General features: G+C 33.8%; 1 long non-coding RNA gene and 1 pseudogene across 1 annotated transcript; one reads left to right on the top strand and one right to left on the bottom strand.

Annotated features, from left to right (window-relative positions):
* The first annotated feature begins 50,104 nt into the window (after positions 1 to 50,104).
* Positions 50,105 to 220,961, top strand: LOC129463855 (uncharacterized). Its single transcript, XR_008651310.1, has 3 exons — positions 50,105 to 50,138; positions 219,249 to 219,296; positions 220,880 to 220,961. It is a non-coding gene; the product is annotated as an uncharacterized lncRNA (long non-coding RNA).
* Positions 220,962 to 239,604: 18,643 nt separating this feature from the next.
* Positions 239,605 to 243,857, bottom strand: LOC129463744 (hepatocyte nuclear factor 4-gamma-like; annotated as a pseudogene).
* Positions 243,858 to 288,358: the final 44,501 nt, after the last annotated feature.

Below are 288,358 nucleotides of genomic sequence, written 5' to 3'. Positions count from 1 at the left end.
CAGAAATAATGCCACACATCTACAACCATCTGATCTTTGACAAACCAGATAACAACAAGCAATGGGGAAAGATTCCCTACTTAATAAATGGTGTTGGGAAAACTGGCTAGCCATATGCAGAAAACTGAAACTGGACCCCTTCCTTACACCTTATACAAAAATTAACTCAAGATAGATTAAAGACTTAAAGATAAGACCTAAAACCATAAAAACCCTAGAAGAAAACCTAGGCAATGCCATTCAGGACATTGGCATGGGCAAAGACTTCATGACTAAAACACCAAAAGCAATGGTAACAAAAGCCAAAATTGAAAAATGAGATCTAATTAAACTAAAGAGCTTCTGCACAGCAAAAGAAACTATCATCAGAGTGAACAAGCAGCCTACAGAATGGGAGAAAAGTATGCATCTGACAAAGGGCCAATATCCAGAATCTACAAAGAACATAAATTGACAAGAAGAAATCAAACAACCCCATCAAAAACTGGGCAAAGTATATGAACAGACAGTTCTCAACAGAAGACATTTATGCAGCCAAAAAACATATGAAAAAAAGTTCATTACCACTGGTCATTAGAGAAATGCAAATCAAAGCCACAATGAGATACTATCTCGTGCCAGTTAGAATGGCGATCATTAAAAAGTCAAGAAACAGATGCTGGAGAGGATGTGGAGAAATGGGAAGGCTTTTACACTGTTTGTGGGAGTGTAAATTAGTTCAACCATTGTGGAAGACAGTGTGGCAATTCCTCAAGGATCTAGAATCAGAAATACCATTTGACCCAGCAATCCCATTAGTGGGTATATACCCAAAGGATTATAAATCATTGTACTATAAAGACACATGCACACGTATGTTTACTGCAGCACTATTCACAATAGCAAAGACTTGGAACTAACCCAAATGCCCATCAATGATAGACTGGATAAAGAAAATGTGGCACACACACACCATGGAATACTATGCAGCCATAAAAAAGGATAAGTTCATGTCCTTTGCAGGACATGGAAGAAGCTGGAAACCATCATTCTCAGCAAACTAACACAGGAAGAGAAAAACAAACACTGCAAGTTCTCACTCATAGGTGGGAGTTGAACAATAAGAACACATGGATGCAGGGTGGGGGAACATCACACACTGGGGCATGTTGGGGGGTGGGGGGCTAGGGGAGCGATAGCTTTAGGAGAAATACCTAATGTACATGACAAGTTGATGGGTGCAGCAAGCCACCATGGCACACGTACACCCATGTAACAAACCTGCATGTTCTGTACATGTATCCCAGAACTTAAAGGATAATAAAAAAAATTCATTCAGAGTCATTTTTCTTTAAAAAAAGAAAGTACAAAATCATAGTTTTCCTGGAACTCGTCAGTAAGATGAAGTTTTAAGGCAACCAAGTGGCCTAAATTCTGGGAACAGGGAAGTGAAATATCTTTTTTGAGATGTGGAGTATGTAAACTATTTCAACTGTGGCAGAGTGCAAGAGAAAGGAGAGACTGCCATACAAGTGTGTAAGAATAAGTTTGCTAAAACTAGATAAATGTTAAAGGCCATATGTGAGTTAGTGTAAGAGTATTAAACCACTGGGAGCTCAAAGTTAAGGGGCCTTCCCAAGAGCTTCTAAATGCCTTCCCACTGGCTTTCACTGGTTTCTCATGAGAAACACGAGAGATCTGTTTTCATAGGCACATTATATATTATTATCCATAATGCCTATATTTTATGTAATAAACATGATAATAAATATTGTAGTTAAAATTAGAAAATAATAAATAATAAATAATTGTATTTTATCATTACATTGTAACAACCTGCCAGAGATCCATTTGTTTTTGACCATATTAAAAAAATTGACTTTGTTAATATTTCTTCAAATTCCTACCAAGATAAATATCATTAGTAACACCCAACTATTTTATTTTTACAATCTAGATTTAATAAATACTTAATTTTAATTTATTTTATTTTTACAATCTAGTTTTAATAAATGTTATTTTTACAATATTGTTTAAATTCTGTGGGATGTACCTCAGTCAATCTGCATAAATTCTGCATAATTATAAGTGGTAAAGAGGCCTGTAGTATATTCTTTTGATGTATGTTTTAAAGCAATATGACCCAAAGAAATGTGGGCTGTCTGATATCCCTAATTCACCAACTTAAATAGTAATTTTAAAAGTTTCATGGGAAACAAATGAAAAATCTCACTAGATATGTTTTAAGTACTTTTTTTAGAAATAAAAAATATTCTGCAAAATATTCTGTAGTATAAGCAGATAATGCGCCATTATCCCTGTTGTAATCAACATATTTCTTCTGAACAGTGGTAGTGTGGTCATTTATACACTTGTATTTCTTAATATGTTTGTCTTAACTTTGTCTAATTCCATGATTATTATTATTTTGGCAATCTGCAAAACTAGGTCACTTAATATTCCCAGATTTACTTGGCCTTTCTTAGTTTATAATCGTTGTTGTATCTGGGTGTGGCTGATAAATTATATCTTCACTGAACACACAAAAATCTTTCAAAAATATCTATAGTAGCACACACCATACTTTAAAAAATAATTATTAGTGTATCAATAGATACTGTAAGTCATTCTAGGGCAAGGTGCATGTTGTCAATTTTTTTATTCTCAAGATCAATGATAGTAAATGCTGGACACTCATAAACCAATGTTGAATTGTTAAAAATGTTTTATTTCTATATTTATATATGAAACTTCCTTAGGTCAAAAGTACTTTTTCTTAACTAGCTCTCTCATTTTCTCATGAGCTAGCTCTCTCTCATATTAAAGTTGAACAAATTTTAAAATATTAAATATAATTTTGACAAAATACATTTCCAAGTCCATGGTTTGTCAGATGCTTTCACATAATAACTTACTATTGGTTCTCTATTTCCTTAACTTCTCTGTATTTTATGGGCAAAATGAACCTTCTTAAGTTTCAAAGTATATGACAAAGTAGTTTCTGACTCTCTTCTCTCAGTTTGTTTTCTTCCTTTTGCTCTTTCTCACAATATTTCTCTTCTATCTTTTTAGTAGTTGTAGGAGTACCTCCAAAGCTTTATTGTTATTATGTTACATTATTTTCCAAAGTTTTTAAAGAATTTAATATACAATCTACTCTAAAAGGGAATGAAAAGAGCTAAAAGCTTTTGAAAAATTTGATGGCGACAGTAACATGAATATATCATGGGATTTCAAATTTTATAGTATTAATATAAATATATACTATACTATATAAATATAGTATTAATTCAAAAGTTAGTAACAAAAGGAAACATTACTATCACATTCAAAGCATGAAAAATATGTACTTGTAAAATATTGCTATCAGTAATTGTTAATCAACTGTCTTTTGCCCATAAGAGACAGAAGCAGAGGATGCTGAAGGACAGAGATTGAAGTACTGTGGCATTTTCTGTCTTCTTTGTATGGGACCGGAATATTAAGTGATCTAGTACACATACATTCAATTAAGGTGTTGCTCACAGGTACAATTCAGAAAGGTTGACATAAGACACTGGTTAAACCACATAGAAGCTGCAATAAATATAAAAGTATTGAAATCATATGAAGTGTATTCTGATCAAAATGATATGAAGTTAGACGTTAATAACAGAAAGGTGCTTAAGAAGTATACAGATACATAGAAATGGAAAATCAAACAGCACACACACTTCTAAATAAATAATCTGGATAAATTAAAACCCTCATATACTGATGATAAAATTATAAAATTGTTTAGCCACTTTGGAAAAGCAATGTCAGTTCATGAAATTGTTGAAAATAGAGAATGCTCCATATGATTCAATGACTTAATTTCTAATTATATATCAAGACAAATGAAAACATATTTTCATGTAAAACTTGTCATGAATGCACATAGCAGCCTTATTCATGAAAGCCAAAAAGTACAAACAATTCAAATGTCTATCAACTGATAAATGAATGAACAATATTGAATTGTATATACATTCAGATGTCTAGAAGAGAAGATTTTAAATGTTCCTGCCGCAAATAGTGATGAATGTTTGAGGTGATGGATTTGCTTATTATTCTGATGTGGTCATGTATTAAAAATCATCTTGTAGTCAATAAATAGGTATAATTTTTAAGTGTTAAAAAAGAATAAAATAAAACATTAAAAAGAAGAAATACTAATCCTACATAAAAAGAGCTTGACAATCTTGTACTAACTGAAAAGGCCAGTCACAAAAGAACCATATATTTTGATTCTATTTACATGAAATGTCCAGTATAGGAGAATCCATAGAGAAAAAGTATGTTAGTGGGTACCAAGGGCTCAGAGGAATACAGAAAGATTATGAATGCAGTGAGGTCTTTCCTAAGAGCAATTAAAACATTTTAAAATTAGGTAGTGGTGACATTTGCACCACTCTGTTAATATGCTAAAAACTACATAATCATAAACTTTAAAAAATGGAGACTGTCATGGTATGTGAGTTATCAATAAAGTTATAAGAAAAATAATTACAGGTAAAAAAATTGTAGCTGGAAGTGTCTTTAGCAGAAGACAGAGGAAACATGGCTGTATTGGGAGTGAGCCACACTCCCGCAGCATCTGGACAAAGGTCCTTCGTTTCTGAGTGAGGCGGTAAAGATGCATGATAAAGAGCACTACTCTCCCATCAAATAGCACTAGTAAAAACTCCAAATTTGCAGTTTATTAGTATCATAAATTTTGCCTAGTTTCCTCATTTGTAAATGGGATGCATTGGATTGTTGTGAATATTAAATGAACTAGAATATGTAAAGTATTTAAGCACGGATGGCACATGATTAATGTTAGCTATTATTATTATTTTAGCAGACAGGATGTGAATCAATAGAAATCACCCTCCAATTCGGGACACCACCTTGCATTCAGTTATGATGTCTGTTAGTCTTCATTGTTCTGTGACAGCTTCTCAGTCTTTTATTTTTCATGAACTTATGTTTTGACAAGTACTGGTCAGATATTCTGTAAAATGCTCTTATTTGGATTTTTCTGATGCTTTTCTCCTGATTAGACTAGAGTTACCCATATCAGAGATTACCACAGAAGTGAGAAGCCCTCATAACATATGATATCAAGGGGTGCATTATATAAATATGACATTACTGATGACTTTAACTTTGATCATTTGGTTAAAATAATATCTGAAAGGCTTCTATAGAAAATTACTATTTCCCTATGTATCCTTTATTCTCCAGAAACGAGGCACTAAGTCCAACCCATTGAAAGCCTCCACCTTCTAGAGGAAAGGGAATCTACATATATTTGAAACTAATCTATAAGAAAAACATTTTTTCTTTTTTCCTAGTTATTTATAAATGTTCATTTATTTGTATCAATATGGAATCACATATCAGTATGGATTCTATTTATTTTATATTTTATGTTTATGGTGGGCAGGATAATGGCTTGCTAAATACGCCCACGACTTAATTCCCAGAACCTGTGAATGTTATTTTACACAGCAAAATGGATTTTGCAGATGAGATTACAGTTAAGGACCTTAAGATGAAACAATTAACCTAGATTATCTCTGTGGAGCCATTCTTCTCATAGGAGACCTTGAAAGTATGTTTTCCTGATTCTGATAAGAAGGAGATAAGACTTGGGATGAATGGATTCTTTTTATCCTTATAATTTTGCCTTATGTTGAATATTATGTGAATCAAATATACAATATGTAGCTGTTTGTGTCTAGCTTCTTTCCCATAGCAAATTGTGTTTAAATTCATCCATATGGTTCTGTGAGTCAATAACTCAGTCCTTTCATACCTCTGAATAATATTTCATTGTATAGACGTACTGCTTATCCATTTACTGGTTGAAGGGCGTCTTGTTTGCTTCCAGTTTGTGATGATTATGAGTAAAACTGCTGTATACATTCATGTACAGAAATTTCTGTGAACATCAACCTTTTTAATAACAAAAATTGATAGAAAATGCCACAGTTGCTGCATGAGCTATTATCTTAAACTTGGAATGTGGTGCTGTCAAAGAAAGCAAAATTATGCTTGTAATATCTAGTGACCTTCTGCCTATACATTTAATTATCAAGTCAATTTAAAAACCTAGTTTCATGTGCTATCTCGTTTTATTTTCATAGCCTCAAATAATATATTACGAACCTCACCTTGTATATGCTCCTTTTAGAGCAGTTTTTATATCATATCTCCTTGTATTTTGTAAATATATACATTTATGTGTGTGTATATGTGTGAAAACTTCAACTATTATCAACAATTGTGCTTAGTGGTTTTCATGAAATTATGTTGCTCCCTTTAATTGTGGATGGGACCTGTGACTTCTTTCTAACCAACTGAATATGGTAGAAGTAAAAGTGATTAGGTTACACAATTTGTCTAAAGTGAAGGAATATCACTTCCTCCTGAGATTAAGTTATGTTTTGCAAGACTGTGTCTTAACCAATTGAAGGTAGAAGACTTCACCTTTGCTGACTTGAAGTAAGCTGCCTGTTGTAAAAGAGCTTATTAAGAAAAGCTCAAATGACAAGAAATTGTGGGCAACTCCTGGTCACTGGGAGTGAATCCAATCAACAGCCAGTAAGAAAATGGGACCTCAGTTCTACAACCCCAAGGAGGTAAATTCTACCAACAAGCTCACGGAGGTTGGAAGCAGATCTTTCCCTATTTGAGCTTCTGATGAAACCATGGTCCAAGTTCTACCTTGATTTCAGCCTCCTAATTGGACCCTGAAACAGAGGACCCAGCTAGGTGAATCTTTGGCTCCTAGACCAAGGATACATTGAGACAATAAATATGTGTTCCTTTCAGCTGAAAAGTTTATGGAAATTTATTATACATCAAAGAAAACTGACATCGATTTGTTTATATATTTTTTCAGGTTGTGTAACACACAAGTCTAGGGAATCCCATTCACACGCTCTAGCTTTATGTCATGCACCACCTGCACAATGATATGACAGTTGTTTCTTCATACATTAAATTTACTGAGAGGTAGTTTTCAAATCTTGCTCCTCTGTGTGTGTCCATACAAGCCTTCTTATATGCTATAAATTTTTACTGAGTTGAAATGAAACAAATTACACTGGGGAAAAAAAGAAAACGGACAACCCTTTGTAAATGTCCAGCACACTTTATATTTTTTATTAACTCTTTTATGTTAAAAGATCCTTGGAGATCATCTAGTCCATTTTTCATATTTTATAGATAAATGAAATAAAACACAGGTTTATTCTGTGACTTGTCAAAGGACACATTTTTAGTTAATGCTACAGCTGGGCAATATTTTATGCCCAGTCTTCTGCTGGGCATATGTACCTAGTCTTCTGCTCTGCCTAGTATATTATTCTTCCAATTTTCCATCATATGTATTATTAAATTATTATATTCTATTGATGAAAGTCAATGTAAAATACAAAATGTATTTGAAAAAGCTATAAATGTAATATTTAGTTTTTGTAAAACATGATCTCAGAAGAAATATATTTTGATGAGATTGTATTGACTTCAAAAATATTAATATATTTCACAGTTTAATGTAAAATCTTAATAGTTAATCTTTTTTTTTTCAATCTATGGGAAGTGTGGGACAATTGTTCATGGGTTCACATGTTTTAGCACTTACTGTGATAAAAACTACTGACTACCTTTACTATGGACTATCTTTATGAGTGTATTTGTATAGCAAACAGCTTGGAAGAAAGAGAGAGTGTTTTCCTCCAGAAGGAAAATAAATAATTAAAAAAGGAATAGGTTCTTTGGGCTGGGTGGAGTGGCCCACCTGTAATTCCAGCACTTGTGAGTCAGAGGTGGGCCAATAACATGAGTCAAGGAGTTCAAGGCCAGGTTGGGCAACATGGCAAAACCTTGTCTCTAAGAAAAATACAAAATTAGCCAGGTGATGGCATGCGCCTGTAGTCCCAGCTACTCGGGAGGTTGAGGTGAGAGGATTGCTTGAGTCTGGGAGGTAGAGGCTGCAGTGAGCAAAGACCATGCCACTGCATTCTATCCTGGGTGACAGTGGGAAACACTGTCTCAAAAAAAAAAAAAGGGTTTTCTAAAATCAGGTTTCTCTCATGTAATGCCACCTACTGAGTGTATAGGTATCACCTTATCTTCATGACTCTTTATGAACATGTGGGCTTCGGAAACTCTAGTTATAGCTCTTTTGTGAATAATAATGTTCTTTTTGTTTTCTGAGCCAGGACTCTCCTATCTTCTGCAATTATCAATAAAATAGTGGCAAGCTAATTTATTAGGTTGCAAGTAGAGATGGTTAAAGTTCCTTCACAATTGTTGATGGTAAAATACTGTATTTTCTACATAGTACATTTTCTTATTTATTCAAATAAATAATAAAAATGAGTAAAGGAAAAAATTATGTGGTGAAGAAAAAATATTAATTTTCTCATTTGGGGTACTATCTTTCATCATCCAATACATATATATTTATATACACATATATACACTATATATATACACACACATATATAATCATAATAATTATATATATTATATAATATATAATATATAAAACTATACAAATAATATATAGTATATAAAATAAAATGCATATATAAAATATAATATATTATATATTATATAATATTATATCTAATATATATTATATATTATATAATATTATATCTAATATTATATATTAGATATTATATATATCTTATATACATATCTTTATATATATGGACAGAGTCACACACATATTTATAATGTTATTTTATCTTCTAATTTAGTGTTGTTTTTCACTCTAGCTTTAAGAATCCTTGCTTCAACAATTTCAATGTTTATATAAATACATTTTAAGTAAATATCTGTTTTCTCCAAGTGACCTTTCTTTAACATCACATGAATTTTAAAAAAATGCAAGATAGAAAAAAATAGTTTGTTCTCAAAATTACTTTGTTGTTTATTTTTCAAAATTCTAACCACCGCAATTATTGTTTACCTCATATATATATTCCACAAAGTAAAGTTTCTATGGAAATCTGTGTGCTAATCTATTTTTACTAAAGTCAGGAAGAATATGTAGTTTATACTTTAATAAGTCTTTCATGGTAAACTTTCAGAAATGTATGCCTAGGTTAAAAAATTGGCAGGTAATACATTTTTTATTCTGATACTAAAATTTTAATTCAGCTTTTTGTATTATGCAATGGCTTCCAGGCAAAGCTTGTTTATTTTTTTCCCTCAGAAATTGCCTCCAGAGATATAATTCTTAAACTATACTAAATTAACATTACTGCTGTTTTATGAAAGCTATGATTATTCATAATATACTCATTTGTCTGTTTGTGGTTCTATTGGGATAGCAATACTGTTGGCTTTAGAAAGACCTTCTGCCATGGTTACAGAGTCCTGCTGTGAAGTTTAAAATGTGTGTAATTCTGCAATATTTGTGAAAATAATCACACTGTTTACATGCAGTGATAATGTTAACGAAACTAGGTCATCATCTTTAAACAAATGTTTAACCCTATTAGCGGAATAAATATTCACTGTTGAAATAATTTGCTAATTGCCTTCCCTTGATTCAGATACTCATTGGCATTTGATCTTTTATTCATTGTATACATTGCTTTATTTAGGCTTAATAATACTTTTACATTTAAATAATATTTATTCTTCTGAATTTTAAGATAATATTTAAGGCAATACATGCTGGGCATGCATCAGAATAAAAATATATTTTTAGATATTTCTGAATACGCTCACATAAATCAGATTATACTCACATATTTTAAATTGTGTAATTTTATTTGATATGTTTTGCACATTATTCTAAGTACTTTGATAAAATAATTGTTAGGATTGTACTGAATTTTGTATTCTTATTTGAGAACTGAACTATAATAGTAAAGTTAAAAGCATAAGTTGTGGGATCTTACAAACTTATAATAACCTTTTGACTCCAGCACCTACATTTTAGACATGTAATTTACTTCCTTACACCTGTTTTCTTTTCTGTAAAATAAAAATAGTTATAACTACCTATGTACATTGTTGTGTTGACTAATGAAACAAACTTATAAAGTACATATGGCAATTCTATAAAATACAAAGTACTCAATACATACTAGCTCTTCTCATAATAGTAGCTGTTATTTTAATCAATTCCTACTATTGTACATGGCACTGTTTAAAATTTCTTACAATTTTAGGTAATCTTTTGTCATAAAATGTTGAACATGAAACTATAGAAATAAAAATCATGGTTTAGAGCATACTACTAAAGAGTCTTAATTAATTATGGAAGGTTACCTTTGATACATGCTGCAATGATTTAGAGTTGTCTCTGACTGTATGGGACTGATATGGTTTGGCTCTGTGTTCCCACCCAAATCTCATGTTGAATTGTCCTCTGCATTGTTGAGAGTGGGGCCTAGTGGGAGTTGATTAAATCATGGGGGTGGATTTCCCCCTTGTTGTTCTCATGATAGTGAGCTATCATGAGATCTCATTGTTCGACACTGTGTAGCAATACCCCTTTCGTGCTCTCTCTCTCTTTCCTACTGCCATGTGGAGAATGTGCTTGCTTCCCCTTTCCCCTTCCACTGTGATTGTAAGTTTCCTGATGCTTCCACAGACATTCTTCCTTTACAGCCTGTGAGTCAATCAAACCTCTTTTCTTCATAAATTACCCAGCCTCAGGTAGTTCTTTACAGCAGTGTGAGAAGGGACTACTACAGGGAGCTTCCTCCGTCTGATATAATAAAGAGTTTTGACATTTTGAACAATACCATTGGAAATTTGAGCAATATAGTATCTCCTTATTTAAACGTGAATTTCTTTTATTTTGAATGAATAAGCTTTTATGTAATTACTTTCCATGGAGAATTTAGTGTTTATATGTGAACTGTCTAGCTTGTATACATAGTTATTATTTATATCATCATAAAAATATCACTTTTTTATATATGCTGCAAATAGTTTCCCCAATTTATTTCCTCATGAATTTTTTTCTATTTTTTAAAATGTGGTATTATTTAGGCCATTTATTATTTTATTACAAAGTACACATACACTACATATAGTTAGTTATAAAAATAACACACGTGAAAAATCAAAATAAATACCTTTATTAAGTGATGATAATTGTTCGAATGTGAATAATTTTTGTTTCAGACACCCTCAGGTGTCCATTGGTTATTCTGATATACCTAGAGGAATGTAGGAGGAAGGAATGCTCTTCACAATTACACGTTGTCTACCCACTAGTTTTATATCAATTTAAAACATTAATATGAGGAATTTAAAAAGGAATGAGTATGTTTTTTATTCTTAAAATTTTTAAAAACGTCAGAGGCACTATTATCCTGTACTATTGATCTTGTTGATCTTCCTGTATTTATAATTATGGCCCTACAGCAGCCTAGTCACCTTCATGGGACTATTTGGAATGAATGCCTGTGGATGGAAATGAAACTAATGGCTTCTATGCACCTCGATGGCACTGCTTTGAACAACCTTGCCCGGTTGCCACTCATTTGGAAATGGAGGAAGGGATCAAGTTCTGTCTGAAATTGCATACAGTTCTAAAGTTACTCCTCTGATTTAAGGCTTGGTCTTTTAATATACTTGCCTTCTGTTAACTAGTGCACAGCCAGCTCTCCTCCAAGACATTTGTAGAAATAGTGTTGACACACACACACACACAGTTTTAATGTGTGTATATTTAACTTTAATAACAATCACATATTGTGACGCCAACATATATGTACATATGTGCCTAATATATATACACAAAGTTTAACGTCATAAAATTCTATGAAATTAATGTACTTCATTTTACCTAACCAATAATTTAATGATGAACATTGTTTCAAAATTATAAAGATCCTTGCGTTTTATGCAAATTATAAAAATATAGGCATTATTTTACGATATTTTTATCTGAATGTATCCTTGGGGAATTTGTTCAATATTTTACATCACATGAAAGGAACATTTAAAATGTGATAAATAATAAAACAACTAATGCTTCTAACAGCTAATACTAAGAACGTGCTGTTTTAATCCTACAGCACTATTATAGCCAAAACCATTCCATTCACCCACTCTTTCAAATAAAATAAAATAAAGGAAATGGAAAAAAGAAAGAAAAACCTGTGATAAATTGATCTGCTTTATTAATATGGCCTCCAGAATAATTGCAAAAATTGCATGCTAGCCAGTGGTTGTTTGATAGTCTATGTAGTTGCTATCAAAAGTTCTTTATGAAACCATTTCATTTTTTCAGATATGATACATTATTTTTAAATTGTATTTCTTGCATAAGGATATTGAATGTATTTTATACTTTTTAGTCATTTAAATTTCTAATTTTTGAATTACTGATATTCTTTTATATTCTTTTTTCTTTATATTGTTGATAGTCTCTTTTGTACTTGTAAATGATCCATGCACAGTAATGATTTATCCTGCTGAATATCAAACCATAATAAACACTTTACTAGTATTTCCAATGCATTGCAAATCTTATTTCTAAATCTTAGGTTACTATTTTTATTTTTACTCATAAAGCTTTTTGTAAAATTCCTACTTTGGCAAAATTATTACATTTTATTTTTATCTTGTGATTCCTAGCTCTGATGTCTTATATAGGAGGACTTTTCCACATGTTTTTTTTTGTTTGTTTTTTGCATGTGTATTTTTGTGTGTAAGTGAACACAGAGAGAGATAAATATTTGTAGAGAGATTAAGCTCTTTGTGGCTAGTTTTCCCAGTGTGATTAATTGAATAATTATTAAAAGCAATGTAGGAAAAGGGGACAACCAGAATTTTTAAAAATTAAGTGTGTCTGTAGGATATCTTGACTTAAGACTCTATGGTATCTCTTTATTGTCCTTGCAAATGTATTTTATTTCCAGTTGAACTTCTCTGCTTTTCAAATTTCTTGGTCTTGAGTCTGTTTCAAACTGGATTCTCTTGAATGGTAATTTCCATATCCATATCTTTTAGGTGCTATGGAGTAATTACTCCATAATTGTCAACCAGGTAATCCTAATCACAGATAAATTCATCATCTGCCTCACATAACATCTACTCATTCCCACAGAGCCCAATGTCTGCCCATAAGAGGCACCCCACTCAGCTCAGCCACAGGGTATGTAGCAGCTCTCCCTGCCACTTGCCATTCTTACACAATCAGATAATTTTTTGCTTAATAGATGGAGGTAATATGCATGTGTGCTGGGTCTCAACTGGGATCTGAATTATGACCCACCTTGTCCTTCAGATACACTTTTTTTTTTTTTTTCCAGCGTGGGGACCTCTATTATTTCCCACAAAAGAAGGTTACATGAGATTACTCCAAGCATCTGAAATTCTAAAATAAAAATACTGTTTTTCTTAATGGATCAATGTAGGATTAAATGCCTGTGTTTTGTGTAAGTGAATGATAAACAAGAGTGCTTGCACTTTCCTAAACTTTTAGAGGGCTTCTTAGAAATAGTATCTGCCAAATCAAGGGAGTCCAATCTCTAGAATTCTTATGAAGTCCAGTATTTCTGGAAGTGTAGCTGGGCACCCTCATAAGCATGGTAGATTTTTGCTGTTGAAAAACAACACAGTGTTGGCCGGGCGCGGTGGCTCACGCTTGTAATCCCAGCACTTTGGGAGGCCGAGGCGGGCGGATCATGAGGTCAGGAGATCGAGACCACGGTGAAACCCCGTCTCTACTAAAAAAATACAAAAAAAAAAAAAAATTAGCCGGGCGTGGTGGCGGGCGCCTGTAGTCCCAGCTACTTGGAGAGGCTGAGGCAGGAGAATGGCGTGAACCCAGGAGGCGGAGCTTGCAGTGAGCCGAGATCGCGCCACTGCACTCCAGCCTGGGTGACAGAGCGAGACTCCGTCTCAAAAAAAAAAAAAAAAAAAAAAGAAAAACAACACAGTGTCTCACGCACTTGACAAATTTTGTTCAAGAATGCTTGTATAGCAAACACCTTTGAAAGGTAGAGATAATGTCTTTCTCTAGGGCTGGGGACATAGTTTTGTTTTCTTGATGAAGAAAATAAACATAAATCTTTCTCCAGGGAAAATATTGAGTAGGCTTGCTAGCATTACCTTCACAAAATTGAGGTTTCCTAAATTTCAGGTTTGCTCAACTGTGACATAAACCTACTGTGTATGCAGCATCTACCATGAGAAGCAAGGGAAATTGTTGCAAACACAAATGTCATGGCTTCTGTTCTGCTGAGAGAAATGAAATCCTTTGTTTCTGACACAGGAGTCTTATGTCTTTCCCCAACATGTGTGAAACTGTGCTACTACTTGCTATTGTAGAGTCGAATGGTAGAATCTGAGACCATTCAAATAATTAACTGATTCATATTATTGGAAAGGTCTCAATCGAAAGACAAATAATTTGTACATAATCTTTGGAAATAAACCCCCAATTAGCATGCAAAGTAGAGTGGGCAAAAATACTTTGGAGGAGCCAGGTACATTTAAAAAAACAAGTAAACTAGGTTACATAAGATTTAAAAAATAATAGAGAAAATAGGCAAATATGAGATGTCTGCCTGCATAAAGTATTTACTTCTTAATAATCTACTTCTATTTATTTTCTCATTTATTTAACATTCTTCTGGTCAAAGAAACTACATAATTAGGCTGAACTTGGCTTAAACACTGGCAACTTTTGAATTTACAGCCAAAGTTTTAAGTTGTGTGATAAGTCCTCATGTTTCCTAGCTAAAAGTGCTTAATTTTTGCTACTAGAAGAAGGAGATCCAAAGAAAGCATTTTTAAAAACTGCTTGCTCCTGTTTCTCTTTCTAGGTATCCTCCAGAAAACCAAGAGAATTTGAAGTGCTCAAAAATTGTTTAAAAGCTTTCACTAACCCACTATTTTTTCCTTCTTCAGGCTGCTACATTTGGTAAAGGTTATAAATATTCCATAGTACTTTTAAAATTTAGTCTCATAGGTTTCAGTGATACTGCTGAAATCAGCAGTCAAGCTTGACAAGACATCTACCCCTTGAACATTAGATATTCCATAAAGTCAACATATTTGTATCAATATTATTGCTAAGTTGTTAGTTTGTAATCAAGTCATAGCATAGTTCATGTACCACATAAAAGTCATTAGTAACATCTAATAAATAAAAATCTAAGCCCAGAAATTGTCTGGAAGGAAAAAAATTATTCTATTTTACATGACTCAAGCTAATTTTGCTTTTATGCCTCCTCCACCAATTTGATGGAATATTTTAAGTTCAGACATTCTTCGAGATTCTCTCCTTCCCATGCACTTAATATTTCCCAAAGTTCCAAAGTGTTATGCAGTACTCAAGTGTTGGAATGGCTCCCAGTCATCTGTCCATATATTGCATAGATTTCTGAAGTGCCCATTTCCCAGATCAACTCAGGCTTTCACGTCTGGTGACTCCCTCCTTGATGTTACTTTGACATGCTTGGAAATAGACAATCTATTTCCAAGGCTATCATTTGGGTAGAATGCAACATTCTTTTTTTAGGCTTTCTTCAGGTTTCTGAGGAAGCCTGAAGACCGTATTTTTATCTTCTGCACTCTTATTTCATGCTCCCTATTTGCTCTCCTATTTGCTAATGCTTCCCCCCGCTTTTTTTTCAATGAGTAAATGAACTTTTACATTAAATCTACTTCCTTATGTTTGCACCATTATTTTTTTTTTTTTTTTTTTTTTTTTTTTTTTTTTTTTGAAACGGAGTCTCGCTCTGTCACCCAGGCTGGAGTGCAGTGGCGCAATCTCGGCTCACTGCAAGCTCCGCCTCCCGGGTTCACGCCATTCTCCTGCCTCAGCCTCCGAGTAGCTGGGACTACAGGCGCCCGCCACCGCGCCCGGCTAATTTTTTGTATTTTTTAGTAGAGACGGGGTTTCACCGTGGTCTCGATCTCCTGACCTCGTGATCCGCCCGCCTCGGCCTCCCAAAGTGCTGGGATTACAAGCGTGAGCCACCGCGCCCGGCCCATTATTTTTTCTCTTACAATTCCCCAGATTCTCTTTTTACTTAGGTTTCAATTCATCTAAGTTTCTCTTTGAGCAGACACAAAATGTTGGGTTACGTTGGTTTCCACCTATCCCTGAGGAGCTGAACAAAAGGTTTACTACCTATTCAAATGGGGGTCAGGTAAAGGGGAAATACAGAAAGAATAATTATGTAAAAGACTATCTGTTAGTATCATCCTTTTATATGTTTATTTTCTGTATTATTTATTTAATGATTACACACACACACATACACACACACACAAGTTCAATTATCTTTTCTCTAAATGCTACTTGGCAGTATCCCTTAGATTCAGAATTGATGTATAGTAATTGATTACCATAGTATTTCACATATACTGGATTCATGGGTTGAATTCTCTCTTTGACCAAAAAGCTGGTTGTAAAAGGGTTGATTTTAAGTTAGTATTTATAAACATTCAAGTGCTTGTTCTTGCTGTTCCATTTACATATTTTTATATTAATATCCAGTTTTATTGTACTGAAAATATATTTTGTATTATATCTTCTTTAAAAATTTTACATTTTTTGGCCTATTACTGAGTCATTTTTTTAAAAGGCATTTGATGTTCATTAGAAGAGAAAGATCATTTTATGGTTATGGGACAAAGAGCTTCAGATATAACCAAAATGGCTAGTTTTTTTTTGCTGTTGGTTTTTTTTTTTTTTTTTTTTTTTTTTGGAGAGACAGGATCTTGCTCTGTCATTCCAGCAGAGTGCAGTGGCATGATAATGATGATGTGTCACTGGAGCCTCAACCTCCCTGGTCAAGCCTCAAGCACTCCTCCCATCTTAACCTCCCAAATTACTGGGATTATAGGTGTGAGCCACCGTGCCCGATACCACTTCTTAACTTACATTTGTTTCACTGTATCAGTATGCTTACTTCCTTTGGGGTATTAAATTTATAAAGCCTGAGATATATGAACCAAACTTTCCCACTATTATTTTATTTTGGTATTTTTAAATTTTATAAATTTAGCATTGCATACTCCAACTTGAATGTGGCAGAATAATTTATATATCCTCTGAGAGAAAAGTCTTGCATTCGCAAGACTTTTTTTTATATATATTTCAATTATATAAACAATGTTCTAGTGAGGTAGATGGCATTCCCTTAGGCCCTTTCACTTATGTTAGACTCTACTATTCTGAGATCAAGTTGGAAATTTGTTTTTATTAAATTTGCATTACAAGTTGAGTAAGACAATGGAGTGGAGAAAGGGAGGGAAAAATGAAGCCGTAGTGTGGGCAGCCCTGTAAGTGGATTGTTATCTTTGTAATGTTTTACTTGGTCTGTATTTAACCTGCCAGTTATCAACTGTCTGTTTCTATCTAGCCTCTGTACCTCTTCCTTATTCACACAACCCAACAGCACTCTACCACCAGAATCTGTTGGCTTTGTGTATTGTAAACTAAATAAATTTGAGATGCTTTGTTATCACTTAAAGGTTCATGTCAGTATGATATCTATAGAACACACAAGTGCACAACTGTGTCCAACAACGAACTGGATCTCACATAAAACATACATCTTTACGACAGTCCTACAAAATGCGGAAAAAAAATTACATCGCAGAAAACATAGTTAAACTCAGTTAAAATTCTGTTTCTCTATCTGTCTTTAACAAATCGCAGTGGCTCACAGCAACTCTCCAGATCTCATCTCTTCCAGCTTAGAACCTGTGTTGCTGTTCTCCTCACTTTTTAAAGCCTCTCATTTCATTTAGTATTCTTTTATCTATATTTTATTTTCCAGAAAATAGTGCTTGTGCTTTTTTTTGGTAAAACGATATTTTTCCACTTCTTTCAATTTTTTTTTGTGATATCACATGTCTATTAACTAATTTTGGTGTGTAATGTAGGTGGTCAGTAGACATATTTTTCTTCTCAATTCATTTACTTATTAAGTAAATCATAATAAATAATTTCTATTGCTACTGCTTTCACACATTATATACTACTTTGAAACAAATGCAAGTTCCATAATTATTTTATTAACTGAACAAATATGGGTTCAGCCATTACTATATTCTAGATTTTATAGTGGAATAGGAGCTAGAGTTATAACATTGTAAGTAGGTAGCATTAGTTATGTGTTCTTCTGAGAATAATAGACAATACCAGGCAGAACAAATAATAAAATAATTATGTATGAAAATGATGGATATGAAAGAATAACATGGTTCCATGATAGGAATAAATATAAGAGTGAGGGGACTATGACAGAAGAAATATTGACAAGTGCTAAGAATTCACAATAAGGGCACTTTCTTACTGTCTGTAAGCTCCAAAATCAGCCTTGTCCTGGGCTTTCTCTTCTACATTAAGACTTGATAACCAATAATTAATTTTCATTTTAAACACTTTGATATCCTTGCTCATTAATTATGAAATAATATCTCAAGAACTACTATTAATGTATATAAGATGACTTATTTTGAAGGAAATCTGTAAAGTATGTTGTATCCAATTTAACTACTTTGACAATTTTGAAACCTTTAGGTATGCAGTTTAAAATAGTGTCATATGCAATTATTTTGAATTGCATATTAAAAATATGATATCATTTATTTTCATCTAAATTTATCATTTAGATTTCAAAATGTCTTTTAGAAAATGTGGCTAGAATTTCATTGAGGGTAAGTTGATTATTTTTAATCTGGTGACTATACCAGAATAGAGGTTTTTCTGCACTATATATGTATGTTGTTATTCTTTTGCATCTGAATCAAAATTTTATGAATTATTACTATTTCATAAATAGAATAAAATGTTATACGTAATGTTAATATATAATTACTCTTCATAATGTATTGAGTTTTAGAATCTTTTTTTTTGTCAGCATCATGGACAGTTTTAAATAATTATATAATGAATTAAATGTATGTGTCACTCATAAATTCATATTCGCACAGTGAACTTAATAAATGTGTGTGCTCTGCTCCACTGACTGGCCATTCCCCCATCTCTTTCCCTCTATTCTGGCCTCCCTCTTTGATGAAACACAAAAGTACATCAATTAATAAACCTACAGTGGCCTTCAAATGTTAAAGAAAGAGTCAAAATCTTACACTTTGAATCAAAAGCTAGAAATGATTAAGCTTAGTAAGGTAGGCATGTCAAAAGCTGAGACAGGTCAAAAGCTAGGCTTCTTTTATCAAACACTTAGCCAAGTTGCCAATACAAATGAAAAGTTCATGAAAGAAATTAAAAGCGCTGTTCCAGTAAACACCTGGATAAAAGTGAAATAGCCTTACTATAGATATGGAGAAAGCCTTAGTGGTCTGAAAGAATATAAAGTCAGCCAAAATATACCCTTAATCCAAAGCTTATTCCAGAGCAAGGCTCTAATTCTCTTCAATTCTTTGAAGCCTAAGAGAGGTGAACAAGATACAGAAGAAAAGTTTGAAGCTAGCAGAGGTTGGCTCATGAAGTTTAAGTAAAGAAGCCATTTTCATAACATAAAAGTGCAAAGTAAAACAGCAAGTGCTGATGTAGAAGCAGCAGCAAGTTATCCAGTGGACCTAGCTAAGATGATTGATGAAGGTGACTGTATTAAACAGTACAATTTCTATGTGTAAGAAACAGCCTTATATTTAAAGAAAATGCAATCCAGGGCTTTCATAGCTAGAGAGGAGAAGCAAATTCCCACCTTCAAAGCTTCAAAGGATAGGCTGATTTTCTTGTTAGGGGCAAATGCAACTGATGTCCTCCAGTTGAAGCCAATGCTCATTTATCATTATGAAAATTCCAGGGCTCTTAAGAATCAAATACACTCAGCCTGTGCTCTATAAATGGAACAACAAAGCCTGTATGAAAGCACATTTCTTTACAGAGTGGTTTATTGACTATTTTAAGCCCACTGTTGACACTGAAAAAGTGTCAGGAAAAGCTCAGAAAAAGAAGATTCTTGCTTTTCTTTTAGCAGTAACAAAATATTACTGTTTGTTGACAACACATATTCACCCAAGAGTTCTAATGGAGATTTACAAGAAGACTGATGTGCTTTCCCGCCTGTTAACATAACATTCATTCTGAAGGCCTGGGGAACAAGAATTCATTTTGACTTTCAAGTCGTATTATTTTAAAAAAATGATTCGTAAAACTATAGCTACCATAGACAAGAATTTATCTGGTGGATCTGTGAAGAGTAAAGTGAAAACATTCTAGAAAGATTTTACCATTCTAGATGTCATTAAGAACATTTGTAATTCATGGGAGGAAGTCAACATACTATTAACAGGAGTTTGGAAGAAGTTGATTCCAACCCTCATGCATGACTTTGAGGAATTTAAGAACTTCATAGGAAAAAATAAATAAACAAAGCCTTCAGTGGCCGATGTAACTGCAAATGTGGTGGACATAGTCAATGAACTAGAATTACCAATGGAGCCCGAGGATGCGACTGAATTGCTTCAATCTCATAATAAAGCTTGAACAGATGAGGAGTTGTTTCTTATGGATAAGCAAAAAAGTCATTTCTTGAGACGAAATCTCTTCCTGCTGACATGCCATGAAAATTACTGAAGTGACAACAACATGTATAAAGTATTTCTTAAACTTAGTTGATAAAGCAGGAGCAGAGTTTGAGAAGTTTGACTTCAATTTTGAAAGAAGTTCTACTGTGGGAAAAATGCAATCAAACACCACTGCACACTGCAAAGAAATTTTTCATGAAAGGTGAAGTGAATAAATGTGGCAAATTTTATTGTTGTCCTATTGTCATAGCCGCCCCAACCTTCAGCCACTACCACCCTGATAAGTCAACAGCCATCAACACTGACACAAGACCCTCCATATGCACAAAAATTACAATTCACTGAAAGATCATATGATCACTAGCATTTTTACTAATAAAGTATTATTAAATTAATATATCTTTTTTGAAACATAATGATATTGCACACTTAATAGACTGCCTATTAGTGTAAACGTAACTTTTTGTATACTGAGAAACCTAAAAATGTGTGTGACTCTCTATTCTGATATTCACTTTATTGCAGTGGTATTGAACTAAACCTGTAATGTCTCCAGGTTATGCCTGTATGTTAGTAGATGCTGAAATGGCATTTGGGAAAAATAACTGAAATATTACTTGTATGCATTCAATAAATAATGCAAAAACACTATTTGAGCTTGAAGTGAATAAATAATGTTGGGTTTGAGTTATTTTGGTAAATTTCAAGTGATTTTTGGTTGGTAGTTTGTCAGCATGTTTTAGTCGAGTTAATATTCCCAGAGGACTAGAGCAGCTTAAGGAGGAATGAATCAAAAAGGAAACATATTATTCTAGGATATGAAATACAAAATAGATTTAAACTTATATATCAGTGATAAAATAAGAATATTGGAGCATGCAAAAACTAGAGATGAAGTGAAGTGAGTGCAAGCATTTCAGCAGTATTCCTGGAAGCAAAATAAAATAAAAAATGTATACAAATCTATCAATTGTGTTATACTCTGTTTAAAAATCACCTTTTTAAACTGTTACAAATGAAGAATATTCAGTAGAGCTCAATATGAAACCTCATTTGTGAAAAGGATGGGGATCACAAAAGACTGACAAAACTATTTCTATTCTACACAAGATAACCTATTTAGAAAGTGATTATTCATAATTATACAATTATATAAAGAGGTTTCTTTTAAAGATTCTTTCTTCAAAACTTCTGAAGGAAATAAAAGGAAAGGGTTTCTATGACAGTAGATAAAATGCCCATTGTGTGAAACATACATACTTTCTTTGAAGACATTTTCTGCCATGATGATCAGACAAATATTTTACATGATAGCTTGGACAAGAGTTTACAGAAAGTAATTACTTTTTGAGCAATATGAAACTTGGTGGCTATTGATATAAAAGGCTATTTTAATGTTACATATAAAATTATTGCAGGTACACTTAATCTAATTGCAAGGATTACTCTGTTTTTGTTTCCATGCTATGGAACTTACAGATGTATAAGTTTCTATAAAAGTATTTATTGATTGTAGAGTGTAATATTCACTCATGAAAATGGAAACTTGAACAGAAAAATGTGAAAATAAATATAAGAATAATATTATTCACATTGTGAAAAATCTAAGCTATTATTTTGTTTTTCTTTCTTTAAAATTGGGAAGTAGGGATACATTTTTAGACCTTTTAATTATTTATCCTTAAAATAAAACACCAGCAAATGAAATCTATTGCGTATTTATAGGCGATGTATCATCTGAGAATTTTATGTCTACTTGTATCTATACAAATGATTAAAATTGAAGGATTCCTAAAGACAGTGCAAAAACATTCCAGAGACATTCTATAGGTAAAATGCAGTCAAGACTTGAAATTGAAAAGGCAGATATTATACTTTATTCTTAAAAATTTAACTTTTATGCTTCCATTCTCAATATTCACTCTTTTGTTTTCTAGGCATTTTTCAATTTCTTTTAGAAAGCAGTAAGAAATAGTGGTCAATTGCGTTATAGGTGCCATACTCAGTGATGTTTTCTTAGTTATTCTTTCACGTTCATTGATGATCACCATTTCCACTATTTTCCTCTCCTTTCCTCCTGTGCTTCATCTCACAGTTGCTCTCATTACCTCACTTCCAAATACCTTTTTGGTACTTAACATAAATCAACCATTTGAAGAGGAAAAAATGTGACCTTGTCTTGTCAGTAACTGCTATATCTAATATCTAGATATGAGGCATCCCACTGTCTGCTTATCATATTCTATCATTCACTTGCTTTAGGACTCACTCCATTCCTACATTCTTAGTATCTTCTCACTCTGTCTCTCCATCTTGCACATTTGGATAAACACAAATATTTTTGCAAGTTAATCTTACAAAATCATGTGTAATATTGGATTGATTACTGTACCTTAGTACGTTGTTGTTGTAAGAGAGTTTATATATTTAAAGTGTATAATACAGTCCTTGATAGAATAATTATTAGCAATTATTAATAGTAATATTAGTTGAATTTTCACCAACACCTGAGCAATTGATTGCACCTGGAAAAAAGCACATAATTATGTTGAGTGATCATCCCTAATTTATTCTGAAAGATTTCAAACAGTCACTCAACACAGCCTACTAACCCCTACTGCCCTGCACTAGGGTGTATGCTCTCCCAAACTCTCCAATAACTATTCATACTCCATCTCTTTTCTCCTCAAACTTCCCATACATTTATCACTTCTTACATTGAATTATATTGCCTTTCATTTCCTTCAAATGTAGATATTATAATAAGTATCTGCATAGATATTGATAACATGTAAAAACTTAGATAGTAATGTCCTCTTCTGAGCACCAAATGTAGCAAACCACCTGCATCTCATTCATGCTGTGCTGTACTTCCTGTGTCCCATAACTTATACCACATGCCAGAGGCTATCTCTTATTCATGAGCTTTGAAATCATCTACTTTCACCTTCTCTGGGACATTTAATTCTATAAATATAGTCCCTTCCCCTAAATCACCCTTTAATCCTCTGTACTAGAGAAATGACATCAACACATTTCAAATATTACATGGATTTCTAAAAGTGCAGATGCACAATATAATTTAAATCACTCCTTTGAATTTTTCAAACTTTTAGGAGGCGTAGTCAAGATTTATAAAGTTTTTAATACAAAGATTCTGAGTCTGGATTGGGGCCAGGAAAAAGGTCGGCCTTCCTTCATGTTTGTTGGATACTCGTGAATATATAACCACCTTCTCACTATGGATCAGGGCCACACTTTCAAATTCCTTCTAATGTATTCTCAACTTACTTTTAAAAACTGTCAGAGTATTATATTATCTCTAAAGTAGGTTGCAAAAATACCAATGCCAAAGAGTATTTCAAGTTGGTCAACCTCTGTTCATGCTTTCCAGCCTCCCAATCCTATTGCTCTGCTCCAGGTTTTCTTGTTCAGATTTTTTTAAAGCCCAATCACTTATAAAGACAAGACTCTCTGTGATGTTTTAGATCTAATTAATCTAGAGACCTGATGTTAAGTAATAAATTGGCAAATAAATTGAATTAAAAAACAAAAAATAATTATAAATACTACCAAAATATCCACACTAATACAATAAGAATACAGTTCTATCAACAAATAGTTATATTTCTTTATAAAATAGAACTAATTAAAACCAATTCCTCTGAAAAGATTCTAATACTTAGTGAAAATAATTTTTTTTTATTCTTCTCAAGTTTTCAATTAATTACAACAGAGATTGCAAACTAAAATACGAAGAAAGTCAGTCAAAAAATTTAAATGAATAAAGAGAGTTTGGGAAGAGGTCTATTTTTAATTATGAGCATATGCCTCTAGAAGAAGCAACTAATAGTTGATTATTAATTGATTGTTTTTATAAGAGAAAATAGGCCAGCTTTACTGCTAATGTATGGAGCTTAAATTCAAATATACTTATTTTTAAAATATTGGTTAATATCCTGCAATAAGAAAGTGGTATGTGAGGTAATGCACATATTAATTGGCTTAATTTAAGCATTTTACCATGTATATATTTCAAAACAGTATGTTGTACACCATAAATATATATGTATATATATATAATTTACATTTGTCAATTTAAGTAAGAATAATTTAAAAATAAATACAATTTAATCATTTATTTCTAAGTCAGTATTACCAGAACCAAATGAAACTCATAACTGGACCGCGTATATGATGTCATGCATGTTTGCAGGGTCTGCCACTACGACTCAAAGATTAAACAATTATTTACATGGGTATTAAAAAGCAAATACTAAGTCTGAAATAAATGAATAACCAACCTAACAGCCTTATCTGTTGGACATTATTAGTAAGAAGGAGATGGTTGCAGGCATACAATTATTATAAAATATAAATATATTCTTTTAATCAGTATTTATAAGACCTCAACTATGTGTGGCAATATTAATAGATAGAGGTGAGCAAAAGAGATAATACCTTTGTGCTTATAGCATTTTTATATAGTTCAATATCTGGAATATTAACCAAAATATGTAGGTTCTATGAGAAAAATTTCTATGTTAAAAAATTCTAGAAATGTGTATAGAATTTGTTATGTCAGGGAGGGTATTGGTTGTAACATTAAATATGTTGTTCATAGATGGTTTCTCTGAGGTCAAACTTGATAAACACCAGAGAAAAATCAAGTCATGAAATAAACAAGGAAACAACATTTCAAATAGAATGAACAGCAATTGTAAATGCCTCAATAAAGGAGATGACTAATCTGGGCATAGATCAGAAAGGAGATAAGTGTGGCTAGAATAAAGTGAGAAAATAGTAAAATAATAAGCTAGGGAAGACCAGGCGCAGTGGCTCATGCCTGCAATCCTAGCACTTTGGGAGACCAAGGCAGGCAGATAACTTGAGGTCAGGAATTCAAGACCAGTCTGGCCAACATGGTGAAACCCCGTCTCTACTAAAAGTACAAAAATTAGCCAGGTGTGGTGGTGGGCGCCTGTAATCCCAGCTACTCAGGAGGCTGAGGCAAGAGAATCACTTGAATCTGGGAGGTGGAGGTTATAGTGAGCCGAGATCGAGCCACTGCACTCCAGCCTGAGTGACAAGAGAGAGACTCTGTCCAAAAAAAAAGGGGAGGGTGGCGGGAAGGCTTTGGCAGGAGGGGCATAACCATTTTGCAAAGGCCCAATGTATATTAGGAGGTGATTATTGCCATGGAGTAAAATAAACTAGGAAGGAGGGCGGGGTTCCAGTTTGAGTGTGGTGATATTTGGGAACTGAGACATCTCTATTATATTCTATCTTTCTGGTACACATTAAATATTATGACAATCAATAATTAATCTAATAATACCAATCCCCACTGAAAGTTATTCAGCACTTTCCCAGTATATCTGATCTGATATGTACATTTTTATCATTACATACTTCATTTAGATGACCTAATTCTTAGTAAGCCTTATAGTTTCCTATTCTTTCATACTTCACAACATACCATATGTCTAAATAAGCCATACTCTCTTCCTTTCTTAAATCCTTTTCTCAAATCCTGAAAAGACACCTTTCACCAATGCCTACCTCCTGAGGCCCCCAGTACATTTTTATATTTCTGCTGAAGCATATATTATTCTGCCTTTTTTTTCTTTTTTTATTTCCCTTTCCAGCTGAGATTTTCTTCAAAACTAGTATGCCTGGAAGAAACTGCTGGAACTTACTCAACATTATTTTTCCTCTTTTTTCTTGTTGTCTGAGCCTATCTCCAATGACTCAAAAATGTCGAGCAATCCAATTAACTTCTGCAGCTAGTTCCACTTATGTGAATTGTAAAAACAAATAGAATGCAAATGAAGTCTGTGGGATATCTTCTAGGAAAATTTTTCTTTTCTAATATGAAGAATGAGATAAGGAAGCACTCTCTTACTTTCCCACTCCAAGATGTTTTAAATGAGGCTGATTCTTGGAGCTTCTGAAAACATGTGTCCATCATGAGCCATACTTGGGTACCATAAAGATGGTATAGTCAAAAGATAAGAAGTTTTAGGCTTGTGATTGAATTAATGAACTCTTGAAAACACTGGAATACCACCTTTGGACTTCTGGCCAGAATTGAGACTTAGATATAGAAGAGACAAAATTCCGAGCTGTATTAGTCAGTTCTCATGTTGCTGTAAATTACTAAGTCTCAGCATACCCTAGACTGAGTAATTTATAAAGGAAAGAGTTTTAATGGACTCACAGTTCCACATGGCTAAGGAGGCCTCACAATCATGGGGGAAGATGAAAGAAGAGCAAAGTGACGTCTTACAATGCAGCAGGCAAAGAGAGCATGTGCAGAGGAACACCCCTTTACAAAATCATCAGATCTCGTGAGACTTATTCACTATCTTGAGAACAGCATGGGAAAGAACCACCCCCATGATTCAATTACCTCCCACTGGGTCTCTCCCAGGACACTTGGGATTTATGAGAGCTACAATTCAAGATAAGATTTGGGTGGGGACACAGCCAAACCACTATCTTCAGCTAAACTGTTGCCTTTTAACTATGTATATGATGAGTTGCTCATTTCTAGTTGTTTTAACCTTATGGCGAAGAGCTGGCACTGTACAAAGAGGTAACTATTAGCCATATGTGTTTATTTAAAATTCACTTTCAATTAAGTTAAATTCGGTTTCATTAAAATAGCCACACTTCAAGTGCTCAATAACTACATGTGTCTGGGGGCTATTGTAATGCACTGTATACACATGGAGCCTTTCTATCATTCATATGGTTGGATCACACAGTACTAAACTAGAGATTTCTATTTCTTGAATCCCAATAAAATTCTAGCTGATCTCAATAGTCAAACAATTATAATAGATTCCCATATATGTACACTGTATCTGGATCATGTAGCTCAATCACAATCGTGGCAGAAGGTAAAGTTTTCACTCTGAGAACCGTAATCCCAGATACATTTTTTCCGAAATATGCATGCAACCAAAAGTTTTCAAGCTGCATCAGCCAGTGACGAATAATGTGTTTGTTACATTTAAACTCACATCACCGATATTATGTATTTACCACAAGCTTCCTCCAATGGGAAACATACTACCATTGTGTTTTAACATCCTCCTGTTAGCTACCTTCCAACAAATCTGAAGAACTACTATTTCTCATTGTGAATGCCATGCAGCAATAACTCCTGTGGTTTTTGACTCCTCAGAAGGATAATCAGATAGTTTAATTGTGCCCTTATGATCTGTCTTCACCTTTGTATCAATCCTCCCTGGGAAGCAGGATTTTATGTCTATATTTCCAAATGAGAACTAGGTCAATGTGTGAGTGAACTGATTGTCGGTTTCAACCCATTCTATTATCCAAGCATGTCAAATTATGCACCAATTTCCAGTGGCACTGTGAATGAGACCACCCAACTAATTTTGAAGTACTAGCCTGTATCATGGTTTGATTCGTAATTGCTTCCTTCCCACTTAAGTGTACGTTGACTTACTTTCGTGGTCTACTGTTTAGTTACGGCTCTAGCAAACTTTCTAGCTGAGAATGTGCTAGATCTCTAAGCAGGTGTTCAGAATAGCTTCTGCAAAGGCCTAAGTGACCTTCTGTGTCATACTGTTTACTTAGTCACAGGCAGCTACACAGCATTCAGTGAAGTGACTGTGATCCGAAAAAAAAAAATATACACACACACACACACACACGCACACATATATATGGAGAGAGAGCTATAAAATAGAGTATGATAAAGTAACCACTAGGAAAATGAATTTAATTATAGAACCAGAGATAATTTTGACAAATGGCTAACACAACTAAAAATGATAATGTAATTTACTACCTTAAAAATAATATAAAATTCGTTACATAAAAAGTGGGGAGGGGACATATAGAAGGGATGGCTAATGGGTGGAACAATACAATTAGGTGGAAGAAATAAAGACTAGTGTTCAGTAGCACAGTAAGGTGACAATGACTAACAATATTTTATTGTCTATTTCAAGATAAAAGAGTGGAATAAAAATGTTTCTAACATAAATAAATGATAAATGCTTGAGGTAATAAGTACCCTAACTACCTTGATTTGATCATTGTACATTGTCTGGTTATATAAAAATATCACATTTATACATATATATAACTTTAATTTTTCTAAAATAATTAAACCTTTTTATAGTAGAAAAGAATATTTACTTTTACTGGTTCATGCTACATGTAGATTTGCATATCCAGATTCAAATATTGCTACAATCATTAAAGTGTTACTATTTTTGATTTGCTTGGTTTCTATTTACTAGCTTTCACAAAATAATTTAATAATGTGACTTGGCATACTTTGATCGTACTATTTTAAACAAAACAATTAGCCAAGAGTTTTATATGCAGAGAAACTAAGTTTCATGAATGATGGAAAGATATAGTTTTCTTCAGACAAACACTGAGAGAATTTGCCACTACCAAGCTGTCACTACAAGAACTGCTAAAAGGAGCTCTAAATATTGAAACACATTGAAGTAGAATCTCCTTAAAGCACAAATCTTACAGAACCTACAAAACAATAACACAATGAAACAAACGAGCAAGGTATGCAGGCAACAAATAGCACAATGAATAGAATAGTACCTCACATCTCAACACTAATGTTGAATGTAAATGGCTTAAATGTTCTACTTAAAAGATACAGAATGGCAGGATGCATAAGAACTCTCCAACTCATGTGGTTTGGCTATGTCCCCGTCCAAAATCTCATCTTGAATTATAACATCCATAATCCCCATAATCCCCCCGTGTCAAGCGTGGGACCAGGTGGAGGTAATTGGATCATGGGGATCCTCGTGATAGTGAGTCTCACAAGATCTGATGGTTTTATAAGCATCTGGCATTTCCTTTGCTTGAATTCACTCCATCTTGCCACCCTTTGAAGAAAGTGCGCCTGCTTCTCTTTTGCTTTCTGCCATGATCGTAAGTATACTGAGGCCTCCCCAGCAATGTGGAACTGTGAGTCAATTAAACCTTTTTTTAAAATAAATTATCCAGTCTCAGGCATTTTTTCATAGCAGTGTGAGAGCAGACTAATACACCAATCAAGCATCTGCTGTCTTTAAGAGACTCATCTGACACATGAGGACTCACATAAACTTAAGGTAAAGGGGTGGAAAAAGATATTCCATGCAAATGGACACCAAAATGAGCAGGAGTAGCTATTTGTATATCAAGACAAAACAAACTTTAAAGCAACAGCATTTAAAAATGACAAAGAGGGACATAATAAAATGATAAAAGGACTAGTCTAACAGAAAAATATTATAATCCTAAATACATATATATTTAACACTGAGCTCCCAAATTTATAAAGCAATTACTGTTAGACCTAAGAAATGAGATAGACAGTAACACAATAATAGTGGGACACTTCAATACTCCACTGACAGCACTAGATAGGTCATCAACACAGAAAGTCAACAAAGGAACAATGGACTTAAATTTACCCTAGAACAAATGAACTTAACAGATATTTGCAAAACATTCTACCCAACAACTTTAGAATATACATCGTATTCATCAGCCCATGGAACCTTCTCTAATATAGACCATGATAGGCCACAAAACAAGTCTGAACAAACTTAAGAAAATTGAAATTATATCAAGTACTCTCTCAGACCACAGTGGAATAAAATTGGAAATCAACCACAAAAGGAACCATCAAAACCATAAAAGTACATGGAAATTAAATAACCTGCTCCTGAATGATGGTTTAGTCAACAATGAAATCAAGATGGAAATTAAAAACTTCTCTGACCTGAATGATAATAGTGACATAACCTATCAAACAACTGGGATACAGCAAAAGCAGAGGTAAGAGGACACTTAATAGCAGTAAATGCTTACATCAAAAAGTCTGAAAGGACATGAATGTACAATCTAAGGTTACACCTCAAGTTACTAGAGAAACAAGAACAAATCAAACCCAAACCTAGCAGAAAAAAAAAATAAGAAAGATCAGAGCAGAACTAAATGAAATTAAAACAAACAAACCAAACAAAGCTAAATGAAACAAAAGCAGGTTCTTTGAAAAGATAAATAAAATTGGTAGACCATTAGCGAGGCTAACCAAGAGAAGCAAAGAGAAGATCCAAATAAGCTCAATTAGAAATGAAACGGGAGATATTACAACTGATACCACAGAAATACAAAAGATCATTCAAGGCTACTATAAATACTTTTATGCACATAAACTGAAAAACTTAGAGGAGATGGATAAATTCCTGGCAATAGACAACCCTCCTAGGATAAACCACAAAGAAATAGAAACTCTGAAGAGACCAATAACAAGTAGTGAGATCAAAATGGCAATTAAAAAGTTAACAACAATAGAAAAAGTCCAGGATGAGATGGATTCACAGTTGGATTCCATCAGACATTCATTCAGACATTCAAAGAAGAATCAGTACCAATTCTACTGACACTATTCCAAAAGATAGAGAAAGAGGGAATCCTCACTAAACCACTCTATGAAGCGAGTATCACTCAAATACCAAAGCGAAAAATAACAATAATAATAACAATAATAGCAACAACAAAAAACTACAGAACAATATCCCTCATGAACATAGATGCAAAAATGTGCAACAAAATACTGGCTAACTGAATTGAACAGCATATCTAAAAGATAATCCACCATCATCAAGTGGGTTTCATACCAGGGATGCAGCATTGGTTTAATATCTGCAAGTCAATAAATGTGATACATCACATAAACAGAATTTTAAAAAGTTATATGATCATCTCAATAGATGAAGAAAAAGCATTTGGCAAAATCCAGCATCCCTTTATAATTAAAACCCTTAGCAAAATTATCATAGAGGGGACATATCCTAAGGTAATAAAAGCCATCTATGACAAACACATATGCTGAATCAGGAAAAGTTGAAAGCATTCACCCTGAGAACTGGAACAAAATAAGGATACCCACTTTCACCATTTCTATTCAACATAGTACTGGAAGTCCTAGTTAGAGCAATCAGACAAGAGAAAGAAATAAAAAGCATCTGAATTAGTGAAGAGGATGTCAAATTTGCCCTGTTTACTGATGATATGATCATATACCTAGAAAACTCTAAAGACTCATCCAAAAACCTCCTAGAACTGGTAAACAAATTCAGCAAAGTTTCAGGATACAAAATTAATGTACACAAATCAGTAGCTCTGATATATACACCAACAATGGCCAAGCTGAGAATTAAATGAAGAACTCAACCGCTTTTACAATAGCTGCAAAAAATAAATAAAATACTTAGGCATATACTTAACCAAGGAAGTGAAAGACTTCTACAAGGAAAACTACAAAACACTGCTGAAAGAAATCATAGACAACACAAACAAGGCAAAACACATCCCTTGTTCACAGATTGGTAGAATCAATATTGTGAAAATGACCATACTGCCTAAAGGAATCTACAAATTTAATACAATTCACATCAAAATACCACCATCATTCTTTACAGAACTAGAAAAACAATCCTAAAATTCATACAGAACCAAAAAGAAGCCCACATAGCCACATAGCCAAAGCAAGACTAAGCAAAAAGAACAAACCTTGAGGCATTACACTACCTGACTTCAAATTATACTATAAGGCCATAATCACTAAAACAGCATGGTACTGGTATAATAAACAGACATAGAGGTGTATAGACCAATAGAACAGAATAGAGAACCCAGATATAAAGCCAAAAGTTTACAATCAACTGATCTTCAACAAAGCACACAAAAACATAAAGTGGGGAAAGGACAACCCTATTAAACAAATGGCGCTGGGATGATTGGCAAGCCACATATAAAAAACAGTGCTGGGATAATTGGCAAGCCACATACAAAATAATGAAACTGAATCCTCACCTCTCACCCTACACAGCATTCAACTCAAGATAGATCAAAGACTTAAATCTAAGACTTGAAACCATAAAAATTATAGAAGGTAACACTGGAAAAATTCTTCTATATATTGGCTTAGGCAATAACTTCATGACCAAGAACCCAAAACCAAATGCAACAATAACAAAGATAAATGGATGGGACTTAATTAAGCGAAAAGCCTTTGCAGAGCAAAAGAAATAATCAGCAGAGTAAACAGACAACCCACAGAATGGGAGAAACTCTTAATAATCTATATATTTGACAAAGGACTAATATCCAGAATTGACAAGTAACTCAAACAAATCAGCAAGAACAAAGCACACAATCTCATCAAAAATGGGGCTAAGAACATGAATAGACACTTCTTAAAAGAACATATGCAAATGGCCAAGAAATATATGAAAAAAATACTCAACATCACTAATTATCAGGGAAATGCAAATGAAAACCACAATGCAATACCACTTCACTCCCGCAAGGATGACCATAATAAAAAATAAATAAAAAAATAATAGATGTGGTGATAAGGGAACACTTTCACACTCTTGGTGGGAATGTAAACTGGAACAGCCATGGCAAACAGTATGGAGATTGTTTAAAAAAACTAAAAGTAGAGCTACCATTTGATCCAACAATCCCACTCCTGGGTATCTAACCAGAGGAAAAGAAGTCATTATATGAAAAAGATACTTGCATATGCACGTTTATAGCAGAACAATTCACAATTGCAAAAATATGGAATCAGCCCAAATGCCCATCAACCAATGTGGTTAAAGAAAATGTGGTATATGTTTATACAATGGAATACTACTCAGAAATACAAAGGAAGGAAGTGATGGCATTTGCAGAAACCTGGATGGAATTGGAGATCATTATTTTAAGTGAAGTAACTCAGGAATGAAAAACCAAATGTTGCATGTTCTCACTTATAAGTAAGAGCTAAGCCATGAGGACTCAAAGCATAAGAATGATATAATGGACTTGGGGACTCGGGGGAAAGGGTGGAGGTGGGTGAGGAATAAAAGAGTACACATTGAGTACAGTGTACACTGCTCAGATGATGGGTGCATCAAAATCTCAGAAACCACCACGAAACAACTAATTCATGTAACCTAACACCTGTTGCCCAAAAACCTATTGAAATAAAAAAAAGAAAGGGAGTGAACACCATTCTTATTTTTTATATTATTAGAAACAAACGCTACTGATTGTGAAAATGAAAACGACAACTTTTGTGTTATTTTCTGTAATATGAGACATTGTATGAAACTAAAGCTACAGTTTGAATGTCATATTAGAATAAGTCTATTTAAGGATAAAATAATATAGTCTTAGTTTCTTTGTATCAATTTTGTGTATACATCTTTTACCCCTACATTTTGACAAAGTTAAAGCATTGCCATTCTCAGAAGAACAGGACATAATCATACTTCCACACAATTTCCTGTGACATTTTGTATCTTTATATGACTTTTGACATTCTTTCTCATTCTTATGTTACATTCAGAGGGAGAAGGAATAAGACCAGTAATCTATAAAAGCATGACACAAGAGACCTTAAGCAGAATACATGCCTTTATTGACATATACAATAGAAAGGTATTTACAAAACACATATATTGCCCCATATCCAATATATAATTCCATAAGAATAATTGAATCTGTATAGAGTAAGGAAAAAAACTTTGTTATTAGGAATTAGAAATCAGGCATTATCTGTGCCTCACAATCCCACTGTTCTAAAGTGGTTCGTTTTTAGGAATTGTATGGTCATAAGGGGATAATGTAATTTACCAAATGAATGATAAAATTAATATCTGATTATGAAAAATATGTATCTGATTATGTATCAGCATTATAATTAACATTTATGAAATGAGAAGTAGATTATTTGCCCGGAGTAAGTAATAACACATGCTAATAAATTCCCCTTGTCTTTTTTTATTTTTTTATTTTTTTAATTTTTCTGTTTGTTCCATCTTTTTATTTATTTATTTATTTGATTTTATTATTATTATACTTTAAGTTTTAGGGTACATGTGCACAACGTGCAGGTTTGTTACATATGTATACATGTGCCATGCTGGTGTGCTGCAGCAAACTATTGCAAGGACAAAAAACCAAACACCGCATGTTCTCGCTCATAGGTGGAAATTGAACAATGAGAACACATAGACACAGGAAGGGGAACATCACACACCAGGGACTGTTGTGGGGTGTGGGGAGAGGGGAGGGATAGCATTAGGAGATATACCTAATGCTAAATGACGAGTTAATGGGTGCAGCACCCCTTGTCTTTTCCATATGTTTGGTCATGGCCCTGTGGACAACTACACTGAATTCTCAATCTTTATTGTTTTTCTAAGGAAACAGAGAACACTAATTTTGAGATTCTACTGGAAGCAACTGATAGAATTGTCTTTATTTATCCTGGATATTTTATATCATTCACTGAGCTTTGTTAGTCAAAGAAACTTCTAAACATTATATTTCGTTCTTTAAAAAAATCTATTGATAACAAATAATTTAAAAATACCACTTGAAAAATATTATAGCATAAATGCAAAAATCTTGCCTTTAGTTTGCATATGGCTACACTTAGCTAACAACATTAATGGTATTTTTTTTAAAGCAGACTCTTTCTTTGTAGTGTTGAAAACACAATAGATAAATCAAAGAAACCCAAAGTATGCACTGAAAAATGAAGGGTCTTGCTGTGTGGAGCAAAATGTTCTTTTCCATTAACCCTAAATTTTGGATCTATCCCAAACGGGTCTTAGAAAAATATAAAAAGACATTTGTTTATCTCTGTTGAATTTGTTATCAAAATATTATATGATAAATGAATTTATTTCATAAAATATTTTATAGATAAGGGCATTATTCATTATTTGAAAAGGGCATGTTGGCTGTAGGACTGTTCTGAGTAAGCTTGTAAGACAGATGAATCTGTCTTCAGTTTCCTAAATTGTCATGCACGGTTCTCTAGATGCTCATTGTAATCACATTTTTCCAATGCACACTAATAGAATTTAGGATATCTGATGTTGTTAAAGGATTGCAGAATTCTTGATACACAATGATTACTCAGGATGTATTATTTTTCATTCTTCCTGTCCATCTACGAAAACAAACAGGGAGGAGAAATGGATTGTGGTCTCACTTAAAGAAGCAGTTGGGCCATGAGACAGCAAAACAGCCGTGCTGTGTTGTGGGGATTCAGACCATTTGTATTCTCCAAAGCTGGCAGGCTGGAACAGCTCAGTCTACTGAGCCAAAGACATGGTGGCTGCCCCTTCCCCTGGGAAATTGGACGCATGTCAGGCAGATTCCAGCCTGTTGCCATTGGCTGGCTGGAATTCCAAGCCAGTGGGTCTTAACTTGTGAGGTGCTGTTGAGGGGGGGCTCACAGAACAAGGCTGTTAGGCTCCCTGGATTCAGCCACTTGCTACGGATATATATGGATGCATTTCCCACCTCACATGGGATCCCGGGGCTTGAGTATGTAAAATTCCAGGGTCTCTGTGTGTGCCTCGGTGGCTGCTCTGCCAAGATTCCACACAGCTCTGTGTATTGGATCCAAGGCCCTGGTGGGGTGGGCTCACGAGGGGAATCTCTTGATCCATGAGTTGCAAAGATCTGTGGGAGATGCATGGTTTCTCGGGTGGGGTTGCATAATCATTCACCACATCCCTTGGCTGAGGGTGGAGGTTCTTTGGCTCCATGCTGCTCCCAAGTGGGCCATCGCTTCCCCCACTGTTCTGCATTCTCCATGGTTCGAGTTGTTTGCCTAATCAGTCTCAATGTGAGAACATGAATATTGCAGTTAAAGGTGCTGAATTCTCTCCCCGCTTTTCGTTCCTCTGTTCGGCATGAACCGTAGCTGCTTCTATTCGGCCATTTTGGATCACATCAGAATTATAGATCTTTAGATAAACTCTTTCCATCAATTGCCAATCAAAAAATTATTTGAATCTATCTACGACCAGGAAGACCCTGCTTCAAATTTTCTCATCTTACTGGAATGAACCAATGTACATCTTACATGTATTGATTGATGTCTTATGTCTCACTAAAATGCACACACAAAAAAGCTGTAGCCTGAGCACCTTGGGCACAAGTTTTCAGGATCTACCGAGGCTGTGTAGGTGTTTTCATGGGCATGTCCTTAACCTTGGTAACAAAATAAGCTATTAAATTGATTGAGACTTGTCTCAGATAGTCTTTGGTTTACAGTTTCTACCACTGAAGCCAGGAATATCAAGAATAGAGCATGTCATTCAGGGACTATTGTGTCTGGTTCTACAGATAGTGATAAAAATAATAAATCATATACAATGCTGATGTGCAATGCCATTGGAAAGGTTATTGGAGTTCATAATTCACACTTCTAATGAATTTCAAATCATAATATTGATCAAAGGCCACTTTATATACTGAAATAGATACATAATGTCATTTCTGACAGAAATATTACATTTAACTTAATAAAAACAAAATTATAAGGAATCTTGTCACAGAGTCTTTGTTCTCACAAAATATTTCTCAATTTTTATTTTCTTCAGTCATTTCTTTATCCAAAACATACATTGGAATTGTGCACTAACATTTCATAGAAATTAATTTTATCCTTATTAATGAACATAATATAACTTTGGAATCATTACATGTGTTTTTCAGAACTGTGTGTAAACATGTATGTAAACAATCTGGAAACATATTAGAATTCTATTTACTGATATTAAATATTGGGGTGTTACCAAAGTAAGAATATACCTTCCATTATCTAATATTTGAAGATCTTAAGGATTTAAGCTTAAGATATAACCTTATACTCTATAGCTATTAAATAAAATTTTATGTGCAGCTAATGACAATGTGTATTAAGTAGATTTGTATAATTAAATTTTTAAAATTTCTAGAAGCACATGTAAATTTTTTAATCGTGATTACATAAATAATTTTAATTCACAATCAATTTTAAACATAGTTAATAAGCTAACATGTCATAGAATTTTCTAAACTTGATTTACCTGCTGTACTTTTTCTATTTTAAGAGTAAGCAAATTGTATTTTCTTTTAATCAAGATAACTTACATTTTCTATTTCTGTGATATGTTTCACTTTTATTTTGGAAAATTTATATAATTTTGCAAATGCATTTTTTCACATGTCTTAATAATCATATTCCTGGGAATAGTTTCTTTCTATGAACACTGGAAGCTCAATGAATTTATTTTAAACAGCTGGCAATGCTCCTTATACCTTAGGTTTTGTATTTTTTCAGTTATAGGACAGAAAAATGCTTTAATGTTCTGTTTGAGATGGCTCTTGCAAAGCGTGTTTTTCTAAAGACAAAAAGTTGATTTTATTATTCCCTTGTATCCTAGAATCATTGGAAATAGATGTAAATCATTATTCTAAGACAGTGAATCCTACACTAGTCTCATTTATACCACCTAGAAAACTTTTAGAAATATAAATCCTCAGGCTCCACCTCAAATCTACTGAATTAGAAACTCTGAAATGAAAACCCGGTAATGTGTGTTTTCACAAGCCCTTCATGTGATTATAAAGCATGTCAAAATTTGATAAACATGGTTTTAACAAGATGGCATTCTTGATGAATTAGGTAAAATTAAATGTGGGTATGTACATCTTGCAGAAGAGGGTATTCTATATTACTAATAAACATCCAGTACAATTTAAGAATGTTATAGTAAAAAAATATTGGGACTCACTCCCTATTTCAAAGAAAAAAAAAACCCATAATTATAATTAGACAGGAGTTCCTGGAAACAGCTACAACCAAGATTGTATATAGGTAGATCATTTTGTTACTGATAAGCAACTCATAGGTCTTTTATTTCAGTAAATGAAAAGAGGTATATAGTACATGGTATATGATAAAAAAATGCCAGTGATCTCCTTTTGGGGGGGATTAAACTTTGGAATATAAGTCAATTATACATTAATTTATATTCATATCTCATGCAAACCATTTATAATAAGAATATAGCATTTTATTGGGAAAAAATAAAGCTATAAATGAAGCTTATAAATAAGAATGTTGCTCTTCAGTTTATTCCTTTATAATTTTATTGGTCAAAAGTATTTTCTTAAAACTTTGTACGGCCGGGCGCGGTGGCTCACGCTTGTAATCCTAGCACTTTGGGAGGCCGAGGCGGGCGGATCACGAGGTCAGGAGATCGAGACCACGGTGAAACCCCGTCTCTATTAAAAATACAAAAAATTAGCCGGGCGTGGTGGCGGGCGCTGTAGTCCCAGCTACTCGGAGAGGCTGAGGCAGGAGAATGGCGTGAACCCGGGAGGCGGAGCTTGCAGTGAGCCGAGATCGCGCCACTGCACTCCAGCCTGGGCAACCGAGCCAGACTCCATCTCAAAAAATTAAAAACAAAAATAAATAAATAAAGTAGTGATAGTAGGGGAAGGGCAGTTAATATAATAGACATATCAAAAAAAGCACTAAAAAAAAGCTAAAGCATAGTAAAAACACCACAAAAATATATTGATGAAACAGACCTGCAGTTATTGGAAGAATGTTGAATAATACCTAACCTGCAACAAAAAGGAGATTTTATTGATTTTACTCCTTCCTATCATGATTCTCTGACTTTATAAAACTGAGTTTGTGGCCTTCAGTGAATGAAGTAAAGAAATCCGATGAGAGAAAGATATGCCAGTTATTTTATTTGTTTTTTTTGTTCTTTCTATCTTATTTTGGCCTGGAGCTTTATTTTCTCTGCTTACGAAGAACTATTGATTTAGGAAGACTAAAGGGGTCACCTGGGATGCAGGGAGAATCAGCAAGGACCTAACTGCTTAAAGCATTAGACTAGAATTTCAAGTGAAAAGAGAGCCAGCTGGCATCACCAGGTAGGACTTGATCCAGGATTTCATGTGGACCTTTGCTTAAACTATCTCTGAGTTGAAATTTATAAACTCTAAGTATGGTAATCATGATACAAGGCAGTAAGGAATTACCAACTTTTCCTGGGTATGTATAGTTCTACATAAATGAATCATTTGAAAAAAATATTTTATCTTCAAGAACAAAAACTCTGATATGGTTTGGCTGTGTCCCCATCCAAATCTCATCTTGAATTGTAATCCTCTATAATCCCCATTGTGTTGTGGGAGGGACCCAGTGGGAAGTGATTGGATCATGGGGGCCATTTCCTTCATGCTGTTCTTGTGATAGTGAGTTCTCACAAGATCTTATGGTTTTATAAATGTCTGGCATTTACCCTGCCTGCACTCATTTTCTCTCCTGCCACCCTGTAAAGAAGGTGCCTGCTTCTCCTTTGCCTTCCACCATGACTGTAACTTACCTGGGGCCTCCTAGCAATACGTAACTGTAAGCCCATTAAACCTCTTTCCTTCGTAAATTACCTAGCCTCAGATATTTCTTCATAGCAGTGTGGGAATGGATTAATACAATAAATTGGTACTGGGAGTGTGGCATTGCTATAAGATACCTGAGAATGTGGAAGTGACTTTGGAACTAGGTTATAGGCAAAGGTTGCAACAATTTGGAGGACTCAGAAAAACAAAGAACGATATGAGGAGTTTGGAACTTCCTAGAGACTTCTTAAATGGCTTCAACCAAAATTCTAATAGTGATATGGCCAGTGAAGTCCAGGTGGAGGTGGTCTCAGAGAGAGATGAGGAACTTCTTGAGAGCTGGAGTAAAGGACACTCTTGCTATGCTTTAGCAAAGAGACTGGTGGCATTTTGCCCTTGCCCTAGAGACCCATGAACTTTAAGATTGAGAGAGATTATCTGAAATTGGAACTTATGTTTAAAAGGGAAGCAGAGCATAAAAATTTGGAAAATTTGCAACCTGATAATGTGATAGAAAAGACAGACTCATTTTCTAAGAAGAAATTCAAGCTGGCTGCAGAAATTTTCATCAGTAACGAGGGGCCAAATGTTAATCCAAAAACAATGGAAAAATGTCTTCATGGCATGACAGAGCTCTGAGCTCTTCATGGCAGCCCCTCCCATCACAGGCCTGGAGGTCTAGAAGGGAAAAATAGTTTTGCTGGCTGGGCCTAGGGCCTTGCTGATTTGTGCAGTCTTGGAACTTATTGTGGGATCTTGTGATCAGGTGGTGTGAGTTAATACTTAGATAGATAGATAGATAGATAGATAGATAGATAGATAGATGATAGATAGATAGATAGATAGATCCTATTAGTTCTGTCCCTCTAGAGAACCCTAATACAAGTAGTAATACAGCTCTATTAGAAAAAAAAACACAGCTGTAAAATAATTTTATAGGTATTTGTGATGATTAATGCTATAAACTTGATTGAATTGAAGGATACAAAGTATTGATCCTGAGTGTGTCTGTGAAGGTGTTGCCAGAAGAGATTAACATTTGAGTCAGTGGGCTGGGGAAGGCAAAACCACCCTCCATCTGGTGGGCACAATCTAATATGTGGCCAGCAAATATAAAGCAGGCAGAAAAACATGAAACGGAGATACTGGTATAGCCTCCCAGCCTACGTCTTTCTTCTGTGCTGGATGCTTCCTGCCCTCAAACATAGGACTCCAAGTTCTTCAGTTTGGGGCCTCAGACTGGCTCTCCTAGTGGCTCAGCTTTCAGACAGCCTATTGTTGGACCCTGTGATCATGTAAGTTAATACTTAATAAACTCCCCTTTACATACATATATATGTATATCCTATTAGTTCTTTCCCCCTAGAGAACCCTGACTAATACAATATTGAAGCTAGTGTATTGAGGAATCTCAAATCAGAGAGTATAAATGAAACATTTCATCACTAAATGTATCATGCTCTGTCAAATTTTCATGTTTTATCTCTTAATGATATCTTGAGCAGATTTCACAATTTTGTGAAGACTTTAAGGTTTTTAAAAGTCAATCCAGTTAAGGATAAACTAATTTAATCTTTCCCCTTTCTTCATGTCCAGACCCCAGTTCATGTTTTATCTGAAACTCTAAATTGTAGAAATAAAAAGGGAAGTTTATGGTTAGTTTTGAGTCACGGTTTCCATTTTATCTCTTTAAGGCTACATTCTTCTGAAGTATTATGGAGAAAAGGAAAAACTGGGGAAGAAGGCATGTCTTTTCACTCAGTTGGCACTAGCTTCCTTCTACTTTGCTGTTTTTGACTCTCTTTCTGGTTGACACAGATTGCCATTAATGTCCCCTTTGTGGAACAAGTCCCAGGGTTACCTCTTTCAAAGGTTTCATGTGTGAGTTCTTAGGTGGCCCTGGGTATTCCTGGCTCTGGAGACCCATTTCTACCTCGTCTTTTTCAACAAATTTTCCTTGCTTCTTACTAACTAGTATATCCCACAAGTCCGTGCTGTTGGTGTTCATTATACGACAGACAACCTTCTTGGAGAAATAATGGCAAAGCAGCACAAGCTCTACTAATTTCTGGGGAGTCCATATACTCTGTGAAAAACTCGCTCTTTCTGTTGTAGTAACAGTGGGAATTTTTGCTACTTCCTCATCACTTTTCTCTTTGCTCTGAGATCTCTCTCCAACTCGCTTCTCCATTGCTTACAGGTGCACAGGGGAAGGTTAGCAAAACTTTTGTTTAAGCAGAGATATCAATGACAAATGAAATGTTAGCCCCTTCATCTTTTCTTTTTGGAGTATCAATATCCTCTCACACATACATATAATGGGCTAATGGGAGAAAAAGAAACTTAGCAAAGCTTAAATATTGCCCTTCTCACAACTTGACATACTGATGGTGCATCTGCATCTACCTCTCTTCCACACTCTCCTTTATCCTTTGTTCCTTCATGGTATTTTTATAGAGACTGGGAATTTGAGAAGTGCATCATGACCACCTCTTAGTCCTAATAAAATCCCCCGACTAGCTCTTTATAAATGTGACTTAATTTTGGTATTTCCTTGACAGTAATTCTATTTAAATGGGAAAAGCAATACTCTGCACCCTATTTTCTCATAAAGATCAATATATATTCTGGCTTTTACTTTGGACTATTCTAATCTAAATTTACATTCTAACTTTCTGATTCTTATATCCCAAGTAATTGTAACATATTGTACAATTTTTTTTTAGAAAGTATGTGTTTCATGTAAGAGTGAATACATAATGTATAACCTATGAATGGATTACTGCATTAAAACTTAATTATAGATGACAAGCTTGAATTTATAATGCATTATTTAATATAATTGCACTTTTTCTTCCTTCTAGTTATGAGAATTATTATAGTAAATAAACTTAGTTCTCTCTTCTGTTAAACTATATTTGACATTCACTTAGAAACTTTGATATAACTTTTACTATGCCAAAAGTTATCAGTTATTTTTATAAGAAAAGTGACAATTATATAGCATTTAGTTTTCAGAAATTATATATGTATATATTTATATATAACTGGTTTTAGTACGGATATATTTTTCTTATTGCAATTAATTTTAACTTTCAGTATAATTTTAGGGTAGCAATATACAGAATCATATTTTCAATGTGCTGTTATTTATTCTCATTTTTAGGACTTTTGTTTTCATTGAAAATAACTTATTTAATAATATGGAAGAAAGAACCATATTTTAATTTGAAAAAGTTGATTTATTTTGGGTAAGTAATAAAAGATGGCTAAATTTAGGCATCTGAAACTCCCCTCCTCCATTAAAAACACTCCAACTAATAAGTAGACAATCACACTCTGAATAGATCATCCAAGAACACTGAAATTCAACAGAGAAGTGACAGAAAACACTTAAGGCAAGGCAAGAGAGAGAAGGGATTGACTGGGAGTCTGGAGCTCCCCAGTGTGAGGAAGGCATAAGAGAGTGGCTCCCGGTGGTTCACATTTCCACCAAAGATCCCTGCAATCCTAGCCACAGGAGAGCCACTTGACCCTTGTGGCCCTTGAAACTAACGCAGGGAGCCGCCTGGACACCACATGGGGGCATTGCTCCAGAGAGGAAGCTCATGATGGGTCCTACAAGTTTTAAGGAGCTACAGCAAGGCATCATTTTGAAAGCCTGTCTCTCACCAGACTGCATTCTGTTCTTGGGCTCAACAGCCACTGCATCATCTCTACATCCCTGAAGACCCACTGACAACCCCTGTGCATAGCCACTGTCATTGATGGCTGCTGCCACCAGGACCAAAGCGTGAGCCACTGGCAGTGACCTTCCCGCCCCCAGCAAAGAGGCTGAGAATAGGTTCCTTGACCTGAAGCCACCACTGCTACTGGCTGCTGCTACTGGGTCCAAAACACAAGCCATTGGCAGCATCCCTTCTGCCCTCAGCAGTGGGCCACCATGTATTTATAAGTGCCCTGAAGACAGGCTCCCCCCCTTGCAGCTGCTATCTGGGGACAAAGTGTGCACTCTCCAGCTGCTTGCTTATGGTTGCTGTCACTTAAAGCAACCCCTCCCTGATCAGCAGCAAGGCTGCAGTGCAACAACTACTGCCAACGCTGAGCACTCTATTAGGGGCCTGGGAATCACCCAATGTTTGCCCAAAGCAGCCAGCATCAACATGCACCACCAGAATGCCTGACAATAGACCCACCTGGCTCAGCAATGCCTGTCCTCTGCCCAGTGCCCAAAAATGCTCTTCAGGGGCCTGGGGATCACCCTGCCCTCTCTACCATTGTTGGCACCTAAGCACTCCCCTTGGAAGCCTGAGGATAGGCCCACCCAACCTTTGAGTACTACCACAGCTGGCACTTCCTGACATGTGTCATTTGTGAGCCTGAGGACTGACCTGCCCAGCCCATTTCAGCCACTGCTAAAATCAATGCAGACTACTTGGGAGTCATAATGTTAACCCGCCACTGCTAATAATGTCAATACCACAAGCTAGACCAACCAAGAATAAAATAAAGAAGACCCAAATAAACAAAATCCAAAATGAAAAGGGAGACATTACAATTGATACTACAGAAATAGAAAAGATAATCAGAGATTATTATGCATAACTATACCCCTCACTGGAAAATCCAGGAAAAAAAAATGGATAAATTTCTGGACAATTGTTATGAACAACTATATGCTAACAAATGGGAAAATCTAGAAAAAATAAATAAATTCCTGGACACATAACACCCTCCAAAAATGAATCAGGAAGAGATAGAAAATCTGAGTAGACCAATAATGAGTACTGAGATTGAATCAATGATAAAACAAAGTCTCCCAACAATGAAAAGCCCAGGACCAGATGTCTTTATTGCCAAATTCTACTAAACTTACAAAGAGCTAACACCAGTTCTCCTCAATCTATTCCAAAAAGTCCAGGAGGAGGGAATTCTCCCAAATTCATTCTACGAGCCAGCATTACACCAATACCAAAACCAGACAAGGAAACAAAAACAATGATGAACACAAAACTATGTCCCTGATGAACATAGGCACAAAAATCCTCAACAAAGTTCTAGCAAAGCAAATCCAACAGCACATTAAAGAAATAGTTTACCATGATCAAATGAGAATTATCCTATGGATACAAGAATGGTTTAACACACACACAAATCAGTAAACATGATAAATCACATATACAGCATGAAGGACAAAAACCTTATGATCATTTCAATAGACACATGAAAAGAATTTAATAAAATTCAACATCCCTTCTTGATAAAAGCTCTCAACAAATTAGGAATAGAAGAAATATACACAGAACACATTAGTAGTAGTATAGCCAACTAATCCTATAGAACATTTTCCTAGAAGTTCTAGCCAGAGGAATCAAAGAAGAGAAAGAAATAAAAGACATTCAAGTTGAAAAAGAGGAATTCAAATGGCCCCTCTTTGCTAATGACATTATTATATACCTAGAAAAACTTAAAGATTGGTCCCCAAAACCCTAAGATTTAATAAATAAATTTAGTAAAGTTGTAGGATAAAAAAAATCAATGTACAAAAAATCAGTAGCATTTCTATACATCAGTAATGAACTAGCTGGGAAAGAAAGCTAAAAGGGAACCATACTTATAATAGCTAAAAAAAAAATACCTAGAAACACAGTAAAGGAAGTAAAAGACATTCAAGAAAAGGCAAAGACCTCTTAAAAAGGAGGTAAAAGACTTTCAAAAAAGAAACCTACAAAACACTGATAAAATAAATTGAAGGAGACACAAGGAAATGGAAAAACATTCCATGCTCATGAATTAGAAAAGTTTATATGGTTATAATGACCATACTACCCAAAGCAATCTACAAATTCAATAAAATATCTATCAAAATACCAATGACATGATTCACAGAAATAGAAAAAAAAATAAAATTCATATTGTACCACAGAAGAGCATGAATAGCCAAAGTAATTCTGAGACAAAATAACAAAGCTGGAGGCATCACATTACCTAACCTCAAAATATATTTCAAGGCTATTGTAACAAAAACAGCAATAAATTGGCACAAAAACAGATGCATATACCAGTGGAACAGAATAGAAAACCTGAAAATATATCCATGTATTTACAGCCAACATATTGTCAACAAAAGCATCAAGAACATCCACTGGGGAAACGACACCTTATTTAATAAATAGTGCTCGGAAAATTGGATAAACACCTGATGAAGAATGAAACTGGACCCATATCCCTCACCATATTCACAGATCAACTTGAGGTGAATTGAAGACTTAACTGTGAGACCTGAAACTAAAACTACTAGAAGAAAACATAAAGAAAACACTTCAGTACATTGATCTAGACAAAAATTTTATGGCTAAGATATCAAAAGTACAGACAACAAAAACAGAAACAGACAAATCACAGTATATTAAACTAAAAAGTTTCTACAGAGCAAAGAAACCATAAACAAAGTGAAGAGACTACCTGTTAAATGGGAGAAAATATTTGCAAACTATTGATGACAGAAGATTAGTATCCAGAATAAACGAGAAAGTGAAACAATTCAACAGTAAACAAACCAATATTTCCATTAAAAATTGGGCAAAGGACAACAATAGTCATTTGAAAAATAACTATTGATACAAAATGGTCACCAGGTATATGAAGAAATGCTCAACATTACTAATCATTACAGAAATGTAAATTAAAAATACAATGAGCCGGGTGCGGTGGCTCACGCCTGTAATCCCAGCACTTTGGGAGGCCGAGGCGGGCGGATCACGAGGTCAGGAGATCGAGACCATCCCGGCTAACACGGTGAAACCCCGTCTCTACTAAAAATACAAAAAATTAGCCGGGCGTGGTGGCGGGTGCCTGTAGTCCCAGCTACTAGGGAGGCTGAGGCAGGGGAATGGCTTGAACTCCGGGGGTCGGAGCCTGCAGTGAGCCGAGATCGCGCCACTGCACTCCAGCCTGGGTGAAAGAGCGAGACTCCTTCTCAAAAAAAAAAAAAAAAAAAAAAAAAAAATACAATGAGATATAATTTTAGCATGGTTAGAATGCTATCACTAATAAAATAAAATACACCAGATGCTGATAAGGATGCAGAGAACAGGAAACTTTTATACATTGTTGGTGGGAATGTAAATTAGTACAACCACTATGTAAAAGTAGTATGGGGCCGGGCGTGGTGGCTCACGCTTGTAATCCCAGCACTTTGGGAGGCCGAGGCGGGCGGATCACGAGGTCAGGAAATCGAGACCACGGTGAAACCCCGTCTCTACTATAAATACAAAAAATTAGCCGGACGTGGTGGCGGGCGCCTGTAGTCCCAGCTACTCGGAGAGGCTGAGGCAGGAGAATGGCGTGAACCCGGGAGGCGGAGCTTGCAGTGAGCCGAGATTGTGCCACTGCACTCCAGCCTGGGTGACAGAGCGAGACTCCGTTTCAAAAAAAAAAAAAAAAGTAGTATGGATGTTTCTCACAAAACTAGAAACACAACTACCATACGATACAGCAATGTCTCCACTTGTTTTTTAACCAAAGAAAAGAAATTGGCATATTGAAGGGATACCTGAACCTCCATGTTTATTATAGCACTAGTCACAATAGCAAAGATATGGAATCAATCTCAATAGCCATCAGTGGACGAATGGATGAAGAAAATATGGGTGCATATACACAATGAAATATTATTCAGTCATTAAAAACTAATAAAATAATGTCATGTGCAGCAACATTGATGGAACAGGAGGTCATTATGTTAAGTGAAAAAAGCCAGGGACAGAGAGACAAATTTTACATGTTCTCACTCATAAGAATGTGAAAAGTTGATCTCATGCAGGGAGAAAGAACAATGATAGACACCAAAGTCTGAAACGGATGTGTGGGTGGGGGTGAATGAAGACAAGGCAACTAATGGGTGCAAATATATAGTTAGATAAAGGAATAAGTTCTAATGTTCAATAGCAGAGTAGTGCATGAAACAATAATATACTATATATTCCAAAATAACTAAAACAGAGGACTTGAAATGTTCCCAACACATATAAATGATAAATACTCTAGGTGACAGACACCCTAAACCCTCTCACTTGATTATTACAAACTCTATGAATGTAATTATATATCACATGTACCTCAAAAATATGTGCATTTTTGCATATCAATAACAAATAAAAATAACCCCAAAATTTAAAATACTGGATGTAAACAAAAGAGAGTATTTGGTGACTTGATGTTTATTCTAAGTGGGTAGAAAGTTGACAAACTATCAAAATGTCCTAATTATAATTTTTTTGTTAGTTAATAACTGTTACCACCTATCACTTAAAATTAACAATGCCTAGATCCAATATTCCTTGAAATTTTCATACTTGGAGATATAAATCAAAACCATAACCCTGAGCCAATTATCCTGATTCCTGTGAATTTAGTATTAATAATTTAACTCTATGTTCTATATTCCTTCTGTATGCCAGTGTTCTTACTGGAATGAAATGATGATTATTTCTGTGAGTGAGTAGAGTGATAATATGTTTAAAATCTCTTTGTTTTTTCAAAATAGAAAGTAGAACATTTCAATGAGATTAGATTAATGAACAATTTCTTGTTACTCATGACAGTGTTCGATTTTCCCACTACAAGAACTTGACGTAAGATGCCTGTGCATTTGAGTGATCTATATCCAATGCAAATGTAGACTCAGAAACAGTCAATCTTCTGCTTCTTCAGTGATTTTTGCATGTTCACATGTTTATATGCAGTTTTGTGTTTTAGGATGTAGTTTTTAATTTTTAGGATGTAGTTTTTGATTTTTATTCTACTCTTTTGATATTTCAAATATCTTGAAAACCAATAATCTATTTACCTGTCTATAAGCTATTTTCCTTTGTAATTAGAAGTACTAGTTCTATAATGCAGAATAAGAATGAGAATCACTTTTATATTACTACTTTCCTAATCTTGTAAATATACCTATTTCAGTTTTATCATTATATTATATAGTCCTTAGAAATACCTTTAGGTATGAAGACAGTATTATTCCATCTTTTTTCTTTTAGACAAATAGTTTTCAGTACACTATTCAATCATTCGCATTGTAAAGCAGTTATACTTTTTCAAAGAAATTCTTTACTTGTATTTGAAACCTCTTTGAAAATAATATCCAAATCATTACATTGCACAGAAGTTTTTTATATACTACACAACTAAATAATGCTGCCTATAATTTCAAAAAATCCATCATGATTGAAAGAAACCCTAAAATATAGGTAAATAAACAAGAACTAAAATGAATAACTTTGAAAAAGATGGTATAATTAAATGTTTAGTGACCAATTCTTAGGAAAACATATTTATATTTGCTGCAGTAAGGAAATATATCATATTTAATACCGAAAATTTATGATATGCCTGGCTCTGTTCTCATTTTTTTACATACGTTAATTTATATAGCTTTTACAATAATCCAGTGAAGTCCAGTAAGTCCAGTGAAGTAGATTTTATGCTCTGCTTTTTACAAATGGGGAAACTACGACAAATTAGTGTTATGCAACTTGTCCAACTTCATATAGGAAGAAAAAGAGAGTTGAAAATTATACCCAGATGGTGAGTGTTCTTAACCATTACTCTACATTGTCCTTTATGAGGTGCCTAAGTACGTTTTATTCTTCATGCACTTCCCTTTATTTTTAAATTGTTGCTTGGTGTATGAAAATGTGTATTCTTAAGCTTGAAGTTACATACTTAGTTCAACTGCAAACAAGTAAAGTCTATTGATCGTACAAACTGATGTAAAAACTAGGCCGGGCGCGGTGGCTCATGCTTGTAATCCCAGCACTTTGGGAGGCCGAGGCGGGCGGATCACGAGGTCAGGAGATCGAGACCACGGTGAAACCCCGTCTCTACTAAAAATACAAAAAATTAGCCAGGCGTGGTGCCAGGCGCCTGTAGTCCCAGCTACTCGGAGAGGCTGAGGCAGGAGAATGGCGTGAACCCAGGAGGCGGAGCTTGCAGCGAGCAGAGATCGCGCCACTGCACTCCAGCCTGGGTGAGAGAGAGAGGCTCCGTCTCAAAAAAACAAACAAACAAACAAAAAACTATAAACTTGGAATATTATATGATTTGGCTCTGTGTTCCCACACAACTCTCACCTTGAATTGTAATAATCCCAACACGTCAAGGGCACGAACACGTGGAGATAATTGACTCATAAGGGCAGTTTCCCCCGTGCTGTTCTCGTGATAGTGAGTGAGTTCTCACGAGATGTGACGGTTTTATAAGGGGCTTCCCCTTTCACTTGACTCTCATTTTCTCTCCTGCCATTCTGTGGAGAGGGGACTTCTGCCATGTTTGTAACTCTCCTGAGGCCTCCCCAGCCATGTGGAACTGTAAGTCAATGAAACCTCTTTTCTTTATAAATTACCCAGACTTGGGTATTTATTCAAAGCAGCATGAGAACAGAGTAATACAGCATAATATATATTAAAATAAATGTATGCAATTGGAAAATTTATTTATATATCTATTATTGTTTTGAGGGTTTACCTAACACTTTACTATAATTATTAGAAAAACATTGTGCCTCATTAAATGTAAAAAATTTATCAAACCAATGTCAATCTCCAATGAGCCATTTATTGTTTATAATTTAATTTGGGAGTTCATGGCAACACTGTATCTTATTTTTTTTTGTCTTAATTTTTTTTTTGCACTATCTTGACAATTGAGGATCAAATGACAAAGAAAAGCTCTGCTAAATGTAATTTATATCTGCTATGTGTTTACCTGTTTGTTCTCTTGGAAAAAGAACATAGTCCTTACTAAAATGTTTGTAGCTTGTAATGCACTATGTAATTTTTGGATTGTATCTGTGCTACATGCCAGTGGTAGATGGTCCTCTGCTCTCAATCACAATGCAATTTTACATGACCTTCTCTGAGACCCCTCAACAATATCTTTTTCTTTCTGTACTTAAATTAAGTTAAATTAAGTCATTTACATTTTTCACTATGGATTCTGAATAAGGTGATAATAAATATAAAAACTTTTGCATTTCAGGTTCTCAATCCCCGGTTTTAGTTTTAATGGAAGTTGCACGTGTTTGTTTTCTAGATATAAGCAAAAATAGGGCAAATTCAGCAGAAAATGGCATGGCATATATCCCAGAAATTCTTGGATAATAAATAAATAAATATAAAAGCAAAGTAAAGGATTATATTTCTATTTTTAAGACACAGAGTCAAGATAAGCCAGTGAGGCATATTGATCAGTGCACAGAAGTTTGCTTTCTTTTTCCTTTCTCTCCTTCCTTCCTTCCTTCCTTCTTTCCTTCCTTCCTTCCTTCCTTCGTTCCTTCCTTCCTTCCTTCCTTCCTTTTTCCCTTTCTTATTTAAATTTTGGCTTTGTGCAATGTTTCCTTAAATATTTAAAAAGGAAACCAAAGTTGAAATATGAATCGCCAGTTAAGAAAGTCTTTTTGAAAATCATTAATAGCTCTAAATGTGGCTAACAGTGTATGTGATCAAGTACACAGACGTTGGTGAACTTTTAGCATATGATGAAGAGATTTTAACTTTTTTCCTTGAGTCCCAGAGTAATATCTCTTTTCTTTTTATCTTCTTAGATTTTGCTCGTGTTTTTTTCTGTAAACACCAATCACGTGAAAATGAATATCCAGAAGATTAGCCATTTCGAAAGTCATATTTCCTGTGTTACTAAAATATGCTAATATAGAAAATTCTAAGGGATGTAGTTTTTTTCTTTTTTAATCTTTTGTTCTTTTCTATTCAAAGTAAATGTCACCACTAAATATTGTAGCATTATTGCAGGTATATTTTATGCATATAGCAAACATTAAAAAATGTGATTTAGTTGAACTTTTCCTAGACTTCCAAGATTGCTTCTAAAGACTGTATAAGACTAACTCACATTCATGACAGATTTATTAAAGACAAGTCATATATTAAATCCTTGGAAGTTATATTTTACATTAAAGGTAAATTAAAACCATAAATTAAATGTGTGCACAGATGAGCCCAATCTTAGTAAATAGTAATCAGGTACTGTTTAATTTTCCTGTACTGGATAGATTCATCAGGATTCACTGAGTTTGTATAGTAATTTTCCATATTCCCCATATATCTGACATTTGCTTCATTAGATTAGGTCTCCTTATAATCATCAGGCAAAGCACATTCTTATATTAAGGAGAAAGGATGACATTGCCATCCCAATACTTTAATGTGGAAAACATGTATCTGCTGTTCTCTATGATAACATATTTGGGAAGTCAAATAACCTTAAGAGAGTAGTTCACTATAATCAATGAAATTCAGTCTATTCCTTAAATACTTAAATAGAGATGTATTTGTGTGTAAATGTGTATGTAAGTTTTAAATGTATAGATTTTTGTTCAACAAGTGAGGTCTCCAGATGTATAACAATGTTCTAAACACATTTTTGAAATAACTTATGTTCCTAAAAGGTTTTAATATATAGTTCAATGATTATAAAGCATGGTCAAGCATTATTTGACATAGGTGCCTTTTAATGCTTTACATATTATCTGTATGATCTTTAAATTATTAAATGTTATCTCTTTATATTTGTTTAGTTGATAAATTAATTCTGTAACCACTGTATTATTTCTTATTAAACATTATCATATATATTTTTATCAAAAAGTATGATTGAGGTTCTGCAATTTTGTTTTTTGTTTGTTTATTCTATCCTGAGTTAGAATGTTAATTATGGTATACACTTATTTCTGAGATAAGGCATAAACTTAATAACATTTTTGGCTACCAGGCAATAAACTGTGAATTCACTTACTGGCTTATAAGTAGTACAATACTATAATGTAACAGTGTAAAGCCAAACCTATATTTTCTAGAGATTGTCCTGAATTCCAATTTTGATCATAAATGGGTTTGTTTCAAATATTGTGTGAGTTTAGAATCACAACTACATGGATATAGGAATATATTATATTACACAAAGAAAGAAACATAATGGCTAATACTTCTTGAAATATTCACAATTAAATGCTGGCAAGTTTAATGCAAACTTTCCCTCTCCATATTAAGTATTGCATGTAAAACACATGGGTAAGTGCTACAGGTCAATAGATTTCCACAATCCTAATTCTTTAAAAAAATTTCAATAGATTTTGTTGTACAAGTGGTTTTTGGTTACAAGGATGAATTATACAGTGATCCATTCTGAGATTTTAGTGCATCCGTCACCCAAGTAGTGTACATTGTACCTAATGTGTAGTTTTGTATCCCTTGATCCTCTTCCAGCCTCCCTCTTCTGAGTCTGTAAATTCCATTGTAACTCGGTATGCCTTTGCCTACTCATAGCTTAGCTCGCACTTATAAGTGAGATCATACGGTCTTTGATTTTCCATTTCTGTGTTACCTCACTTAGAATAATGGCTTCCAGCTCCATCCAAATTACTACAAATAACATTATTTTGTTTCTTTTTAATGGCAGAGTAGTATTCTATTGTGTATATATAGCACATTTCCCTTATCCACTCATTAGGCCACGGGCACTTAAATTGGTATATTTGCAATTGTGAATTCTGCTGCTATAAACATAAGTGTACAAGTGTCTTTTTCTATAATGACTTACATTCCTTTAGGTAGATACCCTGCAGTGGGATTGCTGAATTGAATGGTAGATCTACTTTTAGTTCTTTAAGGAATCTCCATATTGTTTTCCATGGATGTCATACTAATTTATATTCCCATTGGCAGTGTATAAGTGTCCCCTTTTTACCACATCTATGCCAACATTTATTGTTTTTTTGACTTTTTAATAATGGTCATTCTTGCAGGAATAAGGTGGTATCTCATTGTGGTTGCATTTCCCTGATGATTGGTGATGTTGAGCATATTTTCATATATTTGTTGGCCATATGTATATCTTTTTATCTTTTTAATTTTTTAATTAATTATTCTTTTCTTTTCTTTTCTTTTTTCTTTTTTTTTTTTTTTTGAGACAGAACCTTACTCTGTGACCCAAGCTGGGGCAGTGGCACAATCTCAGCTCACTACAACCTTTGCCTCCCGGGTTCAAGCGATTCTTGTGCCTCAGCTTCCCCTGTAGTTGGAACTACAGGCATGTGCCACCACACCTGGCTAATTGTTGTGTCTTTTAGTAGAGACAGAGTTTCACAATGTTGGCCAAGCTGGTCTTGAACTCCTTCCTCAAGTGATCTGCCTGCCTCAGCCTCCCAAAGAGCTGGGATTGCAGGTGTGAGCCACTGTTCCCAGCCATATCTTGAGAAATGTCTGTTAATGTCCTTTGCCCACTTTTTAATATAATTGTTTGTTTCTTTTCTTGGTGATTTATTTGAGTTCCTTATAGATTCTGGATGCTAGTCCTTTCTTGGATGCATCGTTTGCAAACATTTTTTGCCTTCTGTGGGGTGTCTGTTTACTTACTCTGTTGAATATTTCTTTTGCTGTGTAGAAACTTTTCTTTTTTTTCTTTGGTTTTTTTTTTTTTTTTTTTTTTTTTTTTTTTTTTTTTTTGAGATGGAGTTTTGCTCTGTCGCCCAGGCTAGAGTGCAGTGGTGCCATCTTGGCTCACTGCAAGCTCCACCTCCCAGGTTCACGTCATTCTCCTGCCTCAGCCTCCCAAGTAGCTGGGACTACAGTTGCCTGCCACCACGCCTGGCTAATTTTTTTTTCTTTTGTATTTTTAGTAGAGACAGGGTTTCACCATGTTCGCCAGGATGGTCTTGATCTCCTGACCTTGTGATCCACTCGCCTCAGCCTCCCAAAGTGCTGGGATTACAGGTGTGAGCCACTGCAACCGGCCAGTGCAGAAGCTTTTCAGTTTATTTAGGTTCCATTTATTTTTGCTTTGTTTTACTTAATTTTGGGGTCTTAGTCACGAATTCTTTGCCTAGGACAACTCTAGAAAAGTTTTTCTAGTAGTGTCTTTTAGAATTCTTATGGCTTCGGGCCTTATATTTAAGTCTTTGGTTCATCTTGAGTTGATTTTTGTATATGGTGAGAGATAAAGATTCAGTTTCATTCTTCTACATGAGGCTTGCCAGTTTTCCCAGCCACCATTTATTGAATAGGTTGTCCGTTCCCCAATTTATGTTTTTGTATGCTTTGTTGAAGATCAGTTGTCTGCATGTACTTGGTTTTATTTCTGGGTTCTTTATTCTGTTCCACTGGTCTATGTGCCTACTTTTATAGCAATACCATGCTGTTTTGGTTAACTATAGCCTTGTAGTATAATTTGAAGATGGTTAATGTAATGCCTCCAGATTTGTTCTTTTTGCTTATTATTGCTTTTGCTTTCAGGGCTCTTTTTTGGTTCCATATGAATTTTAGGATTGTTTTTTCTAATTCTGTGAAAAATAGTGTTGGTATTTTGATAGGAATTACATTGAATATGTAGATTTCTTTGGGAAGTATGGTAATTTTCACAATATTGATTCTTTTAATCCATGAGCATGGAATGCATTTCTATTTTTTGTGTCATCTATAATTTCTTTCAGAAGTGTTTTGTAGTTCTCCTTCCATAGCTCTGTTGCCTCCTCATGTAGGTATATTTCTAGGTAGTTTTTTTTTTTTTTTTTTGGCAGCTGTTGTAAAAGGGATTGAGTTCTTAATTTGATTCTCAGCTTAGTGATTGCTGGTGTATAGCAGTGCTACTGTACATTCATTTTGTAACCTGAGACTTTACTGAATTCACTTATCAAATCTAAGAGTCTTTTGGCAAAATCTTTAGTTTTTCTAGCTATACAATCATATTACCTGCAAACACCATTAGTTTTACTTCCTCTTTTTCTAATTTGGATGTCCTTTATTGCTTTATCTTGCCCAATTGCTCTGGCTAGTACTTCCAGAACTAAGTTGAATAGGAGTGGTAATAGTGGACATCCTTGTCTTGTTCTTGTTCTTGGGAGGAATGCTTTCAACTTTCCCCCATTTAGGATGATATTGACTGTGGGTTTGTCATAAGTGACTTTTATTATTTTGAGACAGGTCCCTTCTATGCCTAGTTTGTTGACAGTTTTTATCATGAAGGGGTGCTGGAGTTTGTTAAGTGTTTTTTTTCTGCATCTATTGAGATGACTATATAATTTTTAATTTAATTTAATCATAAATTGTTTATTTTAATTACTGAAATAAATTATTAATAATTAATAAATGAATTAATTTATTTGATTTATAATTTTTGTTTTATATTCTATTTAAATGATGCATCAGGTTTATTGTCCTGTGTATATTAAACCATCCTTGCAACCCTGGGATGAAAACTATCTGATCATGTTGAACTACATTCTCTCATTTCTTCCTTTCTCCTTCTGTTCTTCCTTCTTTCCTTCCACTTCTCATACCCTTCTCCAACCCCCTCACTTTTACTTTCTCTTCCTTCTTTTCTGTTTTTATTAATTTAAAATAATAATCTGAAGCAAATACAGGTGGTACACACTACAAGGTCTGGTTTGCTCTAATTTTATATATCCCTCAAAATAGCACGATTAGTAATAAATCATCAAAATTCTAAAATTAGAACAATGCACCCTAATTAGTAACTATGAAAACTGGCAGATTAGTAAAACTATCTTAATATAATTTTAGGGGAGAAACTCAGAAGAGATAGCCTTTGAAATGTACTTTAAGTTTATATTCTGACCTTAAACCTCCAAGTGAAATATCACAATGTTCTTCCTTATGGCTACTTAAATAGATAGTAAACATTCCCCAAACTGTATAGTGTTAGATTTAATTGGGAGAGACTAATGGCTTCTAGAACTGACTATTTCTCCTAAACTTAGAAAGATGAAAAAAATAATTTTTGGGCCGGGCGCGGTGGCTCACGCTTGTAATCCCAGCACTTTGGGAGGCCGAGGCGGGCGGATCATGAGGTCAGGAGATCGAGACCATGGTGAAACCCCGTCTCTACTAAAAAATAGAAAAAATTAGCCGGGCGTGGTGGCGGGCGCCTGTAGTCCCAGCTACTCGGAGAGGCTGAGGCAGGAGAATGGCGTGAACCCGGGAGGGGGAGCTTGCAGTGAGCCGAGATTGCGCCACTGCACTCCAGCCTGGGCGACAGAGCGAGACTCCGTCTCAAAAAAAAAAAAATAAAATAAAATAATTTTTGATTATCAGTCTGTTATATTATGGGCACCTTTTTTTAAAACAAACAAACAAACAAAAAATGGAGTCTAGCTCTTGTTGCCCAGGCTAGAGTGCAGTGGCACAATCTGAGATTACTGCAACCTCCACCTCTGGGGTTCAAGTGATTCTCCTGCCTCAGACTCCTGAGTAGATGGGATTACAGGCACCCACCAGCATGCCTGGATAATTTTTGTACTTTTAGTAGAGAAGAAGTTTCACCATGTCGGCCAGGCTCCTCCAGAAATCCTGACCTCAGGTGATCCAACTGCCTCAGCCTCCCAAGGGCACCTCTTTAGTCTTTTACGTTATCCTTCCTTCTTTACTTCCTGTCTTCCTATCCTTTTCTTTCTTTCTTTACTTCCTGTCTTCCTATCCTCCCTCCCTCTTTCTTCCTTTCTTTTCCTTCCTTCCTTTCTTCCTTCCTTCCTTCCTTCCTTCCTTCCTTCCTTCCTTCCTTCCTTCCATCCTCCCTTCCTCCCTCTTTCTTTCCTTCCTTCCTTCTTTCTTTCTTTATTTCTTTATTTTTCTTTCTTTCTCTCTCTTTCTTTCTTTCTCTCCTTCCTTCCTTTCTCCTTTCTCTTTCTTTCTCCATTTTTTCTTTTTGTTTTCCCTTTTCCTTCCCTTTTTTCTTTTCTTTCTTCCTTCCTTCCCCTTATTTTATTATTTTTATTTTATTTTACTTTATTTCACTGATCCTGCCTAAAAATTCATTTTCAAAACTAAAATCTATGGCATGTGAGGACTAATAAGCATTTAGTGTTTTCTATAATAAATGTTTATACTATATGCACACACATCCTTTTACTTGAGAAAATATAATTAAGGATTATTTTTGTTCTTTTAATGTAGTTTTACTGTCTTCTGTTTTATAGAAGATCACTGAGTTAGTCACATGAATTGTCTGTATGATGAAGTCAGTATTGATATCTAAGTTTTTTACACAGTAAATGAGCACAAAATTATAATGTATTAATAATTTTTCTGAGGTCAGGCATAAGGTTTGAGTGCCAGTTGCTAACATAGTAGGGATTAAATTTATTATAGTCTTCCTAATAAACATTCACTTCCTTTTAATATGAATATACAACTGGCTTAGACTTCCAGAATTCATGAATAATATACTAGGCTGAAAATGGCTATAAGAATTATGTAACATTAAAACAATTTACTGAAATTTATACATCACCTACTTGTACTAAAAAATGCTGGAGGCTTTGGGATTTGAATCTGTATTTGCCTTAAGGTTTCCCCTCCCTCTCTGAGGGTTTCACATGTATTAATTCAACCAATGGTGGACCAAAAATATTTGGAAAAATAGTGGGTGGTTTTGTTTGTACTGAAAATGTACATTTTTTTATTATCATTATATCCTAAACAATATAGTACAAAAACAATTTACATAACATTTACATTGTGTTAGATATTATAAATAATCTAGAGATGATTTAAAGTATAGAAGATATGCATAGGTTTTATGCAAATACTGAATGATTTCATGTAAGGAAACTTATCTGGATTTTTGTATCTGCAGGGGTGCCTGAAGCCAATCTTCCTTGAATACCTAGGGATGACTGAACTTGCTTTCCCATGGGCAAATTATTTTACCTCATTGATTTTATTCTCAGTATCTCTATGTAGTATATTAGGTTATTTTTTTTCCTGGCATAATTGTTATGAGATAAATTAGAATATATAAATACCAGAATTGCAGTCATATAAATGATATTCAATGATGTCAAGATTAGATGTGCCTCTCTGTAATGATCTATATTTATCTGCCTACCCCAAAATTAAATATGATCATATTAACTATATTTGTAGCTATCCAAGTTATCCACTGGTAAACTATAAGCACTTGAAAAAGACATCTGCCTGTCTAATTCATCCTTGAACCCCCAGTGCTTGCATTTTAGTAGATATCTGACAACCATTGAAAATGCAATGAACGCTTACTAAATAAATAATAATTATAAATCATATATACTTTCTCTATGTTCTACTGCCACTACAAAAGAGGCAATATCCTACTTACAAATCCAAGAATGAATGTAATCCTATAAACATTAAAAAGATAAAACTGCTTAATGTAATATCCAATTAAAGCAATTGAAAATCAAGTATAAACAAATTTAATAATATATTGAGATAGGCATTTGAAATTTACTTTTATAACATTACAGCTACTTTTATACATTTTACAATTACCCCATTTTAAAACATCTGAAGAAATTGACAATTCTGATGTTAAAAATACATCACTAGGAGGTGGAGAGCTGAGATTCAACTGTGTCTATACAGTCCAAAATCTGTGTTCTTATTCTCCATACTAAACTGTGTCTCTGCCCACCATATCGCATTGGGTCCAGTGAAGTGACTAAATTCATATGCTCATCCTAAAATATAACCAGTTTTTTTGGCTCCTAGGTCAAAGATAAATTGTGCTCTCTCTGCTGAAGTCTTAAATACTTCAGAGATTTAGATATTTGATATTTAAATACTGTTATTTCAGTAGTTAATATTTAAATATTTAGTTTGATATTAACAAGATATTGTTCTGGGGTTTAAGATTTGAAAAAAAATTTTACTTGGGCATTTTATTTATGAATAGGTATTTTATCAGATATACCATTCACTTGTTGCTTTTTTATATCTATAGTGTAAACACTATAACATCTAAACGTTTATATCACAGATTTCCATAGAACAAAATTGAATAAAGATTAAGTAATTTTTTGCTTCTGATATAGTTATTCTTATGATAAGATCTTGCCTATAAGATGACCTTTGGAAACATAGCTTTTGGGATTTTTATTGATTTTATAGCAGTACTATTAGTAGTAAAAAAATAGTAATGTTAAGTAGAAGAAGGAGCAGAAATAGCATGATTTAAATTACAGTATTTTTGTGAGGATCCAGATTAATATATGCTGATTACCTCTGGCATTTATTTAGTTTATTTTATTTCAATGCCTTCGTTACAAACACGATGTTAATGTACTGTATTCCTTCAGATTGCCAAATATTTATAGAACAACTTTTGAGAATTGTGACAACGCTAAGCACTAAAGATTTAAAAATGAATGGCCTGTTTTCTCCATTTTTTTCCTGTTTTTGTTTTTGTTTTGTAGAAGGTAGTAGTACATTCTGTTGGGGTAGACATTAGCATATAATTATTACCTAATTGCATTATATAAAATATATGAATATAGATTATCAATAACATAAATATATTTAGAGTGATTGGAGTAGGACATGGGGAGAAGAGACTTGAATTGTGAATCAGCAGAACTAAAACTTAGTCGCTTTCCCTTTAGCTTGTTGTGAAACTTTTAACAAATATTTTCAGCTGATCGAATATCTTTAATCATTAAACAATTGTCTAATACTGAAAACAGCTAATATTTCTTTAGAAGCTTTACTTTATATAAAAACCTACTCTTGCTGCTTCCACGAATATGAAGATCTGAATGAGTGAAAAAGCCTCAGAGGTAGTACATAAAGAGAGCATAGCATCACAAAAATCATATTAGTGTTTTCTACCCCTGCTAGTTAATGCATTCAGTACAGAAATCACAATATAATTTTCAAAGGTCCCAGAGGAAAAAAAGGCCTAATTGTCTGAAACATGAATGAAAAATGGAAAAGGCAGCACAGGAATTCAGCTACCTACATGAGAAATATAATTTTTTTAAATTTTTTTCCATTACTAATTTTTTTTCCCCCACATTACTAGTTTTTCTTAAGGTAGAAACTATCAATGAAAATTAAGTGTCAAAACATTTCAAGGTGAGATTTTACAATGCAAAACCAAACTGCCCTGGAAAATGTTGACGCTTTTGCTTCTGCTTTTGATCTAGGTGGGGATAAAATAACATGGATCAGGGCAATAGGAGTGGGGGTGGTGAGGCACTTCCACTGAAGTAAGTGAATGAAATTGTGGACTAAAATCGGAAAGCTTTCCCCATGATAAATTAATTCCCTTGCATTGAAAGGGTATAGACCTGCTTCTACTGAAATAACATTTTAGTATATTTATCACAAAGTTTGGCAAATATATTAAATTAAAATATATTTTCCCTAAATAAATACCCCTTCCGCCTCTGAATTAGATTTTTGAAGTCACTGGCAAACTATTTCTTTTTTTTTAAGATGGAGTCTAGTCTCACTCTGTCGCCCAGGCTGGAGTGTAATGGCATGGTCTCAGCTCACTGCAACCTCCACCTCTTGGGTTCAAGCGATTCTCCTGCCTCAGCCGCCCAAGTAGCTGGGACTTCAGGCATGTGCCATCACATCTGGCCCATTTTTGTATTTTTAGTAGAGACAGGGTTTCACTATGTTGGCCAGGCTGGTCTTGAACTCCTGACCTCAGGGGATCCGCCCACCTTGGCCTCCCAAAGTGCTGGGATTTACAGGCATTTTCTCTTACATGTACTTTCAGACAGTGGGGGTGGGAAATGGACAGCATGTTAGATGTGCTCATGAACACATACAGTTCCTATGAGAGTAAATATTTTATCTTTTTAAAAGGTTTTATCCAAAAACTTAAAATAGCTAACCTTGTGACAAGATAAATGAACCATATGAAACACATAAGACCTTGATTACCTAACAAATAAATGCCATTCATTCTAGAAAATGTAGCACTAGAATATTCTTCTTAAAAAAGTAATTTTTGTGAGTTTATATTCTCTGCTAATGTTACTGGAATTATTAGGACACATAGCTATCCAATAGGAGACACATGATGTTAAGACAAAGTTCAGGAAACACTTTTGTAGCTTATCAGTGAGTAGAATACTTACTGCCTGCTGTTTAAGAAAGTTGTTCCTGAGGACATACAAACAGTGAGAACTTGAAAAAAATGGTGTCAAAAGAAATGTGCTGTTATTCCCATAGGTAGCTATATGTTTCTTCTTGGTGAATTGAGCTGTGTAAATTAGTATGTGGTCACAACCAAGACCAAAATAAATCCAAGTAATGAGAAAAAGATATCAAGCAGGGAGGATGAGAGTAAAGTAAAGAAGAACCCCTGTCTCTTTTTCCAATTGCTTTCCTATTAGTTTTCAAAAGAATCTGTGTTGGACAAAAAGGATTTTGATTTTCAGACCTACAGATACAACTTTTTATCTATACGAGAAACAGTGTGTGGTAGAAAAAAAACATGGCCTGAAAATGGGAAGAAAAAGCCAATGCAGTAGCACTTGGAAAGGTTCCATGAATTGGTAATAACCGTCTACTTTTAAATGACTATAAATTTCACTAAATTAAATGTGTCTAAAGGTAAATTATAATTCTTTTATTTAGCAAATATTTAATAATATAAATGAATTTAATTATCTTTCTATTTAAACCTAAACATTAAATCCCTAATGATAATATATTGGATTATTTATTATGTGTCATTGTTATATTCTGTATTTACCCTCAGTGTGTATAACTCACACATACACACACATTTGCATTTAATTTGGATGTAGAGACAGAAAATGGCACACATGCACCAAGAAGATATGAAAAAGTTTACTATTAACACAATCAGACTTTTTTTTATTACACTTTAAGTTCTGGGATACATGTGCAGAATGTGTAGGTTTGTTAAATAGGTATACACATGCCATGGTGGTTTGCTGCACCCATCAACCCATCATCTACATTAGGTATTTCTCCTAATGAAATCCCTCCCCACCTCCCACCCCTGCAACAGCGCCTGGTGTGTAATGTTCTCCTCCCTGTTTCCATGTGTTCTCGTTGTTCAACTCCCACTTACGAGTGAGAACATGTGGTGTTTGGTTTTCTGTTCCTGTGTTAGTTTGCTGAGAATGATGGTTAAATTCCCATCAATGATAGACTGGATAAAAAAAATGTGGCACGTATACACCATGGAATACTATGCAGCCACAATGAGATTTTTGAAGAAAGAGCAGGGATGACTCCTCAGAAGGTCCAAAAATGGTTTGAAAAAGTGAGAAAGGGACACTAGCTTGGGTTTCTCTGGTGGTCAAGGGCTTAGGTGAAAGTATTTTCCCTGTGACAGCTGGGCTCCTGTGTTCTAAACTTCCCATGAGTGTCAAAGGACTACCCAGGCTCACTTAGCAGCTTGCTCAGATATGGTCTAAAATGGGAAGAGGGAGAGGTGAGAGGCTTAAAAGCTATCAGAAATCAAACACAACATGCAATCAGACTCTTTATTCCATTTTAATTTAAAAACACTATCTAAGCATCGTAGAGTTATTTGGGCTTTATTTTAATTGACAAGTAAAAGTTGTATATATCGTGTACAACGTGAGTCTTTGATATATGTGTGTGTTGCAGAATGGCTACATTAAGCTGTTTAATATATGCATTATTTCACATACTATTTTTTGTGGTAAGAACACTTAAAATCTATTCTCTTAGGAATATTCAAATATACAATATTTTGTTACCGGTTGTAGCCACCATAATGTACAATAGAGCTCTTGGAATTATTCCTCTTGTCTAACTGAAATTGTGTGCCCTTTAACATCTCCCAACCCCCTAACCCCCACCCTCTAAAATATCATCCTGTTCTGTTTCTATGAGGTTGACTTTTCTACATTCCACATATAAGTGCGAACATGCAGTATTTATCTTTTCTGGGCCTGGCTTATTTCACTTAACATAATATCTTCCAGGTTCATCTATGTTGTCACATATATTATGGGATTTTCTCCTGTTGTAAGGCTGAACAGTGTTTCACTGTGTATATGTGTATACAACTCATATAAACGAGGAAACATCAATGTAGAAAATATAAAAGATTCTACGTAAAATGTCCCATAACTAATAAGTAAGTTTGATAAAATCGTAGGATACAAGGTCAATATACAGAAGTTTCCTTTTGGTTCTATTCTACTAAGAATTTTTTAATGACTGCATGCAATAGTGTGTCAAATTCTTGTTCAGCATCTGTAAAATTGAATTAGTTTTTTTAGTCAATTAATATGGTAAATTATATTGTTTGGTGTTCAAATGTTGTAGTAACTTTACATTATTGAAATAAACAAGTATTGATCAGGATTACTTTTGTTACTGATTGAATTTAAGTTACAAATATTTTATAAAACTTTTCGCATACTATGTTCATGAATAATATTATTCTGTAGTGTTATTTTCTTGCTAGATCTTTGCCTGAGTTTGGTATCAAGAAAATTCTGGCTTCAAAAATGAATTTGGAGGGTTCATTTCCCTATTATTATTTAGAAGAGATTGTATAGAAGAGGTGCATTTCTTTTTTCAATATTTGGTAGAATTCAATAGTAATGACATTTGGGCCTAGAGTTTTCTTCATGGGCATGTATTTGATTGTGAATTTAATATTTCAAAAGATATAGAGCTCTGAAGAATATCTGTTTCTTTTTCAATGAGTGTTTTAGTTTGAGTCTTTCAAGAAATGAATGAATTTTATTCAGTTTGTCAAATTGGTTACCATAAAATTGTTCTTAATATTCTCTTATTATTCCCATAATGTTCTCTTAAAATATTTTACTGTCTATAATATCTGTATAAATGTAGCCTTTTTATCCATAGTATTAATAACATGCCTTTTTCATATTTTATTAATATTTTCAGTCTAGCTACAATATTATCAATTTTATTAATCTCAAAATGTTTTTGGTTTTATAATTTTATTTAATATTTTTGTAATTTTAATTTTATTTATTTATGCATTTATATTTACTCATTCCTTTAATTGGCTTAAATTGCGTTTTTTAATGTGCCTATTTGCTAATGTTTAAGCAGGAATCATTACTTTAAGAGCTTTTTTGTCTCATATAAACATTTACTTCTATGAATTTCTATTTAGAATGACTAATTGCAACCTACAAATTCTTATGCTTTGTTTACATTTTCATCCATTTCAATTCTGTTTTACTTGTGATTTCTTTATTGATCAATGGGAAATTTAGGAATGTCTTGAATATTTCATATTGTTGGTTATTAATTTCTAAATTAATTATTGTGTTCAGCGCTCATTTTCTTTTGATTATAATTATTTAACATGCAATTAATTGTTTTTTATGGTCTATCTTTTTGAATGTCATACATGCCCATGAAAAGAATGCATATTCTGCTGGTGCCACTATTGAATGGGGTGTTTAAGTGGCTTATGGTGTTGCTCAGATTATCTGTATCCTTTTTATTTCCTCTCCACTTGTTCTATCAATTATTAGGGCAAGATTTGGAAGTATACAAGCATAAGTTTCATCAGTTTTGTTTTTAGAATGCTGAAGGAGTCTTGTTATGTGTATTTTTTTTAGATTATTTTGTCTTTCTTAGAAATTGAGTTTTCATTATTTAATGTCCCTTGCTATCCCTTTTTCTAAAGTATATTTAATCTGATATTAATGTAGACTCCAGATTTCTTTTGATTAACATTTTTGTTTTTATTTTGTGCTTCTAAAAAATCCTTTTAATTTATATATATATATATATATATATATATATATATATAAAGGTGGTCTCCTTTTCTTTTTTCTTTTAAATTATACTTTAAATTCTAGGGTACATGTGCACAACATGCAGTTTTGTTAAGGCGATTTTCTTAGAGACAACATGTAGGTGACCATGTGTTTTTATCCAATATTAAATTATTTAGCTTTTAATTGTAATTAGTTTTAATTAATGTGATTATTGATATATTCATATTAAAGTCTCATAGATATTTCATTGGTTCTGTCTTTCCTTTTTTGATTTTTTTTTTCTTCTTTTAACTTTTAGGTTCAGGCTTACATGTGCCTTTTCATGTTTGTTATATAGGTAAATTGTCTGTCACGAGGGTTTGCTATATAGATTATTTTATCACCCAGGTAATCAGCATAGTATCCTATAGGTAGTTTATCAATCCTCCCCGTTCTCTCCTTCTCCACCCTCAAGCAGGCCCTAGTGCCTATTGTTCTCTTCTTCGTGCCCATTTTTACCCAGCGCTTAGCTTCCACTTATTAGTAAGAGCATGCCATCTCTGGTTTTCTGTTTCTGCATTAGTTTGCTGAAGATAATGGCTTCCAATTTCATCTATGTCCCTGAAAAGGACAGGATCTAATTTCTATTTATTGCTGCATAGTATTCCATGCTGTATATGTACCATATTTTCTTCATCCACCATTGATGGGCATTTAGGTTGATTCCATGTCTTTGCTATTGTGAATAGTGCTGCAATGAACATATGCATTCATGAGTCTTTATGGTAGAATTATTTATATTCCTTTGGGTATGTACCATATAATGGGATTACTGGTTCCAATGGTAATTCTACTTTGAGTTCTTTGAGAGATTGCCAAACTACTTTTCACAATGGCTGAACTAATTTGCATCCCTACCAGTGGTGTATAAGTTTTCCCTTTTCTTCAGAACCTTGCCAGCGTCTGCTGTTTCTTGACTTTTCAGTAATAGCCATTCAGGCTGGTGTGATATGATATCTCATTCTTGTTTTGGTTATCATTTATCTAATGGTTAGTGATGTTGAGCACTTTTTTCAGATGCTTGTTGCCCATGTGTATGTCTTCTTTTAAGTGTCTTTTCATGTCCTTTGCCCGCATTTTAATGAAGTTGGTTTTTCCTTGTTGATTTGTTTAAATTTCTTATAGATTCTGGTTATTAGATCTTTGTCAGATGCATAGATTGCAAATATTCACTCCCATTCTTCAGGTTGTCTGTTTAAACTGTTCATAGTTTCTTTTGCTGTGCAGAAGTTCACTAGTTTAATTACATCTCACATGTCAATCTTTATTTTTGTCGAAATGACTTTTGGCATCTTCGTCATGAAATCTTCGGCTGCTCTTAAGTCCAGAATGGTATTTTCTAATGTTGCCTTTCAGGGTTTATATAGTTTTAGTCCTTTCTTGAATCTTGAATTTTTGTTTTTGTCTTTTTAATGCCTTCTTTAGATTGCTTAAGATATATATATACACACATATATACGTATATACATATATATCTTAAGCATATAAATATGTATATAAATAAATTATATAGATATAGTTCCATTTTATTTCCATAATTGGTTAATGCTATTGCTCTTCTAATAAATGTGTTCATGGTTTCTCCAGGGTTTATATTATATATGTTTAACTTACAGCTTGTTTTTAAACAGTATTTTTTCATGTCTGATATTAGATTTGTACAACAATATACTTTTATTATTTTTATTTTTATGCTTTTTGCTAACGTTGTGATGCATTCTATTTTTGTTTTACATGAATAAAAACTTTATGGTTTTCATTCTAAAATTTATCATTTCTTCTGTCTCAGTAAATTATATTTTGAAGTTTTTTATTTAGTATAAATCGTTTATATTTACCTGCATTTTTACTATTTTCAATGCTGTTTCTTTCCTCTTTTTTCAACACCCAGAGTCTCACCTGTTATCATACTTTATCAGCATAAAGAATTTCCTTTAATATTTTCTGTAATATAGTTTACTTGCAAGTAATTATCACAGCTTTTGTTTGTTTAAAAATCATTTTTTTTTGTTATTTATAAACAGTATCTTAGAAAACTATAGAATTCTGGCTTGGAAAGATTTTCTTTTCTTTCTCTTTTTTCATTATTTTCCAGTGACTGTTCCATTATCTGTTGGATTACATATTTTCTGAAAAGGAGATAGTTGTAATTATGTTTTAGCTGTTGTTTTAAGATTTTTTATTTCTCTAGCGATATTCAAGATTTTCTCTTTACTTTTGATTGTCTACAATTTTACCATGACATTGTCTAGGTACTTTAAAAAAATATTGTGTTTGCTATTCTCTAGGCATCTTGGATAGAGGTTTTCTTTGCTTCTGTCTCTTCACTCATTAACTACCCATTTGGAATATTCTTGGCCATTATTTCTTCAATTATTTCTTTTGCCTAATATGCTAAGGTAGACTACTTAAGCTTGATACACAGTATTTGACTTGAAATAGGAGAAGGATAATTCTCTGCTTTCCTTGTCAGTCCTCAAACTTAGTACGGCGTATAAGCCTCAGAAATAAGATCATCTCAGGATACTTGTGTCTTCCATTGTGAGAAGCAGTGCTTTATTTATATACCAAATTATGCAGAGGAGTACATTTTTAATTTTTTCTGCAACTCTAATGTATATTTTGTCTTGCAGGATCCTTACTAAAGGTTTCCTCCACTTCCTCCAGGGCAATGGTTTTGTGCCTGTTGCTTTGTTTCTACCTGTTTCCCAGAAGCATTAGATGTTTTATGGACACTGGAAGTCAGAGGGTTTGTTATCCCATCATAGCACATTAAAATTTTTCCCTTGTAGGTTGCAGGGATCACACAAGAAGTGGTATTTTGCTAACATCTCTTTGGGCAGCTGATCACCACTGTATACGTTCACAGCTTATGGTCTTATCTCCTATCTCTTCCTCTTATCTTTCTCATAAGCTCCAAGTGAATGCCCCTAGAAAAAATTTATGAGTGACTGCCATCTTCCCTTTTCTCTGGAGCGAGGAGGATTCCAGCAATTTTAAAATGACACCTGAACCCATATTTGACTTTTAAGAATTTGTTAAAGTACTAGCTGATTTATTTATATTCAATTGTGTGGTTTTTCTGTCCTTTCTTGTTCATGTGTTCCTCTAATCGTGAAAATGATTATGTATCTCATCTCTGTGGAGTGACGGTCGCTGTGGAATTTGGTTTAGTTGTACGCCTTGTTTCATACCTTGTGACTTGAACTTTCTGACAGGCTAAAAAATATTACTTCCTAGATAATCTGATGTTTTCTCATTGTTAATATGCATCAACATTGTCTTGTTGAGCATATTCTAAGTGAAAACACAGGGCCTAGTGTCAGGATTTTATATTTTTGGCATCTAGTACATAGCAAATGATCAGTCTACTGATTACTATAAAATTGAGTGTGGGTGGCAGGAAAATTCACCCAGACCCATTTACACACATTGTAGCATAGATACAAAACACACCCTTATTTATACAAATATATTTTAAAGAGTGGATCTTAAATTTGGTGAGACAAGCGGAAGAAGAGTTCTGAAGATTGTTTGTTAAATATCCATTTTGTTTATAAGCAGATGATAATTTTCTTAAATATCACTTCCCGATATATTGTCAAAATTAATGCAATTAAGTATTACAAAATGTTGCAGGTTAAAATATATTATGCTTAATCCTTCATATCTTTTATTTTTAAATACTTATATAGTACCATTTTAAGGATATAAACTCGTACTGTAACATTCCTTTTGTGCATTTCCTAAGTATTTTTTATTGTTTTAAAATAATATTCAAAAGAAAATGCTGATATGTTATGGCTCCTCTGAAAACAATAGGAATAACCAGCAGAAGAGACAGAAAGTGTCTATATTCTTTTATTTCATTCTCTTATCATAAGATACCAATCTCAGAGTATATATTTTACTATATTCTCATAAAAACAAATGTGCACCATTGAGAAGAAAATAAAATTTAGATACTTAGTAAGTCAATCATTGTTTCAAGTTCATACAAATTAAATAATAAACAGGAACTTTTGACAGAAAAGTAAGATATATACCAACTAAGACATTAAAACTCAAAAATCAGGTTAACTGTCTATGAAAGTATATTCAAAACCTGTGGTCTTTGACTAGCAGAAGCTTTGCAGTGACTCATGCTAAGCAGTAGTCTTTCCATTGAATATATAAATTATTAAAAAGATTATTATAGTTAAGTTTAGAGAGGTTCTAGTTAATGGTGGAAAAAATCAGAGTTAGTAATACATCAATCGTTGAATTCAGGTCTTTATTTCTTTACTAAATCATGTAACTGAAAAATTGCATTTGTTACCTATTAAGATAATATGCTTCAGTGTTTGATAGTATAATGACAAACCTAAATAGAGAATAAGAAGTCAAGCAATTGTCACTACAAATCCAAGTATAATTTTAATTTTCATGCCAGAAATGTGGAGCAATAAATAAATAAGATAGATACATAAGTAGATACATTGACAGAAAAAAAGTATCCTTAATTGACCCTTACGTCTTAGTCACTTTTGCATAAATACTACACCAATTTCAAGTATTTTATATTATTCTCATAAAATATTAAAACTTTATTCTTCAAAAATATTGCATATATTTATTTATTTCAAACTGATAAGAAAAACGTCTAGATAGATTTTATCCCCTGTGAAAGTTTTAACTACAAGGTACACACTTTGCTATTCAAACCATATTAAGCAACTTATTAATAATGTTATAAAAAGTTATTTTTTAAATATGGGTAATTTAATTTTAAAAGTCATAGTTTTGAATATGGAATCACTATATTTCTTCTAATATTCCATTTATTTTACTTTTATAATATTTTCTGACTAAACTGCCTGATGTTCAGTGCTTTTAAAATGCCACTATAATGACGTGGATGAAACCAGTTGTCATGGCTAACCCTTTGAATATTAAGGAGAAATATTGAAAAAAACAAAAAATATAAAACAGCACTCCTCCATCCCAGTATTCTCCAAATCATTTTGCAGTTCATTTAAATGTCTGCTATCATATTCATGATTTGGAAAATAATGGTATAGCCAAAGGGAAAACATGTACATGTCCATATTTTTATTTGCTAAAAGAACTTGGGGGTCAATTTATTCTGTGCCAGCATTATATGTTGCCAGGCTCATTCAGTTGGGGGTTCATTGTCTGCCATAATTCTCTCTCTTTTAAAAACAAGTTGGTGTACTTATATAAATGATCTATGAAAGACAATGTTGGCCACGAGGCCTCACACACAGGAAGCACAATTGTTCTGAACAAGTGAGTAAGCTGGGAATATTTAATTATTACAAAACACTCAACGATTAGCAAAGCCACATCAGATTATCAGGCATAAGGAAAAGGATTTTGGAATGAGGCTGAGGGAAAATTTGTCAAAAGCAGAGAGCTAATTAAGCAGCAAAGAAAGAAAGAGCTGCATAGTGAAAGAGTTTAGTTTTCTTAAAAAAAGGAATAGTAGAAAAACCACTATATATAAGTACAGGGAAAATAATGTGTTCCTCAGCAAAAGTATGTATGGATCTGAATTCAAATACAGAGGTACACATAAATTTTGATACCTTATTTATTTTGTTTTGAAAGTGAATAAGCTTATAAACCACATATTCTTGTTTCAGAAGTTAAAGCTCAATAAGACAGACATGGTAAAATAACCAAACTAATTTTTCTTAGTGAGTATAACTTAAACATTTCAAATATTTGTTAATGTAATTACGGCCTCCACATTTGGTAGTATAGATTTAATGCCCAGTGACCTTTTATTTCTGCGAGTGTAGAGAAATAGGAGTTTAAATTGTCAATGATATCAAATGTTACAATTCAGTTTCAACTCATTTGTAAAACTATAAGGTTGTATTACATGCTATTATTATCTAACAATTTATTTCTTTGGCTCCATTAAAGCAATTATATTTTGTCTTTTGAACAGTGGAAAAATTCATCTCTCTATGTGTAGAAGCCTCCTTTGCAGTCTTCCATATCCTTGCAGACAATATATAATTTGTTATAAGAAAAGGGAAATCCATAGATAGAAAAATAAAGTTGTCATAAATTAACTAGTTTCATCCTTGCACCACTACAGAGGCCACTGATGTAAACATATTTTCCTCTTTTTTTTTTAATGCAAAGTCCAAACTTGTGGTAAGATTGAATGAAGTGAATTGCCCAGAAAGTCAGTATCAGTGTTTAGTTTATGAGATGATTGAAGATCAATTGATTTATGTCAACAATTGGAGGTAAATGGTTCCTCTGTAACTTTATTCAGAAGACAAATAATATATGGTGATTATTATAAAAACTTGAAATGTAAAGTAAGCTGAAGAATTGAGAAAAATTGAATGAAAAGTTACTGGAACATGGAACATGACAAAAATGAGTTTTCTCATTTATTCTACCCTTATAATATATAGCTTTTTGGTTTGATATTTGTTTGTTTGTTTTTAGACAGAGTCTGGCTCTGTCACCCAGGCTGGAGTGCAGTGGTGTGATCTCGGTGCACTGCAGCCTCCACCTCCCAAGTTCAAGCGATTCTGTTTGTCAGCAGACTGTAGCTGGGATTACAGGCATGTGTAATAGAGATGGTGTTTTTGCATTGCTGGCCAGGCTGGTCTCGAACTCTTGGTCTCTAGTGATCCACCAATGTCAGCCTCCCAAAATGCTGGGATTTCAGGCATGAGCCACCACTCCCAGACACATACAGTTTTTTTTTTAATGATAAATTAATTGTAGACAAATTCAGTTTGAGGTAATGGAGGTAATTATTAAGAACTCTCTGCATTGAGAAAGATGTTTGAAAAATATTAGTGCAGAGCTGGTGTTTAAAGATATTTAAATAATTTTATTCACTTTACTGTCATCAAAGAAAGCTAAATATCATTTATTGTTTATTCCTTTCCATCTATGCAAGAGTGCTTGATATTCTGTGAACATACCAGAAATTATACTAATTTAAAGCCTTTGTGCCAGCTATTCTGCCAACTTTGACTATTATTCCTCAAGATAGTTGTCTGACGAGTTCCCTCATGGTATTCCATTGTTTGCTCGTATGTTTCTTGCTAAATGAAGTATACAGTAATCATTATTATAAAATTCTATGTAACACTTTCAGAATGGCAGTGTGAGCAGCTCCATGGACCTTCTCCCCAGCCAAGCAACCATAACTGATAAAACATATTTTAAAAGACAAGCTTTTAAAGTCTCAGGAAATTGTCTTATGTGCTGTATGCCTAAGTGAGTACAGTAAGTGGAGAAACATTTATTGCAGAAAATCTAATACATCTTAATAAAAACTGTAAAAGCCTATACCATTTGAACCAAGATACGCTTTCTCTCTACTTTTCAGATTACTGTAATAGAAACATATGGAACAGAAGATCATAAGGTCCCTCTCCAATTAACACCTAGTTCTATTCCATAAAAGAGTACCTGAAATATGCAGAGATTCCTTCCTCCAACCATCCTACATATAGGACAGACCACAACCTTAGGGATGGAAAATTGAGAATATTAGGACTTGATCACCTTTCTTCCAGGTTTCTTGTAAAACGGAGGTTCCATGCTAGGAAAAGCAAGCCAAGGAAGTCAGATACTATCACTCCCATCCAGTAATTCAATTGTAATGAAAGGTATTACTTTAAGACAAGTGGTTGCTGTTCCTTTTCCTGGGTCTGGAGACTGGAAGAGAGAGAAGATGCAGGCCGTAATTACAGAAAATTCTATTGCTGTCCTTTCAGGAACTGACTTCCTTAGGAAAAGAGTTTGGTTAAGTTAAGTTCAAGTCTTTTTTTTTTTTTTTTTTTTTTTTTTTGGTGGTGGTGGTGGGGGGACGGAGTCTTGCATTGTCACCCAGGCTGGAGTGCAGTGGCATGATCTTGGCTCACTGAAAGCTCCACCTCCTGGGTTCAAGCGATTCTCCTGCCTCAGCCTCCTGAGTAGCTGGGACTATAGGCGTCCACCACCATGCCTGGCTAATTTTTGTATTTTTAGTAGAGATAGGGTTTCACCATATTGGCCAGGCTGGTCTAGAACTCCTGACCTTGTGATCCACCTGCCTCAGCCTCCCAAAATTCTGGGATTTCAGGTGTGAGCCAAGGCACCTGGTTCAAGTTCAAGACTTATAGTACTGTTGAAAACAATAGCTATGTTGGTAGTAAGCAATTAACAGGAGGCTCATAGCTCCATGGGACAAACAATTGAAACCATATGCCATCAGTCTTGGAATTTAATAATAAAACTGAGAAAACAACAACTAGAAGAGCCCCTTTGAGACTGAAATATTCAAAGATTACCCTCAACTACTAGCTCTGCAAAGGAGTTTAGATTTAATTGTATCAGAAAATAAAGTGATTTATTACTGTATGATTCCATTTTCAAACTGCTATAAAGAAATGCATGAGACTGGGTAATTTATAAAGAAAAAAGTTTTAACTGACTCACAGTTCTGCATGGCTAGAGGGGCCTCAGGAAACTTACAATTATGGTGGAATGCGAAAGGGAAGAAAGCACATTCTTCACAAGGAGGCAGGGGAGAGAGAGATCAGGAGAAACTGCCATTTGTATGCCCTCAGATTTCCTGAGAACTCCCTGATTTTTATGAGAACAGCATGGGGGGAACCACCCCCATGATTCAATCACCTATCACCAGGTCCCTCCCTTGACATGTAGGGATTACCAGTTGGGTAAAAATTCAAGATGAGATTTGGGTGGGGACACAGCCAGACCATATCACTTCCCCCAGGTCCCTCCCAAATCTCATGTTCTCACATTTCAGAATGCAATCATGCCTTCCCAACAGTTCTCCAAAGTTTTAACTCATTCCAACTTTAACCCAAAAGTCCAACCGAAGTCTCATCTGAGACAAGGCAAGTCCCTTACACTTATGAGCCTGTGACATCAAAAACAAGTTATTTATATCCAAGATACAATGAGAGTACAGGCATTGGGTAAATCTTCCTGTTCCAAATGGGATAAATTGGCCAAAACAAAGGGGCTACATGCCCCATGCAATTCTAAAACTCAATAGGGCAGTGATTAAATCTTGAAGCTTTGAAATAATCTTCTTTGACTCCATGTCTTATCCAGAGAGCACTGATGCAAGGGGTGGGTTCCTAAGGCCTTGGGCAGCTCCAACCCTGTGGCTTTGCAGTGTGCAGTCCTCATGGCTGCTTTTAGAGGCTGGTGTTGAGTGCTTGTGGCTTTTCCAAGGGCACAGTGTAACCTGTTGGTGGATCTAACTTTCTGGGTTCTGGAAAAGAGAGGCCCTCTTTTCACATCTCCACTGGGCAATGCCCCAGTGAGGACTCTGTGTGTGGGCCCCAACCCCATATTTCCCTCCCACATTGTCCTAGTTGAGGTTCTCCATGAGGGCTCCATCCCTGCAGCAGATATTTGGACATTTCCATACATCCTGTGAAATTTAGGAAGAGGTTCCCAAAGCTCAACTCTTGTCTTCTGTGCACCTGTAGGCCCAACACCATGTGGAAGCCACAAAGGCTTAGAGCTTCCACTCTCTCAGGCACTAGCCTAAGTTGTACCTTGGACCCTTTTAGCTGTGGCTGGAGCTGCAGCAGCTAGGATGCAGGGCACCAAGCCCCAAGGCTGCACAGAGCAGCAGGGTCCTAAGCTTGACCCACAAAACCATATTTTTCTTCTAGGCCTCTGGGTATGTGATAGGAGAGGCTGCCATGAAGATCTCTGATATGCTGTGGAGACATTTACCATATTGTCATGATGATTAACATTCAGCTCCTTGTTGCTTATGCAAATTTCTGCAGTTGGCATGAATTTCTCCCCAGCAAATGGGATTTTCTTTTCTACCACATAGTCAGGCTGCAAATTTTCCAAACCTTTATGCTCTGCTTCCCTTTTAAACATAAATTCCAATTTCAAGCCATCTCTCTGAAGTTCAAACTTACACCAATCTCTAGGGTAGGGGCAAAATGCTGCTAGTCTCTTTGCTAAAGCATAGCAAGAGTAACTTTTGCTCCAGTTCCCAATGAGTTCCTCATCTCTGTCAGAAACCACCTCAGCCTGGACTTCATTGATCATATCACTATCAGCATTTTGGTCAAAACCATTCAAGAAGCCTCTAGGAAGTTCCAAACTTTCCCACGTCTTCCTTTCTTCTTCTGAGCCCTTCAAACTGTTCCAACCTCTGCCCATTACCCAGTTCCAAAGTTGCTTCCGCATTTTCAGGTTTTCTCTGTAGCAGTACCACACTGCCCTGGTACCAATTATCTGTATTAGTTTATCTTCACACTGCTATAAAGAAATGCCTGAGACTGGGTAATTTATAAAAGAAAGAGGTTTACTTCACTGCAATCTGTGCATGGCTGGTGAGGCCTCAGGATACTTTCAATTATGGCAGAAGGTGAAGAGGAACAGGCACCTTCTTCACAAAGTGACAGGAGAAAGAGAGAGACAGCATGGGAAACTGTCATTTTAAAACCATCAGACCTCCTGGGAACTCCCTGACTATCACAAGAACAGGATGGAGAAAACTGCCCCATGATCCAGTCACTTTCCACCAGTTTCCTCACTCAACACATGGAGAATACAATTCAAATTACAATTTGAGAGGAAATTTGGGTGAGGACACAGTCAAACCATATCAATGCCCTAAGGCATTGTTAAGGAAATATATATATATATATATATCAAGCAACAAGTGATTCGTAGAGGTGAATAGCTACACTTATTAATAACAGAAGCAGACAGTTAACAGGAAGATCAGGGAAAGAGACAAAGAACCTTGGAGAAAGCACTGTCATCCCAAAATAGCTGCGCATATACTCAGAACTGTAACATTGGAGAAGCAACATTGGAGACTGCAAATTATGGAAGTAATCTACATCATTAAAGTAGTCCAGTCAAGTTGCCAAACATATAAGCAAGCAAAAAATAACAGAAAAAGTCCCAAGGTCAGTGAGTCAGTATATACAGTTGTTATTACAAATTGTCTAAAATGTCATAATAATTATGAGACATTCATAAAAATAGGAGAGTGTAACCCATAAATGGACAAAAGCATGCAACAGAAATTGCTTTACAGAAGGCCAACATGTTGGATTGAGCAGACAAGACATAAAAGCCACTATTATTAAGCTAAAAAAACTAAAATATATTAGGTATATAATGGTATTTTTGGTTCAATAATGTATATATAAATGTAACATATTTTGCCAAAAGCAGCACAAGAGAGGTTGGTGTGAGTACAAATGCACTGGAATAAGAAAATGCCACCAGATGGTAACTTCACACCACATCCACAAAAATGAAGAGAACCAGAGATAGTAAATAAGAAGGTTAATATAAGAAACGGAAAAAAAAAACTATTTGATTTTATTTCTATTCCCATCTCCTTTAAAAATTCTAGTAAAAATAGTAATAAGGTATTGGGTTTTTAAAATATATAGATGTAATATATAAAAACAATAGTGCAATAAAGGAGGTGAGGGAATATAAGTATACAGGAGTAACACTCACATATCTCACTGAAATTAGGTAAGTGTGAGACTAAAGTGGATTTTGATAATATTAGGTATATAAGCCCATTATATTACCATTAAGGAAACGACTCAAAAACTAGCAAAGAAGTCTGAAACAGAATTAAAATGTAACATTAAAAATATTTACTCAGTGCAGAAACAAAAGTTTCTAAAAGATGTACAAAATAACAGAATAAATTAGATATTTCTTTTTTTTTTTTTTTTTGAGACGGAGTCTCGCTCTGTCGCCCAGGCTAGAGTGCAGTGGCGCGATCTCGGCTCACTGCAAGCTCCGCCTCCTGGGTTCACGCCATTCTCCTGCCTCAGCCTCTCCGAGTAGCTGGGACTACAGGCGCCCGCCACCGCGCCTGGCTAATTTTTTGTATTTTTAGTAGAGACGGGGTTTCACCGTGGTCTCGATCTCCTGACCTCGTGATCCGCCTGCCTCGGCCTCCCAAAGTGCTGGGATTACAAGCGTGAGCCACCGCGCCCGGCCCTATTTCTAAAACAATAAATAAAATAGCAGATGCAAATAAAACTATATCAATAATTACATTAATTATGAATGAACTAAATGGTCCAATTAAAAGATAGAGCAGTCAAATTTAATAAAAATATAAAACTAATTATATGCTACATATACAAGACACACTCCAAAGATATGAAAAGGTTGAAAATAAATGGATAGAACAAAACATGTCATGCAAAATGCAACTATAAGAAAGCAAACCATATATCAGACAAAATAGAATTAAACTAGAACATGTTACTTGGAAAAAGGGGGAACATTGCAGAATGATGAAAATAACAATACATGAGGAAGATATGGAAACAAAAATATATATACCTAACCACAGAGCCCTAAAATAGAAGCAAAAACTGAAATAATTGAAGGGAGAAATAGACAATTCAGAAACAATAGTTGGAGATTTTAATACTCCACCTCCAAAAATTGACAGAACAACTACACAGAAATGAACAAAGAAATAGAAGATGTAAATAACACAATAAACAAACTAAGGCTCACGGACATTACAGGACATTCTGCAGAAAGAGCACAAAACAAAACAACAACAAAAAAAGAATACACTTTCTCCTTAAGTACACACGGAATATTTTCTAGGATGCGTCACATAATAGAACATAAAAAAAGCATTTATACATTTTACATTAGTAAAGTCATACAGATCTTCTCTGACAACAGAATAATGAAATTAGAATTCAGTAACATAAAGAGGTTTGGGAAATTCACAAATTTGTAAGAATTAAATACCACACTCACAAACACCATCCCTATGGTCAAAGAATAAATCACAAGTAATATTGGAAAATTAATTGACATGAATGAAAACGGAAACACAACACACTTATAGGATAGAGCTGCAGCAGTGCTTTGAAAGAAATGTATAGCTATAAATGACTATTTTGTTTTTTGTTTGTTTGTTTGTTTTTGAAACGGAGTCTTGCTCTGTTGCCCAGGCTGGAGTGCAGCCGCACTATCTTGGCACACTGCAGCCTCTGTCTCCCAGGTTCAAGTGATACTCTTGCCTCAGCCTCCTAAGTAGCTGGGACTACAGGCATGCACCACCACACCTGGCTGATTTTTGTATTTTTAGTAGGGATGGGGTTTCACCATGATAGCCAGGCTGGTCTCAAAGCCCTGACTTCAGGTGATCTGCCCGCCTTGGCCTCCTAAAGTGCTGGGATTCTAGGCATGAGCCACTACACCCAACCATAAATAACTATTTTTAAGAAAGAAAATCTCAAATTAATAACCAAACCTTCTACACTAAATTCTGGAAAATAAAGAGCAAACTAAAAAAAAAAAAAAAAAAAAAAGTTTAGAATGAAAATGAATGAAATAGGGAATATAGAAACAAAATAAATAAAACCAAAGTTGTTTCTGTTAAGGGATTCATTTTCTAAAAAGGACACACGTTTACCTAGACTGTTCACAATACAGAAGACTCAAAAAATTCAGGGAGAAGGGACATTCCTTTTGACTAAGAAAGAGGAAAAAATTAGTTTACAAAAGAGTACTATGAGCAAGACAATATGCCTAGATGAGATGCACAAATTCCTAGGATGCAAATTACTACAACTGACTCGGGAAAATATTGATTATAGGAATAAACGTATAACGGTTAAAGAGAATAAATTAATATTATCCCACACAGAAAAACTCAGTCTCAGGTGGCTTCACTGGTGCATGTAACCAAATAAAAACAAAATGGGGACTGAGTACCAATTTTTCATAAAACCTTCAAAATATAAGAGAATGCCTCATCAATTTAGCATCCAAATATCAATTAATGTAATTATCATGTAAACACATATTTATATGAAATAAACCTAAAAGGTACATGATCATCTCAATAGATACAGAGACAACATTTTAAAAAAATCCAGTATCATTTCATGATAAAACCATTTGTATGTTCATGGATTAAAATGCTTAATATTATTATAATGGTTATAATTCCTAAATTGATCTAAAGGTTCATAGATATTTGAGCTGGTTTTTGAAGCAGTTTTTTTGGGAGGAGGAGTCTAACGAATGTGTATATGTTTAATATTTATACATTAACATTTATGTTCAGTTGATTTTTACAGGGCTGTCAATACAATTCATTTGGAATAAAGTTTTTTCACCAACCTTTTTCTGTCACCATACACAAAAAATAACTTAATCATAAACTTAAATATAAAAGAGCTAAAATTATAAAACTCTTAGATGAAAACACAAGGATAAACCTCAGTGACCTGGGTTTAGGCAAACCTTCTTAGATATGATACCAAAAATAAGAGCAACAAGAGACAAGGAGAAAAATTGGACTGCATTAAAGTGAATAAAAAAAGTTTTGCTTAAAAGGATATTATTAAGAAGGTGAAAAGCAAATCACAGAATGGGAAATAATATTTGCAAATTATATTTGTATAAGGGACTTGTAACCAGGACATACAAGATCATTTAGAATTCTGTGATGAAAAGGTATCCTAATTTTTTAAAAGTGAAAAGTATCTGAATGCACATTTTCCACACGATGTTTGCAAATTGGTAATGAAAACCTAAAATGATGCTCTATCTCCTCAGCCATTATGAAAATGTAACTCAAAATCAAAATGAGATACTATTTCGCATAAACTAGGATGTGCATAACAAAAAATGGACAAAAGGTATTAAGGCTTGGAAAGGAGGTGGAGAAATTGAAATGCTTATAGATTGCACTTGGGAATATAAAATGGCACAACCATTTTTGAAAATATTTGGCAGTCCCTCAAAAACGTAAAGCTATCATATGACCCAGCAATTCTGCTCCTGTGTATATATCCAAGAGAAATAAAATGTATGTCCACACTAAAACTTGTATGTACAACAATGTTTATAGCAGAATTATAGGTAGAGAAAAATTGGAAATAAAGCAAATGTCTGTTAACTGGCAATTTAACAAATAAAATACAATAAATCCACAATGGCATACTCATCAACAAAATGGAATGAGTTACTGGTACATGATAAAATATGCATGAACATTTAAGACATACCACTGCATAAAAGAAGCCACAAAAGACCACATATAGAATGAATTTATTTATATGAAATGTGTGGAATTACAAATAAATACAGAAAATAGACTACTGTTATGTAGAGCTGGGGTGTGTTTGGAGGGAAATAAGGAGTGACTGCTAAAGAGTATGCAGTCTCTTTTGTGTAAGGCAATGTTGTAAAATTGATTGTGGTGATATTTTACAAATTTAAATATACTAGGAAACAATCTTATACTTTAAATAAGTTAATTTTGTGGTATTGTGAATTGCATCTCAATAAAGCTGTCTAAAAAATAATTTAAAAATACCACTCAACCTTGGAAACCTGTCTTATATCCATCAATTCCACTTATATTTACTTGTTTTTTTAACTTAAAAAGATCTGAAGTATTAAATAAAGTACTTATTTAGATTACAGGCTTATTTTTCCTTAGCCTTAATTTAACCCTCGTGGGGCAGGAATTTTTCATTCTGCTTTTTTCATTGATATTGTTGCAGGAATCAAGGGAGAGGAGAGACCAATGGGTGGGACAGGAGGATTTATTTAGGTGCGCACCAGCCCAGCAGATTAACATCCAAAGGCTGAGCCCCGAACAAAGACAGGGCTTGACTTTTATACATGCATTCGAAAGGGGGTTTGGCAGCTTGATGGTGCTAAACCTGTAGGGCTGGCAAGCAAATTTACAGAAGCAGAACAAATGCAGTTTGTTAAACAGTGACAGGTTTTGCAACTTAAGCATATCTTGTGACCTTGCCATGCCACCCAGAAGGGGAAAGACAGGAACTTACAAACTTGCAAAAATAATTATGAGAATGGTAAGGGTGAAGGGGGAAGGTGAAAGAGGAGAAAAACTTGTTTTTCTCATCCTTGCTCGGAGATGGGAGGGAGAGGCTCTGGAGCCCATCCCTTAAGGGCTCTGGCTCTGCAGATAGTGCTATCAAAGCCCTGCCAGAGCCCTGCCTATTGCTGGGCCTTGGAGTGAGTCAGCCTAGTACAAGAAAACTTGTTTTTCTTTTTTCTTTCTTTTTTTTTTTTTTGAGACGGAGTCTTGCTCTGTCCCCAGGCTGGAGTGCAGTGGCGTGATCTCGACTCACTGAAAGCTCCGCCTCCCAGGTTCACGCCATTCTCCTGCCTCAGCCTCCCAAGTAGCTGGGACTACAGGTGTCTGCCACCACGCCCAGTTATTATTATTTTTTTTTTGTATTTTTAGTAGAGACGGGGTTTCACTGTGTTAGCCAGGATGGTCTCAATCTCCTGACCTTGTGATCCACCTGCCTTGGCCTCCTGAAGTACTGGGGTTACAGGCGTGAGCCACTGTGCACGGCCAACTTGTTTTTCTTTATATTTTCTGCTTCAATATTTTTTAAGAACATATAAAAAAGCCATTATACTGTAGGAAGTTATACACATGTGTATGTGTGTATGTGTGTTAGTGTATCTTGCATAACTCTGTATACTGTGGAGGGAGGAGAGAGAGAGAGATGGGAAGGAGAGAAGGAGGATAATATGCTAACAGTTGTGGTGTTTGGGATAGAAGAGTTGTAAGTGTTCTATATATGGTAATTGCAGCTGTTTTGTAGAGTTGAAACAATTTCAAAATGAACAAAATAGCATAATGGCAATAAAATGATTGAATGTGTGCTTGAATGAAATACAATGCATGATGGAGTACAGAAATGGGAGTGAAAATAAACAATAGAATATGAGGAGTACCCATATTTATGAAAAAAGTTGGAATGCAGGGAAAGTAATATGAAATTACACAAACAAGAATATTTATCAAAATAGAAGACTGCAAGAGATTTTCCCCAGAACATGAAAGTTACAGAATCTTGCTAAGATTTCATACGAAACATTGGCAGATGATAACCTTGATAATGTTAATCTGTATTTCTATTTTTTCACTTGATCCCTTAATGTGTTTTATAGGTATGAATCTAGGGAAAAAAATAAGGAAAATTCTTTAATACTTCATCAGAGTAGAGATATATCTGACAATAGCTCATGAAAACCAGTGCAATTGTGTAATATTTCTAATTCCAAAAAGAGTATGACATGTGGTGTACAGGGAAACTTTAATAAAATAGATGATTTATCTCCTTTCAGCATGTCATTTATTAGATTAGTTTTCAGAAATGAGATATTGGAGTTTCTTCACATCTTTAAAAAGCACAGAAGCAGAGATAATGTCCTTTTGCTTTTCTACCCTTGATGAACTCCAAGTCAATCTTCAATATTTAACCAGTATTTATTTTTCTAAGATTTTCATGGTTCAGTCTGACTGAGTTCTCCACGTCCTGCTCCGCTACATGTCTCTGTACCTGTAATGTAGCACAGATTGCATTGAAGTGACAATATTCTCATACTTCACTGCAAGTTTCTTAAAGATAGATAACAGGGATAAGCTCAGACATTAGAATACGGCTGATGCATAGTAAGCGTTGAAAACTTGAGGAGTGAATAAGTGAATAGAAAATGAATAACACACTGCTCCATTCATGGTCTTTGAATCAATACAACATGTTGACTGATCCCAAATTGATTTCAATTATGAGCAAATAAGGCCCAAAAGAGAGAGAGCGGCACTGTTAATTCTCTACTTCTCACATTAAATAGCTTTCTTGTTCTGTAAGTGAGAATATACATGGTACTCTGACCTTCTCGAAAAAAAAAAAAAAAAGAGAGGAAAAAAACCACTACAATATATTAGTTTGATTTGTGGTTTTGTCTCTTGCTCAAAAACTGATATTCAATGTCTGAGACAGAATAAGGAGGGTATGGGGTCAGAAAAATTGAGATGCTTGTATTTTTGCTTCGCAAATAAGGAATGCAGTGTTCTAGAAAAAGATGAAAGGACAATGTAATAAATATTTATTTGGCCAAAATATATAATGTTAATAATTACATCTAACCCCAATTAAGTTTTTTTATAAATTATTATTTAAATATAAAATTGAAGAATATTTAAATTTCAAGTGACTGATGGTAATATTTTTATAACTGTTTCAATTAAATACTACTCTATTATACTTGTATTTGGTATAATTGTTTTATGACTCAGAAAGTTCTGTAGATGTGTAAAGCATTTTATTTATAATTATTATAATATTTGTAATACCTGAATTTATGAAACAACATTTCATCTGGGAAGAATCTCAAGCATGCAGTTCTCAAATGCAGTCTACATTAATATGTGATAAATGTTAAAAGTCAAATAGCAATATATAATGTTGTTTCTCAGATATACTGCTGTTGAATTAAAAATATCTTAAACTGCGTAGGACACATCAAAATTAAGAAAACATAAAAATTTTCAGAGGGGTAGGAGGATAACAATAAAAGTAGTGGATTAGACAAAATTTCTAATGCTATATGTGTGGACAATTATTCTATTAGTTTTTAATATACAATTTTTATTTGTATTAGTAAAAGTTTTAAGTATTACTTGCTTAAAATATGATCTTGTAGTAAGAAAAACAAAAAAGCAAAGAAAAAGATTCAATAATCAGAGCTAATAAGAATGCTCAGTATGAGGAGCAATTGTGAGATCAAAACATTTAAACAATTTTTAAACACTAGTTTTAAAAGTACTCCATGCTATAGCATGAAATATGTTTTTGAAATTTGAGTGATTTTTACAACATCCAAGTACATTTTCAAAGAAGATAAATATGTGGGTACATACCTCCCATTAATCAGGACATATTAAAAATAAAATAAGTTTTACAGACTGTTATTTTCATTTCTAGATTTTACATTATTCATTAAGCCACAGACAATTCATAAGAGAAGAAATACAATGTTTTACAGAATTAATGTTATATAATTTTGTTAAACATATTATATAACAGTGTTCCTATTTGTACTATTGAAGCTCTAACTGAAGCTATGTTGTAATAGGTTATAGGAGAATTGATTTTCTGTGCAGATGAATGTCTTGTATTATTATAGGATTGTAGATTACAAGAATATACACATTTGCCAAAGCTCTCAAAATAAATGGTCAACATGTGTATATTTCACTGTATGCAAGGATGCCTTAATTTTTAAAAGTCAAAAAACATGGAGCACATGTCAGAAGTTGCTGCTTATTTACTCAAAAGAGCATATATGAAATTCAGTGATAAAAACTTCCCAAAACTAAATTATGAAGGCAGGAGTGATAGATTTCTTATATAGAGTAAATCCCAATTCTCCTGCTTTGTACCAAAGTTCAGAAATTAAGGTTTCATTTGCCAACAATGTGCCTGTATTGATTCTGTAACTTTCTCTTCATATATAAATAATTAGGTCCCTGATGATAATGCACTTTCTATTAAATTCAACCTAATATTTTAAGAATAACAATACATTGTAAATTATTAGAAATACACTTAATTAGAGTTGGGATATACATGACTTTAAACTCAAAATGATACTTTTACAATAATAAAGTATAAATGAATTTTTAAATGTCTTCATTTTCACATCTGCTCTATTTAAAGCCACTAGTGAAAACTCCTGGATGCAAGATGAAATATGACAATATGATATTAAATTCGAATATGAGATACAGTAAAACCATTTTTAGTTTTTTAAGATTGTTACATTAGGTGTCAAAACAATACCAGCAAAATTTTAAAATAATGAGGAATGTAGATCAAACATGATAAATTGCCTTCTCAAAGAGAATGCTAAAAAAATAGAAAATAAATTCCCTATGAAGAGAAAATGCACATTTAAACAGAAAAGATTGTCTACATAGCCCAACATTACGTGATCTCTGTAATTTCACATATCGTGACTTATAGATGGCATATGATATTTGACGTAGGAAAAATTTGAAATGAAGAATCAATCTAGAAAGTAATATCATAAGAAAACATAAGCAAACTGCTTGCTGAGCCAAGGTATTTTATTTCCCAATAATTAAAATAAAAATTATACTACGACTTTGTATTTTCAAAAAATTTGCATGGATACATAGTAGGTATATATGTTTATGGGTTACATGAGTTTATTTGATACAGGACTATAATGTATAATAATCAAATCAGGGTAAATGGGGAATACAGCACCTCAAGCATTTATCCTTTGTGTTACAAACAATCTAATTATACTCTTTCAGTTATTTTTAAATGTACAATAAATTATTGTTGACCATAGATACCGTATTTTGCTATCAAACACTAGATCTTAGTCATTCTATCTAATTATAATTTTGTACCTGTTAACCATTCTTCCCACCTTCACCAACCACCCTTCCCAGCCTCTAGTAACCATCATTCTACTCTTTATCTCCATGAGTGTGATTGTTTTAATTTTTAGATTCTATCATAAGTGAGAACATGCAAAATTTGTCTTCCTGTGCCTAGCTTATTTCACTTAAAATAATGACCTCCAGTTCCATCCATGTGGTTTCAAATGACAGAATCTCTTTTTTATGGATGGATAGTATTCATCATGCATGTGCACCATATGTTCTTTATCCATATGTTTGTTGATGGATATTTACATTGCTTCCAAATCAGCTATTGTGCATAGTGCTGCAATAAACATGGAAGTGCAGATATCTCTTTGATATACTTATTCCCTTTCTTTTGGGTATATTACCCACTAGTGAGATTGCTGGATTATGTGATAGTTCTATTTTTAGTTTTTGAGGAACCTCCAAATTGTTCTCCATAGTTGTACTAGTTTACATTCCCACCAACACTGTATGATGGTTCTCATTTTCCACATCCTCACCCACATTTGTTACTGCCTGTCTTTTGGATAAAAGCCATTTTAACTAGGGTGAGATGATATCTCATTGTGGTTTTGATTTGCATTTCTCTAATGATTAATGATATTCAGCACCTTTTCACATACATCTTTGCCATTTATATGCTTCTTTGAGAAATAGCTGTTCATATCTTTTGCCAGTTTAAATAATTATAAATTATTATATTTTTACATGCTGAGTTTTTGAAGCTTCTTATATATTCTGGCTATGAATCCCTTGTCAGATGGGTACTTTGCAAATATTTCCTTTCATTCCATGTTTACTTTGTTGTTGTTTCCTTTGCTGTGCAGAAGTTTTTTAACTTGATGTGATCCCATTTGTCCATATTTGCTTCGGTTGCTGGTGCTTGTGAGGTATTACTCAAGAAAACTTTGCCCAGTCCAAGGTTCTGGAGAGTTTCTCCAGTTTTATTTTAGTAGTGTCATAGTTTTGAGAGGTGACAGCCTGCTGGCAGTCCTCACAGCCCTCACTAGCTCTCGGCGCCTCCTCTGCCTGGGCTCCCACTTTGGTGGCACTTGAGGAGCCCTTCAGCCCACCGCTGCCCTGAGGGAGCCCCTTTCTGGGCTGGCCAAGGCCAGAGCCGGCTCTCTCAGCTTGCAGAGAGGTGTGGAGGGAGAGGCGCCGGCGGGAACCGGGGCTGCCCGCGGTGCTTGCCGGCCAGCTGGAGTTCCGGGTGGGCGTGGGCTTGGCGGGCCCCTCACTCAGAGCAGCCGGCCGGCCTTGCCGGCCCAGGGCAATGAGGGGCTTAGCACCCAGGCCAGCGGCTGTGGAGGGTGTACTGGGTCCCCCAGCAGTGCCAGCCCACCGGCGCTGCGCTCCATTTCTCACCGGGCCTTAGCTGCCTTCCCACGGGGCAGGGCTTGGGACCTGCAGCCAGCCATGCCTGAGCCTCCCACCCCCTCCATGGGCTCCTGTGCAGCCGTAGCCTCCCCGATGAGCGCCACCCTCTGCTCCACGGCACCCCGTCCCATCGACCACCCAAGGGCTGAGGAGTGCGAGCGCACGGTGTGGGACTGGCAGGCAGCTCCACCTGCAGCCCTGGTGCAGGATCCACTGGGTGAAGCCAGCTGGGCTTCTGAGTCTGGTGGAGATGTGGAGAACCTTTATGTCTAGCTCAGGGATTGTAAATACACCAATCAGCACCCTGTGTCTAGCTCCAAGTTTGTGAATGCACCAAACGACACTCTGTATCTGGCTGCTCTGGTGGGGCCTTGGAGAACCTTTATGTTGATACTCTATCTGACTAATCTGATGGGGAGATGGAGAACCTTTATGTCTAGCTCAGGGATGGTAAATGCACCAATCAGCGCCCTGTCAAAACAGACCACTCGGCTCTACCAATCAGCAGGACGTGGGTGGGGCCAGATAAGAATAAAAGCAGGCTGCCTGAGCCAGCAGTGGCAACCCGGTCCGGTTCCCTTCCACACTGTGGAAGTTTTGTTCTTTTGCTCTTTGCAATAAATCTTGCTATTGCTCACTCTTTGGGTGCACACTGCTTTTATGAGCTGTAACTCTCACCGCGAAGGTCTGCAGCTTCACTCCTGAAGCCAGCGAGACCATGAGCCCACCGGGAGGAACGAACAACTCCAGACGCGCCGCCTTAAGAGCTGTAACACTCACCACGAAGGTCTGCAGCTTCACTCCTGAGCCAGCAAGACCATGAACCCAACAGAAGGAAGAAACTCTGAACACATCCGAACATCAGAAGGAACAAACTCCAGACGCGCCACCTTAAGAGCTGTAACACTCACCGCGAGGGTCCGCGGCTTCATTCTTGAAGTCAGTGAGACCAAGAACCCACCAATTCCGGACACAGTTTGAGGTCTTAAATGTAAGTATTCAATCCATTTAATTTGATTTTTGAATAAGGCGAGACACAGTCTATTTTCATCCTTTTGCATATGGATAAACAGCTTTCCCAGCAAGATTAATTAAAGAGACTGTCCTTTCCCCAATCTACGTTCATGGCATCTTCACTGAAAATTAGTTTACTGTAGATTTGTGGATTTATTTCTGGGTTCTCAATTCTGTTTCAATGGTCTGTGTCTCTTTTTATGCCAGTACCATGATTATTTTCGTTATTATAGCTCTGTAGTATAACTTGAAGTCAGGTAATGTGATGTCTACAGTTTTGTTCTTTTTGCTTAGGATTGATTTGGCTATTCTTGATCTTTTGTGCTTCTATATAAATATTAAGATTTTTTTATATTACTGTGATGAATGTAATTGGTATTTTTACAGGGATTGCATTGAATCTGCAGACTGCTTTTGGTAGAATGAACATATTAACAACACTGATTCTTCCAATTCATGAACATGGAATATCTTTCCAATTTTTTGTCCCCTTCAATTTTTTGTCTCAATGTTTTATAGTTTTCACTGCAGAGCTCTTTCACTTCATTGCTTGTTTATTCCTAGTATTTTAGTTTATCTGTAGCTATATAAATGAAAAAAAGATTTATTTTTCAGATTGTTTGCTGTTGGCATATAGAAATGTTATTCATTTTGGTAAATTGATTTTTCATCCTGCAGCTTTACTGAATGTTTATCAGTTCTAATAGTTTTTTTATGGCATGCTTAGGTTTTCCCAAATATAAAGATAACTTGACTTCTCCTTTTCCAATTTGGATGCCATTTATTTCTTTCTCTTGTCTGATTGCTCTAACTAGAACTTCCATTACTATGTTGAATAACAGTGGCAAAGGTAGGCATTCCTGCCATGTTTCAGGTCTTAGAGGAAAGGTTTTTAGTTTTCCCCTTTCAGTATGATACTACCTGTGGGTCTGTTGTATATGGTTTTTATTGTGTTACGTTCCTTCTCTATTAGTTGTTTTGAAGATTTTTATCATGAACTTCTGTTAAATTTTATCAAATGCTTTTTCAGCACCAATTGAAATGATCACATGGTTTTAGTCCTTCATTCTGTTGATATAATGTATGACATTGATTTGCATATGTGAGTCATCCTTGCATCTGTGGAATAGATCCTACTTGGTCAAGGTGAATGATCTTTTTATTGTGTTTTTGAATTCAAGTTGGTAGTGTTTTGTTAGAGATTTTTGCATCAATGTTCATCAGGGACATTGGCCTGTAGTTTTCCTGTGCTCATGTGTCTTTGGTTTTGTTATCAGGGTAATAGTGGTTTCATAGAATAAGTTTGAAAGTATTCCCTCCTCCTCTATTTTTCAGAATAGTTTTGAGTAGGATTGGTTTCAGTTATTTAAATATCTGGTAAAATTTAGCAGTGAAGTAATTGGATTCCTGGCTTTACTTTGCTGGAAAACTTTTTATTATGGCTTTAATCAATTTGGTGTTTCTGAAAGGAGGAGGATTGGTGGAGGCTTCTATTTGGCCATCTTGCTTTGTCTTCTCTTTCTGTGACTTAGTATTTTAATTAGCAAATGTAGATAAATTAGAACAAAGTAAAATTTACTTTTTGGTCAAATGTTTAAAAAGGTCAATTTAAATTAGTGGACAATTTAAATCATAAAGCTTTTGAAGGTATGTAATTTATATAAAATATAAAAACTTATTTTCAAATAATTTATTTTGATCAGTAAATTGTTATTTACTTAAATTCTAAGAATATTTATTTTATATTTATTTAACTAATATTCATTGATAACTTCTAATAGCTAAATATATTGAATGAATGATTAAGTAGATGTTTTAAATATGAAAATGCTTGCATTTTGTTGAGTAGTTGATGAGGATTAACCTCTGCGATTAGTTAAATATATTTGTATTTTTTGATCTGTATCACCATTTTCTTCTAGGCAGGTTGTTTTATTCCTTAGATACTCTTTTTGATTACATAAGATTAAGAGTAGCAATATATATTCAAAAGGCTGATAAAAATATCAAATAAAAGATGTAATGTTTCTAGGCAAGTGCATGGCTCATGGTAGTAGATTAATTAATACAATTATCTTTAACATTACAATTTTTCCAAAACTGTGTGAGAATCCTTGAAAACACTATCATCCTAATTTTTAAATATGGCAAATATAAAATAATTTGTCTTGAATATTGTATATACAGTGTTTAGTTAAACATGAATTAAATGAACACACAAATACATTATAGACAATATATTAAGCCATAAAAAATGCCAGTCAACATAAGAAATCTATATGTAGTATTTGCACACTGGAATTATGTTTCTTCAAATTTGTTTATGAGTTATTTTATCAAAAATGGGATTAAAAAACATGAGATTAAGTCATATGATTTAATATCAGTGTTTGCATTTCAACAGTGACATGGTTAAGCTAAAATAGCTTATGAATACAAATGACAGAACATCTAGTATTAAACATTACCATTTGTTGTCAAGATATTGCATTATTATCATTTTCAAAACCTCTGATAATTTATTTCCCAGCTATTTCATGTTTCTTTGTTCTTCACCTCTGATTTATGTTTACAGTAAACTATGCTTATCTTTCTGTCTTTGATACTATAGCACATAATAATTTGAAAATAATATTTTTCACAGATTCACTTGTATAGAGACAAGGTTCAATAGGGCTCATTTATATAAAATGTGCATTTGCTTCTGTTGATTAATAGCCAAGTGTAGACTATATCTTTCATCATACCACTTTCATTTTCATTTGTAACTGAGATTTCATGAGATAGTCAATAAATACAATTTACATAAAATAATACTTCAAAGCAGATTCTTAGATGTGAGTATAGTAGTTTATATTATATTTCTTCTGTCCAGATAAGTAGTCTTATCTCTCGTCTTAAATTTTTTTTTTAAAAAAAAAGCATATTGACATGCACGGGAAAATTATTCCAAATACATTCATCATCTAAAATGTTTTAAAACTTAATTGTAAGATATTTGAAGATCTCAGATGCAGTTTTCTTAGTCAATTTTTCACTTACATTAACTTTTAAAATGGGAATTTGATAGGTTTCTTAAAGTATATTGCTGTTTTGCTGATGTCAAGAAGTTTTAAATCTTCTACTCTTTGAGAAGAAAAAGTTAAACACAATTTTTATTCAACCAACTTCTTTAAAATTGTGCTGTGCAAGAAAGAGCTCCAGAAATGTTACATAAAATTTCTCTTTCTTTTTAATTAACATATGTAGATAACTTTCAATTTTATTACATATTAAATTTTTATAAAACATTTTCAAACGTGAGAATTTGACACATTAAAAATGGAATCAACGTGATAAATAAAACTACCTGCTTTATCTCACATTCCATAATGAAAACTTTTGGTTACATGTGTTAAGCACTGTGAGAAATTCTGCCAGAGTATGTAAAGAGAAAAGAGGGGTTGAAGGAGCAAGTTAGTTTTTCATCTTAGTGTGTCTTCTCACACACATTACATTTACTATGTATGAGGATTAGTCTTCTGCTTCATAAACTGGGAATTATAATGATTGTCTCTACTCATTCATAGGGATACCATAAAGATGAATTAATGCGTATCAAAATGTTTTGTAAGTCGAGAGTTAACGTAAATACAAGATGTTATTGTTTCTAAGGTATTGCTCAGAAAAGAAATAGCACAAAGTGGATTCTTCTATAAACTTAATTATATTGGTGATTTCTAATGCCTTAATATGATGACATTTTTAAAAATCTATTTGATATCAGTGTTTTCTATCACCAGGATATTAATGACCAAGAATGGAGAGGTTTATTAATCCAAACCTGTTGATCTTTCTGTTTTCAATGGCTTACGAATAAACAGAATTTTATCCTGCATCCTATTATGTTCTAAGCCCTTTGGGTCTAATGTTATAACTGTGTTTGTAAACCAGCTGGTCACAATGATTAAAATGATGTTGAAATGAAGTCTGGCCTTAGGGACATTTTCACACTAATTCTGGCTGTCAAAGCACAATCTTTGGTACCAAGCAGGACATGCCACTGTTCCTATGGTGAATAATTATAATCCATATTAGAATAGCATAGAAAATAATATAATTTTAGAATATAAATTGAAATATGATAGTAAATAGACTACTTAATAGCAAATTAACCATTTATTTATTTATTTATTTTTTATTTTTTATTTTTTTGAGACGGAGTCTCGCTCTGTCGCCCAGGCTGGAGTGCAGTGGCGCAATCACGGCTCACTGCAAGCTCCACCTCCCGGGTTCACGCCATTCTCCTGCCTCAGCCTCTCCGAGTAGCTGGGACTACAGGTGCCTGCCACCACGCCTGGCTAATTTTTTGTATTTTTAGTAGAGACGGGGTTTCACCGTGGTCTCGATCTCCTGACCTTGTGATCCGCCCGCCTCTGCCTCCCAAAGTGCTGGGATTACAAGCGTGAGCCACCGCTCCCGGCCTAACCATTTATATTAGAAGTGAAATAGGTGCTAAACATATTTTATTACTTGTATTAATTTATTTAAAATATATTCGTTGATAATTTATAATAGCTCAATGGACTATTAAGTGTCATGTAGGCAGTCTCCTCTAATTTAATGAAGAAACCGAAAATCATATTAACAGTGAGGCAAAACATCAGATAATGGTATGTTTAATTTATATAGGAGCAAATAGGAGAAACTTCTACATAAAGAGATAAACGTCAAAAGAGTCGTCTCAGAAAAAAAATTACTTGACTTTTAAAAATAAGGAGCAATTAACACAATGAAGGGAAAGGTCAGAGGGAAAATATACTAGAAGGAACAAAGGTCTGAAACAGTTGGCATATTTAAAGAAATGTTACTTCATGTGTTTAATTTTTATAATCATTTCATCCCGTTCTGTTAAAGTAAATTAGATTTAGTGCTTCTAGACATAATCCACATAAGGCCATCATTCATACTTTCAAAACAGGTAAACATTCTTTATTTTTGTAATTTGTCTGAGCTCACAGAAAGTGTATTTTGTTGAGAGTAGTTAAAACAAAAAGTAATGTAATCACATTGAGTTAAAAGTGGTTACTTTTATGTCAACTCAATCTATTTTTTTCTTTTAGTGGTAAATACATGGTCCTTTTAAATTCCCCTACTGTTTCATACAAAACAAAATTATACTAAATAAAGGAAATTGTTTTAGTGGTATAGTTTACAGTCATCAATCTTTTTCTTCTGTATTATTTCATAAGTATGTTTTTCCTTTTTGCTTTTGTTTGTTTTGCACCTTGAGATTTTATTAGCAGGTTATTTTTAGAATATTATGTGCTGTTGAATGATGTCATGTATTTACTTTTTTTTTTTTTCTTTTTTTTGAGAAGGAGTCTTGCTCTGTCACCCAGGCTGGAGTGCAGTGGTGCCATCTCAACTCACTGCAAGCTCCACTTCCCGGGTTCACACCATTCTCCTACCTCAGCCTCCCGAGTAGCTGGGACTACGGGCACCCACCACCACGCCAGGCTAAATTTTTTTTTTTTTTTTTGTATTTTTAGTAGAGATGGGGTTTCACCGTGTTAGCCAGGATGGTCTCGATCTCCCAAACTTGTGATCCGTCCTCCTCGGCCTCTCGAAGTTCTGGGATTACAGGCATGAGCCACTGTGCTGGGCCTTATCTTTACTTTTTTTTCTTAACTTGAGAAGAATTTTTTTCTCTCTAAAGTTCAGAAACAATTAGATTCAATAATAACTCATTTCAGTTTGTGTGTATCAACACAGGCAGGAATTTAGGATTTTATGGCTCTTTGAAATATGCCTTTCTGGTAACACACTTTTAGAGAACATTCTATTTAGTGACCATAGAGGCATTTGTCAGCTCTTTGTTACTTCCATATAATACATTGAATTTTTATTTGAATATAATATATAAAGAGATGGACTTGTATTTATTGTTTTTATTCATCAAAAATGGAATTCATTTTGTTCTTAAAGTATCTGTGGACATTTTGGAGACATGAAGGATTTAGAAATTTGGAAGCTTTGAAGTAGATAGCTATAGTAAAGTTCCCACTATCAATCATTGTGTCATAAATTATCCCAGTCAAAGGTTAGAGGAGAGAATATACAAGCCAGAGTTTGTGGCAGAAAATTAAAGTTTGTTGTTATAGACATAGTTATAAGATATTTATATCAGAATCCTTTTGCTTTACCACAATTTTATTTAGGCAGATCTTATTGAATTACATTTTATATATATTACAATAGGTAATTTAAAAATTGTATGGGTTCATTGATGTCACAGAGATGATGAGTAAGGCAGCTCCAAGATTTGTTTCCTACACTGAAGCAATTTTTTATATGGCATAAAATGACAACAACACTTTAGCCAACAACAGAAGAATACACATTTTTAAAGTGCATATGGAATTACAGCCGGGTAGGCCAGATACTAAGTTACAATAAAAGTTTTCAATAAATTTAAAAATTGATATTATACTAAGTATAATTTCAGACCACAGTGGAAGAAATCTAGAAGTTAAGAACAAAAAGAAAACAGGAAAATGCACAAATGTTGTGTAAACCACACACTGCTAAATAATCAGTGGGTAAAAACATTTATAAAAATAAGTAGAAAATACATAAAGACAAAAATCATAGCATACCAAAACTTACGGGATGCAGTGAAACCAATGTTCAATGAGAAATTTAGAGCTGTCAATGCCTACATTAGAAAAAAAATCTAAAATCAATAACATAATTTTACATTTTTGTAGAACTAGACAATGTATAGCAAACTAAAATCAATGCTGAGAAATAAAATACAATAATAAGGATCAAAGAAGAGAGAAAAGAAATAGATTATCTTTAAAAAATAAGTTTGGGAGAATTAATACAACTAGGAGTTCTTTAAAAAGATTAATAAAATTGACAAAGCTTTAGCTAAATATTAAGAAAATAGAAAAAAGATAGAAATAACTAAAAGCAGACATGAAAGTGGAGATATTACCTCTAGGCTTACAAAAAGGATTATAAAAGTACTATAAACAATTATATGTCAACAGATTAAATAAGATCAATCTGATAAATTTAGAAACACAATTGTTACCTATCAGAATCAAGAAAAAATAAAAAAACTCAACACCTTATAAAAAGTAAAGGAGTTGAATCTGCAATTGTACACATCTAAACAAACAAAATGTCCAGGGACAGATGGCTTCACTTTAAATGCTACCAGACATTTAAAGATAAATTAACAAAACCTCTAAAAATGTTCAAAAGTTCTATAAAAATGGACCACTTTCCAACTCATTTTATGATGTCAGCATTACCCTGATTCCAAAGTCAGAAAACTAAATCACAAGATAAAATAATTACAGGTCAATATCTCTTATGAATATAAATTTTTAAAATCTCAATAAAACATGAAAAAATAAACCTAACAGAATATCTTTTAAAAGTATACAGCATGACAAAAGTAGAATTTAGCCCAGGAATGCATGGGCAGTTCAACATAAGAAAATAATCACTCTGATGCATCCCATCAGTAAAAAAAATATTTAAAAACACACATGAAAATCTAAATAAGCAGAATAGGCATCTGTCAATATTCAACACTTTTCCATGATAAAAGCACTTAGAAAACTAGAAATAGAAGAGAACTTCTTCAACATAATGGAGGGCTTTTACTAAAAAGTAGAGCTAACATCATGCTCAATGGTCAAGGGCTGATAGCTTCTTCCTAAATATAGGAAAAAGACGAAAATAATCGCTTACAACTTTGCTAATCAACCTTGTATTGGAAGTTGTAACCAGAACCATTTATTTAAAAAAAAGCTATCCAAAATGCAAAAGGAAATGTAAAACTATATTCACAGATGACTTGCTCTTATATATAGGATATCCCACAGAATCCGCAAAAAAAGATGCCAGAGCTGATAAAACAAATTTGTCAGTGTTGCAGAGCATGATATTAACATGCAAAAAGTGGTTGCATTTGAACGTGTCCACAAAGAATATAATTGAAAACGAAATTCAGCGAACAATTCTATTTACAAAAGCATTCAAAAGCTTAAAACAACTAGCATTAAATGTCACCAAGATTTCTAAGACTTAAATTAAACAAACAAACAAACAAAAAACCTGGCCAAGGCTGGTGGGTCATGCCTGTAATCCCAGCACTTTGGGAGGTTGAAGCAGGTGGATCACCTGAGGTCAGGAGTTTGAGACTAGCCTGGCCAACATGGTAAAACCCCATCTCTACTAAAAATTCAAAATTAGCCTGGAGTGGTAGAATGCACTTGTAGTCCCAGCTACTCAGGAGGCTGAAGCAGGAGAATCTCTTGAATCTGGGAAGCAGAGGTTGCATTGAACAAAGATCATGGCACTGCACCAGAACAAGAATCCTTCCCCCACCCCACCCCAAAAAAAAACCTATAAAATGTTGCTAGAAAAAAAATGGAATGTATCCCAATTTTATGGATTAGAAGTTGTAATATTGTTATGATAGCAAGAAATCCAGAGCAACCAACAAATTTAACATAATTCCTACCAACATTCAAATACTATTTTTTTTGCAGAAATAGAAAAGCCGACTTTCAAATTTATATGGAATTATAATGGGCAAAAGCAATGTTGGAAAATAAAAGGCAACATTAGAGATCTCACTTTTTCCAGTTTCAGAACTTACTACATATGCTCTGAAAACAACATTATGAGGCTGACATAAGGATAGGCATAAAAACTAATGGGAGAGAATTCAAAATTCAAAAATAAACCTGTATGTCCATAGCCAATTGACTTTTTTTTAAAGAGTCCCAAGACAACTTAATAGGGAAAAATATTCTGTTCAATGAATAATGTTTAGATAGCTGAATTTTCACATATAAAAGAATAAAGATTTAAAGATATTTCACACAATATACAAAAATCAATGCAGAATGTATCAATGATCTAAATATAAGAGCTGAAAGTATAAAACCACTGGAAGAAAATACATGACATACATAGATAAATTTTCATGACCTAGATTTAGGCAATTAGATTTTAGATATGACACCAGAAGCATGAGAAACAACAAAAAATGGATAAAATAAAACATTTACAAATAATATATGTGATAAGGTTAAATTTTCAGAATATAAACAGAGTTAGTACAAATTAACAACAAAAAGTATTCCAAACAACTCAAATAATGAGAGGAGAAATTAGCTATTTCTCCAAAGAATATATCAATTTCCCAAAAACACATGATAAATGCTCAATGTCATTTGTCAACAGGAAAACTCACATCAAAGCCACAATGAAATACAACTGTTCATTAACTACAACATCTAGATTTTTTTCCAAAATAGAAAATAACAAATGGTGAGAATGTGCAAAAATTGTAAGCCTCACCTATCGTTGATGAGAATGTAAAATGAAGCAGCTGCAGTGGAAAAAAGTTAGGTCTAAGAAGATAAACATAGAATTAGCATTTGTCTCAGCAAATTCACACATAGATAAATACATGAAAGAACAAAAAATAGGCCGGGTCCAGTGGCTTACACCGGTAATTCCAGCTTTGGGAGGCCAAGGCGGGAGGCTCACATGGGCACAGGAGTTCAAGACCAGACTGGGCAACATGGCAGGACTCCATCTCTACAAAATAAAATAAAAGTTAGCCAGGCTTGGTGGTACTCACCTGCAGTCCCAGCTACTCAGGAGAGTGAGGTGGGAGAATCACATAAGCTTGGGAAATTGAGGCTGCAATGAGCCATGAACATGAAATTACACTCCAGCCTAGGTGACAGAACAAGACCTAGTCTCAAAAAAATTATATATATGTAATTAATGTTTATATATATATAATTAATTTTTTTTTTTTTTTTTTTTGAGACGGAGTCTTTCTCTGTCCCCCAGGCTGGAGTGCAGTGGCGCGATCTCGGCTCACCGCAGCCTCCACCTCCTGGGTTCACGCCATTCTCCTGCCTCAGCCTCCCAAGTAGCTGGGACTACAGGCGCCCGCCAACACGCCTGGCTAATTTTTTGTATTTTTAGTAGAGACGGGGTTTCACCGTGTTAGCCAGGATGGTCTCGATCTCCTGACCTCGTGATCCACCCGCCTCGGCCTCCCAAAGTGCTGGGATTACAGGCTTGAGCCACGACACCCAGCCTATGCTTTTTTATATATATATACAAACATCAATCCAAAAAGTATACTTGTAGGTGAATGTTCATTGCAGCATTAGTTACCATAGTCAGAAGATAGAAACTACTTGTGTCCATCAAAAGCTGAATGGTTAAGTGAATTTTTATGTATATACAATAAAACATGAAGAAGTCATAAAAAGAATGAAGTTTTAATACATGCTACATAATGAACCTTGAATAAAACAGTCTCTATTCACAAATAACATAATCCTATAGAAAAATCTCAAATGATTCACACAAAAATTGCTAGAGCTAATAAATGAATGAAGCAGAGTTGCAGGATACAACACCAAACACCAAAATCACTTATGCTTTTAAATACCAGCAGTAAACAATCTGGAAAGGAACTCAGAAAGCAATTCCATTTACAACAGTATATAAACATCTAAAATTACTAAATTTAAATTTAACAAAGCAGGTGAAAGACTTGTGCATTGAAAGCAACAAAATATTGCCAAAAGACATTAAAGAAAATCTAAATAAACAAAAAGACAACTCAGGTTCATGGATTTAATGACTCATTGTTAAGATGGCAATGATATACCAAGCCATCTTGAGATAGATATTGTTACATAATTAGCCGCAGATGATGGTTACACAGCATTACGAATGTATAAAATTGTACTAAATATTCACTTTAAAAGTGTAATGATATGTATTAATATGTAAATTTCAACTCCGTTTAAAAGAAGATGAAATAAAAAATGTGCATTGGATCATTCAGTTACATATCTCCTAAAATTTATGAAGTTTGAGAGTGTTGCAGAAGCACAATATTAACTAAAGCACTGACCTATAGAATGCATAACTCATGATAAAATGTAGGGTATTCTGACATAGCTCCTCTTCATTTTTAACATTTTCAGTGCTATGTGTGATGCTTGATAACCCTTGTTTGATCTCTTCTTTCTTATAAATGCTTTTCTCTGAGTGAAAGGTTTTAGAGCATTAAAAATGTATGCTCTATTTATATTTAATATTTTGTTGATACAAATGAAAAGAGTTACATATCATCTTACATAGTATTTATGAATTGTACAATTTTATGTCTGATAATCACATATTGAACAATATTGGGTAAAAATTTTGGGTTTCAATGTAACATATTAATTTCGCAAATGTAGTGATTTATTAGAGGAAGATAAATGTTTATATCTGAACTAGTAATGAGTGATGAGATGCTATGAACTTCTGGGAAAAAAATATACTTGAATACAGTTATTCCATAAGGCACAGTCACCTACAGGTGACTGTTTTGGTTGGTTGTTTGTTTGTTTCTAATGGTTTGTTTCTGTTCTTATATTGATGGTTGATAGCAAATTGGTAGCCACTATGTTCTGTGTCCCTCCCAAATTTATATGTTGAAACCTAGTTACCAAAGTGATGGTATTAGAAGATGAGGCCTTTGGGAGGTCATTCAATTATGAAGGCTCATTAGCAGCCTTATGAAAGATGCCTCAGAGAGTAACCTTACCTCTCCCACCATGTGAAGACACAAGGAAAAGAGATCATCTGCAAACCACAAAGCAAGTCCTCACCAGGTACTAAATCTGCCAGTGACTTCATCTTGGAATTTCTAGCCTTGAGAATTGTGAGAAATACATTTCTGTTGCTTATAATTCTCTTCATTTGTGGTATTTTATTATAGTAGCCTAAATGAACTCTGTTAAGAAAAAGCTAGAAAGATATAATAATAGTATGGTTTCAATGACACAAAGACTATAAAATTATGCTCCCCTACTCTAGTTTGATATGATAGAAACTGCTCCGATCATGACAACAGAAGAGAGATTATTAATAAAAATGTTCAAAAAAACTTGGTCCAGATTTTTCATTGCCTCATTTAATCTTGAGATGCCAAACTTTTGACTACCTTTTCAGTAAATTACCATAAAAATGTACTCATCCATCTATGTATCTATGTATCTATCTATCTATCTATCTATCTATCTATCTATCTATCTATCATCTATCATCTTTCTACCACCTATCTAACTTTGATGATAATATTAGGTGATAAATAATAAAAATGCAGATACATTAAATAGGAAAATAGATCAGTAGAATATTTTTGATTTTGTATAAATCTTTTTGGAGAGTACATTGTGAAAAAATGTTAAGAAAATATATTTTTTGCATTTAAGAGAATTTGGCAAAATATATAAAATGTGCTCCTTGGATGTTTATGAGAATTACTTTGGTAGGTTATTTTACTAATAAATTACTTAGAAAATGATAATAAAATTGAAATTCAGGCCGGGCACGGTGGCTCACGCTTGTAATCCCAGCACTTTGGGAGGCCGAGGGGGGCAGATCACGAGGTCAGGAGATCGAGACCACGGTGAAACCCCGTCTCTACTAAAAATACAAAAAAATTAGCCGGGCGTGGTGGCGGGCGCCTGTAGTCCCAGCTACTTGGAGAGGCTGAGGCAGGAGAATGGCGTGAACCCGGGAGGCGGAGCTTGCAGTGAGCCGAGATTGCGCCACTGCACTCCAGCCTGGGCGACAGAGCGAGACTCCATCTCAAAAAAAAAAAAAAAAAAAAAAAAATTGAAATTCAGATTTTATTTTATCTAAAAAATATAAAACTATAAGAAATATTTACATTTTATGAATTTAAACAAAATTGAGAATTAAATTATTTTCTCCTTATATTAAAGTCTTATGCAATGTCTTAGGAATAAATGTTATGAGACATTAAATAACTATTGCAATATCTTTTTTATTGCTGTATACTTAACAAATTATTTCCATTAAGAAAGCAGCATTTCGGCTGGGCGCGGTGGCTCACGCCTGTAATCCCAGCATTTTGGGAGGCCAAGGCGGGCGGATCACGAGGTCAGGAGATTGAGACCATCCTGGCTAACACGGTGAAACCCCGTCTCTACTAAAAATACAAAAAATTAGCCGGGCGAGGTGGCGGGCGCCTGTAGTCCCAGCTACGCAGGAGGCTGAGGCAGGAGAATGGCGTGAACCCTGGGAGGTGGAGCCTGCAGTGAGCCGAGATCGCGCCACTGCACTCCAGCCTGGGTGAAAGAGTGAGACTCCTTCTCAAAAAAAAAAAACAAAAAAAAAACAACAAAAAAAAGAAAGCAGCATTTCATGAATTCCAACACATGTACATAAAATACAAATGTTCCAAAGGAATTGATTGGTTTCACATGAATGAACATTTCACCCATCTAGTGAGTAGTTTTTATATTGTCTGAATTTTTCTCTAAGGGCTTAAAAGATAATGCTATTGAACAAACTAAATTATATTCCCCCATCTCAACATCATTAGAATAATGTATTTGACAACAATATAGTTCATATAGCACAAGAAATAACAAATATGATGAAACATGCAGACATGACATGCAAACACACACACACTTATAGACACATGCACATATTTTCCTTGTACCATCACAGCATTTTTAGTGGATATGTTTTTTTTTCTGCTGCTCAAGATTGAACCATGTACCCCACTCCTAATTTTTCTGTCTCAGTTCCTTTAATTATTATTCTCTGCCCTCACTATTTAATTGCTCCATTTTCACTGACTTCCCTCCTTCGCCTACAACATATTCTAAAACCCAATAAACTAATGACTTATCAAAACAGGCAGAAAAACAGAATATGCAACTTCTGACATTTCATTACCCACTAAGGTCCACAAATATGATGTCTGTTTCTTCATCTCTCACACAATCTTAGACCCATCAAAACCTAGGTACACATTTTTTTATATGTGGCTATGTGATGTGGGGATAAACACAAAAGCACGCATGCAATAGAAAGGTTCTAGAGTAAACTTACTCCACCTACACTGTATCCATCAACTTGCCCACATAGTCATAGTGACAGAGAGATTTGAGTTTTTTGGCTATTGGCAGAGGTCATAGAAAGAGAAAGGTATATTTTCTAAAATGTAAAAAACTCAGGAGATACTCTGCTGATGAGGATGCTGGTATCAATCCTTTTCTAACTGTCTATGCAGAAGAAAATTTGTTTTTTTCAATATGTCCCAAAATATCACTTTTTAAAAATACAATAGACAATAATATAAAAATTAAAAAATGCACGTCAAATAAAAACTGTTTTATTATTGTCAACAGATATAAAATTATTCTGTTAAATTGTTTTCAATATGTATGTAAGTTGTTATCCTCAATTTCAGTACTTATGTCTCAAACTATGACCTAACATTTATCAGATAAGCCTGGGTCCAAAACCACATCTCTTTATCATTATAACTATTTTCACTCAAAAATGACTTTACTTTGTAATGCCTAAATATTAAAAAAAAAGTCTGGTTTCCATTAGTTGGAATATGCAGTATTCTGTTTTCAATAATGGATTGAAGAGGTAGACAAAAGACCAAGAAGGAATATAAATGAACAAAACTACAAACCAACTAAACCTAATCAACAACTATAGAACATTTTACATGAGAATATGTATTCTCTCCATGAGAGATCATACCATAATTGGATCCTAAAGCAATCTAAATAAATATAATGGAATTAAGAAGATACAAATTATGTTTTCTGACCCCAACTAAATAAAATTAATTGAAGACTTGGAAAATTCACAAATATATAGAAATTAAACATATTTCTAAAATATAAATATTCAATTAAGACATCTAAAAAGAGGCTGGGCAGGGTAGTTCATGCCTATAATCTCAGCACTTTGAGAGGCCTAGGTGGGTGGGCCACTTGAGGTCAAGAGTTTGAGATGGCCAGTCTGACCAACATGGTGAAATCCCATTTCTATTAAAAATACAAAAATTAGCCAGGCATGATGGTAGGTGCCTATAATCCTAGATACTCAGGAAGCTAAGGCAAGAGAATCACTTGAACCTGGGAGGCGGAGGTTGCAGGGAGCCAAGATAGTGCTACTGAACTCTAGCCTGGATGACAGTGAAAACTGTCAAAAAAAAAAAAAAAAGAAATCTAAAAAGAAATTAGCAAATACATTTAGATGAGGGAAATTGAAAATAAAAATCAAAAAACCTTATGAGACTCACCTAAAGCAATACTTTGATGAAAAAAGTATTTAATCTTGAAAAAGAAGAAAAACCTGTAGGACTCAAATGTTCAAACTCCAAAATTTGCTATGGGGACTATGGTAGTTAAGAATGTAATACTGGCATAATAATAGACATAGAGATCAATGAAATAGAATTAAAACTTTAGAAATAAACTGTTACACTTATGGTCAAATGGCTTTTGACAAGGGTACCAACAAATTTCAATGAACTAAAGAATATGTGATATGGTTTCAGTGTGCCCCCACCCAAATCTTATCTTGAATGGTAAATCCCACAATTCATACATATTATGGGAGGAACCTGGTAGGATGTGATTGAATTATGGGGGAAGTTCTTTCCTGCACTGTTCTTGTGATAGTGAATGAGTCTCATGAGATCTGATGGTTTTAAAAGCAGGTGTTTCCCTGCACAAGCTCCCTGTTTGCCTGTCACCATCCATATAAGATGGGATTTGCTCCTCCTTGCCCTCTGCCGTGATTGTGAGGTCTCCCTAACCATGTAGTGCTGTAAGTTCAATAAACCTCTTTCTTTTCTAAATTTCCCAGTCTCAGCTATGTCTTTATCAGCAGCATGAAAACAGACTAATACAATAGGCTATCTGCAAATTGTACTGAGACAACTGTTTATCCACAAACTGAAAAATAAAGTTGGATCCCTACCTCACACCATATAAAAAAAGACCTAAAAATGAATAGAAAACCTAAATATAAGAGTTAAAACTATAACATTCTTAAAAGCAGCAGAATAAATCCTTGCGATTTTGAATTAGGTTACAACAAAACTACAAGCTACAAAATAAATAAAATAAACTTGACTTTATCCTAATTAAAAATGTTCTGCTTCAAAAAACTTTATCAAGAAAACAAAAAGTGGCTGTTAGAATGGGAAAAATGTTTGCAAAATGTACGTATTGTAAGAAAATGCCATTTTACAACTCAACAACAAAAAGAAAAGTAGGCCTATTTATTTAATTATTTATTTAGCATTGTCTTTTCTCTTGCTTATTTTATTGTAAGAATACATGTCAAAATATATTGTCACTTAACTATGCCCATTGTTGGTAAGGCTTCTTGTCAACAATAGGCTATTAGTAGTTTAGTTTTTGGGTAGCCAAAAGTTACACACCTAAATTATTAACTATGCAGTGTGGTGGGGGAGATACTCTTAATCTCCCCATTTTGTTCAAGAGTCAACTATAATTTAAATTTACATAGCCACATGTGGCAAGTGGCTGCCATACTGGATAGAGCAGCTCTAATGCAGAAGTTCTTTTAAGGCAGTTTATATGTCTTAATTCATCTTAACATTTTGAGTACCCAGAAAGTTACTGATGCAGCACAGGTACTCCTTAACACTTGTTGTAGTACCTGAGTGAAGACAGCACTAAATGGCAGGATGGTGAGAATTCTTGGCCCTGCTGTAGAAGGGGCAGGAAATCTAAGTGATGTCTGTTCAGAATGCTATAACAAAATACTTTAGACTGAGTAATTTATAAACAACAGAAATTTATTGGTCAGAGTTCTGAAGGGTGGGAAATCTAAGATCAAGCAGCCAGCAGATTTAGTGTCTGGTGAGGGCTCACATTCTGTTTCCAAGATGGTACCTTTTTGATACATTCTCACATGGCAGAAGAGGCAAACACACACTTTCAGTCCTCTTTTATATGAGTACTAATCTTATTCATGAGGACAGAGTCTCCCTAATCTAATCAACTTCCAAAGCCTATACCTTAATATTATCATCTGATGATTAGGTTTCAACGTATGACTTTTCAGGGCAACGATTATAGAACTTTGTGGCAGAGAAGGCCACCATGTTGTGCCTTCCCTTCAATGTGCTGATGGAAATGTGCAAATCTTAGGGTTAGGTGATTGAGATTCAAGATACCCACCTTCTATATCACTGTGTGACCTCAGGCAAACCACATAGTCACATAGCCTATGGGCTTCTGTTTCCCCATCGGGAAAAGGGTGACCTCTAAATGCAGCATCTAAGCCTCTAACTCAGGGGATTTTTAATAAGAATAAATTGAGGCCAAGAATAGGAAAACCAAAGTGTGAATTATGAAGTAGTTTGTATGTATATGGCTTTTTATTCATCTTACAGATTGGTCCTGTTGGCAGATAAATATTAGAAATTAGTTATCAAACATCACATCATCTAGACAGCCCTGGCTCTAGAAATGTTGACATCTACTTGTTTCACTCCATGATGGAAAAGAAGAAAAAATAAATCCTAAATTACTAATTTAGACTTCCTTCTATGCCTCTCATTAACAGCTCAAATCCCCTACCATACAGCATCCTTAGTGATGAATATGTATGGTAGAACCTTCAAGATGCAGCTTATTCCCCTACAAGTACAACCAGCTTCGAAAACAAATTCAACTCCAGTAACCCTTCAAAGGAGCATAGATTTTCATATGTTAGAGATAAAATGTTCATCTCGTTCAGAGGAATCCCAACCAAGTAACAGTGGTTTCTGGGGCTAAGGATATTAAGCATAATAGATTATCTGATAGTTTACTGATGATAAAGCTGAGATATTTGTCATTGTTTTGCTAGGAGACTTTATCAAAGGGAGGGAGAAATAGTGAAAGGTCACTGGTTCTATTGGTGCGATTATTTTCTTTACATAGCTGGAGTGTCAAAAGAAATGATCCCATAAAGATCACAACAAAACAGAACACACTTAAGCACTTCAAGATGAGCCCCAAGGAGCCATCATAGTGGACCCATTGGCTTCATCTTAATTTATCATTTGGCCCTCATAGGCCAGAGTTGACTGGGTTCTCCATCTAGTCAAGGTGCAGCAGGTTTTAATACAGCAAACTACATGGTGGGCATTGGGGATGATTACTTTTTTGGAAATTAATTGTTATAATAACAATAATACCATCAATTTTTAGCACCTACTGCATCCCTTAATCTGTGCATTCTATTTATCTCAGTTAACAATCCACAGAGTTAACATTATTACTATCATTTTGCAAATGAAGCTATTTGAGTTTAAGCAAATTAAACCATTATAGTTGGCTTCAGAGATATTTTTGTATTTAGTGTAAATATTGTTATCAGAAGCAGCTGATCATAAAAGTATGTTTCTTGATTCCTCAAAAAATGCACAGACAAGAAACTTAATAGCCAATGCCTATTTCGTATTTTGATCAGCATCTTTGCCCACGTTGTACACGGTTTCTTACTTGGAAAGCTACAAAATCTCAAGAAACTCTTCTTCTGTTCAAGCTAGGTTTCTTTAATGTTGCCTTTCACCACCTTTGTCAGAAGTCACAGATGCCTCAAAGAAGCTAGGATTATCCACCTTTGATAAGGCAATTTCTCCACTCTTACTTTTCCTTTCTCCTCCTTGTTCTGAGCATGCCACTCTCACCTGTTTAACTCACTCAGATCTTCCTTGAATTTGAATTCTATCTGTCTAGAACCTTGGAGGGACTGTCTGTGTTACCTTCCTCCCGAAACATAGTGTTTTAGAGGTGCACCTTTCCTTAGACAAAAAAAAAAAAAAAAAAAAAAAAAAATTAGGCTCTTTCACATACTCTTCTCAGAGCCCAGAGCAAGCCTGGAATCTCTAGTTCCAATGACATTTTCCATTACAGAGAGATACCTCATGTTTTTATAAAATAACTATGATTTAATACACACAAATGTTGAAATATTAATTAAACCTTAAAAATCGTTACAGCCAACATTTACTAAATATTTTCTATATAACCGATGGTATACGAAGCCTTTACCACAGAAACACATGAAATCCTTTAAAATTATAATGATATAGCGATTGTGATCTTAGTTCATTTGGTCTGCTAAACAAAATGCCTTACACTTGGTGGCTTATAAACAAGAGAAATTTTTCTCTCTGGAAGCTGGGAATTTTCTCTCTGGAGGCTGGGAATTCCAAGATGAAGGTGTTGGCAGGTTCATAGGTGGTAGAAGGGATGAACAGCTTTCTTGGGTCTCCTTCATAAGGGCACTACTCTGATTCATGAGGGCTCATCCTTTATGAACTAATTACCTCCACAAAGATCCAGTCACTTAATACCATCACTTTAGAGGTTAAGATTTCAACATATACATTTTGAGGAAACACAAACGTTCAGACCATAGCATGATTATTTTCATTTAAAAGGTGAGAAAACTGAGCCATCAAGAAATTACAAAATTTGTCCTGGACCACAGAAAGGCAAATAACACACTAAAATTTATCTCCAAACACATGTTCTTATGTAACCTAGAGTGGTAGGCTGTTAAACGGTATATGAACTTTGAAGCCAGATCCTTAATATAGACCCATCCCTACATTTTCTGTATGTCAAACTTTGCACCCTAAGCAAGTCATGCAACATCTTTGTACACTGAATATGTGCATGATCTCTGTCTCTTGAGCCCACCTACCTGAGCTGGGATCTCTGTTTCACCACTTCCAGTGACCAGCTATGAAAATTTGGAAATCCAGTAATTATTCTGTGCCTCAGTTTTCTTACTTATAAGGTAAGGATTATAACCCCTAATTTAAAGATAGATTTAAATACACATTTCTCCAGAGAAGATATACAAGTAGACAGTAGTACATGGAAAGATGTACAACATCATGAGTCATTAGGAAAATGCAAATTAAAGTCAGTATAACATATACTTTATATCCATTAAAATGGCTATAAAAAAAGGGAAGATAAAATTTGCTGGCAACGGTGAGGAGAATTTAAAAGTATATATTGCTAATGGGAATGTGAAATGATGCAACCAGTTTGAAAAACATGTTTTGAGTTCTTTAAAATGTTAAAGATAGAGTTACCATATGACCCAGCAATTTTACAGATATTCTTAAGGGAATCGAAAATATATGTCCACACATAAACTTAAATGCCTATGTTCACAGCAACATTATTCCTAACTGGCAAAAAATAGAAACAACTCAAAATTTCATTTATCGATGAATAGATAAAAGAAAATATTGTGTATTCATATAAAAGAATGCTATTCAGCTGTAAAAATGGGAAGTATTGATATATGTTACTACATGGATGATCTTTGCAAATATTATTCTACATGAAAGAGGCCAGCACAAAAGGCCTCATATTAATTCCATATATATGAAATTTCCAGAGTAAGCACATCCATAGAGACAGAGAGTACATTAGTGGTTTCCAGATGTTAGGAGGAGAAGAAAATTGGGGAGAGATGGTAATGGGTATGCATTTATTTTAGAGGGGCATAACAAAAATGTTCTAGAATTAGATAGTGCTGATGGTTGCACATCTTTGTGAACATACTAATAAGCACTAAATTGTATGCTTTAAAAGGGTCAAATTTATAGTATTTGAATTATACCACAATTAGAAATGAGCAAAAGGAAAATAATCATGTGGACTCAAACTAACACTAGAGCAAAAATAGCAATTTAAACAATGAAAATAAAAGGTAAATTAAGATACACAATTACTTTCAATATACCTTGTTTAGATTACCATCAAAATAAAGAAACTTTAAAAAGGACTTTTTTGGGGCAATTACAGAAATTTTAATATAGCTACTATGTAGGTGATACAGAATTATTGTAAATGTATTTCAACATGAAATGACATTGTAGTTATATAAGAAAATATCTTTGTTTTTCAGAGATTTATAGTGAAACATTTAGAGATAAAGTGTTATGATATCCTGGATTTGCTTTAAAATACTCCAGTGAAAAGAGAAAACTTAAAATACCAATGTACAAAAACATAAATAATTGTTAAATCTAGGTGATGTATATCAATATATAATGGTTCATATTGATGGTTTATATATGATGGTTCATATTTTTGGTCCTCTCTGCTTTTATGTTTGAAGATGCTCATAACAAAATGTTTTTGAAAACCTTATGAAATTTTAGAATGTTAAGATGTTAAGATCTTAAATTTTATTATATATTTTCTATAATAATATGTTTGCTGCTTTAAGTTTCTATGGCATCTGTTTCTATCTCATTGGTGAGCAATTATTAGAAACAAAAAAGAAAAACGGTAAGTACAAAGTACAATCAATAACTCTGATCCTAAATTTCCTCACTCATAATAAACATATATACAATGACTCTTTGAGGGACATAACTTTTAAAATAGAGATCCAGTCTTAGACCACTGATAGTAGTAGCTTTTCCTCCATTCTTCTTTGTTTTATATTGATTTACATGTCAATCTTAGGGTTTTTATTATTATTTCATGAGGATCTCACTTTTAAATGCACAGTGGACTAAGACATAACACTTCAGTTCTGCACCTGAGTTTTTGCAAATCTACATTTGTTCCTGAGAATAATACTCTGAAAGTACAAATACTGTTTAATGGCTAAAATCAGTTATTACTTACTGCATTATCCATATTCTTTTTCCACTTTTTAGCCAGGCCTCAAAAATATGCCTAAATTCCTGTCACTAGCTTTAAAGCAAAGTTATAAAAGTTACGTTAAACTTCCCACTCATATTAAGAAATGCCCTTTATTAAAATACATTATTTTTGTTTTTTAATAAAATATCAAGGTTCTGATTGCTTGGGAGATGTCTTTGTTATAAAAATAGATGCTCAGATACTAGTGTAAAATTTTATGCACAATATTGTCCTCAGGAATGTCAAGCAATCAAAAGAAATGATTACTTCTCTTAAGTGCTACATAAAGCTCGTAACCCTTTTCTTTTCCTTACCTTTCTCATGAACTACAGTTTCTTTCTATCTGTTATTATTTTTTCTTCAAGCAACATCAAATAAACCTTTTCCATATCACCATATTACCTCAATTTCACATTCTTGAAACAGAAATGGAACTGAGAAATTTTCTCTTTGCTCTTTCCTATCTGTAGCATTTCTACGTAAAACATTTGCTCTCCACTGTGTTAAATGTACTCCTATGAGTCTTAATAGTCTACCTGCATACAATTTTGTGTAAGTTTAATATGGCTTAAAAAATGTGAAGCATTTATCTGAGCAGAAAATAAAATAAAATAGAAAAGGAAAAAATGCCAGTTACTGACACTTTTGGAAAACATCAAAATTTTGGATTGTCAAATATATTAAGCTGTTTATTAATTTAATTTAGTATATAGTATTGACTTTAACCTAATGTTATTAATAACACTGAGAACATTACCAATAGTGAGGTTGTATCATTATTATTATGAGAAAATAGAGGCAATAAAATAATATATTCCTCTTAAATTCAAAAAAAAGCAAAAGGCTCAACCTTTGAAAAATTGTACTTATATATACTTTTTGACTTTGAAAAAAAATACTGGGAATTTATTTTCACTTTTGAAAAAAAGTAGTTCACAAAATGAGCAAAGAGGTCTGAATTAGAGATAGAGAAATAAATACATAACTTTAAATTAAGAGAGTCTATATTTGAATTTGATATTTAATTAGGATATAGTACTGAAGAGTAATAAATTAAAGAGGTCCTCTATAGCTAAAGACCCATTATAAGAAAAATACCCTACATAGCTGTAGGTGCTTAAAATATAAAATTCTATTCCTATATAACATAAAAATCAGATTCATGCCAAATAAGCATGGAGGTTCTTCTGTGGCAAAGACTGCAGCAGGTTAAAGATGGCAAGAAATTCATTGACGCTACTTTTATCAAGTGATGTGTTCTCTCTCTTCTCCCCTTCAATTTGAGGGGGCTATGTAACTGCTTTGAGCACAAAAATATGGCTGAATGGTTGCTGTGCCAGTTTCCAGACCCTAGACTTAAGAGTCTGACAGGTTTCACTTACGGCATCTTGAAAGACTTGCTCTTGGGACTTACAATTCCTGTGTGAGAGGGCAGGGTACCTGCTCGAAAGAACATGAGATGAACACAGAAACTTCATGAAAAGAGAGCTGGACCCAGCTTTCCAGGCCAGTCATATTAGTAGTCATCCTCCATACCAGTCCAGCCAACCTGTAGCACATCACATTCTAAACACAGTCAAAATCGTGTAGAGTAGAATGGGCCAGCAGAGCTGCTCTTCTCAGTGAACTACAAAATTACAATATTTAACAAAATATTTGCTTGTTTAATCTGTTAAGTTGGGGATGTGGTTCATTATATAGGAAAAAAATCAGAGCAGTGACCACACTCATTCAAACTTGCTGTTCAGTTGTTCTCTTCAGGGAGTTTCTATAAACTGCCCACATGATTGGCACCACATCAACCATCACATTCAGATTTTTCTAAATAAAAAGGGTGAAAGACAAAGGACAGGACACCTCCCTTTCCTCAATGTCATGATGAAAAATTTCACAATATTACTTAGCTCCCACCTGTAGAAATATGATAAAATATGTTTATATTTCTGCAGTTTGGGCTCTCTGGACAAACTTTCAGAAACTTGGGCCTTGGACTAAAATAACAAGTCTTAGATGTTAATTTACCACTAAAAGAATTTTTAAATTCAGAGATTTATTTCATTCCATATGTGTGTTTATATTTCAAAGAATTTGAGACCAAGGATCATGGAGACATACCAAATTTGTAAAACTGGAAATATGAGCCTATTTTCCATCTAGAGATATTTATTTACTTATTAAAGTGTTAGAATAAAGGTCCTTCTCATTAAGTTTCAAGGTAACTCTCAGAAAGGAAGAGGCAATAGCTGCCTTTTTTTCTCTACAAATTCCCCAAATTTATTTTTTTCTGTATTTCTAGACTAAATGTAGACTTCTTGTGTTTATGTACAATCATTTTGTACTCAGGGATGAGAACTGAACACGAGGAATCCAAATAGTCATTTGCTGGCAAGTGAATAATAGTCTCCTATACTTCAGAAATATTTTAACATTCTTAAACTCTAGTCACTAAAAATTCAAAAGCAAATAAGTATTTTCAATACTCTAACCTTGAGTACAGTATAAATCATTAAATTTTCAGGCTCCCTTCAATTTCATTATTTGTGTATGTACACATGAAGTGAATTCAGATAAACATTAAAATTGTATTGTGATGAACAATTTTTTTGTATTGTGATGAACAACTTTTCTATTATAAAAAGGAAAAAAGCTATTAAAATATCTCAGTCTGAAAAAATTATCTTCAGCAAAATCATAAAAATACATTTTCGGATCTGGCCCGGTGCAGTGGCTCACACCTGTAATTTCCGCACTTTGGGAGGCCGAGGAGGGCAGATTGCTACAGGTCAGGAGTTTGAAAACGGCCTGTCCAACATTATGAAACCCCATCTCTACTAAAAATGCAAAAATTAGCTGGGTGTAGCGGTGAACGCCTGTAGTCACAGCTACTCAGGAGGCTGAGGCAGGAGAATCACTTGAACCTGGGAGGTGGAGGTTTCATTGATCTGCTATCATCGCCACTACACTCCAGCCTGGGAAACAAAGTGAGATTCCAACTAAAAATAAAAAAATGAAAAATAATAAAAAATATATATACACACATATATATATATAATCTTTCTATAAAAGTAAAAGAACCAAGAAAATCACTTATAAGAATGCTGTAAGTACCATTTTCATTCTTATATCACTTTCATTAAACATCACAATTCAAATAATTAACATCAAAAGAAATATTGTATTATCCAAGATTATGTATGTCATATTTTAATATATATGACAAAATAATATACTATGTAAAATAGTATAATAAAATAATAGATTCTATAATATACTATATTATATTATTTTGCTATATATTATTATATTATGTTATATAAAATATACTATATATCATATTATTATAATATATTATATTAATACATATTTTACATATTCTCAGATAATACACTATTTCTTTTGATGTAAATTCTTTCGATTGTGGTGTTTAATGAAAGTGAAATGAGTGAGTGGTATTTACAGCATTCTTACAAGTGATTTTCTTTGTTCTTCCAATTTTATAGAAAAGATTGATAATTACAAAATGAATTGAATATTAAAATCATTAATAAAAAGTAGATAACAGTATTAAAAATACATGTATTATTTTGTTTTACATAAACTCCAAATCAATTAATTTTTTGAACAACATACATTTTACTTCAAGGAACATGAAAAATACCACGTCTCATTACAGGATAATTTAGCAAAAAAAGATATAAGAAAATAAAATTCACAGTTTTTCATGGAAAACATTCATCAGCATAATAGACATTTGAAGTTAACATTGTATTATCAGTCATGTATTTATTTATATGCTTCTATCAATATTATTCTTACATATAGCTTATGATATCAATGTAAAAATTTCTCTAATAGCAACTATTTTGAGCCTTTTTTTTCTATCATGATTACTTTTGTCATGAGTTTACAAATCGGTACATACTTACTTAGTGTCATACTCATTTCAAATGTAATTTTTACTTCAATAAAATTTCTGTTAGTGCATTTGATTTCCAACACACCTAATGTAATATTCTGCCATTGTTTCATCAAAGCAATTGAATCAATATTTCTAGGTCATACTGTCCTAAGAAAATTCAACTAGCAATATTAAATTATAATGAAAATAAGAATTATTAAAAATTGTTATATATTTATTCCTTCATTATGTCAGCTGGTTTTAGAAACTTATCCATATTTATAACTAAAGTGTAATAGCAAAGAGATTATATATATTTTATATAGTCATAATTTTTAGAGTTTAAGAAAGCCTAGACACTCATATAAAAATAAACTGTTACTCAATCTCAGAAATGAAATTTTAATAACTGAAAGGAAAGGGACTCATAAAGAAGGTGATAAGAGACTTGTTTTTTGTGATTTATTTCAGTCCTTCCTGAAATACATTTCTATGTCACTAGAAAAATGCTTGCAAAAAAATGAGTATTTTTCTTTTATCAAAATAAAATGTTCTTTCAAAAAAGGACCTCTTTCATCATTCCTATAGGTTTTATTGCAATTCTAATTTACCCTAAATGATACACACACATAAATTATCACTGCACCCATTCACTTTTTGTAAAGAATTTTTTTTTTCTCTAACATGTAGATAGTGGACCTGAAGAGAAGATACACAGACACATTTTATCATTTACAGTGCTTTCACTTGCAAGAGTCAGAAATCCATCTAAATCCAGCTTAAATGATTGAAAAAGCTAGCATAAGTGGATTATTTGTGGGTGCAAGTTAATCTATTATTTTTTCAACAATTTCATCAAAAATAAGATTTATCTCTGCTTGTTGAAAGTGCTCTGAAGATTTCAGCATGATGCTAACATGACCTCTGTGACTACACGCCTTGAGATTCAAATGGGAGAGAGAAAGCTTCTCTTCCTCTTTATCCAACACATATTCTGAGTTCAATACATTTGAAACATGTGAAGTTACATCTCCTTTTATGAGCAAATAACTGTAGAATATATATGGCAAAAAAGAAATATGGCAATATGCGTTAAAATACTTGAGTTATGCCAGTTATAGCCCCGCTTAGAAGAATGCAAAGACTCAGTCTCATCTAAAAGTCTGGAGTACTCCAGTAAGGAAAGGATGAAATAAATTCTGAGTAGAAAACCGCAGTGGCTAAACAAAGGTGTACTCTGCTTATCAGTGCTAATATTTTCAGTAAAAAAAAAAAAAATAGTAGAAACTGACCAGATGGAAGCGTAATTATGAATCTAACTCATGTTGAATCTAAAGGTCTTTTTTCAACAAATTATGTTTAAACAACTAGAAATCCACATGGAAAAAAGTGAACTTGAACCTCTAATTAATAATATGTACAAAAATTTATCTGATATGGGTAGACGTAAAAACAAAGATGATAGGACATCCAGTAAAAAAACATGGGCCATATCTTCACTGCCTGTGAATGTTATATAGAACATATTAGACAATGATCACAATGAAAAAATTAGATAAATTAGACTTCTGATATCAACAATTTCTCTTCAATGGGTACTATTAAGGAAATAAATAGGAAATTCACAGATCAGAAGAAAAATATTGTCAAACATAAAATGTACAAAAGACTTATATTCAGAAACAAGAAATTTTTTTTTTTTTTTTTTTTTTTGAGACGGAGTCTCACTCTTTCTCCAGGCTGGACTGCAGTGGCATGATCTCTGCTTACTGCAACCTCTGCCTCCCGGGTTCAAGTGATTATCCTGCCGCAGACTCCTGAGTAGCTGGGACTACAGGCGTGCACCACCACGCCCGGCTAATTTTTGTATTTTTAGTAGAGATGGGGTTTCACCATGTTGGCCAGGATGGTCTGGATCTCTCGTCCTCATGATCTGCCTGCCTCGGCCACACAAAGTGCTGGGATTACAGGCTTGAGCCACCGTGCCTGGCCCAGAAACAACAAGAAACATTTATAACTCAACCAGCAAAGAACAAAAACTGTTAGAAAAGAAGAAACTGAAAAATGTTTTAGAAAGCATTTTACATGAAAAATGTATTCAACAGCATTGGCAATAAAGGAGATGATCAATTTAAAGTGGATTACTACTACAAACTTGAATATCCAGAATTAAAATTATACCATATGATGATAAAAATGTAAAATAACTGAAACACAAATATATTACGGCTGAGGGTGTACTAATAAAACAGTACAACATTGAGGAAGGTTGACTAGTTTCTTACAATATAAAATATACTCTGTGGACACAATAATTTTTAGGTATCTAATGAGGAGAAATGACAAAGAAAGTACTTGAGGAGATTTGTATATGAATATAAATATGTATGTATACATATGTATATACATACATTCATACATAGCTATTGACTGTTACAGCTATTATTATATCAGCCGTATTTGTAACAGTCAAAAGCTGGCACCAAATCAAATGCCCTTCAACATGAAAATGAATAAAGAAATGGTTGTGTATTAAAATAAAATACTATTCATCCATCAAAAAATAATGATACATGTAACCACATGGATAGATCTTGTGGATATTAGATTGAGGAAAGTAAGCCAGAGACAAAAGAATACGTACAGAATTATTATTGAAATAAGGTTGTAGGACAAGCAAAGCTAATCTATGTTATAAAGAAATCAGAAAAGAGTCCTGCTTTTGCCTCTCTAAAGGAAAGGAAATAAGATGTAGCTTTAGAGGTATTAAAATGTTCCCTACTTTTATAGATAAATCTATACATAGATTTAGATTACACAGACCTATAATTTTTTCAAAATTTATTATTGATGAGTGAGATTTTGCAATTCACTAAATGAAAATTTTACTGAAAAGAAGTAATTCAAATAACTATTGAACTGTAATTAATAAACAATTCTGAAACGACTTTCTTTGTATTCTAAGCTTGAGCTAATACATAAGTCTATAATGAATAATCAGAGCTAGTTTTCTTTATAGCAGAGAATAAAATTACAACTATAAAACAGGGAGTGCTAGAACATACACTGTGGTGTTTAATTGGAATTTGATATATAAACTTACATTACTGTATATAGAACATATATTATAAAGACACACAAACATGTATGTATTTACATGTATATGTGTGTATATATATATATATATATATAAAATGAAATTATATGTAAAAATAATCTTTGCACTGTGAAGGCAAAGGAGCAATGTCGCAGCAGAGCACCTTGAAGAGAAGGCTGATTCAAGGACTGAGGTATGAAAAAATTCAAGATAAACTGGGAATTTCTTGTAACACCAGAAAGAATGTACCGTCTCAGGCATAAGGCAAACATTAAAAGGACAAAAGAGACAACTTCAAGAGATTCTCACTGGCGATATCAGGAACAATTTAGTTGTCAAAATGAATAATGGATTATAAACTCTGGATAAAATTAAAATCCCTAAATGTGTATGATATAAATGAAAATATAAATAAATAAGGAAAGACTGATAATATTAAATAAATGTGTGGAATATAGAAAATATCAATAGAGGTTGAAAGTACTCATGTAACTTTGATAAGTAGAAGATAATTTGGACTCAGATATCTTCTGGAGATTATCTGTTATAAAAAGGCAAGTATACATTTGTGGTGCAGATAACTGGTAGGCACCACTTTAACCATGTGATCACAAAAACTGGGACAAACCTTTATAGTGTACTTCCTGATAAAGTGCACCTAGAAGAGCACAAAATCAGAATTGTGTTCTTTGTTACAAAAAATATCTAACATGAATCTAATCAGTAGGAAAGGAAAGAAAACTCAAATTTGTTGGCATGCAACAAAATAATAGTTTGCACTCTTCAAATAAATCAGGTTCAAAAAACCAAAGCAAAGTTGAGAAATGTTTATAGATTTTTTGGAGAATAAAATGACAACACAATATTTACTTCTGGATTATATTATCACATAAAAAATAGCTATAAAGGAGATTATTAAGGCCATTGGTTCTATTTTAATGTGGACTATAGATTAGAGATAATATTGTATCAATATGATTATTATATTGTATCAATATGATTATTAGCAAATCTACCATAAACTATTTAGGAGTAAACATGTAAAATGTCTCCAAATTATTGACTTACCTGTCTGTTTATCTATCATCTGTCTTCTAGAAAATAAAGCAAATGAGAAAACTTTTTTTTAAAATAATGCAAATCTGGATAAGGTGTATCTACAAATTTATTGAAATATTCTTGAAACTTCTCTACATTTGAAATTATATCAGTATAATAAGCTACAAAAACAAACAAATGAGTAGTTTTATTAAATTTCATCTAGTCTATTTAAAAAAAAATGATACTGAGTATAATACATGAAAGCTCATGGCAGGTATTTAAAAGTGGTGCCAAGAGAGAAACTGGTACCATATTTGTCCCTGCAATGTTCCATCATCAACACTTACAATTCTATGCCTTATTAATACATTTGGTTGTTTTATAAGATGATGATTCTGTATAGGTAGGGACTAGATAGTGAATTGATCAGAGAAATAGAGTGGGGTGGGCAAGAAAGAGATGGGCAACCTATTTACGTTGCGGGGAGTAAAGACTCTTACCAATACACTTAACTCAAAATTGGGATTTGTTAGACCTTATGTAAAGGTTTTTCTTTTAATTATTAAATTAAATATTGTTTTGCCTTTATTTCATTACCTTTATTTTCACTTCCAGAGCTTGTCCATTAGCTATCATTAAGAAATGTATTCCTTCCTATGCACACATCAAAATGTTTTACTTACAATTTAAATTGTTTTGGTAATTTGTACACTGTCGATTGCATTATATTCAATGTCTTTAAGGGGCTCCTACTGTCAAAGTAATCATGTCAGTAAGGTGAATTGCAGAATCCGAGTCTCTGCTTTATATTTGAGAGTATTTTTATAAATTTTCTTCATTGTACTGAAATGGTACATTAAAGAAAATCAAGTTATTCTTAGACCATTTATTTTGTATTTTGGAAAGTATAAATGTGATGATTACTTCTGTAATATGGTGACGTATGTGTCCTACAAATATGGAACCACAAAATATCACACAATAGCCAAACTTTTTAATGCGTTCACTTCTTCTATTCCTTGCAACAGCAATTATCTTGAATTATCTGCTGTACAACTTAGTATCACAGTCACCACTTTATACACTCTTCTGAGCATTGAAGATCTTTACCATAAACGACATTTCTCAGGATCACTTTTCCCAAACCACACTGTGTTAGATTCTGCTGACAAGAGAAAATTTGGAAGGTAAGAAAAAGCGTAATCATTTGTTCTCCAAAAAACAGTTTTAGGTAGATATGTAGACACAAGGTGCGTTCTTTGGAATCAACTGCTTTGGAGCTGCCAGAAGCTACGGGTGGCTGAAACTGCACCCGTTGAGTCTGTGGAGATAGTCTGCAGATGTCGTGTGGCTTCCCCTGTAAATAACCACTTTCTACCAGTTGTTTCCTTGACCTTCACCATCTTTCCAACAATTATGTTAGCTTCTAATCTCCTGAAATAAAACACCTTGTATTTAAAACAACAAGAGATTTTTCCGTGTTCCTGACACAATCCTGAATTGCATGAGTGGTATAATAGAGTCAGCTAAGTGTTGGGTCTCAGCGGGCATCAACCGATTAGATCTTCTCTTCACTATGGTTGAATCTTCGTCTGGTTACACCCCTAGTCAAGTCTATTTGTAAATTAACGGCATAAACACTGGATTCAGGATAGCAATAATCTCTGCCTCATAAATCTGTGTGCATGTATGGAATATTATATATTTCCAATTTACACCCAAAAAAAATGATCGTAATTAAATGTTATAGTTATTTTATTGCTATTAATTTTAAAAAGGTTTTCTTTAATTAGCATATGCAATTCCCTTTAACCACAGCTAGATTGTGTTTTCATTTTTATTGTCTCTTCACTTCCTTATAGTCACAGCTATCTCTGATTATATATGCTACTGTCAACTTTCAATTGCACCTACTTATTTATAACTTTTTGTATGTGCTCATTCACTTATCTCTGAAAGTCTTCTATTTTTTCTTCCTGTTTACCCAATACTATTTTTTCTCTGAAAGCCTAACTTCAAGTAATTCACGTATTTGAGAAAAATATCAAAAAAACTATTAATTCATTTTAACTGCTTCATAAATGTATTTTTCAGAATAAACTCTAGTGACCATGTCTGTTATTTTTATGTATTTCCAGTAAGTTTTAATGACATCTGTTCCACTTGAACATTTGAATGTAAGGTAGATTAGTTTTGTTCATAAAAATGCAGTTTGTTTTGTGTCTACGTTAATCTCACAAATAAGTCATTTTATAATAAAGCAAAAAAATTAAAGCAAAAAGAAAAAGAAACATAAAACACAAAAGTCAAAACAAAACAGAGATGACCAATAAAGCTTTGTTCTATTTTTAAAATTATTATTCAGTACTTACCAATGTTTATGCAGATAGCAGGTGTTCAATATATGTTTTTTAATCAAGATGTAAAGGAAAAGCAAATAGAATTATGTTTCAAATTATTTTATTTGTTATTGCTTAAACTCTGTTTCTGTAAAGGTGGGATGCATCTGTGAGTTAGTGAGTGTGTGTGTGTGTGTGTGCGTGTGAAAGCAGTAAATTCCAAAATTTGGTTCCAGAGATTGGTTTGGAGTGTTCACAGTTCCTGATATGCCAGATTAGTAATATCAAAAGATGATATGGGACACTTAGAAAAATGAATGAACTAAAATATTCCAAATTTCCAAATAATATTTCCTACAACTCTTGTTCTTTGTCAAATTGGGTAGGAGAGTAATGATACTCTATCAGAGGACAGACTCAAATTTCAGAAGACTAATCAGCTTACAAAATTCATATAAAAGTCCCTCTGAGGAGTCAAGTTTATTGGTGATGGGACCTAATTTACATGGCTTTGAGGGATTCATACATCCGTCAGATTCCTTAATGTGGTGTATGCTTCCTCATTCATCATTTAGATTACTAAAAAAAGGAAATGACTAGAGGAAGAGGAAGTTTCATAGGTATATGATGTGCTATCACATCAAATTGGCCATGAAAAAGACATACATAGAGTGTTTTGAGATTGTAAATAATGATGGTCTTTGTCTTTGTGATTGTGGCATTTGTGTGACAGATGATGTAGCTTTTCACCAGCCTATTATTAGAAGAGGATTTCCAATGCAGATACATTGAAGTTTAATTTGAGATAACTGTTCTTTCACTACTTAATATGATTTATGATACAAAAAGTTTGGTAATACTGATTTAGAATCTGACCCTTTAGGCATAGGAAACTAATGGAAAAAAAATAACTGTGTTTGTCTAATATACATAATCAGATCCACGTTTTAGGAAAATTCATTCTTTAATAGGAATTTTACCTTAGTGATACCTACTTGTCATTTCAGCCAATGTTATCTATGGTTTCACAGACCATTAGCTGCCAAACAAACCATCCATCATCTTTTCTTACAGAGAGAGAGAACCCTCATTTTCTACTAGGAAAATACCTCCTAGAGTGAAAGACTGCATGGCCAACCTCCTTTACACAAGACTATGTGACAAATTTATGATTTTACTAATTGTAGGCAAAACATTTTTAAGACATTGGGAAGGCGAAAGGGAGGTGAATCAGTCAGAATGTCCTCCCTTTACTCTTCTCTCCTACCTTCTTCTTCAGTCATGTAAATCAGATATGATGGCTGAGTAACCACCTAGGTTTACATTTTTGAAGTGATATTAAGGATAAAAGTCATTAACTACATATTTCAATGTATTTTTAATATTTTACTTAAAAATTCATCAGACCTTGGGTATGTGTTTGTATAAATGGTGTGTGCATGTGTGCAAGTGTCTATATGTATTTGAAACAGACACTTCTCTCTAAATATGTGTATAATTAAAATTGCTTTTTCTTGCATATAATCAAAAGTCTAAAATAATAGTGGATTGAAGAAAATAGACATTTTTTTTTCTCTTATGTAAAAATTTCCCAAGATTTTCAGGCCCGTATGAGGGGGTTCCAGGGTATCTTTTTTCACCCAGGTTTCAGTAATTTGCTCCATCAGTTTTGTAAGTGACTATTGGAACCCTGCTGTCTGGGAGATTTTAGAAAGACAATGGACAAAATATGAAAGGCTTGAATTGTTCTAAATGAGAAAGTATTGTTTATTATTATAATATATATATAATATAATATATAATATATTATATATAATTATATAATTATAATTATATATTATTAATATTATAACTATTATTAAAGATCAGTATAGTTGTCAATTTTATCCATATGGGAGATGTTATAAAACCTTTAGAACAGTGCAGGGCAAATAAAAAGCACTATGTCAGAATAAGTAAGGAATGTATCTAAGAAACTGTTTCTCTGTGTCAATAATCATCATGAATCCAGAGACGATTTTTCACTTAGGTTTTCCAAGTGATTTTGGCACAACTAATTAAATTAATAGTAAAGGTCAGACAGACTGACATTCTGTATAATCATAATATTAGGCAACAGAATTACAATTCAAAATGTAAAAGTAAGTATAAGAAAACAATTTCAACAATAGAAAATTGACAAGGTTAAATAACTTCTTCATTCAAAGGTGCTGATACTTTGACTCATACCAGAAAAGCCATTTAAAGGAAATATCTTTTTTTAATTTTACTTTAAGGATTATAAATCATTCTACTATAAAGACACAAGCACATGTATATTTATTGTAGCACTATTTAAGATAGCAAAGACTTGGAGCCAACCTAAGTGCCCATCAAAATAGACTGGAAATATATTTTAAACCATAATACCACACAAACTTCAGCCTTTCAGGGAGTTCACAGCTATAGGCATTTTGTGGAAAAAAAAGAAAAAGAAAGAGGAAAGAAAGAAAGAAAAGAAAAGGAAAGAAAAAAAGGAAGAAAGGAAGAAAAGAAAGAAAGAGAAAGAAAGAAAAAGAAAGAGAGAGAAAGAGGAAAGAGAAAGAAAGAGAGGAAAGAGAAAGAAAGAGAGAGAGAAAGAGAAAGAAAGGTGGGAGGGAGGGAAGGAAGGAAGGAAAAAGGAAAGAAAGAGAAAAAGAAAAAGAAAAAGAAAGAGAGAGAGAAAAAGAGAAAGAAAGAAAGAAAGAAAGAAAGAAAGAAAGAAAGAAAGAAAGAAAAAGAAAGAAAGAAATTCCTGTATGCAATCGTCTATTAGCTTCTTTTCTACCACAAGCTTAATATTCAAAGATGTGAGCAATGAAAACAATATAAACTTATTTGAAATAATTTACTTGCACTTATAATGTCTTTGGTGAAACTCAATTGCTATTCATATTTATAAAAAATTAAATTTTTATGTTATTCCTAAAGATGTTAATTTTTCCAAAGTGAAAACACTACATGCTTTTCCTCAATGCATTGCCATCTATCATTAGTTTTTGTTTATAGTCTGTTAGTCAGTTTCAGTCCATGTAACAGTGCTCATATCCAAACCAATTTTAATTAATAGCTTTCTAAGGTTTTTGAAACATGGCATCTAGTGATTTATTAAAGCCAACTTATATTACATCAAATGAATTAACGTTAGTCGCTAATCATATCAAAATAAGTAATCTATTTTTTTCTGCCATTACTTATTTCCCATCCTTTTCCCTACACTGAATTTTATTATATAGTGCAATATTTCTATCTTTTTCATTGCTCATCCGCACATTTTTGACACTTCTTTCTTGTTAACAAAATCCAAATTTTGTTTAGGTATCTAGCCACCACTGGCTTCAGGAGATGTGGAATGCAGCTCCAAATTAAGGGCAGAATTACAATTGTTGTAGCTCAGAGTAGTTCAGTTCTCCTTGGCAGTGACTGCAATAATACGAAGACGTTTTTAGTTTACATATGATGCCTGGTATTGCAGTAGTTCTCTTTGACCATGAGAAAGGTTATCTAGAAAGATAGAAAGCTAATGCCGAGGAGAGTAACTTGAAAGTACAGAAACTGCAACTTTGAAAAGAAGGTGAAGACATATATTAATCAAAATGAAACTTTGTTTTCCAGAATTTTGTTATTGCTCACACTAATTTCATTTGGACTTTTGTTATTGAAGTGATTTCATTTTAAATACGATACAATGAAATGTAATGTTTTTATAATCATCCTGTGGCCACAAAGATATTATTTTAGCACATAAAAACTCCTTGGTCTCAAATTTTATAAAAAGAAAAACAGTGACATATTTAATAAGCAGTGACCTATTTTTAAATATTCATAGATGATTGTACCACATTTGCAACACAGAGATCTAATTGAAGACTATAAAGTTTTATTTAAATAAAAATAGAAATCATTCTAATAAGGAAAGCTGATGTATTGCTTACTAATGGCTAATATGCAAATATAAACATGCTGTTCAGTTGAGTAGTCATTAAAACTTGTTTGTTTAAATTTCTTTTTAAAGTGATTGATAAAAATAAAATTAAAAATTAAGTTTCTCAGCCACGTTAGACACACTTCAAGTGTTCAGTGGCCAAATGTGGCTAGTGTCCTTCATGTTACACAACACAGACAGAACATTTCCATTAATGTAGAAAATTCTATTGAACTACACTAATCTAAATCAAGGGTCAGCAAACTATGACTTATAGATTGCTGACTTTATAAATAAAATGTTAGTGAACACATGTCTGCCCACTCATTTATATATTGTCTTATGGATGTTTTCACAATACATTGGCAGAATCAAGTAGTTGCAGCAGAAACCCTATAGTATGCAAAGGCTAAAATATTAATAACTGGAATAGTTAAAATATTTACTGACCCATGATCTAAGCCATTGTCTAAACAGAGGAAACATAGATCAAATGTAATAATTATATGTAAACATTTTCTTAGAGAAAAGAGTGAATCAAAATGATTTTTACTGTCCCAAAAGGACTAACAGATACAATGTTGATTTCAATCATGACATGTTTTTTTCTTCACCAATCTTCATAGTATTCAGGATAAAAATTATAACTTCTGTGACCTTTAGAAGCTTATAAAATAAAAAAGATGAACTTAAAAGTATGAAAACATTACCTCAGGTTTCTATATGACTTCGGCATACTTCACAAACTCATTTGTTATGAATTTGTAATTTTCATTTCTTCCAAGGGGATTCCTCTCATTATTTGTTCAAGAAATCATTTTTCATATTGTCAATCTATAGCAATCATGCCAATCTAAAGGTGATCACTTCTTGCATCTGCTAAGTTTCTCTATATGTAGAATGTAAATTGACTTAGATATATAGCTTTATCATTGGGAGAAAACCACAAATCTCTCCTGTATCCAGAATAATCAGAAATGTTGCATAATCAGAAATGCTGATTAGAAGTAAAACTGACATACTCACAAATGAAGTATTTTAGAAATTCCTAAAATTACAAGAAATGTGATTTTTTCAATCTCCTATGATTCTGACATCAAGTTTTGCTTAGAAGTTAATTTCGAGATCTGTTTAGACACCAGTACATGCATGCAGAGTGGAACTGGAAAGAGCTGAATGTGATAGATGTATGAGAAGCATTATCATTTGCTTATTGCCACTTTAGATAACAGCGTGTACTGATTTAGAGCTTAGGTTTTTCAGACTTTCTTGTTTTGATTTTTCGTTCCTACTGTTGTTACATACTAGCTGGGTAAACTAGAGCAATATATAATTTAGGGAAAATGATAGAATATTGTAGAAAACATAGAAAAATTGCAGTGCTCAACTAAGAAAGATGTATATTTCTCAGTAACATAAAATTATAGAATTGAGCAGTATCAAGCAGCCCTTATGGAAGGGCTTTTCCACAATACCAAGATCTTGTTTTTTCATCCACGTATATATTGTACTATTCATCATAGTTAAACTGGATTTGATCAAGTCTGCATTCAACCTACAGTAAGATTATATACAATCGAGGATAAGTAAACAATTTTCTTTAAGTAAATGACTCAGAAATTGAGCACATTATTCACAATTACATTTTATTGATTAGAACCTAGTTAAATGGGCATAAAACTATCTTCAAAGAAGGATTTGGGTTTTAACGTATACTTAAACAGATGTCCAGTTTGGAAAAATTTTATTGGGGAACTATTGTTTCAACATCGTGAATAATGTTGCAATGAACATAGGAGTGTGTATATCTCTTTGATATACCGATGTTATTTCCTTTGAATATATACCCAGAAATGGGATTGCTGGATCATAAGGTAGTTCTGTTTTTTAATATTTTGAGGAATCTCCATACTATTTTCTATAGTGGCTGTATAAATTTGCACTGCCAACTCTTCTTCAGATTTGTCATCTTTACATTATATATATTCATCAATTTGTTGTGACAAGTAAACATGTCAACAGATGCAAAGACCTTAGAAAAGCACCGGATACACACTAAGGCCTGACTGTTTATAATATCTCTATTTATGTAATTTATGTTTTCTGTGAAAGGCTTCAGTACATAGAGTTGATAAATTTACTACTAATAATAGCTTTATTTGTTGAAATTGTGTCTATAAATTTTTATGAGGGTGAAAAAAGATCAATGAGGAAAAAATTAATAATCTCGATTGATTAATTGATTGCTTTTTAACCACTCAATTGAGGTATATTGAACTATAAAATGATGTAAATATTTTATGTGTAAATCACCGTGAGTTTGTGATATACATACATTGGTGAAAACATCATCACCATCAAGGCCATAAACATTTTCATCACATGCTAAAGTTTTTTCTTACCCCTTGTTATTACTATTACTGTCCTTGTTTTGTTTTTCTTTGCTAAGAGCACTTAACACAAGAACTGATATATTAGCAAATATTAAGTACACAATACAGTATTGTTAGCTATAAGCACTACGCTGGGTAGTAGATCTCCAGAACTTATTTATGCTGCATAACTGAAACTTTGTATCCCTTAACCATTACTACCCCACCTCCCCACCCCTGCATCCTTGTGCCCATCCTTTGGCAACAACCATTCTATTATGTGCTGTGAGTTTGACTATTTTTGATTCTACATATAATTGAGATACTACAGTGCTGGTCTTTCTGTTACTGGCTCAGTTAATTAAACATAATGCTTTCTAGGTCTATCCATGTCATTGCAAATGGCAGGATTTTCTTTAAGGCTGAATAGAATTCCACTGTGCTAATATACCACAATATTTTTATTTATTAATCTATTGATAGACTTCTAGATTGTTTCATATCTTGACTATTGTGAATAATGTTGCAGTGAACAGCGGAGTGCAGATAGCTCTTTTATTTATCGATTTTATTTCCTTTGAATGTATACCCAGAAGTGAGATTGCTGGATCATAAGGTAGTTCTATTGATTTTTTGTGGAACCTCCATACTATTTTCCATAGCAATAACACAGGATCCTTTTGGTAACACAGCACCAGGTAGATATCTCCATGGCCAGCAGCCCCTCTGCCCAGGCTTTGCTTGACTCTGGGCATGCTCCACCACTTCTGAGTAGGTTCATCTAACTGCTGTTTCAGGTAAGTGACTGCTCTTACTGCTTCCTGTTGACAGGATGTGTTATTGTGGGAAAATGGCAGTCAGATCCTCTCAGAGTTCTATCTAAGGGTCCCCGGTAAAAGGGAGCCATCGGCTCCCTTTTGGCCATTTGCATGACCATTTGGAGTTTGTTAATCCCTAGGTGAGAAAAATCAAATTTTACAAGGAGGTTGTATTAGTCAGGACTCTATAAAGGGAACTAATAGGATATATATACATATAGTGGAGTTGATTAAAGAGTATTGACTTACAGGATCACAAGGTGAGGTCCCACAGTAGGCCATCTACAAGCTGAGGAACAAGAAAGCCTGTCCAAGTCCCAAAGCTGAAGAACTTGGAGTCTGATGTTTGAGGGCAGGAATCATCCAGCAGAGGAGAAAGATGAAAGCCAGAAGTCTAAATCAGTCTAGTCTTTCCACATTCTTTTGCCGGTTGTTATTCTGGCCACACTGACAGCTGATTATATTGTGCCCACCCCGATTGAGGGTGGGTCTGCCTTTCCCAGTCCACTGACTCAAATGTTAATCTCCTTTGGCAACACCCTCGCAGGCACACCCAGGAGCAATAGTTTGCATCCTTCGATCCAATCAAATTAACAATATTAACCGTCACAGAGCTTAAATATTCATGCACCAAATATGTATATTACACAAAGAGGAGCTAAAAGGGAAAAACCTAGTGCCAAAGATAAGAGAAATAAGAAGTAAATAGGCTAATTATTCTGAAAACAATATTGTGGCCAGAGCTGTTTCATCCTGGTGAAAGAAACTAAATCTTGTATGGGGCCAGTTAAACTAGAAGAGAGATTACTGTTTAGGTGAGTAAAAAAATTCCTGTGGGAATTCAGGATTAAGGGGTCCTTGATAAAGATACCTTATGGTGAGGAATGAAATGAAGGTGAGAACGACAAGAATAAGCAGGAATAAAGAGGCTATCCATGGAAAGTTCATTATTGACACTTATCTTTTGTGATCTTTAGCCTGAGGTCTCCGATTTCTTCAGAAGAGCTTTGGGTGCTCTTCTGAGGTAATTCTGTCAGTTCTCCAGGCCTTTGCTAGAGTATAATGAATCCAAGAGTCTATTCCAGTGACCTTCACTGCCAAAGGGGTAGAAAGAAGTACAGTTTGCCTGGGTGCCTTGGCTCATGCCTGTAATTCCAACACTTGGGAAGGCCGAGGCAGGTGGATCACTCAGGAGTTTGAGATGAGCCTAGCCAATATGATGAAACTCTGTCTCTGCTGAATATACAAAAATTAGCTGGGCGTGGTGGTGCATGCCTCTAATTGCCATTACTTAGGAGGCTGACGAACAAGATTCATTTGAACCTGGGAGACAGAGGTTACAGTAAGCCAAGATCATGCCACTGCACTCCAGCCTGAGCGACCAAGTGAGACTGTCTCAAAAAAAAAAAAAAAAAAACGAAGTTCAATGTAAGGTCCCTCCCACACCAGGCCTAAAGAGGGAGAAAGAGAAGGAAGAGCCTTTACCTGCACTAAGTCCCCTGGGTTGAATAGAGGTGGTGGTGGCCTAGTTCACGGGGTTGGGCCTCCTACAGTTGCTTCAGTTTGTGTTGGAAATGGGCCAAAGTACTTACATGTTTAATCATATCAGAAGTTTCTTGGTCTAGCAAGAAATCACTGATGAGAAAAGGCCGTCCATATATCATTTCGAAGGGACCTAAACCCAGGTTCAAAGGGGGTGTTTCTAACAAGTAGTAGGGTTATGGAGAGAAGAGTAATCCAGGAGAGAGAAGTCCCTTGTGACTGTTTTCTGAGGTGCCTTTTGATAATATCATGCCTTTTCTACCTTTCCCAAGGATTGTGGTCACCAAACACTATGAACATGGTATTGTATGCCTAGTGTCCTTGAGACCCTCTGGGTGACAATCATCTTGAACAAGGGGCCATTACCACTCTGGAGGTATTTAGAAAGTCCAAAGCAAGGAATGATCTCATTAATTGGTACTTTTATCACCTCAGAGGTTTTCTTTGTCCAACATGAAAATGCTTCTACCCAGTTATTGACGGTATCTACTCATATCAGGAGACACTGGATGCTGCTTTTCTTTGGCTTTACAGGTAAATTTATCTGCCAGTGGGTAAATTTATCTGCCATTGGGTAAATTTATCTGCCAGTCTTCCCCCAAGTAGCCTCCTGTTCTTTGGGAGTCTGCAGGGAAGAGCCATTGATTGAGGGGATTATTTTTAAGGCAAGTGTCACAAGCATTAATGACCTATTTGAATATTTGTAGCAGAATTTTCCCTGAGAACAACCATTGGGGCAATTGATAGGTTCTATCTTTATCTAGGTGGAAGGCTTAGAGAAGGATATTAAGAACTTTCCATTGGCTGGAAGCTGTTAGGTGAAGTTTGCCATCTTCTTATTGTAGCGATCCTAAGGACTGAAAGGTGTATCCCTGAGAGGTGGCCCATTCTACTTATGCAGGAGAATATTGAGGTTTTATTTCTCTTACAGAGCCCTCCCAGATCAGAAGGGTCTCTAGTAGATAAGAAATCTGGGACCTTCTTACTGCCAATTTATCTGCTTAGTCAGCCAACTTTTTACCCTCGGTTATTTCATCCATCCCCTTTTAGTGGCCCTTACGAGGTATTACTGCCACTTCTCATGAAAGCAAACCTGAGGATAAGAATCTGTTAATTTCCTGATAGTATTTAAGGGGAGAACCATTAGCTGTGAGGAAGTTCCTCTCTTTCTAGATTGTGACATGAGCCTGAAGGACTAGGAAAACATACTTAGAATCAGTATAAATATCAACTGCTTTCCCTTTGCTTAATTCAAACACCCTCATAAGGGCTATTGTCTGAGCTAATTGAGCACTTGTGCCCAAGGAGAGAGGCACACTCTCAATAATATCATTCATATTCTTGTATATCCTACTTTATGGATCCCTTGTTCTGCAAAATAACTTCTGTCCATAAAGAGAGTCCAGTCTGTGTTCTATAAGTAGTTTCTTTGAAGTCCTCTCTGGCTCCATAGGTTTGCACTACTATCTGTATGCAGTCATGTTTAAGCTCCCCAACTTCCTCTGGGAGAATGGTGGCTGGGATTAGAGGGTCAGGTTTTTTTGTTTGTTTATTTGTTTTTTCTGATATGGAGTCTCTATCGCCCAGGCTAGAGTGCAGTGGCGTGATCTCGATCTTGGCTCACTGCAAGCTCCGCCTCCCAGGTTCACGCCATTCTCCTGCCTCAGACTCCCGAGTAGCTGGGACTACTGGTGCCCACCACCATGCCCGGCTAATTTTGTTTTTGTATTTTTAGTAGAGACAGGGTTTCACCGTTTTAGCCTGGATGGTCCTGATCTCCTGACCTCGTGATCTGCCCACCTTGGCCTCCCAAAATGCTGAGATTACAGGTGTGAGCCACTGCACCTGGCCGGAAGGGTCATGTTCTTAACTGGACTGCAGATCTAATAGCAGAGCTCAATATTAGAGGCAGCAGTTGTCCATTATCCAGAGACTCCCCTTAGAAGACACCAGTCCTGCCACATTATGTGGGGTATAAATGGTTAAGTTATCCCCCTTGGTTAACTTAGTAACCTCTGGCACCAGCAAAGATACTGCTGCAACTGCCTGTAGACAGGCTGGCCATCTTTTAGCTACCAAATCAAGCTCCTTGCTTAGGTAGCCTACAGGCTGCTGGGCTGAACCTCAAGTCATTCCCTTCCTTTCTGATACATAAAGTTTGAATGTCTTACCTATGAGAAGACGAAGGGCGGTGCCTCAAGCAAGACTTGTTTCAATTGGTCAAATGCCCTTTTAGCCTCTGGTTTCCAAATTAAGAAGTGAGTCTTAGTTGACTGAGTTTCCTTTATTAGGTTATATAAGGGACAAGCTATCTTACCACACCCAGGTATCCATAATCTGAGAATCCTGTAATACCTAAGAATCCCCTCATTTATTTGAGGGTTTGTGGGAGGGGAAAGTAGGAGACGGCCTGATAGGGTTTGGCTGTGTCCCCACTCAAATCTCAACTTGAATTGAATGTCTCAGGATTCCCATGTGTTTTGGGAGGGACCTAGGGGGAGGTATTTGTATCATGGGGGCCAGTCTTTCCTGTGCTATTCTTGTGATAGTGAATAAGTCTCACTAGAATTGATGGGTTTATGAGGGGTTTCCGCTTTTGCTTCCTCCTCATTGTGTTCTCTTGCTGCCACCATATAAAACATGCCTTTTGCCTCCCACCATGATTCTGAGGCCTCTGCAGCCATGTGGAAATGGAAGTGTAATTAAAAAACTTGTTCTTCCCTGTCTTGGGTTTGTCTTTATCGGCAGCTTGAAAACAGACTAATGCAGTAAATTGGTGCCAGTAAAGTAGGGCATTGCTGAAAAGATACATGATCATGTAGAAGTGACTTTGGAACTGGGTAATAGGGAGAGGTTGAAACAGTTTGCAGGGCTCAGAAGAAGACAGGAAAATATAAGAAAGTTTGGAACTTCCTAGAGATTTGTTGAATGGCTTTGATCAAAATGCTGATAGCAATAAGGACAATAAGGTCAAGACTGAGGAGGTCTCAGATGGAGATGAGGAACTTCTTGGGAACTGGAGTAAAAGTGACTCTTTTGTTTCAGCAAAGAGACTGGTGACATTTTGCCCCTGCCCTAGAGATTTGTGGAACTTTGAACTTGAAAAAGATGAGTAAGGATATTTGGCAGAAGAAATTTCTAAATAAAAAAGCATTTAAGAGGTAACTTGGGTGCTGTTAAAGGCATTCAGTTTCATAAGGGAAGCAGAGCGTAAAAGTTTGGAAAAATTAGAAAAGAAAAACCCATTTTTCTGGGGAGAAATTCAAGCCGGCTGCAGAAATTTGCATTAGTAGCAAGGAGCCTAATGTTAATCTCCATGACCATGGGGAAAACATCTCCAGGCCATGTCAGAGACCTTCGCAGCAGCCCCTCCAATCACAGGCCTGGAGGGCCAGAAGGAAAAAGTGGTTTTGTGGGCCAGGCCCAGGGTCCCTTTGTTGTGTGCAGCCTAGGGACTTGGTGCCCTTGTCCCAGCTGCTCCAGGTGTTGCTGAAAGGGGCCAAGGTACAGCTCAGGCCGTGGCTTCAGAGAGTGGAAGCCCCAAGCCTTGGCAGCTTCCACATGGTGTTGAGCCTGTGGGTACATAGAAGTCAAGAGCTGAGGTTTGGGAATCTCCATGTAGATTTCAGAAGATGCATGAAAATATCTGGATGCCCAGGCAAAAGTTTTCTGCAGGGGCAGGGCCCTCATGGAGAACCTCTGCTAGGGCAGTGAAGAAGGGAAATTTGGGATCGGAGCCCCCACACCAAGTCCCTACTGGGGCATTGCCTAGTGGAGCTGTGAGAAAAGGGCCTCAATCCTCCAGACCCCAGAATCATAGATCCACCAATAGCTTGCACCATGCACCTGGAAAAGCCACAGACACTCAACATCAGCTGTAAAAGCAGCTGGGACGGAGGCTGTACCCTGCAAAACCACAGGGGAAGAGCTGCTGAAGACCATGGGAACACACCTCTTGCATCAGCATGACCTGGATGTGAGACCTGGAGTCAAAGGAGATAATTTCGGAGTTTAAAATTTGACTGCCCCACTGGATTTAAGACTTGCATGGGCCCCATAATCCCATTGTTTTGGCCAATTTCTCCCATTTGGAATGGGAAGTAACTAGCTTGCTTTTGATTTTACAGGCTCATAGGTAGAAAAAACTTGCCTTGTCTCAGATTAGACTTTCAACTGTGGACTTTTGGGTTAATGCGGAGATGAGTTAAGACTTTGGAGGACTGTTGGGAAGGCATGACTGGTTTTGAAATGTGAGGACATGAGATTTGGATGGGCCAGGGGCAGAATGATATGGTTTGGCTATGTCCTCACTCAAATATCAACTTGAATTGTATCTCCCAGAACTTCCGTATGTTGTTGGAAGGACCCATGGGGAGGTAATTGAATTATGGGGGCCGGTCTTTGCTGTGATAGTAAATCTTGTGATAGTAAATCTCATGAGACTTGATGGTTTTATCAGGGGTTTCTGATTTTACTTTCTCCTCATTTTTTTATCTTGCCACCATTATGTAAGAAGTGCCTTTCATCTCCCACCATGATTCGGAGGCCTCCCCAGCCATGTGGAACTGTAAGTCCAATTAAACCTCCTTTTCTTCCCTGACTCAGATATGTCTTTATTGGCAGCATGATAATGGACTAATAGACGGCCTTAATCTTTTCTTTGCCTAGTGCTCTAGTCCCCTCTGACAAGACTAGATCTAGGTATTTCACTGAAGTCTGTATTCTTGGCATCTTTGTAGAAAATTAAGAAGTTTGTAGGTATGAGTTTATATTTTAGCCCTCAACTCTATTTCATTGGTCTATGTATCTACTTTTTTTTTGGCCATAAGCATACTGTTTCAAATACTGTAAGCTTACAACATAATTTGAAATCAGAAAGTATGATGCCTCCAGCTTTGTTCTTCTTGTTTAATATTGCTCTGACTATTCAGGATCTTCTGTGGTTTTATATAAAAGTTAAGTTTTTTTTTCTATTTCTCTATATGTCATTGGCATTGTAATATATATGAATAGGTTTACATTGAATCTGTAAATCAGGTTGTGTAGTATAGACATTTTAACAATATAAATTCTTCCAAGTTATGAACAAGTGATATCTTTCCATTTATTTATGTCTACTTTACTTTATTTCCTCGAGGTATTATAATTTTCAGTGTATAGTTCTTTCACCTCCTTGATTGAATGTATGCTTGAACATTTTGTTTTCTTATTTTCTTTTTTGAATAGTTTTTTTGAGTATATAGAAACAGCTATTTTTCATGTTGATTTTGTAACCAGCAACTTTCCTGCATTTGTTTATTAGTTCTACAGCTTTTGATGGAGTCTTTAGGGTTTTCTATATGTAATTGGATCATGTCATTGGCAAAAAGATATAATTTGAATTTTTTTCTTTCTGATTCAGATGAACCCTGTCTCTTTTATTTGCCTATTGTCTATGGTTAAGACTTCCAATACAATGTTGAATAAATGTTGTAAGGGTGGACACCTTTATCTTGTTCCTGATCTTAGAGTAAAAGCTTTCAGCTTTTGACAATTTAGTATCATATTAGTGACAGGCTTGTTATATGTGGCCTTTATTATGCTGAAGTGCATTGTTTCTATACATAATTAGTTGAGAGTTTTTTATTACAAATAAATGTTAAGTTATGTCTGATGGTTTTTCACATTTATTCAGAGGATCATGTGATTTTTATTCTTCATTCTTTTAATGTGGTGTATTACAGTAATTGATTTTTATATGTTGAACCATCCAAGAATCATAGAGATAAATGCCACTTCATCATGGTTTATGATCCTTTTAATGTGATGTTGTTTTCAGTTAGCAACTATTATTTGATAATTTTTGCATCTACGTTAATCAGGTATATAGGCATTTAATTGTTTCTTCTTGTCATATATTTGTTTTACTTTGGTATCAGGGTAATGCTGGTCACAGAGAATGAGATGGAAAATGCTATATTCTCATCAGTTTTTCTGAAAAGTTTGAAAATGTTTGTTGTTAAGTCTTTAAGTGTTTGTTAGAGATCAGTGGTGAAGCCATTATGTCCTAGGCTTTTCTTTGTTGATAGGTTGTATGTTTCTAGAAATTTATCTATTTCTTCTCAGTTTTCCAATTTGATGGCAAGGAATTGTTCATACTAGTTTCTAGAACCCTTTGTATTTCTATACTTTCAGTTGTAATGTCTTTTCTTTAAATTACAATATATTAATTGGGGCTTTTAAAAATATTCTAGCTAAAGTTTGACAATTTTGTTTATACTTCAAAAAACAACTAAGTTTTATTGATCTTGTTTACTTTTTTCTAGTTTCTATTTCATTTATTTCTGTTCTAATCTTTTTTAGTATTTCATTTCTTAAGCTAACTTAGTTTTATATCCCTGGTCTATTTCCTTGAAATCTAAAGTTAGGTCATTTATTTGAGATATTATTATTTTCTTAATATAGGTGTTTGCTATAGGGTTTCTTTCTAGAACTGTTTTTGCTGGATCATGTAAGATTTGGTATATAGTGTTTCTATCTTCACGTTTTTCAAGGTTTTTAAAAACGTTTCATTTCATTTCTTTTTGATCTATTAAGTACTCAGAATTGAGTGACTTGTTTTCCGTGTATTCATGATTTTTCCAGTTTTCCTCTTTAGATTTTTAGTTTTACATCATTGTGGTCAGAAAAGATACTTGATGTCATTTCAATCTTTTTACATTTGTTATAATGTGCATTGTGTCCCAATATCTATTCTGGAAAATGTTCCATCTGTGCTTGTGGAGATTGTGTCTCTTGTAGCAGTTGGGTGAAAAGTTATGTATATGTCTTGTAGGTATAGTTGATCTGTAGTGTAGTTCAAGTCTGATTTTTTCTCTTTTATTTCCTGCCAGATGATCAATCCTTGTTTAAAGTGAAATATTGAAGCCTGCTACAATTATTGTTCTGTTGTCTATTTATTTTTCTATTTTGTTAATATCTGCTTTACACATTTAGGTGCTTAGTGTTGGGTGCATATGTATTTACATTGCTATATTCTCTAAAAAGACTCTTCTATCACGGTATTGTATTTCTTTGTCTCTTTTGACAGTTTTTCCTTATTTTGCCTGAAACTAGTATAGCCATCCAAGCTTTTTGTGTTTACTGTTTGCACGGAATACCTTTTTCTATCCCTTTTCTTTATATTTGCTGGTGTTCTGAAAGATAAAGCTGTCTCTTTTAAGTAGCATATAGTTAAATCGTGTTTTTATCATCCAGTCATTTAATGTGTTTTAATGGAAATTTAATTCTTCTTCATTTAAAGTAATTATTGACAGGTAACGACTTTTGCTATTTTGTTAACCTTTCCCCACTTTATTTGCAGTTACTTTGATCGTTTTGCCCTCTTGTTTTCCTTTGGGATGGGAATTTTTTTTGTAATAATATGGCTTGATTTATTTCTCTTTATTTTTTGTGTATTTACTACTCTTTTTTAAATTTGCCATTACCATGACGCTTACATAAATTATCTCATCATTATACTAGTGTGTTTTAGGCTGATGCCAACTTCTCTTCAATCACGTACACAATTCTAAAATTGTATTTCTTTTCTTCCTTGATTTTGTTATTGGCATTATAATTTATATCTTTTTATATAGTGTATCTATTAACAAATTATTGTAGCTACGATTATTTTAGAAAATTTTGTCTTTACTCAGTTTACTAGATTTAAAAGTGATTTATACACCACCATTATAGTGCTAGAATATTATAAATTTCATTACATACTTTACCACTGAATTTTGTACCTTTGTACATTTTAATGATACTGATTTTTATTCTTTTCTTTCAACTTGAAGTATTCCATGTAGTATTTCTTGTAAGGCAGGTCTAGCAGTAAGAAACTCACTCTTTTGCTATTTTTTAGAAAACCTTTATTTCTCCTTTATTTCTAAAGGGTGGTTTTGCTGTGTATAGTATCCTTAATTGGCAGTTTGTTTATTTGTTTGATTCTCCTCAACACTTTGAATATTATTACACTCTCTCCTGGCCCACACGTTTTCTGTTAAGAAACTGGCAGATAATCTTAGGAGGGCTTCCTTGTTTGTGACAAGTTATTTTTCATCTGCTGTTTTTGAAGTTTTCTCTTTTTTTTAACTCTTTTAACAATTTGATTATAATTTGTTTCCACAAATACTTCTTTAGGCTGAAGTTATTTTGTGTTCTTTGGGCTCCATGTATCTGGATATTAATTTCCCTTCCAGGTTTGGGAAGTTTTCTGCCATCTATTTGTTTAAATACCGTTTCTCTTATGATGTCTGTCTTTCTTCTGGGATTCCTATATTGCATATATTTCTTTGCTAAGTGGTGTCCCATAATCCTATAGGCTTTCTTCATTCATTTTTATTCTTTTTTCATTTTCTTTTTCTTTGACTTGAATTTCAAATAATCTGTCTTTGAGTTTGTTGATTCTTTCTTCTGCTTGATGTATCTGCTGTTGAAGCTTTCCATTAATTTTTTTTTAGTTCAGATGCTATATTCTTCACCACCAGAATTTCTATTTAGTTATTTTTATGCTTCTTATCTCTTTGCTGAACTTTTCATTTTATTTCTGTTTTACTTTCCTAATTTTGTTTAGGTATCTATGTGTTATCTTGTAGCGCACTGAGTTTTATTTTAGATGATTATTTTGAATTCTTGTTCAGGCAACTCGATCTCAATTAATTATCCAAGGGGTCTTTCCCCACCCACTTGGTGATATAATATTTCTTAGATTCCTCATATTCCTTGAAGCCTTGAATTACTGTCTTTGTATTTGAAGATGTGGTCACCTTTCAGTTTTTACTTACTGTCTTTGGGAGAGAAAGACCTTCATCTGTGAGCCTAGCTAGATTTTCTAGGGGTCTCTCACACCTTTTCTATGAATACACCACTTCACTCCTCTAGTTTCCTCTTTGGAACCAAATCTTAGAATGTTGTGCCTTCTCTTGATGTTGCAAAACCAGGCCTGATGCTGACAGAATCCTATATATTTTCCCTAGATAAGTGCTCTGAATTTGTGAAGGTTGTGCACCTTCTCATAAACCATCAGAGCCAAGCTGGTTGCAAAGATCTGCACCTGCAACTGAGATCTGTGTGCTCTCTGTAGGGGTTCATTTGAGTGGTACATGAGAATCCATAGGGTGCCATACACAGAAGGGTGTGTGGAGTTCTGAGGGTACAGGTTGGCTGATGGGGGATCCACAGGCAGGCAACCCTGTGAGGTTTATGAATGAGCCTCTTGGTTAAGTCTTTGAGATATTAGGAACACCTGCAGTTGGATGTTGAGAACCATGTGCAAGTTGCTGGGTACTTCTGCCCCTTTACCCTGCTCCAAGCTGCCCCAGACAATTTAGCCATGAAAATCCCCCAATATTCTAAGCAGGACAAGACAGAACTGTTCTTCCTGGACAGTATTCTGTAAGGCTAGAGAAGCTGAGAGCTAACTTCACTCTCACATTCGCCTAAGAGGAAATCATAAGCCGAAACAGCCTCTCTTGTCACTGAGCTGTGTTGTCAGGGGGCACAGGTAATTTTAAATTGTTGTTTTTACTCTATTCAATGCAACTCCTCTCAGACTTTTGTTCCACTGAAGTGCTGGAAACTTAGATTCTGAGGCTTCCACAAAGATATTCTTGTCCATGAGTAGTTGAAAAATCTGTGTTTCTATGGGGAGATGAAAGCTGGAACCATCCCTTCCATCATCCTGTTGGTGTTGTGTTTCAAAATGATCAATTTTAATGACTTAAACTGATATATATGATTTGAGGAAGGTTATAGATTATATAGCTTGATAGTTTTGCAATTGGTGGTCTAATGCAACACATCAATGCCTGAAGTCCAAAAAACTGACAATGCTGAATGCTGACAAGGATGTGGAGCTGCAAAAGTATCATTTATTGCTGACTGAAATGCAAAATGCTATAGCTACTTTGGAATATGTTTTGGTTGTTTCTTACAAAGTCAAACATAGTCTTATCATAAAATCCAGAAAAGGTGCCACTGGGTATTTATCCAATTATTTTAAAAACTTATCACAAAAACCTGTATGCAATGTGTATCAGTACTCTTAACAGTGTTCATATATCAATGTCCAACATTTCTACTTTTAGGAATATCTGGAAAGAAAAAAAGCAGAGATGTACATAGATTTAAATGAAAAAAAATTGTTCCTTCTGCTAATCTGACAATAAAACATAGAAACTGTTATATAAAGAAGGTGTTTGTTAAATATATAGTTGCATATTCACAGAATGGAATTCTTTTTGAAATACATTCAATCATATGAACTATTATCAATATTTAATATTAAATTTTTAAAAAGCAGTATGTGAAACAATAAGACCCATCTTGACTACTTTTAATACCCAACTACTAAAATAATGAAAATGACAAAAGAATATTTGAATAAATATATTGAAACTTTAGCAGTACTCATATCAGAGTTGTATGTTTACTGGTGGTTTTTCCTTCTGAAATTGTCTTTTATGTTGTAACATTTTTTAAATAATTAAAAATTAACATTATAAAAAAGATAATTATATACCAAATTCTATATTTCTCTTGACTTTTTGCTGGACTTTTATATTTCTTGGGATACACATTTAGAATTCATCACATAAACCAGTGAAGTAAAAGGATTAGGATTAATTTAAAATATGTTGTGAAGATAAATTGTTCTATAGATTTAAAATGACATGGGATAAACCACATCATCTTTTAAAAGGGACTTCCAGATGTGGCAGGGGTATAGATTTGCCGACTTCGGAGGCCTTTTTTATCCCTAATGTGCCTGCATCTGTGATAATAACAGTCCTTTATGAATAAAAGGTTTCTTTTTTCCTAATTGGAATTTTTTTGGCCTGCTGCTCAGGGTTTGTTTACAAAAGTTGACCAAAAAAGTGTAGTGTCACTTCTGTTTATTTCATAAGTACCCTTGTAAATAACTGTATAAAATCCTATTATTCACATTTCTTAAGTAACAAATAGAAATTATCAGCCCTTGTGAACAGAGCTCATTATCTTTAATCTTTAGTAAAACATATTATAAAGGATTTTGTTTTATTTGCAGTTCTCAAAATGAAATGGCACTTGGTATGTATATACATATTCATAAACCTCTGCTTTTCTGGTTTTCCTCATAAGAATTGTGTGAACAATTAATAGGTATAGTAATGTGTCATATATGGGATATGTCTCTCAGATTTTCATATTGTTCCCTGGGAATTTTTATGTCCTTATTTAACATATTCCTTGTTTCTGTTATTATGCAAGAAATCATGCCTGATTAAGTTCAGACAGTTTGCAAGGCAGGGGGTTTGTGTAATTGCCATCATGCTCTGCAGGTTTTTACTTAATTGTTATCTCTTTTGAAACTAGATTAAAGGATTTTTTTACAGTGTACTGCTCACCTGTTTGTTCATTACATTAATTTAAATTGTCTTCCTTTTTATTTGTTAAAAACCTACCACCAGGAGAATTATACATTTTACTCTCCTACCTTCCTAAAAGCATTATATCACATTGTCATGTGGCATCATGCATTCAGTACACTCCCTAACTTTACTCAGATATCAAGGATAATAAAAGGGTCTGAAAAGCCCATCTTCCCTTGGGATAACTATGTCTATGCCTTTAAACCATGAGGATGAACATTAAAGCATTTAAAGTATAAACATCTATAAAAGATATTCTTGATATGAAATGGGGAATTCCTTTTGACTCAAGATGCTGCAAATCAGAGTGACATAAGTTCAATCACTCTTTCCTCTTCAAAATATGCAATAATAAGGAATTTCTCTTGTGACCTAGGATCTAAGTTTCTACTTTCTATAGATGTGTCAATAAATACCATATTTGTTTAACTGTGCTCCTGTTTACCTGTAATTTGTGTAGTTGAAAGTTTGGGCATAAAAATGTGACATGGTAACTTAACATAAAATATTTTATTTAACATAATTATTTAATATAATTTATCAGAGCATTTTATTGTATAATATTTTAGCCATTCATTGAAAAGAATAAGCCAAAGCAATAAGTTAACTAATATGCAAATACCTAAATTACTAGTAAATGCTTATACTATGTTGAAAACTAACTCTGTCTGCTTTAAAATACATGATTTTATATTTGTGGCCAACTCCTCTGTAATAACGTTGTACTTTAACTCAGCATTGGGCCTGATAGCAAGACATACTGTGTGGTAGCCCACAAAAATAGCTTTGGACATAGATAAATATATCAGCATAACATGAAAAAAACAAGAGAAAGAAATTCAAATCAAACATCTACAAAATATGCAATTGTTTTATTATTTTAATTAAGATTTCCATATTTTCATTGTAAGCAGCCTTTAGTAATTTAAGGAATAATCCTATCACCTTCTTATCCTTTGTGAATTGCTGTGTGTAATTAGTATGAAGCCACATGTAATAAGTCATATGTAGATTTAAACCATAGTATACTTGTGATTATTATCATTTAAAAAAAAAATCTTAGAGTCTCTTATAATAAAGCCCTTCCACAGGACTTTTGAGCCTTGCGCATCGAAACTAATACAATTTGCAATTTCTTGTTGGTACAATACAACATTTAAAAATTTATTCCAGAAAATAATTTGTGACTAATATTACAGTTAGAAGGTTGCTTATTTATAAACTATATAAATAACTGAAAAATTAAATAAATAAAAATAAGGGAAACACAAACAAGAAATTATGACCTATTTTAATGAGAATAGTATAATATTAAAAATGTGTCATATAGTTTTAGCATGAGTAATGTGTTCTAAAATACGTTTGATAGCTGAATATTCATTATTGACATGAGAGAAAAGATGACTATATCTTCCCCAATGTAGAGAGCCATAAATCTAGCATACTGAAAATCTTCATAAGTTTTATGTGTGCAAAACTAAAGGTAATTAAAACCAGGTAGTGTAATAGAAATGTAATTCAGAAATATGTTTGTAAAGATGTTATAAGAGCCAAGCCAAACAAGGAATTTTGAGTAATTCTAGTGCTAGAAAGAGCTGGAAAATTCTAAAACCCTTAAAGCTTAAGGGACCAAGGGAGGTTCATCAAGGCACAAGAACCTGGGCTACTCAGTGGAAACTCAGATTTTGAAAAAGATGCAGCCATTGTCAGAGATTCTGCCAACAGCAGAAACAGTGAGAGAAATACCCTAGGTTTCTCTTTTCTCCGGTTGCCAATCTCTTTTCAGTACTTTCCATCATGCAAACTTACAGAAAATGATTTGCCAAGAGAATCTGCAAAATATGATTTGCAAAAGTGTGGGAAAGCTATTAAAGAACAGAAAAGCACATGACTTGACTGTCAGACTCTAGCTATAATATTTGCTAATCCATGTGTATTCTAACTTTTCTATACATATTTCACAGAACTGAGGTTTGTGCTTTCACCTAACATGAAGCAATTATTCTTTGCACAAAAGAATATCCTCTCTCTTTATTCATTATTGGGAAGATATAACTAGAAACAAAATCTTCAAACCCACAAAATCTCTCCACAAAGGAAGAAGAGAAGGAAAATAATTTTTTTATTGCATAAGCATTGTACCCAAATGTGATGCAACTGACAGGTAATCCACCAGGAGATTGCAAAGACGGAAACAAAAATTTACTCTGAGACAGCTAAACAGATACATGTACTCAAGACAGCAACAGCTAGTCCTCACCTAAGAGGATTTGGTAGTACCAAAATATAGTTCATCCTAAATTCACTTGGTAATTTGTGTGATCATCTGTGTTGGCTAATTGACTTTATCTAAAGAAAAAAAAAGTCAAACTTCCTATGTCTTCGTAACAGCACTCAGTTTTGAAATTTGAAGCAAGGCATCCACTGAAGTCAGTATCCTACCTTCCCACAGAAACTGGGAGGTAGGGACACTGTCTTACTTGATGTTTATGTTTCAAAATGATGGTTCCCAAATTCTTAAGAGAAACAATATTGCATCTTAAAGTGAGTGTATTAGTCCATTTTCATGCTGCTGATAAAGACATACCCAATAATGGGCCATATGCAAAAGAAAGAGGTTTATTGGACTTACAGTTCCACGTGGCTGGGAAGCCTCACGATCATGGCAGAAGGTGAAAGGCATGTCTCACATGGTGGCAGACAAGAGAAGAGGGCTTGTGCAAGGAAACTCCCCCTTTTAAAATCATCAGATCTCATGAGACTTATTCACTACCATGAGAACAGTATGGGTAAAACCGCCCCCATGATTCAGTTATCTCCCACTAGGATGCCCCCCCCAATGTGTGGGAATTATGGGAGTAAAATTGGAGATGAGATTTGGGTGGGGACACCATATCAATCCACTCATGGCCCCTGCCAAATTTCATGTACTCACATTTCAAAACCAATCATGCCTTTTCAACAGTCCCTCAACGTCCTAACTCATTTCAGCCTTAACTCAAACTTCCACAGATGAAAGTCTCATCTGAGACAAGGCCCTTCTGCCTATGAGCCTCAAAAGCAAGTTCGTTACTTCCTAGATACAATGGGGGTACAGGTATTGGGTAAATACAGCTGTTCCAAATGGGAGAAATTGGCTAAAACAAAGAGGCTACAGGCCCTGTTCAAGTCTAAAATCTAGCAGGGCAGTAACATCGTAAAGCTCCAAAATGATCTCCTTTGACTCCATGTATCACATCCAGGTCACACTGATGCAAGAGATGGTTTCCCATGATCTTGGGCACTTCTGCCTCTGTGGCTCTGCAGGGTACAGCCTCCCTCCTGGCTGCTTTCACAGGGTCCTGTTGAGTGTCTGTGGTTTTTCCAGGCACAGGATGCAAGCTGTTGGTGGATCTTCAGTTCTATGGTTTGGAGGATGGTAGCCTTCTTTTCAGAACTCCACTAGACAATGTCCCACGAGGAACTCTGTGTAGGGGCTCTGGCCCCATGTTTCCCTCCCACACTGCCCTAGCAGAGGTTCTCCATGACAGCCTGCCCCTGCAGGAAACTTCTGCCTGGACATTCAGTCATTTCCATACATCTTCTAAAATCAGGGTGGAGGTTCCCAAACCCCAATTCTTGACTTCTGTGCACCCATAGGCTCAACACCATGTGGAAGCTGCCAGGGCTTGGGGCTTCCACCCTCTGAAGCCATGGCCCTAGCTGTACCTTGGCCCCTTTTAGTCACACCTGGAGCAGCTGGGATGCAAGGCACCAAGACTCTGGACTGCAAACAGCATGGGGACCCTGGGCCTGGCCCATAAAACAATTTTTTTCCTCCTTCACCTCTGGAAAGGTGAAGGTGAAATTTGAAGCAAGGCATCCACTGAAGTCAGTATCCTACCTTCCCACAGAAACTGGGAGGTAGGGACACTGTCTTACTTGATGTTTATATTTCACCTCTGGGCTTGTGATGGGAGGAGCTGCTGTGAAGACCTCTGACATGCCCTGGAGACATTTTCCCCATTGTCTTGGTGATTAACATTCAACTCCTCGTCACTTATGCAAATTTCTGTGCCAGATTGAATTTCTCCTTAGAAAATGGAATTTTCTTTTCTACTGCATTATCAGGCTGCAAATTTTCTAAACTTTTATGCTCTGCTTCCTTTATAAAACTGAATGCCTTTAACAACACCAAAGTCATCTTTTGAAGGCTTTGCTGCTTAAACATTTTTTTCAGCCAGGCACCCTAAATCATGTCTCTCAAATTCATAGTTCCACAAATTTCTATGGCTGGGTTAAAATGCCTTCAATCTCTTTGCTCAAACATAACAAGAGTCACCTTTGCTCCAGTTCCCAACCAATTCCTCATCTTCATCTGAGACCACCTCAGCCTGGACCTTTCTGTTCATGTCATTATCAACATTTTTGTCAAAGCCATTGAACAAGTCTCTAGGAAGTTCCAAACTTTCCAACATTTTTCTGTCTTCTTCAGAGACCTACAAACTCTTTCAACCTCTGCCTGTTACCCAGTGCTGAAGTCACTTCCACATATTTGGGTATCCTTTCAGCAACGCTCCACTCCTGGTGACAATTTAGTGTACTAGTCTGTTTTCATGCTGCTAATAAAACATATCTGAGACTGGGCAATTTACAAAAGAAAGAGGTTTATTAGACTTACAGTTCCACATGAGTGAGGAGCCTCACATTGATGGCAGAAAGCAAAAGGCACATCTCATATGCTGACAGACAAGAGAAGAGAGCTTGTACACTAAAACTCTCCCTTTTAAAACCATCAGATCTCCTGAAACTTATTCCCTATTACAAGAACAGTATGGGAGAAACTGCCCCCATGTGTCAATTATCTCCCAGTGGGTCACATGGGAATTATGTGAGTGCAATTCAATATGAGATTTGGGTGGAGTCACAGAGCCAAACTATGTCAGCTATCAATATACCTATTAAGCTTTAAATAAGATTTGCATTCACTTTAAAGACACAGAAAATAAATTTACAGTTACATATGTTCTTAAGTACATTATTAGAAAAAAAAGGAAGAAACCACTTCATTTTTGATGGGAGAATATAGTCTTATTTTCATTAGCAATGGTTTTACATCCCAAAATGAGGGGAGACACACTGCCTCATCAGTCACTATAGCCTTCTTAAAGTTCACTTTCTTCATCCATTACCTTTTTTCAGGACTGTGTGTAGCTGCTCATTTTCTCATCATCCAATGAACTAAAAATCATAAAGTTAAACTCTAAGAACATTATTCACCCAAAATACTAGAGGAAAGAAAAAGAAAAAATGCATAGGACGTGCAGCCATACACATAAAACATGCATTACTGTCACTTTCCTTTTTCAGCTGTAGGTCAAGAATCTAATTTTTTTTTTTTTTTTTTTTTTTTTTTTGAGACAGAGTCTTGCCCTGTCGCCCAGGCTGGAGTGCAGTGGTGCAATCTCGGTTCACTGCAAGCTCCGCTTCCTGGGTTCACACCATTCTCCTGCCTCAGCCTCTCCGAGTAGCTGGGACTACAGGCGCCCGCCACCATGCCCGGCTAATTTTTTGTCTTTTTAGTAGAGACGGGGTTTCACCATGGTCTCGATCTCCTGACCTCGTGATCCGCCCACCTCGGCCTCCCAAGGTGCTGGGATTACAAGCGTGAGCCACTGCGCCCGGCCAAGAATCTAATTTTTATTTGCCAATATTAATTTAAGATATTATTGCATATAAACCTAGTTCTGTTTGAGTTTCTTATTTTTATTTATTATTGAGAAATTGTGTTCTCAAGAAATGTCATGTTACATTCACTATTTTTGTTTAGCAAATTAAGCAGGAACATAAAAGCCTCGAGTTCCTCTTTAAAATCACTCCTAAAATGAAACTTTATTCAAAACAACCAAACTGCATATACTTAAGTTGTATGCTGCAGTGAACTCTTTTATTATACATTATGTATTATTTTAATAACAATAATATTGTCATTTGATCTTTGTAAAACGTAATTCATTTGAGAATGGCAACATACCATAAAAGGTCTCAGATGATTCCACCGGAATCTAAGTTTACAGAAATAAGTGTTTTATCAGGTATCTCATTAGAACAGGAAAAACGCTTATTTCTATGAAGATTGTAATTTTGAACCCGCGTTTGAGATCTATAAACAGCATTCAGTATCTTTACTTCATGAAGTCATCAAGTTCTGACCCAATGCTTCATTATGACACTTTATTTCTGTGCCTTATACAAGCTTAAAAAGCAAGCCTAAGATGTCATCACCATGACTCATATTCTTCTCCAGCTGCTGATCAGACTGTTCCCATTTTCATCCAAGTCTCTCTAAATAGTCTGTATTTCCATATTTTATCTTCCTCAACATTTCATTTACCAATATTCACAGATATATGAAATCTGTCCTTTCTGCTAAGATCACTAAAACTCGACTTTTTGCTAAATTCATTTGCCATTTTCTAGGTGTAACCGCTACATTTGACAACTTGATAACTTTCTCTAACATTTTTATTTTCCTTTGGCATCAACAACACTGTACTAGGTTTACCTATCAAGCATTTAAGAATGAAGAAGTAACCTCAGAAGTATGTATTTATTTGGGACAAAGCAGAAAGCTTTAACCCTGTTTCCTATGCACTCCTCTCTGCCCCAAATGGTTACCTGTTCTCCACAAATGCCAAGATGATGTTGGATATTGGTAAACATGTAGAATCTGAAGTCAGGAAGCATAGACTTTAATCATGGCTCTGCTAATTACTAGTATGTGTATAAGAAAGTATCTATATTTCATTTCCCTCATCTGTGACATGGCCAGATATGGGGATAAAATAGAGATAATTCAGAAAATTTTAGCACAAAATTATTCCTGTCTCATCAAGTTACTGGGGAATTAATTGATATGATATGTGAAAAGAAACTAAAATATCACTTTAAATATATTAATTGTAAGCATTTCGGGGTTTCTAAATGCCATGCAGACATGGCTTTAACAAGTGAAAGGCTTTTAGAAAAGATAAATGGTTCCTCTTGTAAATGACTGCAGCAAATGAATATTTTTCATCCTGAACAGAAGTCTGAGGTATAAATGGCAAGTTTGATAACTACAATATACCATATAAATATATTTGAAACCTGAGCAACAAGGTAAAAAACATGCAATGCAGGTACTGGAATACACTGATGACCAAAGAGGCCAATCTAAAATTAAGTACTATATGTGCTATTTTACTCCATTTTTTTTCCTTAAGTAGTGAATCCTTTGTTCTCTTCCCTAAGCCAGCAGTCCTTATGATTTAATGATTCTTATCAGATAACTATTCCATTTTCACAGTTTAGTATTCACTGGGTACCACCACTTTCCCATCACCAACTTCGATGAAAACTTTAAAAGCAATATTGATATAACACCACACTAACAAAATGAAGTGAATGATGGCATAACGAGACAAAAGAAAATGAGAAATTCGAGTAGATAGAGGAGACCAACATTTCTGTACCAAAATGTAAAAAAAAAAAAAAAAAAAAAACACACACACACACACAAAGACACACACATACAGACATACACACACCAATCACTATAAATCCAAGTCTCTGATTCTGTGATCTATCATCTCTGAATGACAACATAAAGCTCCCCACATCTACCAGTGTGAACTCTTTTTATTGACCTGGCAAACCACCAGGTCTCCAGTTGAGTCCAGGGTACATTGACTACAGTGTAGCTATTAACACTTGATTATGGGTTTTAGGAATTTTATTTGGAGGCTTCAATACATTATTGATCACACTGCTTTATTTGTTCATATTTTGAAATATGAATTTGCTTGGGATTCTAGACAGGGACAATTTAAATGCTCGCATCTTTGGCACTCCATCCCTGTTTTCATATAGATTTTCTGTTTAGTATTTTTATGAGTTGACTTACTATACAATTAGTGAAGCCAGTCCCTTTGCTCAAAGATAATATGGGCTTATAGGAATCTTTTATCATGTAACACAAACACTCAACATTTTATGTACTTACCATTTGTTTAATTTTAGTTCCATGAGACTTTATGGTCTCTATGCAGAAAATTCTTAATTTCTGTCTATTAATGAATATAAAAAAATGAAAAACAAACAATTCTAATTTACTAGTAATAAAAATTAATGCCTTTAAAAATTCATAACATTGAGTCCAAATTCTTGTCTCTGTCAGTCTTTTTTATTTGTACTAATGATGATATAGGGAAGAAGCACAGAGATATGTATTCTCTAATAGTAAATATATAACAGTAAAAAAAAAACAGTACAATTAGGACCAGCTTAATTTTATGAAGTAATGAATAGATGAATGAATAGATGCCTCAGCCTTGATTACATGCAAATGGCATTTTGGTAGTGTAGTGTTTTTAAAACATCCAGTTTTTCATCTATTGGTTTGTTTGCGTCTTAAAATTGTTTATATAAATCTATTCACAGCCAACTCCTTAAACATAATCATATATTTTCTTCTTATTGCTGAGCATATATCTGCTGAGAACAAAATTACACCTTAGTGATTTTCTTGACATTGGTTTAGAGATACAATTCTTCTATCAATTTTCACAGAAATCCTAGAGGGATGTGCTCCATAATACCTCTCTTGTTTGGGGATTGAATATTCCTTTTTACTATAATCCAGCCTGCTGACTGAATAAAATATCCTTTTGCAGGATGTTCACCAACAAACCTCTTATTTGTAAAATAATTCTAAGAATTTAATTTATATTAATCTGTGCAGAGATGACCTGCAAGATATGGTTAAATGCCATGTACTAATCTAGAATATTGCTTATTTTCCATTTTTGCCTTATACTCAGTTTTGGAGAAATATTTTTTTAATTAAATAAGCAAAACTCTTCTATTTATCATCAATTGCCACATTTTTCTCTTTCTGGATTATTTAGGCTTCTTATATCCATTTTGAAATATTTTATAATATACTCCCTAAAAAGAATACATTTTACTGTAGATAAACCGTGCCAGAAATACAGCTTTCATAACCCAAAAGTAATTGAAAGATGACACTCAATCACATATCTGCTTCTCTATTTATTTCATGTTCTATTTTGTTTCCTTGTGTGCTTTCCAATTTCTTACTAATAGGAGAAATGAAGTGAAGTAAAAAGTATATTTTTAAAAATGTTTCGTTTAAATAAACTATGGAGAGCTAAAGCAGATGATTTTGTTCTTTCACTGTTCATTGCATTACTCATTTTAAAATTGGCTGTTAAGAGCTTGCTTAGTCCAGGGCACAGGATTGACATATATGAAAATGCAATGTCAAGTATTAACATTATTTCTAAGGAGATTCAAATTTTGGAAAATCTAACAATGTAACACTTGTTACAGTTGTTTATAGTGAAAATTAAAGTCGGAAAGGGAAAGGAAATGATTTGACCTTCTTTCAATGTAGTGAAATATAAAAATACTCTTGGTATTCATTGGTGTCCTTACACCAACCTATTCTCTGGCATAACCAGCCACCACTGATCGCTTAGAATAGTTTAACTTAAGAACTGTTATTTGGCATCCAACTTACTAACAGCAAAATTATTTTGGGGCCATTTTAAATGATTTTTATTTCTTCTCTTTGCATAAAGGATGTTTAGTAAGCATGTCTCGCTTGTGAATGATGTCTGTTAAAACCAAATTTAAGGGTAAATTTAATTAGGTCCACAGATGGCGAAACATAACTGATGATAATATGTCAATATAAACTGGAAGTAACTTTTTTCTACAACTGTATCAACACTAGAAACAAAATAACAGCATTATCAAACACTATATTTAAGTGCTGCAAAGAGTGAGGTAGTTAATTTCTAATTTTACTTGCGATGTCCTAGACTTGAGAAACTCTTTGGTTTATATAAGCAGTTTTTTCTTCAATAGTGTCAGTATTTTGTTTTATATCTTCTACAGAAATAAAAGAAGAAAGGTGATTTTTCATGTAGGTAATATGTAAGCTATTCTTCTTGTAAAACTATGTGGGGTGTTAGCTACCACCACCTGGGCAAGGGAGAAGAAAAAGAGTACATAACCTTTCATTTGGATGATGAAATAACTTTGATTTTGTGATTCTGTGTGCCAGTGGTCACCCCTCATTTGTATATGACAAGATGTATGTAAGCATGAAACAAGTACTATTGGATGAAAAATGACCAGGCAAAATTTTTAGAGAATGAAATATCAAAATAGTTTTTAAAGTTTTGTGTGCAGTGGACTTATACATTTCCTATAAATAAGGACATGGAGCTTCATACTTAGAAATGCAGTTAATCAGGTTAGGAAACCATAGCAAGGTACAAAGTACAAAAATAAGGAGAACATCACACCTTTCCAAGAAAAATACAACATATCTGCAGTTGAATAAATTAGTAATTTATTGTCACATTTACTTTTAAGCACATTAAGCTATCTTGATTAGCTACTAAAACATCTTAAATAACCTTTCTAATATAAAATAATTTCTACTTTACTGCTCAAGATTTGTTATTCTATGGTCAATTACAATGAACAAAATAATGTTAATAACATCAACAAAGTAATTGCTACCATTTTTGCCTCTATTATACACAACACACACTGCTTGTAGCTTTCTACATACTGTTCTATTTAAGCATACAAAAATATTAAGTCAAGTTTATGGATACATTTCAAATAAAAAAGTGTGACGCTCAAAGGACTAAATTAGTAACATTTTTCAAGAAACATAAGGGGAAAGAAACGGATTCAAATTCATGTCTGTCTGATCAACACTAGTGCTTTTTATAAAAGCTATGTTTCTATTAATTTAGTGGAAAATTAATGGGTTGGTTGGGTTTGTCTACTAAATATAATTGCCAAAAGCAGTGGCCATAGACTTAGCTTTTTTCTTTTAAAATATTCCATTTTTCTTTTGCTATGTGACATAAGGTACATAATGCATCACATCTCATCTTTATCTAGTGTATATGCACACATACATCCACACAGCATACACAGAAATATTAATAAACACCCGTATGTACCAACCATGTCCTCATATATTCTTTTAATAAATATGGGAGACCAAAGTGAAGTTGAACTTTTGGACTACTAGAAGGAAAAAATTGATTAGGCATATAATTCTGACTTTGTCTTCCTTGAAATTATATTACACAGGTTACCAATGTCCTAAGGGAGGTTTTTCTTTAATTCAATGCCATGGTTATCCTTCTCAAGGTGGAATGCATCAAAATTTGAGAAATAAAGATGTTGAACATCTGTGTCTAATTACCATTTCAAAAATAATTCATAATCCATATGAATATGATGGCTAAACTTCAGTTACTCAAATTTTTGTCCCTTTATCATCCCTTTTCCCAAACTTCTAATATTATCATTTTCTTGTATTTATGTAGACCGTACTCCCTCTTTCTGTCAGTTTCTCTAAAGGAAACATCAAAATGTTTGCCTATTTTATTCCTCCACCTCAATCTATTTACAAAGTCTAGTCTGAGTCTTTTGTAATACCACAATCTTCATAAAATTAGCAGAAAAATATTGATATATGTATATTCCACATCAGTTTATATAATTGCACTTGTACAAAATAAGTCAAACCAAACAATGTAAATTCACAGTTTGTTGCTGAAATTATTTTTATTTTACATTACTATTTAATGTTATTTCCCTGAATTTAAAATGGATATGTGTTTATAAATATGTCATATGTGCATATATTTGCTTCTATACATATATGTGTGTATCCTTTGTATTTATTACCTTGCATCAATCTCTATACACCAACCTATAAAGTTTGCCAAGTCATATTTTCGAAAAAGATAAGCAGGTTGATATACCAACACTGTCATCAGTTTTTTAATAGATTTCTCAAAATGGCTCATAACAATTAAATGTGTTTGAAGAATAGAGGTAACTGCTTCTAAGCAATCTAAAAAAATGTATCTAAATTATTGGCACTGGGATTTTTTTGGGGGGGTTTCTACAGAGATTTGTGTTAGGTTCACATAGGGCAATGGCAAGTAGGAGTAGAAATTTTTCATAACGATGTCTATAGTTTATTCCAAGTTAATAGGCATTATGAGATTAAAAAAATTATTGAGTAAACCAAATTATAAATGGAAGGTGGGAAAATATCACATAAGTAAAACCAGTAGTATCTATAAAACATTAAGATAATTTAAATAGTAAAATAAAGGTTTGTTGAGAATGTCGCTGCAATTTTTCCTTATCTGTTTTGCTTTAAATTCACCATTTTTATGCTCACTAACATCATTCTTCCAGTCTAGAATCATATCTGGTACTTTTTTATATACCTTCTCATACATACCTTCTCAGAATCATAGCTGATGCTAGTCATAGATCAACATTACTAAGAAGATAACAATACTATTAAAAGAGAGTCAACAAAATAATAAAAGCTATGTATGACAAACACACAACCAGCATCATATTGAATGGCGAAAAGTTGAAAGCTTTCTCCCTAAGAATAGAAACAAAACAAGGCTGCCCACTTTCATCACTTCCATTCAACACAGTACTAGAAGTCCTACCCAGAACAATTAGGAAAGACAAATAAATAAAGGTCATCCAAATTGGAAAAGAGAAAGTCAAAAAATGTCTTTTTGCTGATGATGTGATTATTTACCTAGAAAACCCTAAAAATTCTTCCAAAAGACTCGTAGGTTTGATAAATGAATTCAGTAAAGTCTCAGGTTACAAAATCAATTTACACAAATCAGGAGCACTGCTATACACCAACAGTAACCAAACTGAGAACAAAATCAATAATTCAATTCCTTTAACAATAGCTGCAAAAAAAAAAAAAAAACTAGGAATATAACTTAACAAGGGGGATAAAATATCTCTAACGAGGAGAACTACAAAATGCTGCCTGAAAGAAATCACAGCTGATACAAGTGGAAACATATCCCATTCTCATGGACTGGAAGAATGAATATCATGAAAATGACTATACTGCCCAAAGCAATTTATAGATTCAATGTAATTCTAATTAAACTATCAACATCATATTTCAGAGAATGAGAAAAAACAATCTTAGAATTCATATGGAACTGAAAAAGAGCCTAAGGAGCCAAAACAATCCTAAGCAAATAGAGCAAATCTGGAGGCATCATGTTACCTAATTTCACATTATACTAGAAGGCTATAGTAACCAAGATAGAAATGTGCTGGAGCAGTAGGTACACAGACCGATGGAATAGAATAGAGAACCTAGAAATAAAGCCAAATATATCCAACGGATTTTTGTCAAAGCATACAAAAACATAAATTAGGGAATAGACAACCTATTCAATAAATGGTGCTGGGAAAACTGGATAGCTACATGTAAAAGAATGAAACTGGATACCTATCTCTCACCATTGAAAAAAAATCAACTCAAGATGAATTAAAGACTTAAATCTAAGACTTGAAACCATAAAAATTCTAGAAAGAAACCTAAGAAAATCTCTACTGGACATTAACCTAGGCACAGAAATTTCTGACTAAAACCCTAAAAGCAAATGCGACAGAAACAAAAATAAATAAAAGGGACCTAATTAAACTAAAAAGCTTCTGCCCAGGAAAATAAATAGTCAACACAGAAAAAAAAATACATAATGGGAGAAAAAATATTTGAATACTATACATCTGATAAAGGACGAATAACCAGAGTAGACCGGAAGCTCAAACAAATCAGCCAGACAAAAAAAATAAATTAATTTAAAAAACACAAATAATCACATCAAAAAGTGGGCAAATTACATGAATAGACACTTTTCTTACTTTTCTTTTCTTTCTTTTTTTTTGAGATGGAGTTTCACTCTTGTTCCCCTTGTAGCACAGGCTGGAGTGCAATGGCGTGATCTCGGCTCACTGCAACCTCCGCCTCCTGGGTTCAAGGGATTCCCTTATCTCAGTCTCCCGAGCAGCTGGGATTACAGGCACGCACCACCACACCTGGCTAATTTTTGTATTTTTAGTAGAGACGGGATTTCTCCAGGTTGGCCAGGCTAGTCTCAAACTCCTGACCTCAGGTGATCTGCCTGCCTCGGCCTCCCAGAGTGCTGGGATTACAGGCGTGAGCTACTGCGCCTGGCCTTTTCAAAAGAAGATATACAAATAGCCAATAAACATGAAACAATGTTCAAAACCACTAATGGTCAAGCAAATGCAAATAAAAACCACAATGTGATACCACCTAACCCCAGCCAGAATGGTCATTATGAAAAATTAAAAAAAAAAAGATGTGGCTGTGGACATGGTGAAAAGGGAATTCTTATGCATTGTTAGTGGGAATGTAAATTACTTCAACCTCAGTGGAAAACAGTAGGGAGATTTCCAAAGAGCTAAAAGCAGACTACCATTCAATCCAGCAATTCCACTACTGGGTATTGACCCAAAGGAAAAGAATTCATTACCTAAAAAAGACACCTGCAGTCATTTTGTTATCGCAGCACAATTCACAATTGCAAAAATGTGGAACCAACCTAAGCGCCCATCAATCAGTGAGTGGATACAGAAAATGTTGTACATATACATCGTGGAATAATACTCAGACATAAAAAAAAATGAAATAATTTTTGCAGCAACTTGGATGAAACTGGAGGCCATTATTTTAAGTGAATTAACTCAGGAATGAAAACTCAAATAACATATATTCTCGTTTAGAAGTGGAAAGTAAGCTATGAGTACACAAAGGCATCCAGCCTTTTATCATGGACATTGGAGACTCAGAAGGAGGAGGATGGGAGGGAAATGAGGGATTTAAAATGAATAATATACACTAGTGGAGTGATGGGTTTACTAAAATCTCAGATTTCACTAACAGGCAATTCACCCATGTAACCAAAAACCAGCTGCACCCCACGAGCTATTGAAATAATAAAAATTATGAAAGGAAAAAAGAGATAAAGAGAGTCAAACTTTTGGTAATCTTTGTGGTCTTGAATGGTTTTTGTTTTTGAAGGGGTGGCCTTTGATGTTTATTATTCAACCAGTTAAAAGTAGAGTCCAAAATTTTTTAACCATAATTAATTACAGATACTTTAACTAAATTTTATCTCCTCTCTCTTTCCTTATCCTCAACATTTAACCTTTGGATAGTAATAATGTCCTTATTTCAAAAAGTGCCTGAAGTACTATCATTCCTGTAATTTCTAATTCCAAAATTCTAATCTAAATAACATTTCTTGATACTTAGATTATCACCTCTCATCAATAAATCATTTGTCATCCTCCACCATAAACATTATCAGCCTGGCTTTCATGGGCTTCATTATTTGCCAACTACATGGGTATCTACTGTTTTCTATCTCACAGACACCATCGTCTCCTCTCATGCCTCTGTTCCATGCTTATCTTTCCAAATTTTTGTTTTAAAGTCTTCATTCAGCTAATATTTTTTGAAACCCTTCTATGTGCCACTTACTGTTTAAGGACATATGTTCAAAGACTTAACAAGGCCTGGTTATCCCTAACATCAAATGGTAGTACAAGGTACAGATAGGATAGGATAACAAAACAGCATGAGGAATACTATAGAATCACACTGGAGTCACCTTACCCAGCCTGGGAGTATTATTGATAAATTGATGTAGAGAATATGATTTCCAAGCTGACAGCTGAAGGGTAAGGAGGCAGTAGTATGAATATGAGAATAGAGAAATCATCTGCATAATAAGAAGGAACCCTCAGTGAGTATTAGAAGTACAGATGACTGAATGTGTTAATGTTAATTTTATTCATTCATTCATTTATTCATTCATTCATTCATTAGAATAGTATTGAATGCTGACTAATTACTATGTTCTTAGGAATAGAATTAAAGCATAAAACTTTCCTCTAAGCATGAAAGTGAATTAGAGATTTAGTATAAAGCCCTATCAGAAATACCTGAAGGTACCCAATTTTATAGCTATTTGTAATTTTTACATCACATTTCATTTTTATTTTTTGGAAATGTTTTCAGTATGTAACTTTCAATTTTATATCTCATTAACTTTACACCTTCAACACTGACATACTGGAAACTGTTGTATGTTTACCTTCTGCATTTGTATTTGGCCACATTTGTTTTCTAGTCTGTAGTCTACACACACTTATTGGAGTTTACAATAAGCTTCTTTTCTCTCATTGTACCAATAGATACTGGTGACTAAGCAGCCTATTAAAGATGAATAAGAACATTTGTTTACCTATTTTTCTACACTTTCTGTTTACTATTTGACTTAATAATTTACTACAATAGTTTACTTAATTTTTTTTAAATCTTATAATTTCTACTCATTTGGGATAAACTGCAGATATCATTAAAGAACAATTTTCACTTCTACATGCTATTGCCCTACATAAACCTAACACAAATATCTGTAAACTTCCAAAATATTTTCAGCTTCAATAATTTAGACAGGAAATTTTGCATCTTTCAGAACTTTTAACTCTATATTGACGTCTGCCTAGTCCCTAGTTCAGCTAGATCCACATTCTTGTCCCATGGCCAGGAAGAATAAGGCACACAGACACCAGAAAGTGAGTACAGTAGGATTTATTAAGCAGAAGGAAGGTGCTTGGCAAACAGAAGGGTCCTGAAAGCCGGTTGCCAGAAATGGTGCTGAGTTCTTGGTCTTTTATTTGGCAAGAGAAAGGAAGGCTTCTGTGGGTTCTGCCCAGAATGGGAGGGTCAAGTTCCCTCCTAAGGGTCTTGCACCTGCAAATGTCTGGGGGTTGGCCAGAGTGACTCCATCTTGGTTATTTTCCCTGAATGCCTAAGTGAAACCCACAGGGGAACTAAAGTCACAACATAATGTCTTATTAATGACATTATAATGAGCTGAGTCAAGTTCAGGACATTTCGGTGATTTATTGCACCCACACCTAAGTTGGGACAGTCCGTTCTGAGCAACATCCTGGCATAAGGGGAAGTTCTTAACCAAGTTTCTTCCTGTTGGCTGCAGAGGAGGTGTAGGTGCTGTCCCGCGGGTATTCCTGTGAACATTGCTCTTCTCCCAAGACCATCACTCTCTATATATTTAACAAGCCTCTAACTGTCTCCTCTCTCATCTGTTCTTCAAATGCATTCAACTGTTGTAAGCCACTTTGAAAAATGTATTTAAAAATTGATGACAGTGTAGCTGTATCAACTTGCATCTTTTTAAAACAAAATAAAATAAAATCTGACTTGGAAAACTATAGAGTTGGTTTATAGAGACCAAGGCAAGATAAAGATAGAAAATAAACAATATATGCAAATGTAAACACACAAACATATGCATATACAAGTATATTTATGAACACATTACATTAATTTCATTGAAAAACCCAAAAGATAATGTAACATTAAGAATTTCAGCAACAGAGTGTAAATTTAGATAGTTCATGCAGCCTTCAGAAATTTGTTTTTTCTAAAAAGACCATTTTTTGCACCTTATCATGCTTTCTCCTCTTTTTCTTGACATTACACATCAACAATCCTAACTTTAAGTGTTTTCTTTTGTCTGTAAATATTCAATGAAGTTTATTACCTTCTTTCAGTACTAAAACTTATGTTATGAATCCTTAAATTAGGAAAAAGGTATATCCACTTTAACATTAACTCTAAAAATAAATTATTTTTTAAAAACCCTGTAATTGCAACTCTTCTTTAGTGATAGAAATGGTGTACTGAGAGTCTCTGCATATATTTGTAAACTCCAAATAGGTAAAACACTTATCTATTATTTTATTTTTATTATTATTATTAGTGCTCGTTTCTGCACTTTTTCATATAGAATATTTTATATTGAACAGTGAAGGATTTTGCATAAGTGATTTCCTAAAAATTATATATACATATATGTAGGCCTTCCTAAAATTTTAATAGCATTCTTGTATTTACAAATAAAATGTTTTATATCATGTAAAAACATTATTCTTGACACTTTAAAGTAAAATTACTTGCTTTGCAATTTGAAAGCAAAAAGCATACATAATAGACACAAATATAGAAAGTGAAGAAAAGGAGTTTCTGAAATTCAGATAACCTTCTTCAAAAGAATATATTCTATCCTGAAAATGATTCTTCTAAAGTTTTTTTAAAAATGAGAATATCTATGTGGGTTGTTAAACTAAATGTTATGAAAAATTCTGACTTTGCGTTTACTAAGACTTATTCAACCTTCTTATAAGAATCAGAAGACAACTTCAATTGTTAAAAAAAATTCTTCTTTAAATCTACAAAGAAATAATATATTTAATTATGCATGTTCTCTCAGAATTACTTCTTAATAACAAAAAATAAAACAGAAAAATTTTCCATACAAATATATAAGACCTACCTAAATAGGAAAACCAATTTTGTAAATAGCGTATATTATAGCCCTTGGAATTAGCTTATTATTACAGATATGTGTTATAGAAGTATCTATAATGTGACAATAAATACCAAAACTTTTCCAAAACCTATTACTTTTCAACTTTGTTTAGATTTAGTGATATTTTTGTTGAAAGAGTTAAAATTTATTTTCTATATTCTTGCTTAATTAAGGGGACATAACAATCCATGGGCATACTTTCACATTCATAATCACATATTAATTGTAATGGTGTTTTTTCTTCATTTATTTTGTGAAGACTTTTTTTCTAGGAACTTCTGATTTTTATTTCTACATTAAGCCAATTGATTTCTGAGCTTGCATAACAACTGTAATATTAGGTTCTTATTCTATTGCACTCTGGGTTTACTTCTAACATTTTTTAAAAAAACAATTCTTTGAAATATAAATTACTTACAGTAGAAGCATTTTAAGTGTAAAAATTTATGGATCTTGACAAACATGTTTAAAAACTATCACACTCATTAAATTGAACATTTCCATTACCCAAAAAGCTCCTGGAAGTCAATTTTCCATTTCTCCTTTCAGAAAAAAAACACTGATTTGATTTATATCACATTAGATTAGTTACCTATTTTTTTAAATCCTATAAATCAAATTGTGGTTGTATATTTATATACTATTTCAGAGATTAATTCATATCAATGTTATATCAGTAGTTGTTTTTTCAAATTTGAATGTCTTTGTAGTATTCCATTTTGTGTGTATAATTAAATGTGTTCATTTACTCTATTGTATATACATATTTAGATTGTTTTAAATTTGTAGCTGTTAATAGTAAAGCTACTGACATTGTTTGGCAGTGTCCCCACCCAAATCTCATCTTGAATTCCCACATGTTGTGAGAGGCACCTGGTGGGCAGTGATTGAATCATGGCGGCAGGTCTTTCCCATGCTATTCTCATGATAGTGAATAAGTTTCATGAGATCTGATGATTTTAAAATGGGGAGATTTCCTGCACAAGCTCTCTTCTCATGTCTGCCACTATGAGAAGAATGTCTGCCACCCTGAGAAGGTGACTTTCACCTTCTGCCATGATTGTGAGACCTCCCCAGCCACATGGAACTGTAAGTCCAATAGACCTCTTGCTTTTGTTAATTGCCCAGTCTTGGGTACATCATTATCACCATCCTGAAAATGGACTAATACAGCTACTATGATCAATCTTAAACTTTTTTTGCCAACATGTTTTTATTTATCTTGATTAAATATTTATTAGTGGAATTGCTAAAGCATATGACATGTATTTCTATATATTTACAATAAACTATCAAACACCTTTCCAAATTGTGCAATTTTATATTTATCCCTGCAATGTATAAATGCTCCAGTTGTTTCACATTCTCACCAAGACTTGCTATTATCCATTTTTTTAGTTTTAGCCATTATGGTGAGTGGGTAGAGGTATCTTATTCTGATTTTAACATACATTTATGTTGCCTTTATGATAAAATACTGGCCAATTTTTCATAAACATATTATGTATACATATATCTATTTGTGTTAGAAGGCTGTATACAAATGCTTGGTCATATTTATTTATTGTAAATTATTCCAGTGTGATTTGAATTTTCATTATCCTTTAAAATGGAGGTTTTTGAGGAACAATAGTTCTAATTTTAAAGAAGTCTAATTCATCTGTTTTATCCTTATTTGACAGTGATTTTACTGTGTTTCTGCATGCATAAGTATTTATATTTGTGTATATGTACACATGTATATATGTATGTACATATACACAAATACATAAATACGCGTGTATATGTGTATATATATACACATACATATATATATTTTTATGTGTGTGTGTGTGTGCTTGTGTGTATGTTATGCTTTACTGGTTTAGTCTCCATTCACTAAGCGTTTGTTTAATTTGAAAGGTGTTTTTCTTATCACCCACTAAATTGGCCTCAGCATTTCAAACAATATATAAGAACCCACCTCAACTTACTCATCTGTAAAGTGAGAATGATGAGAATCTTTATTTTACATGAATTTTGGCTTTATGAATTTTTATAAATTGTTTCAAAATGATCTGGTACATTGTAAGCACTGAATAAATGTTAATTATTAGTTTTTCCAAACTAGCCAAAAATTCTTATATTATTCTTACATTGGAATTTTTTAGCACAAGTGTTTATTACAGTTAGCTGACATACTAGTAACATTGACCATAAAAAGAGTCAACTAATAGACCAATGTAAATCACTTCTTATAACAAATCTAACGAAGCACGGGTAATATATACATGCTGAAAACTGTAAGATATTAATGAAAGAAATTCAAAAAGACAATGGAGGAGCTAAACTGTTTTCATAAAACAGAAGACTCAAAATTTTTTAAACTCAGTATTTTTCAAGGTGATAATTTTCTTCAAATTGATTTACAGTTTCCATGCCATTCCAGTAAAAGTTATAATAGTTTTATTGTTAAAAAGAAATTGGCAAATTCTAATATTTATAGGTAAAATTCAAAGAGGTATATTAACCAAAGAGTTTTGAAAAAGAAAAAAATTGGAGAACTCACAAACTTAACATTATGATTTAATTGTATATAAAACAAGAGAATAATCAAGTTTAGTATTGGCATAAAGATAAATGTATAGAAAATTGAACAGAATGGTTTAAAAATACTGTCACACATATAATTGATTGATTTATTGAGCAAAAGTACACAGGTAAAGCAACTGGGAAAAATATAATTTTTTCAAGACTTGTAGAAAAATTACGTCTTGAGCGAAAATAACAAATACATATCAGCTTTTACTAGATTGCTAAAAAATAGCCAAATTATAGACTTAAATAAAAAACCTAAAATAGAAATAATTGAAAGAAAAAAGAGGTGATAATTATTGTGACATTGAGTCATGTAAGGATTTTCTAGATAAAAAAAGTACAATAGGTAAAAAAAAAAACAATATATTAACCTCATCAAATTTTAAAAAGTCTGTTCTTTGAAACCACTTTTAGGAAAAAAAAAGATAAAGAGCTGACAGAGTGAACATATTTTTAAAACATATACCTCATATAGGATTTATATGCAAGATTTTATAAGCTCTTACAATAAAATAAGACAAAAAACCCAGTTTATAAAAATTAGGCAGAAGATTTAAACAGACAATTCACCAAAGAAAAATAGGTATCAAATAGCACATGAATAGATGTGGAAAACACTTAGGTATTAGCTAAATAAAAATTTAAATTGTAATGAGACACCATCATGCATCCACTAGAGTAAGATTAACAAGAACAAGGATAACAGCAAAAATTACAACAAAGTCTAACAATACAAAATACTAATGAAAAAGCAAAACTAAGTAAAATTTCATATGTTGCTGGTAGGAAAATAGCTTCTTAGAAGAAAATTGGTTGTTTCTTTATAAAGTTAACCCACATATAACATAAGAACATGAAATGTGACTGCAAGGTATTTCTTTCCGAGAGAACTGAGTGTATGTTTCCAAACCAAAGAACTGTATATGAACGGCATCTCTATTCATAATAATAAAACATAGAAACAATAAAAATGTCCATCAACTGAGAATTGATGAAAACATTCTGGAACATACATATATAGACGAAATATGTTGCAGGACTATAGAGGAAGAAACTGCTATATCAAGCAACTTAGATTCATCTTAAAAATATTACTCTAAGTGAAAGGAACTAAGTATGGATATGGAGAAGTCTATACCATATGATTCCATTTGTTTTACAATATGGTAAATAAAAAATTATAGGTACAAAATCATACATATGGTTGCCATGAATTAGAAGTGGGAAAAGAAATTTGTTACAAACATGCATGAGATAACTTTCTGGGTTGATAAAAATACTGTATATCCCGATGGTGGTGGTAGTCTCATGTCTATAAATATTTGCAAAAACACATTGATCTATGCACCTATAAAGGGTGAAGTTTACTGTATGTACATTACACCTTGGTAAATCTGATTTAAAGTAATTAAAGTGAATTACAGACATCATTTGGCAAACTAATTTGAGACATCATCTCCAGTAGACTTTATTGAATTTTAATTTTCAATAGACTAAATGAATACAAGTTGGAAGTAAAGCTTTCATTCAACAGAAAATGAGGAGTGTGATAAGAGTAAATATGTAAGTGCAGTCATTATAAATAAATATTTATAATAAATACATTTAATTTATAATAAATGTATTTATTATACATAAATAAATATTTTAAACAAATTAGAATTTCTTAGATAATTTTAAAAATAAATATTTTCTGAAATTTTGGGAAATGCAATATTTGGGCAGGAAAACAAAAATGCCTGTTCTCACCTAGGTCCGTGGGGGTGGAGACGTAGCCAGGCACCATGCCCTCCTCTACCCAGCACTTCCCGTCCCCCATTCCATATCATTTAAAGGGATGACTTTCTTCCCTTCCCAGCACTCCCATATCAATGGGAGTTAGCACTCTCATGTGTCTCCTGAAACTAATACTTTGGCCAAAAAATAAAATCATTATTTTATACAATGCATAGTTCTACATATTGAGAATAAATTAAGATCATGATAAACAAATACTCTGAGATAAAACTAGTTGAATCTGGTGTATTTTAGATAAAGATCTGGAAAAATGAACTTGAAACCAGTAAGAGTTCAAAGGTGGTTTTTGATGCATGATTATACATTACACTCCTTGAAAAGAAAAAAAATGTTTGAAATATAGGACCAGATTTGCATTGATTCTTTTGTTGCTTTTGGTCCTATTCCAGTAACACATTAATGTGCATATCAATATCTCTGCTGGGAATCAAGCATCATTTATTTTCTATTTTCTCATATCCTGGATTTGTCTATTCCCCATCGTTTAAAAAAAAACATTATTTTAATCTTCTTCTACAGTTGTTAAAGACTCTTATGGATCTGTTTTCAAATTAAAAACAACATAGGTTTTAGTACTATTAAAGTAAAAATATCCTTAAAATTTGTAAATAACAGTTATTGGTTTAGGTTTGCATATTCTATTATTTCTGCAACCTCAAAATAGCCTTAAAAGATATTCAATTGCCTATCAAAAATATTCACACTTTTCTCTGTCCCGACAGACCAAGTTATAGCCCTTGAAATGGGTATTAATTAAAGGTTAAGTTGATGTTAGGAAAAGTCACCCCCTCTTTCTACCCCTCCTCCCCACTCCTGTTATGGTATCAAGTAAAGAATTATATAAAACTGAGCTTATTTGGGCTGAATGGAGTTTTATGATTAACTAGTATGTCCTGAGGCATGAATTTTGGGGGAATGATCCAAATTGTTAACCATAAGTGGAGTGAATGACCTAAAAAGGGACTAACACCGAAAATGTCCTAAGCATTCAGAATCATCTGGTCACCCAAAACCATAACTACAATGGAGTGATCTAGATAGCAAGGTCACATGCATAATTCATGGAGTCAGTTAAAGATGTAGTGCTGGAGTAGTTCTTATAAGCACCTTAGTTTTAAAGTGCTATAAACTTCAATTACTTCTTAACTTACATGAAGTGCTTATATACTCCATACAAGTTAAGAAATACTTGAAAGCAGAATTTTGTAAGGGTTAAGTGTATATTTAACATTCACTTGAGGGACCTAAATATCAGTTGCTCCTACTGGCACAAAATACTGAAATAATTGCCAGTGATTGGCGATGCAGCAGGCACATTTAAATTACAATCATGAATAAATCATCTGTCACATATTCTTTTCATTCACCAAAACCTTGTGAAGTTAACAAACACAGTCTCTGTTTCATAACCTTATTTTATGAAAAAATAGGCCTTATAGTTTATCTAATTTCTGTCCTAGCTTCTTAGGGCATTTATTTAGTAAGTCTTTATGCCAGCTTCTCTGTTCCTATAGGAGACATTATGTTTTTTTAAGCTGCTTACTCCTCTTTTGTATGGATTTTGTAACACTTGAAGTACTTTGTTCCTTTTCTTTCTTTTGCTTAATGAAACAAAAAGTATCACAAATACAACTGATTCAGTTATATATAAGGCAATCCTTTTTTTTTCACAAGGAAATCTCAGCAAACTGGCAAGTACAGAGAAGGAGGAAATCTAGATGGTTGCTAGAGGTTCTCAAAAGGGATTATAGAGACTATAGAGGGGAATCCTTCAAATCATCCTGATACGTGTGGTCACAAAGGAAAAAATTATGAAGAATTAATTTAAGACTTCATCTTAGGTGATTTCTTAGACATAGCATAGCAAAAAAGGATATTCAGAGAGTGGAACAATACGGTGACACAGCATAAAATACTCAAGAAGCTATCACATACCAGTCAATTACTAATTGTTTGTTATTATTTCTTTTAGAAATCTGTGGGAACGTGACTAAAATTGTAAGCAAGGGGCAATAAAGATAATTCATTTTCATCAACATTGATTATATCATGTCTGTGCCACACACTGTGCCTCTAATAAGAACATGTGAGCAAACCTGATAGATATGTTCCTGTCCTCATTGAGTTTACCATCAAAGTAGCAAAGAATGGGAATATAGGCACATGACAGGTATTAAACAGTTAATCATAAAAATGTGATGCAAGTACATAAAACTCTGATATACAAAGATAAGTTGGCATTTTGGTAGCAGTTCGAAGGCCAAAATGTTGCTTTTTTCTTTTTTTGGGTGAGATGAGATACCTTTAAATTCTATATATTGTGCTTGGGAGTCTATTGTGTGCTTATTGTATATACAGAGTTGCTCGGAGGTGCATGGTACACATGAGAGATGTAGAATTAAAAGTTTAGAAAGTCATTTTTAAAAAGGTGGCAACAAAAGAATGGAGAACAATTAGAACAAAGGTAAAAAAACACCATTTAGGAGAAAACGCTGCACAATAGACAAGTTAAAAAGACCAAATCCAAGCCACTTGCAGTAGTGACAAAGAGGAGTGGATTGATTTGAGACAGTGTTTAGAAGTAGAATTAATGTAACTTATATATCAAGGTAGAATATATTTTATTTTTGATGTGCTTGGCTTTGTTTAAAATGAAAGCAGTCAATACTATCCAGGGTAGAGAGAAATGGACACTGCTGGAGGCTGTATAAATTGTCACATCTCTTTTGAGAAACAAGCTGGTAATATGTACGAAGAGTTCTCAAATTACTCATGCTCTTGACAATTATTCTACTTTTGGTAATCAATCATATAGAAATAAACGAGAATAAAAGAAAAGTGTCTTGCATAAAGAAGTTCAATAAAACATTATTTATAATCATAAAATAAATGAAAGCTCTCTAAATATTCAGTTCAGGGGAGGTAGTTGAATAAATTATTATGTAGAGTTTTAAAATCTTATATGTTAAATAACATAAATCTAACACGAAATTAAGTGTCCTATGAACTAAGTGTCAATAAGGATTACACTTAGTGAAAATATGTATAGGTAAAATAGGACTATCAGAAGCATGTTTTTAATCCTAAACGATATGATTATTTTATATTTATCTTCTTTATTTTCAAGATATTTTAATGTGAACATGTATTCTGCTTATAACCAGAGATTAATTAAATTATCATTCTTAGAATGTGGTGACCCATTTTCTGTAGTGGTAAGAAAGAAAAAATTGATAGTAATAATTTCTACGAGATTTCTGGCTTTCTGTCTTGACATAAATACTATGAAGCAGATTATATTCTGAAGGAAAAATTGTGCATAAATTTGGATTTGTGAATCAAGGAGGCTATCAAAACTTTAAAGGGACACCAGAAAAACATTATAATGTGGTCTAGAAACTGAGAAACCACACACACACACACACATCAAAGCCATGCCTTAAGATAAAATGGCTAAAGTAGCATTTGCACAGTGAAATTCTGGATGGTATAAAAATCAATAGACAAAGGAAACAATAGAAAAGAGGAGACTGGGCCATAGAGATGAAAAGGTAATCATTTAACTTATTTATATACCTATAAATCCACCAATTTTTCATTTAACATATATTTATTATGAAATTATATGTCAAGGATTAGTATAGATTCAGTAATTCAAAAAAAAATTTATATGCCTCAAGGGGAGTACCGTGGAGCTGGGGAGCAGAAACACAAGCTGACTTTGTAATGCAGTTAATAGGTGAAGGCTGTGCAGAATCACCAGGGAGAAGAAAAAGGGAAGTGAAGAGAGAAAAAGACTTCAGAATGCAAATACAATTATCAAAAGGGTCAGTGTTTAGGAATTCACTATTTCATGTATCAGAATGCATCTAATGGCTTACTGGAACACAGCTGTTGAGGTAGACATTGTCCTTCAATTGGAACGATGGACAGAAGAGTGTGACAGAGTGTAAAAGAGTGAAGAGGATGTGAAGACAGAATGGGTGTGGCAGTGCCATTAGAGAAGGGCTGAAGATAAACAAGAAGTGACCAAGCTGGGGAAGAGAAAATATGGAGTATTCAGAGGAAACCAGAAATCTTAACCTAAAAGACAGACTAATTGGTCACTATACTTGAAGACTGTAACAATATAAAAAATAAGTTGAAAAATTACCAATTGAGTATAATTTCACTATTCAAGTGATGAGTACACTGAAAGCCCAGGCTTCACCTCTATGCAATCTATGCATGTAAGAAATCTGCATTTGTACCCCTCAAATATATAAAATTTTAAAAATTATTTTATTTTATTATTATTTATTTTTTGAGAGGGAGTTTCACTCTTGCTGCCCAGGCTGGAGTGTAATGGCGCAATCTTGGCTCACCACAGCCTCCACCTCCTGGGTACAAGCGATTCTCCTGACTCAGCCTCCTGAGTAGCTGGAATTACAGGCATGTGCCACCACGCCCGGTTAATTTTTTGTATTTTTAGTAGAGATAGGGTTTCTCTATGTTGGCCAGGCTGGTCTCAAACTCCTGAGCTCAGGTGACCGGCCTGCCTTGGCCTCCCAAAGTGCTGGGATTACAGGCCTGAGTCACCGTGCCTGGCCTAACATTTTAAAAATTTAAAAGTGTTTCCATAACAGCAATAATCTAGGGAATTGATGCTTTTTGTCTCTTTGAGGCAACTTGGATAAAAATGATTGACACCAGAACCAAGAAAGAATATTGAAAACAAATTTCAAAAGTTAAACATCTGAAGTAGACTCTTAGAAGAATGAAGTAAATGACGAAAACTAGCTAGGAATGCTCTTGAGTGATTGATCACAGTATATGGGGAGAGATACAAATTCACATAAATACGATTTTGTCTAATTATTCTCAGCAGTTCATTTTTCAATATGGAGCAAACCTACTATAGGACTAATTTGTGGCAAAAGTTTTTACAGATATGGAAGTCAAATTGAAATATGAATATTATAATGTAAAAATGTACTTGTATTTAGTCACTTAAAATAGTCAATACAAAGACAAATAGCTTACTGGAAGCTGGAAGTGTTGAGATATATTCACAATTTTCCACTTTTATTATGATGGAGTAACTTGAAGAAGAACAATGTTCCCTCCAAGAAACACTAGAAAAGCCAGTTAATATATAAATCAAAACTAAACCAAACCAAATAAAAACAAAAAACAACATTTCTGAGCATAGGTTTTGGAGTATTGCTGAAGCAAATAGAAACTGAAGAGAAAAAGACCCCAGTGGGAAGGATGGAGCAGAGAAGTAAGCCAATACTTTCAAGCCACCTTTTCTCTCTATATGAGTTGAAACTCTTTTCAACTCATTTTATTAGGCTAGCATAACTCTCATATCTAAACCAGAAAAATATGCCAGGGTTGGGCACAGTGGTTTATGCCTTTAATCTCAACACTTTGGCAGGTCTTAAAAGACTGCTTAAGGCCAGGAGTTCAAGACCAGCCTGAGCAATACCGGGCTCACGGTGAAAGGCTGGGGATCTGGGAAGAGGGATAATACTGAAAGTCAGAAATGCCAACAGATTTGGTTATCAATGGTGTTAGAATGAGAAAAAGAGAAATTCATGACAAGCTATCAAGAAAACCAAGGCATGTATTGCCAAGCTCCTGGTGAGAAAAGAGGAGCAAGGACATAATTCTGACAAGTATCAGGCTTTCTCCCTGAAGACATGAATTATTCAATGGCACAGAGCAGAAAAATAAGATGATATGAAGATAGTAAAGACCAGTGTGGATATATTTCTCAGTCTTATGGTGTTAAAGGATCAAAAAATGGAGTTTATGAGCCTCTGAGAAAGGGCCCTAATAAAAACATTAGCGTGTCATTTGGAGTAACAGGATATCTTCATACTGGAAGTGGGGATGCTGTAAAGGAAAATTAAGCATTACCAAAACTATAACCAAAACAGAAAATATACAATGTCCGAAATTTAATGACAAAAGTAGATTGTGATTAATTAAAGATGTATATTCTCAACATTAAACAAATCACTAAATACACAAAAAAGAGTTATATCTAACAAGCAAAAAACAAGATAGAATGAAATAATATAAAATATTCTATTATTTGGGAAAAAAGGAGAAAACAAGAAAAAGGGGAATGAAAAACACATAGAATGAATATAAGTGAGATAGAAAGATAGTAGATTAAACTTTAATGATATAATCATCTTAGATGCAAATGGTCTAAACACCTTAATTGAGAGGCAGAGATTGTTAAATTACATGAAAGGGCAAGATTGAAGTCTATGTTGGTGACATACATTTAGACACACAAATAAGAGAAAAGTACACAAGAACGTATATTATGCCAACACTGGTCAAAAGTAAACCAAATTGACTATATTAATATCAGAAAATAAGTAAGGTATGAACATTGTTTTTTAATACATAATGCTGTTGCACACTTAATAGATTCTAATACAAGCATAACTTTTATATGAAGTGGAAAACCAAAAAGAAATGTGTTAACTCCCTCGATTGTAATATTCACTTTATTGCAGTGGTCTGGAAGCAGACCTGCAATATTTCCGAAGTATGCCTCTACCATTAACACCGCAAAATAGGAAGGAAAGAACAATAGTGTTTAACGTTCTTAAATAACTCTAAATACTTATATTCAGTTGCCTAATTTTTTTTACCTTCAGTTTAGATGACAATGAACTTGTAAAATAATATTTTACAGAGAGAGCAGAAAGAAAACTCAATCTTCTCTTTATCATGGCTAAGATTGTTTATTAATACTGATGTTTTAGAGAAATTTCTTTCACCTTTGAACTCTTTGCTGGTAATATATATATTTCATATATATTTTAAACTTGTCAAATGTAGAAAACTTTCTTTGTGTGTCTTTAGTATATGAACTAATAAAAATTCTTGATTATTTAACTATTCTTACGTAGTAATTATATAAATTAATTTAAATTCCTGACACTTATTCACTGGTTTTTTTTCTTAGCATCCTCTTCAGATTGGTTTATTATGAATTTTAAATTATACGAATATAAATTCTTCCAATAAAAAATATAAAAGTTCACTGTACTTACTAAAGTTGAATAATTGCTGAAAACAAATATATTGCTGGTATATTTCTGTTTGCTGAGTTACACTACCAAATGTGTATTACTTGTTATTTGCATATTCCTTCTAATTTTGCATTTTAGCAGTGTTCTAATCCTCAGGATGTTCTTTATCTCTTTCGTTGTAATTTTCATCATTTAAAGTTTAGTGACTATAGTGATTCCATCCCTTACCTGTATAAATTCACCATCAAATTTTCAGTTGCACTTTATAAATAAATAAATAACTTCAAATAAGTTGATGCTATTTATTTATTTGTTTTAGAGACAGGATCTCATTCTATCACCCAGCTAGGATTGCAGTGGTGTGAACATAGCTCACTGCAACCTCAAACTCCTGGGCTCAAGCATCCTCCCACCTCAGCCTCTCAAGTAGCTAGGACAACAGGTGTGTGCCACCATGGACAAATTTTAGAGATGTGGTTGCTGTAGGTTGCCCAGGCTGTTCTCCAGTTCCTAGCCTCAAGGGATCCCCACTGCCTCAGCCTGCCAAAGCACTGGGATTAAGGACATGAGCCACTGTGCCCAGCCTGAGTATTGACAGTTTAAAATGTGTGTGAGTCTTCCATCAGTTTATGCTTTGACTTTCAACTAGAATAGTTTCTTTATATATATTTTGTCATTATTCCTATAAAACAAAGTTAATCAAATAATATGATGTATGGAAGAGTAATTCAGACTCCTTTGATTATTGACAAAATATTGTAGACAGCTGAATACTTAGGTATTACATTCACTCATATTATATATTGACTCATATCGTATATGTACTCCCATTATGTACACACTCCTAAACTATATATATATATTGAAGGGATCCTTGCAGGTGACCAGCCCTAAAGCTTACATTTCATTACCTTCAAGATAAGTCTGTCGCAAACAATTTTCTCACAAATAGTGATACCACACTGATAAAATATCATATTATTTAAATTAAATTAAAATGAAGCAAAACTATATTTGTGAAATTTTGTCATATAGAATACAAATCTGGATAATTTGGATTTATAATAAAATTATTAATTCTTTTATTCACTTAAGATACAGTCAATTTGCATATGTTGTATGCTCTGAATAAGTAATAAATAAATTATGTAGTCCTCATGTGAGACAGAAGTACATTATAAAATGTTACAGATTAAGACAGGTTGTAATAATTTGTAATAATTGCTATAAAAGTCAAAATAGGTGGTATTAGGGGAAATAACTTATGTGTTAGTATGGAAGTGCGTTGGGCACAATTAGACTGTATATGTGGAGATGCTTACTGAAGTAACATGATATATAAGTTCATCAAATAAATAGCAGATACTAATAACAAGTATGTACTACACTGGTACCATCTTTTCACAGTTTACTTCCTACAGTTTCAGTTATTCCCTGGCAAATGCAGTATGAAAATATTAAATGGAAAATTCCATAGGTAAAATAATCTGATGTTTTAAATCACTTGCCATGGTTAGTAGTGTGATAAAATCTCACATTTTCTGCTCATTCCTTCTAGGATTTAAATGTTTATGCCACCCATCCAGTAGTCATGGACATCACCTGTTCTGCACAGTCAGCCAGCAACACTGTCACTGCTTGATGATCCAGAATCACCCATAAAATATGATCCTTCCAACATGTCATCATCAGGTTAATGGTAGCCTAACACTATGTCACAATGTCTAGGGCCTTCACCTTGCTTCATCTCATTACATACATATTTATTTTATCATGTTACATCATCACAAGAAGATGAGTAGAGTACAATATGATATTTTGAGAGAGTCAGAAAGAAAAAAGAGAACATATTAACATAACTTTCATTATAGCATATTGTGTTTTATTTAGTACTTGTTATTGCTGTTAATCTCTTACAATGACTGATTTATAATTATTTTATTATAGGCAGGTATTCATGGGAAAAACATAATATGTACCATGTATGTCTCTCTGTATATACAGATATATATATATATATATATCATAATCAACATGATACAATAAGTATGTATATAATGAGATGAATATATATGTGTATATACATACATATAAAGACAGAGAGAGAGAAGGGAGAGTCTGGTAATATCTGCTGTTTCAGATATCCACTTGGAATGTATCCTTTGTGGATAAAGTAGGACTATTGTATATAATATTTATTTTGTGATAATTAAAGTGATATACTTTGGTGTGGGACTTCCAGCATTGCAAAGTAAAGAGCTCAGAAGACCCTCTGCTTGATAAAACAACAATTTCACTAGTGAAAATTATAAAAAGAAAATCATTGAAAGCCTCTTGAAATCATTCTAAGACAAAAGAGTAGTGGAGAATCATTCATTCAGTCTACAATAAGAAAGTTTGTGCCATGTGAGACATGAGACCTACTTTTTTATTTCTACCTTAACTCTGTTCTGGAAGCTCTACACAAGCCACTGTACTGTGGGTGGTTATGACTGAAAAGCTGGGGTCTCTTCCCCAAGCTTCTAATCTGGTACTATAATTTCAACGTGAGGAGAGGTTTCTGACATTCTTACTGCCTCAGCAATGTGAACCAGAAGCTCTACTGCAAGCAGGTGCAGCCATGAGGATGGAGTGTCCAGTCCCTCATTCTGTCTCCACTCGTATAGAGGAAACTACACCTTAGCTAAAGCAGATGACACTCAGTCATTCTGGCTCCCAGCTTGTTTGTAGGGTGTATTTTCTGCAAAAGAATAGAAAAGCTGAAAAGACCAAGGATCACCAGATTCCACAGTTTATATTCACAAAGTGATAGTGTCGCTCTTGTAATTTGGGGATTTTGTCCTTTTCTCTGGGCAGCAGAGCAGTGGTTCTGCATGGGGGAAGCACGGTCAAAAAGACAAAAAGCTTTGCAGCTTTGCCTAAATGGACTGACTTTATTTGGAACACAGTGCAGAGAAGTATATGCCTAAAGCATTGCTTAAATCACTGAAGATCTTGGAGGAAAGCAATTAAAAATAAGCTGGTAGTTCTGCTTCTCCATAATTGCTCTCCTCCAAGGTCTTCAGTGATTTAAGCTAAAGCTTTAGTAGAAAGAACCAAGGAACATGATAGTCAAGAATAGACCAGTGTGCACGGTCATTTCAGAGGATAAGAAAGGCTGTACAGGCACATGAGGCTGTGCCCACTCAGAAGCAATCAAACAGGACAAGGGGATAAACCTTCAAGGATTCCCCAAACTGCACACAAATTAATTAAGACAAGGCAGAAACCTCACTGGCACAAGTAGCTTAAACAGATCCTCTGAATAAACCCTGACTAAAACGACACAGGAGCAAATCCTAGGAAGCCAGGCTAAAAATAAAATCATACTTATTCATTCTTAGTAGTCTAGAAGATTGTATTTATGTCCATAGTTGAACATTCTCATGAACAGTGAGTGAGGAAAACTTTAAGCTACTTGTCCCTGGCTGAATGTGAGGCAGAAAAGTAAGCTCCGTGAACTGTGACAGCAGCCTCTAAATCACACACCTATCCAAAGGCAGAGCATAAAAATTTAACTGGCTAGAGGATTTTATCACAACTTTTGATCAATATATGGCTTATGATAATCCAGGGGTGATAGGCTGAAAAATAAAAACATGGAAAGTAAAATCTGAGCAGTTACACCAGACTGCACACTGCATGAGAATAAATTGAGCTAAGTTACTAAGACAAACAAACAACAGAAATAACTAAACAAAATGACAGTGTCACCAACCACCATGAGGAGTATGGGAGCAATGAAGAGGAGCATCATCCAGAATTGCTACATTACATTATTAAAACCAATAATTGAGAAATCAAAATAAACTAACATAAACAAAACAAACCAGGAAAGCACAATCCACACACGAGACAAAAAGAACAGGCAATAGAAAGTGACTTTGAAGAAGTCCAAAGGGTAAACTTAGGCGCTAATGATTTCAAACCACCCATTTAAAATATGTTCAAAGAACCAAAGGAAACAATATTTTAAAATTTAAAAAGAAAATACAAAAAAGTCACATCAAACAGAATATAAATCTGGCTAAAAAGTACATAAGTGAAATGAATAATTCACAAAAGTGTCTCAACAGTATATTTTGGCTGGCAGAAGAGTTAGTGAACTTAAAGATGAATCAATAGCGATTATACATTTAGAGAAACAGAGAAAAAGAAAAATGAACACAGCCTTAGAGAAATGTGAGACACTATTAATTCCACTATATAAGCAATAAAAGTATTATAAGGGGAGATGAGAGAGAAAATGACTAAAAATAATATGCAAAGAAATAAAGGCAGTAACTGAAAACTTCCCATAATATAATACAAACAATAAACAAGTGTCAAAAGAAAAGCTCTGCAAATTTCAAGAAGGATAAATGGGAAGAGATCCAACCTAAACACAAAATGTTGACAGTCAAAATTCTTGAATAATTTTTTAGAGCTGCAAGAGAAAAAATAAGACATCATTACTAGAAAAACCTAATAAAAATACCTGACTTATCATTAGTAGAATAGAGTCTCAAAGGCAGTGGGATAATATATTCAAAATACAGAAAGAAAATTAAAAAAACCTGTTAACCAAGAATCTTATATCCAGTTCTTATATTTAGTTACATTGTTTCAAAAATGACTGCAAAATAAAGGCATATCCACATAAACAAAAAGTAAGAAAATTTACTGCTAGAAGATCTACTTACAAGAATATTAAAGAAAGTTCTTAGACTGAAAGCTAGTAATAACAGATATAGTTTGAATCCACATGAAGAAAAGATAATAGAGGCTTTTTACAAAAGCCAGTTTATTGCTTGTTGTGTCTCTTTTATCCCTTAATTTATTTAAAAATTAATTGCATAAAATAGTATGAATATTATTGCATTCTTGAGCAATGAACATAATGATAATATTATCAAAAGTAACAGAAAATGAAGAGGAGTAGAAACAAAGATGTATTGGAATAAGAAAATGTCATTCAATGATAATTCAAATCCATGAAATATATTAATCTATCCAGGAAGAGTAAATTAAAAAAATTAAAATCAGAAATTCATCACAGATACATAAACATAGATATAGATGATACAGATATAGACATTCTCATTTTTAATCTCATATTTAGTAAAGGAAACACATAAAGTAAAAACTATAACAATATATTTCTGAATTATAACATATAGAAGTGCAATATAGATAACAGACTTAAAAAAAAGGTAGGATATCCACATAAAAGAAAATTTTCTATATTTAATTAAAACTAAGTATAAACCTAAAGTTGATTTTGATATATTGAGCTATATTACTGCAAGCCTTAGTAACAATTTATAAACTAATTCAAAAATATAGATAATTAAATGAATTAAAATTAGAAAATAAGCCATATAGAATAAGTAAACACAGAAAGAAATAAAAGAGAAAAAAAGTTATGACATAGAAAAAAAGCAAAATGGAAGATGTAAACACAAGCACATCAATATTAACACTGAATGTGAACAGATTAATCAAAAGTTCAACATTATCAAGTTGGACATTAAAACATCATCCAATTATCTTGTTGACTCAATTCAATATTTATTTTGAATATTGGGTAAAATAAAGTTTAAAATAGGTGGAAACTAAAGATTGAAAAAATATATCATAAAACCATAAAAAAGGTGGAGTGGCTATACAAATACCAGACATAATAGACTTTAAAAAAAACATGCACAAACTAGTTATAAGGTGGACTATTTTATAATAAGAAATCAAAAGATTAATTGAACAATAAATATAGCAAATCTTATAGGAAGCAGCTTTACACTGCTTAGAGGTAAATTTATAACTGCAAACACCTTTATTAAGTAAGAGGAAGTATCAAAATAATTTAATTTCTACTGAAGAAGTTTTTAAAAAGTAGAAAAAACTATAACTAAAAAAGAAATAAATTGATCAAGATTGAACATAAATGATATAGAAGAAAAAGTAGACAAAAATCAATAAAATCAGGATGTTATTTGAAGAAATCAGTAAATTTGACAAAGTTTTAGCAGACTGATCAAGAAAAAAAGAGAAGAAAAAATTATCAAAACAACGCAAAAGCTGACATCATTGCTGATCTAATATATATATATATATATATATATAGTGTATGTGTGTGTGTGTGTGTGTGTGTGTGTGTGGAAATTCATGTTTAACTGTATTGCAACAGATTCAATAACCTAGATAAAATTGATATATTTCACAAAGGACACAAACTAACAAATCTGACTCCTGAAGTGGAAAATTTGAATAGACTCATTAAAAAATAATTTTGATGAATAATAATACACCTTCCCATAAAGAAAGCCCTGGCTGAGATGGCTTCTCTGGTAAATTCTACAAAACGTATAAAGAATAACAAATAGTACTCCACAGATCTCCCATATCCCCCTAGAAAACAGATTAGGAGGAAAAACTTCCAAATTCATTCTATGATTCTAGCATTTATTCACATAAAAAATCTACAGACGTATATCTCTTTTAAATATAGCAGCAAAAACCTTCAAGATTCTAGCAAACTGCTCAGCAACATATAAAACAGATTATATATCATAATCAAGTGAGATTTATCTGAGGAATGCAAGAGTGATGTAACATCTAAAAATCAAGTACTGTAAAATACCATAATAGAATAAAGTATAAAAACCATATGATCATCTCAATAGTTGCAGAAAAGCATTGAATAAATCCAATACCATTTCATGATTAAAATTTTTCAAAAATTTGGGATAATAGACATCCTCAACTTGATTAATAAACATTTGTGAAAAATCCAAAGCTAACATCTTAAAGAAAACCTGAATGCTTTTTACCTAAGATCAAGACAAAGTTAATATGTCAATTTTTGCCACTTGTATTTATTAATTGGAAAGATTTTAGCCAGGGAAATTAGATAAAAATTCATATAGCCTAGCAACTTCAAACCTACGTACACACCCAAGAGAAAGAAAATCATATATCCATATAAAACCTGTACACAAATGTTTGTGCCATTATTATTCATAATAGCTAAAAAGTGGAAACCACTTGAATGGCCATAGATGAATGGATAAATAAAATGTGTATCCAAACAATGGGAATATTATTCAGCAGTAGTAAGAAATGAAGTATTGATTAATACATGTTACAGCATAGATAAACCTTAAAATTATTGTGTTAAAGAAACCAATCACAGAAAAACATATTATATTATTTTATTTGTATGAAATATCTATGTTAGCAAATAGATAGAAATGGGAAGTAAATCAGTGGTTGCCTACTGCTGGGGCAAGAATGAAGGAGGGGAAATGGGAATTTCTGCTAACGGGTATAAAATTCCTTTCAAGGACTATAGTGTTCAATCATAGATGTGATGATGCTTTTAATCCTGTGACTATACTAAAAACATTGATGTGTACACTTCAAGTGAGAAATTAAGTATATGAATTATATCACAATTGAGCTTTTACAAAGCACACCAAAATGATATATTTTGTTAATATGAAATTATGAAAATTCAGAGCTTGTAAACTAGATTACTTAATGCCATTCTTGAGGTATTGCTTCAAATGTTTGATTTTTTTCACCCAATATAACAGGGCTATTCTTAGTTATTCTTAATTTTGCCAATGCCATAAGTCTCAAATGCTAAAATCCAGTGTAATACAAGCCTAGATTTACAGACTACTATGTTTTTATTCTTCCTTATTAATAAATAAGAATCACATTCTATTAGGGTATGATAATTTTAAAAACACTTTTAATGTTTAGAAATTTAAATTACACTTCACTCTCCAAGTTTTTAATTTTCTTAAGTTTTTATAAATAGATACATTGCTTACCAAAGGCTCATATGTACATTACAAAATCAAAACTTCAGAAGAGGGAGTCTGGCTCTGTCGCCCACGCTAGAGTGCAGTGGTGCAATCTCGGCTCACTGCAAGCTCTGTCTCCCGGGTTCACGACATTCTCCCGAGTCTCTCGAGTAGCTGGGACTACAGGTGTCCGCCACCATGCACGGCTAATTTTTTTGTATTTTTAGTAGAGACGGGTTTTCACCGTGTTAGCCAGGGTGGTCTCGATCTCCTGACCTAGTGATCCGCCCATCTCGGCCTCCCCAAAGTGCTGGGATTACAGGCTTGAGCCACCGCATCAGGCCAATTTTGTTCTTTACGAAAATAGTTTCATTGTTTTCAAACATGTAGATAATTAACAAATATGCATAATTAACAATCAAATATCAGCCATAACAAATATTCCCAGGGGCCTGAGATAACTGCCTGTCATTTACCTATCATCTTTCTGTCTGCCTATATTCACTTATCTACATATATAAATGTAATCCAATCTGTTAATTGTATATTACATTTATATGAATGCAGTGTTTTCATTTAGAAAAATATAAATGTTACAAATTTCTTGACTTGTTTATTATATATAAGTTAGGAATAAGGAAATTAGGAGTTGGATGAAAATACTAGTATCTAGGAAATGTTTTTTTATATATATATATAAAAAACATATAACAAATGTTATATACATATAACATTTTGTTATTTGTATACAAATGTTATATATAACATTTTTATACACACATATATAATATATAATTATATTATAAATATTAAATTTAGCTTAATATCCAATAAAGTTAGCAGAATTAAACTAAATGGAATGCATTTAGATTTATATAAATTTCCTGCTTTTTAAGAAAATGTATATTCAAGGGACTAAAAACTGATGAAAATGAAATGCTAATTTTTACCCAGCATATATTCAGAAAGTGGGTACAAATGCTAAGTATTAATAACTATGATATTCTTCAATATGTAGGGAAGTATGTTTCTACATTAGTGATACTGAATCACTGATATTAAACAAAGGAAAGATTAGAATTTCGTAAACTCATACAGAACATTTATGCTTCCAGTTCTGCAAATCAAAGCCTTAGGGTAAAAAGAATAAATTTAGAAGCATTTGAATAAAATGATTATTTAATTTATTTCCTATTTTGTATGCTAATAGAGCATTATTTTTTATTAATTTAGATAAGATTGATGAAATAGCTGATGATATTTATCAACATGATATTGATATGGAAATTTACCTAATAAGGAAATAAAATTTTGTGCAGTTTCCACTTAACATAAATTTAATGTAAAATGTGTAATTGTTTATAGAACAAGAAATAATAAAAATGGATAAATCTCTTTGGCATGGTTTATATTTATATTTCTCATTTACCCAGTAAGCAACTCAGTTGCATTGAAATATAGAGAAAATGCCATGATAATCATGTAGTAAAATGTCTTCAGATAAAGTAAACAGAATAATTAGAAATATGTAAACAGAACACTAACTGTAGAATGTATTACATGGCTGTGGAAAATTATATATGTCAAATATTACAGGGCAAAGCAAGAAAAAATTTGAGTATGTGAGATTTAATGAGTATAATTTTAAAACTAACAATGATAGAATGGTCTGTAGTTTTATTTCCATATACATTTACATAAAATATATGCTTCTCAACTGAACTACATTCAGGCGAAATATTCTAACCAAAACCCTACCTTGAGAAACACCATTTCTTTTCTCATTCTATCACACAATATATTAGATCCAAAGATAATCTCACTGTAGTGAACAAGGCATTTTGCCCATTCTATCTCTATGTTATTTTGTCTCTCTTACATAGTGTGTAAGAAAGAAAAATATATATATTCAATTATCAGTTAGCATCAGATATTTTAGGCTAAAAACAAAACATAATGACAAGCTATATCTTGCCATATTTATTTTAGCTTCATTATTATTTTGAAATAAATTAATAATTAGTCATATAACATAAGAACATTGAGTACCCCTTTCTAATCTCAGTCTTCTCTTCCATCCTCATATAAGAATGGTATTATTAGTGAGACGTTTTCTTAAAAACACCTCTATAAATTTTCCAAGTATAAATATATCAGTATTTTAAATATTAAATATTCCATGATTTATAATTTTAAAATTTGGTCTTTAAAAGATATAACTATGATGTTAAAGTAATGCTTGTTAATTTTTTTAACCATTGTATAGCGACCCATCCTGTGACTATACAACACTGAACTCAATATAAATATTGAATTTATTACATTATTTGGATATGTAGATTGCACATAATAGAAAAAAACAGTAACATTAACTTAACTAAAAACAGGTTTACTTTTTCTAAGTAACGTTTATCCACATAATGTTGTTTGCTAGTAATGAATTCACAGTTCACAGATATTAATACTGAGAACTATGTGATTATGTTAGTTTTCCCTTCTTAATTGAACTATGGAACCTGAAACTATGGACATTATAATTACTGTGAAAGGGAGAATATGAAAAAGGGAAAATACATAAAGGTTTATGCCAATGGATCTAAAAAGGAGACTATGAAAAAGGAAAATACATAAAGGTATATGTCAGTGGATCTCCCTTTCAAAGAGCTTTCATAAGTGTCCCAAGGAAAGCTTTTCATATGTGTATCCTTACTTAACCTGTACCATATCATATGGATGCTCCTAAAAGCAATTAAAGATTGATATTTTACTTTAATTTTTGGCTGGACGAACAGCACCCAGATAAGTAGAGTTTCTCAAAAAGCAAAAAAGAATAATGTTTATAATTTTCTATGAAAATCCAATGCTGCAGTAACATTCAGGTAGACTTATGTTTGTAAAATATATAAATAGTAGTGTAAATGCAGGATCATTGATAAGACAATTAAATAATTTACTGTTCAAATTGGAATTATTTCAGCATAAAAAGAGAATGTACAATTATTATGCCAGAATAACAGGAAAATACTGGACTATTCTACGCAAAACTGAATTTTAGAGTCATTTTTGTCATATAGTGCATACCTGTTTAACCAGACATTGCTTGATGGCAAATTATTAGCAATCTGTCACAAAACCGGTCATATTTGAGTTTCTTTGGATTTCCATTCTAGCCAAATCTTAGTGTTACACTCAGTGTTCCATTTTTGCCAGTTCGATATGTGACAAATACAACCTTGTTGTTTTAATTAGCATATTCATGGTTACCTGGGAGGTTTATATTAGTGGCTACTAAAGGTTTTTTTTCCCTAAAATGTCTGAACAGAAACAATTATATTTTGGATTTTTTGTCTTTGCCTTAACGATTTGTAGCAAATCTTTATACGTCGTCTGTGTGTGTATGTGTGTGTTTTATTATCCCACAGATGTGTCATGGATCCCCAATCATAATTGGGTTCCAATGTGGAGAGTGAAGATGCACACACAAAATGGTGTAAAAGGATGTATTAATCACACAATAAAATTTATGCACAGTGGGGTTCAGTCTTGCCCAGCTGGTCCAAAAATTAATTTGAAAATATGGACAAAGGAAATCAACTTTTGGTTTAGATGATGGTTAGAAGTGATGCTTGGCTGAGGGTTCCCAAACATGGTTTAAACTTCCCACCAGCATCAAAGGAGAGAACACCATTAACTTTCTTATCAGTTTCCTAAATGGGGGACAGAATGGGAAGGAGAAATTAGGCTTAAAATTATCAGTAGCTAACCATCAAAAAATTACATCTCTTGATTACAGTTTATTCTGATTCTTACTGCTGAATGAACTATTGTGCTTCGTTTAACTGAATACGAACTTGTTAAGTAAGCCATTATTGTACTTTATAAGAGCTACAGACAAATGCAAGAAAGGAAGGTAAAAACCGAATTGATTTCTTCATACAGGAGCCTAGCATTGTGTAATCAAAAAAGCCAGATTAGTGCCTTGGCCATTATCAATAATGTCAGGACTACTATGAAGCAGATAGTGTCTTGGTAAGGCCTTCCCTTCATTGCTTTATATGCAAGGCCATGATTTCTATTTGGGGTATCTGGGAGGCAAGAGATTAAGTACTTTGAAAGTACTTCCTTAAAGAAGGAATTGTTGCTACCCTTGCCCAACCAATGACTAGACCTTTGGCAATGTCCAATAACATCAGTGTAAATGTGCAGATGCTGCTTAATTCTGGTCAGGGCATCCATTGCCAAGATGTCTACTCAATGTCTGGCTAATAGTGTTCACCCCGAGTCCTGTCCTTAACTAGAGGTGTCCTGCTTAAGAGATGAAAAAGCAGAAACTATCACCTGAGCTTCATCACGTTAAATTATGGCAATGCCATCTACAAAGTATATGAACTTCCTCTGATCTTTATGCAGTTGATTTCCAATGACTCCCCAGGTGACAAGGCACTGGGTGAAGGATGACTTTCCCCATACTGGGACTGGCAAGAGACTGAAGACAGGGTTGTGAGATATGCAAGAGGGCCCAGTTTTGGCTCTATTCTGTAGCCATGCCTAGCATGTAAGGTACTGTTTCCATAATCCGAAGGATAAAGGGCACCTTCGTACAGAGGTCAGAGGCTTATAAGAGACTCTGACTTCAGGGTAGCTCAGAATGTGTCCTTCAGCTGTCATTCCAAGTAAGATATAAAATGGGCCTGAGGAGGGCAGTTTCTTCTATCAGAAGCAAATGGCTACTTGTGGACACCGTAGTGGGACCTGAAACTCCACCATGCATGAGGCGAAGTGTCCAAAGCCTCTAAAGGAAAGACGTCTCTGGTGGCACTTCTGGTAGTACTTTCTTGTATTGCAGTTTGAACAGATTTTATAGTCTTCTGCTGGAGGGGCCCCATTAAAGTTGTGCCAATTTGTGAGTAACAGAAAATGAGTATAAGTTAAACTTGTCAGTGAGGAGTATGCTGCCTCTGCAACTCAAAAAGAACTAAAACGTCACACTTGTATGAATGTTGTAGGTGCAGTCAATGTCAGGGGCTGTTTCTTGACAGTGTCAGGGATGGAGCAGCCCTGGATTTTCCCAGAAATTTTTAGGAATTTAACTAGAGTGGTGTGGCCATGAATTATGTGCCGGGCAATGATCCATTAGTATGTCAAACAATTCTCCTCAAAAGAGGACATTAGTTGACATCATATTTGTGCTCATTGTGAAAGTTAAATGTGGTTAAGACCTTGCCTGCAAATACTATGCATGATGTCAAGGTTGTTGAAGTGTCCCATGCATAGCTGGATTAAAATATATTGTGTCCCTTTGGAGGTGAAGAAAAAATGCTACTGTTAAACTAAGCACTGAACAAACATAGTCAAATATTTAATAGCAAAATATTTACCACTTTCTGATTAAATAAAATGAGTAATTTCAATAAAATTGAGCATTATGGTCAATGGGTAGCACCACAGTATTAAGGTTTCAGTGCTCCATTTTGAGGTGCCATTTATACTTCTAGGTTTAATAACAGGTCGAACTGCACTGTTAAATAGAGGGAAAGTGAAGATAATCACTCTTTCTGTAAATCGGTCTTGTATAATGGATTTCAAATCTTAAAGATTTTGTTTTAATTTAAATGGGGCTATACTCAATATTTTAACTGAGAATGGAAAGGTCCATGTGTCCCATTTTGTCAAGCCAACGTGTAAGTGCCAAAGATTTAATTTTAATTTATTTCTCATTTATTTAAAGTGTTCATGTCTGCTTTGGGATATGCTAGGGAAATAAGTGCTATGACCAACACAATAATTTCAATAGTCAGGTGAGGCACATATATATGAGGCACACATATATATTATTCCCCTAAAACTATGACCCATACTTGTGGTGGATAGAATTGTGTCTCCCACAAAGACACATTCAATTCCTAACTTCTTATATTTGTAAATGTGACTTCATTTGCAAATAGAGTCTTTTCAGATGTAATCAAGTTAACATGGGATCATAGTGGATTATGGTGGGCCCCAATCTAATAACTTCTGTCTTTAAGAAAAGGTGAATTTGGATACGGACACATAGACAAACAGCAGAGATGGCATAGCCTTGTGAATACAGAGGCAGAGATTAGAGTAATGCCTCTATAAACTGAGGAACATCAAGGATTGTGGGCAACCACAAGCTAGAAGAGACAAGAAAAGATCAAAGGATCTTCCCTGGAGCCTCTAAAGACAGGGTGGCCCTGCTGACACCCTAAATTCTGACTTTAGCTTCTAGAATCATGAGAAAATTAATTTCTGTTGTTTTAAGTCATTCTGTTTGTGACAATGTGGTTACAGCAACCTCAGGAAACTGATACAGTTACCTTGTTTACATTTCGTGGGACGGCTTAAATAATAGAAATTTATTTCTCACAGCTCTGGAAGCTGGGAAGTCCAGGATCAAGTTGCTGGCAGATCCAGTGTCTGGTGAGGACCTGCTTTGTGGTTTGTGGATAGCTTTTCTTACTGTGTCTTCACATGGTGGAGAGTAGAGAGAGGCTTTAGTCTGAGGGCAATTCCTGGAGATAGACTGGCTGTGAGCTGACAGCAGGCAATATTTTCTAGCTGTGTTTCCTAACTAACCAAATTCTCACTTTCCTTTTTATAAAAGCACTAATCTTACCATGGAGGCACCTTCCTTCCTTCTATCTTTCTTTTTCTTTTCTATTTTTTTAAAGTTGTTATTGGATATATTTTGGGATGTAGGGTTGTTTTCTATTCTATTCATATTTAAGAGTTTTTTCCTCCAGTGCATCTCAAATCAGCATCACCATGTTAGGGGCCTGCAACATGACAATGTTTGAATTAGCCACGTGGTTCTACCACAGGGCTGCTGTTTTGTTTTTCCCTATTATCTTGATGATCAGGATGATTTGTAGCAGTAACAGCAGCAAAGGCATTTTGTAGGGTCAGAAAGTGAGCCATCTATTTTTCAGAGTGCAACTCAGAAGGCCACATGTTAAATGTTCCTTCTCTACATGGGTGACCACTAAATGGGTTTGTATGTTGCCCATGTTATTAGTATTTCCTCTGAGTGCTCTGGAAGATAAAGACCAAAACTGACTGAGACATAAAACCAGTGGTCATAGGGTAAAGGTTGCTCACCTGAACTTACCCTTAGTCATGGCTTTTGCTGGAATCAAGATATATGATTTGTTTTGAGATATCCAGAGAGATCCAAACTAGGAATTGCAATCCAGGGCATTTTTAGGAGTGCTTCAGTGTAGTATTTCTTTTTCTAAAAGTCAGTTATAGAAACATCTAGCTTAAGTTTGTTAAATATGTAACAGAACCTCCCTTGGGTTTAACAAATGCAACATAAAGCAACACAGCTCAAAGGGCAGGCTTGGCTAGAAGGCAGCAGCTCAAAGTGCATGCTTGCAAGCAGGCAGCAAAATCAGCTAGTAAAACAAAGCAAGGAAAGAAAGACTGCTAGTGGTACTGGACATAGTATAGACATCTTACCTGCAACACCAACTGTTTTGTGATCATCTCCCAAAGACTAATTTTGTGTTTTTTTCTTATAATTTGATTCAAATGTCAGAATGATGATCCCGCACATCAAGAGGACATGAACAGAACTATCACTCATATAATGAAAATTCTGCAGACAGAAAATGGGACCCAACAGAATAAATCAGTATAATCTCTATATTTTAAGGTAAAATGATTGCAAACCCTAATTCTATCTGCAAACTTAATCCCCCATTTTTATATAACATAACATATTTAATTGTTGCAAGGATTAGGGCAAGAACATCCTTAGTGGCCTATTGTTCTTTCTGCCAAGGTTCACCTTTTAGTCCCTCTAAATATTTGTTTATTCTACATGCAAATACATTCACCCCACCCCAAGGTCCCCAAAGAGCTCATCACACTACATTATAAAATGAATGACAAATATCTCATTAGTTCAAATATCTCAAATATTATTACCTAAATCAGATGTGAATGAGGCTCTGGAAATAATCCATCTTTTGCCCAAATCACTCTTCACCTGTGTATCTGAGAGATTAGAACACAAGTTATCTGCTCCAAAAATATAATGGTGGGACAGGTACAGGCATAATTATAGATATTACAGTTCACAAAAAGGAGAAAACATGAGGACTAAAAAAAAGTCATCTAAGGCTGGGCGTGGTGGCTCACGCCTGTAATCCTAGCACTTCGGTAGGCCGAGCCGGGAGGATCACAAGGTCAGGAGATCGAGACCAACCTGACTAACACAGTGAAACCTCGTCTCTACCAAAAATACAAAAAATTAGCCGGGCATGGTGGCGGGTGCCTGTAGTCCCAGCTACTTGGGAGGCTGAGGCAGGAGAATGATGTAAACCCAGGAGGCGGAGCTTGCAGTGAGCTGAGATTGCGCCACTGCACTCCAGCCTGGGCAAGAGAACCAGACTCTGTCTCAAAAAAAAAAAAAGTAAAACAAAGTCATCTATCTCAAACAATTTCAAAATCCAGCCAGGTAAACTTCATTTGCATTCAAGGTCTAGGAGTAATCCTGTATAGCTTAAGACTCTACTTTCTGGGCTCTTAGCTTCATCCTTGACTTTCTTTTTCATTAAAAGTAGCATATGTTTGCAATTGAGTAGTTTCATCAGTCTATTGCTTGTCTTGGGAACCAATATTCTTTTCTATTTTGTATTCTCTCTTCCCCCTTTTGGATTCAAGCTGGCCATGTTTCTGCCAGCAAAAAAAATCTTAAGAACATCATTGATCTCCTGTTTTTGTGACAGATTCACTTCATTCATCTCCTCTAAATGGAATGCTCCTCTCCAGATCTTTTCTACTTAATCCCATTAATCCCATATCTATTCCTGTGTGATGATGGATGATCCCATTATCCCATATCTAATCCTCCTCTGTGATGACGAAAGGAGGACACGAATCAGACATCTAACTTCTTCAAAGTACCTTCAGCATAATTGAACCCGGATGCTTTTAAGGCCATGAGCAAAAGGTTTTTCAGCCACACCCTAGGCTTTCTGTCCGAAACATACATTTGTGATCATTAGTGTACTAATTCTAAGTTCTTTTGCAATCTGGATAGGCTACAAATTATTCAAATCATTAACTTCCCTGTCCTTTTGGTATAAGAGATCTCTCAATCAATATCTTTCCTCTTGCATTTTCATAAGCATCAAAATTAGACCATAAGAATCTTCAACATATTTCTTAGACAATAGCCTAAGATACATATCTAAGTTCATTATATACAAGTTCTGCTTTCCATATAACTGTAGGATGTAATTCAGTACAATGTTCTGCCACTATTTAATATGAGTCCCTATCCTCAGGTTTTCAGTAACAAGTTCCCAATTTCTTTCTAAGCACATGCCAGCAGCAACTTTAATGTCAATATTTCTACCAAAAGTCTCTATAAACGTGTAGGTGTTCCCTAAAAGAAGATAACATATTTTATCTACCATGCTCCTCACTTCCTTCTGAGACCTCATTGGAAGAGTTGTCAACATCCATATTTCTATTCACAGTAAGTTCAAGATAATACTTTTCTACATGCTTCTTAAAATTCTTCCAGCCTCCAACCATTGCCCAATTCCACAGGCACATGTACAGTTTTAGTTGTCCATTATAGCAGCACCCCATTTCCAGCACTAAAATCTATATTAATTACCTTATTTCCATGTGGAAACTTAATTTTACCTAGCCATGTAATAAACTGACTGGCTATGGGTATAAGGGAATGTATTTTATAGTATTTTTGTTTTTTACTTCTTACCATTGCTTTGTTTTGTCTCTGTTCCATTTATGAATATTGCTAAAAGCTTTCCTATATGATTAACATCGTTAAATAAATGCTTGTATACTATCCGTTAATTTATGTGAAATATGTGCTAACTCTAACCCAGTGTTGATTTTTTCCTTTTGTATTTTATAATTTTAGATTGTGAACTCATTATTTAGGACCTCATCCTGGAAAAAAAAAATGTTTCTTCTCCTTCCTCTCAGATGATAGTTTTTTTTTTTTGGTAGTCAATTTGTAAACCAAAAATAAAATTATAAGCTCCCCAATCAACTGAATGGATCCCTCCTCTCACCCAAGGATATTCCAAAGCAAACCTGAAAGTAGCTCAGGCCATATGGGAATGGGAAATCTGGCACACCTCATTATATCCTCCTCCTTTTAGAATTCAGGCACAACTGACCAACATTAGCATTAAGACAGAGTCCTTAAGACTGACAAAGCAGACTCTTTGTAGCAATAAGAGCAACACAACAGATATCAAGCCCTGAAAGAAATCAAAGCATTTTATTCCAAAATATATTTATTTGATATATTTTGAAACGTCCCTGTAAAGCTGTTTCTTGTGGAGAAAAACTACACTCTGTAGAGAACCCCCTTCCCAGGTCTTTTTCCTGAAGTAGGAAAAAATTAACAGTCTGGCACCTTTTTAAGTCTGATAGGAAACATTTACATTCCATTCTCTTGGAAGCCTGCTACCTGGAGGCTTCACCTGCATAATAAGAACCTTTGTCCCTACAACCCTTTATTATAACGGAGAAATTCCCTTCTATTGATTCCAGGTCTATAGATAAACTCTTTCAACCAATTGCCAACCATAAAACATTTGAATTCAACTAAGACTTGGAATACTATCCCCTACAACCCACCCCACCTCACCTCACCCCAGCATCCAGTTTCCCATCTTTCTGGACCAAACTAATGTGCACCTTACATGTATCCATTGGTGTTTTATGTCTCCCTAAGTTGTGTAAAACCAAGCTGTAGCCTAACCATCTTGGGCACATGTTCTCAGGCAGTGGTCACTCATATTTGTCTAAGAATAAATCTCTTTAAATGTCTTACAAAGTTTGACTCTCCTTTCATATTTTTTATTTTCTCTCTCTGCTGATTCTTTTATTTTCTAGCCAAACCTTATTATGAAGACTTTCAAAGATGCTGAATATTGGTAGGTGTCTTAGTTCTCACCACTGACTTCTTATGTTCAAAGTCTCAATTCCTGTCCCCAGTAAGGTATTAAAATGTCAGGTTCTAGATTTCTAAAACTAACAACCTGCACCATGAAATAATCAGTGTAACCTTTTTTTTTTATTTTAATTTTGACCTCCAAAAATTTTAATTAGTGTCTTTGTAAATTATCTAGTCATTTAATGAATTTTTTGAAGCATTTTTAAATGCTCGTAGTAAGAGAGCTTTGAAATTACTTAATCTCACATATTGCCCTTTCTTAGAAATTTACTGTTCCTTTTTTGACATTTAATGAGTTCTAAATAGGGAAAAGAACATTAATACTGATAGATGATGGGGATTTATCAAATGTAGTATGTATTCTTCATGTACTTTACTGTATATAATTTACTTTAATCCTTGCTACCCTGTAAAATACATTGTATTAGTCTAGTTTTTCAAAAAAAAAAAATCTGTGGCTTATTGACATTAATTAGAAATTCTAATTTAGGTTGGCCTGATTTCCATCCATTCAATCATTCATGCTTGGAATCATTCATCCTTTTATTTAACAATATGTGCATGGTCTAGTGGGAGAAACAGATATAAAACAAAGTAATTGAAACATAATTATCCAATTGTAGTTGTAATGATAGCTATGAAACAGATTGTAGTTTGCAATGAGAGCTTGTGGTTGATGTATGTCACCAAGGGAGACTTCCCTAAATAAGTAATATTTAAACACTGACATAAAATTTATGTAGGTATAGACTATATTAAGTTTGCTTGTATGTATATAAGGTGCGTAAGTGGGTAATTTATGAAAGAATATGCAGATGCTGACTTTGTCATATAAAAATATTTTTAGGTTATGACATGAAAAACTATTGATCTAATCAGAAAATAATATAGGCATTATGTTATATAAGAATAAAAAATATAGTCTTGAGCCCAAACATATAGGACCTTACCTCATTGCCATGTTGAAATCATTAAGAAGGTATTAAATACTTTTAATGTTGTGTATATATGGGAAAGGATAATATGATTTAAATTTTCTATTGGACACACTAATCCAGAAATTTCTGTTGTAGTAGTCACATGAAATGATTATTATTAAATATTGTGGCCTTTAAAACTAGTTAGTTGGATTTCCATGCTCCCTTAAAAATTACAGACACAAGGCTGAGGCAGGCGATCACCTGAGGCTGAGAGTTCAAGATCAGCCTGGCCAACATGGTGAAAGCCCATCTCTACTAAAATTACAAAAATTAGCTGGGCGTGGTGGCAGGTGCCCGTACTCCCAGCTACTCAGGAGGCTGAGGCAGGAGAATCACTTCAACCCAGGAGGTGGAGGTTGTAATGAGCTGAGATTGGGCCATTGCACTCCAGCCTGGGTGACAAGAGTAAAACTCCATCTTAAAAGAAAAAAAAAAAAAAATTACAGACACATTCTGCGTAACTAAGGCAGGTGTGGAAAAGTGATTACAACTTGAAGAGGTTAATGTTTCCAAATAAAATAGTATAGAACTATAGAAAGAAGGTATGTAAAGATTAGTGGATAAATTTTGACCAGCTATATTGAAAATTCGAGTAACATCTGTGAATAATCTAGCTTAAATGTCAAATGAAGTCTAGTTAGGTAGTTCCTACTTTTTTATTATTACTGAAAGTGCTTCAATAAAGTATTCTCATATTAGGCTCTTTGTACATGTATGAGAGTTTCTCTAGGTTAGACATTTAGAAATGAAATTTAAAGGTCACAGAATTTTAACTTTCTGATGTAATTAAATTCTTTCCAAAATGATGTAACCAATAAACACTCAAATAATCAATGAAGCCTCATTTTCTTAAGCAATCGGTGAAGAAATATCAAGGGAATACAGTTATTTATATAGTTTTAAAAAGAGCAAAATAGGCACATGCTAGTGCCAGAGACAGGCAGGTAGGATATTTCAATTTGCTTACTTCTTTTTCATCATGATTCAAGAACATGGGAAAAACCACAGCCATATACTAGAATAAGAGAAAGAAATAGAATACATGGGAATGTAAATTAAGCTATCAAGGCAGTCCCATACCTTTCCAATTAAGGATCCGGATTTGAATTAGCCCAAATGGGAATAAAGAGATATTTTAGGTTTTTCAAGTATTATTAACAGTCACCTCTATGACAGTATTCAATGCAAGCCTTGTACTATGAAAATTACAAACACTTAAACAAGATCTTGTGATGTGAGTGCTATTATTCTTCTCATTTTACAAATGAGAAAATTGAGATATAGGTATGTTAAGGACTTTCTGAAAGTCATAGAGTTAATAAACATTGACACTGAGATGTGAGTGCTTGCAAACAAACTAGAGAATCCTTGGTATAAAATTACCATGTGATACTACCTTTTAGGACCAAAGACTTATTCATTACCAGACTAAAACAGTTTTCACAACCAAATGTGTCCAGATAATTAAAATTTTCAGGGACTGAGAAAGAATGCACTTGAAGCTTTATAGATATAGAAAGAGGGGGCTGGGTGTGGTGGCTCATGCCCATAATCCAAGCATTTTGGGAGGTGGAGGCCGGAAGATCACCTGAGGTCAGGAGTTCGAGACCAGCCTGGCCAACATGGTGAAATGCCTTCTCTACTAAAAATACAAAAAATTAGCCAGGCATGGTCATGGGCGCCTGTAATCTCAGCTACTCGGGAGGCTGAGGCAGTAGTATTGGTTGAACCCAGGAGGCAGAGGTTTCAGTGAGCCAAAATTGTGCCATTGCACTCCAACCTGCGCAAAAACAGTGAAACTCCATCACACACACACACAAAGAATAAAAGAAAGGGGGAAATATATATGTTCATAAGACACTACTTTAGTCTGCATTTTCTTAACCACAGTTAGACACTTATTTTGGACTAAATTTAGTCTACTCAGGATCCCCTTGGCTTGAAATTATTTTAAAGTACCTGAACCAAAGTGTTTCTTCCCAGGAGTGATGCCAATCTGGACATACTACAGAAATGTTGGTAGGTAGTGATGCTGAAGTGGAGGCACACACAATTAGGACAGCTTTGTCTTTATCAAAGCTACTTCAATCAGATGTCTGCAGGAAGAAATCTCTAAGGAAATTGTAAGGAAGCACTCTGAAAGAATCAATTAGAACATGCCTCAAACCCTTAAACTACTAATTACAAATCAAAACAATATTAGTCAAGTATTTATTTCCTGATCTTCCCTCTCCTACCTAGATTCCTACAGGAACTAGAGTTAGTCCAGATGGGGGATAAGTAGAGGTAAAAACATAAAGAGGAAAATGTAAAAAAGAAGCCAATCATGCCCTCTTCTTTCACTGAAAGTTGTGTGGCTTGAAGCATGGCCAAGTTGGGAGATAATAAATTGTTTTTATAAATGAAGCTTGAAATCTTCACTATTAGAATAAAGTGGATATTTAAAACAACAGTGTAGGAGCTATTATGTTATTTGAGAGAGACTGAAAAATTATGAGACCTACCTAAATTTTTATCTAAGGAACCATAAACTAGCTGCACTGAATGAATTTGAATGAACATTAAGATAAAAGGACATGAACAGACACTTCTCAAAAGAAGACATTTATGCAGCCAAAAAACACATGAAGAAATGCTCATCATCACTGGCCATCAGAGAAATGCAAATCAAAACCACAATGAGATACCATCTCACACCAGTTAGAATGGCCATCATTAAAAAGTCAGGAAACAACAGGTGCTGGAGAGGATGTGGAGAAATAGGAACACTTTTACACTGTTGGTGGGACTGTAAACTAGTTCAACCATTGTGGAAGTCAGTGTGGCGATTCCTCAGGGATCTAAAACTAGAAATACCATTTGACCCAGCCATCCCATTACTGGGTATATACCCAAAGGACTATAAATCATGCTGCTATAAAGACACATGCACACGTATGTTTATTGCGGCACTATTCACAATAGCAAAGACTTGGAACCGACCCAAATGTCCAACAACGATAGACTGGATTAAGAAAATGTGGCACATATACACCATGGAATACTATGCAGCCATAAAAAATGATGAGTTCATGTCCTTTGTAGGGACATGGATGAAACTGGAAAACATCATTCTCAGTAAACTATCGCAAGGACAAAAAACCAAACACCGCATGTTCTCACTCATAGGTGGGAACTGAACAATGAGAACTCATGGAAACAGGAAGGGGAACATCACACTCCAGGGACTGTTGTGGGGTGGGGGGAGTGGGGAGGGACAGCATTAGGAGATATACCTAATGCTAAATGACGAATTAATGGGTGCAGCAAACCAAAATGGCACATGGATACATATGTAACAAACCTGCACATTGTGCACATGTACCCTAAAACCTAAAGTATAATAATAAAATTTAATATATATATATAAATGTTTTCTATTTTCATCCTATAGAGTTTCATTATTTCAATATTATAGAGATACTCATTTACTTATTATGGGGTTACGGTGAAAATATAAGCCAAAAATTCATGTGGTACACCTAACCTATTGAACATCATAGCTTAGCCTAGCTTACTGTAAACATGCTTGGAACACTTATATTAGTATACATTTGGGCAAAATCATCCAACATGAATTGTATTTTGTAATAAAGTGTTGAAAAAAGTAAAACCTAAAACCATAAAAACCCTAGAGGAAGGGTCTAGGCAATAAAATTCAGGACATAGGCATAGGCAAAGACTTCATGATGAAAACACCAAAAGGAATTGCAACAAAAGCCAAAATTGACAAATGGGATCTAATTAAACTAAAGAGCTTCTGCACAGTGAAAGAAACTGTCATCAAAGTTAACAGGAAACCTACAGAATGGGAGAAAATTTTTGCAAGCCACCCAACTGACAAAGGTCTAATATCCAGAATCTACAAGGAACATAACAAATTTACAAGAAAAAACAAACAACGCCATTAAAAAGTGGGCAAAGGATATGAAGAGACACTTCTCAAAAGAAGACATTATGCGGCCAACAAACATGAAAAAAAAGCTCATCATCACTGCTCGTTAAAGAAATGCACATCAAAACCACAATAAGATACCATCTCACATCAGTTAGAATGGTTATTATTAAAAAGTCAGAAAACAACAGATGCTGGTGAAGATGTGGAGAAATAGGAATGCTTTTACACTATTGGTGGGAGTGCAAATTAGTTGAACCATTGTAGAAGACAGTGTGATGATTCCTCAAGGATCTAGGAACAGAAATACCATCCGACCCAGCAATCCCATTACTGGGTATATACCCAAAGGATTATAAGTCATTCTACTATAAAGATACAGTATTGAAGCACTGTTTGTGGTAGCAAAGACTTGGAACCAACCCAAATGCCCATCAAAGGTAGACTGGATAAAGAAAATGTGGCACATATGTACCATGGAATACTATGCAGCCATTAAAAATAATGAGTTCATGTCGTTTTTAGGGACATGGATGAAGCTGGAAGCCACGTTCTCAGCAAACTAATACAGGAACAGAAAACAAAACACCGCATGTTCTCATTCATAAGTGGGAGTTGAACAATGAGAACACATGGACACAGGGAGGCGAACATCACACACTGGGGCCTCTCGGGGTGTGGGGGATAAGGGAATGGAGAGCATTAGGACAAACACCTAATTCATGCAGGGCTTAAGACGTAGACGATGGGTTGATGGGTGCAGCAAATCACCATGGCACATGTATACCTATGTAACAAACCTGAACGTTCTGCACTTGTATCCCAGAACTTTAAATAAACCAAAAAAAAAAAAAAAAAAAAAAAGAAAGAAAAAAAGAAAGAGAAAAAAAAAAGAGGGAAAAAGTTGAAAGTTTAATTGTATATTCCAAAGTACTGGGGTCTTTTTTGTAGTTTTTTTTTTTTTTTCAGTTAAAACTATGTCAATTTTTAAAAGTGGAAATATTTAAAATTATCAAAGAGAAGTCATAGATTGCTAAGAATGAAACTAACAAGAAACTTGCTGAACTGATTAAGAGGAGACTGCAAATAAGTATGTTTCTTAGGATAATAGAAGAGGAGTTAAATTCAAAGAGACTCTTAAATGTTGTTAATGGGTTAAATTTGGGTTTATTGCTAACAAATGCACACAGCTGGATTTTTTTTTCTTGATTCGGTTCTGGAAAAAATATGAACAATCATCTGTGCCATCTGCTGATGACCATCTGTTGAGGGAAGGGAGTGGACACATTGGTATTGTATTTGTTTAACAAACACTTTAAAAAAACTAAACAGAAGAAAAAGTGTTCAGGTAACTGCTACATTTAGCACAAAGAACGAAAATAACTGTCATCAGAATAATTTGCAAAGCAATGACCTAATTTTTAAATAGTGATTGGGGAAAATTTTTATATTGGTAGGAAATTAAGTCAACTTATCAATGACAGATTTACAGAAAGCTTTTTTTTCAAATATTGTATACATTTGAGGAAGCTATAGTATGATATTCTTATCTAAACATATCACTAAAATAAATATTTTATGGTAATTTTTATTAACTAAATGACATTTTTATTTTTATCAATTTATTTTGCCTTATTTTTGAATGTAAATTCACATGCTTTCTTGTTTTTAATTGAAAGAATAAAGAATACATGAAAGCTGAGAGGTAATGATAGAGAATTACACCACCTGTTTAAACTGACCGAAAGTAACTAAATTTAGCAAATACTACCTGTGCAACTCAGAAATTTTCAACATTATTATATTTTAGCATTTGGAAGACTGAAGGAAAATTTGCTTCTTATAAGTGAGAAAAGTAAAAGTAGCTTTAATTTTAGGAGAAATTAGTATTTAGATTAATAATTATGTATAGAAAATGTGTGACTTGTTACATTTTGTATATTTTTATATTTCCATGACACTACAAGCTCCTGATGTATACCTCCTTTTTGCCAGCTTTAATCTTTATGGTTGGTTCTCTTTTATTTATTTACAAATTTCAAATCATAAAATAGTCCAAACTAACAGAAACTCACCTTTTGCCCTCTTTTCTATTACTCTACAAAGCTTCAGGGATATTTTCAGCCCTATATATGTCTCTGTTTGTAGCATCTTTGTTCTAATGACTACATAATTCCGCTGTTAAGAGAGGTCTCAAAGTGTGTATCTTATTGACAACTCTAACTCGATGAAATTTATTATCTACTTTTCAAAATCTACTCTCTCACATATTTTATTCTACTTCACAAAAAAGCTACATTTCTTTATTTGCATAAAGTTGTATTCCAATTTACCTATGCATTTGCTCTGCATGATTTACTGTACTAGTGCTTTATTATAAAATGAAAGCATCAATTTAGGATGTATTAATTGAACCCACATAATTCTAAGTTTGAATAAGAATATTAGAATAAAATTGCAGCATATTTCTTTAAAAAAGGATTAACTATTTGCTATGTGCTGAAAAGGCCTAGTAACCCAATGGCAATGTTGAAATTGTGGTGTCTAAATACCACTTCCAACTAAAAGAGATCAGGAGTTTTAGTAGAGGTGACTGACACATAAACTGAAACAGAATATTTAAAAGATGAATCTGGAGCATAATCATAAAATAGAGCAAAAGAGTCATCAAAAGTACTGCAATCATTCACTTTTTTCAATATTATACAGGAAGTTGTATTTAATACAATGAAAAAAGAAAAGGAAATAAAAATTATGTGGATCAAGAAGTAAGAAATAGAGCTGCCTTCTTTACAGATAGCATGATTATGTATGCAGAAAATTCAAAAGAATCAACAAAAAACCTCCTTAACCAATAAAATGATTTTAGCAAGTTTGCAGGATACTAAACTAATATATAAAAATCAATCACTTCCATATATACCAGCAAATAACAATTGAAACTCGAAATTAAAAATATCATACCATTTACATTAGCACCTCTCCAAATAAAATACATACAGATCTTAAAGTATATGCACAAGATACATATAAAAAATTATAAAATTCTGATAAAAAAATTAGAGAATTAAATAAGACGTATTCCATATTTTTGAGTAAGAAAGCTCAATATTGGCTAGATGTCTTTTCTTCCTGAGTTAATTCACAGATTCAACACAATACCAACCAGAATCCTAGCAAGTTATTTTATGAATATTGACAAGCTCATCTTCAAGTTTACATGTAGAGTCAAAAGACCCAGAATAGTCAATGCATTAAAAAAGTAAGAAGAACAAAGGTGGAGGGCTGATACTATCCAACTTAAAGAATTACTATAAAGCTACAGTAATCAAGACAGTGTGGTTTGGCAAAAGAATAGTCAAATCTATCATTGCTACAGAATGAAGATTTCAGAACTAGACCCACATTAATTTAGCCAACTGATCTTTGATAAAGAAGCAAAGGTAATACAAAGAAGCAAAGGTAGCCATTTTAGCAAATGGTTCTGGAACAACTAGAAATTTATATGCAAAAAATATATGTATATACATATGCTAATTTTACACATTTTGCAAACATCTCGAAATGAATCATAAACGAACACGTAAACTCTAAAACTATAAAACTCCTGGAATATAACGTAGAAAAAAATCTAGATGACCTTGGGTATAGCAAACACTTTTTAGATGAAATATCTAAGGCATAATCGATGAAAGGAATAATTGCTAAGCCAGATGTGTTACTCAGGGTTTTCCAGAGAAACAGATTTAATGGCACATACACGCACACACGCACGCACACACACACACACGAATATCATATACACACACTCACATGAGGAAACTTCAAAAAGTTCATAAACATATAATTAAAAGATAAAAATTAAAAGTATAAACTTTTTTCACAACATAAGTTTAACTAAGTTCAAGACACTTTTATACGTGACGATACCAGCCATTTAGTTTATTCCTAAAAAATGGAAGGTTCAGAGAATTTAGCAACATCAATGCAGCCTTTTTTACATTATGAACTGAAGAAAAATGGGTGCTTTTTAATTGTTTTTTAAGGTTAGAAACAAAAAGAAGTCCATGCTTCCTGTTTACTCTACAGATCTATAAACCAAAATAAAACTCTTTTTAAAATAAATTACTCAGCCACAGGTATTTCTTCAGAGCAATGCCAGAACGGACTAAAAGGCAGGAACTATTTTAATTTTTTCTCACAAATTGATGTGGACTGTCTGCCACAGTGGGCTTCATGTCAAAAATCATCTTTTTACTTCTTAAAATGAGTTATCCATTTGTAAACTGCTGGTTTATTGTGGCATTTTATTAATAAACTTTTTGTGAACTTTTGTCAATGATTGCACTATTTTTCCACTCAAGCTTCACCATAAATTTGATGTTTGCTTCTTGTTCCAATGGTAGCAGAATTTGTATTTCTCTAATAGAAATTTTTTCAAACTGATGTTGTGTCCTTCTTAGTGCATCAAACTAGATCCTCTTCAGCATGTTATATAAGAAGGAATTGACTCATGTGATCATATAAACTGAGCAGTTCCACCATATGCAGTTGGAAAACTGTAGACCCAGGAACGCTAATAGTGTAGCTCCAGTCCACGTCCTAATGTCTGAGAATCAGGAGAGCAAATGGCCTAAACATTGAGAAAATTTTGTGTCCATAAAACCAGAGCACTTTTCTATTAAAAATAAAAAACCAGAATATGAAATATTATTTAATACAAATAAAAGAAAAATGTGTTCTGACTGATGTAAAATATAGGCTTAAAGATAACATTTGTTATTTATAAGATAACTTGAAGAAATTAAAAATGTAGAGAAAGGATGAAAATATTGAATATGTTATTTTTAAAACAGCAGCAATAAAAGATAAATCCAAGAGATCTATCATTTATGGATAAAATAAAAGAATTCCATTATCGCATTCCAACAAAAGAATGGAAACAATCAGAGACTGAACAATTATCAAATAATGAAATGAAGAAATTTTTCTGATTTGAAGCTATTTTTATCTTCAGATGGATTCATCTCCTTGTTATATCTCTAAAATGAAAAGTGTATACCTACACGTGAATAACCATAATCATATCAAACTCAACATGACCTAAAGTGGGGCTCATTATTTTTGTGTATAAATACTTTAACTCAGAAGTGAGTTACCTTGGATGCCTTGGGGTCACAGAAGGCAAAAGAAAGCTCAGTTACTTATTGCAGTACTGGAAAACCTGTAGTTTAATAGATAGTAAATAATATAAGAGAATACAAGTTCCTGAGAAGAAACTACAAAACCTCTCGAAGTGGTAAATTACACACAGAAGCCCAGAGAAGATGTACTTCTATACAAGGTTTGTAAGGCCAACAATCTCTCTAGGCAGTCTGATTGAAGAAAGTCTTCCCCCTGTACAAAATCAGTATACAAAGATTAAAAGAGGTTGCTTTTTGTTTGTTTTCAAATACGCAAATCATATCCAAAAAATGACAAAGCATGTGAAGAAACAGAAAAACATGGCCCAAAGGAAAAAATACGAATCTCTAAAAGCCCATCTCAAGGAAGCATAGATCTATGAATTATTTGACAAAGAATTCAAAATAATCAACTCAAAGAAGCTCAATGTACTAGAAAAGAATACAGATAGACAACTAAATCGAACCAGGAAAACAACGAAAACACAATGAGGGCATCAACTAGGACATAGAAACTATATTAAAAATAAAATCAAACAGAAATTCTGGCACCCAAGGATACAATAACTAAATTTATAAATTCACTAGAAGGAATCAACAGCAGACTTCCAAGCAAAAGAAAGAATTAGAAAGTTCAAAGTCAGATCATTTGAAATGATCGACTCAGAGGAACAAAATGAAAAAAGAACAAAGGAAAGTGAAAGAAGGCTAAGGATTTTATGGGACACCAGCAAGAGCCTCAGGAGGAAAAAAAAAAAGAGGGAGAGAATGAGGCAAAGAGCTTATTTGAAGAAATAATGGCCAAAAACTTTCCAAATCTGAGGAAGGAAATGTGAACATGAATTCAAGAACCTCAAAGGACTGAGACTAAAGTGAAATCAAAGATGCTCACAACAAGACCTATTATAATCAAGCTGTCAAACAGATTTATTACCAAACTAAGAATTTTGTCAGTAGCAATAGAAAAGTGACTTGTCAGGTACAAAGGAGCTTCCATAAGTGGAATGTGTGGTAATATCCTTAAAGTACTAAAAGAAAAAAATACTTTAAACCAAGAACACTTTATCTTGTAAAACTTTCAAAAATAAAGGAGAAATAAATACATTCCAAAAGTTGAGGGAGTTCATCCCCACTAGAATTGCCTTATAAGAATAGCTAAAAAGAGTGCTTCAACTTGAAGCATCAAAGAATGATAGACAGTAAAATGAAAGCATACAATAATATACGGGTCTCTGGCAAAAGTAAATATACATACAAATACAATTTTCTATACGTCTACAATAATGATGCATAAAACACTTGTAATTCAAGTATAAAGGATAAAAGCATAAGAATAACTAAATATAAATGTATATTAATGATACAAATATTAGAAAGATGTAATTTGTAGCATCAAAACATAAAATAGAGGAGAGATGTAAAGCAGTTTTTATATGTAATTCAATTTATTATCAGTTTAAAATAAATATTTATAATTATAAGATGATTTATTTAATCTTCATGATAATCAATAGGAAAATACCTATAGAAATGCCTGAGAGAAAATTGGAAAGGCATCAAAGGATGTCACTAAGAAAAAAATTAATGAAACACAAATCAGCAAAAGAGGAAAAGACAGACAAAATAACCACAAGATCTAGAGAAAAAAATAAGGAAATTGCAATTGTACATTTTCTCTTATTAATAATTACTGTTTAAAAAATAAACTCTTCATTCAAAAGACATGATGGCTGAATAAATTAAAAAATAAGATCTAAATATATGCTGTCTACAAGATACTAGCTTTAGATATAAGAACATACATAGGCTGAGGATAGAAAGATGGAAAAAAATGTTCCATGGAAATACTAACCAAAAGAGAGCAGAAGTGGTGATACTTATGCTAGAAAAGATAGACTTTAAGTCAAGAACTGTCACATTAGACAAAGAAGGTCATTATATAGTATACAAGGTCAAGTCAATAAGAAGATATAATGATTATAAATATATATGTACATAACAGCAAGCAGTCAAATATATAAAACAAACATTTACACCACTGAAAGGAGAAATAAGTGGTAACACAGAAATAGTAGACAATTTCAACACTTTCTATAATGGATAGATTCACCGGACCAAAAAAAAAATCAGTTAAGTAGAAGATTTGAACAACACTATAGACCAACCAGACCCAATAGACATATACAGAACACTCTACCCCACTACAGCAGAATACACATTCTTCTAAAGTGCTCATAAAACATCCTGAAGAAAAATTACACGTTAACCACATCACAAAGCTTAACAAATTTAAGAAGTTTGAAATCATCTTAAGTATACTTTGTGACCATAAGTAACTCAAATTAGAAGAACAATAGCAAAAGGAAAACTTTAAAATGTACAAATATGTCAAAATTAAGCAAAACATTATTGAAAAAACAATGGACATAGGAGAAATAATAAGAGAAGTAACAGATGAGAGCTGAAAATAAAAATCTAACACACTTATGGGATGCAGCAAAAGTAGTATTAATGGAGGAGTTGGTAGTGATAAATGCCTATATTTAAAAATAAGGCTGGTATGAGATGGCATACCATTGTAGTTCTGATGAGCATTTTTTTAAATACGCTTGTTGGACACATGTATGTCTTATTTCCAGAATTGTCTACTTACGTCCTTTGTGCGTTTTTAGTGAGGTTATTTGTTTTTTGCTGGTTGAATTTTTTAAGTTCCTTATAGATTATATATATTAGACCTCCCTCATATGAGGGAATATTTGTGAATATTTCTTCCCAGTTGTCTGTTTACTCTGTTGATAGTTTATTTTGCTGTGAAGCAGCTCTTTAGTTTAATTAGGTCCCACTGGTCAACTTTGTTTTGGTTACAATTGCTTTTGGGAACTTAGTCATAAGTTATTTACCAGGAGTCATGTCTGGAGTGGTATTTCCTATGTTTTCTTCTAGAATTTTTATAGCTTTAGATCTTATATTTAAGCCTTTAATCCATCATGCATTAATTTTTGTATATGGTAACAAATGGCGTGCAGTTTCATTCTTCTGCATAAAGCTAGCTAGTTATTCCAGCATCATTTATTAAATACGGAGTCATTTCCCCATTAATTATTGTCAACTTTGCCAAAGATCAGATGATTTTAGGTGTATGGCTTTATTTCCAGGTCCTCTACCTTGTTCCATTAGTTTATGTTTTCATTTTTGTACCCAGTACTATGCTGTTCTTGTTACTGTAACCTTGCGGTATAATTTGAATTCAGGTAGGGTAATGCCTCAGGCATTGTTCTTTTTTCTTAAGATTGCTTTGGTTATTTCACTTTTTTTGTGGGTTTCCATATGAATTTTAGAATAGTTTGAGATACTATCTCATGCAAGTCAGAATGATTAATATCAAATGTCAAAACACAACAGATGTTGGCGAGGTTGCAAAGAAAATGAAATGTGTATACACTGTTGATGGGAATATAAATTAGTTCAACCACTGTTGAAAGCAGTTTTGAGATTTCTCAAAGAACTTAAAACAGAACTACTATTTGACCCAGCAATCCCATTACTGGGTATATACCCAAAGAAAAAGAAATTGCTCTACCAAAAAGACAAATGAACTCGAATGTTTACTGCAGCACTATTTACAATAGCAAAGAGATGAAATCAACCTTGATGCCCATCAATGGTGGACTAGATAAAGATAATATAGCTCATATACACCATGGAATACTACAAAGCCATAAAAAAGAATGAAATTATGTTCTTTGCAGCAACATAGATGAAGGTTGAGGCCACTATCCTAACTAAATTAATGCAGTAACAGGAAACCAAACACCACGTGTTATCCATTATAAGCGGGAACTAAATATTGAGTACACCTGAACATAAAGATAAGGACAATAGACGTTGGGGACTATTAGAGAGGGAGAGAAGGAGGGTGGGGTGAAGTTTAAAAATCTACCTATCAGGTGCTAAGCTCATCACCTAGGTGATGTGATCAATTGTTCACCAAACCTCAGCAACATGCAATTTACTCATGTAACAAACCTGCACATGTATCCCCTGAACTTAAAAGTTGGAAAGAAAAAAATAATAAGTGGAAAGAACTAAAGTCAAAAACCTATGTTTATAATTCAAGGAACTAGAAAAATAAGAATAGACTAAACCAAAGTAAGCAGAAGTAAGAGGGTGATACAAATTAGGAAATAACGAAGCAAGCAAAGAAAACCAAGTATAAAAAATTAACAGAAATATAAATTTGGTTTTGAAAAGATCAACAAAATCAACATACCCTTATCTAAATTGACTAGGGAAAAAAGGAGAAAAAATTTAAACAACAAAAACCAGATATGAAAGAGCAAACATTACACCAGATCTCACAGAAAGAAAAAGCATTATAAGAGACTGCTAGGGACAATTATATGCTAAATTTGATAACCTAGAAGAAATGGATAAATTTATAGAAACATACAACATATCAATCCTCAATCATGAAAAATAAAAAAAAATTGAACAAACCTAATTAATAATGAGACTTAATTGGTAAAAACAAAAACCTCTCATCAAAGAAAAGCCCAAGACAAGGGATAATTCTACCAAACATTTGAAGAAGAATTAATGCCAATATTTAAAGCCCTCTGTATTAGTCAGGGTTCTCTAGAAGGACAGAACTAACAGGATCTATGTATATATAAAAGGGAGTTTACTAAGGAGAATTGACTCACACGGTCACAAGGTGAAGTCCCATGATAGGCTGACTGCAAGTTGAGGAGCAAGGAAGCCAGTAATGGCTCAGTCTGAGACCCAAAACCTCAAAAGTAGGGAAGCCGACAGTAGACCCTTCAGTCTGTGGTGGAAGGCTTGAGAGCCCCTGGCAAACCACCGGTGTAAGTCCAACAGTCCAAAAGCTAAAGAGCTTGAAGTTTGATGTTCATGGGCAGGAAGCAGTATGGGAGAAAGACGACGGGGAAGACTCAGCAAGTCAGATTCTTCCACCTTCTTTTGTCTGCTTTTCCTAGCTGCTCTGGCAAACTGGATGGTGCCCAACCACACTGTGAGTGGGTCTTCCTGAGGGTGGGTCTTCCTTTCCCTGTCCACTGACTCAAATGTTAATCTCTTCTGGCAGATACACCCAGAAACAATACTTTGCATTCTTCCATCCAATAAAGTTGATACTTAATATTAATCATCACATCCACCAAAATAAATAAGTAAATAAATAAATAAATAAATAAATAAATAAATAGAATGCTTTACATTTATTCTATGAGGCCAGTCTTACTTTGATACCAAAATCAGACAATGGAAGGGGGCCAGAGATGGCGGACTAGAGACAGCTAATGTGCATCACTGTTGTAGAGAGGAAAGATCTGAGAAACTATGTTAGGATCCATCAAGGCGGCAGGGGAACACAGAGAAGAGAGAGGAGCAAAGTTGGACACCAGCCTGTCTGTGCTCAGCACAGAGCCAGAAAAACTTCTCCAACATGGGAAAGGGTGAGTGAGTGAGAGACCCCAGGGATTCACGCTTTCTACAGAGAATGGGAGAATCAACCCGGCCCCCCACCACACTTTTGGACTGAGGCAGAGAGCCACCTGGACATTTTGCAGGGCAAATCCTGAGTCCAAGCGGACCTCCACAAAGCTTGGGCCCCAGAGCAGACCAGCACTGGTGCCACAGCCCCCATAGAGGCTGCAGTTGCAGTGCTCGGGAAAACTAACATTGCTTCACCACCACTTGTTAGCCAGGGCTCTGCACCAGCTTCCAGACCAGCTGTCTTGCTTTGGCCCAAACTTGGCCTGCCATCCCTTCCACCCCTGCCACTAGTAACCAACAGGCAACTCTACCTAGAGCCATTGGCCCAGCAGTCCCACTTTTGTGTAAACTCATCTGGAGAGCACAGTCTCTCGTAGTAATGGGAAACATCCTGATGTCAGAGCAAGAGACCCCACCCACCCCTGCCACTGGCAGTCAGGTGGTAGGTGCCTGCTAGAGCCTCTGACCCAATGGCCCAACTTCTGTGTGAACTCAGCAGGAGAGTGTAGCTTCCTGTTGACACAGGAAACACCCAGACAACAGAGCAAGAGACCACACCCACCTCCACCACTGGTATCCAGGCAGGCAATGCCTGCTGGAGCTTCTAGCCCAGCAGCTTTTCTTCTACACAAATCCAGCTGGAGAATAGAGAGTCCTGTTGTCCAAGGAAACACCAGGATGGCAGGGGGTATGACCTAATAGCCAAGCAGGCAATACCTGCTAGAGCTCCCAGCCCAGTGGTCCTATGTGTGCCTGAATTTGCCAAGGGGTGCAGCCTACTCTTTCCCTGGAAACACAGAGGACGGACATGGCAGTCTCACCCAACCAGATCCCCAGGTTGTTTTCCATAATTAACCTGATAAAGCTGACAAACACAGTACAAGTATTTCATAACACACTTGCAAGTATTAACAGCAGAATAGACAAAGCCAAGGAGAGCATCTCAGAGCTGGAAGGTCCTTTGCAGGAAAATGGATGGAACTAGAGGCCACCATCCTTAGCAAACTAACACAGAAGCAGGAAACCTAATACCACAGGTTCTCACTTATAAGTGGGAGCTAAATAAAGAGAACACATGGACAGAAAGAGGGGAACAACGGACACGGGGGCTTACCTGAGGATGATAGGTGAGAGGAGAAAGAGGTTCAGAAACAAACAAAAGAAACTGCTGGGTGTTATGCTTAGTAACTGGGTGATGATATAATCTGCACACCAAATTCCTGAGTCACAAGTTTACCTATATAAGAAACCTGCACACGTACCCCTGAACCTAAGACAAAATTAAAACATTTTTTAAATTAGATGATTTCACAAGAAAAGAATACTAAAGATCGATATCCTTAGATAAATATTAATGCAAAAATCCTCACCAAACACTAGCAAACCAAATTTAACAACACATTAAAAGGATTATTCATTATAACCAAGTGGGATTTATTTATAAAATGCAAAGATGTTTCAGTATACCGAAATCAATCAGTAAAATACACATTAAAATAATGAAGAATATAACCACATTATATTTTCAATTGATTCAGAAAAAGCATTTGGCAAAGTTCAAAAGTGTTTCATAATAAAAACATTCAATGAAGTAGAAACAGAGGGAAATTACATCAATATAATAAAAGCCAAAATATGTTCACATCTAAAGTTATTCTCAATGGTAAAAACTATTTACCTCTAAGATCAGAAACAATAAATGTATGTCTAATCTCACTATTTCTATTCAACATAGTAGTAGAAGTCTCAACCACAGCAATCATGCAAGAAAAAGAAATAAAAGTCATCTAAATAAGAAAGAAAGAAGTAGAATTATCTCTGTTTGCTAATTACATAATTCTGTGTGTAGAAAACCCCCTTTCAGTGGAATACCATAAGAGCTAATAAATGTAGCTGTTTCAGTATACAAAGTCAATATGTGTAAATTAGTTTTTGTACATACACTTAGAACGAATAAGCCAAGAAGAAAATTTGATATTTACCATAGCATCAAAAAAATTAAAAACAAATGTATCAAAGGAGGTGAAAGACTTCTATACTTAAAGCTACAAAGCACTGCTGAAAGAAATTAAAGAAACACAAATAAATGGAAAGAAATCTTGTGTTCACAGATTGGAAGATCTAATATTGTCAAATGTCCATACCCAACCAGAGATGCAATACAATTTCTAGCAAATTCCTAATGCATTTATTTTAGAAATTTTTAAAATCCTAAAATTCATGTAAAACCACAAAGGACCCCAAACAGCTAGAAAGAGCCAAAAAAAAAAAAAAATCTTGAGCAAAAACAAAGTTGAAGGCTTTTATACTTTGTGACTTCAAAAAATATTACAAAGCTATATTTACCAAATAGTTTGGTAATGACATAAAGACAGGCATGTAGACCAATGCCATACAGAACAGAGAGCCCCAAAATAAACCTTTGTGTGTATGGTCAAATGGTCTTCAGCTAAAATGCCAACGTTATATAATGGGAAAATGATCATCTCTCTTCAACGAATGATGTTGGAAGAATTGTATTTCTACATATAAAATAATGAATGTATTTCTACATATAAAATAATATATGTATTTCTACACATAAAATAAAATAATGTATAACATATACAATAATGATGTTGGAAGAACTGTATTTCTACATGTAAAATAAATTGGACCTTTGCCTTAGATTATACATAAGAATTAATACAAAATAGATGAAAGAAGTAAACATGTGACCCAGTCCCATAAAACCCTTAGAAAAAACATAAGGTAAAAAGCCTCACGATATTGGATTTGGCATGATTTCCTGCATATGATACCAAAAGCACAGACAACAAAACCAAACATAGACAAATGGATTTACATCAAGCTAAAAACAATTATTTTTACAGTGAATAAAACCATTAACACAGTGAAAAAGTGACTCACAGAATGGGAAAAATTGCTTGAAAACTGTATATCTGATAAAGAGTTGATACCTAGTTAATAACTACATATATTCTACAACTCAAGAACAACAAAAATTCAAATAAAAAAAGGAGAACTTGAAAAGACATTCCCTTTAAAAATATACAAGGCCGAGCATGGTAGCTCACGCCTGTAATCCCAGCACTTTGGGAGGCTGAGGCAGGCGGATCACCTGAGGTCAGGAGTTCGAGACCAGCCTGGCCAACATGGTGAAACCCTGTCTCTACTAAAAACACAAAAATTAGCCGGGCATAGTGGCAGGCACCTGTAATCCCAGCTACTCGAGAGGCTGAGTCAGGAGAATCACTTGAACCCAGGAGGTGGAGGTTGCAGTGAGCTGAGATCATGCCATTGCACTCCAGCCTGGGGGACAAGAGCAAGACTTCATCTCAAAGAAAAAAAAAAGATATACAAATGGCATACATTATATGAAAAAATGCCCAACATAAGTAATTACTATAGCAATACAAACCAAACCACAAAAGATTACTTCATGCTCCTTATGATGGGCACTATCTAAAAAACAAAAACTTACAAGTGTTGGCAAGGATGTGGAGAATTTGGAATATGTGGGCACTTTGGGTGAGAATATAAAACAGTACAACCACTATGGAAAACAGTACAAACATTCAGCAAAAGTTTAAAAATAGAATTACCACATAATTTTGCAATCCCACTTTTGAGTATATATCCAAAAGAATTGAAAGCAGAATCTCAAATAAATGTTTGCAAACCCATATTCATTGTAGCATTATTCACGATAGCCAAGAGGTAGACAACCAAAATGCCCATCAACAGATGAATGGATAAAGCAAATGTAATATACATATACTATGCAATATTATTTAGCCTTCCAAGAGAACTCATTCCCGTTATACGCTACAATGTGGATGAAACTTGAGGATATTATGCCGTATGAAATAAGCTAGTAACAAAAAAGACAAATACTGCATGTTATACTTCTATATGGTATCTAAAATCATCAAAGTCTTAGAAACAGGCTGGGAGAATTTTTAAAGGGGAGTTGTTGAATATATATAGAGTCTCAGTACTGCAAGATAAAAAAGAACAGAACAGTTTCCTTCAGATTGTTCTTAATTATATAGACTGAAATTGTGAATTGTATTCAAAATTATAAAATGTTTGGGCGTGATTTTTATGAATCATGGAATATATTTTGCTACATATGCCAACAATTTTAGCTTCCAGATTTCATTGAACACATAAAAATCAGTCATAAATGCACTTAATGTGTACTGAAAAATAAAATATTCTGAAAATATAGGTTAAATTTATTTAAACAGAAAGTGTATTTAATTAAACAGCATTCTTATAAAGTTTGGCATTGTGATTTCACTGCCATATTATTCCCTAGAATTTCTATGAACAGTAATTTCGTTGAGTTTGGAGGTGATACTAATTTAAAAGATGGTATCAGTATTGCTAATAGTAATATTACTATTGGTGAGAATGTAATCTCACTATTGGTGAGAATGTAATCTTTACCAAATAAAACTAGACTAAAATAAATTTTATTTATTTTAGAATAGGAACAATTGACAAAAATTTATCTTAAAAGAAAGACAGCAAGATGCTGAATAAAATAAAACCAAATGGAATACCTAAATTTAAATAAATTTCCCATGAATAGGAAATTATTCTATGAATGTAGAGAAGAAATGAGGAGAAAACAGACATAGAATTTTTCTTTCTTTTTTTTTTTTTTTGAGACGGAGTCTCACTCTGTCGCCCAGGCTGGAGTGTAGTGGCACAATCTCAGCTCACTGCAAGCTCTGCCTCCCGGGTTCATGCCATTCTCCTGCCTCAGCCTCCCGAGTAGCTGGTACTACAGGTGCCTGCCATCACGCCCCGCTAATTTTTTTGTATTTTTAGTAGAGACGGGGTTTCACCTAGCATTTTTAAGATATAGACTTATTTTCTTTTTTTATAAGATGATAGAAACTCTTTACCATTTTCTATCTTCTTTATATTTTCTATGTAAATGAGTTTATGTGATAAGATATTGTTGATTTGTTGTTGCTTTTTTCATATATTTGCTAAACCCAAAAAAGGGAGAGAATATATTTGAGTGAAAGACACTACGTTTTTAAGTTGCAATTTCAATTCTGTACTGACACAGAACGAACCTGAAAGGTTTAGAGTGAATATACGAAGATTAAAACAGAAACCAAAAGAACACTATACCAAAGACATTTATTTTGTTTTTGACTCCTCCCTTAGCAGTAATCCTGGTTTAGGCCTGTGGTCTTGGAATTATTGCTTCTCTGGTGTTCTTTTATTCTTTAAAATGTCTCAATTTAGACAATAAATTATATAGTCAGTCTATTTATAAATCCTTTAACATACAAATTACGTTTGCTGCAAAGTTTTTAACTCTGTGTTTGTGTTAGAATGTGAGTGTGTGGTTGGAGTGTGAGTGTTTGTGAGTATGGGTAGAACTGTGACTCAGGATTAATATCACATTGTATAATGCAAGTAAGAATCAGTAATGTACAGACTGGTTAAGATACAGCATAAATATAGTCACTATATTTAATAACAATGTCTTGAATACTTGAAAATCTTTAAGAGGATAGATAAGTGTTCTTCCCACAAATAATAGTATGTGAGGTTATGTTTATGTTATTTAACTCAGTTTAGCCATTTCACAATATATAGATATTTCAAAGTGACATATTGTACATAATATGCACAATTTTTACTTAAACGTTCAAAAGAAGACAAATGGCCAAGCATATGAAATAATATTCAACATCACTATCATTAGAGAAATGCAAATTAAAAACACAATGAGATAGTATCCTACCCGTCAGAATGGCTATTAGTAAAAAGTTAAAAAATGACAGATATTGCCAGAATGTGGAGAAAAAGGAACTCTAATCCACTACTGGTGAGAATATAAATTGAGATAACCTCTATGGAAAACAGAATGGAGATTTCTCAAAGAACTCAAAATATTAGGTTGCTGCAAAAGTAATTGCGGTTTTTGCCATCGAAAGTAATGGCAAAAACCGAAATTGCTTTTGCTCCACCGTAAGAGACCTACCATTCAATCTAGTGGGTATCTACCCATAAGAAAATAAGTCATTCCAACTGAAAGATAACTGCACTCATATGTTTATTGTAGCACTACTCACAAAAGCAAAGATGCGAAAGGAAGCCAAGTGTCCATCAACAGATAATTAGATAAAATATGGTGTATATACACAATGGAATGATATTAAGCCGTAAAAAACAATAGAATCATGTATTTTGCAGCAATACGTTTGGAACTGGAGGCCATTATCTTAAGTGAGACTCAAACACAGGAAGAGAAATACCGCATGCTTTCACTTATAAGTGGGAGCTAAATAATGTGTATACATGAACATAGACTGTGGAATGATAGACAACGAAGACTCAAAGGGTTAGGGGAGGTGAGAGAGAGATGAGTGATGGAAATTATTTAATGGGTACAAGGCACATTATTTGGGTGATGGATACACTAAATGCCTAGACATCACCACTGCACAATATATCCATGCAACAAAATTGCACTTGAGACCCTTACATTTATACAAATTTTGAAAAGTTTATATATCCAGTTATATAAATATATCAGTCAACGAAACCTGTCTCAAATCAAAAGCAGCCTCAGGACCTTTTCAGTAATCTATACCTAAAGAATTCCAAGGAGATTTAGTCCAAATGAGGGAGCGTCAAAAACAAACAAAAAAGAAAAAAATAATTCCAAGGGAAATATCACCACAATCCGAAAGCCCACACATGCCATTCCACATAAAAGTAGCAAAACATTAGTTTTGTTCTTTAACAAAACTGAATTAAAACGAAACTCAACTAATTAAACTAAAATTGCACATCTCTATAACTCTGTCCTTACAATATGCAAATATTTGTAAGAATCTTCGTAATAAAATGGGAGAATAGTACTTTCCCATACAGATCGTGGTAAGTCCTTAATAATAGAGATGAAACTAACTTGTGAAATTATATAAATCACAATAAAGGGGAGAATGCCATGTAGTTATTTTTCTGTGTGTGACACATATAAAACTGCTCTTCTAACCTATTTCTGAATCAGATTAATGATTCTTAATTACATTAAGTCTACTATTTTCCTCAGAAGCTCATGTATTTTTTGTTTGTAAGGTTATTTTTTGTTTTGTTTGTTAATTTTAATTCATGTTTGGGTTCTGTGATAATGGTTTACCCCTATTTATAAGGCAAATCCATCCACTAGGAATGGCTGTGTTCATTATTTCTTTTCTTGCAAAATATTTTTAAGTGTGTCTTATTTGTATCCCAGTAATATAATTTTTATTTATCAAAAATTCATAGGCACAGAATAGAAGATGAATCAAAGTCATAAATGTTTGAAAAATTAAATAGTAAAATATATTAGTTTTTCACAGATGATCTCTTGGAAACCCTTCTTATATCTTCTATAAACTTATCTTCTACAAATTGATTGGCTATAAGTTTCTCACATGTTGCCAAGAACATTTGGTGACTCAGAATATATTTAGTGTTCAATATCATGACTGATCTATCTGGGACTCCTGGACTAAAATAAAAGATAGGAGAAAAAAATACTTCAAAGAAAACTTAAGTTCTTTTCTCTATTTTATTGATTTATTTTTGCAAACTACTATCTTATGTTATGGGAAATAGAAAATTTTCAAAATTTCACCAGGAAAATGAATCAGAACTTTGATCTGAGTTCCAAAGCTTGTTCTCATTTAGAATGTCTCTGTAACTTCATCTATCCCATCATTTACATGTGCTCAGATTAAAAACCTTTGTGATAGGCATTAATACTCTTCAAGAATGGTCTGATTCTCTTTGATGCACATCTTAAAATTTTTTTTGCAACTGATTTTACGTTAGGTGTTGTCATGAAACTCACTTTGGACAATGGAATATGAGTGATAATGGCCAGTACTCAATTTATCATCCTCCACCAATCTCTCTCTCTTTTTTTAATCAGCCAAACAGAACAGACAAGTTCTCAATAGTGGCTGCTCCATCTGCCTGGGTCTGAGAGTAAAGGTAATACAAAGTAGAATGCCCAGCCAGCTTGAAATTGACAGATGTTTATATAAAAATTGAACCTTTATTTTTTAAGTTAATGAGTTTGTTTTTATTATTGATATTACCACGGCATAACCTTATGTATCATGATGTATCATGTGTGAATCATCAATCTACACATTCCATCAGTGAAAAATACTTGGGAAGAGGATGGGAGGGCGGCAAGCGTTAAAAAAAAAAAAAAAAACTACCTACTGGGTACTATGCTCACTACTCAGGTGATCCAATTAATCATACTCCAAACCTCAGCATCACAAAATATACTCAAGTGATATGATTTGGATCTGTGTTCCCACCAAATCTCCTGTTGAATCGTAGTCCCAATGTTGAAATTGGGTCTGGAGAGAGGGTTTGAGTGATGGGGGCAGATCCCTCATTGCTTGCTGTCCTCCTAAAAGTGAGTGAGTTCTTGTAAGATCTGGTTACTGAAAAGTGTGTGGCACTTCCCCCACACTCTCTTCTTGCTCCTGACATGTGATTTGCATCCTCCTGCTTTGACTTCCAACATGACTAAAAGCTCCCTGAGGCCTTCCCAGAAGCCAAGCAGATGCCAGTGTCATGCTTGTGTTGCCTGCAGAACCAGGAGCCAGTTAAACCTCTTTTCTTTATAAATTACTCAGTCTCAAGTAATTCTTTATAGCAATACAAGAATAGCCTAACATACTAGGTAAAAAATCCTGCACATGTACCCCCTGAATCTAAATAAAAGTTAAAATTATTTATTAAAAAATACCTTATGATACCTCTTTGGCCTTATATTTATTTTTATATATTTAATATCTAAGTTTTATTAAAATACAGGCTTCAGGCAGTCAGACACCACCCTAACTCTTTGTTCACCACTATTTCATCACTACCTATAGAGAGCTAATACAGGGTAAACAATAATTAAGTATTGTTAAATAATCTGGCTTAATTTGTAAAAATGACTAAAGAATTATTTGTTTAGGACCTTGTGAATTCAATATTTGTTGCTGTTAACAGACATGCAAATAAGATTATTCATAGAGTAATAGCATGTAGGGTCAGTAGACAGAACTAGTGATAAATCTAATGTTTTTGGAACAGGTGGGATTGACAAAGTATATGCTTCACACCTGATAAACTGAATAAATTAAGTGTAAAATAATGTTTCTTTGGATCAAATGCATATATTGTTAAATCTTAAATGTATTGCCTACTACCTGTATACATTTCTACACTGTCTTCTAACATTTTCTTTATTCCTTCAGTCTAAAAATAAAAGAGCCTACAAAACACCTAGAACATATTGTCTTTTGAATGAAGTAGAATTATTTGGGATAAAGTAGAATAACCATTCTTGGCCTCATATCACTTGATTCGATACCTTAAGTTCTCTTCTAATTTCCTATGTAAATATTTTTTGCCTTATATGTAAAATAATGCAGCTGAATGATAAACAATGTGATCTCTAGAGCCACATGTTGTGGGTCAAATAGTAGTGCCAAGCCACCAAGTCTTTGAGCAAATTTATTACCCCAATAATCCTGTACCTCACCTGTATGGAGGTAAAATGTCATTTATCATTGTGTCAAATAATGTAAACTAGATAAAATGCTGAGTAAAATAGTTTGCATAAAGTCAGTTCTCATAAAAATGAGATCCCAAGCTTGGCCCAAAAGAAATTCATAGTTTAATAAGAAAGAAGATATGTAAATCTTTAAAATACAATATCAGTTCAGATAAAGATAGGCAAAGATGAAATGAATACAGAGTAGTGTTTACTTACTTACCTAGATAATGTTGGAAAATCAGCAAGGAGGTGATACTTAAGCAGAAACTTGAAGAAAAATCATGACTTGAACAAGTGAAGAAATAAGCAAAATCATACAGAACATAATTCAAAGGGAATAAGGTATAATGAAGCACAGTTTCTAACTAAGTGAATGACGGTGGTATTTACAGAAATGAAATTCTCAATTAAATGCTGCACTCAAGTAGACATCCGGTGAGTGTGGCCTTGAAACTGATATTCGTGAATAGAAAAGTTTTAACTATATTGTTTCTAAAACGATGGTAACTGAGTATCTAGAAAAAGAAAATATCACTAGGGTTAAAAATTACTATGGTTCAGCTGGGCGCGGTGGCTCACGCCTGTAATCCCAGCACTTTGGGAGGCCGAGGCAGGCGCATCACGAGGTCAGGAGATTGAAACCATCCTGGCTAACACGGTGAAACCCCATCTCTACTAAAAATACAAAATAAAAATTAGCCGGGCATGGCAGCGGGCACCTGTAGTCCCAGCTACTCAGGAGGCTGAGGCAGGAGAATGGCGTGAACCCGGGAGGCGGAGCTTTCAGTGAGCCAAGACCGTGCCACTGCGCTCCAGCCTGGGTGACAGAGTGACTCCGTAAAAAAAAAAAAAAAAAAAAAAAAAAAATTACTATGGTTTATGAAAAATACGTCAAAGAAAAAAGCTATTTCCAATTTTATGACAGGGTCCATTGGTTGAAAACCAGGGCCTTATTACAGAAAAAAAAAAAAAAAAAGCTGTTTCTGGACCTGAGAAAACAATTTCCTCATTATTAATAAATTAATTAGGCCTGGAGAAAACTCTCTATTGGTATGCCTTTTGACCGTTGTTTTGTTGTTGTCGTTTGTAGCTTCCCACTCAATAATATTATCAATAAGCTAAATGGAATATACTGGTCAATTTTGCTTGATGTATAGATTTGAGAAGGATAGCAATGTATGATGGATTACAAAATTTAAAATGTTAATAAACAGGACTACTTGAAACTATAAGGTAAATTTTAAAAGAAACAGATGCAAAAAATTACATTGAATTAAAAAAATCACCACGTAAGTACAAAGCCTTCATCTTAAGGAGACTCCTTCATATTCTGGAATACATTTTTTCGGTGAGAATTACAGTCAATACTTAAAGCAAGAAACAGTTTGTGATTTAATATATTTGAGAACTCTTAGGAAACACAAAATTAAATAAATGTACATATTAAATGAAGTCTCAAATTTACTTTTGATAATATCAACTGTAAATCTATATAGGGGAATGACATTAAGTAAAAGTTAAAAATCATTTGAAGTTTGAAATCTTCCTTTCACAATGAAGCATTTTCTGGGATCAATTTTTTTGTTTCAAAGCTTAACCATTGCTGGAACTGTAGAAAGTGATTGAAATTTTTAGTCAAAGAGATCCTACTAAGGGTAAATTTGCACACATTAAACTGATCATAGTGAGTACCTTATAACTGGTCCCTGATATTAATGCATAAATAATTTTAATTATTTTTGAATGCTGTTTAATATTTATATTCTTATATTTTACTTTGTTTATTCACTTATTAGTTATACCAGGGATATATTGATATACAAGGAATATAATAGTGAATAAGATAGATGCTCTTTCTTCAGTGAATTTGCAATCTAGTAGATAAAGGTACTAAGTAAACATGATAATTTTGGATTGTATTATATATATTTAAGGAAATATTTAGAATAATGTAGTACAAAATATTTAGCTTGTTCTTTTAGGGAAAATACTCTGGCAAATCTCCTCAAGGAAACACAATTTGAGCTGTTAATTAAAATAGAAACAATAAATGAATGAAAGTAGATAAAATGAAAAAAAAAGGTTTAGAAAGAAATATGAGTGCAATTGATGAAGAAACAATATACCTTCCATGGACACATTATAATTTTTGTCTTACTAAGGAGGGAGAAAATTGTAAAGTTATTATATATCTTTTATTTGAATACAAAATAAAAAATTGTTTTATTTTTAACTTCTCTTCCATGCCTTAATACTTAGTGAAAATTCATCTTGTATTTTAACATTGTACATACATTTTAATTATTCAGGTTTATCTGTGAGTTTTTATATTGCTTATATTTCAGCAATTTATTTTTTATTTTAGTAGGAAATTGGTAGAAGTTAAAGCAACAGGTGTTAATAAGATACTACTTAAACTAGAAGTCACTTTTAAACTTTGATTAAAGTTACACATTAATCATAATACTTTAGGAATCTGGACTCAACAGTAGAGTTCTGGTTGCATTCAGGGCAGAAAATTTGGGAACAAAAATACTAGCTCTTAAAGTTTTTTGATATACATGTGTAAGTAAGAAAATAGAGGCTCACTGTAAAACATTGAATCTGTTAAAATGAAGAGAAGGAATTTGTCTTAAGCTCTTAATTGTACTTGAAGCTCATTTAAATAAAGCAGTTTCTTCAATTGTATGCAGCAGTACTTAGTAAATATAAGATTATTGTTTTACTGATTCAAATGTTTATAATCTCAATAGATAATAACAATTGAATATTAAATAATTGAAGTCACAGAGAACAGAGAATGAAAAAGGTCACTAGAGGCAAAAGAAATTAACTCAGATAAGATAATAAAATTACATTTTGTGCACAAATCTTGGTTTCTAATACCCTTCCTCAATATAAACAACCAAAGCTCCCTAGATAAATAAATGATTATAGTTCTGGAGCAAGATATATACAGCAGAAATCTGAGGCATCACATGCTGCCAGAAAGAAGTGTTAAAAACAATCAAACAAATAAACCAAACAACTCTCAGAGATGAGGGTTAGAGCAAAGGAACACAGGAGCCAACTGAGAGGATTTACAAAGTTGAAATATTTTGCGGAACAAGGTAATAGCCTAATGTACAAAATACCCATGCATCCATGTCCATACTGATATAAATAGCTGATTAAATAAATAAATAGAGGACACGAGACAAATCTCTCTTGCAGAAGATTTCTGAATAACATATGCAGGTATTCTGCTCTCAAGAAGGTGGTACATAACTACCACTCTTAAGTGTGGCCTGCAGTTGTTATCTTCTCTGTAAACAGTGCCATATAAAAAGAGGGAGAAATATAGCTTTCTAGTGGAGAAACCTGATAAATATAATAAATTATGTTGATTGTATATACCCTTGAGATAATATGATGTGATGAGAATGACACTTTTTGTCTGCAGTCTTCCTTCCAAATATCTGTAATTCCAGTTCAATCATGTGAAAATAATAGCAGCAAGAGGCAGACAAATTCCTAGGCAGACAAGGGCTAGTCCCTGGTGAGACTTGACCTTCAAACCAAAGACAATTTAAAGCCTGAAGCCTGAAAACTGAACTGCCCTTCTCTGTAGAGTCCACCACTGGAATGAGAACTTCCTCGACGCCTTTTAACCAGTCAAATAGTGCTTTTTCCAAGCCTGCCCATGGACCCATCAGCATAAACTCTCCCATTCTGAGCCCATAAAAACCTTGACTCAGCCACATCTTGGGTTACCTGCTTTCTGATCCCCCTCTCTCACAGAGGGCTATCCACTTTGGGTCCCTTCTCATGTGGAGAGCTCTTACGTCTGTCACTCAATAAAACACTTCTTCACTTTGCTCCCTCTCTGGTGTCCAAGCACCTCATTCCTCTTGGATGTGGGACAAGAACCTGGAACCCTCTGAACAGCCTGTGCAAAAAGAGCTGTAACACTGTAATCCTCTCTCCCACTCAATGAGCAACTTGGGAGAAAAAGCCACTGGGTGCCACATGCTCCCATTCACCAAGCTTTGGGAGGTGGGACTAAAGGAGTTATGACACATCCCTGTCCTTTGAAGCTGCAGGCAGAAGGAATGAACATAGGCTGTAACACTTCTCTGGGGCTCAGACCTTCAGACTCCCTGAACAAAAGCTGTAACACCCGTTGGGGCCCCACAGTTACTGGCATCTCCGAGTTTTTGGGCACCACTGTGTCCCCCCCAGTCCAGACGCCAATACTCAAGGTAGACAGAAGATGTTCATGGCGGCACACCTGGACTGGGGCTGAGAACTGAGGCCTGATGGGCATGGGATCCGGGCAGGTAGCACGAGCTGAGCACAGCCTGCCCAGCCGAGTGGGCAGAGCAAGCCCAGTGGGCCTGAGCAAAGCTCCGGAAGAGGTCCTGGGGGCTGCAGAGATTTCTGACTGGCAAAGAGGCACCAAAAGTATCCTGTGCCAAAAACACATCCGAAAAAATTTCAGTTAAGGAATATACTATAAAATAGTGACCAGTACTCATCAAAAGTGTTAAGTTTAACAAAACCAATGAAAGTTGAGGAACTGTCACAGCCAAGAGAATCCTAAGCACACATGACATCTAAACTGTAATGTGACATCCCAGATGGAATTTCGAAATAAATAAACAAAAAAACAAAGGTATGTAGAAACTATGGAAAACTGATTATAGCTTTTAGCTAATCAGTTGTCAATTGTGATAAATGTACCAAACTAATGGAAGATGTTTATAATAAGGGAAAATGGGTGTAGGAGTTATGGAAACTCTCTGTACTAGCTTCATAAATTATCTGTATATATAAGCCTTCCAAAATTTTTTAAAAGTTTATTTAAAAATATACTTAATATGGTTTTCAACAAGGTAATAATTTTAAAACACACTTGTAAGATACATAAAAAATAAGCATTTTATAATGAAAAGCAAGTTGACTTTTAAAAGTATAAACAAATTGGAAATTGAGGGAAATTTTTTTAATGCGAAGTCAAAAGATTTTAGTCTTAAACTCAAGAAGCAGATTTTCTTTTTACTAATTAAATGTCCTAAAGATTAAGCACAAAATTACAAGAGTTGTTAAAAACCTGTAAGTGGTTTAGAAAAACAGCTATAAAATTTACTCTTTTCATAAAAAGAGAGAAGAACAAAATTATTGGATAATTTGTAATAAGACAAACAATAGAGTGGTGGTTTTTGTTTCTTTTTTTATAAAATTGATGAGAATTACTGCTAAAAACAATTTGTGTTAAGCTATTTATTTAAAATTCAATAATCTACTTGAAACTTTTATCATCACTAAAGTCCTATCTCTCTTAATTCTCTGTATCACTCAGAACCAAATCTCAGTTCCAGACCCTGTATGGCAATAGGTGCTGTTAGAGGTAAGAAGAAAAAAATGACTGTAATTTAAAACAATGAATTTTGACAGAAGCAGCATTCAGAAAATTTCTATCCCAAAGATATAATTTTAATATGCTGGAAGTATGAATGGAAAACAGATAATGAGTCAATAAAAGAATTAATATTAAACAATGTATTTTATCTGGTAAACTCAACTTCCTGAAATGAGTTATTCCTTTAATTATCAGAAAAAAACTAAAAGCATTTGTCCATGTTTGCTTTATTCTTTTGTCGGTGAGCCCAATTCATGGAGTCACAGAGAAATTAAGTAATCTTTCCAAGGTCATGCAATTACTTTGTGCAGTGTCTTTGCTGCTTGTTTTCTTTGTTACTATACCAAGTTGCTTTTCATTAATTTATTAGTCCAAAATCAAGTACCGAATGCATAAGATGTCCACCATCCCCTGTAAAAATACAAATAAGAAAAAGAAAACAAAAATGGAACTCTTTTGCTTCATAAAGTTTCTAATGTCTTATTATTTTTTCTCATTCTAATTTCTAATAAAACTTTTCTGGTCTTTTAGCTGTGTTTAATTCCCACGGGTTATAGATTATTTTATTTTGCATGTGTTTTATGTACTTTTTTCAACTATTTCATATCTGCTAATGTGAAGGATACATATTTTTGCAAAACTTGATAACTTGCAAGCAATGTTTAAATATAAATGCCACTGTCTCACATATTAGAATATTTCAGCCAATTAGTTGTCCATTTTTACTCAGTTGACTGGCCTCATAATTATTCATTGCCATGATAACACTCTGTGTCTTTGCCTGCTGTTGCCAAAAGACAAAGTCTCTTGAGTGCTATTTTAAAGGAATTTACCTTTTAGTTAAAGAATGTGAGAGAGCACTAGATCCTCCATATTATATCTAATATTTTTTAAATTTAATTTTTAATTTTTGTAGGTAATAGGTGTATATATTTATGAGATATATAAGATATTTTGATATAGACATATAATATGTAATAATTACATTTAGATAAATGGGGCATCAAGCATTTAGCCTTTCTTTGTGTTACAAACATCTCAATTATACCCTTTTTTTAATTATTATTATTATTATTATTATTATTTTGAGACAGAGTCTCACTCTGTCACCCAGGCTGGACTGCAGTGGTGTGGTCTCAGCTCACTGCAACCTTTGCATCCAAGTTCAAGTGATTCTCCTGCCTCAGCCTCTTGAGCAACTGGTATTATAGGCCTGCACCACCACACCCAGGCTAATTTTTTTTATTTTTAGTAGAGACGGGGTTTCAGCATGTTGGCCAGGCTGGTTTTGAACTCCTGGTCTCAAGCAATCCTCCTGCTTCGGCCTCCCAAATTGCTGAAATTGCAGGCGTGAGCCACCGTGCCTGTCCCACTTAGTTATTTTTAAATGTACAATAAATTTTTGTTGACTGTATTTACCCTGTTGAGATCCTACTCATTCTGTCTAATGTATTTTTGTATCCACTAACAATCCCCACTCCCCCAACCTCCATCCCCCACTAGCCTTCTCAGCCTCTTATAATCATCATTCTATTCTCCATCTCTATTAATTCAATTGTTTTTATTTTTAGATCTCACAAATGAATGAGAACATGCAGTTTGCCTTTCTGTGCCTGGCTTATTTCATTTAACACCATATCCTTCAGTCCCATCCACGTTGTTTCACCACTTTTTATAAACACTAAGAGGTTTTCAGTTACATTATGAAAAGAAGCTATGTTAAATTCCTTGTCGTAATGCTTTTCTATAACAGTTTTCATAGGCAATCTTTAAAATTCTGCTATTACCTAATGTATTAATTGCTCATTTTAAGTGCATGTATTCGTTTTAATATATTTATTTATGAAATGTCACTCAAGAAACAAAGCACTGAGAAAATTAAATTTATCAGCCCATCATCAATTTTAAATGTTTTAAAGTATAGTGCAAGATTCATGTTTAGTTTCCAAGGTATCACTTTACTACAAGCAATTTTTTTAAATCTACATATTCAATTCATAGTAATGTTTTTGAAACAAAGTACATAATTCAGTATTTCATTATATTTCACAAAGTCTGAGATGAAACAAATTATCTTTTAATATATGTGCATTCATACATGAACTTCGGTTGTGAATAATTTTCAGCATGCATGGATTTACTATATGCCAAATTTCCAAAATATTTATCGATATTCAGCATTTAAGAAGTAAAAAGGCTCTCCTTATTAGATACATTTTCCCTGCTGTTTGCATTCTAATCATATGCAAATAAGTTGTTACATTTATTTCCCTTTGATGGTGCATTTGTTCATTAAGCTTTAACACATTGTCTGTGTTATTCACCACAAAGAATTTAGTTTCTCTGTTTAATCAAAAGTTGGAGGGTCCTAGGATACCTGTTTTTTTATGTTGCTTTTTACATCTCATTAACTTCTTCTAATTGACACTGGTAGTCATTGTATACTTTTTGTGGTGCTATTGCCATGAAACAAATTATTCTACCCCTCATGACTGCTCTGGCAGCTTCCCACAAAACACCCCGGCTAGTTTCTTGGTTTTTATTGATATTAATTTATTCTGAAATAGTCTTCATCTGTTGCACAAATGCTGCAGTTTTAATTAGAGAGTTGTTAAATCGCCATACTTCAGATCTCCTATAATTTAGTATATCACCAGAGACATTGACACCAGGAAATTACTAAGAAAAGATAGATTTTCAATAGCAGATGGTTGCATGCTTCAACATACCTCATATTTTTTTCATACTCAAGTAGTCAGGCTTCAATAAAATGTTAATAAAATAAACCAAGTTGCATACCTATTTTTTATAGTTTATTTCTCAGGCAATATGAAATTACTTAAAGTAATAACATATCCAAAATATTATTTTGCACCTTGCCTTTTTTAAAAAAAATTTTCAGCATATTGTGAAAATTATTACAATGTGAGAAGGTTTTTTTCTATTCGGGGCGAGGAAGCTGCATAGTATTATATCATTTTGATACACTGTAATTCATTTAGTTCATATTTGAAAATTGCAATTAAGGTGATTTCAATGCTCTGAGAATGTCTTTGAACTGGGGAATGGGGGATGAGTTTCAAATTAATTTTTAAAATTAATATGTTTGGACTTTTCACATTAATTTTTTTGGGGTCTAGGAATTTATGCTTTCAGTATCAAATTTAATATTGTGGAATAAATTCATTGATGGGTTGGATTTTATTGTATATTTCTTTTATTTTAGTTGAACAGTACACAAGATTATATTCAAGGAATACAACAACCTGAAGATGTGTTCCATCATATTCCACTTTTTTCAAGTTGTGAAATGTACTGAATATGTGGAACGCTCAAAAGATATGTAACAGATAAATGTATTCTCTTTATATATATATGTATATATGTATAGATATATAGTTGATGTTAACATTTTGCCACATTTGCTACAGTACTGTAATTTTCAAAGAATAAATTGTAACAGATACAGCTATGAACAGACCTATCACTCCCCTTTATTTTTCCATTACAAGTTACTATTATTCTGAAGTGTAAGTTTTTCCTTCTAATTAACATTAGTTCTTTATAAATACAAAAATTATGTCTCCAGTATGTTCTACTGTTTACTGTGTTGTAAAATTTATAACACTTCTATTATACTGTATTATATTTTATAGCCTTTTTATAAATTTCATTTATTGTTCAAAATTATTATGAAATAAAACTCATATTGATACATGTATATATACACCACTGATTTAAAAATTATGTATCATAAAAGGAACATGTTAATAACTGCTATGTTTCATCATATACTAAGGACTTTTTTTCTAGCACTTTTTCTTTTAAGAATACAGAAAGCACTTTTATGTGTATCCTTATATATGCGTGAGAGTTTCTCCATTGTGCAGTTATCAGATGTAAAATTAATAGATCATGTAAGATAACTATCTTCAAATTTTCTAGGAATTGCCAAATGGCTAAGTAGGCGTAACAGTTGACATTCTCAACAGTAATCACCAACAATTAATGTCACAATTCATTATTTTTTCCAGTCTCTTGGATGTAAAACTTGAATTTCATTCTTTTAGAATTTCCATTTCCCTAATTATTTGAGATTTTATTATTTTATGCATGATTTCATAACTGTATTAGTACTTTGGAATTCAAATTTAAAATCACCTCCTCCAATTTAGTGTCTATATTTCAGATGGTTGTGGTTTTCTTTTTTTTTTTTTTTTTTTTGTTCTTTTTCGAGATACAGTCTTGCTCTGCTGCGCAGGCTGGAAGGCAGTGGCGCAATCTTGGCTCACTGCAACCTCCACCCATGAGGTCCTAGTGATGCTCAGGCCTCAGCCTTCCGAGTAGTTGGGATTAGAGGCACATGCCACTGTGTCCAGCAGGTTTTCTTGATTATTCAAAATGCTACAGTCTATACCATAGTTAGTATTTTTGTGATTGAAATTTTTTCGAACACATTGACTCAGTCAAAGGTTTGTCTTGAACATTCTTTATAGTATTGCTATATAGGGCCAGACAAGGTGGCTCACACCTGTAATCCCAGCACTTTGGGAAGCCCAGGCAGGTGGATTGCCTGAGGTCAGGAGTTCGATACCAGCCTGGTCAACATGGTGAAACCCCATCTCTACTAAAAATACAAAAATTAGCCAGGTGTGGTGGTGGGCACCTATAATCCCAGCTGCTTGGGAGGCTGAGGCAGGAGAATTGCTTGAACCTGGGAAGTGGAGGTTGCAATGAGCTGAGCTTGTGCCACTGCACTCCAGCTTGGGTGACAGAGAGAGACTCTGTCTCAAAAATAAATAAAATAAAATAAAATAAAATAAAATAAAATAAAATAAAATAAAATAAAATAAAAATAAAAAAATAAAAAAATAAATAATATTGCTATATAGAATGAATTAAGATGTGCATTTTCCTTTAACTGCCTGATATTTGTGTATGGTTTAGGGCATATATATTTCAATTAATGGAGTACATGGTCTCTATTTCTGTTGAATTGATTTTATTGTTTATATTTCCATTTTAATATATTAGCATTTTTATCCATCTGACATGTGGTCTCTCTCTATATATATTCTTATTATGATTGCCATTTGACCTGAAACTATTTATTAAGAACTATTTATTAAAAGTCAACCTTTCTCCACTGATATCTTATGTACCAAGTTAATAAGGGTCTGTCCCCTGTCTGTGTCTTCCATGTCTTTGGTATAGGCTGTATCACTAAACCAACGGAACACATACAAATTACTAAATAATTATAGCATGTTATCTGTGTGCACATCACACATTTATTGCTTTTAATTTTCAAAATTATCCTGGCCTTTTTGGAAAATATACTCACGTGGAATTAAAAAAACGTTTGCGAAGAACCCTGTAGAATCCTTATGAAAGATTATATTGTTATTCTAAAAACATATGAATGAAGCTGCCATATTTAATATATTGAATTTCTTTTTACAAATATAGAATGTTCTGTACTTACTCCTACCATACAGTGTGTCTTATTATGTGCTATTTTAAATTGGATCCCATAAAATATAAGTATTTGATTATTTACTCATGTATAGAACTCATTAAATGTTGTTCATTCATATTGCACCTAGAAACCCTGCTGGATTCTCTTAGACATTCTAATCCTTAAATCTATGTTTGATAGTCAATGTACAATATAATAAATTTATGAATATTAATTTTTATTCCTCTCAACATAGTAAAAAAACACATTTAAAAGTTGATTACTATTCTCTCTTATATAGCGCTAGTAAGAAACTACATTTCAGTTGGAATCGTCATGGAGCACATTTTTGGCATTTGCTTTAAATATAAAGAAAATTTTAAGAATTTACCGTTCATGTTACCACATTATAAAATTTTGGGTAGGTTTAGTATAATATTCTTTGTTTTCCCAGAGATATAATCATAAATTGAAGTGGAGTTTTGTAAAATAATCTTTGTGCATTGAGATGTTTTAAAACTTTTATTTTCTTAAGGTATTTAATTGATAACTATATTAAAAGTTGTTCTAAACTTTAATAACATTTGTATTTCTGAAACAATCACAAATTGTACTGTGTTTTTACACTAAGTACTGTGCAAATACTTAGATTTTGATTTGCTATATAGGCACTATGACATTGATGTGATTTTTAGTGTTTTTAAACATTCTTTAGAATTCCTTAGAATGTTGTAAAAATTATGATTACCTTTTCTTGCAATAAAAGGCTATTTTAAACCTATCAAAAAGTAGTATATTAGTTTGTTTTTGTATTTTGGAGAGTAGGTAAATTCTAATTACTGGCAATTAAAGTTATGTGTTCAAATTTCAATGAACTAAATATGACTATAGTTATATCTTACTAGACAATTTTCTATTTCTTCAAAGCATTCACATTTTCACATTTTGTAAATGTATTTAGTTATATATATTTTGTAAATACATATATATGTATGTATATAAAATATTCCTGAATGAATATACAGAAAGATATTCATATTTTTGTATCATGTGTTATTATCATTTTCCAGTATAAACTTTTAAAAAATATTTGTTTTGGCCTTGTTTCTTTTCTTAATTGATGTGTTTCCTATTGTATTAATCTGATTAAAGCATAAGCTTTTGGATTTATTTTTGTTTGTTTTGTTTTCTTCAACTTTTTTCTCATACTTTGTCTTTATTTGGGATTAATATATTTTTCTTAATATTCTTGAGCTTTATGTGTGAATTATTGACTTTCAGTTTTTTATCTCTTTTTATACGATTTGATCCCTAAATATTCAAAGTAATTATTTTCTTAGTGACAATGGGAAGTTTTAATATTTAGTGACATTTTTGTCACTCTGATCTAAAAATTCTCTCATTTTTATTAGAGACTTAACCTCTCAATTAATAGTTTTTTAGAAACTAACATTATTCTATTTTAAAAATTTCATTATTATTGTATTTTCTTCAGAATAGGTATCTCTGATATCATGCAATTTTTATTTTTACATAAATACAAATAAAAAGTGAACATACTATATAAATGCTAAATTTGTGTCAGAAAATAATGGAAAAATTAGTATTTGTTCGCATGTAGATGTCCAGTTTTTTTCAGCACCATGTGTGAAAGACTACAGTTTTCTCATTGTGTATTCTTGGAAAATCTGTCAATAAATAGATGATCCTATAAGTGTCATATTTGTTTCTGAGTTCGTTATTCTGTTCCAGTAGCTTATGTGTCTGCTTTTACGCTTTTGCCATATTTTTTTAGTTACAATAGCTTTGTATTATAATTTGAAATCAAAGTGTGATGCCATCATCTTTATTCTTCTTGCTCAAAATTGCTTGAGTTATTTGTGGTCTTTTGTAATTTTTTAAGAAAACATACTGAAATTTTGATGAGGATTGTATTGAATCTGTAGATTGCTTTTGGTAGTAGGGACATTTTGACATATTAATTTTTCCAGTTTATGAACATAAGATATCTTTCCATTTATTTGTGTCTTCTGCAATTTCTTTGTTTTTTTTTTTTTTTTTGAGATGGGGTCTCGCCGTGTTGCCGAGGCTGGAGTGCAGTGGTTCCATCTTGGTTCACTGCAAGCTCCGCCTCCCAGGTTCACGCCATTCTCCTGCCTAGCCTCCCGAGTAGCTGGGACTACAGGGACTTGCCACCACACCTGGCTAATTTTTTTGTATTTTTAGTAGAGATGGGGTTTCACCATGTTAGCCAGGATGGTCTCAATCTCCTGACCATGTGATCCACCCACCTCAGCTTCCCAAAGTGCTGGGATTACAGGCGTGAGCCACCGCACCTGGCCAATTTCTTTCATCAATGTTTTATCATCTTCAGTGTGCAAATTATTCACTGCTTTGCTTAAATTCATTCCTAAATATTTTTTTAAAAATAATATTTTTAAAATTATTTTCAGATTATTTGTTGTTAGTGTATAGAAATGTAACTGCTTTTTTTTGCATTGGTCATGTATATAGCAACTTTATTGAGTTTCTTTATTCTAACAGTTTTTTGGTGGAGTCTTTAGGACTTTTCTACACATAAGGTTATGTCATCTGGAGACAGAGACAGTATTTGTTTTTTTCTGTCTGGTTTGGATGCCTTTAATTTTTTTATCTTGCTTAATTTTTTCTGGCTAAGACTTTACATACTATGTCGCATGGAAGTAGTAAAAGGGGGCATTCATATTTTATTTCTGATCCTTGAGAAAATGCTTTTATCTTTTCTAAATTAAATGTGATTTTAACTGTGGACTTGTCATAGGTGCCATTTATTGTGTTGAGGAACATTCTTTCTTTGTATACCTAATTTGCTGAGAGCTTTAGTCACAAATGGACATTTAATTTTGTCAAATGCTTTAAGGTATAAATATCAGAAATACATAAGGAAATCAAACAACTCAGAAGCTAAAAAAAAACAACAACAAACTAGGTTTTTAGGTTTTTTGTTTTTTGTTTTTTTTTTTTTTTGAGATGGAGTCTTGCTCTGTCGCCCAGGCTGGAGTGCAGTGGCACAATCTGGGCTCACTGTAAGCTCTGCCTCCCAGGTTCACTCCATTCTCCTGCCTCAGCCTCCCAAGCAGCTGGGGATTACAGGTGCCCACCACCACGCCTGGCTAATTTTTTTGTATTTTTAGTCGAGACGGGGTTTCACTGTGTTAGCTAGGATGGTCTCGATCTCCTGACCTCGTGATCCATCCACTTTGTCCTCCCAAAGTGCTGGGATTATAGGCATGAGCCACCATGCCCGGCCCAAGCAATCTAGTTTTTAAAAATGGGCAAGGAACCTGAATATATTACTCAAAGAAGACATACAAATGGCCATCAGGTATATGTACAGTACCACTAATCATCAAGGAAATGCAAATCAAACCCACAATGAAATATGAGATATTGCCTCACATCTGTTAGAATGGCTATTATCAAAATGTCCAAGATGTAGAGGTATTGGTGAGGATGTAGAAAAAAGAGAAGTCTTATTCACTGTTGGTGATAAGGCAAATTGGTGTAGCACTACAGAAAACAGTATGGAAGTTCCTCAAAAAATTAAAAGAAATACTACCATATAATTCAATAATCCTACTTCTGGGTATATATCCAAAGAAATAAAGTAACCATCTTTAAGACATATTGCAGCACTATTCACATTATCCAAGATAGAGAAACAGCCAAGTGGCTGCAGAAAGATGAATAAAGAAAATGCAAAAATATATTTATATTAGATATAAAATAGAATAGCATATAGCCTTAAAAATATCATTTACAAAAAAATCGATGATCCTGGAAAACATTATGATAAATGAAATAAGCCAGATACAGAAAAACACATACTGGATGGTCTCATTTACATGCACCATCTAAAAAAGTTGAACTCATACAAATAGAGATTAGAATGGTGATAACCGGAGGCCGAAGGTTGGTGGAAATGGGAAGAAACTGGTCAAAGTGCATAAATTTTTGCTTATAAGATGAACAGATTCTGGGAACTTAATATACAGCATGATGACTATACTTAACAATAATGCATTCTATACTTGAAATTTACTAATGCATTACATCGTAAGTGTTCTTACACACACATACAAAAACAGATAACTGTGTGAAGTCATAGATATGTTAATGGGCTTCATTGTGGTAATCATTTCACAATGTGTATGTAAACCAAAATGTCACTTGTATACTTTCAGCATAGACAATCTTTGTCACATATACCTAAATAAACCTGGAAAAATGGAATGGATATTCTTTTCTTCAGTGTGTATATAATCTATATAATGAGCTAGAATTGATAAATTATTTGTCAAGTGTTTTATACACTTATACTGCAACTAGACTTATTGTTATGCATACTAATTTTATTACATAAGTAATGAGTTTACTTATAATTATTTTTGCTTGTTCTAGGCTACCAACTACTGATATAGTTGAAATAGAATCAACTTTAGGGATTGTAGACTTTGTGTCTTTTTCCCAAGTTGAGGCCCTTCTACTTGAAGAAATCCTGTATTTTATCCTTGTTCAATATCTTTCTTTGTCTATAATATCTGTTTTGCTTAAGGCCTATTTTGTCTTTTAATACTATACACTAAATCTTTGAAAACTATTTTGATTCAAATTTTTCTGATATATATTTCCCACCTTCATTTTTACTTTCAATCTATCTAGACATTATATTTATGAATTTATTTTAAAAACTTCATTTTTGATCGCTTCTCGGCCTTTTGGCTAAGATCAAGTGTAAAAACTTCATTTTTGTATTTTGTAAACTGATTTGGTAATTTTTGTTTTTAATCCTGTGTAAGCTCTTAACATTTATAATAAACTAATGCATTGTGATTTATTTTTCCCATCTTTTTGTGCTTTCTACTTACCAAGTTACTTTCTATCTTTTACACACTCTATTGAATTTTTAAAGTTGCCTTTATTTCTTTGTCAATTTGACATTTCTATAATCGTTTATAAATATTTAGTGTTATTTATGGATAGTACTATTTATCAATATTTACAATATATACTTGATTTAACTAAATAGAACATTATTCAATATATATACTATTATGCAGAACCATGTAGCACTTTAGAATTCTTATAACCAGAAACGCAGATATTATTATTGTTTTAAAAAATGATGTTTAGTCAGGTTCATACATATGCTCATCAATTTAATTGCTCAGAATTTTTTCCTACACCACATTGATTTCTACAAGGTTCTATTTTTTATTTTTTAGTTTTAAATTTCTATAGGTACATAATAATTGTATGTATTTGTAAGGTATGCATGATGTTTTGATATAGGAATATAATGTATAATGTTCAAATCAGAGTAAGTGGGGTATCTGTCACCTCAAGCATTTATCAATTCTTTGTGTTGGGAATTAATTTTATTCCTGGAGACAGCCCTATAGCAGTTCTTTCAGCAAGAATATATCATTAATTTTTAAAAACTATTCTGCTTATTTTCTTGTTTGACGGTTATATTCCCTCATTCCATTACCTCCTAACTTCTACTTTTCTATTTTCTAGTTTGCTGTAAATAACAGTGTAAATACTTCATACTTATTCTGTCTTTGCAGTTTTTTTATTATTTATTTTGCTCTTTAATGCAAGATTTTTACAAAGTGTCTATTAAGTCTAAAAAAAAAAAAAAAAAAGATTTTACTTTTATTCATCCTATCCTTAACTTACTGAATTTTAATCATCTGAGACACCAGAACTTCTGATTTTTCTAGAGAAGTCTTTTTCAAGTTCTCTTTAAATACAACATTTTCTCCATTATCTCAAGACTTTCTTCATAATACTTCATTTAAATGGGCAGTCTACCTTTTCTTTCACATTGCTTTTTATTCCTTCTATATGGAATTATATGTACTTTCTCCAAATCTTTCTCATGATTTACTACTTTCTCTTTTAGTATCTCACTCATCTATTCTACAATTCTATATCTACACAGTATATTGGAAGTGCCTTTACACTTTAATAAAAAGCAGTTTTGCTTTTTATCATGCGTCTCCTTTTTTTTTTTCTTTTTAAGTTCTGGGAAATGTGCTGAGTGTGCAGGTTTGTTACATAGGTATACATGTGCCATAGTGGTTTGTTGCACCCATCAACCAGTTATCTGGGTTTTAAACCCCGCATGCATTAGGTATTTGTCCTAATGCTCTCCTTCCCCTTGGCCCCACCCCTTGACAGGCCCTGGTGTGTGATGTTCTCCTCCCTGTTCTCATTGTTCAATTCTCACTTATGAGTAAGAACATGCGGTGTTTGGTTTTCTGTTCCTGTGTTAGTTTGCTGAAGATGATGGTTTCCAGCTTCATCCATGTCCCTGCAAAAGATATGAACTCATTCTTTTTTATGACTGCATAGTATTCCATGGTGTATATTTGCCACATTTTCTTTATCCATTCTATCACCGATGGGCATTTGGGTTAGTTCCAAGTCTTTGCTATTGTAAATAGTGCTGCAATAAACATACATGTGCATGTGTCTTTGTAGTAGAATGATTTATAATCCTTTGGGTATATACCCTGTAATAGGATTGCTGGGTAAAATGGTATTTCTGGTTCTAGATACAAGACGCATAATACAAAATCATTAATAAGAAATGTGTCTTTAGTAATGAAGGGTTGTTATAGAGTAAAAAACCAAATATATATGAATCTGTTGTAAAACTCCAAACTTAGTATATACTAACAGATAATAAATTGAAGAAGGGAGGTTTAGGTTTAATTTCAGAAAGTTTAAAACAAAAATCTTTATGAGAAAATTAGAAGTTAAATAATGAAATGGTAATTTTTAGATTATGTACCCTAGAACTTAAAGTATAATAAAATTTATAATTAATTAATTAATTAATTAATTAATGAAGAATGAAAGAAAAAAGAAAAAATGCAATGGAAAACTGAAGGCATATTGTTAAAGCCTAATACTCAAGCCATTGGCAATAAGTAATGGAGTCCTATTAAGATAAAAATATAATTGAGTAACAATGTGATGGATTTTTTTGTTGTTGTTGTTAAACAGATTCAGTCTTTTTCCCCAGCCTGCATAGATTTAAGGCTAAAATGTTCTATTCACAAACAAAATTCACAAAGAACACAAATGTTCTTACTATAAACAAAAAAAAATTATAAGAGATAAGTAGTTTCCCAACTGGTAACATATGGAGCCTGTTTTGGGGATTTCTTCAAAATGTTATCATAATTTTTAATATATTTCCTTTCCTTCATTTGCTTATTTCCCTGTTCTTTCAAACTATCTGTATTATTTAGACATATTTAAGGTAAAGATGATATTGCATGCATTGGAAAATGGAATTCCATAATGCAACTTAAATTATGTTATCCCAAAAATAGAATGCTCAAAATTTTATTATAAAATACAGGTATTTGACGTTTTTAGTGAGCTTATTTTCTTTCTTATAGTTTTATTTTGTTTACTGCAAAATAATAAGATATAATTGTTTGGATGTTATAAGTAGGGTACTCTGTTTTTGATTTCCTGCTTTTGTTGGCTGAGACCTTGAAATACTTACCAAATGTTTTATTCCAATAAATATGTGAACATTATCTTCATATTTCCTGGAAGAATTAACACTAAGAATAGAATTTCTGGGAATAATGTCAAAATGTTGGTTAATCATTATTAGCTGATACAATGATACCATTACTTAAAATATCATTCTTCCAAATAGGGTAATTTTAAAAGAGAATAAATAAGTAAGGTTAAACATTCACATATTTATCATGATTACCAAAATGTGATACCAAAAATGAACAAGATTAAACACCAGGGTTCTTTAAAAATACTTAGTAGAAATAGATATTTAGTATTTACTTTCAAATTTGAAATGCTATTATTTTTCAATCAAATTATTTTTTCTGCAACACAGACCCCTATGATTCACATTTACCTATGTAACAAATCTGCACAAGTACCCCTGAACTTAAAAGTTTAAAAAATACATTTTGTTCTATGTGCTAATCACCATTGCTGCATACATTATGTATAATGATGAACAGGGCCAAAACTCTCCTTGCCTCATTACATTCAGATACTAGAGAAGGTTCCAGATGAGTGAACAGGAAATAATAATGAAGCAATTAGAGCTAGTGATGGGGTGGTAGGGAATATCATGAGAATACATGCAGAAGAGAAGCACTACTCAATATTTTCTGTGTGTTTTTGAGTGTGTTTTAGGTTGATCAGGAAAGACTGCCATTTAAGCTGAGGTGTCAAGAATGGGGTCAAAGAACAAAAAGCAGTAAATACCTAGTGTGACCAAGTCAAAAGATCTAATGTACAAAATGAGGACTATAATTAATAATGGAGAGTTGTATTCAGAATTTTTGCTGAATTAGTAGACTATAGCTGCTATTGCCAAAGGATGGGAAATTAGTAACTATGTGCGATGATGGATAATTTAATTTGTAACAATATAGTAACCATTTTACTATATATAATGTGTGTGTGTATGTGTGTGTATTTTATAGCATCATGTTGTATATATTAAATATACACAATAACATTTATTTTTAATACAAACCATTGCATTTTTCTACAGGTGGATAATGCAAAATTATATATTGTTGGCAACATTTCTTTGCATGACTGTAACATAATACATTTCTCATGTAACATATTTTCCTAAAAGTTTCACTTTGGAAAATTTATGTTTCCTTTCAAAATTTGAAATAACAGTTAGTTTCAGTAACATCTATTTCTGAGTACCATAAAAATAACACTTTAAGTTTTAAACAATTTATAAATAAATTTGAACTTTATAAATTAAAATAATATTTCATAAAATTACTTTATTAGAGGTATATACTGAACAATTTATTTAAATAAATTAGTCACTCTGTACCATGATTCTAAAGCCTTCTCTCTCCATATATCTTTAATATATGTATCTTTTAATATCTTTTATATCTATGGGTCTGATGTATCTTTCATTTTAATTTAATTGTATATCTGGTCTTCAGTGAAAAGTCTGGATTCCGATCTTAATCCAAAGAGTTTGTCTTCCTGGAAGCTTCCAATAGATTTTCTGTCAAGAGGGAGTAAACCACTGACCACAGGAGCTAAGCCTAAATTATTACCTATGCTCAAGGCAAACCTCCTATTCTCTGACTTGCCTGAAGCCAGCATAATTCTTGAGTCTCACTTAGTAGTGTAAAATAACCGACATTTCATTTTCAGGTCTCTGAACCACTTTAGGAAGGAAAAAACTTCCTTTAATACTTAAAAGTGAAGAAAATTCAGGCAACTCTGACCAATATTTTTAAGCAAAAAAACCCAAAAAAACAAAAAAACGCATTCCATATTTTTGGCACAGTAAATATTTTTTTCTTATCTAGGAATTATATGGGGCTAAATTTGATAATTAAAAAAATTACTACTCACCAATATTTACAACGAGGATCATCCAATATTTGTAATGTAACCTAGCCAAAAATGCAAAACTGACCAGAAAGTATTATCGTGGTCTTAAGGTTTTGTTTTATAAAACTTAGGCTAAATTTAAATATGCCAAACAATTGCGTTTGTTCCTAAATTTTTATGCTTATTTTTATGTATAAATTAAATTTTATGTGGATGATACAAACTACAAAAACACATTATCAGATGATTTGATCATTTTCTTGCTAATGTTCAAGAATCAAGGCAAAAAAAAATGAAGTCTAATTTAGGGTCAAAGACCAGTGAGATAATGTTCCCTTTAATTTATGTAATTGCAAAGTTTTGAAGAATTATTTAACTCTATGTCATAAAATTTATTTCATTATTTTTAGATTTGAATGAGAGATTATTTTTCTTTTTTTTTTTTTTTTTTTGAGACGGAGTCTCTCTCTGTCGCCTAGGCTGGAGTGCAGTGGCGCGATCTCGGCTCACTGCAAGCTCCGCCTCCCGGGTTCACGCCATTCTCCTGTCTCAGCCTCTCCGAGTAGCTGGGACTACAGGCGCCCGCCAACACGCCCGGCTAATTTTTTTTTGTATTTTTAGTAGAGACGGGGTTTCACCGTGGTCTCGGTCTCCTGACCTCGTGATCCGCCTGCCTCGGCCTCCCAAAGTGCTGGGATTACAAGCGTGAGCCACCGCACCCGGCGAGATTATTTTTCTTAATAAACTGTTTTGAAATCATGAATCCTTTAGGTGTCCATTTTGAGTAAGATATCAGGCAAAGAGTTTTTCAGGTGGACTAACAAAATGTGCAAAAAATTTGAAAATACTTCGGCAACCCTAGAAAAAATCATTGTCCTCAGCCTTTGTGTTGGTGATGAGACTAAGCTATTTTATTCAGCCACTCCCTTCAAACAGATGTTGCCTTATAAAAGCAATAATTGTCTGGGAAGTTTTCCAAATTCATTTATACAAAGTAAAGAGTACAATTAGAGCTACATTTTATAGGGTTTTTCATTATCTCATTATAATCTGAATCTCTTACACAGGACTGTCTGTACCTGTTGTGTGTAGGGCAATGGAGCCTTTGTTTTGTGCATCCTTTTGTGATTTTTAATGCATTATTCTGTAGTAGGTATGCAGGAAAAAATTCAAGCCTTTCATCAAAGACTCACTCTGTGGAAACATTACGTGCAAGATAGTAACTCAATTCAACAATATGTTTGCTTTCTTTTAGATGGAGCTGGTCAATGTGTACTTCCAGTTTTCAAACTTAGAAGGTTTCCCTGACATTTCTAAAATGCACATTGTGAAATACACAACAGACATAGTAGGAAATTGTAAAATGTTTATATGTTTATTTGGGATCATAAATGTCACTATAGCTCAATTTAATTGCAATTGTAGGAGGTAACTTTTGGCACAACCTACTATATTTTCATAACTATGTTATGGTCCAATATTTTTTAAGTAAAATGTGTTCTTTACTCCTGTGATATAACTGGATTTGTACTGTGATTTTCAATTTGAATATTAAGCTTTATATACCTTTCCTGGTTTGAAGGCAACCTGTACTAATAACTCCTGTTACTATTATTTTAGTTGTCCACTTATTTTTTTATTTAATCAACAATCTGAAAAAACATCTAGAACCAGAGAAAGGGAAGTGTAGAAACAACTAAGTGTGTTTCTCAACGAGCCTGGTTGTACCCATGCATAATTCAGAGAGTGGTCCAAATAGAGTTAATACTGATACTGTAAATAATACTGTGAATACAGTTACAATTGTAACTGTACATCAACTGGCATCTTAAGAAAAAAAAAATCACATCATTTATTTAAAAAAAAATTATTCTGTAGCATCAGGCACTCTGCTAAGTAATTTTTACTGTTAACCCACCAAATTTTCACAAAAATAATTTTCATATGAATATAGATATATCTTGACATATTTTTAACTACAATTGAATTAGGTAGAATACAACACACATTTTCAAAATTACTATATGTGTGGCTCTATCTATAACATTTAAAATGAAGTGATTTTATGAATTTTTTACTTATTCAATGGGCAATTTAATAAGTTTCAAGGATTCTAATGTCTCCTATTTATAAATATTACATTAAAATTCTGTTCAGTAAGCTTAGCTCTCCACACTATTATTTAAGACTATATGTTAATTATTTGATTAATAATATGATATAGATAATAAATTAGATTAAATTATCAATATACTCATCCTTTGGTAATCTTCATATACTATGTTAGTGTTCCAGAATACAATCTGTAATAGTTTAAACTGGAAAAGGTAGCCTCCAAGAAAATATAGGTTAAAATATTATGTCCTTAAAATATCACGCCACACTGCAGATCATTGACTTGACTCCTTTATCATTTAGTAATTTCCCTCTGCATCCCTCATAATTTTTTTTGTTCTGAGGTTTACTCTATCTGAAATTAATATAGCAATTTTAGACTTGTATTATCATTACCATGGTATATCATGGTATACCAATACAACAGCACAAAAAATTGTAGGTATGTCTTCAACAAAATAGGTAAAGAATATATATGTAGAATATTTTAGAATCATAAAATAAACCAAAAAGCATCTAAATAGATATTAATTCTTATGTTTATAGATAAAAATATTAACTATAAGAAGAAAATTATTATTTTTAATTTTTTTCTGTTTTTATTTACAAAGTTCAGTGAAGCAATATGGCATCACAATTTAGAAATACCTTAATCTCACTATTATTTAACATTTAAAAATCTAATTTTTGATATTCAACAACAAAATTATAAAAATAATTTTACATTTATAAAATGAATCATTATTTCACAACATGTTATTCATTCATATTACCTGAAAACAGTTGTATGCTACATAAAAGGAATAAATTTCCTTATCAATATTTTGAAAATATGTCAAAAAATTAGTTCTTTTTTGTCCAGCATTTTTGACAGTTCAGTATACAAAATATTATATTACAAATTTCCTAATTATAGTTATTGAAGCCAAATCATTACTAAAAATTTCTAAAACATAGCTGTATGCTAAACATATATGGATAAATTAGAGGTTTCATTAAAAATCAACTTTATGTTTTGTATTTTAAAGTTATTTGCTATGTTCTGAATGTTTGTGTTTTTTTAAATTTCATATGTTGAAATCTATTCCTCGGGGTGATGCTATTAGGAGGTCTTTGGAAGGTGATTAGGGGCCTTTGGGAAGTGATTAAGTCATGAGGATTAGTGTCTTCATAATAGACACCCCAGCAAAGCTGCCTTGTTTCTTGCATGTATCAGGGCAAAGCTAGAAAATGGCAGGTATGAGTTGGAGATCAAATTTGCCAATTCCTCTAATTCCTTGATCTTGGACTTCCCAGCTTTGACAACAATAAGAAATAAATTTTGGTTGTTCATAAGCTTCCTAAGTTATGGTATTTTGTTATAGCAGTCTGCATGGAACAAGACGACATTTTTTATATCTTCTAAGAGAAAGCCCGGCAAACTTAACAAAAACCTGCAAAAGGATATTTGTATGCATATAAATAAAAAAAATTATTATTCGTGAAGCAGACTACAGTAAGTTTTCAAAAAATAAGATTTAACCCCCATCAAACAATGATATCTTTTATGGTTTCACAAGGGTAGCAGGTCTTAGAGAAATTTTACTGGTTTCATTAAACCAATTATAGCTTTTAAGTAACCATTTTTCTATGTTGAGTTTAATTTTACCTCAGCAGCCAATAAGTTAACATTAATATAATCTTTTTACTTGTAGGGTAAGTGGGATTTATGACATCATAATCTTAGTACTGCTTAAAGACCTTGAGAAAGATTATTTAATTCAATCTTTTACAACTTGGAATAGTTTTTCTAAAATATATCATTGATATTAATAATTACACAGCCAGTTTTCCCTCTTATCAAGCAGAGAGGAACCACTGACTCATGAGGTAGCCCATGATTAATTTGTTTTAAAATAAGCTCTAGCTTGGAGATGGTATCAAGTAGTTTTAAGGCTTCAATGAAGTATATTCCTCAGTCTGGAATTAGACAATGGTACATCCCTCAGCTGCTGGATTTCAAAAAGTCTTCTAAGTCAATTATTTGAATCTGTTTTTGTTTTCATCAAATCTACTTGGTGAATATTTTATTTTCTTTAATTTTTTTTAGAAGAAACTCTAGTTAAAACTACAAAAGTTGTTTCTTATTAAAACTGCAACAATTTTGCACTCATTGCTTACATGTAAATATATTATAGGCAACATGATAGATAATATCCAATAACCACTCAATTGCATATATTTAAAAAACACACTGTAAGAAGTTTGCATTTTTTATTCCACAAAAAAAATTTATAATCAGTAAAGTCAACCGGACCTAGATTTACATTTATGAACTTCGGTTATGTTCTTAAACCCTCAATTTCAGTTTATTTTATTTATAAAAGAGAGATAATACTCTCTCTCCTAAAGTGTTGTGGTAAGGACTAAATAAGGCACATTGGTGGTAGATAGCTAATTTGTCCCCAGGATCAGCTTTCTTGGAGTGTCATGGCTTTGGCTGACACAGAAATTGCACCTATAGATGATTCTCCTGGCCACCCTGAGACCCAGCTGCAGGCATGTGCTGATTTCTAGTCAATGGAGAATTATTTCTAGATTGTTTCAGGAGAAAGAAATAAATGTCTGTCTAATTGGAGTCAATCTTTTAGGAGTTTCTTTGTTACTGTTTAGCCTGTATCTTAACTAACATGTCTTAGCTTAACATAAATCTTCAAAGACAGTCACATTTCAAAAAATATACATTCTTTCTTGGAATGGCTTTTTATAATTTCCTAAACTTAGGATAGGCATATTTAACTGCAGACCAAAGAGATGCTTCTTTGCCACAGAGCACCCATAGGAGATTCTTCAAAAAGGTATACCTTATTCTACAGCAATTGCTTTATTTTTCTAATCAACAAGTTCGTAATTTATTTAAAAAAAAAACCTTCAGTTTATATTAAACTGAGATTTCTGATCCACTATTTGAGGTTTAAAAAGTACATTTTGTTCTGCATCACATCACAATAAAGCAATTACTTACGCATTTCAATCAATATTAAGGAAACAAATCAAAGATGTTATTAGGCTTAACAGATTCAGGCAGAATGCAAGGGCAGATGGAACAAATACACTATATAAACATATTCAAACTCAAATATACATTGGTTTCATGTGAAAGTTTCACACAGTAGCGACAACAAACAGAATGAACATAGGATACTGTCTTATAACAGTTCGATGAAGAAGCCTTGGATCGGAGTTTGCCAAAAGTATTATCTTGAGATGTTTCAAGACAAACAGCTTTTCACATTTATGCAGTGCTATTCAGAAATAAACACATTTTCACAATTGTTTTTGTTTGAAGAAAGGCTGGTGAAATGACTGAAGCTTGATTTGTAGCTGTTCTGTAATCTTCTTGTGCAGAGCCTTGTGGTGGGGAAGGGAGTGGAGTTTCAGGAGTTCAAATGTGGTCTGTATCAGAACCAGTATGTACATGGGACCTAAAAGTACAGTTTGCCCAGTTAATGGATCTTGAGATAAATGTGGATGTATTGGATGATGGAGATGACTACTATTATTGGAAGCCCCATTTAACATTTCCTGAAGTAGGTGGCTACTTTAAGTCATCGGCAAAATTTTTTAAACGAACTGTATTTGCTCAATCATTTGCCAAATGATGCGCAGCAATGTGGGCAGCAGCAGAAACAACTCTCCAAACCTCCCCCAGGGAGCCACACGCGTGTGGATCGTTGATGGAGTTCTCCAAACCCATCAGCCCTTGGAATTGCATGTTCTTAATGTTTATTGGATCTATGTAGCCCATTTAAGTGTAGTCCTTTCACATCTGGGCCAAAAAATACAATTGCCTTTTGGCTTTCTTGAAATGGTTGAACCAGCTCATCTAGAACCCGACTGATTACACAGCTAATCTCAAATTCACAGCTGTTGCAATGAATAATATAGTTGTTTCCCAAAAGCAAAATATCTTTATACATCGTGGATCTCTTTATAGCTCCAGGCAGTTAAGTGTTCCCCTGCATGAGATCTCAACAGTGCCACCTTATCATCCAATGGTAACTGACAGAAGGCAGGAATATATTTAGCCCATTCCACCAAGACTAAGAGCAGCTGTTTCAGAAATTCATAGATATCACCAACACTTTCATTTTTTTTTTTTTTTAAACATGTATATCAGTACTTGCCCCAAAGCTTGAGACTGAGGTCTGGCAAGACAGAACTTCAGCTTGTGCCGGTGTGTTAATGGAGGGGATATTGCTGCCATCACATGCGCTTCTTCTGGTGCTTGTTCTATTGCATTCATTATGCACAACTTCTTTTTTCATTCATGCTCTAAAACACTTTCTTAATCGACAGTATCTACATTGATTCTTTTTGGCCTTGTCAACAAAACATTGCCGACGGAACCTGCAGGAATAAACATGACTCTTGCATATGCTGCATCTGAAGAAGCCCTTGCACCCACCACAGCTCGATGCCCCACAGTGTTTTCCTGTTGCCTCGACCCGCATACAGCACAAAGACAGATGAGACTGTTGTCTGGGTATTCATATTTGTCCTTTCTGGGGCAGAAGTACTTGCGCAGAGCCACTCCCGGAGCTCTGGAGCTGCAGTCACTGCCCTGCAGCGGCCTCATCTCCCTGCAGCAGGTCCCTTCCGTCCACCTCAACCGCGGCATCTGGCACCACAATATTGAGAATTATTTTTCAATTGATTTACAGATTTAATATAATTCCAGTTCCAGTAGAAATCCAAGTGAGTTATCCTGTGCATATTGACAAACTGGTTCAAATGTTTACATGAAAAGACAGGAGCCCCAGAATAATCCACAATAAACCAAAAAAAAAAAAAAAAAAAAAAAGCAAAGCTGTAGAACTGACACTACCTGATTTCTAGAATTACTGTAAATCTATTGTATTCGAGATACTATGGTTTTGATGCAAGGAATAGACACATAGATTAATGGAAGCAAGCCCTTAACTAGAATCACACAAATGTAGTGAACTGATCATTGGCAAAGGAGCAAGGGCAATCCAATGGAGAAATGAATGTCATTTTACCAAATGGTCAGGAAAAATCAGACATCACCTGCCAAAAAGTAAACCTAGGGATAGATGAAAGATCTCATACCTTTCAGAAACAATAGTCCAAAGTACATCATAGAACTAATTGTAAAACACAACACTATAAAACTCCCAGAAGAAAACTTAGGCAAAAAATATGTGATTTTTGTTTAGCTGATGTGATGTTAAATACAAAACTGAAGTCACAGTCTATGAAAGAAAAAGAGATGATGTGAAGTTGAAGTTGAAATATTCTGCTCTGTGATTGACACTGTAATGACAATTAAGAGGCTAGTCACACCCTGGTAGAAAAAAATTGCAAACACATATAAAGGATTTGTATAAAAATATACAAAATGCTTTTATAACTCAATAATAAAAATAAATAATCCAATTGAGAAATAGACAAAACATCTAATCAGACACTTCACAAATTAATATATACAGATGGCAAACAAGTATATGAAACTACTACACATCATGTGCCATGATGGAATTGCATATTAAAACTGCAATAATAAGATAGCACTACATATCTATTATGATGGCTGTAACCCAAAAATCTGATAATACCAAATTCTGGGAATAAATCAAAGCAATAGGAAATCTCTTTCATTACTGATAAGAATGCAAATGATACAGTCATCTTGGAAGACAATTTGGCAGTTTCTTACAAAGCTAAATATAGTCTTACCATAAGATCCTATAATTGTGCTCATAGATATTAGACAAATTAACTTCAAAACTTACGTTCAGACAAAACCTGCACATAAATGCTTATAGAAGCTTTATTCATAATCCCAAAAAACTGCAAGTAACTAAAGTCTACAATAGGTGAACAAATAATCAGACTCCAGAATATCTATTCAATGAAATGTCATTCAGTGATTGAAATAAGTAATTTACGTTTCCTTTCTATTTTTTATGGCTTGATAAATATAAAGGAAATGAAAATGTACATTGCTAAGTGTATTAGTCTGTTTTCACACTGCTGATAAAGACACAACCAAGACTGGGTAATTTATAAAGAAAAAAAGGTTTAATGGACTCCACAGTTCCACGTGGCTGAGGAAGGCACACAATCATGGCAGAAGGCAAAAGGCATATCTTATGTGGCAGCAAGATACGAGAGAATGAGAGACCCAAGCAAAAGGGGAAACCCCGTAGAAAACATCAGATCTCATAAGACTTATCACTACTATGAGAACAGTACGTGAGAAACCACCCCCATGATGCAATTATCTCCCACTGAGTCCCTCCCACAACACGTGAGATTTATGAGAGCTACCATTCAAGATGAGATTTGGGTAGGGACATAGCCAAACCATATCATTTTGCCCCTGACTCCTCCCAAATCTCATGTCCTCACATTTTGAAATCAATCATGCCTTCCTAACAGTCCCCCAAAGTCTTAATTCATTTCACCATAAACTCAAAAGTCCACAATCCAAAGTCTCATCTGAGACAAGGCAATTCCATTCCACCTACAACCCTGTGAAATCAAAAACAAGTTAGTTACTTCCAAGATACAATGAGGTACTGGCATTGGTTGGATAAATACACCCATTCCAAATAGGAGAAATTGGTCAAAATGAAGGGACTAAAAGCCCCATGCACGTCTGAAATTCAATGGGGCAGTAAAATGTTAATGCACCAAAATAATCTCCTTTGACTCTGTGTGTCACATCCAGGCAAGATGTGGGTTCCCATGGTCTTGGGCAGCTCTGCCTCTGTGGCTTTGCAGGCTGCCCTCCTGGCTCCTTTCAGGCTTGCATTGTCTGTGGCTTTTCCAGGCACACAGTGCAAGTTATAGGTGGATTTACCATTCTGGGGTCTGGAAGATGGGGGCCTTCTTCTCACAGCTCCACTAGGCAGTGCCCCAGTGGGGACTCTGTGTGGGGGCTTCAACCTTACATTTCCCTTCAGCACTGCCCTAGCAGAGGTTCTCCATGATAGTCCTGTCCCTGCAGCAAAATTTTGCCTGGACATCCAGGCTTTTCCATACATCTTCTGAAATCTAGATGGAGGTTCCCAAAACTCAGTTCTTGACTGCTGTGCATAGAAGCTACTAAGGCTTGAGGATTGCACCCTCTGAAGCCATGGTCCAAGCTGTACCTTACCTCTTTTAGCCATGGCTGAAGCAGCTGGGATACAGAGCACCAAGCAGCCACTCTACAGAGCAGCGGGGCTCTGGGCCCAGCCCATGAAGCCATTTTTTTTCTCCTAGGCCTCCAGGCCTGTCATGGGAGGAGCTGCCAGAAAAGTCTTTGACACACCCTGCAGACATTTTCCCCATTGTATTGGTGATTAACATTTGGCTCCTTGTTGCTTGTGCAAATTTCTGCAGCCAGCTTGAATTTCTCCTTAGAAAATGGTTTTTTTCTTTTCTATTGTATTGTCAGGCTGAAAATTTTCTAAACTTTTGTGCTCCATTTCCCTTTTAAAACTGAATGTTTTTAGCAACACCCAACTCACCTCTTCAATGCTTTGCTGGTTAGACATTTCTTCCATCATATGCCCGAAATCATCTCCTTCAAGTTCAAAGTTTCACAAATCTCTGAGGCAGGGGCAAAATGCTGCCATTCTCTTTGCTAAAACATAGCAAGAGTCAACTTTACTTCAATCTGCAACAAGTTCCTCATCTCCATCTGAAATCACCTCAGCCTGGACTTCATTGTCCATATCATTATCAGCATTTTGGTCAAAGCAATTTCATAAGTCTCTAGGAAGTTCCAAACTTTTCCACATTATCCTGTTATCTTCAGATCCCTCCAAACTCTTCCTACCTCTGCCTGTTACCCAGTTCCAAAGTCACTTTCACATTTTTGGGTATCTTTACAGTAGCACCCCACTCCTGATACCAATTTACTGTATTACTGTATGTTTTCACACTGATGATAATGATATACGTGAAACTGGGTAATTTATAAAAGACGTTTAATGGACACACAGTTCCACGTGGCTGGGGAGGCCTCACAATCATGGTGGAAGGTGAAAGTCACATCTTACCTGGCAGCAGACAAGTGAGAATGAGAGAGCCAAGCAAAGGGCGAAATCTCTTATAAAAACATCAGATCTCATGAGACTTCTTTACGGCCACGAGAAGAGTATGGGGGAAACCATCACCAAGATTTAATTATCTCCCACTGGGTCTCTCCCACAACATGTGGGAATTATGGGAGCTACAATTCAAGATGAGATTTGGATGGGGACACAGTCAAACCATATCACTAAGGGATAGAAGCTAGTCTGAAAATCTTGCATACTTTTTTATTTCAATTACATGATATTGTGGAAAAAGCAAATTTATATACAGGTAAAAGATTGGTAGTTATCAGGGATTATGAGGATGAGAGTAGGATTGATTAAGAGGTATAAGGATTTTTAAGGCAGTAAAAATAGTGTATATGGTCCTATAATTGTGGATACCTGGCACTGTGTATTTGACAATAGCCCTAAAACTTTACATCACAGAAAATAAACAATAATGTGTGCAAATTTTAAAAAATCATTTAGGAGACCTAGAGATCCAAAGAAGGAATGCAGACTGTAACAACAGAATCTAACTGTATTGCAAATGTATGAAAAAACCTTAGTGATGGAGTGGGAGAAAAAGCTGCTGACCTAAGTAACTTGAAAATGAGTGAGACCTATAAGATAAAATACAAAAGGAACTGCACATAAACACTGTACTATAGTTGATAAAATTGTTTCCTATGGGAGTGTGGGTAAACAATTCTGAAATATATTATATATATATAATATATATCAGTATGAAATACTTAAAATATGTATGGAATTGAAAACAATAAATGGATGTGACAGATGATGGGAAGCTTGTTTCTTACCAATGGTGTGGAAATTTACAGCTTAGCACGACAAGAAATTTAAAATGATCCATGTGGCAATATATTAAAGTTGAAGACATAAAAAAATTATGTTAATATAGATACATATGTCTACATGTAGAAATGTTTATAGACATGAGTATATACATGTGTTAGCTTATACACAGATGTGTATAAGCTATTTTCTTGCTGTGATAGCTGAGAATGAATAAAAGAAATCAGCAGAAGTGGCTCTTAGTTCTTGGTTTTGACTAACATTCTTCATTAAAAGGAACCAGTGCTGCTTGGCAAAATTGCTGATTCTGGGCCCAGGGCAGGATTTATACAAGATGAGCCTGGACTGAATGGAAAGCCAAAGAAAATGTGCATAATCAAATGTGTAATGGGTGAGGAGAATAAAACATCAAATCTTTAAAAATTTTCAGAGGTTGATTAACCACTGAAAGCAAATATGATTGCTTTCAGCCCTGTACACTTCCTAATGATTAAAACACACACACAATCAAACACAAAAGCAAAAGCAAGTGTGTGCTTACTATAAATAGAAAGTAAATTAATTTCCAAGTAATGGAGAACAATTGAATTTGAAAATGTGACGCCTGGTCATTTTTGTAATAATTCTGTAATAAACGTATTTCTGGAGCACTCGCTAATCTATTTAATCCATATTATGGAGAAAGAATAAATAATCATGGACACACTATTTTTGATCTTATGAAGCAATGAACAAATGCATGCAAAGGCCATTACTAATGATACCACCTAAACCGTAGGCACTTTACTAAAACTACAGCAATCACATCTCCTATTTAAGTTTATAGTATTCTAGCTGCAAATAAGTGAAAAGCCTCTAAATGATATAAGCCCAAAAGTCTCTATCATTACAGACATAATTAAATGTTAAAAAGGCACGAGAATAGATGAAATTTTTTCATCTTCAATCATTCAAACTAAAGGAGAAGATTCCTTATTTCATAAATATCCTCATCCAGTTAACTGGTGTAATGCTGTGAAATGTAAGTACAGAAGACCCCTTCAGCACGTTTTTGCTTTCCTCAGTTTCAGTCACCCACAGTCAAATATGGTGTGAAAATATTAAATGGAAAATTCCAGAAGTAAACTGTATAAGTTTTAAATTGGGCACCATTCTGAGTAGCGTGATGAAATCTCATACCCTGGGATGTGAATCCTTCCTTTGTCCAATGCATCCATGGTATATATGCTACTTGCCCATGAGTCACTTAGCCATCTCGATTATCAGATCAACTGTGGCAGTATCACAGTGCTTGCATTCAAGTAGTTCCATTTCACTTCACAATAGCTCCAAAGTGCGAGAACAATGATGCCAGAAATTTGGCTATGCCAAAGAGAGGCCATAAGGTGCTTAAAGTACATAAAGTTGAAAGTGAAAGTTCTCAACTTAATAAAAAAAGAAAAAAGGTTGTACTTTTTGCTAAGATGTAGGGTAAAAATAAATATTCTATTTGTAAAATTGAGAAGGAGGAAAAAATTATGTTGGTTTTGCTGTCACACCTCAAACTGCAAAAGTTACAGCCACAATGTGTGACAAGTGCTTAGTTAAGAAGGAAAAGGCAGTAAATTTGGGAATGGAAGATATGAACAGAAAAGTGTTCTGATTGATGGCAATCAGGTTCTTTACCATCTGTGGTTTCATGCATCCAATGGGGGTCTTAGAACATTTATTTCAAGGACAAGAGCTATTCTAAGGAACAAAGATCTGATAGAAGATAAAACGTTATTCTATAAAACGGAAATTTCTCTCATGAATTACCTAAAACTAAAAGCCCCAAACACAATGCTATTAATTTTATGATGGGTTTGCTCGCTGGGGGTAATTAACTGGTATTAAATATGTATTTTATTTTCTCTTATTCATTCATTTTCACATTTTGGTTGTTCATTTTTAATAAGAAACTAATTTGAACATGTTCAATAATTTTATAATTTTATTTTTCTTAATTCACCAAATATGAAAAATATGATAGACATTTCATACTCTATATACATACAGAATAATTTGAATATTTGATAGGATAAATCTATTAAGATACAGTATATATAATAATAATTCTAGGTAACAAAGAAGAAAAATCCTTAGCTGACAGACAATTTTGAGCAGAAGTTCCAGTACTGAGATATACAAAAAGAAGGGTGAACACAGGAAAAAGGGAAGAAAGAATTAGTTAAAGATAGAGAGAAAGAAGGAAACTGTGGAGGGTAGTGGCAATATAAATTCCCCAGACAGAAATCCACATTTTAGTATAAACTTTAAAAATTCATCAGGATATCTATTATCTATTTATAGGAAACAAACAACAATGCCAACAACAAATGCACACATTATCAATAAGTTAATCTAAGTTTTTGATTTCAGCTTTTTATTAAAAAATAAAATAAACTGAAAATATATACTAAAGTACAACCAATGTTTCCTCTCTAAAAACATGAAGAAAAAATTGTTATACCTTTATCAGATGAAAAAGTTTTAAAACCTGGCAATTATGATCTTAATTAATACAAGTGATGAATGAAAGACTTCAGTTAGCAATAAACAGTAGAAGTGAGAGGTGGTCATTTATAATACCACCTCTAGACACTCCAACATCATCTGAGTTATACCAAAGCCATTAAAGTAATTTTATTGAACATGAAATTGCAAGGAAAAAAAAGAAGAGCCAATAATTTGACAACCAACCAACCAAATATAGAGTTCATAACAACCAATCAACCAAATATAAAGTCCGTAACACTTGCACAGCTCAATTGAGCACTGGAATTCTTTATATTTTTAAGAATTCTTGGATCCAGTTGCAGTGCTGCTAGTGGTTGGAATACCAACTAAAATTTGTAAAAAATAAATTTGCGTGTGTAACAGGCATCTAGGTTTGGATAAGGCTAAAACAATCAGGAAGTTAACATAATAGATGGCATCACTCAAGAGAATTTCTGGTTATTCATGGATTATAAGTGGATATATATATATACTCAATTGCTTATTCAAATTTATTACGGAGTGCCTACCATAGACTAATTCTTCTTTCCTACCAGGGCTCATTCATCTAGTCACTGGAACATAGTTCTCTCCCACAATTTGCTTTCGTTTCCAAACAATGAAATACAATATTACAGTTAAATAAAATTTATCCTTTAAATACAACAAATATTGGTGACATGGATCCAAATTAAAAGCTAGTACCATTATTTGTGTGACATCAGACAATTTAATCTCTGAGTCTTTTAAATCTCCCATTGGGGTGAAGAATTATATTTAAAATTTACTTATGGGTCTGTCTTCTTATAATAATAAATGAAATTTTACATTATAAAGTACTTTGGAAAACACTAACAAATGGTCACAATTAGAAGCGAAAATATCATTTGCCTAGATTTCCCAGATGCAAATGGTTTTATAGAGGATAGTGGCAGTCTTAAGATCATTCAAAGAGTAAGTCAATAATTTGAATAAAATTGCAGGGTGTCATATCTTTAACTAAGAGACCTGCAGTTCCACAAATCTTGGTTCATTTAATATATTTAACTGAATGGTGGAATATTTAAAACAAATGTTTAAAATTTGTAAATGCTTTTTAGAAAAAAATACTTAACCTCAATCCTGCACTGGTAGATGTGTTTGGTAGATAAACTAAAAAAGGACTATGCTGTATTTAAAGTTTTATATGTTTTTCTTCAGTTAGTATATCTGAGAAGATTTGGCTTAAGTTCCAAAAAAAATCCTTCTAAATTTATTTTTACTGTTGTTTTAAATTTTTTCTTATGTTTGTTCATTTCTTGTGTCTGTCATTTTTAAAATAGCACTAATTAACTCAAGGCTGGAAAGAAAATTGTATTACTAGATCCTGGAAGCTATGACCATAGTATAGATGCTGGAATTATGACAGGGCTGCTCTTCATAAGGTATGGTTTGGTGGAAAGTGGAATTATAAAGAAATAGGGTCACCTTATTCATTTTGTTCATAAGGTACCACGTCTTGGTCTTGGGATCACTTAGAGATACAAAAAAAATTTTAATTTTAATTTCTTTAAAATTGAAAGAAAAAAATGAATACAATATTTGCAAATATATAATAATAAATGCAGTTTGAATTATAATCATTTTTATACCAACATGTTCACTGTAGATGGATGGATGGATAGATGATAGATAGATAGATAGATAGATAGATAGATAGATAGATAGATAATAGATAGATAGAGATATATAGAGCTCTCTCTCTCTCTTTGACAGAGAGATACCTTTATAGAGAGAGACAACCTTCTGGCCTCCAACAGTCTTCCTGCCTCAGCATCTGGAGTGGATGGGTCCACAGGTGTATGGCACCATGCCCAGCTAATTCTTTATTTTATTTTCTGTAGAGACAGAGTCTTGCTATGTTGCCCAGGCTGTCCTTGAACTCCTGGCATAAAGCAATCTTCCTGCCTTGGCCCCCCAAAGTGCTGGAATTATGGGTGTGAGCCAACAAACCTGGCCAGAAAATATAATCATTATTTATTTATTTATTTTTCTTATGGACAAAGGGGTGCACAGAAGCAAAAGTGCATAGTGCCCTTGAAAATCATTATTCGATACTTTGGAAGAGGTACAGCCTTGCTTAGAAACACCATCCAAAGCAGAATAAGCAAAGAAATCTGCCATATTTTTTCTTTTAATATACTCTAATTTTCTGGTAAGATTTCCCTGTGGCTGAATCTAGCTGGAAGCATATTCACAAGAAATCCTGGGAAACGTAATTTGCACTGTTAGCATATTCTGGTACGGTGCCTTAGGGAGGCAAGGAATAGACACTGGGACATTACTAGCTCAATCCACCTATATTGTTATTTATCATTAATATAACAATTTCCCTATATATGCAAATAGAATTATCTTTCATCCTTCCATCTAACATGAAACAACTATTCAACATATAAAGACATTCGTATCTTCTTCAGAAAGAGAAGACACGTTCTCAATCAATTATTAACCATTTCAAAGTTCAGGATCTCCAGATGGTAATCAGGCTTTTCATCAGATAAGAAAATATGCTTCTAATATTTATATAATAAATAGTAGAGGTGGGTAAGACTTTGGCTACTGAGTAGGATGGCATGGCAGAACAACCCCAAGAATAACTAGAAAATTAAAAAATAAATTAATCTTATTTTAAAGACATTAAAGGCCTCAACATTCAAACCCTGTCACTGAGCGATTTTGTACATGGGCCAAACGATCAAAGGATTGAGGAAGCTGAGCACAAAGGAGGAATAATATCCATAGGATGTGTCATTTTGTCCACTTGACTATTGAAAGTTTCCTTGGTAGTAGATGAGAAGTTACATGAAAAACAGATATCCTCACATCCTGTGCCTACGCTTACGTTTCCATACATTTAACTCTTCCCCAGAGCTCCATGTGACAGATATTTTAATCTTGTTCTTTCCTAATCTCTAATCTAGGAAATGTAGATCTTTATCTCAGGTGACTTTTTTCTTTACACAAGGAAGATAATCAAATGTGCTTCTTGAAATTTTACCAATATTTCAATTTCTTTCTGAGCTAACCCTGAATTGGGCTGTAATGCAACACCCATCTGCTTCCATGTAAAAGAAACATATCGGCCGGGCGCGGTGGCTCACTCCTGTAATCCCAGCACTTTGGGAGGCTGAGGCGGGCGGATCACGAGGTCAGGAGATCGAGACCATCCTGGCTAACACGGTGAAACCCTGTCTCTACAAAAAATTAGCCGGGCGAGGTGGCAGGCGCCTGTAGTCCCAGCTACGCGGGAGGCTGAGGCAGGAGAATGGCGTGAACCCCGGGGGGCGGAGCCTGCAGTGAGCCGAGATCGCGCCACCGCACTCCAGCCTGGGTGAAAGAGTGAGACTCCTTCTCAAAAAAAAAAAAAAAAAAGAAAGAAACATCAAGTAGAACTATATGTAAATCATATTTTATCTTTATTTTATTGTATTTCTATAGATTTAGGGGGTACAAGTGCAGTTTTGTAACACTGATACAGTGTGTGGTAGTGAAGTCTGGGCTTTTGGAGTAACCATCACCCATATACTTTTCTTTTTCCTTCAGCTGGCCATTTGGCCATAGATAGGGTAATCATATATCTGGTTTGTGCATTCCTATTGTTAAAATGTAATGATTTGTAACTTTAAATTATCTTTACACTCTGACATTTGGGTCATCTAAGTCAATGCTTTTTCAAATCTTATAGGTATATTAGTAATGTGATGATTTTATTGAAATATAGATTCTGATTCAGAAATTCTGTGGTGGGGCCTCAAATTCTGCATTTCTAACAACCTTTCAAGAGAGGCTGAGGCTACTGGTCAGTGACCAAACTCTGAGAAGTGAAGATTTAGAGAAATTTCCATCTCTGGTTTACCAAAATATCATCAATGTAGGGGACTTGTAGGAAGTCCATTTACGAAAATCTTTGCAAACTACATGAGGAGAGAGTCAGAGTGTTGACATGGCCCTGATATAAGACAGATGAGTTACACTGCTACTGATAAACGAACACTACCAGTAATTTTATGGAAACACCGTGGCAGATTAAAAAACAACAACAACAAAAAACAAGCAAACAAACAAAATTTGCTCAAGGAGTTGCCAGAAGCTGGGTAGAACAATAATGCACTTTAATGTCTACCAGGTTGGGTTTAAAATAATTCCATAGGCATTCTCTAATATCCACCCTTCTCACTTCAAATTTAGAGTTTTGGCAGAGAATATTGTTTTTGAAGCTAACATTTGGCAATTCCTACAATAGTAACCTAGATTCATAGGTTACAACCTCTTGCTAAGTTTTTACATCCATATTTATTTATTGGGACAAGAAACAAGAGCTCTCTAGAGAAGATAACAGAACTTGTATTTACTTACGGAACATCTTAGCAGTGCCAGCTTCTCATATGCAGATTCCTCATGAGGCAATGTAATGAAGGCCAGACATGCCTGTGTGTGCAGCAGAGTTAACATTACAGGGAGGAACACTGAAGTTCAGACCCAGAGTTTACATAGGGCAGCAGCCCATCTGTCCATCATCCCTTTCAGGGAGATGGAGAGAGAAAAATAAGCAAACAAATAAACAAACCTTGATTTGAGAAGGTAAATAAATCCTCTCTGGGAAGAGGATAATCCAACTGCTGTTAAAAAAAAAATGAATTTCAAAACTGAAAACTGTGACGTCTGACTTAAAAATTCACTGGATGGGCTCAATTGAATAATGAAGATGACAGAGAAATTAGTCACTAAACTTTGACAGTAGGAATTATCCTACCTGAAAAACAGAGAAAAAATAAAATATTTTAAAAAATAAACAGAGCCTTGGAAACAGTGGAAAAATATCAAAAAGATCTACTAGTCTGGTCATTTGATTACCACAAGGAAAGAAGAAAAACACTAGTATAGAAAAAAAGTTGTAGAAATAATGGGCAAAAACTAAAATTTATGAGTGGAAGGAGCTAAGACCTTTTCGCAACCGTCATGTAACAAAGACACAAGAGAATGCATTTTTCATTGACTGACCTAAACTGACAGATAAATGCAAAAGTGCAATGTCGTTTTTCTGAACTTACTTAATCCTAGATTATCTTTTGAGGACTTAAAATTATTAATTCCTTAAATGCACTTTTCTGGAATTTTGACCATCTTTTCAAGAACTGAAACCCAAAGAAACAGTATCTATTTATCATTTCCAACTATTAAAAGAAGTTAAATATCCCTGCAATCAAAATTTTGAGAATTTTGAGAATTACTGATCTATTTAATTTCCCTGCACTTAATTATCATTTGAAGCAAAGTTATAGCAATAATTTTCTGTACACTATTTTTGTTGTTCTCAGTGTAAGTTTATTAAACATTAGATTATTAAACTGAAAATGCTTGTATAAAAATTATTTTAGCACCATATTTGACAATATCAACTCATCTTAGTCAGTAACTCAACTAGCACCCTAAAAATTAGGGACCTAATGACATTTGTGTAATTTCTTCTTTGGGCTACTCAATTTGCTTCCTGTCAATTAGGATGTGCATGAGGTCTGAGGATGTGGTGAGGGGATTGAACATCCATTCATATCTATCCTCCAAAATGCAAGATTCTGCTTAGGTTTTAGTTGTCAGTTATAGGGATCTATACAGAACATCCAACTACAGCACTGTCTGTTTCTGAGATTTATAGTTAATCATTATAAAGGGGAAATCCACTCACAGAAAAATGCTCAGGGGCCTTCACTAATCCCTACACATCTTAAAAGATCTGGCAGTAGACTGTGGAACCAGGACTCTATTCTCATTTCCAGGAGCATTGCAATTTATCACTCCCTTAGCTGTACTTCTGCAGCAAAGAAATGTGTAAATTTCACCTTGGAGGAATTAGCTGAGCTGCTTTTTGTGCATTTGTAATGTGTGTATGTATTCCAACTCTACTATTTTATTATTATGAATCATGAGCAGTCAGTCATTTCTTTATTCCTTATTCTTCTACATCTTCCACTCAAAAAAGACCTTTAAAAGTCACCTAAAAAGGCTATAGGTCCCCTGGGACAATAAATCTCTACCTGTTATCTGATTTGTTACAATATTAAAATCTTTTCCTGACAAGCCTAAAACTCTATATAGAAATTTTTTTGTCCTTTTATAAAGGTCTTTTATCGGAATAAAGGTTTATATTGTATTTAGTTTAAAATCTAGCAAAACTTTATGCCATCTACAATTAAAAGTAAAATTATATAGCATGATATTAAATTTTTATAATGTAAGTGCATATGATAAAATCATTTGTGTCTCTTTACTTTTGGTAAAATCTGGCCTAATTTACTAGTTTTGGAAAAAGAAATAAAATATATAGTTATTATGCTTGTTGTTTTTCTCCTTACTATTACAATCTTATATTAGAAATTCATGCAAAGATGTCATTCCCTACATATTTGCTAAGTGAACTAAAAACTATTTTCTCATGATAAAGAAGTATGACTGTAGAAATGCAAATCAAGTAATCTTTAATTTCCTGAATGTATATTAATATATAGAGTGAATGATAAGAAAATGTTTATAAATTATTACTGAATATATTTTACTATCAGTTTTTTTTATGTGACTGCCATTCACAGATTGCTGTTTGTGTGCATAAGTGTGGGAGGGGAGTAGGTATGTATTTACTTTATTAATTCATTTTAATCATTATCTCGCTGAGAAAGAGGGCAAGGATTTAGTGTTAAAACATTTGAAATATTTATATCATTAACCAAAGTGTATTATACATAGTAGATGGAAAAGTGTTTTTGAGTTATTGCAAACTGATTAATAAATTTTAATTTTCTTCTAATTTCTTAACTATGTGGTTAAAGATTCCATATATGGATTGATTGAAACAATTGCTCACTTTCAAAGTTTCAAACTTTTTATACCTCTAGAATGTTTTGATTATATTTACTTTTTTAAGGAAACGACAAGAATGCAAAAATATTTGAATATAATCAAACATTTGTCTATTATGAAAATATGGTATGTTTTTCAAACAAAAATATACATGAACATAAAATTTTGAATAGCAGCCTTGCCCAAATGGCAGTCTAGATGACATAAAAACTTTCCCAAAGCAAATAACTACTAAAATAAAATAAACACATATTTAAAGACACAGATATAAAATAAAGGAATTTCTAGGGACCATTAACAAAGAAAAAGCATAAATGAGAGAAAAAACATATATACAGTCACAGCTAGTACAATTTTCATAAAACAAGAATTGGTGAAGGAGGCCATGTGCAAATGACAATTATTTTTGAATTCCCTGTATTGATGAAAGACAAGAATTCTCAGATACTGAAGTACAATGCACCTTCATCAAAGTAAATAAAATATAACCCATAAAAACACATAATCAGATGCATCTAAAAAAGGTTCCCTGTAAAAACTTAAATAACTATATACTACGAATCAAATTTTCAACAAAGAAAAAAACTAGCAGATTATTTTGATACAATGTTAGAGGCAGGAGGCAAAGAAATTCTAGGCAGACAAGGGTGGGTCCCTGACAAAACCTCACCTTCAAGCCAAAACGCCTGAAACCTGAGGCCCAATGTGACAACCTCTATCCCTGTTTTCCCTCTTGAATGTTGCCTTTTTCTAAACTACCCATGGCCCACCCCACCCCTATTCCTGTACCTATGAAGACCTCAGACTCAGTCGGAGAGGAGAAGAAGCTGGACATCAGAGAGAAGCAATGTGACTTCAGAGGGACAGATCAATGGCTTGACTTCGGAGAAGAGTCCGGCCAGAGATGGCTGGACTGGAGGGGAAGATTACCTGCCTGTTCTATCCCCTCTTCCAGCTCTTCTTCCCGCTGACAGCCACTTTCATTGTTCAATAAAATCCTCCTCATTCACTTCATTTTTCCTGGACACCGGACAAGAGCTCAGAACCCACAAGTGCATATAACTCCCCAAACAAGCTGTCATACTAGCCTTCAGCTAAAGATGGCTTCACCAGGGAATTTTATGAAATGCTTTATAATTAAATACAACCAATACTGCACAAAATGAGAGTAAGAGGACATACTTTCCAACACATTTGTAAGGTCAAAATTATTTTATGCCAAGATCAAAGATCTTTCAAATAGAAATGCAATATATCAACATCCCTCATGAACACAGATGGAATCATTAACAATATCAGCAAATCTAATTCAGTATATAAAAATGAAAACCCACTATGACCAAGGGAGTATTATACCAGGAATGAAAGGTAGAGTCATACTTAAATGATCCAATATAATTAACAACAGAATAAAGGAGAAAAACATATGATTATCTCAAAAATTCATGAAAACAATTGCAAAAATAATCAACCCCATTCATGGTAAAAATTCTCATTAAATTAGAAATAAAAGGAAACTAGAGCAAGAAAAAGAAGCAGCCACAAAAAATGTATAGTTAATATCAAGCAGAAGGTTGAAGTATCAATTTCTTCTCCCCAAATTGAGGGTAAGGCAAGAATGGTCAGTCTCTTAAGTCAAGAAAATAAAATTTTTATGTGTCATGTTAGAAACAAAAAATGCAAAACTCCCATTATTCAGAGTTGACATATTCAGATACATTTAAGAATCTCAAGATATATGTAAAGAAGCTACTCAAACTGAATAACTTTGACAAGTTTTAGGATAAAAGGTCAATATATTTTGACCTTTTCAATTATGTTTCTAGGCATTGGCAATAAACAATTGAAACATAAAAATTTAACATAACACCATTTAAAATGACAAAAATGAAAGCATACATCTAGAAAAGGATGTAGCTTCAAAATATGTAAATCACTGAGGTTTCTGGGAAGATGCGAAGAATAAGAAGCACCAGGAATTTGTTTCTACCTAGGCAACAATTCCACGGCATAATTTGTCTGATGAAACTATTTTGAACTCTAGAGGCTAATGAAGGCTTGCAAATTCCAGGTGAAGACTTAGATGATAAATTGTCATTATTTTTAGTCAGTTTCATCTGTTAGCACAGTGGCTAAGAGCCACCCATCCCCCAGTCTTCAACCACAGGATAGACAGCTATACCCCTATTTCTCGAACAGCTTGAACACAACTTGTGCGAGCCAGAGTAGGCAAAAAAGAACTCTGTCCTTCAAATATTGAGATCTGTGATCTGATTGCTGATTGCTGTTTCTGATCACAAAGGCACAGACACAAAATCAGGCAACCATTGATGCACCTCCTCCCATTGTTGCAAGCCTCTTCTCTGGCTAATGTGACTTCCAAGAGATTTAAATGCCAGATATCCTCTTCCATTTCATTTTTTTTCCTTTTTGGGTGCCAGACATTAAGCAATAAAACATTCAAAAACAATTACATATACTGGAAAATTGAAAGTGAGCATTCGTGCCCAATGTCTCAGAAAAGATAGGAGAAAACCTTAAGTTTACATCTCAGTCTGATCCTTAGTACAGAGACAGCCTAAAACAATTAAAAACAGAAACAATAATAAAAACCAGAAAACTCAGGGGAAGAAGGAGAACTGAATTTTCAGAATCGAATTATCACATTATTAGATTCCATTGTCTGGTTTTCAGCAAAACAACAACCACAAAATAGCAAGAAATATAAAGAAACAGGAACATATGGTACAGTCAAAGTATAAAAATAAATCAAGAGAAAATGTCTTTCAAAAAGTCTGATAGCAGATTTGCAAGAGAAACTGAAGCAGGGGAATGATAGAAAGTGTCAAAGAGAATGTTTGAAGAAGTAACGCCTGAAGACTTTTCAAATTTGCTGAGAGACATAAATATATACATTCAAGACCTACATTCATCACTGACCTGTATTCACCCTTATAGTATTATATAAAATATTTTTACTACCCTACAAATTCTCTGTGCTCTGCCTATTTATTCCTCCTCTCTCAGCCTCACCCTGGCAACTACTGATCTGTTTATTGTCCCTTTAGTTTTGCATTTATGCAGAATGCCATATAATTTAGTTCATACAAAATGTGGTCTTTTTATATGTGCTTCTCTTACTTAGTAATATGCATTTATGGTTTTGCCATGTCTTTTCAGAGATTGACAGCTCATTTCTTTTTAGCACTGAATAATATTCCATTTGCTATATGTATCACAGTTTATTTATTCACCTAATAAAAGACAACGTGGTTGCAGCCAAGCTACTGTAAATATCAAAAAGGAAAAAACAGACAGAAAGATTTGACTGTATACTACATTTACCAGTGTGTTTTATACCTTTATATGTTTTTGTGTTACTAATTAGCATTCTTTTCTTTGAGATTGAAGAACTCTCTTTACCATTTCTTTTTAGAGAGGTATGATGGTGACAAACTCCCTCAGCCGAAAAAGTCTTTAACACTCCTTCATTTCTGAAGGACAGCTTTGCTAGCTTACCAAGGACAGTATGCTTGGTCGGCAGTTGTTGCTGGTGTTTTTCCTTCAACACTTTAAATGAGAGGTGTCCAATATTTTGGCTTCCCTGGGCTGCATTGGAAGAACAAGAATTGTCTTGGGCCACACATAAAATACATTAACAAACACTAACAATAGCTGATGAGCTAAAAAAAAAAAAAAAAAAAAATTGTCCCCCCAAAACAATCATAATGTTTTAAGAAAGTTTTTGAATTTGTGTTGCACCGCATTCAAAACCAACCTGGGCCACGGGCCACAGGCGGTCTATGGGCCACAGGTTGGACAAGTTTGCTTTAAATATATCATATCACTTTCTTCTGCCCTGTAAGATTTCTGCTGAGAAATCTACTGCTAGCCATATGGGAACTCTCTTATGTTATTGGTTTCTTGTATCTTGCTGCTTTCAAGATCCTCTCTTTGTCTTTGATTTTTGACAGTTTGATTCTACTATGTCGTAGTGTAGTCTTGTTTGGATTGATTCTGATTGGAGAATTTTGACCTTCCTGTATCTTCGTATTTATATATTTCCCCAGATTTGGAACGATTTCCATTATTTCTTTAAATGTGTTCTACTACTATATCTTTCTGTTTTTCCTCAGGAAGTTCTATAACTGGAACATTTGTTCTTTTTATGCCATTTCATCAAGCCAATCATTCATTTTGATTCTTTTTTCTTTTTTCTCCTCTCATAATGTCTTAATTTAGTCTTTCTTTTGCTTGATCAATTTTTGTTGATATTCTTTATTGCATTTTATATTTCATTTTTATATTTTTTTGCTCCAGAATGTGTTTGATTTTTTAAAATATAATTTTATTCTCTATTTAATTTCTAGCTTTTATAATTTATTGTTTGTCTGATTACATTGAATTTTTTCTCTGTATTTTCTTCATATTTGCTGAGCTTACATAAATAAATTATTTTAAATTCTTTGACAGTTCTAACATATCTATGTATTTGGTGTTAGCTAGTGGGAGATTATTGTGTTCTTTTGGTGGTACTATGTCTCATTAGTTTTTTTTCTTTTTATATTCCTTATTGCCTTATTTTGATGTGTGGATATTTGCAGAAGGGACTTACTCAAATGTTTGTAAAATAGTTTTTTCTGGGGAAACTCTTCACCAGTCAGACGATCCAGAGATTCTGGGAAGGCTGTTTGTTGTGGTACAAGGACAGTTTTGCTGCTGGGGTCCTGGGCAGGTTGGCCTAGTCCCTGAGTCAGCAGAACAGTAGGTCTGATGCTAATTCCATGGCATTGGGCCTGGAGCCTGATCCACTGGTTTAGACCTGTTGATTGGGTCTACAGAATGGCCCTTGAGTCTGGGTGCACAAGCTTGGAGCTGGAGCCTGTGTCCATGTATTAGGCCATTCTTGCATTCCTATAAAGAAATAACTGAGATTGGGTATTTTATAATGAAAAGAGGTTTCACTGGCTCATCATTCTGCATGATTTACAGGAAGCATGGTGCTGATGTCTGCTTGAGTTCTTGGGAGGTTTCAGGAAGTTTGCAATCTTGGCAGAAGGCAAAGAGAGTCAGAGACATCACATGGCAAAGCAGAAGCAAGAGTAGTGGGGGTGGGGAGGTATCACACACTTTTAAATAGCCAGATCTCATGAGAACTCACTATCACAAGAATAGCATCACAGAGATGGTGCTAAACCATTCATGAGAAATCCACCCTCATAATCCAGTTACCTCCTACCCGGTAATCCCAATATTAGGGATTACCTAATATTGTAATCGCAATATTAGGGATTACAGTTAAACATGAAATTTGGGTGGGAACACATATGCAAACTATATCAGCCCATGAGGTTAGCCCGAAGTTTGCAACCACAGGGGTTGAGTTGGTGCTGGGGCTGCACTTGAACATGAGTCTGTAGGGATTGGCCAAGCATCAGAGTGAGCCTGGTTTGTAGGTCTACTGGAATGTGCCTGGAGCCTGAGTCCATGGACACTGACCTGACAGTGGAGCACGCCTGGAGTCTGAATCTGCATATGTATATATCTCCTGAGTTTGCAGAGTCTAGCTTAGAGCCTAGGTCTGCAATGGTGGTCTTGGAGTCTCAGTTCACAGAGGCTGGCCTGGTACCAAGGTCTAGACCCTGGGTCTACTTGAGCAAGTCGTAACCTGGGTCCTCTGCAGCCTGGGGCCATGGGCACCTCTCTGGTGCCTGGGGCCAGCCCATTGCTGGGGCTAACATAGAACGTTGGCCTCTGAATCTGGTATGGAGCTTAAGGTCATGAGTACTGGCCTGATACCTGCAATCACTGATGCAGGCCTGGATCCTGAGACCGTGGGGTCCAACTGGGTACTAGGAGCAGTCTTGAGCCTAGGGTCACTGAGGTTGGGCAGGCAGTGGGGGCATTCCAGAGACTGAGGCAGAAGGCAAAGGGAGACAGAAGGCACTAGGACTAGCCTGAAGCTGAAAGTGGTCCTGAGCTTTGGACTACTGAGGTCAGCCTGGCAGTGGGTCAGCACAGAGACTGACTGCCAAGCAGTCCTGGAGCATGGGGCTTCAAAAGTTGACCTCATTCTAGGGCAGGTCCAGGGGCTCAGTCTATGAGTACTAAACTGGAGTTGGGGTTATGAGGACCTGCTTAGTGCTGGGTTTTACTGTGAGTGTCTCAGTTTGGGGGTTTGAAATGAAGTTCTATGTTTATTTCCTTTTTCTCCCCACATGTGCAGGGTATCTCTCTTTACACTGTACTGCCTGGGTTAGCAGAGGTGTGACATGGGTAATGTAAACCTGCCCTTTCTGTCTTCTTCAATGCATCTTTTTTTATTTCTGTGCTACGCTCCGGTATGGTACTGTGATCTCTCATTTGGCTTCCTTAGACTTTATGAAGATACTCTCATGCATGGATAGTTATTCAAACTGATGTTTTTGTGGTGGTGTCAGTATGGAGAGTCCTACTCGAACATTTTTCTTATGTCCATATGCCTGATATAAATTTCTTAAAGAAAACCTTGAAAGTCTGTTACAACAATAATAGAGAAGAAATACATCTTTCTTTATGAAAATACTGTCTCCCTTGCTTTATATATATGATCATATGAGAGCTTCTTTCCTTATACATTACTCCATGTCCCTGGTCACGTGACTGTGACCCATGCTGAGGCAGTCCTTCTAGTTTAAAATGCAACATGTGATGGTGTGCTCTTTTCTCGTTAATTTGAAACAATGACATCATTAAACTAAACTAGCTAATAGCTATAGTTTTAGCATTGTAGTTTGAAAAGATGAATCCAAAGCACAGAAATGAGCAAAAGTGAAAAATTACAAATAAAAAGTATTGATGATATTCAATCCCTGATCAACCATGTCCAAGTTTAACCCCATTATTGTCCTTCCTGCAATTGGTATATATCAGCTAATACATTTCTCATTGGCCTGCTAGTTAGTTAGATTTGCATTTCTGTCACTTGCAACCAAAACACGTATTAATATAGTAAGTGAAGAAATAGTATCTATCACTGGAAATAAATACTATTGTAATTCTTTATCAAATTTTACATATCTTACATGACTTATAGACACATTATTTTGCTCTCTATTCTGAATACAAATGTAATAGCATTAATAAATCTGTTATTCTTAGTTCAAAATATGGCTTCATGATTTCTATCATTAATAATAATAGTAACACTAGAATTGTCCTCCCTGCACCAACCTCTTTTCTTTCCATTCCATCTTTCACATTGCAACAAGGAATAGCGGCAAAAAGCTCAACTCTAATCATATAATCTCTCAAATATCTTTCCTCTAACAAAATAATTATAAGAAGCAATAAAAGAAGTAAGTCAAAATGTGTTAGTATCTTAGCATCACATTCACACCTCGAAAATATAATTATCAAAACTTTAATTATCATTTAAAACTGGACACCACCTCTTTGATCATGCGATCTGCTTGGTTGAAGTTCTTTTCTTCCACTCCTTGATTTATCAACATTCTGCCCCTACTTTATGTGCTAACTTAAATGCTCCTTCACCTGTGATACTTTTTTTCCAAAACTGATATCAAAATTAATCTAATTTATTTGAATTTATATCTATTTGATTTTATTTATGTTATGGACTCATGCCCATATTACTAATATTTTCATTAACAATTTACATTTTTGTGTCTATAAATAGACAATAAGGCTAAACATCATCAGATACCTTTTCAAAATTACTAAAATATAGCTGTAAATATTTGTTGAATGGAATTAATATTTGATTAGTTTACTGCTTTATGCTAGTACTAAGTCAACACAGGTTGTCATTTTTAATATGCATTATAATCTCGGTTTGACTTCTCTTTAGCTCTGATCTCAGCAAATATGTTACTTATTGCACACCATGCAAAGTAAAATGAAACCTATATAAAAAATTGAAAGTTCGAAAGACAATTTTTAAAGTTCCATTTAACAGCATAACAGTTTGAGGTTAAAAAATGTCATCTCTTTATCAAAAAATATGAGATTCAACAGGACAGAAGCCTTTGCCTTAAAAAATACATATATACTTTGCCAAGGAACAAAAGAGAAGTGGATACCCACTAGAGTAAATTACAATGTTGTAAACAAACAAAATTAACATTTTAAATTGAAATTATTAGAATTCATGTTCACAGTTAAACTGGGAGGTTTTAGAAACATTGTAAATGTATGCGGTGACATTTTTAAGTGACATCTTTAAGTGAAAGGTGACAGTTCTGTATCATCCACTTTATGTTAAAAAGAAAGGATCTATGAAGCACTGTAAACAGTAAGTTAGAGAGATTCCACTAAATATTACTGCATATGCAGCCTAAGTTATAGGGTAGTCTCAAAAGTGATGTGCTATATGCTGTTTGAAACACTGAAGAGGAACAGACAAGTCTTCATTACTGAAACTACTGGAATAAGTGTATATGTATTTGTGTATATGTGTATGTTTGCAGCTAATTTTTTTACAGGACCAAAGAAAATTTAAGTGGATAAGATTGAGCGTACAGAGTATTGTTAGTTGAAATTTTCCAAAGTATGTTTTAAAAGTTAAATACAAAGGAAGCAACTGCATTGTTTTATTTGTAACAGATAGCTTTTGAACTTCTTAGCCAGAACATTGGTGACTCCATTTTGCACCTAAAAGTCATTTAAGACCACATGTGAGAACATTCTATACATTATTGACTCCTAAAAAGTTAAGATTGGATACATTCACTTTCATAATACATGTAAACGATCTAAAAAAGAAACAGCTACAAACTATCATGTTTATTGTTTTTTAGCGGAATGTTTAAAATTGTTGTGAGACATAATACACAAATCTTTCTCTTTTTTTTCTTCATCAGTCAGCGTTCATGTTTTATTAAGTATTAGGAAATGTGTTAGGAAATAATAGGAAACAGAAATTGAACACTATAGAGTCATCTGACAAGTTCCAATTTATGTTCCAAAGGATTATACTTAAATTATATTTAATATGATTTTCCAAAACTTGGATGAAATGTATTTTTCCTTTTTTTTTTTTTTTTTTAGAAACAGAGTCTTGCAATGTTACTGAGGCTAACCTCACCTCAAACTTCTGGCCTTAAATAATCCTCCTCCCTCAGCCTCCCAAGTAGCAGGAATTACAGGCGTGAGCCATCATGCACAGCCTGAAGTACATTTTTATATGTTAGGAACAATTATAAAATGGCAGTTAGCTGATGGAATAATTTTATATAAATCCTATTATCTAATAATCCAATAATGCACTGTAATCTATTTATATATCAGATAAATATAGACCAATCAAATCTAATTATAAAATCTAATTAATCTAACCCAATATATAATCTAATTACCTAATCTCTACTACATATGAATTTTATGTTTAAGTAGAAAAATTACAACTTTGATTCCTGTAGTAATCTCAAGGCAGTAGAAACAAAACTCTGTTATCTCATGTCTTGGGTCAATTTCTTACTATCTCTTCAGTGTATTTTTCTCTCTTGTCTTGTGTCCATCATTCTTCATTCATTCGGCATACATAAATCATATTATACTATGTGACAGTGGTGGGTGCACATGATACAGAAGTAAACAAGCTAGACAAAGAGATATGTTCTTGTGTATAGTAATAGAAAAATGTTCGAATGAGTAAATAACATATGCATGTATATAAATAAGTTCTGATCGTGACAAATGATATAAAGTAAGTAAAATAATATATTTGAATGTAGAGTGACATAAATTGGCTTTTTTGATTGTACATTCAGGTTAAAAATTTATATTTTACTCTGAGGGCAAGGGAAGCCAATAAAGAGTTTAAAGCAGAGCAATAATGTAATGTGAGTTGTGTTATTAAATGATTAGTCTGTCTGCTGTATACAGGAAACATTGTAAGGCCAAGAACATAAGTAGGGAGAGTGTATGGATGGTTTTTGCAGTAAACCAGGGTCAGCTTGGTAGCAATTGAGAGAGATAAAACTGTACTCAACTACCAGAAGTATATTGGTTGACAACAAAAATTTTCCTACTCCTTCGTGAATAACATTCGAGAAATTCTCTGAGGCAGGGCGCAGTGGCTCACACCTGTAATCCCAGCACTTTGGGAGTCCAAGGCGGGCGGATCACGAGGTCAGGAGATCGAGACCACCGTGGCTAACACGGTGAAACCCCATCTCTACTAAAAAATACAAAAAAATAAAAAAATTAGCCAGGCGTGGTGGCGGGCACCTGTAGTCCCAACTACTTGGGAGGCTGAGCCAGGAGAATGGCGTGAACCCAGGAGGCGGAGCTTGCAGTGAGCCGAGATCGCGCCACTGTACTCCAGCCTGGGCGACAGAGCAAGACTCCATCTCAAAAAAAAAAAAAAAAAGAAAGAAAGAAATTCTCTGAAAGACGGAGAGATAACTTCGCTTGCAGCAAGTACCTTAAAAGAAAAGGGATATAGTTAGGATTTTCTTCTAGAATTAAGGCTTTATTTAGGAAATGTATTCATGTGTTTCTTTAAATAAATGGGAATAACAAATCTGTATTACAGGAATAATGAAAACACGCAATGTTATTTCCATAGACAATTTTCACAAGAAATAAATAAAATTAGTACCTTTATAAAGATTGGGACATATAATAACGCCTTTTAGCTTTCATATAAATTTTGATCAGATAATTTAAAAATAATGCAATTCAAAATGATAACTCATTTAAGTCACCTCAAAATATAATTTGTGGACATACATATTTGGGGGAATAGTATAAGTCATTAGATTTAAATGTATTCTCATCATACAGAGTCTATTATCAAATATAATGGCATTAAATTAGAAATCAATAATAGAAATATCTCTGAAAAATCCTGAAATATGTGAAAGTAAATTTACAGACTTCCAAATGACTGAAACATCAAAACAGAAATCTAACCAAAAAATTAGAAATGAAATTAATGAAAATTAAAATAAAGTGTATGAAAATTTGTGAGATGCTGCTAATGCAACACTAGGGGGAAATTTTGTAGATACAAACACATATCTTGAAATAAAAGAAAGGTCTCAATCTCGAATTCCACTTTAAGAAACTATAAAGTAAGTATAAATTAAAAGGAAGGATAAATTAGTTCCCAAGTAAACAGAATAAAGGAAAATAAAACAGTAGACTTTACTAGTCAATTGGAAAAACCAAAGAGAATTACCGGGAAAAATCAGTAAGACCAAAACCTAGTTTTTGAGATTTTTTTTAAAGAAATAATAATTTAACCAGGCTAATAAAATAGAGTATACACAATTTAACAATATTGGAAATGAAATAATTTACATTACTACACATTCTATGGATATTAAGAGGATAATATATAATGATCATAATTTTATATAAAAAATCCCAGAAAACTTACATTAAATTGATAAATTCTTAAAGACACAAACTACTAAATAAGTAGATAACTTGAATACAAATGTATCTATTCAGACATCAAATTCATGGTGCCATGGTTTGTCTCCTCCAAAACTTATGTTGAAATTTAATTGCCATTGTGATGGTATTATGAGGTGGGACCTCTAAGAGGAGTTTAGGTGATGAGGGTTTCACCTTCATGAGTAGGTTGATACAGTTATTGCAAAAGTGGGTTTGCACACTCTTTCTCTGTCTCTCTTGCTCTCTCTATTTTTTTTTTATTATGCGATGCCTTCTGTCATATTCTGATGTAGCAAAATGACCCTTGCAGATTCCATCCTCTTGATCTTGGACTTCCTGCACTCCAGAACTGTGAGAAATAAATGTATGCTAATTATAATTATATTATATTTATTATAATTATTTTGTTATAGCAGCATAAAAAAGACTAAAACATTTCATCGAAGGCCTTCCCACGAGGAAAATTGTAGGTCAAGATGGTTTTACTGGTGAATACTACCTAACATTTAGGGAGGAATAATATAAATTTAGACAAACTCTTCCAGAAAATTAAAGAGAATATAAACAATATAAAGAGAATATAATACAAATTATTCTCTGATGCCAGAATTACCATGATGTGATACCAGACAAAGACATTATAAGAAAAGTACAACTTATTTATCCCATATGAGCATAGATGCAAGTAATGTAAACAAAATTCTAAGAATCTCTCTCTATATTATATATATAATATTATATTATATCTCTATATATTATATATATCTATATATAATATAATGTGATCTATCTCTCTTCATATATTACATATGTAATATCTCTTTCTATATGTAATATCTATATTTCTATATGTAATATTATATATATATAATATTATCTTTATATATATAATCTCAACACTGAGCAGGGTTCATCCCACGAATGTAAGTTGCATTAACTTTCAAAAATAATCAAAGGAATTTGTTATATTAACAAACCGCAAAAGAAAATCATTATAATTATCTCAATAATCCTGAGAAAGCATTTGAAAAGATCCAATATCTTCTTCTGTTGGGAAGTAGGAATAAAATAATATTCCCTCAGAGATGAAAATGGGCATCACTGAAACATTTAGTCTAAAATCATACTTAAAGATGCAAATCTGAGGAATCGCCACACTGACTTCCACAATGGTTGAACTAGTTTACAGTCCCACCAACAGTGTAAAAGTGTTCCTATTTCTCCACATCCTCTCCAGCACCTGTTGTTTCCTGCTTTTTTAATGATGGCCATTCTAACTGGTGTGAGATGGTATCTCACTGTGGTTTTGATTTGCATTTCTCTGATGGCCAGTGATGAGGAGCATTTCTTCATGTGTTTTTTGGCTGCATAAATGTCTTCTTTTGAGAAGTGTCTGTTCATGTCCTCTGCCCACTTTTTGATGGGGTTGTTTGTTTTTTTCTTGTAAATTTGTTTGAGTTCATTGTAGATTCTGGATATTAGCCCTTTGTCAGATGAGTAGGTTGCAAAAATTTTCTCCCATTGTGTAGGTTGCCTGTTCACTCTGATGATAGTTTCTTTTCCTCAGGGATCTTGAACTAGAAATACCATTTGACCCAGCCATCCCATTACTGGGTATATACCCAAAGGACTATAAATCATGCTGCTATAAAGACACATGCACACGTATGTTTATTGCGGCACTATTCACAATAGCAAAGAGTTGGAACCAACCCAAATGTCCAACAACGATAGACTGGATTAAGAAAATGTGGCACATATACACCATGGAATACTATGCAGCCATAAAAAATGATGAGTTCGTGTCCTTTGTAGGGACATGGATGAAACTGGAAAACATCATTCTCAGTAAACTATCGCAAGGACAAAAAACCAAACACCGCATGTTCTCACTCATAGGTGGGAATTGAACAATGAGAACTCATGGACACAGGAAGGGGAACATCACACTCCGGGGACTGTTGTGGGGTGGGGGGAGGGGGGAGGGACAGCATTAGGAGATACACCTAATGCTAAATGACGAGTTAATGGGTGCAGGAAATCAACATGGCACATGGATACATATGTAACAAAACTGCACATTGTGCACATGTACCCTAAAACCCTAAAGTATAATAAAAAAAAAAAAAAAGAAAAAAAAAAAAAAGATGCAAATCTATAAGCTTCTTCATAAGGTCAAGAATAACTTCAGGATGTCAGCTCTCACTGTTTAATGTTGCACCAGAGATTCTATACATTGCACTAGAAAGAAAGTATAGCACCTATCTACAGTAATGCATCCAAATGGGAAAGGAAAATCTAATACTTTCTTTTCTTGAAGAAAATATTTAGCAATGTAGAAAAATAAATATATACAAAGCTTCAAGAACTAGTGTTTAGTAACGTCGATATGGTAGTAACAAAGATAAACAATTCAAATTAAAGATACAATGCTTTTTTTTTTTTTGAGATGGGGTCTCACTCTGTCAACCAAGCTGGAGCACAGTGGGGGGATCTCGGCTCACTACAACTTCTGCCTCCTGGGTTCGAGTGATTCTCCTGCCTCAGCCTCCCAAGTAGCTGGGACTACAGGCATGTGCCACCACGACAGGTTAATTTTTGTATTTTTAGTAGAGATGGGGTATTGCCATGTTGGCCTGGCTGGTCTTGAACACCTGGCCTCAGGTGATCCTCCTGCCTTGGCTTCCCAAAGTGCTAAGATTACAGGCGTGAGCCACTGCGCCCAACCTATAAAGCCATTTTTAATGATGTAAAGTATAAATTACTTAGAAATAAATTTAACAAAAGAAAGGAAAGACTAGGACTTTGCCATCTGTATAACAATGTTAATAGCAATTAAGATACAATTAAATGGAAAAAATCATGTTAAAGGGTCAAAGATTAAATGTTGCTTGTGTGCGTGTGTGTGTGTGTGTGTGTGTGATAGATTCGATAAAATCAACATCAAAATTCCTGATTTTGGCTTTTCCTATAAAGCTCCAACAATTAAGAGAACAAGATCAGAGCTAACTTGAGAATACAGATTAATGAAAAGGACTAATGCCCAAAATAGACCTACACATATATGGACACATGTTTTGCAAATCATGTGCAAAGAAAATTTAATAAAGAAAGACAGCTTTTACCAAATAGGTTTAGAACAGTATATTTTGTCAAATTCTACTAAAAAACAAACAAAAAGAGTTAACTCATAATAAATCATAGACCTGATTATAAAAATTCAAACTATAAAAATGTTAGAGGAAAACACAGAAAATCTTTTTTTCTTCAACTTAAATTAGACAATGATTCTTCCATATGACATCAAAAGCACAATTTATAAAAACAGTATGTGACCAATGGGGTTTTATTAACATTTTTAAAATGTAGTCTTTAAAAATACTATTAGGAGATGGAAAAAATAAGCCACAATCTGAGAAAAAAAAAAGTGAAATCATTATCTGATTATCAATTTATGCAGAGAAGGATGAACTCTCAACAATGGGTAACTACTGGAAGTGTGCTGAGAGGAACTCTGAGGATCTATTCCCCAATAAAACAACCATGACTGAGATATATTATATTAAAAAAACCCAATCATTTAATAATCACTGGAAATTGTCATAAGGGCAAACACCAAATGAGGAAACATTTATTCAACAAAACATTTTAAAACTCAGTAAGAATATCTACAATGTGCCATTCAAGCCATGACGTGCTCCTTTTACCCCCATCACCAAGCTCAGTGTGGAGTAAACTCTATTATAGGTGGATGTGGTTGGGAAAACAGGATTCTCTTTCTGCTTAGATTTCTGTCCAGTGCCATGATATCTCCTTAAGGGTGGTAGACCACAAATTGTTTTCACCCTCCTTCTCCCAGCTTGATGCTGCAAAGGCCAATGTCTAGATTAGTGCAGTCAAAACATCAAGGGATCCATTCAGTTCCCTTTTGTTGGGTGTGACAGGCAGAGTATACTTGGGTCCCGAATGTGCTTGCCCCAGCTCACTGCTGGGGTGGAGGCTCAATGCCAGGAGAGGCCAATCAAGGAGGCCATTGGTTACTATGTGCTCCCAAGACCCTGCTTGTAAAATATGGGTGTCAGTCAAAGAGAAGTGATCCACTGTCTGTGTACTCAGTTCTAGAGCATCTGCTAAAAAATTTTGTCCTAGAGAAAAGGCAAACTTTAAGACCAGACACCTCCAAAACTATCCCCACAGTAACTGAGATTGTTTGTTTGTTTGTTTGAGATGGAGTTTCACTCTTTTTGCTCAGGCTGGAGTGAAATGGCGTGATCTCGGCTCATCACAACCTCCTCCTCCGGGGTTCAAGTGATTCTCCTGCTACAGCCTCCCAAGTAGCTAGGATTATAGGCACACACCACCACAGCTGACTAATTTCATATTTTTAGTAGAGATGGGGTTTCATCATGTTGGCCAGGCTGGTCTTGAACTCCTGACCTCCAGTAATCCACTCACCTCAGCCTCCAAAAGTGCTGGGATTACAGGCATGAGCCACCAAGCCTGGCCAGGAACTGAATTTATTTAAAACAGCATGTGAGGAAATTCAAGCCTAAGATCATTCTCAAAATCTCAGAAACAGAGCCTTCTGAGGAATAACTATCAGAGGCTTCACACTGTTTAGGATTTAGATGTTACTAAAATACCAGCAAAGTCACTAAAGAAATAGGCATGCAAGTAACACAACAACAACCCATGGAAGAAAGAGTGGAATCAGTACTCAGAGGTGATAAATATTTAATTAAATGTCAATTTTTCACAAATTATTAGGCATGCAAAGAAATAGAAAAGTGGAATCTATAGCCAGGAATTAAAGCAGGTAACAGAATTTTTTTTGGTGAGAGAGCCTAATTATCAGACTTATCAAAGGTCTTTAAACAGCCAGTTTAAATATTTTCAAAGAACTAAAGCAAACCATACTTAAAGAATTAAAGGAGGGTGTGATGAAAATATCTCATTAAATGTAGAATATTAACAAAAAATGATTATTAAAAAAGGAAACACATGGAAATTTTGAATTAAAACTATATTAGCTAAAATTTGAATTTTCAATAAAGAGTATCAACAGTAAATTTCATTGGCAGAAGAAAGAACCAGCAAACATGAAAATAGAAACTATGGTAGTAAAAGAACAGAGAGAAAAAACTAATAATGAAGAAATCCTCAGTAATATGTGAGGCATCATTGATCACTCCAACAAAGTGAAAAAGGAGTATATGAGGAGAAAATAGAAAAAGAGGATTAGAAAACACACTTGAAGAAATAATGGCTGAAAACTTCCCAAATTTAATAAAAAACATTAAGAATCCAAAAACTTCAATAAACTTGTTGTAGGATAAACACCAGTAGATTCACACCCAGCCACACTGCAGTAAAAATGTTGAAGACATGGACAAAAGAGAAAATCTTGAATTCATCAGAGAAAAACACTTTATATATGAGAAAAACCTAGTAAGATTAATAACAAAGTTCTCTTAAAAAAATAGAGGCAAGAAGGCAGTAACTTGACATACTCAAAGTAGTGAAAAAAAAAAAAAAAAGAAAAAACAACAACAAGTCAACCAAAATTACCTTTCAAAAATATTGGCAGATGAACACAGTCCCCATTTCTAAAAACAACAACAACAACAACAAAACAAAATAAGAATAGAGAAACAGACATCATAAGAAAAGAAAACTATAAACTAATATATCTTATGCATATAGATGCAAATATCTTATGCAAAATTGGGCAGAGACAACTCCATTAATATTCACATGCCAAAGAGTAAAGTTAGGCCTATTCCTCGCATTATACAGAAAATTAATTCAAAGTAAATCATAGCATAATTGTAAGAAGTAAAATTATAAAAATCTTTGAAAAACACATTTGAGTAACTTTCTTAACTTGGGTTACACAATGGTTTCTTAGATATGACACCAAAAGCACAGCAATAAAAAGAAAAATAAATTGGACTTCATCAGAATTAAAAAGTATTTTGCTTCAATACACACTATCAAGAAAAGCAAGAGACAACATAGAATGGGAGAAAGTATTTGCACATTATATAAGCAAATGGTATGCTTTAGTCAATTGGACCTATTATAATGAAAATGTCATAGACTGAGTGACTTTAACAACAAAATTTTATTTTTCACAATTCTGGAAGCTGGAAGTCCAAGGTTTAAGTGCCTGCACTTCTGTTTCCTAATGTGTAGATGGTTCTTTGCTCCATGGACCTTTACATGGCATAGTGAGAGAGCTCTCACATGTCTACTTATATGATCCAAAATCCCATTTACAAACTTTATGACCTAATTACCTCCCAAAGACTCTACTTTCTAATATCATTCAATACCATTGGTGGTTAGAATATTAACACATGACTTTTGAGAGACACAAACTTTCTGTCCATAGAAAGAATGTGTAAGATTCTCACAACTCGATAATAAAAACACAAATAATCCAGTAAAATGAACAAAAAGGGTGTTAGATATTTCTCCAAAGCAGATATAAAATTGGACTCTTCTGTAACAAATAAAATATTTTCTACACAATTTGCCTTTAGTGAAATACAACTCAAAACCACAGTGAGATATCACTTTAGTCTCACTAGAATGGCTAAAATAAAAAAGACAGTTAAAACGAGTATTGGTGAATATGAGGAATACTTGAACTCCTCATAAACTGCTACTGGAAATATATATTGGTGGAGCTAATTTGGAAAACAGTCTGACAGTTTCTCAAAAACTTACAGAGCTATCATATGTTCTAGCAATTTAGGCCCAAGAGAAGTGAAAACATATGTTCACATAAAAACTTGTACATGGAAGTTCATAGTAGCTCTAGTCACAATAGCACCAATGTGCAAACAAAATAAATGTTTATCAATTGACTAATGGATTAATAAAATGTGGTATATCATTACAATGGAATATTTTCAATTATAAAAAGAAAATAAGTGATGATAAATAGTGATCATTATTTTCATAATGATTTACCTGGGAGGCTGAGAAGGAGGGATTACTTTAGCTTAGGATTTTAAGGGCACAGTGAGCTATGATTGTTTTACTGTAGTCTAGCCTGGAAGACAAAGCAAGACCCTGTCTCAAAATTTATTATTTAATAATGATTTAACTAGTTTTTGGAAGTGACTACCAATGAATATGGGGTTTGTTTTGCGGGTGATGAAAATATTCTAAAGTCAGCTATAGTGATGGTTGCCCAACTCAGTGAATATACAAAAAAATTTCAATTGTACAGCTTAAGAGGGTGGGTTGTATGATATGTGAATTATATCTCAACACAGCTGTTATATTAAGAGAAACTCAACAAAAAAGAAAATAAACCAGTAAATGTCTGGCAAAACATTTTAACAGGCACATAGCCAAAGAAGTAATAGGCACATAGCCAAAGAAGATACAGATATAGCAAGTAAGCACATGATATGATGTTCAATATCATTAGTCATTAGGGAAATGCAAATTAAGACCGCAATGAAATATCATTACCTATCCATTAAAACGTGTAAAGTTAGATAGACCTGGTGAGACTGAAGGAGGACTCAAACTTTTTACAGTGCTGCAGGGAGTGTAAATTAGAACATTAGCTTTGAAAGCCAACTTGTCAGTTTCTGAAAAAGTTAAACAAATGTATTATATGGTCTAACCATTCTACCCTAGACATTTACCCAAAAGAAATGAAACATATCTATCCATACAATGAGCTGTGTACCAATGTTCATAACAGCTTAATTTATCATAGCAAAAAAAAAAAAAAAAAAAAGAAAAAACTACCTAAATGCCCATCAATAGCCAAGGCGTAGTCCCGAACAGGTTTATCAACAAGCTTGTTATATTTACACAGTAGAATGCTACTCAGCAATAGAACGGAATAAACTATTCAAATACATGGGAACACTGATGAATTCTCAAAATTAGTATACTTATATGTGAAAGTAACAAGACAAAAAAGAGCATGCCCTGTATAATTGTTTTTTTACGTTCTAGGAAATTTAAATTAACATGTAATAACAGAGAGAAAATTAGTAGTTTACTGAGGGCAGTTTGGGTGGAAGCAGTAGTAAATGGGGGGAGGGAATGGAAAGGAACATGAAAATTTTGACGAGTAATGGATATGTTTATTATCTAACTTTGTAGCTAGCTGGTTTCAGGCGTGCATACATTTGTCAAAACTTATCAGATTGTGCATTTTAAATGTATGTAGTTTAGTGTATGTTAATTTTTCTTGTTAAAATGACGGTCTAATTCAACCATTATGCTCGTCAATTAGAATATTACTATACTGACAGAACAACATGGATGATCAGAAATTATCGATTATGAGCACATTATTACTCTTAAATATAAAAATGCAGAGAACTTCGTAATACATCATTTTTAAAATATCACCTTGGCCGGGCGCGGTGGCTCACGCCTGTAATCCCAGCACTCTGGGAAGCCAAGGCCGGCGGATCACAAGGTCAGGAGATCCAGACCATCCTAGCTAACACGGTAAAACCGCGTCTCCACTAAAAATACAAAAAAATAGCAGGGCGTCGTGGTGGGCGCCTGTAGTCCCAGCTACTCGGGAGGCTGAGGCAGAAGAATGGCGTGAACCCGGGAGACAGAACTTGCAGTGAGCGGAGATCGCGCCACTGCACTCCAGCCTGGGCGACAGAGCGAGACTTCGTCTCAAAAAAAAAAAAAAATTCCTTTACTGCCCATTTGGCCTTTCTACACTAAATACTATCTGAATCTGGTATAACAGATGACTGCTAGCTTACGTCTAAACAATTATCTTTTTCAAGTAAGAACCTCATCAAACAAGCAGTCAAGTGCAAATACAATATATATAATTTTTAATCTTTCCACCTGAATTCACCAATTCTATAATTTTTTCCTATTCATTTTTAGTGGTTTTTAATTCAAAAACATTATAAAATCTTCAACATGATGGTTGAAAAGGCTCTAAATGTCTATAAGCATTTTTTTATTTATGAAATGAATCATAGGCATTTAGAATACTGAGAGTGTCTTTAGCTGTAAAACTCTGGTTACTGAGTGCCATTTGAGTACTCAAAAACAATATTAAACAAGGTATATATTAAAAAAACAACTACTGCAGTTTTAAAAATATATTTCAAGCACTATGTAATTGAGATGTAATTTAACACATAATATACTTCTTCTTCGCATTAATATTTAAGGAGTTAACATATATTACATTAAGCTCTGTAAAGCAAATATTAGCTGAGTTTGCCCTGACTTTCAAGGTAGGAACATAATTGGCTCAATTCCCTTTATCTCACAATCGGAATGAAATGGATGTCTTCTGCAAGATATTTGTTAATTGCCACAAATTTACAAAATCGTGGTCACCTCTCCATCCAATTTCCTGTTCCCAGTCCACCTACTAATATCTAATATCCCATGGCTTTTAATCTCCTTACTCAGGCTTTGAATCAGACAAACTCATTTTCTTTATGTTTTTCAAAGTAACTGTCAAATAAAGCAAAAGTGTCTTATTAGAATCTCTCCTCTTAAAGTTGTCTTGCACTTTGCCATCCAGAGTTTCTCACTGAGAAGCTTTCTGAAGGCTCCAGCTTCCTGCCGTGTGGATTAATTTATCTGGATTTCTACATTATCGTTTTCATGGTGTTGAAAATTCTTTGCCATCTCTGAACCAGAGATTTGAATTTCTGGCAGTATGTGACTCAAAGGTATTGTGCCTTAGATTCACCTAGTATATGCTAAATTTATCTAAATGTTAGAGGTGCAGGTATTGCTTACAAATCTCTTAACTTGTGACAGTCCCTGGAAAGTAGTAGCAAATAAGTGAATATCTTCATCAAGTAGCCACCTGACTTGAAGATAACCTAATTAGGGGTAAGTAAACGCCTTCTCCTTGAGATTCGGGGACACTACCTTATATAGTTGAGTCATCTTTCATGAGCTCTCCTATTCTGAGCAGCAATTTCCAGCATACTTCATTCCTGTGCTGTTTCTTAAAGAGAGCAATAATGGCTTACTGTCTCTCTTCTTCCTCAATTAACTTCCTGAAAGAAAGTGCTTTATTATATTATACTTTTCCCAAAATGACACTCTTCAGAGCTTCTGTGGTAACTTACTCAGATCCTTCCTGTTTTTCCTTTCTTCATTTAATGGTATGCATCTCCATTCTTTTTTTGCAGTACACCTTATATTAATATCCATGAAGCAACATCTGCACCTTCTTCTTACCGCTTAAACATTCAGAAATCTGAAATCTGATTCTCCTTTTCTCAACCTACAAGCTCATACATATTTAAGAGTTGTTACACAAATGGTAACATACTCTGAAACACTTGAAATTGTAAGCTATTAACGACTTTTAGAGAATAGCCTCAGAAATTTCAAATAACATACTTGATTTTTATGTGTCTGACACCTTTCATGTTCTTTTTAAAAATTTCTACATCTTGCTATGGTAAACTGGCTACTATTGTAAATCTACAGTTCCCATTCACTCTCTGGCATTTGTTGAAGCTACTTCCAGTAATTCTTTTAGATGTAGTCTCTACTATACTGAAATGTCCCAACATATGAGACTGCTCTCTTTCAGAATCACTCTTAGCTAAAACCAGCTTGTAACCACTCATATATTTGGGCATATCTTTTTGATGTTGAATTACGTAAAAACATATAGACCATTATTTGCCTGTAATATTAAAAGAAGAATATATGTACCGTTAAAAGTTTATGCCATAATTTTGGTATTCTCTTCTTGTCTAAAAGATAAGGGTTGAAAATGCAATCTCAGACTCAAAATGATTTCAGATAGCTATCTATGAATATAATGTAATGTTAAATCAAGAGCCATGTTTTAATACCCTGTACCATTCTTTTACAAATAGGTATTTTGAAGATGCATGCATGGCTGCTTCAATTATTAAGAAAATCATTGGTTCAAGACACAGATTGGGCTGTACATAAACTCATAAGCACTTGAAATCTATTCTTCAGATGTAATTTAAAATGAAATTCCTGGTCACTTTCATCTTTGAGATTTATTTTAAAACCATCTAGACTCCTTATTATCCCTTGCTCTGAAGCCTGGTCCTTTTCCAGGGCCACTGCACATTCTAGGGGGAGAGAAGGGAGAAGAACTTGGAACAAAGTATATTTACTTTCATTCCCATGTGGAGACAAGAGTTGAATGTGAAACAGATTATATAATCTTTCTTTCTAATATCCTTTTCCCTATGGCTTTTTCCATAGGACATTGTAGTTTTTCCTAAAATGGTGAAGATATCTGCCTATTAAATCTGGGATCATGCTTTTTACTTGCTTTGGCCCCTAAAATAATGAATAGGTAATAGTGATGGTATGCCAGTTTCAACCCTACACCTTAAGAATTATGACATGTTTTTCTTCGCTTTTTCACATTTTCACTATCATCTTTAAAAACATGTGCCCAAGCTAGTTCACTGATCCAGAAGGATGAAACACACTTCAAATACAAACAAGTAAGTCTGCATCAACTAAGCACTGCTTATGCACAAGAAGCAAATATTAAATGATGTATGCCACTGAGATTCTGTGGTTGTTTTTAATCAGTAATTTTATGCCAGTAATTAATTGTACTAATTGAACTAACCACTCAAAACTAGGCAAAGAACATAACCCCTGTAATCGTGTTTTCCCACACAACACTCATACAAAATGTTTATTTGTATGTATTAGATATTACCAAAGGTTGGGGAGAAATATAAAGGATCATAATGGTTTCAATATCAAAATTCTTAAAAGTGAAACTATTGTCAAGTCCTTCAGCCATCTTACCATGAAGTTCTCATTATCTATTTTCCTAGTGCTTTCCCTTCTGAAGTGGCTGTGCCATTGAACAAGAAATTAATCTGCTTCTACATTCTCCATTCCTCTGTGGCTTTCATTCCTCTTTCTAATTTATCATATAGGTGAATTTAAAAATCTAGAAGACAACCTAGGTAATATCATTGAAGACACAGGTATGAGTAAAGATTTCACAATGAAGATGCCAAAAGCAATTGCAACAAAAGCAAAGATTGACAAATGTGATCTAATTGAACTAAAGAGCTTCTGTACAGCAAAAGAAACTATCAATGGAGTAAACAGACAACCTAGAGAATGGGAGAAAAATTTTGTGAACTATGCACCTGAAAAAGGTCTAATATCCAACATCTACAAGGAACTTAAACAAATTTATATATATACAAACAACCCCATTAAAATGTGGGTAAAGGATATGAACAGACAATTCTCAAAAGAAGACATACATGCAGCCAACAGACATATGAAAAAAGCTTAAAATCACTGACCATTAGAGAAATGCTAACCAAAGCCACAGTGAGATACCATCTCACACCACTCAGATTGAGTATTACTAAAAAGTCAAAAAATAACAAATGCTGGTGAGGCTGTGGAGAAAAAGAAATGCTTATACATTGTTGGTGGGAGTGTAAATTAGTTCAACCATTACAGAAGACATTGTGGCAATTCCATAAAGACCAAAAGACAGAAACACCATTCAATCCAGCAATTTCATTACTGGTTATACACCCAAAGGAATATAAATTATTCTATTTTAAAGATATATGCATGCATATGTTTATTGCAGCACTATTCACAATACCAAAGACATGGAATCAACCTAAATGCCCATCAATGATAGATTGAATAAAGAAAATGTGGTACATATACACCATAGAATACTATACAGCCATAAAAAGAATGCAATCATGTGCTTTGCAGGGATATAGATACAGCTTGGGGACACTGTCTTTAGCAAACTAATGCAGGAACAGAAAATCAAATACTGCATGTTCTCACTTATAAGTGGGAGTGAATGATGAGAACACATGGACTCATGAGGGAGAACAACACACATTGGGCCCTGTTGCAGGGTAGAGGGTGGGAGGAGGGAGAGAATCTGGAAAAATAACTAATGGATACCAGGCTTAATACCTAGTGATGAAAAAATTTTTCCAGCAAACCTCCATGACACACGCTTACCTATGTAACAAATTTGTACATGTATCTCTGAACTTATAAGTTAAAAAAATAAAGTAAAATACCCCTGTACTCTTCAACTGTGGGTTTCTGTTTACAGACATTATATTGGGATCTGCTGAACAGAATCAGTTAATCAGAGTAATCACTTCATGTGTAAATGAACTGTAACATTTGGCAATATAAATATTTCCTCCCCTTTTAGATTCTGGTAGATGAAAGTGAGCAAAAAACATATTTATTTTCCCACAAACAAAATCATGTATTGATCATTTGAAAGCAGAACCTTCCATAATCATTTTTATTGTAACTAATAACTTTTTCTCCTACATTAATACAACAATGGATCTGTATGTTCCAATTTATTATTGACAAGTTATGATTAGCAAGGTCCTATGAAATTGGAATAAACACCTACCGTTATATGTTTTGAAGTATTTTGAAAATTAGGCATGTTCCAAATTATTCCAAAGGGAAATCTTCTACAAAAGTGTGTTAGAAAGTTTGTGTTAACTCAGAAATGTCAAAATGATATTTAAAGGGAGAGAAATATTAGAAGTAGAGTATATTTAATCTGAGGCCCCTGAATACAACTAGGCTGAGATTATTAATTTGGTCATCATAGAATGTGGTCTAATTTAAAGAAAATATATCAACAAGCTGTCCTGATCAAATTTCCTTTCTGCAACGATCACCTTAGTAGCAACACGGAGACTAAGTTGAAAGAGACATAAAAAGACAAATTAAATGTTTACTGTATTCATGAAAAATAAAAGTGATTATTTCAATGCAAATTGAATAACAATAGCTAAATTAGGAAGAGATTTAGGAAGCAAAACAATGGAACTGTTGAGGGATGTTGGTAGTAAGGAAAAGAGGCTACATGAAGATTGCTCCATGATTCACACTTAAGTGTGAATTAGCAGATAGGTTATTATGATTTCTACATGTTTCTTATAGATTCAAAATATATTCAATTTTTTTATACAACTGCATCTGATTGAAATATCAGATATTGCAAACCAACCTGTATTAATTTTAACAAAGCAGCTCTAGCCGGGCGCGGTGGCTCACGCTTGTAATCCCAGTACTTTGGGAGGCTGAGGCGGGCGGATCACGAGGTCAGGAGATCGAGACCACGGTGAAACCCTGTCTCTACTAAAAATACAAAAAAATCAGCCGGGCGTGGTGGCGGGCGCCTGTAGTCCCAGCTACTCGGAGAGGCTGAGGCAGGAGAATGGCGTGAACCCGGGGGGGGGAGCTTGCAGTGAGCCGAGATTGCGCCACTGCACTCCAGCCTGGGCGACAGAGCGAGACTCTGTCTCAAAAAAAAAAAAAAAAAAAAAAAAAAAGCAGCTCTAGTTATTCAGTGGAAACCTGGAGGTATTTTCTCCTTTTTTCTCTTTCAAATATGCTTTTTATAGTGATTTCAGGAACAATAGGTTCATGTGTAGAGGAGGCCAGTGTGGTTAGCATATTAGGTCACTATTCCTAAGAGAGAAAATACTGTTGTATCTCTCAGTGAAATGGGCAAGTATATTCATGACAACAAGTGGGACTTCCCGGAAATACAAAGTCTCGTATCTTGAAGCATCATAAAGTATAAGATGGATAGAACCAGTGGCCTGGTAACTCATAAATTTTATCCTACTCAAACTGACTCATGTCAGTTTCCCGTCTTAGGAATTATTTTCGTTAAACTGGAATTGGGAGAAAAAATAATTTATCTATATTTGCTATATGTTAGATTCACACCTCAAAGACTGTCATTGGTTAAAAGATAAAATCTGGCTGGGATGGAAACCAACATTCAGAAAAGAAGCATTAAAAGAGAAAGAAGAGGGAGATTCTTGATGTAAATCCTGTGTGTGTATTGGGTTAAACACACAACATTGGGGTAATCTATGGTAATCTCTGACTATGGGTCAGTGAATTCCCTTTTATGCACAAGGTGTTTTCACTTGGAATTTTAAGCTTAAAGTAAATGATCATGCAAATGCCATTTTGTACAAATGATTTGCAACTTTTAAAAGGGGGATCATTTACATGAAGTATATAGCATATTTCATTAGGTACTAGACATCCTTTGAATTAGCTATTTAATAAAATTGCAACCATAATTTTGGATTATTTTTTATAACGGTTATATTCTAGTCTATGCTTTCACATAATAAATAATATATTCTATGTACGAAATTAAAAATGTTCTGGTATGTCTTAACTATATAAACCACTGTCAAATCAATATATGATAATATTTCAGATATTTAGAAATGCGCTAAAGCTCTTGTATGGTATCATTACTCTAGATTGCACTGCTCTCGTATGTCTAGTGTGTAGACTGTTAAGTGACACTTGACATGCCTGGTATTTATGTAGCTATAACTTGAAAATGTTGAAGATAACTATTAAAAAATTAGGATTTATAGCAACTGTATTGAACAAAGTGCTTGTTTATGTATTAATTTCTTATTATAATCCTAAAAGTAAAGACGAGGCTTGTAGTGAACAGTAGGTTTAGAATCAAGCTATTGAGTCAATAGAAAACAAAATATTTCCTTTGTGTGATCTAAAAGGACTGTTTGAATTATAAAAATATAAAAAACATATATATATAGGGTCTGGGTGTGGTGGCTCATGTCTGTAATCCCAGCACTTTGGGAGGTTGAGGTGGGAGGATCACTTGAGTCCAGGAGGTAGATCAATTGAGCCGAGATCACGTCACTGCACTCCAGTCTGGGAGACAGAGTGAGATCCTGTTTCAGAATAAATGAATAAATAAATAAATAAATAATAAATAGTGTTACGGTGGGTCTTTGTTCTTAGAGCTCCAAAGATGGGGCAGGCTGCTCCCAAGATGGCAGCAAGCTTTTTGTTCTCTGACCTGAGGTTCTTGGCCTCATGGATTCGAAGGAATGGAACCTTGGGCTATGCAGTGAGTGTTATAGCTCTATTAGAAGCCGTGGGTCACGGCAGAGAACCGTGGAACCCAGCAACTAGTGTTCAGCTCTATTAGAATGAATCTGGGCGCTTAGCCATGCAGGAACAACGGCAAGCCTCCAGCCGGTTCGGGAGCGGCAATGGGCGCCTTGCTGGATCAGAAGCACAGAGGACACCCTGCCGGATCCGGAGCAGTGGAGTCAACGGCGGGTCTGCGAAGGCAGCAAACAGCAATGGTGGACAGCAAGCCAAAACTCAGCTCAAGCCATAACAAACACGGACCAGAAGAGTGTGCAGCTGCAAGATTTAATAGAGTGAAAACAGAGCTCCCATACAGTGGGAAGCTCCCATACAAAGGGGTTTGCCACTCCCTGCTCGAATGCCCGGGTTTATATCCCGATCATTGCCCCTCCCCCTGTACGCTCAGTGATATATGATTTGAGTATTTCTTTACCTCCTGGTTTTAGCCTAATTTGTAATTTAGTGAGCCCTCTTCACTACCTGATTGGTCGGGTGTGAGCAGAGTTACAAGCCCCGTGTTTAAAGGTGGGTGTGGTCACCTTCCCCAGCTAGGCTTAGGAATTCTTAGTCGACCTAAGAAATCCAGCTACTCCTGTCTCTCAATAGGACACGATCACTCCTTCATGATGTCAGTCTAAACATAATTCCTATTTGAGTAAAGCATAAACTTTGGCTGTATCAAAACAACTGATTGAGAATCAAAGAAAGCCTGTAATATTAAATTATATTTTTCCATTTTAGAGATTATATTTTCAGAATAATTATTTAACCCCCAAAAGTTTGATTTTTTTGACTATCAATATCAATGGTATTCTTTCAGTGTAATTTCTACTACCCTTATAGAATGAACATAATTAAACAGACACAGAGAGAGAGAGAAAAAAAAAAGGAGAGAAAGAAAGGAAGAAAGGAAGAAAGAAAGAGAAGAAAGAAAGAGAAATAAAGAAAAAGACAAAACACTGAGAATTGAGCATTAACTGAACAACAGTTTTGTGAGACTGTTTTGAATATTTTTTAAAAACATTTTACACTATCATGTTTATATATATAATAGAAAATAATTTTTTTAAAAATTATGAGCTACAAAAATACTATTCAGTTTGTCTTTTAGAAATATTAAACATTACTTATTTTAACCCTCCTCAAATAAGACTACTATTCAAGAAGAGTAAAAGATTACTTGAATTTCTGAAGAAATCCAGGGTCAAGCCTTGTGACTTTGTATTTACAGCACTTGGCCATAATTAAATCTCCATCATGTTTAGTGAGATCCTTAACAGAGTATCCTATCTTTTTGAGATAACATTGGAATTACTATATCATTCAATTTAAAATTACTAGATATGCTCTTATCATTTGGCAGATGTTTTAAATGTTGTTACCATACTTGTAGAAATGACATAGGCTGGAACAAACATCCTAATTTCTTATATGACAGTTTTGCAAGTTGGTTGCCAGTGAACAGAACCAGACTGGCACTTCACTAAGTAATCTATTTGGCATTTAGTATTTTAAAAAAGAAACTTAATTAACACACATAAAAATATGCTATTTCATATAAAAGCATGCTTTTTTGTTTCTCTCCAAAATTCAGAATACTTGGCAAAAATAGGCTCACAATCTCAGTAAGAATCCATTTGAGGAGAGTAGCAGTTGTTCATTTAGCTAAAGCACCACAACTTACTATTTTTACTTTCTATATCTTTTGCTAATTTGTATCAAAAATGACCCCTTTAACACTTTGACTATGTGATTTCCATTATATAATAAATTTTAAAATTCATGATAAATTGTTTCTTAGACAAAATAATACAAATAAAATATATTATGAATATCATAACAGACTAGCTCTTTAAACTGCAAAAATAGACTCAACACCTAATTGTTACAAAGACACATCATACTATAAGCCCTAAATAAAAACATAAATTTGGAACACAAAGTTAATTTTTAAAAAATTGACAGGTAACATTGCATGTTTTTATCATGCACAACATGATGTTTTAAAGTACATATACATTGTAGGATGATTAAATTTAGCTAATTACAAATGCATCACCTCACATAGCACAAAATATTTTGATGGGGAATGGCTTATCCCAAAATAAGCAATGTTCATAAACTTAAATGACTGAAAGTGAAAAATTAAGTCACTGATTTCTATATTTGTGAACAGAAAGAATTGTAGTTTTTCTTTCTAACATAGAATATTATATCATGCGTATGAAATCTTGGTCCCTAGATATGAAATACTACTCTCAAAAGTGAACTCAAACAATACTTGAATCACAATCAGTGTATTTGTACTCTGTAATGGAGTACGACTATGTTTTATACTAATTTTATTTATCATCTTAGAGTTTTATTTGATCAACTACAAGAAAGAGTATATAATCCTAATTTTAAGTGCCATTATGCAAATTAGATAAATTGATTTTGAAAGGCCTTTACGAATGGTAAAATGTGTGGAATATAATGGCTTTTTCCACTACCTTCTATTTTTACTGAACTCCAAGCTCTCGGTGTGATTATGAGATGCAAACATTAAACAACACAAAAAAGAAACTGAAAACTCTGGTCAATTATTAATATAGATATTGTACCAAAACATCACAAGTTTATTTTTAACATTAAAAAAATTTTAGATCATACTAGGAAGAAAAAAATCTCAAGATATAAAATCTATATCAACATTTTGTTTTATTATTTTCAATTGATTAGTTTTTCTTGAGTATTCTGTTAGTAATCCAATGTTTTCAATATTTATTAAATTTTAAAATAATTCTACATGGTTATGTAGATTTCTACAAATCTTAAATGTCAAAGCACAGACCATACGCAAAAAATATATATTATTTTATAATAAGATAAAATAGTAAAATTAATATCAAACAATTATTGTGTACTCAAATATCTAATAGGATACATATATAACAGAATATTGTGAAGCCATTGAAATAGTTACAATTTTTAAAATAATATTAGAACTTTCTTATGATCTATTAATACAATTTTATCATTAGAAATATACCATTTTGAAGTTGATCCAACAAACATTTGCTGATGATTTATCATGTGCCGAAACTATTCTAAGTGTTAGAGATATAGCAATGAACAAAATCGATAAAAACCTTTGTTTTAATAGAACATGTTTTCTTAACAAGCAAAAACAGACAGTATAAAAATTAATGAAATTATGTAGCATTTTTGGAGAAAGAACGATGAATTAATATTTTAAAAGGGTGGTCAAGGAAGCCCTCAATAAGAAGATAACATTGAGTAAAGGCATGAAAGAGATGAGATGCAAGTCACAAATATATTGAAAGGTTTAGTAAGAGCCATTATATCATGTTCCATATACAAAAAGGAGACTGCTGCTCTTAAAGGCATTGAGTGGGAAGGAGTGAGATCCAGACTGAAGTGAGCTTAAGGAATAAATAAGATAAATTAGACACAGAGAAAGCAGTGACCTTTTGGAAGAGTTTTGACATAAAGGGCAAAGAGATTTTAAGAGAATTTGTGAGGCCACAAAAAGGTTTTTATTTTCTTTAATGTGAGAAAAAATGCAAAAGTTAGAGAAAAAAAAGAAAGGTAAAAAGGAAAATTGCTTGAATAATGTGTTTGAGAAGATAACAAAAATGATATCTAGTTTAGAAATGAAAAAGATGAACTTACATAGAACTATGGCTAACTTGCAACTGGAAGACCTGGGGAGTGGTGGCCTTACTCTTTGACCTAATCCATTAATTGGACAGCAAGACAAAAATACATAAAAACAGAAAATTGGCTTTTATCCTGTCTACCTTCAGATACGGTCTTCAACCTTCCACTAATTAACTCCACATTTATTGATAAAATCCACTATCCTTGATTCAGGAATTAATATCAGCTACCTTGCATATCTTAAAATTGATCACATACATTCCTTGATCAGATGAACAAAGCCTGAAAATAGTGGCTTATTAATGAGGTATACATGCTATAACTTTTCTGGTAAAATGTAGACATTTAAATTTAAAGATTTATAATAATAAGGTTGATAAAATAGATTTATTAAATACAAACTTTATCCCACCTCTTCCTAACTACATCTCTTACGAGAGAGAAGACCCATTCACTGAAGAGTTGAAATATACATGAAAATATAAAATTGACTCTTAACCTGTCTATCTCTAGATATGGCCTTCAACCTTCCACTAATTAGCTCCATATTTGTTAATAAAATCCTCGACCTTGACTCAGGTATTAAAATAATGTGGGCTACCTTACAGTTCCACGTACCAATGGCCATGAAGATAATAAATAATAAATAAAGGACATAAAGGGGAACTATCTCATTGGGCATAACTTTGGGAAATACTCTTGGTTGCCATTTTTGTGAATGGCTTTATTCACATAGTGGTATGAATCTTTACTAATTCATAAATGATGACAAATGGGTTTTCTAGATAGACAAAATTGAGATGACAAGGAGATCTGAGAAACAGATACATCGAGGGATCGAGGAAATTTAGTGGTTCTCATTCTTAAGTTCATCAATTGACAATTCCTTATTTCACATTGCTGTGTTCTATTTTTGTCTCTTGGAACCTGACATTAGCCTTTGCTCTTTAGGACCTGTTTCTGTTAAACACATCCTCTCCTTTGTCATTTTCCCACTTTCAAACTTATGTCATAGTCCTAATTTTGTGCATAGTTTACAATGTGGCTTCGAGAAATAAGAATCTCTATCAAGATTCTACATAGGATCTCTGCCTATCATAACATGCTTCAAGTTGATGGTTAAATTCCCTGAGTGACTGCTAATCTTATTATTACAAAGATCTAAAGATTTTCAGTGCAACAAGCTCACATCACAATTTGTATCATTATTATTGTACCTTTACCAAATAAGTGTCATACCCAGTATGTACGTGACTACTTCACCTTCCAACTAACTGTACCTCAAACCAATTTACCAGTGATTAAAACTTCCATAATTATAATGCTACTACATACAAGAGATTATCCCCAACATCTCCCAACAAATATACACACTATTTTTATAAGTAATAATGCTGCTATTGCCTTCAGAATAGTGAGAAATCCAAATCCTCACTTAATTCTGTGTGTTGCTTCTTAAGTTAATCCTGGTTCCAGCAATTTTTTCTTCAGAAATCCTACAACATGTAAAAATATGAAATATTTTCTCTAAAGTTCCACATACGGGAATAGGTTCCTATTATATTTGGGGGCAAATAAATATAAACAGATCTAGCATACAATTTTGTAATTTCACACATATATAATATTGTAGGTTGTGTTCCATTTTGTTATATAAATAGGCATAGAGAAAGAAACATTCCAATATACATCAAAATGTTGGATGTTTGTCTTTTCTCCCTTTTCTTTTCTATATAAACTAGAGTTTTTCTTGCTGAGTTTTGTTTGTTTGCTTGCTTTTACTTTATGTCAGTAAAATAAATGTAAATATCAGGGAAAAAAGCCAAAATCATTTGGGAAAAAATATTATCCATATAATTTTTTTCCTAAAATAACAAATGTGGAAGCAGAAAAAAGTTACCCACATTTTCTTAATATCAAAAGAGTAATCCTGAATCCCTTTATTCATCAGCACTTTTTATTTGTCATACAAATAACCTTTTGTTTTAGAGTTTACTAATAAATATGAACTGGATTTAAAGCCTGTGCAACTCTAATTAACAGTCATCCAGGAAACATTTCCTTGCTAAGATAATTTTATTTACTCAGATACTTTCTGTTGAGTAGTAATTAAAATCCTTTATGATAAAACCGAAGACGAAGTTCCTTAAATAACAGGACTAAACAGTAAGCAGAAAAGCAGGAACCTTGTTAAGTTTACATTTGTACTACGTCTTATAAAAATGTGTTCCCTATTTTGAGATTAAAAATGAGTTATTTCAATGATATTATATAAAAGTTTTTCTAGATATTAAAATTCTAAAAACGTAATGGTATCTCTAATGCATTGTAGCCCTGAATCTTCAATAATTACATATAAAACTTCATTTAATCTTCTGTTTGTAAGACATTTGCATGTTGCCATATTTCTTTATTTACAAAAATGCCGTTACATTTTGTTCTGACATCTGTCTCCATTTTCAGATGAAATTTAATTAATAAAATCACTGACTTTAGCTGAATATTTGTCTTAAATTTGTGATAGACAGACATTGTTTCATATAAAATGGTGTCATTCTAAAGTAATGACTGCATACCTTGTTGTCAAATATTTTATTTATTCAGCCCCTCTGTACAAAACAAAGTAACTGAGTATTTATTTCTGTAAAGTTTCAGGCAAACAAAGGGATAGAGAAAAACTAAGAGTGGTACTAGAACTTGACTCCGTTTGAGACTTACTGCCA

This window comes from Symphalangus syndactylus, chromosome 15 (assembly GCF_028878055.3).
Source record: "Symphalangus syndactylus isolate Jambi chromosome 15, NHGRI_mSymSyn1-v2.1_pri, whole genome shotgun sequence".
Classification (NCBI taxonomy): Eukaryota; Metazoa; Chordata; class Mammalia; order Primates; family Hylobatidae; genus Symphalangus; species Symphalangus syndactylus.
The sequence above is the reverse complement of the archived record's forward strand: the minus strand, read 5'-3'. Positions and strand labels throughout refer to the sequence as shown.